The sequence below is a fragment of the Fundulus heteroclitus genome, chromosome 3 (genome assembly GCF_011125445.2).
Source record: "Fundulus heteroclitus isolate FHET01 chromosome 3, MU-UCD_Fhet_4.1, whole genome shotgun sequence".
Lineage (NCBI taxonomy): Eukaryota > Metazoa > Chordata > Actinopteri > Cyprinodontiformes > Fundulidae > Fundulus > Fundulus heteroclitus.
In genome coordinates, this window is record NC_046363.1 from 6443145 (window position 1) to 6731502 (window position 288358).

At 39.5% G+C, this 288358-nt stretch overlaps 2 protein-coding genes and 1 long non-coding RNA gene across 4 annotated transcripts; 1 reads left to right on the forward strand and 2 right to left on the reverse strand.

The window, feature by feature from the left end:
- Positions 1–6782: 6782 nt before the first annotated feature.
- Positions 6783–174112, reverse strand: LOC118557447 (vacuolar protein sorting-associated protein 13B). Its single transcript, XM_036127477.1, is given in 23 exon segments — positions 6783–6928; positions 17342–17474; positions 18618–18727; positions 69386–69565; positions 70540–70674; positions 90157–90341; positions 110051–110175; positions 116218–116412; positions 117668–117837; positions 122924–123109; positions 124912–124999; positions 126682–126819; positions 128174–128296; positions 129478–129573; positions 132083–132235; positions 132237–132358; positions 137682–137853; positions 139068–139249; positions 140354–140521; positions 146930–147047; positions 163769–163912; positions 169772–169925; positions 174010–174112. Coding segments are annotated over 22 exon segments (3216 nt in total). The 5' UTR covers positions 169919–169925; positions 174010–174112.
- Positions 19476–60730, forward strand: LOC118558664. Its single transcript, XR_004928420.1, has 3 exons — positions 19476–19571; positions 53800–54079; positions 60673–60730. It is a non-coding gene; the product is annotated as an uncharacterized LOC118558664 (long non-coding RNA).
- A 3967-nt stretch (positions 174113–178079) lies between the features above and the next one.
- osr2 (odd-skipped related transciption factor 2) lies at positions 178080–182162 on the reverse strand. Of its 2 annotated transcripts, none has more exons than XM_012872503.3 (4): positions 181885–182162; positions 179336–180018; positions 178869–178968; positions 178080–178627 (listed from the first exon to the last, which is right to left on the reverse strand). In XM_012872503.3, exons 2-4 carry the CDS (start codon positions 179980–179982, stop codon positions 178445–178447), a joined length of 930 nt encoding a protein of 309 aa, XP_012727957.1. In that variant the 5' UTR covers positions 179983–180018; positions 181885–182162; the 3' UTR covers positions 178080–178444. The 2 variants fall into 2 exon arrangements, with proteins under 2 accessions (XP_012727957.1, XP_012727958.1); XM_012872504.3 differs by having other exon boundaries at positions 178080–178545; positions 181885–182159.
- Between the last annotated feature and the right edge of the window lie 106196 nt (positions 182163–288358).

Below are 288358 nucleotides of genomic sequence, written 5' to 3' on the forward strand. Positions count from 1 at the left end.
TAAATTACCATGATTAATGTGTGTACCTGAAGATGACACCAGTCAGATGTGTTTTGCGGGTAACACATGTACACATAACGTTTTGGGTATTACCTCAGAAATCAGCTATCTATCTGGATGTCCATGAGAAAAACATTTAAGAATGATGCGTCCTGACAACAGATAAGCTCGATCTCACCCACACGTCACCACAAGCAAAAACTTGTGGCCTGGCACAGCAGCACAACCAGGCAGCCAGCCATCCCTGTGGCCCTGCATTCCTCTTTTCTAACACTGCTTACAGAAGCTGACAAGCTCTGGAGGTCTCCCTGGCCGAGGTGGAAATCTGCAAAAATAAACGCTTTAGGTGACATGAAGGCTTTGTTTGTTTCTGCTGGCCCGGCTGTTTGTGTTAGCGCGGTGGGTTAATTGCAACTTTGATCGCTGCGTTTATTGATCCAACAGTGGCCTTAGGAGTGCGGCTGGCCAGGCCCGCCTCGCCTACTCCCACCGCCTATCCCAAACAACCCCACCGCCCACCCCCACGCTCCCAGCTTGGTGAGCCAATACAGATGGGGTCTAATGGGGTGACCACACCAAACAAAGGTTGAGAATGCACTTGAAGAGGGTGGTCATGACTGGAAGTTCTCCAAGGTAAAAGCTGGTGTTCAGCTGAGCATGACCAAGAATTTATAAGACGGCATCTCTTGGCTGAGAAAGGCAGACTGTTATCTGGGAATAAGACTGAAAAGGGTAGAAGAATCGGTTGGTCTGGTTTATCTGCAGGAGTGGTATAGACAGGCAATTGTGTACTGCGCTAACTGAAGAGAGTAAAGGTGGCTGTGATTATGTTACACAGTATGTATTACAGACCAAATTGGATCAAATGTGATGGACTACAGATGCAAAAAGGTTTATGGGCTAACGCTGGCAAATTTTCACCACTACTGATTTATGTAGTGTGACTATATAAAACAGGCCAAACTGGGCTGATCTAAATCCCAACTGATCCCATGTTTGGCTTCCTCTTATGTCCCAACTCGAAGGGTAAACGCTCTTACAATTTAACTAAATCCACAGCTTTCCAAGGCACACTTAGGACAAGAGAGCATAAACTACTGATCAATTATACGTAATCATTTTATATAATTTATTTTATATCAATATTTGTTTCTCACAGCGTTTAAGAAATGCAGATGGCTTATGATGGGACCGTTATACTAATGAAAGTCAGGTCTAGGCCTGTAGGCATCAAACATGCTTCAAAGCAAAGAGAATCTTGTAAGTACTTTTCCAGCAGAGTAGGGAGGGTCACATGTGTGTGCTTCTATAATGGCTGTGAGGTCATCAGTAAATTGACACAATGGCAAAAGATGGACAGGATTCACGGTCACACAGGGACGTTAATACACCCACCAACATGTGCGTTTGTGTACCTCAGTTTTAATTGTATAAACACTGAAAGAACACTCTATTCCAGTTTGGGGGCATTAATTTAAATCAGGGAAAAAACTAACAGGAAAGCAAATCCCACCTATATACCATTTGTTTAATATTAATGGCCTGTCTTTCTGTTTGTAGACAACTTATCTTTTTTGGGAAACTAGGGAAACGAGGGGGATCTTGTCAACTAGATTGCCCTTCCCTGTAATTCTACTCATAGTCATATTTCAACATGCCAGAAGCAGCATCTGGCCAAAACTGAAGTCCCTGTGCCACCAAGATAGCTCTAAAGCATACAATGAAAGACCATCTGGATCCGTGTTGAGGTATCTGGTGCCCACATGAATTGTCCAAGACAAAGTGTCTCCATGGAACAGATATGTTAGGCCAGAAGATCCAGAAACATCATTCCCAGATCCAATAAGACTTTACTCTATATCTCAATCTCAAATCTTTGAGGATTGCAAGGATTAGTTCTCCTGCAGAAAGAAGTTACCAACATTAGCTTTCACCAAGAAGAGGATTACACAGTTGCAAAGGTTTCAAGATTAGTATGGAATTTATAAATCTAATGTCATCAGAAACAAATGATTCTCATGTTCCAGTAATGATACTATGTGCTATGGTCAATAATATATGTCTGCAACAGTGGTTTTGCTACAGTTTGTCTTTCCCATGAACACTTGAAAAAAATATTACATAAAACCTCTAGTTTTGAAGCTGCAGGTATGTTTTGCCAGTCTGGTTCTTGTACCTGTCCAGATCTCTCAGGAAACAGTAGGGTATTTGCCAGGGCTGATCTGCTTGTCTTCAAACGGGTACAATTTATTTCACAGCAGTTCAGCATAACATATGCAAAGTGCATAAAACACATAAAAGATGCCAAAAGCACAAACATTTTCTTAAGTGTTAGAAAAAGATGAAGCGTAATGGTAAATTATTTGGAACTTGACAGGCAGTGAAGTAGAGGTGTTGAATGCAGGGATGAACAGATGAAGAGGAAGGTGGAGGATGAAGTAATGTGCCTCCTAAAGGTACTCCTGCAGAGGGACAGATCCCTTTCATGGAAACCATCTGGCAAGCTCAAAGTAAGCCAGAGCAAACCTGCAGTACACATGATTCTCCATTCTGTCTTTGTTACTACTCCCTGCCTTCAAACTGATTTCTGCCCATTTTTCCTCCCTTGCATTCTTCTTTGCTTCCTACCCTCACTCTCCTTTCCATCACTTTACCTTTTCAACCCCACTGCTTTTTCTCCTTTTTTTTCTCCCTCAAAAATATCCTACTCATTAATGCATGGCAGCTGCAGGGAGCAGTGTTACCTCATTTTTCCATGGCAACGGTCTCTCTGTTTCAGCATATCCCATTTCAGTTTTGGTAGCAACGTGTTCCTTTGCCAAAGCTGAACACATTCATGTGTTAAATAGAATGAATTATTTCAAAATTCCTGAAATAGAATCACCATTCTGTTCAGTTGCAATTATGATCAGGACCCGGGTAGAGCATGGGTGTTCATGGGAAGAAGAAGTAGAAGAGAGACAATATCATAAAAATGGTTAAGGGTGAGCTGTGTCAGGCACATAACTATTATTTAAAATACAGATTCACGAAAAAAAAAAACATAGGACACCAATGGACGTACAGTGAGCAAAGAATCAAACAGTAGTGAATCAGAACATATGAAGAAAGAAGATCTATACTCAAACCCTAACGTAACATCAAACCATCACGTTACAACTAGAAATTCACCGATAGGTCGATGGTGACCAAAATCAGCCATCTGCTACTTATTTGAGATGAGTGAGGGTGAGAGAGAACGTTCAGTAAATAACAGGAATTATTTACTATGAGGATACATTTTGACTTTCAGTATTTTTTCTACTAGACATAGCCATTGGTTGAGATTTTAATGCAATTAACTGTATGCACTCTCTTTCATTCACTAGACTTGAGAACTGTCTCAAAACTTATCCAATTAGCTGTTTCTCCCCTCAATGAAGCCACTAAAGGAGCTACAATTGCCATTAGCCTTTTATTTTTCTCTCACATAGAAGGTACTTGTGGATCAGAGATTCTGTTATTTGTGTGTCTTTGCTCAGTCTTCTCAACTGACCACTCTTTCTACACGCTTATCCAGAGGCGGTAAATACTGCAAACCAATGACTTAACGCAATCTGCTGGGTTTCTAGAGATACAAAATGTTTTGCTCAATCTGTCTGTATGACTCAACAGAATTGACAGAGTTTAAGTTTGAGTCAATGGTGGTTGACTGGAAAAAGGAGGATTGCCCCCTCTGGGTCAAGGGTTAGTCTCTGCCCGTAGACTTTAAGTATCTTGGTGTCTTCTTCATGGGTGATGATAAGCTGGAACATGAGATGGAGAGATGGATTGGAGCTTCCTCTGCAGTAATGCAGGTGCTGGTTTGGTCTGTTGTGGTGAAGAAAAAGCTGAGCCAAAAAGCAAAGCACTCAATTTTTTTTAACACACACACACACACATATACATACATATACATATATATACATATATATATATATATATATATATATATATATATATATATATATATATATATATATACACACACATACATACACAGTACAGACCAAAAGTTCAAAGAGTTTCCTTTATTTTTATGACTATGAAAATTGTAGATTCACACTGAAGGCATCAAAACTATGAATTAACACACGTGGGATTATATACTTAAGAAAGTGTGAAACAACTGTCTTATATTCTAGGTTCTTCAAAGTAGCCACCTTTTGCTTTGATTACTACTTTGCACACTCTTGGCATTCTTTTGATGAGTTTCAAGCTTTAAACTGGTTCTTTTCTGCCAAGATTTGCTTAATTAGCATTTTCCCACGACAACAGCTGCACTGCTGTTTCCGCACACGGACCTTCAAGAGGAGCAATACGGACTAACCAATAACACGAAAGCTGGCTGCCCAGGATACAAAAGCTGGTAAGTTCCCTGGAAACTCTTAGCGCTGTTCATGCACATTCCCAGAGCTCAAACTGGGCATAGTTTATTCAACCTTCCTCAGGAGAGGAGAAACGTAGTGGGGAGAAGACTTTGAAAACAACAGGAGAGAGGCAGAGTCCACCACTCTGGGCACAAAAGTGGGGTTCAGGTTTCAGTGGCACCTTCAAATCTACAGGTGCTAAGTAGGCATGGAAGGAATTAACAGAGAGCATGTGAATAACACACACACACACACACCAGCGGTAGGGTCATCCTCAAGTAAAGGTGTTTGAGGTCTGTGACCTCAAGTGATGTAGGATCACTGTTTTTCCCACAAAACAAGAGTGATGTTACAAATGCACTTTATTTGGGGAGACAATTAATTGCAAGAGAAATACCTAAATTATGTCTGCCAGGTACTGAAAGGAGATGTGGTCCATTTCTTTGCACCACTACTTAAACACTCTCCATTCCAATCATAAAGCAATCTAGCATAAGAAACCCTAGTAATATGAATACTACTCATTATAAACTATAAAACTATGCAGTGGTGGTAGTCAGGAGGTAGTGATCATGTGCTAAGTCTAACCAGGGGGCTTTGAGACAAGTCTAGAATGTGGTTTATGATGAAATCATATGAAGGTCCAGATGGAGTCCACTCCTCGGGCTTGTGTTGCACCATCGTTGCTGTGTGTTTTCCGGGTAGGTGTTTTTAGTGTCTTTCTTATATTTTTTTCCATTTAGCAGCTTGGTGTATGAACTGGGTGTTGTTCAGGTAGAAAACATTGCTTCTTGATATATTAAAGAATTATTTTTGTTCTTTGACAATGTATTTTCGGAAAAACTGGTTAGTTTTAAACTAAGAGCAACATATATGCTCGTGCCTGTTATGTTGCTCACATAAAACTAAGAACAACATGTGTTACTTCGCTATAACTTGTTTTAACTTGTGGTGGGAACCTATGACAATGTGTTGTGGGAAAGACTGATTCTGTATTCCTTATTTTGCTTATATTTGCGCTATTATCTGAGTTTGCAATATTATTTTGCTTCACACACTGCTGAGATGCTGGGAACGGTTTTTGTTTTGGAAACAGGACGAACAGCTCAGATGGGAGGGAGAAGTGGCCACTCTCGCTCCCATCTGATACTTTGTTTATTGGTATAAAAAGGAGGGGACAGCCCTCAGTTGTTGAAGTCAGCCGTGGGTTGTGTGGACGCCCAGCCGTGTGGATTGTGCTCTAACCAGACTGACCAACTTCCCAGTCCTAACCATGGTAAGAGATGGAACAACACGCCTGTTTGAAAGCTTGTCGGCTTTAAGTGCTTGCTACTTTGCGTGTGCTAAGTGCTTACTGTTTTGTGTTGCTGTGTTCTGTGGGGAATAATAAATGTGGGCCTTATATTCTAACAGAAACAGTGTTTCAGTCCTTATTTGTGTTTGCCGATCTCTTCCGAATGTGAATAAAAATGTCATAAAACACTTCTTTAGATAAGCCTCCCGTTAAGTGGATACGTAATATGCATATATTTGTTAATAGCATGTTTGGATTGATTTTGTGGAGGAAATGCGGATATTTGACAAAGATTTCAAATTCCATTAGCAAAACTGATTACTGCAATGTCTATTATTTTGGTCTCTCTCAGTCATACCTCTGTCACTTTCAACTTTTACAAGTTGTTTTGAAAACACTTGAAACAATAGTTGGTAATCCTGTTCAGAAACACTTTTTGTTATACTGGGTAAAATCGTCTTTCCATCCTGAAAGCAGTTAATACATTATGTATTCAGAAAAACGAGTTTAGAAAATTAGATCTCTGAGAGCTCCAGGCCCGTAAAAACTCTAACCAATCCCTGCCACTCGCACAGAATGGCAGGGATTGGTTAGAGTTTGGTTCTTTCTTCATGCAATTGTTTGTTATTGCATGTTACTCATATTTCAAATATTATGATTTAGTTTAGTTTGATGCAAAATTATGCATTTTTGTTTATATTGCCACTTCTTCTCAACAAGCATAGAGAATAAAAAAAACTGTGTCAAATTTCGGAGCAAGAATTTTTAGTAAACAAAAGAAACCCTGTAGTATCTAGTATAATACAGTATGTTTCCGCTGTGTTATTTTTTCAACCTGAACAAGTGTGACAACTCTATTTTCAGACAATCACTGGCCTGCAGACTGTACACATAATTCCTCATCTGTTTAGGTGCAATGAATCAGCAGGAGCTTCTTGAAGCAGTTTTCCACTACCATGGGAAATATTTCTATCCTAGGAAATGGGATTTAGGGTTGGAGTGAAAGGACAGGGCTTCTGTATAAAAGCACAAGCCCCAACTTCAGAAGAAGCTCAAAGGTCAACAGAACCATATAACTGCAGTGAAGAAAGACAGATAATCTAGGGGATTACCTGAAGAGTAAGTCGCTTAACAGCATCCCAGGCATGACTGAAGAGCTCCTTCATTCGCTCCTCGCTGGTCGCCCAAGACTCGTCAACTGCAAAGTCTGGCATCACCTTCATCGGGATGGACATAGGACGTGATTCTGAAAGAAAGGAAAAACTATGGTAATGATTTTGTGAACTTTATGTTTAAGCTTTTATGCAAGAGTCTTTTAAATTCTACTTCCTAAACAGTTTTGGGAAGTTTATGCCTCCAGTAGTGATGTCAGATTTGTTGAAACATTCAGCCTTAGGCTTGAGTAACCTCTGTACCACAGAAGTAATGTAGCACCCTGTAAAGTCTTAAAACAAAATCAATATTTTATTTATTAACATGAGGAAATGTACTGTCCTGCATTTATCCTTTACTTAACCCTCTTTAAAACTCCCTGTTATTTTCATTTGCTGTACAGTATCATGTTATATGATGTTTAACTGACACTTCATTGAGATGATGTAATGCTGGCACTCAGGTTTCTTGTCTCCAACAGTGGGAGAAGGAACTGTGAGAACTGACATAAAGTGTGTGCATGCACGCACGCACACATGCACACACACAGATTTACAGTTGGAGACAGGAGTTGTCCTCGTGTGTGCCAGCTGTGGTCCAGACGCAGGCTGATTGTCTGCGCTGACACTCATGGCAACAGAAGTCAAATGTCAAACAAACGTCCTTCAATTATCCACATTAACCTTACAATAAAATCACAGCTTAATTTTTTAACAACGCTTCTAGTTATAGAAGAAAACAAAGAGAAGAAAATGACAAAAGATGTACAAACAGAAGTGTGAAAGAAAACTAACCTGCTCTGACTAGCAGGATAACCTGTGGTCAGGTGTTAAAGCCATCAGGACACTGGGATTTAGAAAAAGTGAGGCATCTCCAAAGACACATTAAACTACATTCCATAATTTAAAGCTCGGACAGCCGCCTTGCTCCACAGTTGTCCTAAAACAGGACTGGTGTCACCGAACTATTCTGTCTTTTCTGACAGTGTTACAAAAAAGGTTAGCAAAGCCATAACAAAATGTTACTAGGGAAATAGGAAATCACATTGTTAGTTCACCAAGTTTGTGATTGCTGTGGAAACCAACCTAAAACAAGTTGATTAACTATGTGTGTTAAACACATATGTGTGGGTGTAGATGGAGCATAGTTTGTGTGGATGTGTGTTTGTATACATGTGTGTAAGCAAAAAAAGCACAAAGTGTAGGTCAAAATCACTGTGTCAGGACTCTTACAGCATTTTCTCATGCTCCACAACCACAAACATTTGACACTTGGGAATTATAAAACGGACTACATTAGTAACAATGCCTAAAGCTGGTGTGGTACATCTCATTGAAAAAAAGGTTTCCTGATCTACCTGCTCCTTTGATATTACTGTATTTTTCGGACTATGAGTCGCGCTATTTCCATACTTAGGCCAATCCTGCAATTTATAGTCAGGTGCGACTTGTATATCAATTTTAATGGTAATTCAGATTGACCATGAACCAACAAGTAAACATTACCGTCTAAAGCTGCAAGAGAGCTCTCTAGGCTTGTGAAAACTATATGCTCCTCTTGCACCGCTAAAACATTTTTTGAAACAGTAACTTATAGACAACAAAGACTAAACCCATGTTTTGTGTTGTTTTGCTGTTTCAGAATGCAGCATAGAGCATTGTGTGGTGCAGCTCGAAGGGCCCAGACCACAAGCAAACCCTGTCATTGGGCTATCCGTGAAGCTAACAACAGCTAGCGCTAGCTTACAGGTCTGTTGTCCAGGCAGGTTACAACTTTGCTGATGCACGTGAGCTTTATGTTGCTTTTAAACATCGTGTTGTACTGTTAGCTTAGCTAATTTCAGCGTAACGACCCGTTACACTGAAACTAGCAGGCACCTGTTGGAGTTGCTGTCTTGTTATGCTAATTTACCCCATTCATCCTTTTAAGTATGTTACATATTATTCAGCCAGTTGTGGATGCAGCGGTGTGATTGAATAAGTTGCCTTACCAGATTAAACTTCGGTCTTTAGTTTTGGTTTGTGTGAAATAAATTTCTAAATAAATGTGTATAGTCCAGTGTGACATATATGTTTTTTCCCCCTTTATGGCGCATTTTTTGACTGATGCGACTTATATTCCGGAGTGACTTATAGTCTGAAAAATACGGTAATTCTCTACACTTTTGTGATTTTGACAACAAACTCTTTGTGTGTTTTCTTGCCTGTGCTCAGTGGCTACTGACTTCACCCAGAACTTTACGTCAAACATATAAAGGTGAGAGAAAGCAGCGTCTCCACAGGCATAGCTGAAAATAAGTATGCATGTGCTGTGTCAACATCGGTGCCTTGGTGACATCTCTTGCAGGTGACAGTCTCAAGAAGGTTATGACAAATCCATTCCCTCTTCTGACAAAAATTGCTTAAAACAACATCAGAAAGCACAAGAAATCTACAAATACTACAGCAAAACATACTGACATATGTCTTTGATCACTTTGCATCTGTTCTAGCTACGATTTTTTATTGTTACATGTGGTGTCTCTAAGGCTTTGAAAATCGGCAGACTATTTTAAAATCTTGCCGTGTGAACCAATCTTTATCGTATCTAATATCTGTAGGTGTTTCACATCTCCTTTGAAAACTGCTTCTTTAAAGCAATTTACAATAACTTTCACACCGAACTGTGACCATTAACATGAAAAAACTTCTTAGTAGCGTAAAACAGGTTAGATATTTGCTTTACATACGTAATTAATATTGGAAGGAGATTCATAACTTGTTGCACATTATGAAGTTTCTTCATGTAACCAGTAACAGATCAAGCATGTCTGGTAAAGGGGTGTGTCACAAAAAGTTTATACTTCTCCACGTCCCTTAAATATGTAGAATTTTATTTCACATCACTATCATACTTTTCTTAAATATTCAAAAATATATATATAAAAAAAATTATATATATATATATATATATATATATATATATATATATATATATATATATATATATATATATATATATATATATGCCTCATTTTGGAAGAGCCAAGAGGACTCAAATGAAGACAAATAATAAGGTTGGCCAGGGGGCATTTGTTTAATCAGTTTTTTTTCCACATAACCGAGGACTAAGGCTTTAAATTATTGATCTTGCAAAATATATGAAAAAAAATGTGCATAGGAAAGGCATTGAGAGATGAGGAAAGATCTGCCAACTGTATTATGACATGTAAAGAATTTCAGAAGTTCTGTAAGAAGCTTTGAAAACCCTCTGAGCAATCATCTGAACCAACTTTCCACTTTCCTCCTTCACTCTGTCATCCTGTGTCACTAACACCACCAAGCCTGTATAGTAATCCACGGCACGTCGTACGAACCCCAATTCATTCCCAATTTCCCTCTCTGCTCCTCTTACTTAAACCACAAAAACCAAAGTCAACATCCAAAAAGCCTAAAACTGTTATCATTCTTGAAAGTGAGATGGGATTCATGGGGATGCATCTATTCTCCAAAGACCACTCAGTCTGTCCTGGAAGTAAGTATTTAGATCATACATCCTAATGTGGTGAGGAGAGCCCCCAGCAGCCCATCTAAAGGGGGACTGGGGTTCAAATCCCATTATTCCTCATTTTTGTGTTTTCTTTTCCCAACTCCAACCATCATTACAATGATAAATTATTGACTTTACCAGATAAATTAAACTATATAAATAACTCCAGATTGAAAATATTATCCCCCTTTGAAAATCCCACAGCAGCCAATAAAAACCTGCCCGACTTCCATCAAGCTACTTGGGCTTGGTTAAAGGTAATGTACGACTGCATTTCGGCCAGACGCCCTTTCATCAGTTCTATTTCTTTGTTTCTCGCTGCTGTTTATTCCCTCTAAAAGTATTAATTTTTCTTTCTGTAATGTATCCATTCTAGCCTTCCCATCATGTCCTTCTTTGTGGTAACTCATTACGTGAAAGTAGAAAGTGATACCTTGTCAAACACTAGACACTATCTCTTAAAGTCAAGATCAAACAGATCTTTTCTTGGTTACCTGGCAAGTTATGATTTATCTCATTTTCTGACTAGAACACAGGCGGCAACAAAAACAACAATTCTCAATCCAAACTTAGAGAAGCAGAGCCAGATATGGAGCTAGATTTCACAGCTATGGAAGTATGTTCTAAGACTGCCAGCAGCTAATTTTAGGACTGAAAAGAAAAGGCAATGAGATCATTACTCTGGTAGATTTTAAAGAACAATGAGAAGCTCAGCTCTTGATCAGAAAACGTGTGCTGCTGCCAATAAGAACATTCATTAGGGACAAATGAAGAAAATACTTAGAAGCGAGTTTTATGTGAATCAGTTTGTGGTCTAATTGTGCGGGCAGACAGAAACTGACCCCAAACTGAGGGGGGAAAAAAGGCTTGTTTTCAAAGTCATTTCTCATAGACGTTCTTGTGAGAGAAAAAAGAAGTGTGTAAAGACTTCAGTGATGTGTTATGTTACTAAGCTACCTTCTAACAAACCTATGATGGATGTCAATATGCAAGTGTTTTATTCTGAACTAAAGACAATATCCCTGGCTTTCATGCTCACCGACAAACATACTCTATTATATGTTGTATTATATATGTTATATTATATAGGTTATATGTTTCAAAATGTATTTTGCTCTTTTTACTTCATCATTGTTTGATGATCTCAAAGCAATCAAAAGAAATAAAAAGCTCTGGAGTATTCTTGAGAGGAGAATAATTACAACTTGTCACAGAATTCAAGTATCTCGGCGTGATACTTGATTCCACTTTGTCTTTCAAAAATCATTAAAAAACTTGTCAATACTGTCAAATTTAACCTTAAAAATTTTAAACAAATCAGGTCTTTTTTAACACTTGGTGCTGCTAGAATGGTTCTCCACTCAATGATTTTATCTCGCATTGAATACTGCATCACAAGTTGGTCTCTCACCACAGTTGCCAATTTAAAATTAATTGAATCACTGTACAAAAAATCTCTTAAAGTGTTTGACCAAAAACCCAATTCTTTCCATGTATGTAATATCTTGAACAAGTACAATCTCTTAAACTTTGAAAATTTTATAAATTTCAAGTATGTATGCTTCATTTATAAAGCGCTACATGGACTAGCTCCACCTCCTGTGTCTACCCTGTTCAAACCTAAGACTTCAAGTGGCCTGAGAACCAGGGCCTCCTCCAGAGAAGACTGTGAGGTCCCTCACAGAAGAACAACTTTTGGTCAGAACACTCTCTCTGTGAGAGCCACTAATATCTGGAACAGTCTTCCACTGCACATACGGGAGAGCCCTACACTGATCAGCTTTAGAGCTCAACTCAAACTATAGATGAAAACAAACCAGTCATGTGACCACTAAACTCTTAACATTTTCCTTGTGATGCTTATATTAAATATTATATGTTCTTTCTTATGTATTTGCCTGCCTAGGGACTACGGATGAAAACTAGCTTTGTAGCTATAATCCGGCATATTTACATTTGTTTTTATACTGATGTTCATTAATGTGCTTTGTCCCTATTCAAATAAAAAAATAAAAAAATAAAAGTGCCAAGCATACCAAAGCTAACTGAAAGCAAGGACATCTCGCTAGTGAAATGATTTGAGGAAGGCTTAAAACTTTCTCACAGAAAATATTTTTCTTTTAGGGGGTTAGGATTTACTTTACACTTCCTGGTGTGATTTTTGAGGGAACATCAGTCACTCCTGGGAAGAACTATGATAACTAAAGAACATGGCATAGAAGAAACCTTTCCCACTTCTATGACTTCTTAATAACCTTGGCTGTATCATTGGAGTTGTCCTGCTGCGGAATAAATTTTGGCCCTATCATATGCCTGCCTAATGGTATTTCGCTGCATTGAGGACACCTGACCAAATCTCTAACTCTACTTGCAGAACCACACCCCCAAACTTTAAAAGAACCTCCACCATGCGTCACAGTTGCATGTAGACATTCATTATTGTACCGCTCTCCAGATATTTGTTGAATTAACTGCTTCTGCTGCACCTAAAGACTTTAAATTTCTTCCAACTTCAAAAGCCTTGTAAGCTGATGGCCCTGATGGACATCTTCTGATTTTAAAGGAAATAAGTGTGTGTTTTTCAACTCCTGTACTTTTCATCTGCCACTTTGAAATATTTGTCTTGACCTCGTCGATGCACTGTAACTACCTGGTGTTTTGTCGTTGTGTTAAGTCTCGCCATCAAGCTATCTCACCTAGGTAGCATGGTTTTCCTCACCAGATTTTAAGCCACCTGTACAGCTATCTCTGTTTCAGTAAGTGACTTTGTTTCAACCTACATTTGAAATTAATAAGCATCAGCACCTGTTTGCTATATTTGGTTAGTATATATACATATAAATCAATGCTGTTTTGTATTGATGTGATTTAGATCTTTCCATCACTCCCTCACTTAGCATTTTGTAAAATGATGAAAATAATTGTTTTCTTTTTTTGAAAGCACTCTTAGTTTACACCACGTTTTTAATATTTGCCTAAAGTTAACTTAAACTTAGGTTAAAGTTAACCAGTCAACTACGCTACAGAACAAGAGGCAGACCAGTTGGCTGACTGCAGCTGCTGAACCATGGACAGACTTTCATGTTTATTCCCAATGCATCCCTCAGAATCTCAGCTTGATTACATGATGATCTACACTGGCCAAAAACCTGCAATTCTTTTCACCGTTTACCTAACAAAATGACTTAAGACTGAAAGCTTAAATGTCTACTGTAGTGATTATAACTATAACCTCCCCCAAGTGTCCACTTAGAAACAATATGACAAATTGCTGATTAAATCAAATGTTGCCTATATTTTGATGTTTACTTGGTGTCATGTAAAATATTAATTTAACTACAAGAATGGAAAAACAATTCCTGTCTGTGCACAAGCTTCATAACAAGAAAGAATTAGCATGAATGTTTTCAAAACATTTTCAAAATACTACTCAATCCTACATTAGCAAATCATTATTTCTAATGAATTTAGTCTATCAGACCATCGTTTTCACTACGTCATTTAAATCTTTGGCTCACGATCAACGGACAGGTCCGCAGACTGAACACAGGGTTGAAGTCAGCCCACCAAATATTACACTAATGATCCACCTAGAGAGATTCTTCATAACCTACACCTACTGTGAACTGTGAAGTAGGGAAACAGTGTTCAAACTTACTCCCCCAGGGTCGAAAATTATCAAGTTGAAAGTAATCGTGTTGCGTGTTTTGACCTTTTTTTTCTTACTTAATGAAGCAAACAACTACTATTTTGTGTGAAATGTTTAATTTTATACCTGCAACATTTCAATAAAATAAACATGTCTGATTTCTATATAAAAGGGACCTATGAATCTTTGTAGTCAAATCTCCAAGGTAGGCCCTGTTAAAAAAAAAAAAAGTTGTACATCGTACGTTTTCTATTGACTGTCAAGATTTTGAAGAATGAGCTTCAAGACCTAAACTTGAAGTGCTCCAATTTGTTTTACACTTATGCTTAAAACACAGCTTGGCAGACTGCAGCTTTTAAGGAAAGTGTCAAGAAAGGACAGACTACGACAATTCAGAGGAAAGAGGAAGCGAACAGGGGTGCAAGTAAGGCTAGGGGCTAGCTTTAGCAGACAGTGCATTCCACAACTCTTTTTGTCCAATGTTTGAGCACTGGATAATAAGATGGACTTACTGAGCCTGAGACTGCATCAGTGGAAGTTTCAGAATTGCTGTGTCATTATCATGACAGAATCCTGACTCAACAGTAGCACGACAAACTCCCTTTTCCAGCTCCATGGAAAACGCTCTTTTCCTCATGTCCCCCGCAGGCTCATGCTGCCCAAAGAGAGCTTACAGACAGCATCAGCTTGCTGCACACCTGGAGGCTCTATATGTGGTTGCAGGTGACTTTAGCTATAAACGTCTACAAAACATGTGCCACCCAGGGTGTCAATACACTCGACAAAGTGTATATCAGTAGTAAAGAGACTTACTGTTAGATGTTGGGGCACCCCCTGCCCCAACATCTATTTTTGTGGTCCCAGTATACTATCCAGAGGTGGGGGAGCGGGGTTGTGGCAGGGGGCACTGAACCTAGAGGAATATGCCTCATGAGTCATGGACTACATCAACAATTGTGAGTGGGATGTGAATGCAGAAATGCGGTACAGCGCTGACAGAAATCTCCCAGGAGAAAAGGAGAAGGAAACGCAGGAATTGGGCTTGGCGAAGCCGGCATAGCTGAACTAGAAGGTACAGACCCGCGTTTCCAGTTATCATCATGGGGAATGTACGGTTAACCGCTAACCCGGCATCAGCGTGTCTACATAGAGGCCACCTTACTAATGCTAACAGAGACTTGGATAAAAGAGCAAACTTGGGAGACCAGCGTAAACATAGAAGGCATCTGGACATGTTACAATTAAAGAGATGCTTTGCAGTGAGGATGTAGAGCTGCTAACTGTTGGGCTGAGGTCTTACATTGTCCCGAGAGAGTCTTCATATATGATAGGTAGAGCAGCTTACATCCCCCAACTGCTAACGAGGAGGCAGCCTGTGACATCATCCACACTCTTATGTACAAAATGCAAACAAAACACACCCGGCTCTTTTTCTGATCTCAGGGGACTTTAACCATGTATCCCTGTCCTTCACCCTCCCCAACTTTAATCAGCATTTTATCTGCAACCCAAGAATCAATAAAACACTAAACTTACTGTATGTAAACTGCAAAGTGGCAAACAGTTCATCACTACTACCTCCCCTGGGTGGCTCAGATCATAACCTGGTTAACGTCCAGCCTGTGTATAAACCACTTGTACACAGATCCAGTTGTAATACGCACGGTGAGCAAATGGTCAGAGGAGGCTGAAGAAGCCCTGAGAGATTGCTTCAGCTCCACAGTGTGGGATGGACTTTGCTATCCTCATAACGAGGACATAGATGGAATAACAGAATGCATCACGGACTATATCAGTTTCTATGTCAATTCTGCTGTGCTCCTAATGGAAGTTAGGTGATTTTTCAACAGCAAGCCCTGGATAAACCCTGAGATAAACATTTTGCTAAAGGAAAAGTTCAGGGCTTTCAAGTCAGGAAAGAAGGAAGAGCTGAGAGCTGTACAGAAGGAACTGAGGTAGAAGATCAAAGAAGGAAAAAACAGCTGCAGAAAGTGGAGGCACAGCTGCAGGACAATAACATCAGTGATGTTTAAAAAAGCCTGAAAACAATTTCAGGTAACAAACAAAACGCCCAGGGTGTAGGTGACTTGAGCTGGGTGAACAAGCTGAATCAGCATTTTCTAAAAACTTAATTTTTTTAGTCATTAGTTGGGAAATTGTTACTGTCAGTTAATGTTGAAATTGTACCTTTTCTTGATTTTTTTTAATTGCTTAGTTAGACATTTGTTACTTAGATTTATTACTATCAATGATCCAACTGTTATCTCTGTATTCTTGCCACGAGTATTCTTTCAAGTTCTAGTTTTAGCTTCATTATTCCATTTAACATCTTTTCCTTCTTCAGATATAGCATAGGCTGTTTGTAAGTCCTTTATTTTGCTTTTAGTTCAAATTCAGTTGCTTTTTCTTTTTTTTTATGAGTAAGAAATTATTTTTCAGCACATAACTTTTGCTGCCTCCCAGAGGACACCAGGAGAGATATTAGCCAGATCATTCATGTTCAAAAGATTTGTCCACTCACTCAAAAAGAACCTGGTAAAATCTTCATCTTTAAATAATGATGTGTTAAGCCTCCAAGGTTTTGCAGGTGGTGTTAATGTTTTTTCCATCACCATCATAGTTACTGATGCATAGTCGCTTAAGGAAATGAGATAAATTTGTGCCTCATATACCTCCTTTATAAAAGAGTTGCTGTTTAGAAAAAAATCTAGGCAGTTTTAAGAGTGGTAGACAAATGGGAAGGTAAATTCCTCAACTGATGGGTGACATGAGTGGCAGGCATCACACAGACAAAAATATTTTATATATTACTAAGTATTGAATGTACTGTGGTTATTTTAACATATTTAAGACATTATGTTTGATGACTTGTCTGATATGTATATTTTTAGATGATGCCATTTATGTATGCTCAAGGTAATATGCTGAGACTTAAATTTGGCACGTGCACCGTTACAGTGAAGATAAGCATAGAGCATTATATACGCCTATGTACACTGCCCATTAGTGGAGTAGCTACAAAGAAAGCAGCAGTTTTGTGGTGCTCAACACTGATTTTTCTCTCAACACTACTCTTGGAGTCACATTTTCAATCTAAGGCTTTTGCTAAACTGTAAAAACACAGGGTCTAAATGAAAAACCAAATCAAGTTTTATGTGCATCATTTGACGTATTATCCAGTGACCTCACACTGGCTGGTCTATGGGGCAACATGTGACCTGAAGGCTGTAAAATGTCTAGATTTGGTATTTTTCCTCCGGTATTGTTCTATAAACAATACCGGAGGGACATCTATAATATTTCATAATGGATAGGACTTGGTAGACCTACCTGTCACTGTTTTGGTCTTCATAGGGCTGCTTGCGTAGTCTGAAGCCTGATTAGAGGGCTGTTTGGCCAGTGGTGCGCTCCCCACTGACACCTCATCTTCTCTTCTTTTGACCAAAGGAACTGGACCTGAATTCTGTAAAAGACAGTGAGCTCCCATAAATCCATACACATTTTAATAAACATTTAAAATCTGCAATGTTCTGATTTACAAGTTACTTAAAACCATATTAATCATATTTATTAAAATGTAAAAAATATTTAGTTTCTTAGTCTCAAAGGCTGGTTGTGCACCTGATAAGCATAGCTCATTCCTCCTGAATGACATAATATAAGCTAACTCCTTCAATCGAACACATGGGGGACTGGGAGCATTGAAAACAGCCAAGGCAAATGCCGATTCAGATTCCAGTTCTTTTTTCCTCTTCATTGCTCATTTCCCCAGCCATCCCTCTGCTTATCTGATTTCTTTAGTTTCCTGCTCGTGCTGGTTTAAGTTTACATTCAATTCAACCCCACCTTCTCAATAATGTCGTATCCTCCCTGTCCCAAAACTACTTCTTACATTTCCCTGTGTCTCATTCTTATTCCCAGTATTTGTCATTGCCTTTTCATGACATCCAATTCTTTTTCATTTGCTGATTATGCTAAGTTTCACTTATTTTTGTAGCTTTTCATTTAGTATATAAAAAGGCATCTCCCATGCCGTTGCTTATATTCTACTCTGTGCACCAAAATTGCCCTTATCCCGCTGGAACTTCTCTATTTTTCCATCCAGGATTTCCTAGAATCCTGTGGCAAAAATGTCAGTTTCCTCTCTGATGTCCCTCATACGCCTTTCACTGGCCTTCAGCTGAAGGCTTTGTATAACTAGCCAGGCCTTGAAAAGTGGCCTTGACAGGCAGGAGATCTTTAGCATTACACAAACACACACTTTTGCTACGGCATAGCCACCACTAGTGTGCCTAACCTTCATGTTGGCTGCAATTCAACTGATACAGTCACAACCTGCGGAGAAAGTACTAGTTGATGCATCTACTCTGCAACTTACAAATAATACATTAAGGCAAATAATCTCCCTAATTAGACAGCTGTGTTCATCCTGGGTTAGACGTTCTGAAGGCAACGTCTAACCCAGGACGTTCTGGAGCCATTTTTAGTCTGCTACAACTGTAATTGGAATCTCGATAAGCACCAGAAAATGACTGTGTAAGTGAACAGCTGGCCAGGAAGATGAATAGACAGATATTGTCTGAGAACAAGGAACAAGTTCCAGTACCTGTTGCTGCTTCCTGCTGCTCCCTCTATGAGGCTGATACAATAACCATGTGCAGATGATTGGGTCAACATTTACAGCTATTCCCTGGACACTGACCAGTAGGATTGCACCTGGAAAACAAACAAGCAAAAGACTTAAGACAAAGAAAATTAGCCTATATATGAAACAGAAATGGGGAAAAAAATATGATAAATACCTAATACTTTGTGTTTAAAAATAAAATATTGTCAGCCATAAAATTAGACTAGCACTGATTCAATGATGCTACACTAATCAACACCCAACTTAAAAGGATTGCTCAAAAGCCATGATAAAATACTTAGGTTGACCAAAGCGATCTATACTGTTATTATGAGGAGGGGAACGGACAGATATGGATTTATGAAATCAAAGTGAGATCATAAGGTGAAAATGACCCAGATCATCAATGTTTGTCTTTTTTTGTAAGGCTTCCCAGAGCAGCACATACTGTGTTTCACAGACCTGCTGCTGGGTATCAAGCAGGCTTGTAGAGTGCAGCAAGCAGCACAGTTTGTTTCAATTGTGCTGTTCAAAGTGGTATCACACTAAGCCAAGAATAACATTTTCTTTTGATAAATTTCACTGAAACCCAAGCCCTTCCCCGGAGTTTTGGTTTACTCTTAAAAAATACTCTTGATCAACAATAAGCACGCCCTGAGGTAATGCATTAGGATCATATCAATAATGATTCCCATGCCGGCAGGATTAGTGTAGGCTCCCTGGCTTGCTGTGGAATGTTCCGGCATGACGATAGGAGGATGTTTCTGCTCTAGAAAAGACTTTCAGCAGTTTAATAGAGCTTTGGACTAAACTCCAGTCTTCTGTTTCAGACCCTGTTTAGGCCTTGGGGGCTGAGATGGGGTCTGAATGAGCAGCTCTGCGTTTCGCCTCCAATAAAGCCAGACTGCCTGTTGCATAGCCTTACATTTTAGGGTCAGTAAAGCCTGGATAGTGCAGAACAACAAACCCTTCTTAAAAGCACGCTTTCGCTACCAAATACACATACACATGTTTTTGCTACACTAACACTCCAGTTTGGCTCACTTTCCTCTCTATTACTCTTTGTGAACATTGCATATAAAAGTTCCTTAATTTACTCAGCTTTTACAACATGTTATTCAGAGACTATGAACTTGTCTGCGTGTTTATATGAGTGTGTAGCTGTTTTAAAGTAAATCCATGAAATCAAGCATATGTAAAGGCTGTTATTGGTATCAGAAAAGTAAAAGGTGTACAGCTGTGGGGTTTTTAAGTGTGAAATGGTTTGCGTACATGATGACAGCTTATAAATTTGACACTGTTTGCATGTAGATCTAATTTTTTTATTTTTTATACATTTTGAGTGTGTTATAATATTTAATCAAAACCTCTAGAGAATATATATTATTGTTTTGAGGAGCTTTACAGAAAACAAGTTAAACTGAGTTTTTCATCTATGTATTCATTTATCCGTATAGATCTTTATTATTGGGTTCAAGTTGATTAAATAAATGCTCCATGTGTCTAAACGTGTAGCCAAGTATAGAATGGAATAGAGATATAATTTTCTGTCCCACACTGGGGAAAGTCAAATGGGCCACACAAATACACACAAAAGATACATAATATTTTTAAATGAGAATAAGAGATGAAGGGCAAATGTACAAAAATAAAAAGTAAAATACTTCACAGACATACAAAATAGCTTACTCTGATTAAAGAAACGTGCAACTGAGCAGGGTAATTTACAAAATGTAGAAACTCATGCATATGTATTTATGCATAAAACACAACAAAAGATTTACAAGAACAATAAAGCCAATACTACACTACTGGTCCTTGTTTAACTCTAGCCTTAAACTATCCTTTAGCCACTTATTTGGCTGGGCCCTTATTTCTTGTTTTCACAGCCCCATATTTCTCAATGATCATCAACTCTTTCTGCATCCGACATCAGGCAGCTTTTATCAATCTTTCTAAAATTCCTTCGTTCTCCACGTATTTATCGTCCTACAGAAATAACTCGTTTTCTCTTCCTGACAAGGAATTATAAGCTCAGAACTGTGGCTTGAACTTTCATACCACATTGTGGCTGCTTAATACGCTTTGGCTGTGGCTACGGAGCTGAGGTTTGACTTCAAGCAGTTTCATCATCACTTGAGGGCAGCATGCAAACCCAACAGACTGGGAACAGCCTGAATAGTGAAGATGTGTTTAATGAAATGATCTTAAATTGTGGTCCTTGAGAGGCAGGGAGCCTAATTTAGCACATTTAGAGCAATCATCAGAAATGAGTCATAGGACAATAAATGATCAAACTCAGATCCATATAGGCTGATCCATTGTATGTGTTGGTCCAGGAGAGTGGTTGTCCAAATAGCTGCCAATTTATACACAGTGACTCTGCGACAAACAATGACAGCCTGATGGCATCTGCACAACTTTCTATGTTGCACATTGTGCTGATAAAATTCACCAATCTAAAAAGCCATCTTTCTGAGATTTTCTTTCCTCACTTGCTTCATGCACTCTCTTCTTGCTTCATCATTGTGTTGACATAAAGGACAAATCCTTTGAAGCATGAAACACCATGAAAGAGCCTTGCATGCTTATAGGGTGACCTCGACAGCAGGCTGACTGTTGTTTTTTCTACCAAGCTAACAGGGTGGCATTTGGGTAATTACACACAAGTGATGACAATGATAACAAAGGTGTTTTTCTTGCTTCTTAAGTAATTCCTGAAGAAAAAAATGCACAGTGGCCTACACTTTGAAAATATGAACCACTGAATCCTGAATGAAAAGGTTTGCACTGACGTGTCCATGGTGGGCCTATTAATGTCAAAGGTGTTGTTTTTCCTTCACTGGTAAAATACCAGTAGAGCTAAAAGAAAGCGCGGGGCTGCCAGTGTTGTTTTAAAACTCCGCAACATCAGGCCGCTTGTGGCCTCAAGCTACATAGATAGGTCAGACCAGTAGTCTTATCTTAGTCCATGTCAACCTTCCCCCCCAGGTCAGCAGCCTCAGAAAGCGTTTGCCTTCATGCTGAATTCATAATAAGTTACACAACCTAGCGCGGGGAATTTTCTGAAGGAAAATTTAACTTTTTCTCTTGTATTGCAACACTGAAATTCAAGAAATGGGGAGTGTTTAGGTCAGAGCAAGTTCAAAACCATGGCCCTCATTTGGCACCAAGGTTCTGATTGGGGTTACAAAGGGCTTAACCTCTCAATTAGAAGGCCATGACCTCCACAGTAAGAGATGGGCAAAGAAATGAAGGAGGTGCGCTCAAAACACCCCCCAGGCAGACTAGGGGGGGATTTATGTCCCAGGCAGCTAATCACCCCCTCAGAATCGCTTCATTGTTGGATGTGAGGCAACACAGGGACTGTGCGTCCAGCTTCTCCAACAGAAAATAAATAAATATAGCCCAGCCCGTGTCAGCCAGATGACTTCTGACAGGTTTGGTTAATTTCTAAGCCAAGTAGCAAAACAAAACATTACGCCAGCGTGCAGAGCCTACACCGCCTTTAATTGCTTTTCCGATGAGCTCATGACTTGAAGGTGTCCTGGAGCAAGCTATGCTGCCCGACAGGTGTTCTACTTATGAGTGTGTAGGTGTAGCTATAAGTGTAATTGTCTGTGTGTGAGAGAGACACAGAAAATAAGTAAAAAAAAAAAAAATGGAACTGCTGACACCATTAAAAAGGGACTCAGCTGTGTGTGGGTGGTTGGCAAAGAACATTATGTGGAGTAATATATATTTTGGTGTGTAAATGTATCTTTAAGAAGACAGTGTCGACATCACTGCACAAGCACTGATGTCACACAACTTGCAGCCAAACACACACACACAACACACAGAAATATGCACTTCTGTTCTCCTTGGTGAGCGACGACCCAGCAGCTCGGGGCAATGCCGCCACAGGAGCCCAGGGGCTCAGGAAGGACAAAGGCAAGTTTGACTGGAAACAGAACCCGGTCTACAGAAAACCAGCTCTCATTCTGGACTCATTCTAAACACTATACAAGAGGCTGATATTGACAGTGTGTGCATGAAAGTGGGTGTGTAAGTGTATGTGCATGTAGAAGGTTGGGAGGGTTAGCTATGTTTATTGGTTTTCATATATTTTCACATGTTTTCGTAAGATAAAGCAATAGGAGCTTGCTGGCACAAACCACCTCAAAAAGGTTGACTAGTTGTGGGTAGAGTAACAGTAATGCAAGGGGAGAACGCTGGACGTCATCCAGTCAGTAAGGAACTCAACAAATGAAACACTGAAACAGGGTAAGTAAATGGTAAATTAACTGAATTTATTATCATCATTCAAAGCGCTTTACATTACAGCCACATTCACCCTGTTGCAATAACCCGCACCCAATCATCCACAATACACAGATTGGAGGGAAACCTGGAGTAAAGTGCTCCTGTCATATCACCAGGATAGATGAAATCAAACCCACAACCTTCCAATTGCAAGACAACTACTTGACCTGCTGGGCCAACACGCCCAACAAAAAATCTTGAGAAAGAAAGAGATGAGAGTAAAGAAGCAGTCAAACTAAACAAAAATGGCAGATGGTGACACAGTATGTCAGTTTTATGTTCAGTATGATGTACAATGAGACCTGTGACCACTCAATAGCTGTGTTTCGGTCAACGTTTTTAAATGCAGTGTCGCATTAGAAAAGGTTGATGGAAGCGGCAAAATTCAAAACAACTTCCCCAATTACGCTATAATGTTTTAACGTTCGCTTGTGGTGGTTTTTGACCTTTTTGACAAAGAGTTAATGCACAGATAGACATGGGTACCGAATTCGGTACTTTTATAGGTACCGGCCATACTACTGGGTACTGATTGCCGTAAAATCAAACGGTACTATGTTTCAGTACCTAAAAGCACCACTGTGACACTGAGGGAGTATAAAAGTGGGCGATTTTCCATGCCGAACATGAACACAGCATTGCACCGCAAGAACGTGATGTCAGTAGCCGCTGGCCCTGTCAACAAAGCATGGCTAATAGAAACACTGTCTCCAATTTTTAAAATGCGCTGCAGATTACTTTCACTGCAATATTTGTGAGGGGAAGTACAAGGCCAGCGGCAGGAATACTTCAAATCTGAGGAAGCACCTGGTCACCGCTGCCAATTTCTCACTATATCTTGAGACTTTTCAGACCAATCCAGCAAAATCTAGTGACTTTCTTCAGTTATCGGTGACTTCTCATGAAAGTAACAATCGTTCTGGAGTTATTGTCTCGGGAGAGCGGTGAGTGCCACTCTCCCAAGCACTTCTACAAGCTTCTCCAAGCCCTGTCTCCCAGACCCAGACAGACAGCTGCCTCGTCCTGAAGCTCACCTGCAGTCAGAGCAAAGAGAGCAGGGCCTCTCTGTTCCCTGATTGTAAATCTATCCCACACTCATTTACAAAGCGGGATAAAATATGTTTTCAATATATTTTTTTCTTCTCTTAAACTGTTGCACTAAAGCAATTCCCTGAACTTTATTCACACACAGCTTCAATCTCTTATTCACCTTATTCACTCTGTGCCTCTGATAACTGTTGCTTTTGTAAAACTTTGTTTTATTATTACATTGCCTTAATTATTATTTAGCCAATGTATTAAATTCATAAATTATTTAATAAGGTTGATTTGTATATCCAAACAAATTTAGATATTGACAAATAACCAAGTTATATTGAACATTTTTGAGATTTTATCATGAAACCGACATTTATTACTACATAAATACACAAAAGTGCCAAAAATAGGTACCTTTAAGTACCAATTCCCAAATACCGTGTATCGGTACCGTATCGGTTCAAATGTGAAAATACCTATGCACAAATCAGGGGATAGAAACTCATATGACACAGTGAACATTTACCCGACATGACTGATCAGCTGTTTCTGCTTTCCGTGTCTTCCCAGATACTTTCATTAGTAGGAAACTAGGAGAGTTCTGTTGCATCACCACAGCAAAACAGGATGCATGAGTAGCTAAAGAAACAACATAAAGCTACTGTACATCTCTTCAAACTGCTGAATGCACTCTGAACTGAATCATTCTCTGTCAACAAAATTATGTTTTATTCCGACTTAACTGTGCTGACGGTGTTAATACAATAAAATACTGATTTGTTTCGTGTTTGACATTCTAAATAGTTGTTTATTTTGCATTCTAAATACAAAAAAGGGCTTTATTTAATTTATTTTTGAATGTTTTTAAGCCCAAATCTTTCTTTACATTTTATTTTCTGGTATGCAATAAATGTGATCTCTTATTATAAAACAAAATCAACTAAAATAAAAAAGCAGTTTTAAGGAAAATTGTTTAATCGCAAAACATGTCTTAAAAGAATTGTGGCTGCCCTTATCTTTAGGCATTACAAAGAGGCTTTTCTAAAATATTGCAGCTCCATCTAACAATGATAATTTGCATGCATATATTTAAAAGCATATTATATATATATATATATATATATATATATATATATATATATATATATATATATATATATATATATATATATATATATACACTTCTATGTCAATTTGACATAGATGACAGTTATATTTTTGTACATAAAATTTAGCATTGTTTAAAATTTTCATGGTTTTTGCAAAATGCAATAAAGGATATTTTTATATATTCATAAATATATATTTGTAATATATATTTGTGTTGCATCTATTAACTTTCCAAACACTAAGTACACCTTTGCTACTTCCATTGGATCTACAGGGGAAAGAGCAGCCAGCTGCTACTAATCAAGAATCCTTGATTAACTGCTCATTAGTAAGTGTGACCACCTCTATAAAAACAAAAGATCTGGACGTTTGCAAGATGTCAAGGGTGAAATACATCAGCACTGACCTTAAAGGATCAGTTGTTGTTTTCCATCATTCTGAACGGTTTATAAGGCCATTTAAAGTCTCTCATTCTACTGTAAGAATAATTTTTATGGGTGCAAAGTATCTGAAGCAATTCCCAATCTTTTCACAAGTTGGCAGTCCAGCAAATTCACCCTAGGGTCTGACCATGCAAAACTCCAAAAACAACACTGAATAACTACTTTGTTTTTTTAAGGTTGCTGGAAGCAAGTCTCATCTGTCAGTAAAGATTATGGCACAATTTTGATTGATTGATTGATTGATTGATTTATAGTGCTTAGCAAGAACCAATTAAGGTGACCGAAGCACTTTACAGTAAAAGTTACAAAGTCACAAAGAAGTGCAGTAAAAGTTACATCACAAAAGAAATACACAAGAACAACAATAAAATAAGGAAAATGACATTCCACTACATAGTGTTAAGCTTAGCCTAGACTTAAACATCCAAAGGGAGGTTGTTCCAAAGTCGGGGTGCTGCTACTGAAAAGGTCCGGTCACCCCAGTGCTATAACCGAGTTCTTGGGACATCTAATAAAAGGCAACTTGATGACCTCAAAGATATCCCATGTACAGCAAGACTTAAAAGTTCAGCTAAGTAGGGTCGGGCTAGTCCAATTAATGCTTTAAACACAATCAAAGATTTTAAAATCAATTGTAAAATGAACAGGGAGCCAGTGTACAGAGAATGGGACTGGGGTAATATGCTCACATACAGAGGTGTTGGTTAAAAGACAGGCAGTTGCATTCTGAACAAGCTGAAGTCGTCTTTGGGAAGACTGATGGACACCAATATAAAGACCATTACAGTAATCAAGTCTAGAACTGATGAATGCATGAAAGAATGAATGCATGAAAGGATGGACCTTTTGGACATTCATATAATTACTGCAATTACATCAGAGAGGGGATGAAGCAGCAGAGAAGCAGCTCTGGTCAGATGCTGATAAGGAGCCTTATAGCCATAGACAGCTTCTGGTTGACTCCATACAGCCACATTCTGGAGTTGAAACCCAAGCCAACATTGCATGGCAGCTGCTTGAGGCCCAACTGAACTCAACTAGTTGTCATTTGGAGCATACAGTATGTTGTTTATTCCCTAATCCTTACAAAGCACAATGTCTAGCTCAAGCAAAACCACATCAATAGAAAATAATTCACAGGCGAGTGTGACCCAACCATTTGTCAGCAAGATAGCTTGCCTTCTTAATGAGAGGGAAAACAGCCCAGGTCCTGATTGCATTAATGTATCATTACCATATCCATCACCAGCATTCACAGCACTGGGTGAACTCTAATGGGCCCCAGTGTAATGTTAGGGGAACAAGAGAGACACTTCTGAGCTCTTTAAAATAAATAGCCTCCTGCTTCTGCTTTCCCACAGAAAGCTACAGTTATGCATAGCTACCTTGTAAAAGCCTTATCGCTACTATCATTCAGTGGTCTCTGAGGGCCTTTTCTGCAGTAAAAACCAAGTTCTCTCAATTTATTATGAAGGGTGAGAAAGGGAAACAATTTTAAGCTTTCCTCTGAATCAAGTTGCTTTTCAGTCTTCTATAGAGATTAAACATTAACATGGAGGAAAACTTGTTGCCACTAAAAGAGCTTAAAATTTTTAACAACAACAGCATCTTGAAATACACTGACTTAGTTACGTCTCAGATGCACACAAATGAAAACCTATATTTAATCACCTATCACCTGATTAGTTAATTTTTTTATGTACTAAGTTATAGAGTTTAATGTTAAATAAGCTACTAGTCGTGCCAGTGTCCAGACAGCTTATTTGATAATAAAGTTTTGTTTTGAGCTTCTAGTACTGCTGGTAATGAGGGTCCGGTAACTGATTACATGTGAACTGTAACCTGAACATGTGGAGAAATCTTATGTTCAGTAATGAGGATGAGATCTTTCCTCAGGCAGTTGAATCCAAGCGAGGACAATATGCAGAGAACACTATTCTGATTGCTGCAACAATAGGGAAAAAGGATATTGTGACAGCAGAGTGATGGTGTGGGGTGGTAAGTTCCTCACTGGAAAAGCAAGGCCTGCCATCAATGGAGGCAATTTCCAATGAACAGAGATGTTGACATGAGGTTCTGCAACGAGCTGTAATCCCATAACTCCAGCGTTAGGGTTGGACACAATTCTACAGTTCTCCCACAGACTACCGAGGCCCTTGTTTGATAAATGAATAAATTGTTAGAATGCCAAAAAGCCTTGTTTCTCCAAACTGCACTTATCCAATCCATAAATGACACCAAACAAGAGTCAATTGAAGAATAAGCTGTTTGGGATTGGCAGAGAGGATCTGCCAAGTTTTTCATGGGTGCAACCTAAAAACTGCTGCTCAAAACCACAAATGCATTTTCCTTTACAATGTGGGACCATTTAAGAAAAAAAATTAAACAGGCTTTCCAACAGTACAAGATTTATTGCCAAAAAGCACTGTTGCAACAAAGGGGAAAAAGTCTAATAACATTATTCTTATTTCTTTTTATAAAGTTTATAAAGTCATAATTATCCCACAATAAAATGTATGATACATAATCATCACTTTTATGTTTTACAAACTTCTCAAATTCTTTCAAAAATCAAATCTCTTACGGTCATATTTGTCCTGCAATAACTTCAAAATAAACTGTTAAAAAACAGATTAGGGCTTGAAATGCATTGCTTATTGTTCATTCAAAACTTTACTTTATGACAGCTACTCAAAATCCAGTGCATGTAATTTTGTACTTGATGCAAACTGAAACCCTGTTAATCAGACACAGAGTCAAGGCTGGTTCTTCCAAGACCAAGACCGTGCTTTCCAGGGCAAAGACCAAGACTGAGGCAGGGTCTTTAGAATTAGACAAATATTTCGAAACATTATTTTTATAAAATAAATAAAAGTCGACACCACAGAATGCAGAAATGAATGAAAAATGGTTAAATACTCAACCAAAACAACGTCTTGGTATACATAAAAAAAATGTCTGACTCATTTAATGTAGTTCTATTATGTAAAACATGATAGAAACTTTGTAAATTTCCAAGAGTTTTTGTAAAAAAAAGAAAAAGTACTTTTGCAAAATTAATTATATTACTGGTAACAGCCTGTTGTGTAAAAACAAGATCAATTGGCTTAATTTTGAGTGAGGTTGCTAGGATGAAAACTCAATATGCAGAAGACTTTGAGCCAGCTGTACAAGTGCTAACTTGTTTAAGCCTCATAGACCCAATTCTTTTTGTACCATTAGGAGCAATCTGATTAAGTTGGTACATACTCCTCCACTCCTCAAATGAACACTAAAAGGGCTGAGATCACATGCAATAAGGTGGAATTCTTAACTATAAACATATGCACATATTTATATGGTAGTGTTTTTGGGGTAATTTGTATTAAAAAGAAAACCTTGACTCTGTCATTGGCATTGTATGAATTTCATCATTTTTCTAGCCTTGAACACAACAACTCTTTGACAAGATTTTATTTTTTACACCTCTAATTCATAGACAAGGTATGACGGGATTAAGATCAAAAAGCAGTTATTTTCATATATTTGACAAAAACTACAGTGTCTTGAATCATCACCAGCCCAGTTTTTCAAGGCACAACAATACGAAACTGATCCCAAGACCAGGAAAACCTGGTATCAAGCCCTTCACCCCTGCTGATAAAAACACTGTATTACATAGGAAAAACTACATGAGAAATCTAGTGACTGGGGAGAAATTAAAGCGATAGCTTAAATCCCAAACCAATCTCTCCACCCTCTTTTTCAAATGTCTTTTCCCCAGTTTCCATTCCCGCTATCCAACTCGTCCTCTTCTTGCTTGCTACACTAGATTGAAGATTACTCCTCTAAAAGACAGTTTTTAAGTGGAAGCATATTTGAACCATTTGGCAATTTGGTCTAATGGTTTCAGGATGAAGCTGCTATGTGGGAACAAAGACAATAAGGAGATACACGGTGTAATGAAACACCACTTTTGACTAGATTTGCTCTTATTCATGAAGCAGCTCATAACACGTTTAACATTCTTTTATAAGGTAAATACCTATTCTTTGCACAAAACATATACAGTATAACAGGAAATGAGCAATGATATGTTGTGGCGTGTGTATGTGTGCATTGGTTCTAAGCCTTCAGAGAAAAATGTCTTCTTGAATCCTTGGCCTGTTATTAGCTACCGTTGAATGAAGCCTTGGTTTACACACTCGTCACTGACAGTTCAAAGTAAAGGCCCAGTATGTGTTTTGATGTTGGACGGGGTCAGTCCTGTCTGCACAAACACTGAGTAATTTGGGAGGTGTTTATACATCACAACTGTATTTAATACAGTTAGACATCACACACACACATCAGGCATCCTTTCAACTACACTTAAAGGATGCTCAGGCCACCTGCAGCACAGGACAGCTGTCCCACTTTAACCAACACACAAAAGCAGTGTTAGGTCAGCTATTCTAAACACAAGATAATTCCAAGACTGGCTTATTGCAGAGCAGCGGAACAGGAGGACGGGAGTGGGAGATGAAGGATAGTAGGCATAAAGAGCACTTGGAGGGAAAGAGACAAATAAAATGAATTATATTTAGACAGAGAGGTTGAGGAATTACAACACAGAAAAACGCCAAAGGGCTAAGCAGAAGTATTCATACCCCTTTATATTGTTCATACTTTTGTTGCAAAACAATAACAAACTAATGTGTTTTACTGTATTTGATAGACTGATACAAAGTGCAAAATTGCGAATGGGAAGGATTTTTATAAATCCAAATTTAAGAAGTACGCTTGTATTCAACCCCCTTTACACTGATACCAGTGCAACATGCTGCCTTCAGAGGTCTAGACTTGAGTCCATTTCAATGTCTATGGCAAGACTTGGAAAACTAATGTTCTACATCCAATCTAACTTTGAACAGAATAGGCAGAAATTGAAGTATCTAGATCTGCAGGGTAGAGACATACTATAAAAGACTCAGTGATGGGATATATAAATCCAGGCCAAACCTTTCAGAACTTTATTCCTTACAAAAGATCAAACTGTGTTCTTACTCTTTTCACTTGATGATTATGTATTACTTGATGTGGAACTATAATATAAAATCCCAACACAATATGATGGGTTGCTATTCATTACTAATCTAGTGTGTAACCCTGTCTATGTATTTTCATGTCACGCCTCAATTTTACCATTGTGGGACAATAAAGGTATTCTTTTCTTATAAAATTTAAAACTTTATACATTCTCTGAAAACGTGCAAAATGGGTTTAACTCAAGACAAACACGCTATGCAAAACCATGTCTTGACCATTATAGACATCTGACTGCTGATGAGAACAGGAGAGATTATATATTTTGCTTTGGACACAGAAATAAATCACAAAAAAAAAAACAAAAGTAAAAGGTAATCATACAAATTATAAAAAATGTTCTTTGTCAAGAAAATCTAAAATGAAACCTGAAGGAAAAGCCCAGTTTTCTTCTCTATTCCACATTTTGAGCCAGCGTTTAACAAAGAGCAGATTAGACACATGTGAATAAAACCATAAGAGTGATGAGACTATGGGCAGTAACTAAAATAATAACACATTCACGCTACTGAGTCTTCTGGGAAATACAGCAATGTTAAGGTAGCATAAAACGCATCTCTACTATTATTTGAAACTCTATAAACATGGAGGCTTAAGTTTAATTCTAAACCAGGGGGAGCTGATGAAAGTTATTGTCCACTGGCTATTGGTGTCAGCTAAAGATCCTTTCATCTGCAATCCTTGCATATGGTGTGAGAGTAAGAGAGTAATGGTGAGGCTTCCTGTGTTTACTGCCCGTTCATCTAATGGGCATTTGAGGGCTGGGAGGCCACAGCAGGTCAAACCACACACAGCGAAAGGACTCTAGGACCCCCAGAGGACCAATCAAAGTGATGAAATTTTACAACTACTGCTTGGACTAGGAACTACTGCGGTCGCACAAACCGATTCGCAGCAAAAGACTGACACAAACGCACACATACTTGATGCAGAGTGATGTTAGTTTATTACTACTGTGCTAGGGCTAAGTACGCTTGGGGCATAAAGATGAGTTGAGGCTTCCTGTGGACCTTGGGGCCCCAAAGGGAAGAAACACTTTGAAAAGACCACAGGATTCTTTCCTTAAATCTGATTTAAATGCTGTACATTTGAAGGTATCAAGTCTAACTGATAACACATTGCATTAATACTAAGCACGAAGACTGAATTATCAAATGCTTTCAAAACCTTGAAAATATTTTTAAGCGAAATTAATTTAAGAAAAAAAAAACATTGCAACAAGCCTGAGGGTGCATGTTTATTGCTGCAAAAATTATACTGAATGACTAAACCAACACGTGAGAGATCTTTATACTATTACCGTCTGTGTGATTCTTATCCTTAAAACCAATCTGTGGACAGAGGACTGCTTTGTGCCCACCAGATAGAGTAGAAAGGAACACTGAGAAAGTGACTAGCAACCAGCAAATCAAAGACAAGCAGTTTGGGTTGTTTTACAGGGTACAGGGCCAGAGTGGAAAAAAAGCTAAATAAAATAAACCTTTAATTTGACTGAAATTGGAGGCAACAGGCGCTGCTGTAAGAAACGGCTGTGAAGTGTGATTTCTTGCGGTTTGGGTTAATCCTGATTGAGGAGCCCCTGAGTTGAAATGTCAGCAATATGAGACTAAAACAAAAATAATTACATCCAGAGTTAATGAGCACAACTGCCTGTGGCACTGGAGAGAAAGGAGGGGGGAGGGAAAAAGAGAGCAAGAAAAAGGAGAAGGACAAAAATACTCTCATGAACAAGTTTTAAGAGTAGCTGGCCGCTAATTTTTCAGAGTGAAAATTAAACATCAGCACTTCGGCCCAAAATTATTCATACGCCCAGAAGATTTAGGGTTAAAGCAATACTTTTGACTAGACCAACACATTTCTTCATACTTTAGGTAATATTAAGTGGGAGTAGGCCAACTTAAATCTGTAGAGTGAGCCAAAGATTAGGGTGACGACAAGAGGCCTTCCAATCTGAAGATTTGAAGCTCATCACCAAAGATACATTCTGAAAATACCAGTGGAAATATGCTTCAACTATGACCCTGGTCAGCAATTATTAGAAGGACTTGATGTAATACCAATAAAGGTTTTACCAAATGATTAATGAGAAGGGTATACAAATGTTATGAGGAACCCCTCAATTGAAAGGACATGAAACAATCCCACTCATACTGTGAGTTTTTAAGGTGTGCAAACGTCATTTATTATCATTTAGCATCACAGAATGAAAGGTTAAGTTCCTTTTTTTCTTTTAGGATAGCGGTACATGCAACAACAATGGTCCAAACATAAATGGCTTTATGTTTACATTTACTGTATGTAGACTGTGCAAGTGTGACTGATGGGTACATGATTAATTTAAGATTTTATCATCTGTATATATCTAATGACATTATTACTTATGTGTATCATTTCAGACATAAAATAAATAAAATTTTAAATTGCCACAGATAATGTACACTAACTGCTTTTGTAAAACCTTTATTGGAAATTGTGGATAGGTATCCTATGAGTGAAAATGAGTACAATTTAATGCAGAATATGGTTAAAATCATGATGACTTGTTGGCTTGGTGAAGTATGGTAAGTTTTACAATTGCATATTTGAGTATATGCCAACAATAAGCACGTAACTTAAATAAAAACATTTTACAGACATTTAATTGTAAACCATTAGTAGACAAAAACAAAAGACTGTTGCGTTGTGCACCAGAATTGTGTATGTATTTCTGCGTACTTCATTAAAATCCAACCCGGAGCATCTTTCCCCTATGCACTCTGGCTGAGTGGTGCACAGCTGCTTGAGGGGGACGCGCCAAGGCAGAAAACAGTAACTACGGCCTACATCAAAGGAGCTACACTGGTATAACAGGGTTATCAACCTGTATGTTATGATTCAGTGAATCCTCCCTCTGCTAAGGCAATACTCACATGGCCAGGGGAGGTCAGAGAAAAGAAACATGTACAGTACAAGCTAAGCATAAAATTATCTCTCACTTTTAACTGCTTTTTATGTCTTTAATATTTCCATTTTCTGTTTAATTCTACTTCCCTCCAGATAAACATCAGTTATTTTTACTAAGAATTATTAATGTATTTATTGAAGTAACCTGAAATGGCCATGAATTTACCTGATTACTTATTGCCAGCACAATGATTTGTGCAAACCAACTTGTTTACTGCAAGACGAATTCAAGACAAAGATGAAAAAAAATAAACTTAAAGCGAATTACCATGTGGACAAGTGAGGAGACAGACAAATGATAGAGATGAACACAGCCATTTTGGAGACAGTGCCCATGAGCAGGTCATTTTCTCAGCTCAGCAAGATGTAAATGTAGCTAATGAAGTAAGTAAAATAGTGGGCTTTATTGTCTCTCTCTCACTCTGCTGTGCTTTATCAATTGCAGTCAGTTAATAAAATCTATTCTTGCCCATCCCCAAAAGTTTAGAATACTGATTCAGGAGTTTCTTTACAGTCTGACCACAAAAAACTGGAGCCTTCAAAATGTTTCACACAAAGATAGCTTACCCTCCTTTACATCTTAAGGCAATTGGAAAGGAGGCGCTGACAACAGTGTCCTTGATACCTGTGGGCAGCACTTTGACATGAATTATCAGGGATTTTGCAGGTGTCTGCCATAAATCCTGCCAAGGTGAATCAAGCTGCTCTGTGTTGAGTTTTGATTAGCGGTAATTTGAATTTGACATCCTACTATGATGCTTCTTGACAAGCTACCTTTATCAGTCAGCTAGGGTGTTTCAATAGAACAGCTGTGACCTATACGAGTCCCTTATTCACAAAAAATGCTACAGAAAGTCACTGCCTCACCTGTGACAGTGACAAAGTTATTTTTTGATAAAAACTTGATGGTGCCTGCCGGTTTGTGTTACCAGGTGAAATAGGTTCTCTTTTGAATTGGTTATAAGTTTTACGCAATTCTTAGTTCACGTAAGTCACTACAGCTAGCAGTGCTTCAGGTGAGGGAGGCCGAATGTTTTATGTTTGAATCAGTTTGCACCATTAGGCCCTTTTCTATTAGACCTGAAAAGCCCAGCACAGGGGTCCATACGGGGATTTCAGTTTCCCTGGGCTTTCACAGGACAAAGGTCCTGGTCTGAGGGTAGGACTTTTCAACAAGCCTGGGGTTTTGGTTGATTGCTTGGGATGGGTGCAGCAAAACGAAACAGTCTGACACCTGGAGGAGTAAGGAGCAATAAGGAATTGAGTTTATAAATCAATCGATTTCATACACTTCACTTATCACAAAAAGTAGATTTGAAATATTTTTAATCGAAAGTACACTTTAAAACTTGATCTGTGCAGTCAGTTCATCAAGGTTATGAGCCAATTTTGAATCTGTTTTCAAACTTGTAAGGAGCGCAAGAGACCTCCGCTGACAGACTGGCCTCGCTGGGGAACAATAGTTGGGAAACCCCGATGGTGTAGGATTTAGTCAGCCAGACCGTCTGTGATTTGCCGCAGACTGGATCCATTCGTCACGGCTGAAAAGTGAATATAAAGCGTTTACTAAATTTGTGTGGAATATCTGTGTTATGCCATAAAATGGTTGATCGGACTACAGCTCCGAGCATGCCACATGGTTTATGACGCAGCGGTGACCACAGCTCTGAGCTGATAAAACCACCGTGCTCGTTTCCTTCAAACGTCCGCTGTGTCGAAGAGAACCTTATCTCAGCTGAAGAGTCCTTCATGTTGGAATATGTGTTGGACAAAAGCTGCACAACACCTTTACACTTTGTCGTGGGATTGACAAAGAGGTCCGAGGACTTTAATCAAGTTGAGGGCACAACCAGAAGAAAAGAGAAGTTTTTTCCACCTTATCCGAAGACAGACGAGACATTGTCTTTTTTCTGTTTAGTCTAGCAGTTCACAAAGACCACTGAGACATGTCCTCTACCCAGATCTGAGGCCAATGAATCTTCCCCGCAGTAACGAGTTACGTTACGGCGCGACTTATTTCTCCCTCCACGGAAGCAGCCACAGGAAAGAACCCACTTTTATCTCTTATATAGAAACCGATATTAGCCTGGGCAGCATTTATTTAGAAATAGTTTAATGCCAATGTTTTTACTGCAAAAGGAGTATCAATGTGTACATGCTGTGACTGAATTCAGGTGATAAGCTGTTCAATTTGTTCTTATGAGGGCTGTGCCGACAGCTCAGGGATATTGTGAATGTTATTGTTAGGACCATTCTCTTTTCCCTCTTTTTTCTCTCCCACACTGCCTATCTGCTTTTGGATTTTGTGCGGATTTCCTTTGACGCGTTCATTAGGTCAGCCTGTAGCCTTTGTCTCGAGTTAGCCGCCCCTCGGTTATCTCCATGTGCTCCTGGTATCTACAGTAACTGTGGTTAATGATTAACTCATAGCCTGAGTGGTCGCCATCTTGAGCTTTAGCTTAGCTGCTGGAAGCTCTTTGTAGCTAATCGGCCTAATGTTTTGAAAACCATCACAATATTCCAAATATTAGCCAGATCCAGTTTAATGCTGTTTACATCATTTGCAGCTGTCTTGATTGTGATTATTGAATGCTTAATTAGGTAAGGCTTATTTAAGTTACAAAATTACCTAAAGGTTACTACACCCAAGTTTCTTCTCATTGCCGTTTTACTTTATTTTTATTTTCTCTTTTATGTTTTGATTCAGTAGGTAGTGTGTTCAAGTAGTATTAGTATTAAACAGAATAATTGCTGTCACAGGGAATTATTGGTTTAATAAATCTTAACTATTTTAATTGTGATTGAGTTTTTTATAACAGTCATCGAATTGGCTCTAAGAGTACAAATTACCCCTTTTTGGGTTAACAATACGAATATACATAAGAGGCATTATTTTCCTTTGTTTGTGGTTAATGATTAGTGCAATTATACTTAAAGTTTATCAACATGTACTGGTGGAAAGTCTAATTCAGTCTCCCAACTGACTAGACATCCATCTTTTATGGTAAATAAGGTTAATAATTTTTTATTAATAAACCCAATTGGTAGTTATAATCATTACAGGCTGGAAGCCCTTAATCGCAACCATTTGGAAACATTTTCCATTTGGAAAATGTTTCATTTTTCATTGTTGCTTTTCTTGATTAAAATAACATCAATTATGATATCCAATTATAACTGTAATAATATTCATAATCAAAATTAAATTAAATTACACAACATCTGCCTATACCAGATATCAAATGTGAAAATCGTTGATGGATATTCTCAGCATTTTAAGTTAATTATGGACTTTTTCATCACAGTTAATTAGATTTATATTTTAGTACTAATGATCAAACAAAGCCCCTTCATTTTCCTTGTACACAGAAAACACATTTCCCTCACACTGACTTTGGATGTAAACCTAAGTTGATGGACTGTGAACTCTTTTACTATTTACAAACTATGAACCACGCCTGAAGAAAAAAAAAAAAACAAAGATGCAGAAAGGTATGCCATATTTAATTAAAATCCATGGATTTAGCAAGGCTTTCTCTCATTTTGCGCACACTGAAAGTTTTGTCCCAAGACTGCACTGGCCACTGATCGAACCACTATGTGTTTGAATGTGTGCGCGCATGAGTGTGGAACAAGGCCGGCTCTATGTCCTTTGGCGGCATCAGTAGAGAATGTGAGGAAGAGCTGAATCAATGCAATGAGTATATCCTATAAAACCTACAAAATTAATTTTGCTGCGATCAAAAGTCTGCAGTACTGCACTTAACATATGTGGCTAGGAAACTAATAGAAACTAATGTTCTATGTTTAGTCCAATATCTTCCAAAATGTGAATGTTTTCAGTAGTACAGTGCTTTAAAGAACAGGCCATCATATTCATTTCTACACTTTTAAGTTGTTGGTCCGTTCAAAAACAAGTAATTTGGGCTTAAACAGTCAAATTTGAATACTTGCAATTTAGTTAAAGAATGGGCCAGTAACAAGTGGAGATTGTGAGAAAACAATCTCTACACTCTAAGAAGCAGGGCCAAGATACCTGAGGCCGAACAGAGTGAGGAAATTAGAAGGGAGCAGACGTTGTTATGCCTGGCATGTAAGTAGTTACTTTACATACACAACCACCACTACACTATTGCTTGTTTAAGTCCGCTGGTCATCCTCAAAGTTTAGTCTAAGCTTAGCTGTGGTGAATTGAAATTTTTTACGGTTATCCACAGTATCTAATCATTTCTTAACCTAAGAGAAAACCCTGGATTATGAAGGATAATACAGGACCTGATCCAATCTTGGTAGACGCAGACATTTTTAGATCCGGATAGGAAAACAACACACAGTCAAAACGATACTTCTAAGTCCTAATGAGAACCCGGCCCCCAGATAGCTTTTATCCACAGTAAATATTTGCACAATGCCAATACAATACTGGGTTTCTTTGGCTGAGAAAATGTTGTGCAAAAGAAAGAAATTATAAGAGGTAAATTAAAACTATGTAAAAATTGACAGTAAATTATGTTTGGATCAATTCAAAGCTGCTGCTTTGGCTGCCAAGTCTGTCCCTCTTGATGTTATAGTAATAATTTTACTAAATTGCTAAAACAAGATTTATAGCGGAAATTATATTATGAGACATTACATGTGGCTTAAAGAAATACTGACAGCTGAATTAGAAAAAAATTACCTGTTCTTGAAATATACCATATTTTACTAAAAATAGTTGTTTTCTACTAGTCAAGATAATGGGTATAAATTATAAGGGAAAGGCACAAGCTAAAATAGTCTGTGACAATGTAATGAATGCTAAATGAAATATGGTCTTTACAAACCGATTTTACACGCCTTCTACAAGACACTTCTTACAAAAACTAATAATTAAGTTCCCCTTATTGTCTGTATGTTTATTCTATTTTTGAGTGAATCATTTTGTTAAAAACGTTTAGAGCATTTTATTTTTGGCATTACTTTTTATATTTCAAAAGAAAACTAGAATACATTGTTCTGTAACTTATGGCATGTAGTTCAAAGTCCACAGCCAACCAAATCTTCTAAGTCTCTCCAGAAGAAAAGGGAAACTATTACCTAAGTATTATCATCATCTTATTTTCACTGTAACGATACTACCATGTAATTTTGTTTTGCTGGTGATTTTCTTTTAGGAATTCACAGCCAGGATGGGTGCAGCTGAATAATAAAGACCAGACAACACTATAAAATGAAGAATTGGTCAACACAATTCCACAGAGCATTACCTAACTATAAAGGATTGTGTTCATTTTGTGTTTTAGTAGCTTTTAGTTCAGGAACCAAATAAATTTTGGATCAGAGCTGGAAAAGTGTTGCAAAATAGGTCTGTCAAAGGGAATGAATCACTTAACACTTATTTTCATAAAGTCATTCAAAACAAACAACAAAGTTAGGCAAGCTATCAGCAGCCTTACATTTTCATATAATTTAACAGACCCAATTCACAATTTAACATTGTACATTAACTGTTCCAAACACCCCCTGATGACAAAACAAGCTTTACTTCATATGTCAATTCTGGGTTTTTTTCCCCCTCAGTCGATCTTAAAATTGTACAATATACTGAATAGAACAGAGGTCAAGTACAGCTCCAAAACTTGATGTTTAATATTTTAGTTACTCATTTCACACAGTGAAACTGATATAGTAAACAGATTCATTATACAGAGTAAAATATTTCAAGCTTTTAGTTTCATTAACTTGTAAAATTATGGCTTACAGATAATGAAAGTCCAAATATTAGTGTATTAAAATTTCCTTTAAGTTCAATATTGGAAACTCATGAGGTTGCACCCTGATCATCAACTCAAAACACCTTCAAATTACTAAATGGGCTCTTTGTCTGGGTCAGTAGGCGACACCACCATGGGGAAGATCGCTGACTCGACAGATGTTCAGAAGACACCCTGACGGGAAGCCCCAAAAGGTCATTGCTAATGAAGCTTGTTGGTCAAAGAGTATTGTAGCCAAACATTTTCACAGAAAGTCAAGTGGAAGGAAAAAGTGTGGTAGGAGAAGGTATACTAGTAACAGGAACAACCCCAACCTGAGAAGATTCTCAAGCAAAAATCCATTAAAAAATGTGAGAGCTTCACAAGGAGTGGAGTAAGGCTGGGGCTACAAATGTCCCCTTCCTCATGTCAAGCCACTCCTGAACAAGAGACAACATTAGAAGTTCTACATGCTAGGTCAGGGGTGGCCAACTCCGGTCCTCGAGAGCCGGTGTCCTGCAACCTTTAGATGTGTCCCTGGTCTGACACGCCTGAGTCAAATAATCAGTTAATTAGCAGGACTCTGAAGAACCTGACTGCATACTGAGGAGCTAATTGTGCTATTTGATTCAGGTGTGTGGGGCCAGAGAAACCTCTAAAAGTTTCAGGACACCGGCTCTCGAGGACCGGAGTTGGCCGCCTCTGTGCTAGGTTGTAATGTAGCGCCGTTCAACATTTCGTTTTTCCTGTCTGTCTGCTTAGAAAAGTTCCTTTGACCAACGCTTCTGTGTTTATCTTGTCTATAAAGGGGGCCATATGTTTCCCTATGGCTTTCTTTTGTCCACATGTTAACAGACTTAAAAACTTCCAGCAGCAGCAGTTCATGTACTTGGGTCAGGTGTGCGGCTCCAGAGACGGGAGTGTCTCTGTCCGTAGCTGCTGGAAGAAGCACGACAGTTTGGCCAGATGGGAATAGGTCAGTTTATATAGATTAAGTTGAATAATTAATTGTCTAATATTGATTATATCGAGACATCAATTATTTTGACAACCCTACTATAGACCATCTTTGATATCACTTTTACTGATGTATAAAAAAAATTGTTTAAAATAGACAAACAACACTTGAGGCCCCCACATATTTGCGCAGATTTACATCCGCTAATACCCAAGGCGGACTCTGCATGGACACCTCACTGAGAGGTATGCGCAGAGCTCAATTATTACAACCTTGTATGCGGTGTCACACTATAAACTGCTCTGCGTCAAGAAGTCTTTACATCTGTTTTACATGAGACACAGAGCTTGATACACTGAGCTGCTCCAAGCAGACAGTCGCAAGGACGTGCAGCATCACAGTCCCTGTCTCTGTGTGCAATGACAAGTGTATGGTCGGTGCCTGCTGGAAAAGAAACGTCTACATGTGCTAAACTACCAAATCAAACATTTTACCATCCCTTCCCCCGCTTCGTCCCGCAGGCAAAAAGTGTGGGAATTGTAGGAATTTGTCACAAGAACATGACGCTCGACTGTGAAGACTAAAAGGTCCACGGAGAGTCAATGCGGCTGACAGTATGCAGCCTTTCACCTGGCACAGCCTGCCAGGCATATAATCCAGTGGAGGAAACTACATACGTATATGTATGCATACAGACATACATACAATATACATATATATTAGTGTTCACTGCCCGCCTCTTCAGAAAGGCGTTATACGTCTTTCAGCTACTTTGAGAGGGACAGTGCACTGTGGCTGTGGAGTGCAGGCGACGCAGAGGGCAGTCAGCATTTGCAACAGTGCTATTTTCAAATGGTCCAGTAGGGGAGCGTCACTCCAAAATGTCTTAGTGTTCCTTTAAGGCTCCTTGATTTCCCAATTTCTGGTAAAAACACATACCCTACTGAGCCTTAGCACAGATTGTATCTGTATTAGCCCAAAAAGGTCAAGCAGTTGTCCATTATCATACCAAGAAATGTCTAATGTTGTACCACCTGAACAGCTTCTTTCTACTATCAGTTATTTCTTTGGGTTTTAGAGTTTACAGCAAACTTTATCATGTGTCTGCCCTTATTTTGACTCCGGCATCCAATGAATAAAAGTGATGAAAGAACACAGCACATCCGTGGAAGATAAATGTACAACAAATAAAAAGCATTAATCAACACCTACTGCTTGTTTACAAAAAAAAATCAAGCTAACTAAATCCCAGGTAATGTGGTGATGAGAAGCTAAAATACAAGGCTGTATGCAGTTGAAAGCTCAAAAGTCAATAAAAAGAAGGCAAATAAAATGTCTTGCTCCATCCAAATGATACCAAACAAGATGAAGTAGAATGTCGATCACAACATCAACTCTCCTACTGCCTCTATAAGAGCAGCATAAAAGGTTTAAACTGCTCACAAGATCTCAACTTTTATAATCTTCTCAAAAGACTTCTTAATCATTGAGGTAAAAGCAACAAGAGGAAAATCCTTTTGCATCTACAAGTATATACAATTGGGCATATATATAATTACTGTATCTTTCCAGAGCCTGGGTACTCAGCGAAGTTGGAGAGATTTTGTGATGATTAAAGAAGAAATGCCAGCAAGATGTTATACATCTAACAACAGAATTTTTTAGTTTAAGTGCCTTCAGCCTGAGAAAACATTGCTGGCAGCGAGGAAGCACAACAATTTCATTTATCTCCAATATTACAGGACTTCCATGTAAACATGTTGAATACTTATACATAACCAGAGTACATGCATATTAATCTCATTATTACACATGTACTCAGGTTTGAAAAGGGCTAGGAAATTACGCAGTGGTTGCTAAAGGTGATAGACCTGACATCAGGCAGACTAGCTCAGGTGCAAGTTTATTTTTCTTGGACCTATGAGACAAGTCATGCAATAGGAATCCTGTTTGACAGAGTCACAAGTTAAGAATAAATTGCTATTCTCACTTATAAAAGCATTATGTTGAACTGCTGTTCAAATAAACCTTTGTAACTGCAGCAGATCTTCTACTCTTACAAGTACAGCTGCCGTAATACTCACCACTAGACCATACAATGTTTCTAAAGACCAATGCTGGTGTGACTACGTAGAAACCTGAAAGACTCCTGGTTTGGGAATGAACAGCTGTATTGAGCAGTATTCCAAAACCATTTTGGTCTTTTAGACATTGACATTATGAGAACATCAGTTGGTAAAAAAAAAACAAACCAACAAAAAAACTGATTAGTAAGGGTTGCGTTTGTATGTGTGTGTGTGTGTGTGTGTGTGTGTGTGTGTGTGTGTGGTGATGTTATAAATGCCCACCACATAATACACTGCCTGACCAAACAAAAAGTTGCCACCTGTATTAACCTGAGCAAATAGGTATGAGCCTCCCGTTGGATAATTACTGGATGGGCAATTATGTTTCAGAATGTCCATTCTGTCTTTTTCTATCTATTTTGTCTTTTTATGAACAGAATAGACATGAAAAGACAGAAGCGGATTGGTCAAGCCAGGTGGAGAGTAGTAAAAGACATTCAAACGTTGCACATAAGAGTTATAGGCCGGCAACATAAATAATGTTACAAACTATTTTATAGCTGTTTATTGGAGATGTCCAAGCTAGTTTGAGAATTTTTAAAATTAAGCGATATGTCAACACACAGAGCTGGTATTTTGGGTTTACATAGCTAACTACTCACTTAAAAACTTTTTTAATTACTTTTATGTCACAACAAGTGAATTATAACTTTATTCACAGCTTTACACTGCTCTTTTCACTCCTCTCCACCATTGCTGCCCTGGCTCGACCAATCCGCTTCAAGTCGCAATGAATTATGGGAAATGGTGGGCCACAAAGGATACACCGAATCCATCCTTCAAATCACGGAAAAGAAAGCCACATTTGTATAAGTCTTAGGAGTCATGAATTGGGACAGCCTTCGTCGCTGCTCTGTGACATAATCGGCCTGTAAATGCAGCCTTCGAAGCATGTAGCCCCTGAATTGAGACACAACCAATGCTATATGTGTCATTTTCCATCCAATCAGATTAACTCATCATACCCGTCAATCACAGTCAAAACTCCGGCATCTTAGATACACAACCACAAATGTTATTTATTTTCTAAATAACAATTTTATGAAACCTTCACTGGAGGAAAAAAGTGAATAAAGGAACTTGAACCAGCATCAGGCAAGTGATTGCGGATTGATTTATGATCAGGTAGAGTTTATTTGTGTTGTAGTCCCCCCCCCCAAAAGAAAAGTTACACCACAAATCACTGTTGAAATCATTGCTACATATTCTGATGCATTAAGATAGAAGGTAACATTTAATAAGTGCAAAGTTCAGTTGAGGGTCTGACAATAAAATCATAACACCTTGGAATGTTGAATGACAATAACCCAAAGATAACAAAGTAAAATGCCAGTCAAACATTCACAATGGCAGCTTATTCCCGCAGCATGCATCTTTCAAATACAATAGTATCAACCAAGTTCGGCAACAACTTGGGTTCATACCAGATACCTTTTTTCTAAGATGAAAACTAGAAAGTCATGTAAAAGGGCCGTTTGTTTAGGTTAGAAAGAAGAACTGCTGTTTTTTTTAACAGTCTGCAGTTCCTAAAGTTCAACTGAAGTATCAGATTTTAAATAATGTGAGAATAAAGTAACTTTGCAATCTCACTTTGAACTGTATTTGTTGATATTTAATAGTGAAAATTACAGCATGTAATATTTATGAGTACTGCAAAAAAGGGTTGCGCTATTATAGCAAGGCCCCTAGGTTGTAAATTTGTACTTAATGCTGTTAAGGTGACATAAATAATTGTGTAATGAATCTTTCACAAGTAATTACAATTTAATTAAACAAAGCTAGACAAACTGTCCAATAGGAAAAAGGAGTTCAAAGAAATGTCTTCCATCTATATTTTAAAACCAAATCAGATTTGAACGGATGAACTTACAGATGAATTCAAATCAATATATAGTCCTAAAAGCCTCACCCATTCATACATCGCCTTCTGCCAAAACCACAGCAGAAAGAAGCAAAGACAATCAGTGCAAATACATATAAAGTGAATATATTAATTTTATAGCAGATTGCCTCTTTGTATGCATCATATTGTCTCTCTCACTCTTGGCCCTTGCACCTCTGTGATTCCCGTTCTTGCCAGCATGTCAGAAACACAGAGACATATGTGCCCCCTGCGCCACTGCAGAGGTTTATTTAACTTGAAAATTACCTTCCTCATGTTTAACACATCTCCAATATTGTCATCACCAAATATTTATTTGTAGAAGAGAGGACCTCTGAGTGGCTAAATTCCTTTTGCTTTGCAGCATTTGCTCAACTATTTGCATGAGAGCATGGACACTTCCACAAAGCCAAGGCTAGATGTGTTTATGAGAGCGTTTCACACAACCCTCTAGCATATTTGTAAAGCGCCTGCATGCACTCGCCTCAGTGAAAGTCTGATCCATTTAGAAAGTGGCTGTGGGTATTTGCATGATTATGTCTATTTCCTCTTGTGTAAACTTGCTGCTGAGCTCCCTCCAGATTACACTTTGAGGTTTTTGATGAAAACCGCACCAAAATGCATGCTTTGTATAATAACGTCACACACTGATTAGGTCACAATTAGAAAAAAATCTTTCCAATAAAATCACTTTTTAAATGTAAGGGAATTATTTTTTCCCCTTCAAGAAAATATTTATCGTGGGGAAATGCATTCTTCTAATATTTTAAGCTTGATAAGGTTAGCCATCTAATAATTTTATCCAAATGTGCCACAAATAAATACATCAAGTGATTACTTATGAATTCTTATATACCCTGATTCATCAGGCCAATAAAGAAAACAGTAACAAACATTTACTCAGTAAAGTTATTTTGCTTAATGAAGGAAACATGAGTTTTATTGGGGGAGAAATCTTAAATTAACAACACACCACAAGGGGGCAATGATGTAACAAAGACCTGGGAAAAGGTCAGGGAGACATCCTCATTAGGACATGACAGAGAAGTGAGCACTAAACATTCAGTATTAGGAAGCTTGAGGTCAGGTGGTGGAAAAAAGGAGAGCGCAGTTTAAGTGCCCAAAACGGGAGTGCAGGGCAGGGGCAAAGAAAAAGTGGTTTAAAAGGTTGGAAAGCAATGAGGGGACATTTGTAGGGATGTGAGGGGAAAACAGTTGACTAGGGCTATCATGTGACCTGCAAAGCCAAGGTGATTAAACAGAGAATCTTAAAAATCCTCCTATTAATGCTCAGCTTTGATAATCTTACTGAATAAACACAATGCGGCATAGTATTCTACTTTCAATACAAGCAAAAACCACATAAATAAATATTATTCAAATACACAACGCATCCATTAATTTGACAGCCAACTCTTTTTTGCCTGCCTTTCCTGTTCATTAAATGCATCAAAACTGAAAACTTCCATTTTTTTCTTCCTGTTAATGCATCCACAAAATATTTGATGCACTTTGTCTTGTGTTTAAGTCACATAAAAGGGTCATAAGCTTTGATGTATAAATGGAGATAATATAATCCTGTTACTCTCGGTTAGGTTAAAATGACTATTTCCAACAAATAAACCCCAACCCTTTTCTTTTAATATGTGTCACTTTTGATTTCTGACTTAAAACAAAGTTTATACAAATTGGTTTATGTTATATTTCCTTATAAGGAAAGTCATAATCTTCACCTGCCAGTGTGCTCTGTGCACGTCTAATTTAAATGATCAGCTTAGTCATTTCTCTCCTTTGAATAGGGAAGCAGAGAAATGTGTACAAATATCCATAACCACTGACCTTCCAAATAGCAGTCCCACTGAAAGCCCAGATCCCAGAGGGAGGCACCCTGGTATCTCTTTGGTGACCTGTTCCATGAAAAGGTCTGGAGGCTTCCTGGACATCTCCACTGTGTCTATGGTGGCCAATGGTGCATGTTGTCTACATGTTTATCGTTATTACATTATTTATTTATTTCCTTTAAATTTATACAACTTGTTAAGCCATCACAGCACCCAAAGTGGGTTTCTAACAGAAAAACTCAAATCTAGTTGAGAGTTGGCAAAATAAAAGAAATTCTGCCTACACTCAGTGTGTACTTTTCTACTATTTTAATGAACAGTCTGTGGAGGTTTCCTGGCCAGATTGTTTAAGCTGTGGGCTTTCATCCTTTTCATCCAAAAAGGTTCCCCTCTGCCTGTTTGGTTCAACGCTAACCTGCCATGGACAAAATGAAGAGTTCATTGATGGCTACAGGACACGAGACAAACCTTTTTTATGAGCACTTGCTACTATAAGGCAACCGATTTTATTCCAACTTAGCACACACCCACTGCTCTCAATTCAGTGTGACCCTGACGAAGTGTGCTAAATGAACTAAAGAGCAGCTTCAGAGGGTTGAACTTGAATCAGCACTGCATTTAGCATGCTGAAGATTTATAGAAGAAAGGGGATTTGTAATGACAGTCTGAATTAACTGTGCCATATTAAAACAGCTACTTACATAAAAACAACCTTGCCCCCTTGAACAAAAGAGGGGGAAAATCACTCCTATAGGGCTTAAATCATATGTGTATGACTACCCCAATCCTTACAGAGTTTTGGGTTTTCTGTAACATTTTTGTGTGTTCACTTCAAAAGCAGCTTGTAATTACTTCCATGCATTAGACTGGAGACCACAAACAGCATGAAACTGTGCTTTTTTCAAGTTCCAAATGGTGTTTATTAAACTGCTGTTTTAGGACCAAATTTTCACTGGTTGTGATGTGCAAACCTCTCATAAGTTGACAGTTTGCTGCAGCAGTATGTTATAAACTACATTTCTGCATTCATGTTCCATAATAAAGGATGCAAAAACAATATCATCAAATAAACAGGGAACAGCTTACATGATATAATAATGGTTAGAAGTGAATTGATGCAGATGATGGGATCTGAAGTCCATTACCCAAAGTGTCACCAACCAATGAAGTGAGACTATCAAACCACTGGGTCTGTCTGACAACCGTCTCCAGCACCCTGCTGCTTGTTCCCTCCCCTGGCACAGATGACCCTATGTTCACACCAAGATAAATACAGGAGTGGCAGTGATGTCTCTGAAATGCCTCTCTTCACTCTGTCTAGCAGTGCAAACTACCACCTACTGTGTGGGTACCAACTGAGTGAATCTGCTGAATGTCATGATAAGACATCCTCTTCTCGACAAGGTCTGGTCACTTTAGATCCCAAGATTATGCGGGATTTAGATTAAAGGAACAGCTTCTAGTCTCCTTCACCCTCTGAAATCACATCATTACATGTATTGACCAGCTTAAATAAATACTGACAAGGCGGTAAAATTCTACATCTGCAGATAAACCATTTGTCAAAGTGCTTCACTGTGGGGTGTGTCAGTGGCCCAGAGCTGGCTTTGTGGTGGCTTCCCTGTGACTGCAGAGGAAGCTCCTGTGAAGGTTTCTGATAGCAGAGAAGCAATGGCGGCTGATAAGAAAGGTGTGAACAGCAGTATAAGCATCTCACTGCAGGAGGCTAGGCTGACAGACCATCAAAGGCTGGAGAGTTACAAGACAGTGGCATTACAGACCATAGGAATGTAGACCATGGCCCTACAGTGGGGTCGTCATAGATTTCTGCCTCATGAACAATTATGATTCTTAATTTTGTTTCTACACAACTTAAAGTCAAACAGTTCAATTTTTAGTTTTGTTAAGTTACTTCTGCACAGTGGGTAGTGCTGTTGCCATGCAGCAAGAAGGTCCTGGGTTCAAGTCCTACCCTTGCCCTGGGTCTTTCTGCATAGAGTTTGCATGTTCTCCCTGTACATGTGTGGGTTCTCACCAGGTACTCCGGCTTCCTCCCAGAATCCAAAAGCATGAGTGTTAGGTTAACTGGCCTCTCCAAATTGTCATTAGGTGTGAGAGTGTGCAAGAACGGTTGTATGTCCTGTTTGTCTGTGTGTTGCTCTGCGATTGACTGGCGACCTGTCCAGAGTGTTCCCTGCCTCTCGCCCAATGACAGCTGGAGATAGACACCAGCACCCCTCGCGACCCTACAAAGGATAGACATGTTCGAAAATGGATGAATGGACTTCTAAAGACAAATTTAGATGGTTGTCATAGATGTGCAGGAATATTTAAAACAGTGACTCTATGAATCCTCAAAAGCCATTGGTGTATTTTTTTCATAGTTAAAGTAAGAGTAAGAAACTCTAAACTGTGACCAGTGACGATATGCTAGATAATTGTGGGTTTGAGCTGACAGTTACATACTATAAGGTCCAACTAATTTGAAAAATCACTTAGTCTTAGTTCTTCACTCTACAAGTCTGAGTCATAAATCCGCTGTGTGACTTTGTGATAAGGTCACACAGTAACCCCTCCCCCATCTGCTTCTTATCACACCGTCTCTCCCCCTTCTCTGCCCCACCTCCCATTTTGCACCCCCGACACGATGTGGAAAAGCACGACGGTATGACCTTTGACACTTTAATCAAGAGGAATTATAGAGACTCTTAAACAAAACTGACGGACTAGGTAGATTGGGCTGACAAGGGCGACTGGCTGGCTGGCCTAGAGGCTAAGAGGGATCCGAAAGCAGTGGCGGTGAAATGCAGTCGCCAACACTGGAGGTGGCAGAAGTGGTGGGAGAGTGGTGGACATTACAGGGTTTACAGATTAGGCAGGCTTATTAGGAACTTTCAACCCTCTGAGGGCTGTCACACAGCACTTTCCTGCCTTGTTCACATAAGCCCCGTTTCAAAGCGGCGGGTTTTGTATCTTCATCATGTCCAGATAGATGTGAGTGGATGGGAAAGATCCGATAGATCTTTTCATATACGAGCAGTAAACCACAATAAATTCTAAGATATCAGCGCATTCAAATGTGAATACAAACTACATTAGAAAACAAAACAAGAAAAATCACTCCCTCAGAACAGCATATTAAACAGATCTTAATGGAAGAGGTTTTGTTATAAAGCATGTCTGCAAAAACTAAAAACGTTTTTTAGTGCAAAGATGTCCAAAGCACAGTTAAGTAGCGGAATGTAAAAAGCATGCAAAGAGCAACAATTAAACACTCATGCAGTTACAAAAAATAGCAACTCATCTCAGCAAACATCAGAAAAGATTGAGGTTTGTTGATAACACTAGGATAAAAGAGCAAAAGCTAATTATTTTCTTGAAATAGGACAGCAGTATAATTAATACTTTAAAACAAGCGGTGGGGGTTCTCTTGTAATCTTTAAATTTTCCAAAAAACGAAATGGACCAAAATGATTTAGCACTGAATATATTACATGATCTAACAGTATGTGCTGTTAGAACAGGTTTTGTAGGTATTACAATTCGTTGTAATAACACAAAATGTTGAGGGTTCACATGTAAGACCTTCTTTATAAGGTCAGATTCTACTTAATTAATTTTAAATGTAAAATATGTAGAAAAATGAAACCAAATTCAAAACTGTTTTTTTTTTTTACAAGTACAAAATAAATCAAACAAAAATGTACTTTCTTCACTGCAAAGCACTTCATAATAACACCTCCCAACTCTTTAATACCAGGACACTCTGATGACTGGTCTGCTGTGTACTGACCACCACACATGTAGACAGTTCATCCATCTCCTTGAGTGGAGCGGCAGAGTGAATTTAATGCTACCACCTGGCCAGAGATCCTCGCCTGTCTAAAATCACAGCCCCACAGTGACAATTTAAAACCAAGCACTCATTCAGCAGTCCTTATATCTTCCACTGACAGTATAAAGCTGTCACAAGATCTTCCTTCCCTTCTTTGTTAGAATAATACTCATCTACCATTTATTTTTGCTCTTTGCAAGACAAGCAAAGTCTGTAATTAAGTACTGTAGAACCGAGAAAGCAAACACCATACACTTTCAAACGGCAACATACACACAAGTCTAAATTTACAAGTACATAAAACGTTAAGTATGTTACACCTTCCAAGGCGTACATCCCAAAATGCTATAAAATAGGGAAAAAATAAACATCAGCACATCCATATAGTTAAGCAACAGGAATTTTAAAAAGATGGTCTTTTAGTTGTGTTTGAAAAACCGCCTCAAGTTTACAGCCTAGGTCTTGGAACAGCCAGCAGGCCCTGGTCTCATGACCTCAGGGACCTGCCAAGGACATATGGATTTAAAAGTTCTGAGATGATCCAAAAAAGTCCGAACTCAGACCATTTAATGTAATCTGAGGTTACTGGGGAGCCAGTGTAGACAGGCAAGCAGCAAGTGAGACGTGAGGAAGCTGCTATGATTTGGTCAAAGGCCTGGTAGCAGTGTTCTGTACATCCTGGAGAAGGTCAAAAGATGTTTTGTTCAGGCAGATAAATAAGTTGCAATACTTCAGTCTCAAAAAAATTAATGCATGAATAACAACTTCTAGTTCTGATTATCAAACATATACAACATTTTGGAAGTGGTAAAAACATGAGAAAAACAAAGAGCAAATGAACATCTAAGGTAAAACCAGAGTCACAATTTACCCCTAAGTTCCTGATGGAAGACTTGGCACAATAAAGGATAACCCTTTGTTTCTTCCTTAAACTGGAGAAAATTTTCAGCCCTCAAACATTTTGACTAGTCTAAGTAATTATGTAAGATATGCAGCTTGGAAACCTTGTGAGGAAGTAAAATAAGACTTATTTAAAAAGGCCTCAAAATATGATGAAGAGGAAGCATGTAAACCAGAAAAAATTAATGGGACCCAAAACAGAACCCTGTTGTACACCAAAAGAAGTTGAGTTATTGGGGATCTATAATTTGTAGTAGTCACACAAAAGGAATGATCAGAATAGATGTGACGAAAACCACTGCAATGCAATAATACACCAATCAAAATATCTCAACCTATCAAGCCAGATATTGGGGTGAACGCTATTAAAGTCTGAGGTTAGGTCCAGCATGAATGACAGTACAATTACCCGTATAAAGTTGCACCACAATATCAGCAGAGATTCTGAAAAGGGCCATTTCCGGATCGCGATTTAAAGTTATACAGAAGACTGCATTTATCTTAAGTAGCCGATAACTGCCTCTAAAAACTTTTGTAATAAATTATAATATAAACATTTTCAGTTCAGTCAGCTCTTCCCTTTCAGGGGTCACCACTGCGAGTCATCTGTCTCCAATATAAAGAAGTTCACTGCTAATCAGTAAAACTAGCTGCATTTTAGTTTCTAATTATTAAAGATTAACAATTTTGTTTTCAGTCATATAAATAATTTTTTATATTTTTTTTAAATCGGTGCACAGACTCCTTAATATTTTGTGCAAACAGTGATGACCTGTCAGCTGAAGTATAGCCATATGGTGTGATATGATCAATTATATGAAAAGTCTTGCCTTCTTTTCCCAAACATACCAGGGAAGCAGGCCTTATGAGTGCAGTGACCCAGGGAGTTGACAGGGGGTTCTGAGGCATTAAACCTTGGAGAAAAGTCTGCAACCTCGACATGGAGCTTAGCATCACTGAAGAAAGGGTGTAGCCTGTAGGCAAAGTGTCAGGCCTCATCTCAGTTCAGACAGTTGTACAGCCTGAAAGCTTGTTGAGTTAATACACACTGGGTACAGAAACACATTAGCAACAGCTTTCAAAACACAGGATCAGATTTCTTTCTAAAATGTTTTCCTAATTAATTTCAGTAATAAACACATTGGCTGTGTGGCACGCCTACTCTATTTTACTCTCAGATATCACACAAATCTAGATGTCAAAAATCTTTCCAAATGACACCCTTAACACCTTTGAGCAGAGCCCACATTCAAATCCTCTATTCATATCTTCAGAATAAAATAAATCCAACGAATGCCAAAGGCTTTGGTAACCCAAGAATGCTGACGCTGCAGATAAGGCTGAGTGAGAAATACATTTAAAACAAAGGTTAGAGTTACAGCACAAGCTTAAAGAAAAGCAAACAGATTGAACAGGCAGCCAATAATCAGATATAGCAAGTGAGGATAATTGTCAGCAGCACACAACCCAGGAAATTAAGGTCATTAGTGCACTTGTTTGGGTCCATTTCTAAGCTACATGGTATGATGGAGAAAAAAGAAAACAAATGTTAGGGTCCTTAAAGTCAGAGAAAGACAACTAGCCATAAAACCTAGGCTAGGGTGAGGATGGCCAGTCACACAAGGCTTTCCAAGGTCCTAAAAATATTGGGCTCAGGTTACCAGAAGAAGCTGAGGGCGGCAAGGGTGCAGGATGCTCTTTGCACTCAAACGGCCATAACTCTCACAAGGCCAGAGCCTCTGTCACTAGATGATGTCCTGGTTGGTGCTTCCCATCACCTCTCATATAAGTTCTCAATGACAGCTTCCATTAACATTCTTGCCCAACCTGGCAGGCAAGCACTGAAAGGTTAAGTGGGGTTGGGAAGCTGTATTAGTTTTAAGAACTAAAAAGAAAAAACAGAGCATATGGTGAAGACTATGAAAGACCAAGAGGGAAAAAGAGGAAAGAGGGTGAAAAACAGAACGCAATTTCTGTCTGTATGTAGAAGCCATTTGAGATCATTTTTACAAAGGCACAATTCCTAACCGCTGTTACGGTACAAGTGTTTAGGATAAATCTTGATGTAAAAAGATAATAGTTTGGGTCAAGGGTTTTGAGTTTGAACAAGAATACAGACAGACAGACAGACAGACAGACAGACAGACAGACAGACAGACAGACAGACAGACAGACAGACAGACAGACAGATAGACAGATAGATAGATAGATAGATAGATAGATAGATAGATAGATAAATAGATAAATAGATAAATAGATAGATAGATAGTATTTACTTAGTACTCACCTATATTCAAGGTGTTGTGTGTACTAAACTTCACTGAGTGGAGCTGTGTGCATGTTGCTCACTGCAGTTTAAGCAGATACCCATTTAATAAAGAATGTTAAGTAAAGTTTTTAATGGTCTAGGGTAAGGGATTTTTTTTTTCTTTTTGCCCTCCTAAAGGAAAGAGGGGTACAGTTAAGAAATCATTTTAGCTGCTGTAGTACTTGGTTTTAAAGGGTTACCCTACTTTTGATGTTGACTCTTATCAAACCCATGCATCCCTCCATTCTGATCCATACCCTTATAGAGGGGTGGTAAGGGAATTGTTTGAGAAACAACTAGCGCACCAAAAGACAGGTGTAAATAATAAACATCATCATGTTTATTGTCATTGTAAAATACATTCCAATGAAATTTGTTCTCTGCATTTAACCCATCCCCATGAGGAGCAGCAGGCTGCCACTGTAAGACGCCCGGGGAACAATCAGGAGTAAAGGGTCTTGCTCAGGGACCCACAGTGGCAGTCTGTGGAAGTTGAACCCAGAATCCTACACACTGGAACTTTAAAATGCTTAGTGAAACCTTAAAGAAGCAATAAGCGAAATGTCATTATTTTAAATGGAAATAAGTAAAAAATTGTTTTGTGAAGAACTAATGGTATATTTTTAGATGGACTACGGTCTCACACCATCTCTCTGTGTTGTTCTCCGGTCTCCAGTTTACAAAGCTGGGTCAGGCACAAATCCATGTATGTCCGTGTGAACAGCTGCCACTCAGAGCTTAGCCACTCCCTGCCCTTAAAATGCTACTGATGTTTTCACCTGAAGACATCTGGATCCAGTATTACCACACACAAATAGAAAAAACAAAGTTTTTTGGCAAAAGAGACAAGAAAAAACAAGGATCAACTTCGCCCTAGCATTTCCAAGATGGAGAGAATATCAAGAGCAGAAGCAGCTCCAGTTTGACTTTGAGCTAGCTTTTCTCCTCCTGGGCAGGTGAGTAACAGCATGAAGTCAAATGTTTGTTTTTGTTGGTGCTACAGTCTTGTTAGACTTGTGTTGCTATGATGATTTGATTCAATGTTGGAGTTTGACAAGCAATGGACCAGGCGTTACTGTTTATGTAAGGAGAGTAGCTGGTAGCCCAGCTAACACAGTTAGCATTGTTCAATGCAGCCCGGCGGGCTTGTAAGCTGCCCACTGTGATCTTTGCCTACATTCAGGGCATTCTTTATTTTGACAAAAAATGTAAAACTGAAAGATTTTGGAGAGAGAGAGAGAGGCGTGGCTTGCCACACACCTTGTTTTGGTCTACAGCCAGTGCTCAACAGCCCACCTGGTGGTGAGATTGTACTCACTGCTCCATTAGGAGAGCTGTGCATAAGAAACTTCCCTCAAACCTCAATAAACTAAAGCAAAGCAGTAAAGAAACATTACCAACACAAGGATGTGACTGTAATGAAGTAAAAGAAAATGCCTACTTCAACTTATTGCTGCTAAAGCAGCTCTACATGGTATGAATGAATGGGGCGTACTTTATTTCCCCATGACTATATTTGTTGACATGCTTTACTGTTGTAAATAAAAGTGAGAAAACAACACAGCAAGGGCATGGACTATTCCAAGAGACTGTAACCTGCTTACTAAGGGATGACCCTGTTGTCTCATATCAGTGGCAAAAAGCATAAAATCTCAATTACATAAAGCCGGATACTGAACACCCACTCTCTCTAGCAATTATCTACAAAAACTAAACAAAGCTACTTTAGGCACATTGTCTCACTGGGGTTAGCAAAGTGTAGATTACTTAAACAAGTACGGAAATTCTCTGCGTCTGTCAAACATTAATGTGGCAGTTTGAACATATTCAGAGCAACTGTACACAATCAAAATGAAAGATGTGCATTAATGACACCACTTTTATAATTTGGGGAAAAAAGGGAAATCGAGTGACATGAGTAGTGGTAAAGGTACGAGAAAAATTATTATTATAAGAGGTGGAGATTCATTGACTGGTCTAGGTGACAAGCTGTATCACTTATCCCTATGCCCTGCATATGTAGGATAAATCCAGAACAGGTTTAAGCTTTGCACAAATTAAGCAATATCAAATCTCAAATATCCAAACTCCCTGTTATGATTGAAAGTTTAAATACAGACAGAAAAAAAGCTTAGTTGCATTACATTTAGCTTCACTAAGTGTATGGGAATTAAACACTTATCTGAGTAAATTTGACATTAAGGAACTTTGTCTGTGCTACATATCATACTAGAAGGAGTCTTACTTAACACCTTTAACTCCCCCAGTCTGGTTCCTATTGAATGATTCTGTTAATTACTTCACTTTTTACTCTGCCACAGATGTGAGAAATCTCACTTACTGGTATTGCTGTCCCACCCAGACACCCGTAATTACCGTTAGCTTAATTTATTGAATTGTATCATACATAGAATCATCAAATCAGCCTTAAACAAAATTAGAAAAGTAGGAAAGAAAAAAAATTAAAAACTCGAACTTTCCAACTTCTTTTATAGAGAGACTACTCTGTCCTCTCCTTTTCATCAAACACATTGCTGGTTTATTTGGGAAGGAGCTTTGCCCACTAAATTTCCCTTCTGTATCATTTGTAGACGAGTGTGCTGGCAAATTGTGTGTGACAACGCCTTAGCCACTGTGGGTACACAAACTGATCTGGGCAACAGCATGACCTGGGAAAATGTTTATGAAGCACAAGATAAGAAGGGGAGTAGAGGTGGGGGAGATTCTGTTGGGGCCAAGAGGCGTTACAAGAGAGAAGGAACATCGCACCAGCTGAGCTGTGAAGAAGCTAATGGGCTCTTATTCCCTTCCCACGCCCACAACGTGTTTTCTAAGGGGCACTCAAGCAATGAAACACATATTGGTTTGGCTACTGGTACAGAACTTCAGCCAACATGCTTTAGTATTCTTCTCTGCCTAGTCAGCATCTGCATAAACGATGGTTAGTCTGTATGCAGCTTGAGGACTGGCAGAGTATGAATCAGTAACCAAACTTTAATGAATTGAGGAGGTGGTGATTGATCTTACTTGCTGGAGCAGCAATAATAAGAGATGAAAGACAGATGCATGGCTCCCAGACAGACAGTGACTCTGATAAACTAAGTGGTGGGATGAGCCACCGCAATTCGATGTTTGTTTCTGTCAGCAGAAATAGGAATAAATTGGACTTACAGAAAACAAAAACTGTAGACCATAAACTGAATGTGGTGGCACAACATAAGTTAAAATGAAGCAGGAAGATCAACTACATTTTTGCTATGAATCAGGAGGAAAAGAGAGCCCGCTTGAAAGATTAGACCCAACTGCATTAAATGTAATGTGTGTAATTAAAGACTGCTTACAACAGTCTTCTGTGTTATACAGCCAGAGTCTAGATAATGCTTTCTAATTTGTTAAAATAAAACCCGAAAACCCTGATTAACTTATGTAGGCCAGCCAACTGTTTTGATTTTGCTGTAAGACGTTTGATCTGCCTGTGTGGAATGTGGCGACCCTTGATCCAGTGACAACATTCAATTAGATAAGGTTAAGTAAATTGACCTTCTCCATTCCTGCTACTCAGTCCAAAGCTGGATAAAGGGTAAACAGCTCGTAAGAATGCCCTTTCACAGTCAGACCCTACGGAACATGTACTAAGTGTTTCTGGTGTAAAACAACCACCGTTTCTCTTGTGCGTCCATTATCTTTGACAACTGAATGATCTCAGAGTTCAGGTGAATTTAGTTTGAGGTGTTACATTTACTCTGTTAAACCAATTTGTACAGAAAAAGAGTTTTACACATTCTGTGAGAGCAGATCTCTTTTTCCACACAACAATTTTACAAAACTACACTAGTTGAGATATAATTAGGGAGTCTCACCAATTACCATGTAAAATAGATTACCTTACTTTTTCTTACCATCTGACCTTAAGTCTAACTAAACTGTTCCACTTTTAAGTAATTTAACATAAAATGTAATTTTTTTATATTTGTCAAATACCACAGTAATAAGAGAGATTTTTTGTAGTTTTTACTTTTTTCCAAATTCATAATTTTGATGTTGTAATAAAGAAAGGGCTTAAAAGGAAGGAAACAGGGTTCACCTCATGGAGTAGACAGACACTCAAGAAATTTCTCTCCCAATTTGACAACACAATCCCCCTAAAAGAGGAGTGGCTATACTGATTTCAAACTCACTTAATACAAGAAGAAAGAGACAAAGAAGGCAGTTACATCCAAATTAAAGGTCGTTTAGATAATAATTTGATCACCTTAATAAACATTTATGCACCACCAAAAAGTGAAAAGGGAATGAAAAATATATTTCATAGAATAGCCTCTAGAAGTGAAGGAACTTTAACCTGTGCAGGGCACTGGAACACAGTTTCAAATAATTAAATGGATATCACAAGCACAGGATCCACAAAATCAAAACACCTAAACATTTTAATTAAACAGACAACGTTTGAAGAGATCTACACAGATCAAAAAAAAGACTACACACATTACCCAGCCACACACCAAGTTCACTCCAGAATCGACTACTTCCTAATGAACAAAGCAGATAGACACATGGTAAAGGAATGTTCTGGAACAGCGGATCTATCAGATCATAACATTATTTATTTGTCCATTAACCTAGAGAACAAACCATAGAAAACTCAATGGAGACTAAACATAGGCATTTTAAATAACAACTGTACCGTAAAAGAGATCAAGAAAGATATACAAGATTGTATAATTGATAACCAAAACAGCTATGTAGATCCCACCATACTGTGGGACACTATTAAAGCAATAATGAGAGGAAAACTAATTTCAAGAACAGCATACTTGAAGAAGGAAAAGAGGGTTGAATATGATAAGTTAGTTGCAACTTGGAGAAATTTAGAAAGAGAACAATGAAAGGGGTTGATAACAAAACACCTGATAAAGAATAGGATGACAAACAACTTAGACGAAATCCACACTGTCCTCAAAGAATATTACGAATTCTTGTACACACAATCGGACACAAACAATGCAGTAAATGTAGAGGAATACTTACAATTGCTAGACCTGCCATCACTGGGAAAAATACAAAATTAAGAATTAACCCTACCATAATAAAATAAATAACTAAATAAAGAAATAGGTAAGTCAAACAAGGGCCCAGGGGTAGATGATTTTCTCAATGAGTGGTATAGAATTTTTAAAGAGGGCCTCACCCAGCAATGCTAGATTGGATGCTGCAAAATGCCATTTATATCCCCGTCTTGGAAAGAGGTTTTAATCGCTGTTATTGGAAAAGAAGGCAAAAATAACACACTTTGTGAGTCATATTGCCCAATCTCTGTTCTAAATGCAGATTATAAATTATTCACCTCCATTTTATAAATAAATAATTAATTAAATAAATAAATTAATTAACTTTATTGATCTCACAATGGAGAAATTCATTCAATTCATTTTATCTAAAAGACTTGAGCACCTTTTACCCAACTTGACTGATAATGACCAATCAGGTTTCGTCATGGAAAGACAAACACAGGGCAACATTAGTCGTACTCTTCACATTGTCGACCAAACAAACAGGCAGCAACTGTGATTAGCCTGGATGCAAAAAAAGCATTGGATAGGGTCTTGTGGCCCTTTCTATATAAGGTTTAAATAAACAAATCATATGATCTATTCAGTCACTATATAAAGACCCCTTCTCCAGGATTATAATTAATGGGCACATCGGGGGAAGCTTCAACCTTGTTTAGAGGCACACATCAGGGCTGCTACCTCAGCTTCTCACCATTATTCGCAATCCACATAGAACCCCTTGCACAAACCATAAGGCAACATGCAGCTGAAGGGGGTTAACATTGCAGGAGAAAATAATATAATTGAGTGTTTTGAAGATGACATAATTATATACCTACAGAATCCCAGCGTAACCCTTCCAATGCTGTTTTCAAGCTTGGAGGACTACGGGAAGATGTCAGGGCATAAAGTTAATACCTCAAAAACACAGATACTACCATTTAACTATAAACCTAAAATTAGGTAAAGATGCACATTAAACCGGAAAATAAATCAATTAATTACTTGGGAGTCACACTTACGCAGGACTTGGACAAAATTCAGGAAATACAGTATTTTATAATTAACAACAAGATAAAAAAAAGGATCTCTTTAAATAGTCAAAATTAGTATTGGATTTTGGCTCAAAAATTGGGATAGTAAAGATGAATATACGACTCACGCTGCTATATGTTTTCCTATCATTACCATTAAGATTCCAGAATCTCAGTTTAAAACATGGAATAAATAGTTATCCAAATGTGTCTGGCCAGGGAAAAGACCAAGAGTAAAACTTAAGACTCCTTAATTGGATAAATGATGTGCAACACTCAACAATCCTCCACAAGCTCCAGAGGCAGGAGGGAATTTGGCTGGAAAACTTTGATGTGTTATTTTAAAATACCTCAATTATAAAATAAATGATTGCATACACAGCAACAACGGTGGAGGCAATGTGGACAGGTGACCACCAAACACTGTATTTTGGCAATGTACCAAAATGCAAACCTACTGGGACCAAGTTGTTCAGGCTCTGGAAAATGTAGTAGGTTACAAGATAGCCGAGGACCCACGTATTGTATACTTGGGCTGGCTTGAGCGCAAAGAGATACAAAGCAAGGACATCCATCTTCTCAAAACCCTGATAGTGGCTGCTATAAAGGCGATTACCAGGAAAGGGTTGAAAAGTGACTCTCCGTGCCTGACACAGTGGATAACAATAGCAGAGGATATCTTCACTATGTAGAAAATGACCTACTGTCTAAAGACAAAGTCCAAGCACCTCGAACAACACTGGAGAAAGTGGCTTGATTACGCAAAGAAGGAAGGACCTACCATCAATTAGACTGAAAAACCAGTCAAGGTCATATAAGAAAAGTAAGGTGACCCGCCCCCTCCATTGATGTTATATTTTTGTTACGTTTCATTGCCTTGAACAGCGTTGAAAAATATTAAAAAAATAGATAAAATAAAAAAAGATGGAAACAGGACTTTTGTGTCTTAAGGACATTTCACCTCTCATCTAAAAGGCTTCTTCAGTTCTGAATATGTTAGGAAGTAACAGGGTTATAAGATGTAGTCAAACATACAAGACTTTAAGTACTTAGGACTGTCATGTCCTGGATGACTGAGAATACATAGCAAAATAATATATACGCTAAGATTTGTATGATTTGAGTTCAAGGGTTTGGGGTAGGCTTCCACAAGCTTCTTACAATACTTTACTAGATTTATGACTCCCGAAAAAGAGGAAAAGAAGACAAGCAAGAAGGCTGTTTCAGTTGTCTCAAAATAGAACAAACCTAAAATAGAATAAAAATGTGTTTTGTTAAACATCAGTGCACTAACGTTTTATCATTGAAAGTTAAATGCACACTATTTGAGATAAAATAGTTCATATTGCAGCCATTGTAGGCAGGATTAAGCCTTCACAAAGATTATCTTAATGAGACTGATTAACTGCCATCAGCTCTACTTTCACACAGTGAAAAAGGCTAATTCCTTCTTTTTTTCCACAGACATTGCCCTACCAAGACCACAGCTTATGGAAGTTGAGCAGCGTTGACCCAGAATGACCTATTTTCACACTCAAAACCTAAATCTTCATTTCTGACTCACCTGCTAATTTAGGATTAGGCCTCTCACTACTGGAATTTTACAGAAGTTTTGGTGTAAAAAAACAAAAAAAAACAACAACAAAAAAACTGAAATACTTATAGCAAATGTTGAATTTATCAGCCAACGTCCATTATCTCAAAACAGCATAAAAAATAATAAACAAAAATTATTTGTCATCTACTCTTTAACGTCATTTAATGGCATCCTTCAACTATGGGTTCCTGAAAGTTTTATCAACTTTGGTCATTAAGGGGTGCATTTCAACTGCAGGGTGTGGGAGTGTAAAACCAGGCCGTTTACATAGATTACGTTCCTTGATGCTGAGCAGCTTCTCCCCCTGCAGGAATGCAGCTGCGTATTGGGAACACAGATCTCCGCAGACTGCAAAAGTGGACTCCAAAATGTGATTTAAAACAGTAGAAGCAGACCAATGCAGCATTAATCTCAAAGTGTTTCATATTAGCTTGGGTTATTCTCATTCCTTGCTGCAGAAGAAAGAAAAAAAGAGGTGTGCCTGTGATTACAAGCTGATATAATTTAGGACCATTTCATAGCAGTTTGAATTAAAAAGGTTTTAGCTCAGATAAATTTTGCCATAATCTACAGATCTTTAATAATTTAAGCTTGTGAGTTATCTCATAGGAAGAATAAGCACACACATACACATAAAGTGGTTATGGCAGCATATCTGGTTCATTCAAACCAAAATCACTGAATGATCAACAACCCTGGACAGCTTTGAATGCTTTAATCTAGCTTTCAGAAGACAAATGTAAAATATTCTAAACATTACTGCTTAAAAGCTCTAAAATCACCCTTTGATGAAGGTGTTTCTCTCTCTTTCTCAGTCTCTGTGGAGATGATAAGAGCAAAAGGCTGCTGCTCATTTAATTAAATATTTCCATTAAGGTTGGCAGGATTTTATAACTGTATTTGAATCTAAACTATGTAAAAGACTGATATTAGGCATGGGTGGCTAGGTTTGAAGCTTTTGTTTGCAAACAAAATAGAGAACTTATGTCATCTAGTTTCAAGATAATAAAACAAATGAACTGCACATTAGTATAAGCTGAGAGTAGACTAAAACAACATGCTGGACATATTCAACTATTACAATCCTCTCACTACAAAGCTCCATCTTAAGTTTTGGGTTGATCCCAAAGGTCCTACTTCTCTCTTCCAGGGCCATTTTTGGGAAAGATTTCTACCCATTTCAGCCAGTTAGGTACTTAATCTGGTGATGGAAACATAATGGGGAGTAAATACCTCCATAAAACGACCCTGGTTCCCGAAAAGGTTTCGGCAACGGAAAAGCACCTTTACACAGAGCATTGCTTAAACATATTAGAATATGATCTGTTCTGTTTGGCCTTTTTATTTTTGCAGTGGAGATTAAATGCTTTCTCATTGCTAAAACTCAGATTCTGGTCTGTTACTTTGCTGCTGTTATGAACAGCTACTCAGGAACCATGTAACTGTAATCTGTATCAGCTATTTGTGAGTCAAACATAATCCAATAACTCTGTCCATCTTCAATGTCAAATAAAAATAAGCTATTTATTGAAAATACTTTTTCAATGACCTTGTGAGCTTTTGGATATAATGCAAGAGCGGAGGACTGTGTTTGTCGTAGACACACTCCAACATTAACCTGCGTCTAGCTTCAGTTTCTATTCCTGTGCTGCTAGTACTAAGTAGTAATAATTGTACCATTATTTTATTTTCAACTGTAGCATTTGCACCAGCTATTATTCGCTTAAATACGTTGCTGTCTGAAAGAAAGAAAGAGAATGTTCTGCTTGGGTACACAAGTTTCCTTTCGTGTGAGCATTTAAAGTGGTACTTTTTCTCATTTTCTCATCCATAAAAGGCCTTTTCACTACATGGCTATGTAAAATACAAGGATGAACCCTTCTTTATGCTCTTCGTGGACCAATCAGAGATAACCATATTCACCTGGCCATGCCTTACAACTATGTAAGCTTACATGCTTTAAATTGTCATCTAGGGACGAGCAAATGGCACTCGCTGATGCATGTTCAAGAGCTTTGCTGAGCTTTCTCTATTGTTCTTAAAGATCTGCGTTGTACTGTTAGCTTAGCACATAGCACCCTTGCGCTCATGGTCTAATTTCAGCGTAATTTTGGCAACTTTCAGCACAACGACCCATCATGCCGAAATGCGCTGGCAAGAACCTTGCTGGTAACTTGCTAGTTGGAGTTGCTAGCTTGTTATGCTAATTTATCCACTTTAACCTCCCAGGTATGCTCCACGTTATTCTCTTATTCAATCTGTTGTGGGAGCAATTGTGTAATTGAACAAGTTGCCTTACCAGATTAAATGTCAATTTTTAGTCTTATGTTAGTTTTTCCTCTATATGTTTTTTTCCTCTTTTTGACACTTTTTGACTGATGCGACTTTTTTTCCGGAGTGACTTAAAATCCAAAAAAATATGGTACTTACATTCTATAATGTCTGTAAAAAAAAATCAAATATATATGATTCCAATAAACAATATCTACCAGTAGAAGTTCACTTAGAATAATTTAGCTTTTATCAGGGCTGACAATCTGTCAAATTTTAGAGCCAACCAGTCCAAACCATGATCAGAACTAGAATAAATGAAAATAGGCAATAACAAACAGCTATATTAAATAGTATTCAGAATACAGTATACAGAATTCAGTATACCTAAAAATAGGTAGTGACGCTGAGCGCTCTCTCTCCTGGCAGGAGCTTAAAGGAAAGGAGCAACGACTGAGCTTAGGAAAAACATTAAAGGCGGCTGCACACTTGGTTGTACCGTGTACTACGCTGACGCCCTGCGGACATTTTAAACTTCATAGTTGATCGCACTTATTGGCTACATTATTTGTGACAAATTCCTACATTTTCTACACCAGGCATCCACCTCACACCTGTCAGTCCGTGGTACAGAAAGGCTGACTTTGCAGAAGCTTGCAAGTCGCAACTGCCTTGGAGACTTCTTCCCACCGAGCAGTTTATAGTGTGACATTTTGTAAAATACATATACTCGTCCGCAAACTCATGTCCGCCTTATTATGTGGGAGCCAAGAGACAGAAATAGCTCAGGTTGCGAACTGGTGCTATTTAGAAAGGGTCATTTTAATAAGATTAACTGTAAACACACACAGACATATAATAGTTTACTACATGCCCTGACCTCCTTTGGGTGGGGGGTGGGGGGGGGGGGGGGGGGGGGGGTCAGGGCAATTTTGTTGCCGGGGTGCCCCCCTCATTTAATGGTAGGGGAAACACTGGTAGTTATACAATAAAATTTAATTATGTGCAAGATTTGAGCCTATTGTGACTATCGAATCCAAAATATGTCTGAAAAAGCCTAAATAAAAAAACTGATACAAAGCAGTTTCATATATTGGTGCAAAGAAATTATGAGTACCAAGTTGAAGTAGGATGGGGTGAAATGCCAATGTTTTAGTACAAAATAGGGGTCTGAATTGACAAAAGGGGAGAAATTACCCAAAGCTAGTTTTAGAATAGCAGTTTATTATAGTCTTCAAAATAAAACGGGCCAAATACTCTTAATACAAATTAATTAGCATTGCCCAGCACTGTGTATGTTAAAAATGTGTATTTGGGAATACATTTCCCCACTGGCATCAATGCTAATAAAAATTATTCAATACAACCCATCCCACACACTCAAACCAAAACATACACTAAAACAGCACAATAGTCACTAATTCAATACTAAAACACTGTTAGACATGTTGAAATAAAGGTAATCTGATAGAGACAATGGAAGTGGTAGAGAATTTTGTTGTTGAGAAAAGGAAAGACATCATGGTGTGTTCCCTATCCAAGTGTTTTCTGCCCATCTACAAATTTTGACACTACTGGCATTAAAAAGGAATCAGTTAATTTACATTTGTTTCTGCGTGCTCTTTCAAATGCTAGCAAGGGTCCCACAGCAGCATTTTTTTAGTGCACACTCATTCTGTGTTACACTACTTGGTTACAGTGATGCAGCCCACAGCAGTAGTGCGCTCTTTTGAAAATTGCGTACACCTTTTTGATAGCTCTGAAAGTGCGCACGTCCACTATCAGTTGCTTTGGGTGGCAGTCAGGGGAAAAGAAGAGGAAATTAACACAGGAAAGAGTGTACATGCAGCGGCACTTGAAGCATTTACTGGTACCACAAAGCCAGGATCACCAGGGCATAGTGGACTGGTTTGCTTGCTAACGTCTTAGACATTCATTTTTTATTGGGGTAATCATGCAACATTCATATCTGGAAAAATTTATAATCAGATGGTTTGTATTCAAAGGTTCCACTGTATTTACAACATTTACTTGAACTAACAAGCAATGACCTAATGATGCAGCTCTCTTTTGGCTGTCTTAACAGTTGAAAAGCAAAGGTATAGTTATAATTATAAACTAGCATAGAAGCACCCCAGCAGCAGAACTTTGTTTACACACAGAAAAGTTAGAAAAGCTTGACTGAAGATATTTCCTGCCTAAATATATTATACTCTTACAGACCAGAGTAGCTTTAGAGACGAAAGAAGATATACTCAATATTAGGCAGGAGGTTTTAATCTTTTGGCTGACAGGTATATATTAGTACTGCCAAGAACTGTCTGAAAAAGATATTTATCTTTCATTTATTCAGAATCACTTCAGGAGAAATTTGGTCAGGATCCAACTTTATGAACAAAAGAGTTTCACAAATTGCCACATGGGGGTTTTCAAAAGTAGACAAGAAATTTATTTTTAGTAGCATTATGTCTACTGAAGATCCATCAGCAACAAAAAGTTCAGGCAGCAGCTTAAAGCCATCAGGCTGCTGCCTGAGACCAAGCCAGACTGTTGATTTAACACTCTATGGAGTGAGAGTACGCATACAAAGGAGGGGGAAATAGCATGATAGATGGACATATAAAAGTATGACAGGCTTCTGAAAGATTGTAATGGAGTAGCCTACCAAGGGAGATCCTATGTCAGTTCACACTCTGACTACAGTGTCAGTGCACCAATACAAAAAGCTTTGGTTACAGAGAAGAATTTGCATCTTTTTTTTTTTTTACATATATGAATGCCCATATATCAATGAGGATAATAGAGTGTCTGTTAGCTGTATGTGTGTTTGTGTGAAGTTGTCGGATCAAAGTAAGGAGGCAGTCATTCCCACCTGCTCTCATTAGTCTTAAGGTCCTACAGCAGGGCCAGAGCGGTATACGGTACCACCTGTTTCGGACTCCTCTGGGTAGATCCCTCAAGACGCTTCAAGTAATGCATACTACGATCACCCACAGGCTGACAGGTCAGTGTGACCACTCAATGTAGAATCCATAATGCATGCTATTTAGGAGGAAATTACTTTTCCTTAACTGGATACTGCATATGCAACACTGTTAACTGTTGACTGAAAGGCTGCATTAAAAAGCCTGGAAAGTTTTTTTAATTTTTAAACCGTGGAGAAAAAAAAGGCTTAACTATGAAAGAACTAAATATGATCATAATTTTGGGCCATAGGAATTCTCATAGGACCAACTTCATGTAGCATTTATAATTCCCTCCAATATCTTTAAACTGAGATTAAAGATCACTTTGTTTCCCCTTTCCCACAGATCCTATAGTATGGAAAAGACATCAAAACAGGAGGGGTTTATGGGGAACATCTTTAACATTTGCTCCGTTCACAGTGTGCTTGATTAAATGTAACATTTTAGGATCCCAGAGTTCTGAGAAAAGCATAAATCATTCTCTCGCAGCTGCTGGTGTGCCTAGGGAAAACACATGCTATTCCCCTCTCTCCCCTTCTCTCTGATCATAAGCCCACCCGATTTGTTGGTCTCTCAACTAATGAAACTCATAGCGAAGAGTGTGTGTGTATTGGTAGTGGACACCTGCAGGTTGCTGCTAGTCGCAAGGTTCTGTATAAACCTTGGCGCTGACCTTTACATCCTCTACCCTAATCTGTGGCCTTATTCAAGAACATCTTGATTTTCCCAATCATCAGTAACAACGTGGAGAGACCAGATGGAATAAAACAGCTAGCCAGTTATTGAACAGACAAAAAAAGATTAACTTTTATCTTTACAGTGGGACTGAATCTTGTTCTCACTAGTTAAGTACAAAGATTTCATTTTTGATTTGCTTGAAAGAAAAAACTAGAAAAATATTACTTGTCATTAAACACAGAACTACAACTTAACCTAAAGAAATCACCTAACTCTGAACATGTAAACGAAAGGTCTAAAGACAAGATAAGAAATTACGCAACTTCTAGTGATCATTTAAAGAGGACATTTTAAACCAGAGCTGTTTGGTTCTTTAGCATCAAGAGTTGAGCCTTTAATTGTGTTCAATTTATTAGATGGCTTCAACCTCAGCTCAATTAAATGAAAACACAGACGCAATCTGCAGGAGTTCTGCAAGTGTACCAGGACTTCCTTTAACCACCAATCCAAAACCCCAACCCACTCCCTTCATTTTCTAAGTAAACTGGAATTTTGTTTTAAGTCACTGGTAAACAACGAGACAGAAAACAGATGTCCCTGGCCATAGTTTTAAACTACTCAGCCTTGTTGAACCGACTTTCAATGAAAGGATTACAATAAGTAGGAAAAATTGCAACATTATTAAAACATGTGTCCAAGTCACTATTTAAATGTTGCTCATGAAACTCAACAACTGAGACCATCACTGCTTTAACATGGGCTATTTACCTCTCATTTGTGATTTGTCTTACAAGCATTTCACAGGGGGACCAGTACAAAATGTTCAAAAGTTCAGGCATACGTGCTGCAAAAATGGGTAATATGTATATCAGACCAAGAGTACTACATCAAAAGTGTTCCTAGGGATATAGACCTTTCTGCAGTTTAAACAATGAAAACTGTAATAAATGGGGTGAGATGGCTTCTGGGATGAATTAAAAGATCCATAAGGAAAGTGGAGGTGACTTCCAGAGCTTGTCACAACCCCTAAGAAATGAGACAACACAGATCACACATCTATGACCAGAGGTGAAACACTAAAAACAAGACTACTCTCAACCTATAACTAACTGCAGTCAATCAAAGTCACTGAGACATAGAGGCACAAATTAAGTTTATGTGTGCAATTGCTTGAGAAGGATACAATATATATATATATATATATATATATATATATATATATATATATATATATATATATATATATATATGTCTAAGATGTTATCAAAATTCTTAAAAACAATTTTTTTTTAAAGAATTGTATAGGCAGTGAAAGTCTACTGCTGGTTATTTATTATATATTTTTTTCTGTCTATAGAGTAACATCTATGGTTTTCTTTAGTTTGCTTACCCCAGCCCTAAGCTTTACATATACCTGAGCATATGCCAAGTAATTGCTTCATTTAGAAATATCACATACACTTAAGCTCCAAAGCTGGCTTTGTAGTAGCAAAGTTAACAAATCCTGAATGGCGGCAGCTTTTTAGGATTGTTCTTGGCCCACCTTTCACCTCTGGCAGAACGAGGCGTTACATCTATCATTCCATAAACATTTAACTGATAGGCTTTCAGTCAGCCCAGGTTGACAGCAGGGACTTGTCCACACACAAAGGTCTTTGATGTAGGTCCAAAAAGCCCAGAAAAACCAGACCTCTAAGTGGACATCTAAGAACGCCGCTGCTCACTCACTGGCTTCACACACATACAGCAAAACAGAAAAGGAGAGAAATGTTCCAGCTCATCTATTCCGCTGCTCTGTGATTTTTGCCTGTATTGACAGGTGTATTGCAGATAAAAGGACATCTGGCACAAATTCCCTACGGCCTTGTATGGTCAAGAAAGTAACACAGAACAATATAAACATAATGCCACACCAGTGGCATTTAGTAAAGGTTATTTTAAATCAGATTACTACACAATTCCAAAATTTCACATTCGTTTGTATGTCTAGAGTGAACTAACAAATATTATAGATGCAGGTATAAATACTCTTTATGTCAAAATAAAGGTATTTGGACAGAATGAGAACAAAATGAAACAAGATACTTTAAACAAGAAGATCAGAAAAAAGAAAAGAGGTAACATTGAGAAGGATTGCAGACCTAACATCTGCTGGGGTTATAGCCTGTGCTTTTGAGACTTAAACCCCAACTTCATCAATTTCATCTTCTGTCTCACTTCGTCTCTTTAGGGTTCTATTCAGTCTTCTGCTTTGTGTTTATGTCAAGTTTTAATATTTAAAAAGTATGTACTAAGTTTATGAGCCATTGCTTGGCCGAAGCACTATTCTTACTAAATCATAGTAATCATCTGAGACATTGCACTAAGCAGAATTTACCAGAATTCATAAATTTATCCAATGCCAGTAAAGCTGAAACCACCTCCATGGTAAAATTTTACATTGCTTTAAAAACTCTAATTTATGTTATTGCTACAAAACAAATGCATTTAATGACTTTCTTCATATCAACCAAGCCTTAAAAGGTAAATATTTTTCCTGCCTTGAGTTTAAAATCGCGTCTTACGTCTAACCAGGAACAGAGTACACAAACAACATTTAAACTGACTTCCTACAGCTATGCTCTAAAACCAACACATCTTTGGATCTGGGTAGCGGTTCTTTTACCTGAGTTCCTGCAATCATCTCCTTGCTGAGGCACTTGAACAGAAAACGCTAGCAGGTCCGGCGCCAACAAAGATTCAGGCTTGCGAATCTCATTAAGCCAGCGACTCATATGAAGTTCTTTGGTGTCAGAAGGGCCCTGAATAAGTGGAACCAGCTTTTCTTTTATGCTCTCCTCTGAACCTGAAAGACAAGAGTTTAAGGTAAATCTCAATTCTTTGCTTTTCCTATTTCTGAGGTCCCAGCAAACGGCTGGTAACATATCTCGTACTTGACGTATTTTTGTAGGGACATATTTGGATTTTGACCTTGTGAGCTGGCAACAAAGCTAACAACAGCCGTGTACAGCGTTTTAACAAAGCAGTATAAGACAATCAAGTATGAAAAAAATTATCAATGCCATTCAGGACAATCCTGACTTAATATCATGGCTAAAACAGAAAACACAATAAAAAAAAAGTAAAAAATAAAAATAAAAATAAAAGTACTGCATAAAAATCAAAGCAAATTAACGCAAAAGGCAGCAGGAACATAGATAAAAAGCTGATCGGGTGGGAAGAGCAGTTGTCTCCCAATTCAAAAGTTGATCCGTGTTTGAATGTGTACATGAGAGTGTGATTGGGTGAATGTAAACCTACATAGTGTAAACCGCTTTGAGTGGTCAGTATGACTCATATATATAAATGCAAACATGAGTATTAGCTGCATTGCATCCAAATAGTGTCATCTTGTGAATACCTGAAATAGTGAAGAATTTCTTTCATGCATCAATCTATCAATCTCATAGTTGACCAAATTTGTTACACATGCTTTTATTGTCAAATATTTCTGTGATTAAAACTGTGTTAAATCCAATCTAACCAACATCACGTGTGCATTTTGAACTTGTGAACTTTTCACAATCACACTATTTCAATCATATCCATCCCATCAAAGACCTGACCACTGCCCAATGACACAGCTCCAGGAGAAAACAGCAGCTGAATCAGATAGCTGGAAAGAAATCAAGATAAAGCATGAACTGAAGAAAGGAGGGGGTGGAGAGAGTGGAGCAAGTAAAAGTATAACTTCAAGAAAGTAAAGGACGAGTCTAGTCTTTCTCACTCTTTCCCTCCTACACAAGCAGTAAAGTTTTAACAGGGCACAGCTGTACACACCTGGGGTCCTGGCGCACACTTTTACAGCTCCCACAGTTCCCGAGGCACATTTCACCATCGCACGGCTGCAGAACTTCAGCTCCAGATTTTGGACCAAGCCCTCGAGAATCGGTGACGGGCCTGGATATTTCACACCTAATAAAAAAAGTGAATATGAACTGCAGTCTTGCAACTTTAAAACGCTTCTTTTGTGGCTCTGATTGGGCTTTAATTATAGCTGACCAACAAAGTGCTAAAAACAAACATGTTACAAATACATTAAAAAGAGAGCAGCTATACAGGTCATTACAGAAAAAAGTTAATTTTCTTGCAAAGTGCATCACATTGTAACAGATATTGTACTACATAGATACCACAATGTGCTGTTAAGATTAAAGACGGTTTTGCAGAGAACTAGAGTACTCAAACCAGTCAATTTATTACAAAACACAATTAAATCTACAGGATATATTATCAAAAATAACAATTCATTAGCATCATGTTTCGTCATAGCACAATAATCATAAGTGTGAAATCTGTGTTCTTGTACTTGCAGCTGAGTGAGAATATTTGCTCATTTTACTAGTAAAGTGAGGACCTTTTGTCAGTCCTTATGTTTATTCTGGGCAAGGGGTTTGGTTTAGCACTAAGGTGTCAATTAGGTTTAGGTTAGGGTTAGGTATAAACCCGTAAAGGTTAGAGTTAGGAAAGAGGAAGTTACGGTCCATCCAATCCCTGGGCCTCCCGTAATCCCCAGTTCCTGGCGTGATGATGGTCACGCTGCCGGCGTCTACCATAGCGGACCTTAGTCCACCCATCCATGAAAAAAAGGTTACTTTCTCAAAAAAGTCTTCGGAAAGTCAAAAAAGTGTTTGTTTTGTTTTTTGAAAAAACTAAGAAAATCTCTCAATAAAAGAGCTATATTATTTATTTTCAAAAGTAAAAACCAAAATACAGCGTTTTGACCTCTCTCTGTCTTCGTCGGGTAAGTAAAATCAAATCAAATCCAATAATCAAATGTCTCCTCTCTTTAACAGATGTTTGTCTGAGGATCAAAGGTTAGGGTGAGGGTTAGGCCATAGAAAGGCTTGAAGATGAATGAAAGTCTATAGAAGCCGAGGCACGGTCCCCACTATGTACATTAATTAAGGACGGGTATGTGTGTGTATGGTGGGAGAGTTAGCATACCAAAAGTAATTATATGTCGATGTTTTCTATTATTAACAAGTATTTAAAGCACATAAAAAATGAAAGCTAAACACTAGCTGGATAACAGAAAAGCATTATGGAGTAAATGGTGTCTGCCTGTTGAGAGAGGGGAGGAAGATCCATCCGTCAACTGACACATTCCTCCAAAGAGCTACAAACTGGCCGAGGGATGAATTCTTCCATCACCATTTCCAAAAAGACTTTACTGGATGTTTCAAAACCAATCCCTTCCTACAGTAATACCTCTTCATTTCCGACAAGTAGTCAAAACTTTCACTTTCAGTTCAGACAATGTACAGACCCAAATCGCAAAACAAACTATCAACAAAATTTTTTTAAAGTTAAGGTTGAAATGGGGAACAGTTAATTAACGTAAATGAAACAATGGGAGTTTATTTAACCAGATTTCTTGCCAACTGAATAATAGGATCTGTATAAATCAGATGACGGCCAGTGTTGTGTACAGCTGTAACAGACCACTGGCAAAGTCTTGAAATCAATCAGAGAAATATGAATCATTTCTCTTATATCAGAGGTTTCAATCTGTTTTCCAACACATTCTCTTCTGTGTTTCATGAAGATGTCAAAGCCATAAATATCACGGTTACAAAATATTTAACTGCTGAAAAAGAGGCCAGTTGGGTGGGCTGCGTTACTTTAAACAGCAGAAAGCATTGAAAAGTTGATTTCTTCCCAAATTACTTTGATTATTTCACTTCCTTTTTCTTTCTTTCATGAATTAAAAATGGCACAGGCCTTATCTGCTTATGATTCTAAATATATAAAATCTATGTCTAAATTATGAACAGTCAGAACTGTTGTATTTTTATATAGAAGATGTTATTTTCCTTCTGTGCACAGCTGTGCTAAATACATCCCAAAAGCCACTTGACGTGAAGTGACTCATTTTGGAACATGAGATGGTATGTTTGGCTTGGAAGAGTAATGCTCTCTAGGAATGTAAGACATACGAGGTTTGGTTGGCGAACCACATCTCTTATCACAAAAGCACAACCTTCTCTAAGTTATTGACACACACACTTAAATCACACTCATCAAAACAAAAAAATCCTAAAAAAGCATAACATTGTGGTAGCGCTGAGTAAAATGGAAAAAAAAAAAAAAAGGTAAAAGGGCAGTAACTAATTTTGGCAAGGAAGGTAGAAATTTGTCATTTTAAACAGCAAAACATCCTGATGCAACATAAAAATGATGGACTATATAAATCATTTTGGATCAGTACGTTCCAAAAGTACTGATTAAGTATAGCAGAGTTACATAATATAGCTGTTTAGGTCCAATAAGAAGCAAGAGCAAAAATCTGATGACTCTTAGTCTTGGAGGTTTGAGCAGATTTTAACTGTAGTTCAAATGTATCTTTATTGCAAGCATGCAGAAATGGATGGCAGGTTTTAACTTGACCGCAAATACCACACTTAACCAAGGGAATTGCTGGAAATTGCTAAAATCCCTAACCACTGACTTCCCTTCTCTCTCTCTTTCAGACAAATTACCAATCAACCTCTTCACCTGCTGTCTGAGAGGCCCTCTGTAAGCCCAGATGGGAGATGGTAATGTTAATAACGCAGCCAAAGTCTCTCTGCCACACGCTTTAATATACCTGCGAGTCAAACAAAGCTGTGCCGCATGCCCTACTCATTTAACAGCTTCCAGTCTGTTTAGGACAGAAGCAGGCGGAAGCCACTATATAGTGGACATCTTTTACTATAATGTCTTTCTATTGGAGGTTAATTTTTTCTACTCATAATGTGAAGCAGTGTGTAAATTACTTGGATATCCTGTGGTTTTATCTGTCGGCTGCTTTTAAACAACACAGGCCTTTTATATCTAAGTAAACATAACTGGCATCATGATAAACCTTTGGCACACTAACGCATTAAGACAATATCTGTACATTTATCTGTTCAGTATTATATTAAGGTATTACATTACATTCCAATAGGCTTTGTATTCCACAACTTAAACAGGAGCTACGTTTACATGGTCAAAAGTAATCAGAATAAAGGGCCAATCGGAATAAAAATGTGTCATATAAACACACCAATCGGAATATGATGATTGGATTAAGCTCAATCAGAATGAAATTGCAATCCGAATGAGAGGTGTTGTAAATACCGTTTGATAATCCTATCAGCGTGGACATAAACGCTTGTCAGGATCAAGTTATTCTGAATGTGCCAAACAGACCCCATTGCGCATGTGTGCCCGATGTAAACGTGACGTATTTCAAAACTGTCGGCACTCTCGATACAACCTTTCTGTTCCAAAAAACAAAAGAGTTCATAATTGTTGCTTACTCAGTAATGTTTCACTCGTAGTTAGAACCTCGTGCATGTCCATTCTGGGCGCTCTGAAGACAAACAAACTCGTATAACACTGGTTTACCATTTCTTGTTGTTTAGCAAAGATGGATATACTTCTTCTGTGTTTCTTTAAGGGAATATGATAACTGCGCTTGTCAGAGTAGTTATATTCTGAATAAAGCCAGGTGCATATATATGCACATTATTATTGGAATGATTGTGTGCCCGGCAAAATCCGATTATTTAATCCAAATCCATTTTAATCCGATCGTGAAAGTTTGTGCATGTAAACATAGCTAATACCTAATACTAGAGAAAAAGTCATAAGGATTCACATCTAGCATGGCAGGATTGTAACCAAGTTGCAAACAGCTTCAAAATAAAACAACAAAACAGGAGTAAAAGGCTGAAAACAGGCTGTGTGTGAGCTGATCGAAAGTCAATAACCCAAAAAACATTAAAAGCAGAACTAAAAGGGTCCAAACAGCTTTTGTAGTGACGGGTCCAACTGTTCTTGTTGATTACTTGAAAAAATAGGAATGCTTGATGTCATTTTTACTATATGGGTGTTGGCAACATTGTTCGATGTTAGACAAACAGCATCCATTCACTAGAAAGGAAAATCTGGTTTTGTAAGCCATTGGTTTTGGAATGCCGTCCCTTCTGAAACCTTTCCCATGGGATTTAGATCAGAGAGATGTGCAGGATAATGTAAGGGAGGACCATTATTCTCCTGGAAGAAGTCCTTTGACGTACACTGTGAACTGCAGTGTTATTCTGTTGAAAGATCCAGTCATCACTGTACAGACTAGGGCTCACAGTTGAGAGAGATACCCACTGCAAAATAACCACATAGTCAACCGCAGCTTTTCCCCTGACACAAGCCAAAGAAAAAAGCTTTTAGATCATGATGTAGCCTTCTCCACTGTGTTGCACTCCAGTGGGATTTCCTTCTGACGCCAGTAACGTTAGAAACCATCAAAGCCATCAAGAGCAAACTTTCTTGTCAGAAAATAAACCTTGCCACCTCCTTTCCATGTCCCATGTCCAAAGTCCAAACAAGCACGTTTGTGGAGAGGACGAAGACGTAGCTATGGAATACGTTTTTTGCTCTTTAAATCCGAAATTGAGTAAATCTATATAGCAATGTTCTAGTCATACTGACAGCTCAAAGCTCTTTACTCTGGACTGCCATTCCCTCCATCATATTCACTAACGCGCACAAATTCATACACTGATACTCAGATCAGGAGGAAAATGCAGGTTAAGTGCCTTGCCAAGGGGCACATACTCATTGGACAAGAGGAAGATGGAATCAAACCAACAACATTTGAGTTGCAAGATGACTACTCAATCTACTAAACTAAGCTGTCTTCTCGCAAACGATGTCTTTGGGTACTCCAGTCAGCATCAATAAGGCCCTCAATGAGAGTTTGAATGCCAGACAGAAAATTAAATGAAAGCCAAATTTACCCACTGAGTTAACTTTTTAAGGCTATCAGCTGGTGAACAGCCTGTTGGCGCTTAAATGCAGTTTTTAATAATCGGCCTCCACTCTGCTCTTTGATAAACAGCACCGGCAGTATCACGATAACACATCCCTTCTGCCCACGTAGATGCCCTAAAGGGCACAGTGCACCTGCTGCGCTGGTAGTTGCTGAATGTGAGGAGGGCGTTGGGAGTCTCTTGAAAATGTTTTGTCCAGCTGTTAAAGACCATAAAAATGAGGGGTGAACCGGAAGAGTGAAAACACAACGGTTGGTATTTGTCAGCTTGAACAATGGTATTCTGTGTGTCGTATGTGTGCAAGGTGCATGTGCGTGTAACACAACCAGACATGTGACTGTTTCTGCGTGTTATAAAGTGACCGAGTGAATGTATGCGTGGCGCTCTTAGTCATTGGGCAAAGGCAGGTGCAAGAAGTACATTAACACACAGCTAGGGGTCAGAGGCTACAGTACCCCATCAAACAGAAAGAGGGCAGCTGCCTGGCTAAACCCCGATGACAAGTGGTGAGGGGATAAAAAGAAGAATAAAACAAAGTGAATAAACAATATCAATTTATAGAAATAAGAAGACAAAATCAAATAAAAATCAGAACACGGTATAGAGCACTTACAGTCATTACTCAGAAAAGTGAGGACTATGACAGGCAAAATATGATGTACAATTGTTCATATACATTAACATTTATAACTGTGAGGGCCATAATGAGTACTCAGGAAAAACGTTGTGAGCTGGCCTAGTTTTACAAAATCATTTAGAAAATGTGTTCCACTGATGGTTCGATAATAGGAGGATAGTTGAGTGTCTTCCAACAATCAACCAGTCTGTCTTCTCTCAATGTCAGGCCTTTACCCAGGTGTCCTGAGTGTGTTTCTTATTACATAAGAAAAGTCAGCGGCAGACTTGTAAGAGCAACGCAGAGCACTACGAATGCTATTCCATCTTTTGCAGTGTTTTGAGACAGCTGTCGTCCAGGCCTCACTGCTGGCACAAAAACTGCATTAATGCAATAATGCACTAATGATAAGCCAGCTGCAGGGGATGGTAAGCAACCACAACAACAGCCAGGCTCATGTTTTCCTCTTTTTCTCTCCGGTTCTTTCTAGAATCAGAAGTATGCAAGTATTTGTGGAAAGAGCACACCACATAAAAGAGTTATTTTGCCTGTTTACGCATTTCCCATCTGTAAACCTCTCCAGTGTCCCCCCACACAGCACTCCTGACTCCACCATTGAACTGTAAAACTGCAGATCTCCTTTGGACGAGAGGTGAAATATCTTTATAAAACAGACAGGAGAGTCCAGTTCTCTGCTCTTTGAGTCCTTCGAAGTTAAACTAATCTAAAACAATGTCTAAGTGCACAGTAGGTCTGGGAATTAAGATCTATTTGTTGATACATGGACGATTCTGATTTAACAAATGTCAAAACATGATTATCTCAAAGTAAATTTATGACCCAATTCTGGAACTCCGAAGCATGCAAGTGTGGCACCAGGACAGTTTATGGAAAACACATACACTGCATCATGCACCCTCTGCATCAATATAAAAATGACTTGGACAAGAGTTGCACTAAATCAACTCTGTGTTCAACTAAAACGAAACAGTTAAACCATGACAAACTTGAGGATTTTACATTGAGGTGTCAGTAAAACATCTGACCTTACCTTCTGCCGTAAACCTAGAGACCACTGAGCTAGCTATGTCAAAGGCCACCTTAACCTAAATAATGCGATATGAGGGGAGTAATGCCAAATGAGAGCAGAGTGTGGAAGTCACACAGGTCTAAATATGAATGGGCTTTATAGAAATGTAGAATAGTTTTAGTTACAGGTGAAGTGAAATATCTGGAACTCAACTTGAGAATAAGATCAGCTGTTTGTTAGTTCTACATGTTCAGATGTCCAAAACATTTTGTTCAGAGCTGGTGGCATTAATTTAGTCATTTACAAACCTACTACAAACGTAACATAATCAAATCAAAACAGTCTGAGAAAATAAACTATGGAGATGAAAAGTGATAACGCCCAAATCTAAAGTAATTGTATATTAAAATGCAATTACCTAATTTTAAAATGTATTTCCATTTATTTTAGTTGTAATCCTAATTTCTCCAAATTGACTCTTTCAGAATATGACAGATTATGACCCCTAAAATAACCTTTAACTGCTTGCAGACATTGTTTCTTAGCCATTTAACCAAATTTCCAAACAATGAACTAAAAGTAAATAGGATAAATACATCCTAAACAGATCTCAACGTAGATATGACGAATCCCCCTGGTGGGTACATGGTTGGTTAGACATGGCCCCCCAACAAAGAAAGTTGAGTTGAAAAAGATCAAAACTACAAAGGTACAAAAAGAGAAATATGCACTATGATGAAGAGCACAAACTATAAACTACTACAATGGTATAGAAAATGTATGTGTTGGAACAGGCGCAGAGTCTATATAGAAACACAGCAATATCAATGAGTAGATCCCCTACTGTCAAAGTGTAACACCACTGACTTATTCTGAAGAAGAAGAATAGGTTTGCTTTAATTCTACCTAATGTCTACATTCCATAGTTAATGTATTAATAATTTCTTATGTATCTGATGGCAAATGGTTGGCAAGAGGGAGTATCTTATTGCCAAACCCTGATGTCAGGGCAAAGATAGAGAAGCTAGAGTACTACAACCTCCTAGTTTGGCAGTGAGCCTAAAGCAACCAGAGGGCTGACAGAAAAAGAGGTAGACATAGACAAGTTGGGTAGCCTGAAAGCAGCCAGCTGAGCCATTAAGTGCTGATGCAGAAACAATAACTGTCTCTCTTAAGTCAGGAGGGGCTGCAGTAGAAGCAGTAAGTAGAAGCAGGTCTGCTGGCATTGTGCCCAGAACTGACACACAGCAGAAATACAGACACACGCAGAGAGAGTGGGACAGGAAAACAGATGAGGCAAACCAGTAGTGGTTTGTCCTGCAGTTAAAACTGAGAGAAGAGCAGTTCTCATAGTGGCACTATATTCTTAAGGTCCCCTATCATGCCACAAAGTGTTAATCAAGTGGAGATGGGTATCTATTAAGCTGTGTTACATGTTTCTACTTCTTGTTAGTGGGGTCCATTTAAGAATCAAAATGTCTGCAATTCTCACCTGCTCTGGAGAAAAACAGCCAGGTAAAGTACAGTTAAACTGCAGCAGTTAATTATATACTTCTGCAAGAGACATTGTGCGTTATGGTACCGCTAAGGCTTTATCAGAGCTGAGAATTCAAAGACTCTTCTTGGATAAAAGAAGAGAATGGGCCACAACAAACTCCCAAATTCATCAATAGACTATAAACGTTTTACCAACATACTCTAAAACATAGCTAGGTGAATGGACAGAACATAGAGCCAAGCAAACAAGTGTCTCCAGACAAATACCTACAAATATAAACGGGTTTTTCCCTAACTGAGAAAAGTAGTGCCAGGCTTCAATGATCACACTGAACAGAGTCTGTAGCAACAGCGCGCAATTCAGTGCTTAGAACAATCACTGCAATAAAGGCGGTGATGGGGTGTAAGTGCTGGTGGTAGCACATGCTGGAGGTCTAGTTTTCATAATTTCCATCCCCTCCAGGTGTTGCCTGCCTTTTTGTCTGTCCACTAAAGCAGTGACATATGTTCTCTCTGCATTCAGGCCGTAGTTCTCTCTGCCACTGAATTACCACAATTAAGGAGTCTTCATGCGGAAGCAATTTGGCAAACACTAATGTGCCGAGGAAGCAAGGTTTGGCAGACACTGGGGTGGGACAGAGGAGTATGTTCGAGGGGGGGGGGGGGGGGGGGGGGGGGGGGGACAGACCAAGAGTCACAGAGCCCGAAAGACAGAAATGTTTAAGACCATATAGGCAAAAAGGGAAGAAAAACATTTTCCTCCAAAATAGATAATTCCCACATTGCCACTGGTAGGGAATTAATTAGCCAGTGGTATGACAGCATCACGTATATTATACCCAGCTTAATGTGGCCCTGATAAATTTGGCTATAAGGAACAAGGGCCCTATACTTTTGAAGTAGCAGCCAGTATGGAATGCCAGTGTGGTTCCACCAAGACAGATGCTCGAAACAACAGACCACAGCTAATGACGATAAACCAGTCTGTTTACAGCTTAAAAGAAACTCCAGATCTCAGCACCCCTGTGCATCTACAAGTCATAAATGCTCTACTATCTAGGCCTCTATTTACACAACTTGCTTGACGAGAGAAATGTAATTTAAAAAACAAGCAGCTCATTCTTGTTTACTAATAATCCATGGGAGTCGATATTTATATCTAAGCTTTGAGGGTCTTGACTGGGTCTGTGTGTGGTGGTAGCCAAGACTGGGGTTTTAGTGCTGGTGAGGCACTTCAATGGGTGTTACAGTGGAAATTTATGGCCTTTTGACGTGGAACTATGAGCTCGGCTGGCACTAGTCACTACCCTGAGATGGGACCATTGGCCCTCAACAGCTCTGTAGACACTACAAGATGAAATAAATACAAACAGATTTGAATCTGTCATTAATTTAGGACTTGGTAATATCCAGAGTCTGCTCTGGGTGCTTTAAAACATTATTCTCACAGCGGATTTTGTTTCATGTCTTAGATGATTCATATTCATAACGCTTGAAAATTGTTTGCTATTAATCAACCAAACCATAAAAAAAGTTTTTCATTGCTTTAATTCTTAAGAATCTCATTTCAGATCAAAATAAAGGCTTCTGTTGAATAAGTTTGTGCTCTAATAACTCTTCTCTTTTAGGGATTATTTAATGGAAAACTGAAAATATCTTTTGGTCATCTTACTAAATAATGTGATCAAGAGAAGTGTGGGTGCTGACACTGTTATAGCCAGCAGGTCGTTACCTCTGTAATGTCCTATAAACCAAGGCCACAATGGGAAACATGTTTATATTTCTGCTTACTTTTCCAAGACAGAAATGTGGGCAACCATTAGATGAAACAGTAAAACAAAAACTTGACACATCTTAGGTACCTTTTCATTTTCACAACATAGTGAATTATAATCGTCATCATAATGTCGGTGTGTGAATTATTGCAATTAAAAGGGACGTCTTGGAAGCAGTACTTTCTAAGCTATGACATTTTACTTTCCAGGGACTGAAAGTCTGCTTGCCTATGATGTATTTGGCCATTTAGAATGGCTTTTCACTGCAATATTACATATTGCTATGCCATGTTATTTTAAATCATTAATCCTTACTAAAGTCTGCTAATTATTTTTCATGAAGGAAAAAGGTTTGAAAGGAGATCAACTGCAAAAAACAAAAAATAGCTTTTTTTTAACAGAAAGTGAAGCTTTTTTGCAGTGCATCAGTTCTGTTCAGGTCTGTTTCTTTTTGTATTTAGATGGAAGACACATTTCATGTCATTAAATGTGAACATTTTTAGCATTGTGAAGTCTGATCATGAGACAACTAACCTTTATGCCCAACTCCACTGGCATCTCTTGTTAGCCTGTGACTGAAAGCAGCAACAGCAACACTGCAGACAGCTTCAGTAAGACAAAAGAAAAGTAGGGAAAGCCTGAATCTGGACTGACTTAAAACATCATCACAATCTGCCACGAGTGAAATGAAGGCCGTCTGTAGCCCATTGAAGTTTTCATTGACAAGAACTGTCTCAAGTTCCATACAAGATTTATTTATCAGTTCTCTGATGCTGACAAAAAGTGTCTTTAATGTCAGAAATAAGGTTGCATATAGATGAAAAAGCCCATTCTCTTTCATTTCCCTCAAGCTTTCTTCTTGTCCTGATGTCAATTTGTGAAGTAGACAAGAAGACAGGAAGAATTTTCTCTCAAACCAATAAGTTACCTCTTCAAAGAAGTATGGATATTTAAGTGAGAGGCTAGGCTACGCTGAAACAGACATCTTAGGGCTTTCATTTAATTTTTCATCTTTTTACTGACATTTGTGACAACCACAGACCAAATGAAACCTCTAGTTCTACTGTCTTTTGCCCTCACTGTGGAACGCTGAAATGTATCCAAACTATTTTTTTTTCTGCAATAGGTGTATTGTCCTATTAGTTTCTGAAAGGTTAGCTAGAGGAACTCAGAGAAAAACTGAACACTACCCAGCTATACTGTTAGGATAATTAATGGGGACGGAGAAAAAACATAAAAGTGTAAAAGAAAATAGGGCACATTGGGAATAACCATCTTTAAACACACAGCATACTATCAGATTACAGAGGTGTATCTGTGTAAAAAAAAAAAACATCAACCCCCCATACCCGACCTAGCTATCCTCCCTCTACCCATTTTAGTATTAGAAATGAAAAAAGGACTTGATTTAGCAATGACAACATCACAGAAGATACTTTAACAACATGCATCTAGTTGGTATGCGGTGAGCACACGGACTTGCTGTATTTTAACATTTTTGAGTCATTTGCCCTAAATGGGATCATATGATGCGAGTTCAAAAGTGCAAATATAATCCAGCAATGATAAAGGTAGGCATGCATTTGTGCAAATGCTTGTCCCTTTGTCCATATGCCAAATCTGACACTCAATGTGGCGCCAGAGCAGTGTGTAATAAAGGGAACCAATGGCCAGTTGTAATTTCGGGCAATGAGGTTGGTCCCAAACTCTACGTCGCTTTATTTCCCTCATCTTGTCACTTTTCCTTTCAGCCTTTAGGTTCATTTTCTTTTTCATTTTTCACTCTGCTCATTAAAACATTCACTCTCTCTTCCTCTGTTCTTTCTCCCGAGGATCTGTCATGCTAAAGCTATGTCACAGCTCATATATCCCCCAGCAATCATCCAGAACATGGCCGGTGACCACCATCCACCAACGTCTACCAGAAACCCCCCTCCCTTCCCCCGTCATGTTGTAGACCAGACCACCGCAGAGTTCTGTGGCCAGAAAAACAGCTGTGGTGGCTAGATCAAAGTTTAATCAATCCCTGCTGGGAAAAGCGAGTGCTGTGATGATTTAAATTATCTTACCTTTGTCTTTTCAAATGAGCCTTTACAATAAGGCAGATGTGAAGGAAAAAAAGTCAGGTTTATCAATTGTGCGAGCCAAGAATCAAGATTAGACAGATGTTGAAAAGGCCGGCACGCAGTTTTGTTTCTGCAGAGCTACAGCTGATAAATAAGCAAACGTGTGCTTCTACAAAATGGCAAATATTTCCAGAGCAATTCACCGGTGCAGGTTTTTTAAACTCAGACAGACAGCATTTTACAGAAGTAGATTACTGCCCACTCACACAGATGCAAGTAGATCCGAGCAATGTGTGGGAGGTCAGTGTGGTCAGTGTGTGGTGGAACCGGGGTGTAATATTGCCTCAAAGCAGACAGGATATATTGGCCCTACTCTCCAACTATTACTACTGCTGCTCTGCTAGCCACGAAAGTCACCTCAAACATTTTAACCATGGCTAGTTCCAGAAAGCTAAAGAAAAATAAAATAGATAAACACTAGGTGACAAAAAGCTCTTAATTTTGAGCCAGCATTACTGAAGCTGGATTGGATAAATTTGAAATTAAGAAGAAGTTAATCAGAAGCAGCTTTATTTGACCATGATGGTGTGCACAATAAAATAATTACACTTTGGTTACAACGCTCACAGCATACAGATATTAGGTATGAATACACTATTTAATACAATTAAAGGAACACTTATTGACCAGACCATAATATCAGGTCAGTTAAACTTGTGAAATATTTCAACTGGTCAGCTCAGTAGCAGAGGGGGTTGTTAATCAGTGTCAGATGTTCTGGTGTTAATGAAATTACAACAGCTTTTGTAAGTGAAGGCAGCAGACATTTCCATTATTTTTTTTAACTGCTTTTCAGTAGTTTTGCATCTGACCAGGGTCAGAGTCACTACTGGTAGCACGAGGCGATACCATGACCCTACAGAAGCTACACAGGCCGACTACACCAGGATGTCTCATCAGACAGTCCAGGAGCTCAGTGATGCCCTGGTCAGGATCTGGGAGGAGATACCTCAGGACACCAGGGGTAATGTGGACAACATATGCGCTTTCACCTCTAATTTATACATTTAATAAACTCCTCTCTATAAATGTATTTCCACACTTTGTTTTTTTTTTCTCCGTGAGTGTCATTTGACCATGAAAAAACAAACGTTCTGGTTCCACTGTGGTCTAACAAAAAAATGTGTGCTGGTGTACGTGTGCATGTTTTTATAAATCAATATTTTTTGTCGTACACCATTTTAGTTGTTTTTTTGCCGTACTATACTCTTAGTATGTAATCTAATTTAAAAATTAGACCCCTGGCCCCCGCTGCTACAGGCCTTCTTTGGTTTAATGCAGCTTACTTGGATGTAAAGAAAACCATGGTTTATTGTTATTATATTGGCAAACAGCTAGGCTTCGGTGAAACAAAGGGCCACAGCTCTACGGAAGTTCGGGTTTTTTGTGCTGATAAGGAGAACCTCCTCTTCTTTTGTTCACTAGGTAGCAGACATTTTGTCAGGTGGATAGACGAGAGCAGAGCTAGCAGTCCTACTGTCAGAGCTTAAAGTTATGGTCGGCAATTTTTCCAGAAGTTTCCCCAAGTCCCTTTCTCAATAACTACGTATGCGTAAGACCGTCTTTACCTTGCTCTTCCACTCTTCAGGGGGGTCGGGTGATAAAAATCTCCCAAATCCACTCTGGTTTTATTTATTTCTATTGAGTCCTTCCTCTTCTTCTCAAAAACGGGGTTTGCTTCTTGTGACTCTCTGCCAAAGTCTCCTCCTGTTCAAAGTCTACTGTGAGAGCAGTGGAACTACAATGACTGCTAATCACTAAGCTAACAGGACACACAAACACTAGAATTGTGCATATGCAGCCAGCAAGTGGAAACTCAGAAGGAAAGAGCACACACACTGACGATATGTGAGACAGTCAGAATGACTGACTTGTGGGACAACCAATAGATAAGATGATATCCCCGGAACTTGAGGGACAGAGGAGGGCGAGTATATAACGTCTATGGGTGAGAGCAGGAACAAAACTCTGACAAATCCCTGCCCTTCGGACCGACCGGCAAAGATTGGTTTGAGTTTTTACAGGCCTGCAGCCCCACAGAGAACAATTTGTTTAACCTCCTTTTTGTGAATACATATTGTATTAACTACTTTCAGGATGGAGGGACGATTTTACCCCGTGTAACAAAACGTTTTTCAAATATTTAAAGATAAACTAGTTCATCCCCTATTAAATATGTACCAAGAATCATTTGTGTCTGGGGCTCTCCCCACTTCTTTAAATGTTGCAATAATAACCTTATTATTGAAACCTAAACAAAACAGCAATAAAATCTAGCTCTTATGGACCAATCTCATTACTGAATTACGATTACAAAATATTACACAAATTATTAGCTATGAGACTGGAGATACTTTTGCCTAAGATGATTCATCCGGAACAGAATGGGTTTGTACAGGGGAGACAGGGGTTTCACAACATACGGAAGGTGATAAATAATGTACATGAGAAAAAAGGGAGTAAAGACAATGCTTTAAGATCAATGAATGCTGAGAAGGCCTTTGACAGGATAGAATGGCCCTATCTTTTTAAAGCTATAAAACAATTTGGTATTGTGACAAATTTTTAAAGTGATTCAATTGATATACTCTAACCCTCAAGCTGAAATATTAACTAATGGTCTTCTTTCTACTTCCATAACACTTTGTCGGGGGACCAAACAGGGTTGCCACCTGTCGCCCCTCTTGTTTATATTGGCAATTGAGCCATTAGCAATGGCTCTTCACATTCACAAAGATGTATCAGGAATTAAAGTGGGTGATATAGATCATCGTAATGCATTATATGCTGATGACGTGGTCCTATTTTGCGCTAACTTAAAGAAATCAATACCTTGAATGTTAAATCTCATTATTACATTTGGTATATTTTCTGGATATAAAATGAATTACAATAAATCTGAAATACTATTTCTGAACGAAACAGAACGACATAACCCTCCAATTAACACTCCCCTTTTACTGTCTAAACATGGTTTTAACTATTTAGGTGTGAGGATTACTCCTGCTATCGAAAGCATCGTTACAGTTAATTACAAAACTTTAACAGAATCAGTTATTCTACTCTTTAATGAATGGATGAGTCTACCCATATCACTGATTGAGCTCACTCAAAAATGTCTAAAAATGTCTATTTTGCCAAAATATCTTTATCTCTTTCGATCAATTCCTCTTTCTCCATTAAAATCCTTTTTCTTAAAGCTGCAAAAATTATTCAGAGACTTTATGGAATAGCAAGAAACTTTGGCTTAGACTCTCCCTACTCTACCTTCCTTATGATAGAGGTGGTTTGTAACTTCCAAATAAAACTTGGCACTTTTGGGCTGCCTAGATGAGAGCAGCAATTTTTTACTTTGTTAATGAGCAGACACCTGCTTGGTTTCAATGGAATCTACAAGCATCTGAATTTCTCCTAACCTCTACCTTTATTCAGCAGACAGACATATTCATTCAACAGACCAAAAATCCATTTTTGAAAAATACTATTAAAATTTGGTATGATGTACATGACTACTTGGGGTAAACATGAAAGTGTCTAAATTTCCCACAGTTTTTGCAAACAACTTTCCCCTAGGAGGGTGGATGCTGGCTTTAAAATTAACCAGGCTTTGTCTGATCTTTATAAAAGTCACACTCTGTCTTTTGAGCACGATAAGGCAATTTTTTCTATCCCATCAAAGCATTTATATATATATTTTTTCAATTGAAGAATTTAAATTAGGACCAGGCAGGACAACTTTAAACCTCCTTCATTTTCCTCTCTTGAAGGCGTGATATTAAACAACTTACGCGGTAAAGGTCAGGTCTCTGTATTATATAAATTGTTAATGAATACATCCAAGGAATCTTCTCTAAACATACTTGTGGCATGGAGGAATGACCTTCAAGTAGATGTATCTGAGGAAGAGTGGTTTGAATCATGCTCCCTTGCTCAAACAGACAATTAATGTGTAATCCAGACTCCTTCAATACAATTGGTTAACCAGGCATTGTATTACCCCCTCAAAATTGCATTATTTCAACTCAAACATCCCAGATACCAGAATCAAATGTGGCATTGAAAGGGGCTCCTTATTCAATTGTGTGTGGGAGTTCTCAAGGGTGGAAGACTTTTGGATTAAAAAATATTGAATTTACTTAGTGAAATTACTGGTTTCACTATCCCTTTGGATCATAAATTGTGCATTCTGAATATATATCCAAAAGACGTTGTACAGATCACAACCGTTTGAGTGCTGTTGGAAATTGGTCTCTTGGAAGCCAAGCGTTGTATTGCAAGGTGTTGGAGGGATCAAAGACTGTGGGCTTTCTCAGTGGCTGAGTGGTTTGACCTTTATTGTAGCTTTGGAGAAGATAACAAGGAACAAACTCCACGAATTCTGGGATATTTGAACAAAGTTTTACAACTTTTTGGAAAACTACAACCTTAATGCTGTTGATTTAACTTGAACACGATTACTAACTATAGCTTTAAAAATCGTGGCGGCTCATTCCCCCATCTGCATCTCCGAAAAAAAAACCACAGACAGATGCCACACTTCCAACTAAACTCTCTGGATTGAGGAAAACTGGAGGAAAAAAAACTGCAGAAAGAAGACTGTCTGATGACTAGGAGTTGCTGTCTGGTAAAAGTGACTGTAGTATAGCTGCAAAAAGGTGACAAGGCCATTTTTGGAGAAGTCAATGTAATGCAGTTATAGCAGCAATGGAGAACAAAGATGGAAGAAAGTGGATGCTGTTTCTTTCTCTAAAAACACAAAGCTATTACAGACTCCCATTTACCACAGATAGATAAATCAAGTAACTGTCACACCTTACAGAGGTGTTTTCAGATAAAGTATTACAGGTACAAAAAACCAACGCCTTGATAACATCACTGAAAAATATACAGTATTATTTAATACAAAATGTATAAAGTGACAGCTAAACTAATAATAGGGATTTTTTGTATAAAAGTGAGTATGTAAGCACCTGTAGGTGTTTTGCGAGACTGCACTTGTATATCTATGGTTTATCCATATTAAAAATGCTCAATAGTGGTTTTCAGGAACCAAAGACCTGTTCAGGAACACTTTATTTTACTGGGTAAAATGGTTATTCCATCCTGAAAGTAGTTAATACATTATGTATTCAGACAAAGGAGGTTAAAAAAAAAATTTATCTCTGTGAGAGTTGCAGGCTTGTAAAAACTTCAATCCCTGCCCTTCAGTTCGAATGGTAGGGATTTGTCAGATGTGTGTTCCTGCTCTCACTCTCCTCTGTCCCTCAAGTTTCGGGAGGATAACTATATCGGTTGTCCCACATGCCAATCATTCAGACGTGCTCACGTAACGGCAGTGTGCGTGCTCGTACACTGTTAATTTCTGCTTGCTGGCTGCACATGTGCACTTCTAGTGATTATGTATCCGGTTAGCTTAGCGGTTAGCTTCGATGTTAGCCATTCATTGTAGCTCCGCTACTCCCACCGCATGCTTTGAACATGGCTGAGAGTCGCAAGAAGCAAACCACGTACATGTTTATGAGAAGAAGAGGAATGACTCAGTAGAAAGAAATAAGACCAGAGTGGATTTGGGAGATTTATTTTTTTCACGCAATCCCCCTGAAGAGCGAAAGACCAGGTAAGATGGTCTTGCAGATGTGCAGTTATTCAAACAGGAACTTAAGAAAACTTACAGAAAAATTGCAGACTCTACCTTTAACTGAAAAGAAGTCTTTGAATGATACTTAAGATATAACAAATATTTTAGAGTATTTCACAAGTATTAAATTAAAACACACACAGTAAGCTTTACCCCAAACCAATTTTGTTAAATTCCCCTCTGACTTGAATTGAAATCCCATTGTCAAATAGCTCTCCCTCACAAAAGACACTGACCAACTGTGCTGTCAGCTAGACCTTATTATGAAACACCTTCCACCACTGAAAGGCTCAGCAACATCAAAGGGATAAAAAAAAAGGGGCAAGTTCCTAAAACATTACAAAAGCACATGTTTTAAATGCAAACACATTTTATTATCTATATTCTTCAGTCTCATTCTGACAGAAGCCTGTGCACTGCTAGTTGGACACATACAAAACGCATATTGTCAAGTTATGAACATGAATCTTTATGTTACGGCAGGCGTTAACCTGTACCCGCTAAATGACTGGCTGTTTTCACTGATCAGCAATCCAATTAGTGTGTCTTCACCTAAACTCCCTAAGGGAAGTAGAGCAGAGAGAAAAGAAAGTGGAAAGAAAAGTTCTCAGAGGGAAGCAGCTAATAGATCGCTGCCCACCACTACAGTGCTGACAGTAACCATCCAAGTAGAGTAAGTTAACAGTTTTGTTTTGTTTTTTTATTCAGTTTAACTGACTTTACTTTTCTTCATCCTTTCAGTTTTAAATTTTTCATTTAACCGCAACACTCATAGTAGTGAGATTAAATAGGGTTCCTAGAGAGACGGGTCAACACATTTTTAAATGGAGACACAGGAGTAAAAATGGGTTGGTTATATGTAATTCTGAGAGTATTTTCCATACTAAACATACTGACCTAATGGATCACCTTTTCCCTTCACTCTCTTGCATTCTGAGAGTTCAGTCCCCCTCATTCCAACCCCCACAACCCTACTTTTTCTGACCTGCCAGCACAATGGCCAGATGTGTAAATGTTTCTCCATGTCACTTTTCAAGACATGTTCCAAGCAGCAAAATGGGGGGGAGAGGAATATTTGACTTCACTTCATGGGAGACCAGTTTCATAAATTTTGGCAGCTGCACAACAGTAAAAAGGTAGCTTAGCTGGCTTGGCAGAAGGAGAATGCTGACAGCATACCAAACAACATGATCCTAATGAGTTGGAAAATCCCTAGCCCTCCAGAGAACAGTCCAGATGCTACCGTCATAAAACATGCTACCGTTTCGTTGAATGCAGGCTCACCATCTTGTCTTTACAAAGGGACGACATTTATTAATCTATCACTAAGAGATCCTCGGTGACATAAAGTGTTACATGTTCAGTTTTACTTTTAACAGCAAGTATTGTAAATATTTAAATGTCTTCTGCAACTCAGTATATTTGGAGAAAACTTGGTACAATAAGGGCAAAATATTTGTACTCTCTCTCATTTCTTCTTCCCTCTGCTTCAATAAAAGTACAAAAAGGGAACTGAATGAAACACGATTCCAAAACATACGCTTAATTAAAGGATGAAATAACGTGATGCACTTATATAAACCTAAACATATGAATGAGTCTTTGTTTTAAGTTTTTTTATATATCAAGTGTTAGGATCAGTTTTCATGTTTTCATCAGATAACCACATTATGAAAACTAAGAAAATTCACCTACTGAACAATATGCTATTAAGAACACGTGACTCTTCATAAGGAGTAGAGGGATAATCTTTCTTGTCAAGTGCCTACAGTACTGAAAATAAATATATAGTAAAATGAACACATCTAAAATCCAGTCTGTCACTAAAAATGTCCAGAGGACATGTCTCACTCTCACACATACACTTAGATTTTTAACAGCCAGTATCTTCTCCCGTCACATGGACAAGATGCTTACCTGGAACTTTAAACACCTCATTGTGCAGACTTTCACTAATTGGCACTGGGGATCCATTGACCATGCTGTGGGTCCAGCTCTGACAGATTGCTTGAAGCAAAAGTGTCTGAGGCCTCGTGGCCTGAACAGTGAAGTGGGGAAGCTCAAAAATACACTCTGCTGTAGGAACTGATGCCTTTTTGCACCTGCAAAAGAAAGGAGAGGAAAGACAGGATTACATCAAACAAGCATGTAGAAACAGAAAGTTCAATTGTCTGTCGGGATATTTTGATGAAAGACAGATGAGTTCCAAATGAGCAAATAATCACTGAATAAAAAATACAGAAGTACAAAGAAACTGTTTGCCTTCAAATGTCACTATTCAGTCAAAACAGTATCACAGTAAAAATGACTCATTTCCAGCAAAAAAGGGCCAAATAATCTGATTTAGATTCAAACTGTTTAAGTGAAAGAGTACCAGGTGTAAGCCAAGCTTTCCTTGGTTACTTGGCAAGTAGGTTGAGTTTGCTGACCTTTTTCTCCCATGTTGTCAAAATTTTGACAATGATTTATGTGAAAAGATGAACAGCCTAGAAACCTGAGCCTGAAATGCATCTCTGCGCATTTAACATTTCATACGTCTGCAGTGAAGATGGAGAGTTTGTGAGGTTCTGAGCACATGACAAGATGAGCTGAATGTTCTGGGGGATGATGTAACAGAGAAGTGAGATAGAAACCTCCAAGGCTCTGTCCATCAGAACCTCAATGGACCATAGTCTCATTTATCATCCAACATCAACACAAACTCTTCAGTGTTTTTTTGTTTACTCCATTACTAACCATTTTCCATAACTTCTACGGGCAATATTAGTTTATATTCACACACATTTTAAACCAATCAGGCAAATCCTAGAACTTTCTTCCAACAATAACTTTGATCAAATATGTAACAACAGAATGATACATTTAACACCAATCAATATCACCAAACAAGGAATAGCAACGCAAGGTGGTAAAGCGTTGCTCCCATAAATGTGAATGCTATCCTTTATATCTATCTAAGGCTCACGATTAATCGAATGATTGGAAAACCTCGATTACTAAAATTCATCAAAGCAAATTGTCTTCCTCAAGGCTTCGCTTATTTATGTTTATCCATTCAGTGCACTGTGTTGCAGCCGGGTGGCTGCCGCTAACGACAGCCTACCCTGCCTACCCTATATACAGATGCCAAGTGCGGGTATCAGCAATGGAGGCAGAAAGTGACAAGAAAGAGAAAAAGTTTTGCAGTTCTAGGGTCACTTTACAGAAGCTAAAACCGTGCAGCCAGCTAGCTGGCATTCACTGAGCTTTTAGTGCTGTCGCAGCTTAGCTCACAGCACAGCGCTGCGCTGTTGCTCACTGCGGAGCCCCCACCATTGCTCTAATCAGAACTTTGTTTTGATTGGTCGGGGCCCAGTTGTGAGGATACAGGATCATACCATCCATCCATCCATTTTCTAAACCGCTTAATCTCTCATGGGGTCGCGGGGGGTGCTGGTGCCTATCTCCAGCGTTCACTGGGCGAGAGGCGAGGTACACCCTGGACAGGTCGCCAGTCTGTCGCAGGGCAACACAGAGACAAACAGGACAAACAACCATTCATGCACACACTCACACCTAAGGACAATTTAGAGAAGCCAATTAACCTAACAGTCATGTTTTTGGACTGTGGGAGGAAGCCGGAGTACCCGGAGAGAACCCACGCATATACAGGGAGAACATGCAAACTCCATGCAGAAAGACCCAGGACCTTCTTGCTGCAAGGCAACGGCGCTACCCACTGCGCCACTGTGCAGCCCCACAGGATCATACCATTATGTGAAAATGGAGAGGGGTGCAGCTGTGAGTGTGAGATTGTCGCGTTGTCCTGTTGTATAACTATGAGGGACAAAAAAAAAAAGCATCAGGCTGCAGTTTAAAGATATTTGGAACAACAAATATTATTTTGACTCAATGCAGAGTCAAAATAATTTTAAAAGAGCAATAAGCAAAATTTCATTATTTTAAATGGTAAATGGACTGAACTTATATGGGGCTTTTCCAGTCATACTGACCACTCAAAGCGCTGTACACTAGAGCCACATTCACCCAATCACACACACATTTATACACCAATACGCAGCCCGGTAGACAACTTTAGATAGAAAGAACAATCAAATAGTGATGTGAAGAACTAAAGGTATCTTTTTAGATGGAATATGGTATGACGTCACACACCATCTCTCTGTGTTGTTCTCCAATCTCTTGTTTACGCATGCATGTACATTCGTGTGTGCAGTTGCCACGCAGGGCTTAGCCCCTCCCCTTCCCAAGAAATGCCACCGCCAGAGCAATGTAGCAGCAAAAATGGTGGAGAACACGCCCAGCGGATTGAAATGTTCTCTTGCTAACAGCATTATAAAGCTATGTGGGTTTTTTGCAGCTGGAGTGGAGGTAGAGAGAAGTGTGGTCTTGTCACATATCTTGCTTTGGTCAACAGACAGAGCTCAACAGCTCACATAGTGTTGAAATTTTGCTTTTTGCACCTTTAAGAGCAAGTTCCACTACAAACCTGCAGAGACATAGCAGAACTGTCAATTTAGAGGAAAGCTTGGTACTGGTTCTGTGCAGTTCTTTTGCTAATTTGCCCTACAAAAAAAGCTGGGTAAAATATTAAAAGAATGGTCTTTAAAAATGCAATATTTACTTTCACTACAGAGGCAGCTAGAACTATATTGATGTCAACCAGAAAGGACTGAGCTTTTGACAGATTGATGGATTTTTTAGCTGCAGATGCATTCAATTCCAATCAAATTCAAATATACTTTATTGAAGAAGAATCAATTCAAAATCCTTTTCATCTTATCAAAAAAGAATTTAATTATTTGTTTACTTGCATTTTTCCATGTATTTCTATTACTCATGAAATAATCTTAAAGGAGCATTGCACAAGTTCCAAGATTTTTGTACAAATTTGCCCCCTCTGACGACAAGTTGAAATGACACTAGTTTTGTGCACATGCATGGGAGAAAAGTTAAAGCATCCATCGCTGCAACTGCACAGGCCTTTTGTTTAGAAGCATGTCATCTGTGGTGAAGTTAGCCCGTGTTCTCTCACTAATGTGTCAAAGGAGACGCAAAAAAGTAACCAGGTGAACGAGAGCCTGCAGTACGTCACACCCATGTGCACGCCCAGAGTATACAACCCGAATTACTCTCTCGCAAACTGATTAATGGAGCCTATAGAGGCAACTGTGGTAAATAGAGGAGAACTCATTTCATAGGTCGGGTAATTGTAAGGGCATGTTTTAGAAAAAACTAAAAATCTAACCTTTAAACTTGAAAATGCTACTTTAGGTGGCTACGGTCTGCAGAATGTGCTATTTCTTTTATCTATTACTCAATTAATAGTCAGAATAATCAATGGAATAATCTATTACTAAAATGAACTTTAGTGACAGCCCTACAACTATCTCACCAGAATTGGCACAAAGCACCTTGGATGCCTGAATTAAACACAAAAACCAAGTTTGCTTCATCGATTCTTGCTTTTTCTTTGTGGTTTGAAAGGTCTTCCACATTTGACAACTTTCAGTGGACACTGCCGTGCTGCATACCTAGTTGTTGGTGTGTCTCTGTGTGCACACATACACAGCCAAAAACATAATAGAAACAAAGAACTACTGTCTTATGGAAAGTCATTTTTGTGAAAATAAAAGTGTCTAATCCCAACAATGGCTGCAGAATGTCAGAAATGTGCTTCATTTTTCATTCAATAGCACATAAATTATAGTGCGGTCCCAGTTCAGAGTTTGGGATATGTCACAGAGTCCCTCTTTTTCCCTGAGCAGCTCTGCAATCGTTTAACTCCTGTTTCCCTCCCTCTTTTTCCTCCAAGGCTCGCTTTATTCTTCCCTTTCTTCTACTCCTGGGTGGTTCAGGAGTGTGACAAGAGCTGTGAACTGCACTTCTGCAAAGCATGAGTTCTGAAGTGTCTGCTGTCTCTACTATAGGACAGAAGTTGAGAGAATGCAATAAAGAAAGAAGAAAGAAGAGAAGTAAAAAATAATAATAAAAAAAAAATGTAAACTTCAGAGATGGCAAACACAACAAAATTTTACCATGACAACACACAACAACAGATCACACAAAAACATTTTATCCTCTAAACCGTTGGCACCAACAGTTAACTACGTAAGGTAATTTTTTGCTATTAAAATCCCTACAATTACATATTACACAACAAGACATCAATCAAACTGATTTTACGTGTGTGTGCGTGCGTGTGAGTGAGTATGTATGTGTGTTTGCGCGTGCGCATTTTAAAACATTGCAGTTCAACAAAAGACAGCAAGGACAACACAGCATCAACAATGCTCCCACATGCAGAGCAAATGTGCTGGCAAAGCCACTTCAATGAGAAGACTGGCAAGGGATGAAAGTTTGTTGGCTTATTTAAGTGTTTATAGCATTTAAGGGAAGCTGTCAGGAGCATGTGGTCCCCTAAAAGTTTAATTATGCACCTGTTTTATTATAATATACCCAGTTCTTTGTGAACAGCATCTTGGAACTTGGATATAAATTAGAAGCAGAAACCCTCATTAGGGTGTTTTGGGAATGCTGGATGTGAGGACAGCCAGGCACTCATCGGATTTCATTAAGTAGCTGGCACGGACACCATTTCTTGCTGCAGCATGGTAAACAGCTTTTTGGCAGAAAGCTTTTCACTGTTGCCACAGACTTTGAGCAAAACAAAAGCAGCCCAAAGGTCAAAATAAATTTGCATCTACAGCAGATACAGCGGTAAGATTGAGATATATACTTTGAGAAATTTTAATTGTCCTAACTTTTTCTTATTCGGTGAAATCCTTGCTTTACAGTAACGATAACGGTAATCCCATAAAAAGCAAAAAGACATACCCTAACTAACAAATAAATTCTTGGAGATACACATGCATTTCACACATGTGCCGTCACAAAAACTCTAACACACCTTTACATCCATGTACAGATTATTAATGGAAGTTTAGTGAGCCAAAGCATGATAAACAGCAGTACCACACTTCACATGGGTCAATCACCTGCAGTAAAGGATGTTGAGGTCATGCGCCATGTGAGCCAGGTGAGAGATGGCAACCTGGACCTGCTGATTCCTGGGGATAATAATCAGGTTCTATGGACATGTAATGTCTCCTCACTGCCAGGAAAAATCTGATGTGAGGTTGGGTGATAACTTCTAGTTATCGTTGGACTCTCCTCCAAACACAGTTGGCAGGGTGTGATATGGAGGAATAGCCTTTCTAATCTGAGTCTGATTAATGTTCTGATGATAGACTTCTGTGCTGGACAGTCCATAACTCACACCATAAACAAACACAAGAACGTCCAACAATGAATTTTGTAGCAGGTGATCTAGAGTCAAAGATTGATTAGCAATTTACTAATTACGAAAATAGATGTTTTGGACACTTGCATGAAGAAAGGGGCAGAATCGTTGACCAATCACCTCTTGGTAGTGAACTGGACTCAAATGTGGGTGAGGCTGCTGGATAGATCCTGTAAACCTAAACATGAACTGGGAGCAACTGGAGAGGGACTGTGTTCTGGAGATTTGGCTCACAGCTCCATGATAGGTTTTCTCTATTTGCGGACCTGGCGGAAAAATCAGGTAATGAGGATTATCAAGATGAAGAAGAAAGTCTTTAGGACTTTCTTCTTCATCTTGATCTTCATCACTGTTTCTTCAGAGTCTTATAACAGAATACAGATACATCATCACCGCAAGAACTGTACACAGCCACATGGTTGGCCTCTAGGAAATTCTGGCAAATGACAGGATTTCCAGGGTTGCTAAAAAGCTCCATAATGGCTAAAAGATTGAAGCCTTCGGGCACTGTGGGGCCTCTGATGTCTCCTCAGTGCTGCACTGAGGGTGTTATGGGTTATGCATCTTGACAACATCTATGGTGTGGCAGGCCACAGTAATGGCCGGAATAAATAAGATAGCCAACCAGATAGTGTATTTCAGCTTTACTACTTGCAAGGGTAAGATCTGGGGTCCATTTATAAAGCTTGCTTGCTTCACTTTCCACACAACGGTTGTGATCTACAAAGAAAAACTGGACATCACAATGTGCGGTCATTACGGCAACTCTGACCCATCCGTACATTTGTTTTGGAGACAGGGAAAAGTAGCGACACAAATGGTAAAGTGGTGAATTGCAGCCACACTGCATCATGATTCCTTTCAGACGTTCAATTTCATTCCATATCAGATTTTAATTATAAACCAACTTTATCAAAAGCATTCAAAACTGCAGTGTTATTAATGCTTGCTCTGGTAATCCATAACTATAGCAATCAGCACTAGATTTAATCGAATGGCTTTTAGCCAATCAAATTACACTCATTTCATCATGTGACACACCAGGGCATTGGGTGTGTTTGGGGCACCAGTCTCTTAACAGCTAGCCACTAACCAGCTAACTGCTAAGAGACAAAGCAGCAGGGTAAACGAGAGCGTGCAGCACGTCACACCCACGTGAATGCCCAGACAATACATCAATATATGACAATACAGCAATACTGAATCTCATGAATTGATAAATGGAGCCAATAGAGACAACTGTGGTGAATAGAGGAAAACAAATTTTACACATTGGGCAATTATAGAGGCAGGTACTGAAAATATTTTTTTTTATTTACATTAGCGTAATGCTCCTTTAAAGTTTCCAAAATGTACACTTATGTCATTCCTTTAATCACGTTGAGTATATAAGATTTGTTGTCTAACTCTTCATAAAATGCTGCAAAATAGAGACATTCATGAAATGGGGCTACCTAAAATTACTAAGAAAGGTGAACCTTAATGGAAATGTCCAAAGTACTTGGGCATACTAAGTAACTAAAAAGTTAAACGCTTATACAAGGAGCCACACCACAGAAGATGGATTTAACATTTTATGAAATGTACAACTTTCTCTTTACTTTATCTTATCAGTGTCTATTTGCAAAGTCCACAACAGTGCCAATGTAATCAATTAAGGGCTGACATATTTGTCTGATAAACACTACAGATAGTAACTGTCATAAGACCAACAATCACTTATCTGAATGTTTTCCAAATCATTCACTGCCACAACCTACTTTAATTAACCATTCCCAAAGATAGCATTCTTAAACTTGGTTAACAAAATTCTCTACCAATAAAAGTTTACAAATTTTTCAGAGCTTATTCTGGGAAATTGTGCCAACAATGATAGGGGAAAGGTACTGAATGACAAAATTAGTTATTTTGGAGCAGACTAATAAAATCTAGAATTCTATCGTTAATGTCTCCAAGCCATGATGTAACCTCTCCTGAACAAAATGAAAAATACAGTAAGGTTCCCCATTTTATTTTATTGCAAAAGACAAAATAAGCTTTATACAACACACAAGTACTCTACAGTTTTGAGATTACAAAAATAATCTAGAAACTAAAGCACCTGAGATGACTCCCGCAGTTTATCTATTTCATTTAGTTTCTAATCCAACTTCAGATCTTTTGTTTTCTTAACAGTAAGTAGATGTTATTATGACCATCTACTGTCAAAGCTATAAAATACCCATGTCTATTAATGATCTTTCCCATTAAGACTACACTGAACTAGACTTGAATTGTAAAATTTTAAATATAAAAAAAAGAGATGATGGATGTTTCTCTTACTGGATAAAAGCTAATCAAAACATAGTTTCTTAATTTTTAAGTCTAAAGGTATGTTCACACCAAAGACGAACAAGGCAAATTTTTCACATTGATCACCTGCTGTTGGTCGCTTGACACTTCGCCCCTCTCGTACAAACGATTCATGCTAACAATGCAGCAAATCTTCTGCCCAGCTCACTTCACCACATCATCAAAGAGAAAGAGCATCTATCCGCTAGCCAGTTCCTCTCGTCTGTTAAACTAACCATGGCGGACATGGATTTTACCAAATGATTCACGGTATTGTATTGTAATGTGTAAAGTTGAAAAACGCTGTTAATGCCCCTGGGTCCACCAGAATTTTCTGAGACGCACCAGGTTCGCCGAGTACCACCCCCTGGAGCTGTGTCTGGATGACAGTCGCTTCCAGCGGTACTTTCATCCGTCCAGGACCCGGTATGAAGACCTACAGACCATTGGGGAACGGATCACCCTCCGGGACATGAACTGGTAGGAATCTTCAATCAGTAAATCCATCATAGCTGAATAGAAATATAGCCTAATTGTACCATTTAAATATTTAATATATAAAAACATTTTTGTCCTATCCAAAAAAAAAAGTAAAAAACAAAGCAACTGGGCTTGTTTTCCGTAGTTGAAGACGTTTCGCTTCCTCTCCAGGAAGCTTTCTTAATTCAAAAAGTCTGGAGTAATGTGGGGTAACAAGCTTTACACTACTGCCAAACAAAGGACTTGTAATGGCTTAGATAACATGCAAATTCAACCGAAACAGGTCCACCCCCTTGGTAATGGGCGGTCGTTAAAGCCATTAAGCCAGGAGATTGCTGCTTCAACAGCAAGACTCGCTCACGAGGGCCGACTGAATTTCAAACATGTTTGATTTTCAACCGATCGTCCGATTCCTGATCGGGAGGTGGTCGTGAGAGACGAATCGCCCCTCGTTACCTCCCATATACTACACGATGCAGGATCAAGCTGAAACTCGGGCCTATCAAAAAGATTCTCGCACGACGAAAGAATCGGCAATGTACGGAAAAACTCGCCAATGTACACCCGGCTTAAGCTGGTTAATGACAGGAGCTCGTTTACGTGCGTAACTTTTCTTGGATGTGATTAAAATGTGTTCGGATTAAAAGAAAAGTATTCAGAATGCACAGTTTATTTGAGCTAAAAATCAAATAATCCGACCATGACGTGCCTTTACTCGTACCAAGCTTTATTCAAAATAAAAACTCTACATAACATTAGCAGAGTTGATGATTTCCATAAAACAACAGTAGAAGTTTTGTACTTCCTGCGGAAAAAACAACAAGCGCAGAGGTGTGTTGGTTCTGATGCGGATCCATTCTGTTGCAAAAAAGCCAGTTATAAGCAGTGTTATTTAATTTAAAATTTCAAAAAGGTTTTGTGGCTCCCAGGGTTTTATTTGCTGTGTGAAACGGGTCCAAATGGCTCTTTGAGTGGTAAAGGTTGCCGACCCCTGCTCTGATCTGCTCGCCGTTGCTCCAACGCTCTGCTGCTCTTATGGTGGCAATTTAGGGGAAGGGAGCGGATAAGCCCTGTATGGCAGCTGTTCACATGCACGTACAGCCGGCCCAGTTATGCAAGAGACTGGAGAACAACACAGAGATTCGGTGTGACGTCATACCATAGTCCATCTGAAATATTACCTTTAGTTCTTCATATCAGTATTTTGTAGTTCTTTTTTTCTAAAATAATGAAATTTTGCTTATTTGTCCTTTAAGTATTTTAATACTACAATTAAAGACCTGTTTACATATTTTAACTATATTCACTAAGGCTCCAAGTAGGTGTGGAGGGCATTTTATCTGCATCTACTATTCACATACGTACTAGACCACAAAGATAAATGCATGCCTTTTAGCCGTGGTGCATTCTTTTCACTGAAGTTAAAGCGTGCAGGACGTGGAATATGAAGTAAAAAGCATAGCACAGATATTGAGCATTTTACTTACAGTATGTAAACAATAATAGAAACCGTTTACAATTTTAAAAAATTGTGTAAGCAAGTATTTAATAATTGTGTCTGTAGTATAAACAAAAAATATATATACTGAGCAGTAGTAGAAAGAACAAAAAGCAAGTAGATTCCTCACACTGAAATAATCTGCTATCTGACACTAGCAAAAATCAACAAACCCTCCCTGCTGGCTGTTTTTCTTTTAGGCATTAAACTTCAACTGGTGGTTTATGGTAATTCCATAGGGACAATTAAACAATGACCATCTTTCTACTGCAATTTGGACCGCCATCCACTGATAATTAATTATTACACAACTAAACGTAAACTATCTGTTTTTCTGACCCCTCCGACATCTGGAGCACAATTGACACAAAATATACATACATGCACAAAACCTCACAACACCACACGAGTATACACTTGCTCTCTCTCAAGAGGCAGGTTTATTACATAGGGATTACTAAAAGAAATGTTTTAATCAAGTGCCGCAGACAGCTGCGGGCCACAAGATGAGAAAATAAAAATGATGAGGTTCATCGGGCGTCAAAGAAAAACGTACCAGATTGCTAACAGAGTAGTGTACATTCAACTTTCTGCCTCTGATCAATAAGTCCAGCAGAGGAGGAAAACTTTGACTGAAGACATTAAAGGTTAAAACACACTTTCTATAGATAAAGTTTGTATTTACAGACAACTGTGTTTTCTGTACCTCATAAGAGATTTCACTTTCACTCTCTTGCTTTTAGGAAGAAATTGAGTAGTGCTGAAGGCAGGTGGGGAGGAAGGAAAGTGGAATGCACACCACAGGAGATAATAATCCACTGAGAGCTGATAATCCATCCATCTTTCCCTACTTCCCAATGTTATCCCTCCCTCCAGTGTCAGATCCTCAGATGACTAATTCAGGAATTAATAGACTCTTTCAGCGAACTGAAAACATCTCCAGCTGTTCTTATGTGCGCTATCTTGGCTCTCATGTATATGACTAAATTTATTTTATAGTCAAGTTAAAATTTAGTAGATGTTCTTGGATTGGGTGAATGCTGCCTCCTGAACACATTACAGGATGTAATGTACATCTATGTGCTGAATTAAAACCCAAGTTGACTTAGGCTACCATATGTCACAAAAATTAGTACACGTACACAAATCCTACTGTACCACAACTTTGCTTTCTCAACTCTTGATGTGATTTAACAGTCAAAGAAAGGCATAGAAAGGTTATTAGAAGAGGAATGTCAATCACCGAGGACATAGGACTTGCTTTTCTTCAAGTCATTTCCTTAAAACAACATAGCTCAATACATCCATTGATTTCCACCAGCCATAAAACCAAATAAAACCGTCTAACACCAGATGTAAAAGAGAAAAAACTCCCTTCTGCAGAGTTGGCCAAAATATTTTATAGGCTGTGAAACAAAAAAATATATACTTTGCAGCTCACAATTCTTTACATTAAATAGGTTTTAGTAAAACGTGGAACATAATTGCATCATATGTCATTCGAACATTTCAGTAGACACCTGTTTATACACAAAGACTGCTTGTGGTGTTTTGTGTGTTCCTGTTTCTTCAGCCTTCTTAGGCAAACTTTTTTTTCTTTTCTGAGAACGATTTAATATTCCTCCAAACACAAGAAACAACTTAGTGTATCTTGTGTTTGTCAACTAAATAATTATTTGTTGCCCCCACAGCTGAACAACAACTCGGAGTTAATTATGACCCAAGCAAAGACAGACTGAGGTCAGGTCATTAATCTATCTCTAACCCTGTAGGACTTGCTTCTGTGACTTTAAGCCCATTTACAAAAAGCCATATGAAATAGGGTTTAATAGAGCTCTTTATTTCTATTATTATACCAACTATTACTAGAACATTTTAGACCACACTGGCAATTTTTGTTCAGAAGTGTGCTTTAATGCAGAAGTTGAGCAAAAAGTAAAAATTCATGGTAATATTCCATAAAGTACCCAAGGCACCATTTTTTTCAATCCAAAATCTTCTACACGGTGGCTATTCCACTTCTTTTAGTTAATGATATTGCCTTCAGATTTGGCTAGCTGAGAAATGTCAAAGGCGCAGTCCATGTTCTCATGAGTGCATCCTGCTCATGTAGTTTTTTTCTAAATTTAACTTGGCTCTCTTTTCAAGCACACGAAAAACATTTGTCATGCAATTCTTGGCTGTACTAGGAGACATAGACCAGGAGCAGCTTGCTATGAGTAACTATGAACAGGAGTAATGAGGCATTACAATCACACCAGAAGCCTCGTGCCTCAGATACCTCGAGTAGACTTCATAAATCACAACACAAGCTAATCTAGAGTCTAGACTACTGGTCCAGACATAGTAACGCACTTCTCAACTTCAAATAAAAAAGGAAGAAATCTTACAGCTAGTGCTAAATATGGAATTTTAACTGGGACAAGGTAATAGACTAAGACCAATAATGAGATATCAAGGGAAAACCAACATTCTTTTCTATACAACCAGTCTAAAACTAAGTTCTCTTTCAGATGCTGTATAACCTGCACCTGTAATACCACATGCTTTCAAGATTTAAAAAATGATCCCCTCAGAAATAGCTGTGCAACTAATAGGGGCTGCTAAAAATGCCACATAAAAGCTGGCGCAGCCCTGAATTATGGCCTGCAATGCAACGAACCACACCAAGCTGCTGCTGGTTAGTTGGTTGGTTGGTGGGCCACAGCAAGTCTCCATATGGTGTTGCCGTCAGGTGGCCCTGAAGAAGGAATATTATATGGTGTGAGCACAAGTGTGCATGCATATGCACTCATGTGTTTGAGTGAGAGTGAGGTTAAGTTTTAGGGAAATCAATGCAGGTGGCACTTCTAACATACACTGCCCCCTCTCATTCCATCTGTTCTCGTGGGAGGAACAAGAGTGAAGGAGTAGGTGTGGAATTTATGTAGAATAAAAGGTTTAACAGAGTTGCCCATAGGGTAGGGTGCCCATACACGCCTTCACTGTCGATTTGTACATACTGGGAAATTATCAAGATTCTACAATTTATTAAAATACCACTTCTTTCTGTTCAACAAATGACATATACGTTCACAATGACACATACTAAGCAGATGGATTTACTACTATGAGAACTAACTTGCTATATATATTATGGCGGTATGGTAACAAACATCTTGATTGTTTATTTGAATGTATCCCTGGTTTATGCCTCTCTTGAATTAACTGATACAGGTAGACATGGGTGCAGGATAACTTACTTATTGACAGCCACAAGGAACTCCACTAGACCCCAAGTACCAAACTGTAGTCCTTACAGACCAGGGTTCTGCAAAGTTTAGATGTGGCTGTCCTTCGAAAACTGAATCTGGGGTCTGTAGAACTTGAATGCACAAACATGAGGATCTCAAGATTTAAATACAATGACAGTAATGCTTGAGGATCAGCTTTGTAAACCAACGGACAACAAAAAACTTCCCAGTTAGTGATCCATTTAATCTTAAAAAGTAATTTTCACACTCAATATCTGCATGATCATTTTTAAGTGTATTTGGCCATTTCTGTCACTCGTCTTACCTTATACAGTGCTATGTAAAGGTAATTGCCCCTTTACAGATTTCTCCAGTTCATTCTGATCACTGAACAAATATTTTCATGACAGAAATAAGTAATGTAATTACAAAACACAGCTTACAAATAAGGATTTTATTCACTGAGGAAAAACAGCTATCCAAACCAGCCTAGCCCTGTGTAAAAAAAAGTAATTGCCCCCTTGGTAAACCAAGAATTAACTTTGAATAACTACATTCCTTTAAATAGAGCCTGTCTGACAACAGGATATATGGGATAAAAGATGTCAAAATGCAACAAATCAAATTTAAGAGCAAATGAAACACAAAGGTGTTGACATCTATTAGACTGGCAAAGGTTAAAAAGTCATTCCTAAGGCTTTTCATCTCCAGCGAAAAGTGAGAGCCATTACCAATTACCCAGATATGGACAAAAACCTGAAAAAGTGGTGAACCTTCCCAGGAGTGGCCAGCCTACCAACATTACTCCAAGAGCACAATGATAACTCATCATATGAGAGTTGGCATCTGTGGATCGGTGGATGGATTCTGTGTGAGTGGATTTAGCAAGGAAAGCTTTAAGGTGTCTTAAACGTATTAGTCTGGCAAAGGTGAATAAAAGAACCCAGAATGATATCTAAGGATATCATTCTGGTAGATATCTAATGATATCTAGGCTTAACTCACCTCCTTTATGCTAAGTGTTCATGATCCAATAACACGAAGGGCAAGAATAGCATACAAAGGGAGCATGCCCAGGCAAAAACCTCCAACCAACCAAAAAGAACAAGAAAGCCTATCTCACATTTGCCATAAAACAGCTTTATTATCCCCAAGACTTTAGGGATAACATTGAGCAGACTAAGAAGCCAAAATTGGAACTTTTTGAACAGTAAACAGCCTGTTAAAAGTGGTGATAATCTAGCAGAGCCTTTTAGAAACACACAAATTGCAAAAATGGTGCCGGTTGTGTGATTGTCTGGAGCTGCTTTGCTGCTTCAGAACCTGGACGACTTCCCATAAGAAATAAAACAATAAATTCTGGTATCAGAAAACCCCAAAGGAGAAAGTACAGTCATCAGTTTGTAGCCTTAAAGGTATTAAGCTGTCCCAGCTATTGTTTTAGCACAACACATAAATAAATTAACAAGAAGAAATATGACCGCATATCTAAAGTTTGGATGAGTTTGGACATAGAAGAATGTGTCAAAAATATAATTTAAATTATATTTGGGCTATTTGGTGAAAACGTTAATTCCTACAATAGCATATATGGAAACTGACATTATTGCAGGGAGACAAATAAGTTGGAAAGGACAATGGATCAAGTTGGCGTGAAGCAGAAAAATAAAGTGCTTTGCTCCTAACTGCCCCGGCTAAACATGTCATTATCCAGAGAATGTGCAAACAATATCTATGTAGAGACTTTTTACAATGAATTTTGGCCAATCAATCACAAGACATTTCTTGTTAGATTTGTAATAATTAAGGACAGAATTTTGTAGAATGCTGTAAACACCAATGATCTCACAGGACAACATATGGTTTCCATTAGCAAAAATCAATAAAAACGGTCACTTAAAATATTAATGAAGACTCAAAACATAACGACACCAGAGGATACGTAACCTTCCCTGCAAGATGAATTCTTGCGGTATTTGTGCGTTCACAAGCACACGAGAATCCATCTTGTCCCGCTCCCGTCTCAATTGTTCGAGCTCAAACCAAAAACAGTTTGGGCCGATCAAGAATCTTTTTTAGTGTCACCACGTGTTGCCGTGGTGAATTGTTCTTTCTGAGACAGACACCGGCTCAGGACGCACACAAATAATATATACAGGTAGACATAACAGATACAGTATTTCTCTCCCCTCCACTCATCCACCACCTCCATTTTGACTTGCATGATGAAGATAATGTTTAACCTAATCTATTTTCTCCTGAAATGTATAATCATCACCTCCACACCACGCCACAAAGCGGTCCACCAGCTTTGTCTAATAGACCCGGCAGCTGTGGTCATCTGAATATTTCTGCAGATGACAGGAGTCTGCCTTGTTCTGGAAGTCTGAGGTGTAAAGACTCAAAAGGATTGATGAGAGTCTCCTGTGGCGCTGCTGTGCTGCTGACCACCTGGTAAATCACAACCCTTCTGTTTCAAAAACTGTGGTCATTTTGACAGGTAGTCATTAACCCTGGCTACTGTTGAGGCGTCTACCTGTGTCTTCTGGAGGTTCTGACAAAGTAAATCAGGCTGACTTGTGTTAAATGTACTCCAGACATCAAAGAACATGATCCTCATGGTGCTGTATGCCTTGTCCAGTTAACAGTGACTTTGTTGAAGCAGGTGTATGATGGCGTTTTCAAATTTGGCATCAACAACATGGAAGTTTGGATCCAGCCTCCCTTGTTTCATCAGTTTGTGGTGGTGTAATGGTATTGATATTTTCTGGTGCACTATGGGCCTCTCAGTACCATTTGAGCAAGATATGCTACCTCCAGCAGAATAATGTATCTTGTCACAAAGTTTAAACCATCTCAAACTGGTTTCTGAAACATGACAAGGAGTTCACTGTACTCAAGTGGCCCCCAGAGTCAGCAGATTATTTGCAATGTGGTGGAAAGGGAAATTCACATCGGACATGCAACAGATACATTTTCAGCAACTGTTTGAGGCTATTATGTCAACATGGACAAACTCCCTGGGGAATGTTGCTGACATCTGGTTTAACCCTCAACTCTGTCAAACCTACCCATCACCATTCTTGCAGGAGCAAACGGGGAGGTTGTGTTGATGAGATTTTGACTTTAGTGACAGACAATACAGGAGGCAGGATAAGCTGCTTCCCTATAAGACATGCAGGGGTCAAATATGAGTCACATCAACTGAAATGGGTATGTCCAAATTCAGTGGTTGCATCCTTCAAAGGACCAGGCAGGTAGACCGGGTCCTCCGTCGGCCGCGAAAAACAAACAAAGGAAGAGATTGGCTATGAATAAGGACGGTCTAGCCTTCACCGGCTGTCCCGCCCTTACCTTAGCATACCATCTGTTGCCTAGCAACAGAGACAGCATTAAGCACAACTAATGGAGCCTGAAGGCTGATCTTGCTCTCTCCACTAAATGTGCATGGCTTTTATTTTTCCCTTTACATATTCCTGATGGCTTAATGTTGTTTTGCTTTAAAATTTATTGTTTTATTATTATTATTTATATCATTTCATTCATTAATCAGCTATTTGTAGTTCAAACTAATGTATATGTTTATAGATCTAAAAATATACAACCAAATAAAATTAAGCACAAATACCATTTGTTTAATTTATTACACATTTAACAACTTAAACCCTGGCTTTAATTTCACAAACAAAGCTTCTTCTTTTTTTACAGAATAATAATAATAAACTAACCAAATAAATATTAGATATCATTTGATTGAATTACTCCTGCTTTTAACTCATTTCAGAAAGCCAGCAGGAGTCCAGCCCCTAAATTCGGACACACCCAGATTTGAAGTTTCTGAGTTATGAATATTTAACATAGTGCAACAAGCTGCCGTTATTATCGTCTAATCATGTGAAACAACCATAATTCAATATTTCTCTAAAATATTCAACTTGAAGGTAAATTTAACAATTTAACTGGTAGCATGTGGAGAGAAAAGTCAAACTCTTAAATGAAACTAATGTGAGAAACAAACCGTGCTTTGGCCATGAACAGAGCTAGTAAATACTATACATTATATTAGCGCTACACAATATCAGAAAAGTGTAATTGTGATCATATTACTGAAAATTGTGAAGTGATATCAATTATGGTTAACTCGCTTTTGTCTTTGATTACAATAACACAACGTCTCCATCACTTTGTGGATGTATTAGCTTGTCAGCCACTAAAGCTCTGCATCAGGTTTAGGCAGTAAGGTCAGGTAGACTCCGTTCAACTGGACAAATAGTAAATGATGGATATGTAGTGTGTTGACGCTTGACAATTGAAATATGGCATCCTTTTAAATATTGCCTCCTTTGTGATAGCGATATTACACACACCGAGTTTACAATGTCTATTATGTTTCTATAAATTGTTTACCTCTGCTTTTTTATATAAAACTATATAAACAATCAAACTTTATTTCATAAGTTTCATAAAAACAGTCTGTGACATTTATCTTTTAAAACGGGAACAGCTAATCGATACGTAAAGAAGAGGAAAACTCTTATTCCATTATCCACTATTTGAGGGAGACAGTGAAGCTAGGAGAGAGTGGAGCTCAGACTTCATATATTTTTATTAGTAGTAGAGAACACAGACATTGAAGGACTGGCTCAAACCTGGATACCTTCCCAGTAAAGTATCCAAGTCAAGACCATCTGCAGTTCTTCATATGTTTAAATTTAAACTAACGGGGGGGGGGGGGGGGGGGGGTTAGATTCCCAAGGTGGTGCTCTGGCACAGGTTCCATGCTTTAACAGGCACTTTGACTGCAAGGTGTAAGAGAGAGAGAGGGCACAAGGTGAACTTGTGAGGGAGTTTCCCAAATACAGAAGGTTACTGACAATGGTGATGGAGTGAATAACACATTTATTTTTTGCCCCATATGGGCAAAAACATTACAAAGCTACTTTGCTTATAAAATGAAGATCAAACATAAAGACATAAAACCAAAAAGTTCTTTCATTACAGATTCAAGCCTATAGAAATTTAGATTATTTTGCAGCAGGTAATGGTGTAAGGAAATACAAGTTTATTTTTTAAAGTATAAACTGTTTAAAGGAGTAATTGCCAATAATTAATTATTTTAGATAGAAAGAACTAAAAGTAGTTTTGTGAAGAACTAAGGGTAAATAAATATGGTATGATGTCACACACCATCTTTGTGTTGTTCTCCAGTCTTTTGTTTACAAGCCGGGCCGGCTGCACGTGTACGTCCATGTTAATAGCTGCTACTCGGGGCCTAGCCCCTCCCTGCCCATAAAATGTCACCACCATGTTCACTTGCAGACGATCAGGACCACTTTTAACCACAAAACAGCAGCGGTCATTGGCAAAGAAGTTGTCAGATAAGGAAAGAGACAAAACGTGGATTAACATTGGCTTCACGTTGCCAAGGCGGAGAGCATTCCGAGAGCAGAATCAGCTCATGTGAGTAACAGCATAAAGTCAAATGTTTGTTTTTGTTCGTGTTAAAGTCTTTTTAGATTTGTGTTGCTATGACGATTTGATTCAATGTAATGATTAGGGCTGGGCAATGATTAAAATATTTAATCGCGATTAATCGCCCTGATTAATCGCGATTAATCGCATTGTATTTACAAACTCCAAGAATGAATTCAAAAGTAGTGTAAAGAGCACTTTTATTTTAATGTTCTGCTGCCATATGAACAAAAGTGTTGTAACATTTGTAGCACTTATCAGTAACACATATTTAGTGTAAAGCTCAACTTAAACATGTAAAACAAAAAATAGCAATAATAATAAATTAAAGCTTATTGCCACTGACAGGGAATTCTCTTTATGGGGAAAAATCTACCAAAAACAGGCAATTTCTGAGGTAACAGCAGGGAGCAGCATTACCATTTTATGTTCAATACCAAAGTTTAACTTGGCAGTGGTTACAACTAACTTGTTTCTGTCATATTCGATGCTGGAAGAACTTTAAACTGAAATGCTTGCTAACTCGATATGCTTGCGTTTATTTGACGTTGACACGCGTTTTTTTGTTGTTGCTTTCTCGCGTGCATATAGTGAATGGCAGGGAAAAACAGGCAAAAACACATGGATGCTTTGAAACGCGAAGCGACTTCACCGACGGCGTCTAAGCAGACCCCCCCGCTCCGCTCCGCACAAAACTTGTTCCGTTCGCCAACTCACCGCCTCGCCTAAGCAAATTCCTGCGGGAAACACCGCCTTCTGTATGTCGGCTTTGTTTTTTTCCGGCCAGCACCTTTCTTACTCTGAATCCGAGGTTTGGCTGACAGCGAGGTTATTGGCGCATTATCGCCACCTACTGTTCTGATTCAAACCCCTACACCGCAGCAACAGACCTTCACAAAATAAAAGCATGTGAGCAACATGCGTTAACGCGCGTTAAAGAAAATATCGCCGTTAATAGTCTAATGAGTTAACGCGAAATTAACGCGTTAACTTGCCCAGCCCTAGTAATGATACAATTGTGGCTTAATTGTTGGAGTTTGACCAGCAAAGGGCCAGGCGTTACTGTTATGCGAGGCGAGTAGCCCAGCTAACACGGTTAGCATTGTTTAATGCAGCCCGGCGGGCTTGTGAGCTGCCCACTGTGATCCTTGCGTACATTCAGGGCATTATTTTTGACAAAAAATGTCAAATTGAAACTGGTGGTGCTTAGATTTTCGAGGTAGAGAGAGGCACCTAGTGGTGAAATTTCACTTATATTTCCTTTAAACAATTTTAAGATCTAAGGTCCATTTTATTCTCATTTAAATTTCATGTTTTCCATGTTATGCATATATTTAAAATAAATGTGGAATTTCTGTAGTCTTTTACTGCACTCAAAATTTTAAATTCTCAGTTACATTTTGCTGAAGTTGGTATCTTTCAAAGTACAGTTAAAAAAGGTGAAACATCTACTATTCACACACAAATTTCTACAAAAAAAGTTTCTATACTCACCAAAAGGCGGGCAGCTGTATGAGTTTTCCATAGATTGCTGTGCTGAAAGAAGGGATGATGGAGATCAGGGGCAGAAAGTTCCCCATGCGGTCCTGGCATGTTAAGCCTGCCTGGAACCCAAAAACCTGCAAGGAGTAGGTCAAAGAGGAAAAAAAGACAGGACTAAAAACACACAGTTGAATAGATCAACCTAGAAAACCTAACAGAATGCATGTTAATATTTGTATGGTTTTACCATCATATCAATACCATACCAACATGTGGTTAATTTAAAAACCTCAAAACTAGTATCCCCTATTATCGACATGATTGCCTACCGAGCTGTGTATCGGTGTATGAATGTGTGTGCATTAGTGAGTGCGACTGGGTGACTGTGGCTCTAGTGTACAGCTCCAAATAAGTTCAGTCCATTTACCATTTAGACGATGAGTTTTAAAATTATCTTTTCTGACTTAGTTTGATATCAAGGTTCAAAGCCTTCCTTCTGGATACCTAAGCTACATCCGGCGCCCGGATTGCTCCCCCGGCGCCGCACATGGCAGCCCACTGCTCCCCAAGGGTGATGGGTTAAAAGCAGAGAACAAATTTCATTGTAATGTATGTTTCAATGACAATAAAGATGATATTACTATTATTATTACTACACAGTCCACATACATTGCATAGCAAGAATCTGTAGGAAAACCCCATCTTTTAACAATGTGTAAGACCAGTATCTGCAAAAAAATGAAATAAAATAAATTAAGATTCTTCCTAGACTCTAAATGAATCCCTGAATAAAAATCCCTTCCGGAAAAAAAATCTTAAATTTTATTTGTTTTAAATCCATTTTTCATATTTTGTTTAGCTTTATTGGTTTATTATGTTGGGATGGAAAAACTTTACCATTTATCTTATCTTAGTGACAAACCTTGTTTTTAATATGAAACAGCACTCTTAGAGGAGTAAATACAGTCATGGAGTTACAGTCTTCGCAATATTAGCTACATAAACTGCATGTTTTGTCCCTTTTGTGTCATGAGATCACTAAGTGATTCTACAATTTATCAGAAACTGGAAAACTGATCTACAGATCTTAAAATGTTTTGAATATAATCTGTGTATCTGTTTATTCTAACCTAACCATCCATTTTCTATACCCACTTATCCGTGCAGGGTCATGGGGGGCTGGTGAAAATCTCCAGCTGTCAATGGGCGAGAAGTGGGGTACACCCTGGAAGGGCAGGTGATATTAGCATGTGACCAAACAGTCAGAGTCTGAGTGGAGGTGCAAAAATGTTATATTATATAAATGAGGACAGTCACACAAATGTTGTCTTAGATTAACTACAAACAACAAATAATAACGCTCTTTTTCTTCATGTTTTCACTCTAGTTACTGTGCAATATCAAAAGAAAATCCTAATGTAATAAATAGATACATAAATAGTGCGAGAACCTTTGAAGATTAAATTTAACAAAAGAAAGGCAAATTTTGCTAGTTTTGTTTCATGACCTTGCTAAGTACACAGGAGATTTTAAGGTCTTGCCACTAATTTTGGAAAAGTGAGAAATGAGCTAAACACTACCCTCAAGAGAGATACCATGGCAGTCACAAAAAGCATCAATAAAACAGAGATTAAGATAAGCTTTGTCAAATCACTTCCTGAACTAGGTGAATTGCTGCTAGAGTGACCTCCACCCTGTCATGATCCCACTGAAATCCAGAGGCAGAGTTGGAACCCCAACAGATCCAGATGCTGATTGGTCACAAGAATCTGTAGCCACTGACCAGGTGACCGTTAACCCTGCAGTGACCCTTTGATAAGCACTGCCAGCAAGACATCCAGTAAACATCCTGCTTTTTAAAACCCTCCTAGACAAACACCCTGGAAGACTGGACCAACGAAAATTAGATGAAGTCTGGTTTTACAAAAAGATGAACTAACCCTTTAACTGACTGTTCTCCTTTGTTCTGTTTGAATTTTATTTGAACTAAAATACAAGGGATAAAGTACTTTGCTACCATGCTTTATTTCTATGAAAACTTGAGAAACATTTTTAAACAGGTATTCCTGACATAAAATAAAGGGTCCCACAGTACTGCAATTTTGTGTAAAATGGGATATAATTGGGGAAAAATGCAACTTTCTAAAGGTTCTGTCTGTTGTTTGTGCTACTTTTAGACAATCATAACTCTGTTACACTAATTATTTCTGTAACTAGTCATCTTTTGTTCATCTTGAGAAAACACAACGCAAAAACATCAGAATTCTGATGAGATAGGTTATTTTAAATGAAAAACCTACGAGCACCTCCAGTAACATTGTGGTTTGCGAGCTGAACTCTTTTTGGGCACCAACACTTTACCTCTCTCTAGTCCACTCCATTATAACTCTTTGTTTACTCCTTAGATTCGCAATTTGAGCTAGGCATGGTTTCATCCCCTGTAAAGGACTTGTGTATAGATGGTATTGTCACATTTGAACAGCTATCATCATATTTCTACTTGCCAAGGAAAGATTTTTAAGAGTATTTACAAGCCAAGGACTTCCTTTGTATATATGATAATTTATCCCTTGAAGTTCCCAGTTCCACCTTGTGGTGGACTTTATTTTGATGTGTTACCATGATGTAAAGAAGCTATATTGAAACTGTACAATATTCTGTTCTCTAGTCTACACGTGCCCTCAGATGTCATTAGGGATGCCAGCTGGTCTAGCGACCATAAGGCAGGGATTGGTGAAGCAGTGGGAGTCCATTCTGAAGCAAGTACATTCATCCTCTATCTGTGCATGTCACACATCATGTGGTAATTCAATGTAAAACAATTCATAGAGCCTCCTGGTCCAGAAGTAGGCTAACCCGAATCCATCCAGCACTCGATTCCAACTGCCCCCGCTGCAGTTTGAGTCCAGCAAATTTCACTTATATTATTTTGGTTATGTCCTTCTATGTTTTCCAGGTTTTAGGAATCTGTTTTTAAGTTCACATGTGCCATTACATCTGTCAATGTTCAGCCATCCCCATTCACTGCCCTCTTTGGGGTTCTGTCCCAGGGTCTTTCACCCCTAGGTTACTTTGCAAATTTTGTAGTGTTTCTGACACTCTTTGCTAGGCATTTTGTTTTGGTGATGAGGAGGAGCCCACATTGCTCAACCCACTCCACATGGATCAGGAAAGCTCTCTTATTGATGATGTTAGAAAACAATACAGTGCTCTTTGCTTTGATTCTGTGGACAAGTTCTTTGGGCCTTGACACGGCTTCGAACCACACATATCATTTTCCAGTTTTGTAGAAGGATAACCGATAACATTTTTAAAAATCTGTTTCAATGTCAATTGTGTTTGGTTGTGGTGGCAACATCTTACTTATTTCTATATTCAAACCATTTCAAATTGGCCTTCTTGCAATCTCAGTTCATATATTAGTATTTCCATCATAGCAAACTCCTCCACAAACACCAACCACTGCTCTATGGTCGCTGGTTCCTCTTTATACCATAACCTTGTGATGGCTGTTTAGTTGCTGATAGCATTACGTTTACCAGTAGGGCTGGGCGGTATGAACTAAACTTCATATCACGGTACAAATCAAATCCCTTGACAGTAACAGTATATATATCGCAGTATATTATAGGGATTTCAGGTTGAAAATGTTCCTAAAAACCAAAGATAATTTCATTGTCTTGTAATGTATGGAGTTATTTTGCAGAAGACAGTAGTCATAATGAAACCCAGCACTTTATGCTGCAAATTACTATTATTATTAGAATTATTATTCTTTAAATATCACTAAAAGCAGGTTCAAAACAATAGTCCTGAAAGTCATAAACACATTTTAACCATCTTATTCAGGGTCCTCACCAGAACTTTTTTCAGTGGGCGGCGGTGGGGGTGCTGGTGTGTCGTTCTGCTACTTCTCTGAATGTATTCCCACAGCGGAGCGTTGTGCAGCTCGAAGGGGGATGTTTGTCAAGTTAACATAAGCTAGCATTAGCTAATGTGGTTCAGGAGGTTTATAGCGGACTTTACTGACTTTCCTATGTTGTCAAACATCCGTGTCGTACTGACCGTAACGGCCTAATTCCAGCGTAACTCTCAGCGTAACGACCCATTATGCTGAAATGCCCTGGTTAGAACTCTGTCTTTTATGAAAAGGGACCATATGTAAGTAATTTCCCCCTGGGATCATTAAAGTAAGTCTGAGTCTGAGATCTTTGCACAAGTATATTGTGATGGCTCGTTATGTCACTGCATCGCTTGCTCTTTCAGTCATAAGCCATACTTTGAAAATCCTTGTGCAATTGAGTTCTGCTGTTGGGTAGCGGGGGGAAATGTTTTGGTTCGTCCCGTGTTGCTTAACCACACAGGTGTTTTAGCCGAGCGCAGCCTCTGGCTCTCAGCATATTCCAGCATGTGCTTCGTCTTCAAATGGTAAAGCAAACTGCCCGTATTACCTTTCTTTGCTGTCACCGTCAGTTGACATATCTTGCAAAGTACGGTTTCTTCTTCAACCTCTGATCTATTAAACCTGAACCAAGTCCAAATTGCTGACGTAGCACCATTTTTTACCAACTCCTCCAGCTCTGCTGTCTCTGTGCTAGCAACCATGTTTAGGCAGGTGTGATGACATAATGACGATAGGACGGTAGAGCGCAAATCTCTACCGTAGGCCAAATTCATATCGTTTTCACAATCTATCGCATTTACAGCAAAGCCCTATTTACCATGCATTTGTCTTATTTTTGTAGTATTTCATGTGTGAACATAGAGTGTTTTACGTGTTCTGGGTATTTCATATCCTATTATTTTTCTCAGAGAATATTTCATCCCAGTATTCTGTTATCTCTCGACAGGACCAGTATATGTGTGTGTGATTCACATCCATTTGACCACAATGTCACCAGCAAGGCTGTAGGCTGGACAGCAACATCTTCTCAATCTGTGGGGTTATAGAAAAATCTGACCATATTTTTCTCCAACTAAATTCTCTCCATACGCAGGAGCAAGTGGCCGTGCACTGTGTTTTACAGATTGTAAACCACTCTTCCTTAACCACTTATATGTTCCATAATTTTTTTTTTCCCCACTTAAAAAATATATAGTAGATGTTTTACTTCCAGCAATCAGCTCCCGGTACAGACCAGAGATTAATCTGCATTTTTCCCCTCGTATGCCTTCCAAAATATCTAAATTTTTCTGAGGTTTTTATGCCATAATATGTATGCATGCTTTGTGTGATTATGTTCTTTTAAATATAAAACCATTTGAATAAAGAAATCATAATTAAAAAGAAATGATTCTGCACTCATTTCCGAGTCATGTTTTACCAAAAGGTCGTATACTTAGTTCACAATCAAATGAATGTTTAACTTTTATGCATTTTTGTGTATTGTGGATTTTTGGTTGATATTGTTTCTCTCCATGTTAAAGGGACACTCTTTTGTTTGTAAGCGTGTGAACTTGCAAAATCAGCAGGGGTTAAAATATTTAGCAAGAAGGTCTTGGGTTCGAGTCCAACCCTGGGTCTTTCTGCATGGAGTTTGCATGTTCTCCCTCTGCAGGAGCACAACTTGATAGAAACAGTTTGGTAGATGGAAATCCTAAAGTAAATCATAGATATACTCCTGGTCATGAAGAAGCAAAGTCACTCTGTAGCTTTTACTATCAAGTTCATAAAAAGGTCATAGATGTCATTACAATATGTTGTTAAGTTTCAGGTAAGGCACAACGTTTCGTTTTTGAAACTGCAACATGATTAAGGAAAAGACAAGTTTAAAAGAAAACGAGATTGGATTTATTATTTGTAGATTTGTGTTCAGTCAGCCATGACTTTTGCAGATATTTTGTATATGAAAAAAAAATCACTGTTCTTTTGTAAAAGTGACTAAGTGTAGGTACACCTAAATGTGTGTTTTCATATTCATAATAGTTGTTAGGTTGACGTAGAATATTATTTTTATTCCCCAAATGTATACTTATCAGACTGCTGGCAACCATATGTAAAATGAAGACTCCACAATGTATTCCATATGACTTCATTATCAAAATACATTTAAAAGATACCCTTTATTCTTTGCATTTAATTTAATTAATAATTTAAAGCAAATGAATCAATTCTTTTTTTGTAGTTGAAGTGGTAAGAGTAAAATTTGCTCAGAATAACTGACTATTCTCCGACTCACCTTGAGGTAGAGATGTGCGTAGCAGTGATGGAGTAGGTTGTCTGGGGGTTGGCTGAGGCTGCTGACAGTACTGACTAGCTCTGGACCATACATCGGGACAGAGTGGTCAAAATTTACCCTTTCAACCTGAAACTGCACGGAGGGTAGTGGGTGCAGTGGCTGAAACACAGGCACAGAGACCGGTCTTGGTGTAGCCTGGTGGGGGAAAAAAAGGATTAAAATAAACGATAGATAATCCTTGCATTTCTGTCTGAGCCAATTCTCACATTAATCTCCTTTAGCAGAGCTCAGAGAAACATTAAAACATCTCTACCTTTCATTAAGTCTGATGTAATAGTAACAGTTATTTGAATCAAACTTCAAATACGTAGTTGGACAAAAGGTGAACATAAACTTACTTGTAAAGAGATTGTAGTCTATCTCAAATACAAGTATGGAAAATGTTGTAGATTTTAGTGTTGCGTAACAATTTTTAGACCATCTTGTTTGTGATCAAATAACTACAGTTATGATTAAATTCCCTGCCAGATTTAAAGTAATATTAATTGCATCAACATACAGTGTTTTTTCTGACTAAGAGTAATTTTACCGTTTCAGATTGACCTAGTCCAAGTCCCGACTGGAGCCTTTGGCGGAAGCTAAAGATTAGGGCAATGGCAAGGAGCCCTTCCAACCTCAAAGACTTGAAGCTCATCGCCAATGGCAAAAAAAAATCATAAGGAGGATTGACTCTATAATGCCAACAAAGATTTCTCCATTGATAATTGAGTAGGTTAGAAATGATTAGGAATGTGGCCTGTTTTTATTTAATTGTAAATAAAAAAAGATTTTTTTTACTTAATTGACTTCACATAACATGAATCTAAATGTTTTAAGGGGAGAGTTGAGAACAGTTCCTAAAACCTAAAGCCACCTATTTGTTGTGTCGTCATCACAGTCTCAGAGATATTAGCAAGACATTAATTAACTTGGCTGATCAGACGCTAACTTCTGGATTACTCATTAAATCCAGAGAAGCTGGCTGTCATCTGATTGTCCTTACAGTTTAAAAAGGAAACTTGACTCTGATTTTATTTGGTTGAATTATTTACAGTCATGACTTAAAAATAATGCTAGATCTGGATATTTCTGGGTTTATGAAATCCAATTTATTTTCTTAGGTTTCAACTTTTGCCATGCTTTGTAACTTAAGTGAAATGTGAATATTTAGTTATCAATTTCAATATGAAGACTTTTAATGTGTTATCTATAATTTATTACTACATTTGGATCAAAAGCAGTGTCTGCCTTTCTTGAATGAAAGCACGTGTCTTGCTTGGCATGTGTTACAGATTTTCACCACGCAATCCTTCAAGGCAAGTAAAGACCCTTTTAAATGTGTTAAGAAAATGTGCAACTAGCATAAAGACAGAGCTGTTGAGTGAAGCAAAACAAGATGTTCAGGACCTACCTTATATCTCAAGATGACAGGAATTAGTGTGTGAAGAAGGTTGAACTCTGCCATGGAGACAGTAACAGAGACTTGGAGCAGAGTGACAGAAGTGAGTCTAGTCGGGATGAACTCCTCTAAACGTGATATTTCCTCTGGAGTAGCTGGAACATGGCACGCCTCAATCATTTCTACAGAGATTCAGACACAAATAAAAATGCCGAAGTTAAATAGCAAAATTCAGAATAGTACTTTAGAACAAATGTAGTCATGAGTAATCAGTGTTTTAAAGGAGACAAGTCATGCTTTTAAATCCATCCTTTTCACGTTTAAATCATTCAGTCATGGTCTATATAAAGTGGAAGTGCAATTTTTTGGTCTGAATTCCTTGTTATTGTTGCCCCACATCTCCTCTTTTACCCCTGTTCTGAGGTACGTCTGAGAGCAACTCGTTTTGGTGCTGTGTCTTTAAATCAAAAGGACGCACGTCACACCCTGCCCTCTCCAGGTTGCAGATCCTCCGCTCTGTGACCTGCGACCTCAACGCAGTCCTCCCTGCCTACCTTCTGGAGGACCGGGTGTGGGGGAGGTAGAACCTCAAGGTTTGTGGGGCGGGCTCTGGTTGGTTAGCCCATTCGGTTCATGTTGGCCCCGTCTCCAGGTGAATGGGCCCATGGATCATCTGGTCTGGGATTGGAGTGGGGGGTTAGGACCGGAGCATGAACTGGGTAGGTTGGGTTATATTGCCCCCCCCCCCCAATCTTGATGTTAGGGTTCACTTCCCGGGTCCGGGGGCTGGATACTCCTCTAGGGAGACGTTGCCTAGACCTGGGAATACAGGTGTATGGTAAGTGCGAGTGTGTGTACTGCGTTCCCCCTTTTTCCCCTTTTTTTTTGTAGGAGTGTTTGCATGTGGGGGCACTGGGTGGGAAGTGTTTCGCAGATGCCATTTTTTGGCCCCGATACTGATACCCGATACCTGGCTGTGCAGTATTGGCCGATACTGATACCATACCGATATCATTACTTTGAAATTTATGTGTGTGTATATATGAAGAACTGCATACTACTTGGATGTAAAATAATTGCCATCATGACTTTGTCAAGCTGCTACCTTATTAAAGCAGGAAAAAAGACTAATACAAAGTGAATCCAGTAGAACTAGTGAGTGTTGGGAGAGAGAAGGCTGCGTTCAAGTGACATACAAACATCAAAATGGTATCTGTGACCTATTTGTTGGTACTCGCCGATACCGATACCACCATTTTAGTGCGGTATCGGCGCCCCGGCCGATACTGGTATCGGTATCGGTGCAAATGAACGTGTGAATATGACTGCGTACATGGTTGTCTCGGGCTGGCGCCGGCTCGCCCCCATGGCTCTGTCAGGGCCCCTGCCTGGTGGCGGGGCGCCCATGTGCCTCGGGTCCCTGGGGCCCATTGCTGGATCCGCTCCGGTGTAGCTAGCTGCTGGCAGAGCCCACGGGCTCGTCCCCGCGGCACCTAGGGGCTTTGGCATTGTGGCTGTTGGGGGGTTTCCTGGAGCGCATCTCTCCTCTTCCCTCAGATGGGGAAGGCAGCTTTTCCTGAGTTGGCCCCTCTTGAGCACCTTTGCTCTGGGGGTCCCTTCTGGGGTTTTTAATTCCCCTGGTGTCTGCCTCAGCGCTCTGGGGGGCGGGTCTATGGCTCCTCAAACCCACTATTGAGCACATTGTTCTTATGGATAAACCTTACATACACAAGCACAATCTCACAAATACATACAGAGGCTTGGATTCAGGTGCTTACAGATTCACTTCTATACAGAAAACCCTATTATTATCTTTAGTTGTCACTTCATATATGTCATAAATTAATACTGTATATTTTTCAGTGATGTTATGAAGGCGTTGGTTGTTTGTACCTTTAATACTTTATCGTTTGGTATTGCTGTTTTTTTTTTATAACTCCCTCTTCAGGCGAAGAAGCAGACTCAGAGAATGTTATCGTGCTTTCTCCATCTTTTCTCCTCTTTCTTTCACCTTTTCTCCCTTTTAGCAGTTTGAGTCATCTGTTTCTCTCCTTTTTTCCTCTTTTACCTTCCCTTTTTAGTGTCCATTGAAAATGTAATAGTCCCAGCATAAATGATAATAAAGCTTCTTGTATATATAATTTAAGTGGAGAACTATGGCGAAAGCAGTAAGGCTCCACTTGTGAAAGTAAAATCTGTTGGGCTCTTTTTGGTATTAAGACAACAATTCTTATTGCCACATGGCCAGACAGGACACAAATAAAGCTTTATTTTGTGCACCGCACTGTAAACTTATGATATAATTAGGAATCAGCTAATATTAATTAACCGAATGTCAGCTCAACTGGGAATCGGCAGGTCAGTGACTTGAAAATCCAGTCGTTCTCTTGTTCTCACCTTTTCCTCTCCTCTATTTTTTTAACCTTTCTCCCTTTTAGCATGTCTCATTTTTTTCTTCTTTTTTTTCTTCTACCAACCCATTTTTGTATCCCTTGAACATGAAATAGTCCCAGAATAAAATCTAATAAAGCTTTTGCTTATATAAGTCAAGCGGAGCAAGCAGCAGTAATGCTCCACTTCTCAAGGTAAATCTGTTGGGCTTTCTTTGGCATATAGACATCAATTCTTAATGCTACACTGCCAGACAGGACACTTGAAAAGAAAGAAAGAAAAAGGTTCTAACAGGTCAACAACTGACAGCTATCTTTGGTGTGTTACTGAGCAAAGAAGACACAAGATGAGTCATTTCACTGGCTGATAGGTTTTTCAAAGAAAGCACAGAGTTAAAAAGCTATTTAAAAGAAAACTGACATGACTGTCCCCAGCAGAGGTATCCCCTGCTGGGGACTGGGAGGGGTTTCTGCCAGGAAATGGTGCGTCCTTCACTGGAGCTGAGTCCACCTGTCCTTTGCTGCTCTTGAGTGCTGTGTGTTGCAGGCCTTCTACTGTTAACAACACTCTAACAACTGTACACCTCCAAGCAATGAACTATCCATTCAAGCCAAACACACGTATTGCTATACAAACCATACAAACCAAATAATCCAAATAATTGACAGTCATGCAAACAGAGGTTACTATTACGTAATTGTGGCCTGCTTAGTTTGATGGTGAATCCAGTCTTGATTTAACAAAGTCAGTCACTTCTCTATTTGAGTTGCCTGGAATGCAGCACAGGTAACAGGTAAAAAAAAAAAGTAAAAACACAACAGTAAACCTGTGATTTACAGTGACTGCTCCTTCACACAGCACCATGGTGCTGCCTCTGCTTGTGCTATAAATTATCAATGACTGTTCATAGCAGAAAGGCTAGAAAAAATATTTTCATTGCTGTTATTTTATTCATTTGTTATAATTCTTAGAGCAAAAGAGGAATCAGATCAAATTAATATCAGCAGGTCAAAGATTTACGAAGGCCAGAAATCCAAAATTATCTGCAAGAGTTACATTGGTGCCTCTCTACCAGTGTTGTAGTACTCGAGTCCGAGACTCGAACTCGAGTCCGAGTCATTAGCTAAATTTAGAGACTCGTGACTTGACTTGGACTTGAGCACTGATGACTCGAACTTGGACTCGGACTCCTACATTCAGATCATTCTGACTCGGAAATTGAGAAAAAGACTCGACTTTTTTTATATCATTAGGCTATAATTTTAATATGTCATTAGAATATTATTTGGTGTATGATTTTAATATCTAAATGTCGTACCGCGCACGTGACGTCACCATCTCATGAGCAACGCCCCTTGCCGCTAAGGTAGGGCAAACAGTGTGAGAGCGCACGTAGCAACCAGCCGTTACACATGCAACAGATACAAGGATATGACCGACTTTTCCGCTGTTAAACTTTCACAAGAGGATGTCCAGGCGCCCATTTTACTGGTAGAACTGTGGAACAACATACCAGCGTTCAGCTCAAACGATGGATTGAGTGTCGAGGGCTCGGAAAGACTGGAAACGGGACGAGTTGATAGGAAGGTAAGTCGTTGTTTTTCTCCTGCTTGGTGTTCATGCCGTCATCGGCCGTTTTTTTTTTTCTGTTTGTAGTCACCGTCCAGGAATCGGTATAAATTTTCCGGCCCGCCGAACAATTTAGTCCGGTCCGGTGGCCAAATGCATTATCATTATCCAACGGCTGTATCTCCTCGCTGCATCGACCGATCCACACCAGATTTGTTGTGAGTCATGGGGGAACACTGCCGAACGCGTTTGTGTGAATCGCCCGGTGGACGGGTCGGGAAAATGCGTAACAGCATCTGCGGTGGAGGGCGGTCGGCGGTGCGCGAACCCCGCCGGCCGGCCGGCACCGCAGCGGTGGCCAATAGGCCGGAGTGCGCTTGGCTGCGAGGGCCGATCGACGCCGCTTGCGGCTTTAACATCCTTCATATGCGGCCTATCAGCGTACCTCGAGTCGCTGTTGCACGTTCCATAAAAACAATGTTTAAAAACCATGGTTAGGAGACGTCTTAGACTTGGAAAAAGCGGTAGTTTTACTGAGTAAAACCAAGGGTAACTACAGCGAAAGAGTTATTAGTGCAATGGAATGTTACTGCTTCATGTCATACATCACACGTCAATAGTGACTCGACTCGGACTCGACTCTGATTTTTTTTTTAATGACTTGGACTTGAACACTGGTGACTCGAACCTGGACTCGGACTCGAGGCATAGTGACTTGACTACAACACTGCTCTCTACTAAATAGTATAGCTTAAACTGTATAAAAACACATATACCGCTTGTTATTTTTTGGCAATGTCTCTAATAATAATCTTTTCATTTATCCTACTCAACGTTACAACTCCACTTGGGAATCTATCATAGAAACAGTAAAAACAGGAGAACATTAAGCGAATGAGAACAGATACAAATTTAGCATACATGAGGGGGACTAATACTGACCACAGAAACAAGACAAAAGTTCTACTTAAATCATCATCTGTCATATTTTGCTGCCAAACGATGAAACAGTTTAAACCCAAAATGACACTTAGCTCCAAGTTTTTGACAAAACGACTTAGCCCTTCAGCTTTTAAGCACAGAAGCACACTACCCTTTCTGAATGTGGTTGGCTTCAAGCGTCCTCAAATAGTTTTAAAAGTTACTACTTTTACACAGCTGTGTGATGAAGAACAGGTTGTTTAAGAAGACAGCAATATGATGAAGAAAAAATAAAGCACAACTGTTACGGTGAGGGCAAATACAAGATCTAGAGAGTAAAACAGGAGAGTGTAAGGTTTGATCATACTTTAGTAAGTGAACTCTGACCTTGCTGTGGTTTGCAATAAGGCTCATATTCGTGATCCATGGCACAAGTGATCATCTTGAGGATGCGGTGGGCTGCACTGCTGTTGAGGCGGATGTCAAGAGGTCCTACCACCAGCCTCTTCATGGAGGTCTCTTGAGCTGCAGGAACTAATTCCTCTGTATTCAACACAGAGAAGTCCTGAGAACCTATAAAAAGATCATATAATGTGGGGCTGAAATAAGATTTCATACATACTTTGAATTTGAACATTTTTCATAATCTAACTGGAAAGGCATAAAGAGGTACTGCAGACAGAACAGCAACAACTTTAGATTTACAGATTTGTTTGCACATTAAGGGTGAACCCATTTGATGCAATAGCATAGCTGTGGTGTAACTCAGCAGCAGGGAGCTGCACACATAGCCAGGAGCAATCAGAAGTGAGGAAAATGTCCTTCCTCTCTGACACCACTGTCCCTTCAGTCATCTCAGGTCCATGTACCACAGGTCCACTGAAAAGACTAAGCTGTCCAACAATGAAAAAATAGAAATAAAAAACAAAGTGGGGCTGCAAAAATGAGGAAAGAAGAGGACAAAGGGTTACAACTTGCTTTATGTCCCTTCCTGTCCACGTATACATTGAACATTTTAAGCTCTGACTTAAACACTATGACCTTTCATTGTTTGTGGAAATGGCTTGAGAGGGAGGGTTGGAACTCCCACAAAAGTATGAAACTTATAAAAGGCGACAGGCTTTGCCACTTTCCCCTCCCCCCAGTAAGATCGGGCTGCAGAGGATTATGCCTAATATCAACCACATGGCCGTAGTTAGAATGGTCAATGGAATAACGAGGAGGCGGAAATCAGCCACAATTTAGACATCTGTAAGTGTCCTCATTTTTCAAGATTAAAAATATCATCTGTAGTTTTATTCTAAGGTGAATTTAATGGTAACCTGATCGGGTAAGTATTTTGTTTGTCATAGATTTTATAACTCCTGTGGGAATGCAGACTAATTTGTTTGGTTAACAGGATCAGATGCAAGTTCAAGAAGGCAAGACCAACCGCAGCTGTCTCATGGGAAACACAATTGACATTTATTCTGTGGTCAGAAATATCTCTGACAGCTCTATATGATTACCATTGTTTTTTGCTATTTAGATAACTGTCTCTAATTCACATCAGTAGATGGAGAACACAGATATTTAGTCGAAGGCTGGGGCATAAAAAGGAAACCAAAAGTAAAACAATCAAGGAGGCAATTCAAACAAAAAACATCCGCGTCCGCATTTAGTTTGCTACGGATGATGTTCAGGACTACTGCCACTAAATAAGATGGACAACAAAGTTATTTATAATTTCATTAACAAATTTGATTTTTATCATAAAATTAAAACAATGTCAACCCTTCCCCCCAGAACTGAAAAGGGCGAATAAGCAAAGAGACATTTGTGGTCCAACGATAACATTTACAACTTAAGAAAGACGGGTTTATCTCTTAATGGGATCTTGAAATCTTTTGGATTTGAATAAAGAATCACAAGTGCCACTGCTAAGGAATGAGGAACTTTGCCCATCTCAAGACTTCTGCCAGGAAGAGTGACATCTAATTAGGCAAGTGGGGCCAACTCACTTTCTCAACAGCTTACAGGTAAAGAGACAGAGGGGGAAACATTGTTTCAACAAGCAATAAGGAGAGAGAAACTCAAATATGTGTCAGTGTAGACTAAACACATCTGACAGTTGCCCCGCAGGTAAGTTTGGGGTGAGAGTGAGGACAGGGAGGGTCAAGGACCAGGTGCTTGTGAGTGAAACAAGGAGAGCTCTTTCTTCAAGTCTTCGCTGGGCCAGGTTGACAGGGAGAAGAAAAGAGAAAAGGAAAGAGATAGAAAGAAAGGGGGATGGAGAGATCAGCAAGAGAGGAAGAATGAACATGACAGATATAAAGAAAGAAGAGGTGACAAGGTGACCAAACAAGCTCTGTTAAGGAGAATAAATAAAACAATACCTTTGGAGCTGCTGTTCTCCATTGTGTAGAGATAATCCATGTAGAAAGCCCCAAAGCGCTGCATGCCCGCTATCTCTGTGTAGGTCTCCTATCAAACAAAAGTAGAGTTAGGTAAACATGGCAACAAGGCAGCAAACAGGCTGATAGCCTTTAAGAGTGGCAATGACTGGGATCAAGGGAGATATGGTAGTGGGGGTCATATCACAGATAAAAAGCTATTGAGTGGCAGAACTACTTGGTTGGACATTTGCTTTTTGTTTGTTTTTACTTAGCTCAATAAAATGACAAAAATGTAGAAACAGCAACAAAGATTCAAATGAAAGGAAGAACTACCAGAAAAAGTAAATTATGTAAATGTTTCACAACTGACAAAGCTGCCAACTCTGGTAGAGCTCTAAGGGTTGCATTTGGATCTAAATGGAAAAAATGGCAATGTATTCATAATTTATTGCAAGAGATAAATACTCTCTAATAGAAACCCTGTACTTTATTCAGTAATAATGTTTTTCTTTCCACTGAGGCATGTCACAGTCGGAGTCTACTCAGCAAACATAAAAAAATAATTCAATTCAATTCAATTCAATTCAATTCAATTCAATTCAATTCAATTCAATTTTATTTATATAGCGCCAAATCATGAAACATGTCATCTCAAGGCACTTTACAAAGTCAAGTTCAATCATATTATACAGATTGGGTCAGATTATACAGATTGGTCAAAAATGTCCTATATAAGGAAACCAGTTGATTGCATCAAAGTCCCGGCAATAATAATAATAAATCACCTATAAGTACTAATTTACTGAAAACATTAAAAAGCAAATGTTCTAATAAAGCTAATCAGGTCATTCTAGATTTTAAGAAAACGATGGCTAAAGCCATCTGCAACAATATCTTTTCTTTTTATTTAAAAGATTATTTAAAAAAATAAACAATTTTAGAAAAAACTGTTGACATTTCTGGAACGAGTTAAAATGTGTTTGTCTTAAAGTTTACTGCTATAACTCATCAGCTTGAAGGTCAGGAGGTAATGGCTGTGTGCTAAACAATGTTAGAAAGGTTCCCTTCTACACAACAAACCACTGAAAGGATTAAACAAAAGTCTTAGTCTTTCCATTCAACGCCACAACTAACATTTACCTAAACAGTTCTCTAAACAGCGTTTTCAGGACAACCTTATCAGAGCGACAGGTTAATGATTAATATTCATTAAGGGGATTTCTAATGGATGGGGCATGCTTTTGGATCAAAGTGAGCCTAGTTGCAGAATCTCTGATGATGATTTAATACCAAATCTTTCGAGTTAGTCTAAAACTTCCAAAGTATAAACAGAGGGGGCAATAGATTGGGAGGATGGATGGACATCCAAACACTTGCTTTACTGAGGGTCATGAACGTTTCAAAGTGGAGTCAACACTTCAGCTGGGAGCGGTGATCAAGGGACCAGAGGATTAGCAGGAACAATGGCTTTTAACACTTATACTTAGATAGCTGCACCATTTAGGCCGACTGGGTGAGTGGTAAAATAATAAACGCAAGTTTATTTACGGTAAAAAAAGGAAAAGAATGGAACAAGAAAACTATGTTTCAAGTGGCACATAAATAAAATTACATTAATGTTGCATTTTGTAATGCTGCAAATCTAAAAGCTTATCATAGTCTCTTGTCAGTACCTAATATACCTATATTATTCTAAGAAAAAAAAAAACTAAATGCAGATTTATCTATACCTGAATTTTGTCCTTATTACCAGAGGCATGTTATAGTTACCTTGTGATTAGCAGAATCTAGGATGAACTCAGCTTTTACTCCATTGTTCTCTGGACTACGGTAGTCAAACAGAGAGTTGGTAAGGTAAGTCATTCCTTTACTTTTCAGGTTGTCCCCACAGCTGAAGAAAACTGCATCCTTTACAGAAAAGAAAAGCCAAAGTGTCGATGAGCAGGAAGAAAAGTTTTAATTTAAGTTTAAGTATTTTTACTAATTGCAAATGGTAAATGGACTGAACTTATATAGCGCTTTTCCAGTCATGCTTACCACTCAAAGCGCTTTACACTAGAACCACATTCACCCAAACGTACTCACTAACACACACATTCATACACCGATATGCAGCTCGGTAGGCAACTTGGGGCTAACTGCCTTGCCCAGGGCCACGTCGACATGTGACAAAGGGAATTGACTGTCACTCGGAAAATTAAGCAGATTTAAAACACAACAAAACTAAACATATCTTTCTTTTCAAACATGTTTGAAAGTAAACATCTAAGCACTGAAAATAAAAATCCCAATTGATTTATTATGTATAAGTTATTACAGCCTCATGGTGTTATAGATAAGCAGAAAGCAAGAATGCTATAGCGAAATAGAAAAATATCACGTGATTGTTATAACCATGTGACAGGAAGACTCAACATACTCCTCTCTGCATACAGGGGGAGGTAGTGGAGCGTGTGGACAGCATAAAGCTCCTGGGCATTCACATCTCCACTGACCTCTCCTGGACTGTAAACACTTCCCACCAGTGAAGAAAACCCAACAACTGCTCTTCTTTCTCAGGAAACTGAAACAGACATCCCACTAAGCTGCTAATAAACTTTTACAGAGCTACAATAGAAAGCATTTTATGTCTAACTAATAAACTTAAAAACAGCTTCTTTCCCAAAGCTGTGAAGGCTATCGTCTGCTGCTGAGACTCAATAAACCACTAACCCAGCTCATAATCTGAGACATTTTAGAAACCCACTACTGGTTCCACAGGTGCTTGATCAGATGAGAATTTCTCACACACTTTTATTTATCAGGGAATGTCTGTTTAGACATCCATTCAATTTGCATAATTCTGTAACTTGAAGACCTAAATTTACTGCACAGTATTGCAGACTGACATTTGACATTCTGACTCAAAAATTAGTCAATAAGATGGTAAGGACTATTTGCACGCTTAAGCCTCTCAGTGAGTATTGTTGGCCAGTGCAATCAACTGATTTGACAAGGTAAAAAAAAGCAAATATTATGTATTGTTGTGTGTGCATGTTGTTTTATTTGTGTGCATTCTGAGCCGGTGTCTGCCTCGTCAAAAATTTCATTATGGTAACACATAATGACAATAAATATTTTTGATTCTTGATTATAAAACTATTAAACACTCCAAAGTGAAAATTTCCATTGCTGTACAGGAGAATTATTTGAGTATTTTAGGGCTCTATTTTATTCCTTTATTTTTTCAAGGTTTCGTGGAGATCCTTGATGCTAATTTTACCTCTTCACGTCTGTTCAGATTTTCTTCAAAGTCTCGAACTCCCATGATGCCTTTGAGGCACAATGCCCGGCAGCCGACAAAGCCAATCTGACAGTTAAAGAAGGGTTCCCCCATCATGAGCACCTGAAAATATGACCAAAAAAGACATTTCAATCAACTGTTAGCCTGGCGAACAGCCAGTTCGCAGTCAGCCATGCAAACATTGTTTGCAGAGCTAGGTTTAAGAAAAAAAAAATCATGATTTTGTCCACAGTGATAGATAATTTCATACTGTGACCCGGACTTTACAAAAGTACTATCTTAACATTGATATGTGAACTGAATTATTTTAGTAAATAAATTGTTTAACCAACTAAAGCCTTAATCAGTTAACTTTGCAACATTGAACATAAAACTGAAAATACATTTTTATGAAATCTGAAATATCTTGCCTTTGAATTGTTAAATTCAGCAAAATGACTGGACGTTTTCTTGATGGAAAAATTTGATGTTGTTATGATGGATAACGTGAAACATTCATTTCTTATTCATTTGTTATTACACTGTATGACCAAGTTATAGATCTCATAAGTTTTCATTCACCCAGCAAACAGCTTAGATATGATACGGTCCCACCATCAACTAACATTACATCGCTTATTTCAGGTACCTTGTTGCCTTACAACACTTTTGAATTTGGTCCAAATTCAGAATACTCATCCCTTCATCCAGGAAGAGCATAAATTACAGAAATTTGAAATCTCTCTAAATTATATTTTACATCTGGAAGAAACTCAAAAGCAGAAACTTCCCTCAAAGTCTGTCAAGCTAATCAGATTATAACGGGTCTTGGTGAGGAAGGTGGACATGATCAGACTTGGGTACAAGTCAGAGACCAGACCCTGCAGGCCTTAAATCAGTGAACTGGAAAAACTTCAAACATTTAAGTTTGGTGTTGTATTGGTCAATTACAAAATGTTATCAAAACAATTATAGCCACACTCCTCCTACTTCTTCTAACAACAATAGTAATAATAATAAAAGCAAAGCAGTTTATTATTGCTTCGTTGGAGGCATGCACCTTGATAGACACAAAGTTATATTTGGCGGTTTGTACTGTTAGTAAAAAAGAAAGGCAAAAACATCAGGTTAACATTACCTTCATATAATATTTATCACCACTAACACTTTAAATCTCTGAATATTTCACATTTTCCACAGTGAAAATTTTTTTCTCTCTTGTTCATTTCTTGTGTGACCTCTTCTGTTGGCTGTTGGTTATGTAAACTATGAAAAATGCAAACCAGTAAAGTTGACCATCGTACCTCAATAGTGATTCCCTCTTGCTCCAAGCAGAGAACCTCTCTAGACTTGACTTTCTGCGGGCTGTAGTAGCTGCTCTCTGACTGTGTATCCGTCAGCTAATACAAACACACACAAAGAAATACAAATGTTAATAGACGTGGTTTTAACAACAAGCAACTTAAGTCAGTCTTGTCATGTTGGGTGTCTGGCCACTTGAGTAATAATAAGTGTAAACCCAAGATGAAGCTTATCTGAAGAAGTCCTGAGTCTAAATTATTTTAGATCAGGACAGTTTAGACAAAGAACATAAAAGGACTACTAAAATCTAGAATACAGCGAATCAACTCTTTAAATAGAATGTGCAGCTAAATTTAAAACTTTGTCAAAACAATGGATTTGTAAAAATGAAAGTAAATAAATCTTGTCAGGTAGAAGTAAAACACTTATTTCTTTGAATATAAAATACTACAGCTAGATAATTACTCGCCAGCTCTAATGCATGGCAAACCCCAAAAGACAACAACAAATTGACATCAAGCGTAATTAAAAGCCATGTTTACTGTGGTGCTGCATTCCTTTTATACATCACATTTTAGGGATAAATGAAAATCAGATCATCATAAAAGCTGGTAATTTACCAATAATATTGACAATCGTTAAGAAATGAAGGTGCTGGTCATTAAATTGTGGGCTAAAAAAAATGTCAAGTCATTTTAGTTGTAGATATGAAGTTATCTGGCAAGAGGACAGTACAGAGCAGCGATGCTCCTGATGTTGGTTAAAAAGTTGGGTGTAGATCAGAATTCAACCCATTCAACTTTAACACAGGAAGCAGGTGCTGCAGAGCAAAAGCAGCTGTGGCTTATTATTCTTACAGAGCGGACTCCCACCCTGGATCTCTTCCTCCTTTTAGGTTCTGATACTTTAATCACGTGCAGAAACAACCTTCCAGCAACCTGCACAACCCCAAAATACAAGACTAAAACAGGATGTTACAAAATCTGGTTAAATTATTGTTCATTCTAACATCACAAGTGCATAGTGTTATTGTTACCAAATACTTTAGTGTATTTGTTTAATTTGAACAGGATCAGAAAATAAAAGAAAATTACAAAATTACAGCACAGTTTTTCCAGTATGACATGTTATAATGGAGGAGGAAGAAGTATAAACTTATTGAATCTTACCCCAGTAAACAACTAATACTCATGATGGCATCACAATGAATGTTTAAACCATAATAATAGGATATTGTCCATACTAGAGTGGTTGATAATTTTAAATAAAAAATAATATATATATATATATATATATATATATTGATAGATTCTTACTATCTTGTTATTATTATACTTCAGACTTTTTAGAGCTGTTTGGTGTCACTTCTGTCAATCTAAACAGAGTGATGAAGTGGATGCTTATAAAAAATTAATTTGTTTACATTGCAGACAGGTTCCTCCTATCACAAGTTACCAAGTAATTAATTTGAGCATTAACAAAACTGTTATACAAGTCAAAACGACTGTTGTGGTTGTATCTTACAGCAATCAATCAAACAGAAATACATATAAGATTAAAAATCCTGTTTCTTTGTTTTAGGAAAATCAACATTACATCTGGCCTCCAGCAAAGGCTCAGCAGGTGTGTAAATCAAGGAAAGGAAACAACTGATCAGAGTTAGACTATGAATAATGCGTTTAAAAGTTAAAAACTTACACTGCCTTTTCTCCTCTGATCAAAGAGATTTTGGGTGTAGTATGTCAGTGATCTAAAAATACATCTCTCATTTCACATTCATGTCAAGCTCAAGTTCAGCCGGTGGCTGTTCAAAGACATAAAATTACTTCAAACTAAATACTTCCTTCTACGACAGAAACACGAATGTAAAAAAACCCTTCCTTTCAGCTGTCTGCAATTACTCCAAAAGAGAGGCAATTAATTGATTAAAAGAACTCAAACAATACAGGAACAGTTTAAACATTAGAAAAACACCAAGGTTTATGTGGCCTGAGAACTAGCTCCCTTCCACTGATCACACACACTCTCTAGGCACATTTCCCCTCTCACACACACACACACACACACACACACACACACACACACACACACACACACACACACACACACACACACACACACACACACACACACACACACACACACACACAGAGGTGCTATCTGAGGTATGTGCACATGCACATGTGTGCACTAACATAAGAGAAGAAATATGCACACTGCCAGTAATCTGATATGAACGGCCTAATTTTGAAGCAGGGGTGAATTACTTTGAGTGAAAAGACGTTAATCTTTTAAGAAATTGGCAGCATTTTCTAAATATTTTTCTTTTCCTGTAATTTTGAAAGCAATAATATAACGAGGAACAACAACTATTAGTTAACCTGCCCTCACTGATGTTGCACACAGGGACTAAGAGGAGCAACAGTTCCTGAGGACACAGCTAAGGAAAATAAATGGGTGCCGATATATTTGGGAACTTGTGGCTCAGAAGGAGCAGCATTTACATAAGAACATGAAAGGGTGGGATTTGATTCAGCAAAAAACACCCTTTTATTTTAAATTGTTATCCAGTGTGAAGCCATTAAATTAGCATTTTAACAGCGTTACCTTGAAGGTGATGGAAGCTTTAGTGCAGTAGAAGCCGATAGAAACAATCGGGTCTTTAGTTGTGTGCTGCTGAGGGTTGTTGGAAATGCCTTCTGTTTCCCCCTGGCTGTAGAGGCCTCCCTCCCCTTCTTCCTCTGCGCCGACAATGGCAGGGACAAAGGACCATGCCCAGGACACCCAACCCTGGATCTCCATCTTCAGGACTTCCAGTCTCCATGTAGAGGTCCTGGCTGGAATAAGGACTAGATCCCAAACTTTCCATTTCAACATCAGTGCCTGAAATGACAAAAGTCCTAATTAGCTCTGAAAAAGCAAAAAAAAAAAGCAGATGCTTTTCTTTAGGGAGAAAAAGAATCACAGCTGGGCACGAATGCCTACTTAAACATGCAAGAAGAAGAAGGCATTCACAGCCTAGATTTCTTGTGCTAAACCCCAAATACAAAACTTTGATGAATTGACAAATGGAAAAGAAAAATACTTACCATAATACCTTGGTTCATACTACAAAATACTCACATTGCGTTAGCAATGTTCTTATCTTATGGATAAATCAATTTAAAGAGCAGTAAAAACTGGTTTTAGACAGAGACAACAGTTCATAGTGAAAGTCTTTATACCACTGGCAGAACAGTCAATTTGTCCATGTCATAAGGGAGGTTTAATTCAAGCAAGTCGTAACACCTGCAAGTGAAAATGCAAAGCCAACACAGATCAATGCCACTGGAGCACCACAGGGCAGGTGTGTCAGTTTCTGTGTATAGCGGTAATGCAGTGCTGCATGAGCTCTACAGAGACAGGGGAAGTCCATTCCAGCTGATGCCAGAGAGCAAAGTAAGTCAGCCAGCATCCTGACAGAGCCCTTGACTGGGCGCACTGATCAAGGCTATATGCACTGAACCAACAGCACAGGCTGCGTCCACAAATACATCCAAGGAGGGGCCGGTTCACAAATTTGATAAGCAGCCAACAAACAGAACTAAAACTATGTAACTATCCAAGTCAGCTGTACAGTGCAAGTATGGGCAGGGCTTAGGGTGAAGGCTTAAAAAGATCAACATTGAAAGTTTTGAATCTAAGGTCAGGGAGGCACTTGTGTAGTTGATGGAGGCATAGTCTATTCTGGAGGGAAGACATACTTAAATCTTTATCATAATATTATGCAACACTTGGAGCAACAACAAAAACTATAGCAAAATTCAACTTTGTGCCAAGAAATATCATATCTCACAACATGAAGTAATTCTCAAATGTTAAAACCTGCTCATGAAAGAGGCTTCTTCACCACATCAATCAAATGAGGTTGTGCAACGGTGCTGCTAAATAGCACAAAATAAGCATTCAAGCCAATAATACTTTAAAGCATAAAAAGCATCTAAAGTTGCATCCATAGAATTAAGAAATATTATTCAAATAACTAAAATAACATCTTCAACCATGAGTTTTTATATTTTGCAAACATCCCCATTTAGACTTCTTGTAATCATTTCAAGATAACTATTGCTAACTATTAGGTCTTAGTTCTTGAAAATGAAAGTCATGTTAGCCTAGACTGCATTAGTTAGAACACATATGAAACTGATATTTTTCAGTTTGATGAAACATCTACATCCATGCTGATGGCAAATAAAAGTTCAAACCAAAGTGCTGAACTACACCATGGATTTCAGTATGTCAGCAGGACACAAAGGAAAAACTGAATTTGGCAAAAAAAGATATTTTGCAGAAAAACCCCCAATAATGACTAATAAGCTAGAAAGCACTCAAATCATCACAATAATATAATTAAATTGACTGGCATTTCTATGGTTATCAGGACCCCAACACGTCCACACCCCTCTGGTTCACATCTTGACCTTTGACCTGGTCCTATCTCTTCTGTTTCCATACATGTCAGGGTAGAGGAAATTGATGTCAATACTAAAGAATGTGTAATCCCATTCCTTACTGCCTCATGTCCTTTTGAGAAACATTACTGTCTGTGAAGTCATACTTTAGAAATCCCAGAGGCTACAGCAGTGAAAATATGACACAGTATAATTAAATCTTTCACTTTGTGAATTGGCAGTTGAAAATCCCATGTTATGGGTTTAAGTCCCATTTTCCCCATCTGATTCCATCTCTCATTTAGCTTTATTTTCTTTTTGCTTTTACCCAAGAAAGCTTGAGGTGTCAGTTAAACTATTTAAGCTCTTTCATGTCACATCACACTCAAAGTATGAATTAAAAGATAATCACGTAGAAGCACAAATATTAAACAAGCAGACCTGATGAGGAAGACTTTGAAATATTAACTCAAAACAGCTAAGCAAAGCATCAGTCTGTTCCCATGCAGACATGAAATACAATTATTCCTCTTCTACTATTTTAACAGCAGCAGCAGCAGCAAATGTTTGACCAGTTATTTTCAGGGAAAAGTTAACATTTATATGTGTCTCCCAGCAGACCTTAGAAGCACAATGTTAGAAATGGATGGATGGTGACCCAGAAAATTTGACATCCTTTTTATATGGTTGAAATAACAGTGTATGCCTGTCCGTAAATTGATTCCTAAATGACACAAAGAAAGGAAGTGGATAATCTCTATATTCTACATAATAACATTTAAAACACCAATCGCTTGGCCATGATGGTTTTAAGAAAAACCTAAAGAAAACTTTGAGTTCTTTGGTTATGAGCCGAAACCCTCCAAACAAAACAATAGTTGTCTGCCTGGAAAACGTCAAGTTTCTGTTGCCTCAGGATTAAAATCAGATAAATTAATAAACATAGTATTCCAATCTCTGATTATTTTGTAATCATACTCGAGTTACTGAAGCAGCATTTCCTTCATATCTTAAAACTACTTTTTCTGCTTTCATTGCAAACAGGCCTGATGAAGCCTGGACTTTAACTGTGTGTGTGCGTGCGTGTGTGTGTGTGTGTGTGTGTGTGTGTGTGTGTGTGTGTGTGTGTGTGTGTGTGTGTGCGCGCACGCGTGCGTGCTTGCGTGTTCAGAGTAGCGCTGCATTGCTAAATAAGGCGATGGCTGGATGAGCAATCAATAAGCTCGACCAATCAAAACATGCTTATGATTATTATAACTATTCACATCACTCATGTGAACCTATAGTGCAAAGAAATGTTCTACACTAACGCAAGGAGCTTAAAAATAAAAGCACTGATGAAAACTGGAGGGGACCATGATTCCTGCAGCCCCGAGCAAAAAAAAAGTATAATGATGGAAATAAAAGATTATTAGGTCTTTGAAAGGGTTTCTATAGTCCTGAATGAGCTGCAACAGTGCATTTATGAATGACAGCCCCCGACCCCCACCCCCTGCACCCAGCGTCTTCACTCTGCCATGTATTTCCAATATAATTAGGTATCGGGGTACTCAGGTTCCAAGAGCTGGTTCCTCTCTCTTTTTCGTGATGGGATACTAATTCATTCTCAGAGGCTCTGCATAGCAATAGCATGACCGTGACTCTTACATCTGGCATTGGAGACTTTACTAGAAGCTCTGCCAACTTGCAGAGAAGGCCAAGAGGCAGCAAGCAAGTAAGAGAAAGCAAGGTTGTAATATATTGTCCTTCTGGCCACCACTTCAGCTCCATGAAGATTTGCTCCTGGGGCAACAAAGACTGATTAAACCCAGAAGGAGTTGTGATTTTATTTTGTTCTATTTGGCGGGGTTAAGGATAAGCACATTAAGAAGAAACAAGATGGGTGTTTGGGGGAATAAAGAGGGTTTTATATGGGGGAGGTATTCTTCCAAGATACATGAGCATTCTATGTTATTTTAGGAGCCAAATACCTTATTATCAGTTCCAGAATATGGACTCCTCACACTCAAAAGCTAATATTAGTTGATTGCAACTATGTTTTGTTCCCACTGAAAACCACTATTCCACACTGAGAGTTTATGACGCCTGCCCAAATATCTCCTGCACTTGTTTAAATCCTTCTGCCTCTCCTCAAACGTCATTCAGATAGCAGGTCAAACGTGTGTTGTCAGGTCAGTTTTCTCTGCTTGTGGATTTCTCCTGCTCTCCTTTGGAACGGAGCAGTAAGCCTGCCTAGTGACAGTTTCAACTAAGAGAGCGCCAGAGTGTGACTGTGACAACCGTGCCTTTTGGGGGTACGCTTATTATGCTCACAGAGTTCAATGAAGTCCATGGCAACATAACAAAATTCAAGAAGGACAGAGTAATACAGCTTTTAATACCTCCAATGTTTTCTTTGAAGCAATGGCTTCAAAAAGGCAGCTACTAAGTGCTATACAAGTATAAGCACCATCACTTATAAGTTATTTAAAAACAAGTTAACATCTAGATACTAAAGAGAACCTTTAAAGAGAACAGTTAGTCCGATGGCCTTATAACCAATAAAAAGCCCCTTTCACTACAGAACATCTTCATCAGTAGTTAATGGTGCACTGTTCTATTATGTTAATTTACCTCCATCACCTTGTATTTCATGGAAAAATCATCAATAAAAAGCTTCTCTCAAAGTTTGCCATAAAAGCAGCATCAATATTTTGGGCAATAACAAAAAAAAAGTGAGGCAACAACTCTTGTAGACTAATGATGTCAAAAACAACTTCTTTCCACATAAATAAGTGCCCTGACTTTTCAGCATGAGATAGGATGCCATTAAACCCTAGGTGCGAACAAAGGCAACAGGGAGACGTTGAAGGCCAGAGCAGAGCTCATTCAGTTAAATAAGAGCGATTTTAATAAGTTATTTCTGGGGAAGAAAAGGAAACACTTGGATGAATAAACAATGGCTTATGATATATTAAGACTTCCTAAAGACATAAAAGCAAACGTTTTCTATAATCTTTTAAGTCGGTCACCCTCAACAGAGATCATATGTCCGAAAAGAGCAGCACATGCAAGGCAACCCCAAAATCTCACACAGCTGGAAACCTTTAGAAGGATGTTGAAAAATGCCTCAAACTAGAACTGGAAGACTTAGGTGACAACAAAAATTATAATGAGCTGCGTTAAATATTTTTAGGTTTGGGAATCTGGCCAATTACACACAATAAACAGCATCCACATTAGTATTTCCCTTTTTTAGTCAATATTATAACAGATAAAAAGCAGCCAGCTAACAATAAAATGTGTCATGGTTTGTAGTTAAATTGTTTTAGGGGAACCAAATAATTTGCCCGTCTGCTCAAGCCGATGAATGTTGCATTTTGCCAGGCAGCATGTTTAGCAACACAGAGGTTCGCTTTTCCTCATCTTCTACCTTCCAAAGCAAATCACTTGGAGGCGATAAAGCCTGACAAACATGGGTTTTCTACAGTTCACAAACAAGGCTTTACTTGTTTGTGAAAATATGAATGTAATGCTAAAGTAATGATAAACAGCCTCTTTAAGACCAGCAGCAGCACATCAACAGAGGCACTTGTAGGAGAGCCATCCATATACTACAAGAACAACAGTAATACACTCAGGTTACACCAACATTTTAATAACTCCAGTCTGATTTGAACGCTTTATAAAAGTAAACTAACTTCAGATTACATCGTTGAAATAAAGATACACATTTCAGCGATGGCAAAAGAATATAGGGAAAAGATAGATTTGTGTTACCGCTCTCTTTTACTCACCAGGTGAACTTGCTCCGCCTTCCCTAACATGACCGATGCCTTCTTCACCCTCACTCTCTTTGTGTCCTATTTCTCCATAGTAAAGAGCAATGATCAGCTCCAAGATTCGGATAAACATGGGCAATTGCTGGTCAGTAATGGATAATTTCAGGCTCTCCACCATTGTGTGAATCTAAAAAAAACAAAAAAAACAATAAGAACAGTACAACTTAGTCATTATTGTGGAATCTGGTGGTCTCCTGTTGTAATAGCTGTTTTTTAAATGCATGCTCTCATCTTCCAGTGTACCCATATATGCAGTGAATTAGCTCGGTAAATAGAGGCTACAAGCGCTCATTTTCCCTAAAGTGGGGGAAAATGATTTTATAAATATACCCAAAAAAAAGTTATAATTCTTTAGGGTCAATTTATTTGATCAATATTAAAAAAAAATCAATATAAAAAGCAAATACAGAAAAAACGACATAAAAGTTAAACAGTCATTTTTCAAATACCTGATGACATGCAAATGTAGTTTTAACTTTCATGTAATATCCTTTTTTCTTGATTTTAAGCCGCTATTTTTCTCTTCATTAAGATAATACTTAAGATAGGTATTAAGATACCATTAATATAATTTTAGAGACGGTTGTTTTGTTTGTAAGACAGCAAACCTACAAATTCAGCAGAAGACTAAATATTTATTTCTCCCAGAGCAAGCTGAGAAACAGGCTTGACATGTGAAACATTTACAGCAGAAGTATGTGTAACCTATGTATTCAGCATGGTTACTACATAGAGAGACCAGGGGCAGAACACAATACATTTTGTTAATGACTATGAAGCCGGGACAATGAATACATCCCACTGATGAGCCACAATTCCTTTACATTTTCTATAAAGTTTACAATTTATTTCACTTAGATGGAATTTATATTAACGTTTCATTAGATCAACCTAAAATGTATTGGAAAAATCACCTGATGTACTTTTTGGTAAAAACATTACCAGCAATTTGCTGAAGATCTTGCTGACAAGCTGCAGCAAAGTCTACGAGTGGTTTAATGATCAATGATCAAATCTTTTCCTTTTTAAGTCCATACACATTTCTTCTAAATCTTTCCATAAAAACATATGTTTTCATAGGTGAAAGGGAAATATTTTAAGTGCAGGCTACAAAAATATTGAACCATTTATGTATTTTAAATGGATTTTCTCTTAGCCCTTAAAAGAATACATAAATTTAACTTTGCTAGAAAGATAAAAATGAACTCATAGCCTAAGGAACGTGAAGTCACTTCAGATATCCCACTGGGCAAACCAAACCCTTAAAAAATAAAGAAACCCCAACAGAAATCCCATCTTGATCATGTTTCAGATCCTATTAGTACAGTGTGAGCTGCTCACTTTGATGACCGAGGGGATCTTGGAGCTGATGTTGTCATAAGTAAAATGGAGGCGTGTTCTGAAGGAGCATTTGTATAAAAGGGGATCTTGGTAGAACTCAATCTTGCCACTAGCGTTCCTCTTGTCCAAGCACACAGTGCAGTCAGCAAAGTTTATAACTTTTCTCAGGACCAGCTCTGGAGCTACAAAGACAAAAAAGTAAAATGCAAAGTTAGCACTGACATATGACAATATACTTCTAAATGTGCATATACTTAGTTTTCAAATTAAAAGCATTCAATTAACATCACACTTGTTAAGTTATTTAAAAATCATGTATGAAACTGAAATAAATTTAAAAACATTTTAAATCGGGCAATGAAATTTGATTTACATAGAGTTTTAACTGTGCAACCTTTATTAGTTCCAGCACTGACTAGTTGAAACTCTTGCAGCAGTTACACCGCATTAACACGATACTTTATGCAATAAATAGGAAGGTAATTATTATGCTTAAACTCTTCAACACATTAGAAATATATGTAACCTTAGGCAAAAATGAAGGTCAGAAATAACAAGGATGTTGCTACAGTAGTTTGGACTTTAGCAACCAAATAAGGCTTGAGACACTTTTTTAATTTGCCATCATTTTGCTATCAATTTGGAAATGATTCCTGCTTCCTAAAAAAAATTGCTGCTTTAACACAAACAGTTTAGTACTTGATGCTGCTTTACAGCAAATACTTTAGGATGCAGAAAATTCAGTTCATAGCAGTACGGCTGCAGGTCAAAAGAAGATAAACTTGAGGGAGGAAGAAACCCGCTGCGGGTGTTTGAGTCATATAGACCTTATACTCTACAAAATGAAATTAATTTATATCTAGGACTGCTTGGCATGTTATCGCATTGTTATTGCATTCAGTTTTAGACATTTTGGAGGCTTCTAATTGATTTTATATTTTTTTAATTAGAAGGGTTCTTTTTTTTTGTTAGTTTCCATGCCATTTATATTTTTTTAAATATGCTTCCCAGCACCTACACTGAATTAATGTGATCAGTGGATCCAGCAGGCTTGGAAATTCTCCTGAGCAACTGAACTGAAGTGGGTGTTATATTTAAACAACGCACCATCATTTTCCTGAATCCCATCTCTGACTAATGTCTTTAGTTATTTCCTTTCAGCTGCCTTCAAATGATCAAAGGAGCAGATGTTTGTGAAGGACCAAACAGCACAACTATATTGGTTTTCACCTCACCAGATTTACAAATTAAACCCACAAGGTTGAATGCAGACAGTTACTGCTTACCGGTTATGTCCATGAAAGCCCGCTCCCATATTTCGTCCACAGTGTAGCACTCTGCTGAGGTGATGTTGACCGAAAGTACAATGTCATCTTCAACATATTTAAGAATGAGGTTGTTCACCACGATGTTCACGTTGTTCACCACACGTCTGATTAGACTCTGCACATAACCTGAAAACAAATACAATAGAACATGATTAAAATGTAAAGAACAGCACACAATAAACCACAATTTGCATATGTAATCCCAAAAATAAACATGAACACAAAATTGTATACAGCTTTAAGATATTTTATGACATATAGACCTTACTTTTAAAAGCCGTGACTATGCCACACTAATAGACAGACACTACAAAGTAGCTAATTGAACAAGGCACCAAACACTCAAGCAAAAATAGAGTATTTCAATTGTTTAGTATGCCAAGAGCAGAAATGCTTAAAACCCATTTTATCATAAAACACAAGGTTTTTTATGTCATAAAAGCCATTTTTGTAGCACTGTGGCAGCAAAAAGTGTATTCTCTTTTCACTTCATGTACTTAGTTTCCCAATGAGACATTCTTAAGAGATCGTGTAACACCAGTTTACATGATCACCATGCCAATACTGTTAATTACCATTTTAAATAGCGCTTACAATTAAAAGTGAATGCAATTCACACATTTTGAAAGCACAAAATACATCTTATTACTTTTTGTGCAGAAATAGAAGGCTTTTTAAAAATAATCTCTTCAAAAATCACCAGTAGCTATTTAAAACTATATAAAAATGGAGCTTGAGTTGACTTTCAGCATGATGGATCTGGTGTTTTCCAATCACCTATCATTTGTTAATTGACACCAAAGATATCGTCTGTACATTGTGAGACTCCTGGCTTACTGGTATGCTCACCAGAAAATGCCGGTAAAGTAGGGCTGCAGTGTTTCTTCCCTATTTGGTATTAGTAATGGTGTTAGGCAGGTGGATCCTGTCACCTGTTCTTTTTAATTTATATATGGATGGTTTCTCTCAGACTAAAAAGATGTAACACTGGATGCATTATTGGAATATGTATAGGCAGATGATCTTGAGGTTTTTCGCCCATCAAGCGCTGATCTTCCAAAGCTGCTGAATATGCACCGTGTATGGTGTAGAGCATGGTATCAAATTCAATGCCAATAAGAGAGTCGTTATAATGTGTCAGACTAAAGAGGATCAATATTTACAATGTCCAGAATTTAAACTGTCAAATAACCTAATTGTCAGTCTAAAAAAATACAGTATCTTGGTCATTTTATTACAGAAGACATGACAGATGATGATGTTATTAGTGGGCAGAGTCGTCTGTTGTACGCCCAGGCACAACACTCTCTCACGCAAATTAAATTTGTGCTCAGATGAGGTAAAAAAATCTATCCTTTTAAAGCACATTGCACACCACAATACACTGAACACGCAAGGTCAGACTATAAAAAGTCTGAAAAAAAACTTCAGGTTGCCTACAATGATGCATTGTGAGTACTTTTGAAAAGACCGACATGGTGCAGCTCAAGTGAAATATTCGTGACAGCAGGAGTCAGCACTGCAGGCTCACTTGGAGTCCTCGTGTATATGTTTATATCATCTAAATAAATATGACTAATGGATTATCATGGGCTTAATAAACACTGTTGAGCTCTACAGTACCACTCTAAGCTGTGGAGACAATGGTACAGTTGGCTTCAAAAAACTTTATATACCGTTAAGGCCAATTTTTTTATACCCCGGGTAGATTTATGTTTAAAATCATCTTTTAATTTCACTTAAGACAATTCTCAGTTCAAAGTGACATTAAAATTTTGGAGTACCTACTTGCATCTGATAGAGAACCTGCAGGGGGAGCTACACTTTAGGGGGAGGTCAAGGAAAACCTTCAAGCCACAAAGACTTTGAGCAAATCAAAAAAGATGAATTATTAAAATATTGAAACATCTATAACTCTAGTCAACAATTACAAGAGGGGGTTTGAATGATTTAATGTCAATAAAAAATTTTCAATTGATTACTATAGAGGTCATATATAATTATCAATATGAGCCCAGTCCTCCAGCATGATGGACTAATTAAGAGACAAGGAGAGAAAGTTTAGAGGGATGTTTAATGAGGCTGAAAAGGAAAGCTGGTACAACATCAAATCCAAAGTACCCAGAGCAAAGGGAAAAAAACTGATCAAGTGGCAAACACAAGGAAGTATGACAACTGATACCTTACTGCTGAGACTACAACAATTAGCAAGAAGGGAACCGAGATGTAATTGTGTGTATTGTCTGAAAACCCTGTCAGCCAACAGTGTGTAGCCTAACAAATTAAAAAGACAAGCTAAAACATTAAACCCACCTCAAGTTAGGCTTTATAGTGTTTAAAGAGAAACCCTGATAATTACAAAAAGCAGTAAAATTACTTTTAAAAACCCAGCATCAGTGAACACTGAATAAAGCCATAAATACTGTGATAAAGTCATCATGACAAATAAAGGGACTGGATGATTCTTGGAAAAAAAATAATTTTCACTGGTCCTGAAAATGTTTCACCTCTCTAAAGGAGGACTGGCCAATAATGTCAGAGAACCAATTCAGAACCCATTTCAAAGAACCAAGGAGGCTTCATATCAATGTAACCTTTCAGCCACAGTGACATTTCACAGAAAATAAATCCTTGTAGTCAGTAGAAAATTACAAAAGAACTTCAAATGACACAGATCTGTGGGATTTAATCTGAGAACATCAAAATATACACCAAAAACTACTTCCAACCACAAGACCAAAAGCACTTTTCATTCCTACTGTATAATGTTTAACTCACTCATGACAAATTATAACATAAATCTTTACTGATTTCCAAACCAAATGTTTACTTTCCTGTATCTGCATACTTGGCTTAAGGAAGAAGAGAATCAATAATTAGGCAGAACTAAATAGTGCTGTTGACAGGAAATTTATATGAATAGTTTAAGTGTAGAGCCACTCTACTCAGGCTCCAGTGCATATAGGCATAATCCAATCACCAAAATTCTCATGGGCCAGACCAAACAGGGGCAGGAAGAGAGGATGAAGGAGTATAAACGCAACGTATAAAAGGGAGCACATGTTCCTACAGGTTGAGCATGCTCTTCCAGGCGTGCGTGTGTTTGTTGGGGTTTGTGTGGGTCTCGCTGCTTTCTGGCCTGAATGACTGTGGGAGTGCCTGCATGTGTGCCTGTGATTCTGGGGTCAGTAAGAAAGCTGCTGTTGCACCTGCAGCCTGGGTAGTAAAACTACCACTTTACCCCCTGCTATTTTACTCTCTGGATCTAATTTACCCATTACAGAGTGTCCCCTTTTTTGCACTGCTGCATTTTTGCCTGCGCTTGCTTTACAGCTGGTGTAAAGCCCTAATCAGTTTTGTTTGCAAGCCATCCTGCAGCTCTCAACATCTTTAAACAATTGACATCGCCAGTACCTATGATGCCCACTTTAAACATTTTATACATAAACTGAGAAGAAAACACAGCTATTTTAAGCAATACAGAGCAAATGTTCTTTCTTATGTCAAGGAGCGCTTTACCCCGTGCTATGTCCCAATCCGATCCCACGTATCAGCTTGGGGCCCCTTTTCTAAACTAATGTGAATTCCTGTAGCAGGAAGACTCATCATTTTGTTCCTGAAAAACTCAGGTGTAAAAGAGAACAAAAATGCATGTATGAAAAGCTCAAAGGGAAAACTGAGCAACACTTTCCCAAAACTCAATCATTGAAGCAAGATCTGAAAAAGAAACTGAATGTAGCGCCATGTTTTATCAACATGAGATCCTCTCTTCTTACACTTCATAGAGAGACAAAAACAAGTATTCCTTTTCCCAGTAACATCAGAATGTGTAGGCCTATAATTAAAAGCTGTATCTCTAAAATGTGTTTCCATTTCAATCAATGAAAATCTCATTCTTCTTAAGTCAATTATCCAATTTCCCAATAACGTAGTCCAGAGATGAGATATTTTAAAGGCAGTTCCTTTTAGGAAGGTGCTGTTTCTGAACAGGAAATCTGGAGCATAACTTCTGGAACAGAAAAATGCATTATTTTTTAAATATCCAACAATAGCCAGTGGTCCCCTGCAGAGCAGCTGTAAACAATCACTACAACACTCACCAAAGGTGGAAGAGCTTAGTCCTCAGTTTTATGTGGCTACATGATATATGAATTAGAAGCTCTCTTACCTACATGAAGAAGTGAGAGTATACCACTGATGGAGATGGAATATATAAATGAATAAAGTTTTGATGTTAAGATTATCAGTGTGGATGGGTCTTGATATGAACTCTGAACCACGTTTTACCAGTTTCCTATTGCTCTAAACCAGGGGTGTCAAACTCATTTTGGTTTAGGGGCCGCATTCAGCTTAATCTGATCTCAAGAGGGCCACACGAGTAAACTCATTGCAAGATTAAATAGAACTAATAAATGTGGACTTGTTGATTTTTTATATTAAGTTAATTTCACTTTTACACAATATATTATGAATAACCTCAGCGTTAAGAAAAGTATGTGCAATTTCAACAATACTTTTACTCAGTTAAACATTTACTTGTGCCATATGCATAAGAACTATTCACAGTGATTATACAATGTTGAAAAACATTTATTCACCTTTTTTGGAACTTAAAAACACTGTCCTGCATGACAAAATACATCAAACAGATAAAAATTAAGAAATGATTTGAATTTTTCCACACCTGAAGCTTAATCTGCTAATTAAAACACAGCGCCCCTCGTGGACAATATAGGAACTGCATATTTTCAATTAAACGAAGTACATGTTTTTTTCAATAATTGTTTTATCATTCTCTTCCTTTTATCTTGTCCACTTGTGAAAGTCAAATCTGATGAGCTCTTTGTGGCATCTTATTGCCACATTGCCAGACAGGACACTGGGAAAAAAAAAAAAAATGATAATGATAATGCATTTAGCCACAGAGCCAGACTAAATTGTTCGGCGGGCCGTATGTTTGACACCCCTGCTCTAAGCAAAAAAAAAAAAAGAAAGAAAAAAGTTTGCATTAATATCGGTTATGCACAACAAAATTAGTATTTACTAAAGCCGTAATTCAGTCAGAGTAGTAATTTAATTAAGTGCTGAGCGATCGATGCACCTTATAGATGTTGAAAAAAAAGCATTCACTTACTGACGTTCAGCCCACCTTTGTTAAGAAAGCTTAATGCCCCCTGATAGAGTTTAGAGAAAGCTGGGTGTCCTCTTTGGCTTGTTTTGGTCTCATTGTGAAAAGTTGCACTGTAAAACGTTGCATTGCATACCTAGTTCTGCACAAAAACATTCTGCGTGTGTTCAGATATGAAACAACGCTGTATTTGTTCGGTACATTTGTGGACCTGATATTTACGGTGCAAATACATGTACTGTAACACCGCAAGTATTTACACTGACAAGTTAACCAAAAAAAATAGACCTTAAACTTTTTACTCACTACAGCAACAAAATCTATTCATACCATGAGAGCATAAGAAGTTTACAGAACACAATTAAGTCGACTAATGTGCTTTGTCTTTGCTTTTAGACAGCAAGTCTTCAGACACATTTGGTTTGTATCTTATTCTTACAAAAATATCCAGTCTGAGTCATAGCAGGCTAGTTTTACCGTATCTACCTTTTAACCTCTACCTTTTAATTAGGAAGCCAGGGATTACGGCATTCATCTACTTCCTTACTATTATTGAGCGCCTTCAACCTCTGACCTCCAGTTGTCTCTATTGCCTGTAATGGGTTAAAACACGGACCACTCGTGGAATAGTGTTATAGGTGCACATAAATGAACACTGATACTCTAAAATCCTACACACACAAAGTTGAACAAAGGCACACATTCACACACTCCAAAGAGATTACTTGGAGGCAGGCACCATAGGGGATGCTGGGGTGTGGGGGCATGCTGCTTTAACAGCTGGGGAGAGATATTATCTCATAACATCAGGCCTGGAAATGGATCCTCCCCTGATAAAACCAGTCAGGAGTATAAGTTCATAGATTCAGGCCTACTAGGGCTCTGGGAGTTAACCTTTGGATGGTACAGTGATCTGGCTTCTATATCTTATGGCTCTCCGCTTTCTGAGAAGTCTTGCCCTGTCTTTGTTAAATAATTATACTGTGATCTCATATCTTGCACCTTTTATTTTAGGCTACACATGCCATGCCCATACAAAATGTGTTTGTTTCCCCCACAATGGCGTCTCAGAGATAATCTTTGATTGCAATAATAACTTGAGATATTTCAACAATTAACAATTTCAATATTTCAACAACTGATTGCTTATATATATATATATATATATATATATATATATATATATATATATATGTGTGTGTGTGTTTAAATAAAACAGACTATGGTCTGTAGGGAAAAGAAAATCATAAACATGGCTATTCTTGCCACTAAGGCATTTATATACATACATATGTACAGTAAAACAAAAAGTATAATGTCTTGAGTCTAGCCTATTGCCCTTTGTCTGCCTCAACTCATGAGTAGCTATTTTTGCAATATAAGCACTAGTAATAATAATGAGTTACCTGGTGGTAGGTCTGGGTCGCTGGGGGCTGCTTGTTGCAGACGGCGGGGCTTGGTTGCAGACTTGGAGCTGTCTGAGACACTGCGGCTGGTGGAACTGGAGCAGCTGTCATGGTCATCCTAGCAAAAAGAAAAAGCCAAAAAAGACGGTGAAATAAGTGCAGTTATTTATAAAGAACCTTTATAAAACTGCCATATTGAGACACATGAACACTTATTCATTTATAACATAACCAGATGGATATTCTTAGTTTTAAAATGTTATAAAATTAGGCTTGTAGATTTAAAAATATGAAAATTTAAATAATTTGTATTACACTCGAGGTAACATGGAAAAGAACATCATCCGTCAATTCAAAAGGTGTTACCATGAATTAAATGAACTTTACGTGGTTTTGAAATTATTTAAATCCAACCTCAAACAAATAAAACCAAAAAAACAAACATTAATGTAATATACACCCCCAAAAAAATTAGAAAACATGCACAACTCTAGAGGTAAAATAAAGCTCTTTTAACATAATAGGCTGAAATTAGACCACCATGTTGTTTAATTTTTTGAATAAATCTTGTATGAGGTATTATTTTTTTTTAGTCGGCAGAAAAACACAATCCAGAAGTGAGAAGTTTATCTTTCTTTTCATCGAGCAGTAAACTGCAGGTAAACTATTTGCAAGTAAACAAGCTGCTTCAAAACAACAAAGCAAAAACTGATGATTTCCTAATTTTCCTCTTCACCTTGTAGATACACTATGAAGGTAAAAACAAAAGTTGGCTACTAACTGATGAAAGATGAAAAAACATTATCAGCTGCAGATAAACAAAATATGTAAAGATTTTTGTTAAATTAGGTTAATTTCTGTCTCAAGTAAAAATCTGCCAGTGCTCACTTGTGGTCGTGAGCCTCCACTCAGAAAACAAGGGGAATATAAACTGCTCAAAGCAATTATTAAATCATAACAAAATGAACTACTGAAAATGAATATTTTGATTGTGAAAAAAAAAAAAAAAAAAAAAAAAAATCAACTTAATCTTAAATCTATGCACCAAAAAATGCAACAATGGCCTTCAGAGTGTGGGGAAAAATTTTACCAAAAAAAAACCCCCACAAGAGTCAAATGTCACCCGGACGTATATACCTCAGACACCGGCCACCATAACTTGGATTTGTTTGGCATCGCTGGGACTTTCTGAGATACTGAATGATTACTTATTGGACAACGTTTAGCTCCATTATCAAAGCTCCAGAATTTCCCTTTTTTCCAGAACAATCCACTCAAAACAAATGTGACTGATTACAGTGAGTTGGGTAAAGCAGTAAAGTCTTAGATGTTGCCGTCTAAATGCTTAATCATTTCTCAGGGGAGAGTTTTAACAACGTATATGACGAGTTCTGTTTGTTTAATTAAAAAAGAAAACATGCAAATACCCATGAGAGGAGTTTTGTGTTTTCAAACACATTTTTTTAAATATCTGTTCACTCCAGCTTTAAACAAGAAAACATTTTCAATCCGGCAAAAATAACACGCAATTCCACCACTACAACTGCTTCTTCAATAGTTATCATAAAAAGACAGGAATTTATACTGAAACAATAATCAAAAATTTTAAAATTCATTTGGGACATATTTAAAACCTCTCTGAGAATCTAGACGTCAAAGCAGAGGTGATTAGCTAAGCGAGTTAAAGTCGGGTCTGGTATTGATTAAGAGGTTCCTGCAGCACTGTAACCTCTTCTGTTCACCAGGGTGGTAAGTCAGTTGGACAATCTGGACAAAGAAAGAAAGGATCACATGTGTTTAGTATTTAAATGTCTCAGTCGTTACCCTTTAAACTAACCACAATAACATTGAATGTGTCAAAACGAAGTGTATTTCGGTACTTCAAGGACATTACGCTTCACTCAAAAATATCCAGGAAAATAAAGGGCCAACGGCACATTCTCAGGTTACACTGGATATATAGGGCACACATATTCACAACAGAATACACATACTAGTAAAATACTATTCAGTTATAACTAAAACATATCGCTCGCTCAGAAAGAGAGAGTTCACTTAGGATGGTAAATGTGCAGTGCCTAAAATACACAAAATGAAGACATAAAATATTTACTGTATTCTTGACTATTGCCCAAGGCAGTAGAGGTGTTAAAGTATTTCATTTACCCCTTCAGTGCATAATTTGTAAACAGAGGAGGGGGGTTCTAAATGCTATATCAGAATCATGAATTAAAATTGGTTTATAGGATGACATGAAATTGTTGCTCATTACTGACAAAAACATTCTAAATTTGCCAATACTTATAAATATAGGGTCTGTATTAATACAATATGTCAAAGTAAAAATAAAATATAGTATAGGATCCCACTCCTTTAGCTGTATTTAGTTCACAATACACTACGTGATAAGATTAGAATTAGAAACCGTCGGCTTCTCTCTGAGACTCATATCTATACCTAAAGGAATGCACAACCCTCCAAGCCAACACAGTACACTGAGTTCAAGAGCTTGGACTGCCACTAAAGATCAAGACTTCCAAATTTGGAAGTAGTGCAATTAAGTACTCAATGTCACTGTGGGCAGTGAGCAATTCTCCAGAGGTGAAAAATGCCTTTTCAGAGGGAAGCCCTGGGACAAATGAAGCCTGCCTCAGCTGCTGCCATGTAAACTGATCCCTGCAATGCCAAAGCTGTGCATAGGACAGGGAATAAGGCATGGAAAGACAGAAAGAGAGACAGAGAAACACAAAGACCAGGAAAAGGGGTTACTATCCTACAGGCATGTCAACTTTGCTGTTAAGATAAGATGACGGTAGTTAAAAAGGAAAGGAGCAACTAGAAACAATGGGACAAGTGGAAAAATAATAGTGAGGGAAAGTGAGCTGGAGAAGCTGGGAGACACTTAGGGTTACAGAGTCTTCGAGATTATAAGACCACAGCAAAAAGAGCATTCATAAAGGCTCCACAAGAATGAATGACAGGCAAGAGGGACCCCCTGCTCAGAGGGTAAGTGGGCACTAGTGGAGGCATGTCTGGCACAAGAAGGTCATGTGTGAGCTGTGTCCGTAAACAGACGGTTCACTCAATCATGGCCCAGTAGGGACCCGTATGACTCTCACTTCATATTCATGGTTGTCTAAGGGGGACGACCTAAGTGTTAATGCCTTAGCTCAACCACCTCCTGCTATTAGGAACCACACAACTGCAGGGGCTAAACAAACAAGCTAAAGGAAGCTCAGATACTGGAAACAAGAGTTGCTGTATCTGTCATTCAATGTGTTAGCAAACATGTAAAGAAAACTTAGAACTTGTTAAAGACAGACAAACCAATCAGTCAGACAGACATCAGAATCAGACAACGTCCTCCTTAATTGGCTCCGATTAGGACGTAAGGAAGTCAAATAACTGAAAATCCAATTTTTCACTACTATATTAAATGCATTAAACAAAAAAATCCCACACTTTTTGGTCTAAAGGTGCATCAACCCACAGCATGCACTTGTTTGGAGTTGAACAATAAATCAGATAAAGCTTGATGATATATGCATTGATGCATAAATATGCACAATTGTGTAATACTATAATTTGTTTTTGATTGGTTCAGGAACACTAACTCCATTAGAGAACCTTCAATTGATGTTTCTCTGTTATGTTGTATGGTCCCTGAAAGAAATCTAAATCTGCAGTTTAGGTCTCAGAGCCAGAAAACTTTATAGAACAACTTTACTGACTGCCAAGCTGCAAGGAGAGGGTCAACAATGTGGTGAGGTTGAAGACTCCACCTTGAAGTACCTGAGTTTTCACAGTTTCGGCCTCCCAAACACACATAGCTATCAGCCAGGAAAGGCCTGATTGATGCATCTCTTCTTGTGTCGACAAAAACAGCAGCATCTTTAAGTCTTCAGCTGGTCAAGCTTTCCAGGACAGGCCTTGAAAGATCAAGCCTAACTTAATTTTAAGCAGATATATTTTATAAATTCTGTTTCTGAGAAGTTTAGTTATAATACCTTTTTTCACTGCCAACTTAAATATTTCATCTTTTTTATTGCGCAATATTAACTCTGGCATTTACTTTTCAACTTTTATATTTGCCATTTCTGATAAAGCTCATCCGCTGTTCCTTTACAACTACCTTTTAGATTAAATTTATTTTTTTCATTACTACAAACTGTGTGTAACTCTGTCTTTGCCCCTGAAATTTAAGGATTTCTTAACTTAATTGCTTGTATATCATATACAAGTCCTACTGCAATTTCTTGTCATCTGCAGCTTTCTCTTTAATATTCAGCAGTCTTAGAAAATAAGACAACATTGTAACCCACGCCTTAGGAAAAATTAAACAGACTATTTCCTATTACAGAACAAAACAGTTTTTACTGGCAACCTAAAGGCCGACAAGAATTGGCAGAAAATAATTTTTTTGTAAGGAACTGCTTGATCTTGGTCAATTTCATAAAGTTCTCTCAGATTAATAGGATGTTTAACCATGGCTGGATAAACCCGCTGTTATTGTTGCTTTTTCTCTACAGGTTGCTGGAAAACTTATGCTGACATCAAAGCTGCAGGCTTGCAGACTGGAGGCCAGGCAGGGAAAAGCAAACACCTACTGAGTGAGAAAATAAATAAAGAAACCCAATAGCTCCTTATCTCAGACAGAGCCCCTCCTTCTCCAAGTCCCTCATATATACATAAAACACAGGCACATAAATCCATACTGAATCTGAAGGGTACACGTGCTGCCTAATCCTTACTCTGTCTACTGTTTTACTGCAATTTCATTTATTATTAGAGCTTCTAAACAAATTAATGACCAGCTAGACCAAAGTTTGTAAAACGCATTGGACACAGATACAGACAGGACTACACGAAAATAAATGCACAAAAGTCCCACTATTACAAACATTCAATCACACTATTCAGATGGTACAAAACAGACAAGCCGTTTAGATTTCAACCATTCATGGAAATGTCAGTGAAATCTCAGTTTAAACAGACCTGAAATCATAGGAGTAGGCTCAGATTACCTTCTCCCCAACATCCTTTGCCTGTGAACACACCCATCTACTCGGCTAAAAGCTGGCTGCTAATGACTTTTTAATGAAACTGTGACAAATGTAGAAAGCAAAAGCAATATGATCAAAAGATGGGGTTGGATGGAAGTTGTTTTTAGAAAAAGAAGTAGCCTACAAATGGCTACTACAAGACAGAATAATTATAAAAGTCGGACTCTAAGCCCTCTGTTTTATTTGTGGCATTCAGATGGGAGTTGCCTTTTAACTTGTTCTGGGACTTATATTCAGATGCAATCACAGTACATTAGGGACATAGGTTGACGACGCCACACACTATTCCATGTGAACATTCTCACAGGCAACCTAAATATAAAGAGCCAGACTGTGAAGCAGCTGGAATCCATGGCAGATTGGAGGGATTAGAGACTGAAATCAGCCCTGATGAATGTAACATTGTGTGACATTCTGAGTAATTATCTCAATGAAAACAGCTCATTACAAAAACTGGGCTCTCCTCCTCTCTCTTTCTTCCTCTGTTCCAGGAACTAATGTTGTTACCGAGAGAGAAAATCTCAATTTAGAGGGAATGAAATGAGATTTTAAAAAATTAGACAGAAGAGAAATGTACGGGCTGTAGAATATACACTGGAACTTTTCTAGTAAGTCATATTTTTTTTTGAGCAAATAGAAAGCAACTAATGTAACAAAGTCACCTTTAGTGACGGCTTAAAAAACTCCAGTGTTTATAACATGTCTAAATATTAACAACAGCAATAAAATACATGTTTAACATACGATATCTATTTCTATTGCAACAGTGTTTTATATAAAGGTAGAAACTAAACTGGTAAAGGAAATCAATTGCTTTTACAACAAGAGTATCATGGTTACTGATAACTAATAAAGAAATAGAGTAAAATTTGGGGAATAAGTATAAAATATTAGGCTTATATTTTTTTAAATGCCTTGAGTTTAAATAAATGAACATTAATGCAAAGGTTGTTTACATTACAGACTATAGTTTAACTCCAGAGAGACTAATTGAATCATTTAGCCTCCACAAATGCTTCCATGGAACGTAATAACAAGCAAAACATGAACTGGAGCGTGTGGAGGAGGGCAGAAAGATCCAGAAGAGTAATAACAGAAAGATTATTTACATGAGTGAATTCTGGAAAAATAACATTGCTGATGATGTCATGCTGTACATCCCAGCCAAGAATACCTCCACACTCCAGAGTAAAATCCACTTTGTTTAATATCCGACTTCAACATGCCCAGAATAACTAATAAATCTAGGTTACAAAGCAGATTAAAAGGTTCACCACAGAACGTTCCAGTTTCTTATTAAGACAGCTTTCCCACTATTATCCACGCATGACAAGCTACTGTTTCACTACAGAAGAGACTCAGTATGCATTTGAAAGCTGATTTTAAAGTTGATGCCTGCAACATATCTAAAAACCTAATCTTTTTTAAAAGGACAGAGGAGACAAAGCCCTGGACACTTTATGTGCAACGAGTGCAGGTGTATAAATGTGAAAGCATATGTTGAAATCTTGGCCGAAACTGATCCGTCTACGAGGAAATTCATTGCAGAGCAACAAATTACAATTATTAAGGTTCTAAGGTTTTATTTAATTTTACAATACATTTTCAAGAAAGTAAAATAGTAAATATAAAAAAACAATTCCCCCTGTGTTTTAATTGTGAACCTTTTCACTACTCAGTTCATTGTGTGGTATATTGTGTTATCCACTAGTGTTTTAGAAATTCCTCGTGTAATTTCACAGACAGTGAAACACCAGCTGTACATTATACAAGTTAAAAGGACAATACATAGCAACACTAAAATGAAATGCAAATGAAGTTGACTAAAGAGGGACCAAAGACCCTCTGTTCATCACATTTTCTGGCCCAATAGTTCCTCAACTGTAAAATTTAACAAAATTGTTCATCTTCTGCCCAAACATCAGGATTTGACAAATCGGAAGTAATTTGTCCAGAAAATATGTTTAAAGTTTTGTTTAGTTTATCTACTAAACATGTGAAAAGATGTATTATAAATAAACACCAAGCTGCATTACAGCAGCTGTGATGCTGTGAGATATATGCTGACAATGTTGCAACTCTGAAAACAGCTTCCAGTGGTTTCTTCTGTCATAATTAAAAACATTTGACCGAAAAGGCCAATAAGTCTGTTTTTTTTTTTTGTTTTTTTTTTTGGAATGTGGCCTATTCATTGACTGTTTATCCATGCTTCAGGACCTAAATGTGAATGCTTTACATGTGCAGCATTTCTAAAGTTCTGTTGCAAACATTTCAAAAATGTATCCCAATCTGTCTGCCTCGATACGCGACTGAACAGCTATTCAGTGATTGTGTGATCACAGAACATAACTCTGCACTTTACTGTTTGGTAAATGAAGGACAGTTAAAGATCTAAGACGAAAGAGGAGCAAAATACAATTGAGATGTCAGAAACAGAAAATTAAAAAAAAATTAAAACAACAATATAGAAGTTAAAAAAAAAATGTGAAAAAAAGGGGCAAACTTCTCCGGATTAAGATCTGAAAGGCAATGGTCCTTTAGATGTTTCCATCAGCTAACCACAAGCTGAGGCTGAGCATGCGAGACATGTGACTAAGCTGGCACGTCCACCATGTAGTGCTAATAACAGCAATGTGTTGGCTACATTTAACTCTCCACAATAGGTCTTCATATACAAAGAAACGTACATAAAGAAATAATCCACCTGCTCTAGATTTACAGGTTTCACATCAACACCAAGAGCATTCATAAGAAACCTTTAGTTTGAACCTGCATCATGTTTTCCAGGAATCCATCACACAAATGATAGGAGATTTAAAGTGAAAATCATGATACATGTTTGCAAATCTTTGCTTTGGGATCGCAGCCTTTTCATTTTGGTGACGTGATGAACCAGGACCTAGGTTTACCAAAAACCAAACTAGACATTAATCTGTTTAAATAGAACCATACATTGCTCAAAACTTCTCCTATTATGTCAAACAAAATACTAAAACACATTATACAAGACATAAGCTCCCCTTAACCAACGTAAGCACCAGGCTCCAAGTACAGCGTAAGCAGTGGCTGAAGCTACTCTGACAACTTAATTACACATGTGAGGAGCAGCTGGAAGGCCCAAACTGTAGGATGCTTGGAAAGAGTCAATGTTCTGAAACCAGCAAGATAAAATAAATCAGACAAATGAAATAGGAGAGGACTTTCCATCAGTGTCAGGAAATACCACTCCCATCTTAGACAATGTTTCAGTATCCAGACTGAAAGCAGCATGAATTATGTTTGCTTAGCACTTTTACAGCAGCAGAACAACATTGCACTAATAGAAACAAATCCAAAACAGTATAGTTTAGAAAACTAAATAAAAGAACAATATGCACTAAGCATAATGTAACAGACATATTAATAAATAATTTTCACACCAATTTAGTGCTGACATTTCACAGAGATAACCTGGACACACAGGCAGCAAGGTAGCAAAGACTATAAACAAGTTAAAGTTCACATTGAGTGAACATTTGGCTAAACTGAAGGATGTCGTTTCTCCAAGTACTGCATCAGACAGACCACCAAACATGATATAAGAGTAATAAAGGTCAAAGAAATGTCACTCTAGTCCGGATGGCTTGAGAGCAGGAATGAAACTGAACAGCAGCATCCTGCATTGATCATTTCGTCACTTCATGAATACAGGAAGCTACCGGGATACAGTTTTCCACCAGCTTCTTTCCTGTCGCAAGATGTTTTGAAAAGGCAAAATGTTAACATGCCACCATGAATCCAAATGCTACCAGATTTCCAAGATGGAAAAAAAATATCTTGTTCTGAATAGGTCTGTAGGTTTAGAGCTTTTTAGGCCATGCTCCACTGTTGGGCTTGTCATAACTTTTCACAACCCACTACATTTTGTATAAAAAATTTTGTTTAGTCTTTTTTTAAAACGTGAAATAAATTTTGGGATATTTTACGCTTCACACCATTTTTTTTATATAGACCAATATATAAAAACTCTACTTTGTTGAAAGAATAAGCATTGCTCCCAACACCTTTTTCTTATTCAAAGGTAAAACTAAGACAAAATGCCTAATAATGTTATGTTCATCTGCTCTGTCCTCTCATCCTTGTATGTAGTATGCATTTCAACCACTGAAGTACATTTACCGTATGTTCTTATTTATCAGTCATTCCTCTATTTTTTATCAAAAAGTTTCAAACCTACTGACATGTCAACACTACGCACAAAGATTACTGCATCCACCATTTCAGTCGCATTAAATATTCTTCCCAAGTGTGTAATATCACTCTGCACAGCAAAAAGGGAACTAAATGTACACAAGTCAAATTTTCTTAAAATTAGTCTCTTTTTCCTTGATTTGAGCTAAAGTAAATAAGACTATTTGCCAATGGAATAAGGTTTCTGCACTTAACATAAGAACAATCATATCCATCATCGTATTTCAAATGCAGGTTATCTAATTATTTTAGGGGTAAAACCCATCAACAACGTGGAAAAAAAACACTGCTCAACACCTGCTCAAATTAAGGAAAAATATACCAATTTCAACTAAATTTTACTTACTTTTAGTTCCCTTTTTGTAATGCGCCCCTCAGCGTACAGAGAGGGAGAGCCATCAGTCTCTGTCGGAAGAACAGAGTAGTTGGACACTGCCCTCTTTTTAACATAAGGCCAAAATAAATGTAACTTTTATATTAAATAACCTTACTAGGTTTATTGTTGCTAGCGCGTACTCCGGGCGCAGGATGCCTTACATGAATGCACTTTTAGTTTAGACATTACAGTCAGGCAGTCCTGTAGACAGCTCAGGGGTCCGATCAAGTAGTGACACAGTGTACCGTAATGCTTCGAATATCCACTGAGTGGAGCAGCTTCATTGGTAACCAAAGTCATACTTAAACATTTTAACAGATTTTGAGCGCATTGTACCACATAAAATTAGACAGTAAGCACAACGGTAATCATATACCGTTAATACCGATAATGACCTGGAAATTTAAACTCTTTTCTAGGCTTTAAACTGTATGAATGTGGATATAAACAGCATGCAAAAATATGCAAAGAAATTATTGTTGTTGTTCTGAAAGTTCAGGATTAGATGTGTGAGAGTGAAAAAAGGAATAAAACTTGTGACTTTATTAAAATGTAAAATTAGTATTACTTGTTTATGCTTATATGTAAATGCTTAGTACCATGTCTATCTTTGTTTAAGAGGTGAAAAAATATTTCAGCATGAAAGCAGGTATTTATTAACACATTTGATTACACATTGTGTAAACATCAGGGCGTTATGATTAGCGATTTAGCCCATTATTGGCCAGAGTTTAACATTTTATGACACCAGGATGTTTTCATTCCAATTCTGAAATCTGTTTAAAAATAAAAATATTTCTTGTACAAGCATGTTTTTATTAGTGTAATTTACACAAAAGCAGATGCCTGGCCCTCTCCCACCCCTGCAGCGGCTCACATCCTAAGTTCTGCTGTTAGAAGTTTTAACTCTGCTAACATGTAGAGTTCAGGTAGAAGAAAACATGCAACCGTCTTTGGCCGACAAGGCAAACATAAAAGCACTGTTAGGAGGAATTTTTCATATAAGGCAGGCAAAGGTCAAATGCTGAATGATGCCACATGCTCCACTAACACTTCCAAGCTAACGCTACAGTACTGACGTTTGAGAGCTACTTTAAAAAGTCATTAAAACTCCTGTATCTGCAACAGTTCAGCAGTAAACTTCTCAAATAACATAAGCTAATGCTGTCTGTTTAAATATCAGCTTCACGGACACAGACAGCCCAGTGATGGGATTCAGTTGGTCTGAACTCCCCCTTCCAGATAAGCTTCCAGGTGCAAAGTTCTGCACCACGCAGCGCTACGTTCTGCTGCGGTTCAAAGCAACGCAGGAGAATGCTCATCAGTGTGTACTCCATTACGCCCCCTTTAGTTTTGAGGGCATTGAAGGCTAATGTGGCTAATAAAAACAGGTTATGGTAGAGTCAGGCTGAAGCTGACAATTGGAGCAGAAAAAAGTAGGAACCTGTAGCAAACCTACCTTGCTGATGTAGTTGATCGCTAAAGAAAATACATAAAAAAGCAAAGACTCTGTAGCTCCGATTTAAGACCAACCAAATTATTTTAAATTTAGTGTAATCAGGTGCTGATTCATATAAATGTCCAATACTAGTCAGTAGTGATATTGCTTATGTGTGATACTTTAGTTGTTTTCAGTGTGCCTCTGCTGGTGGGTGAACTCAGCAATTGAGCATCTTGTGTGAATAAAACTGTGTAGTGAATACAGTAATAATTTGTCTTCGTTTAAGAAGACAAATTATTCCTTCGTTTATTCATTTCACATCAGCATCAAAAGGATCACAGAGAAGCTCCAATTAATGTTTTTTTCTGAGCCGCACAATAGAAAATCAGCAATAAGTAGCCTATGTTTAACTGCTAAAAAGGTGGGCTGAAAAGATTTGTTTTTGTGCCACATAACACAGGCTGGTTATAATCCATATAAAACACTGCATGTCATGTTGTCTTTGTGGTTGCTATGTCTGCCCCAAACAAAAAAAAAAAAACGATTTCAGGAGCCAAATTCTTTACAGTGAAGACTAAATGTGCCACAGTACATTCACTCCAACAGCGCGTTCTGCTGCTCTGCATTATGGGTCTTGTAGTTTAATCACAGTTAAAAGAAAGCACAATAGCACAAATGAATCTACAAGTCTCATTTCATATGGTATCTTACCAAATACTGTGTCCAAACAGTCCTCTGCAATACAATATTGGACACATTAATATTGCAATAACAACTGTAATTCCAGATATTGTGCAGCTCTGATTGCCATGACACAATAAAGCTTATTATTAATACACTAAGAAGCTGTAACCGACGATTAACACAAAACTTTATATTTCCTAGGTCATGGTTTGGGTGTAAAAAGTGTAAAATCCGAATATGGCATGAGAAATGTTAAAAGAGCTTTAAAAACAATTAAGTAAGACGCTAGGCTAATAAATATTTTTATTTAATATAATAAAGTTAACGTCTAAAGATAAAGCAAAAAGCCTTTGTTTGTTAGGAGATAGTCAGTAAAGGAATAGTAGCTTAGGGTTTTTGGGGAAGTCCTGAATGAGGGGTTTCCTAATTCACATGCATTACCCATTATTTAGGAGCACTGAGGTTTGGTGGTGTAAAACCCTAAAAATAGTTTGGAAGGAATTTCACAGAAGACGGGCCACATGCCAAACCAACAAGTCTCAAAGGCACCTCCCCAAATCATCTTGAGGCAAAGCATCAATCAAAAACTCCACATCAGTGGCAAATTCACTAAGCGGTCATAAAACTCCACAGATCAAGCAGCAAGCTGAGCCAAAACCAGAAAGGCTCCGCTCAGTAAACCCCAAGCCCTTATCACTGTCTCATAAAAAATAAGAGGGTCTTAGAATATTATGCTGCAACTGCTGTCCAGTAAATTCATCTCTGTCTTTGCTGATCACAGCTTATCTTCAACATCTTGGGAAATTTACAATGTTATGGAGGATGGGGGTTACCTTTGGATAAAAAAATTGTAACAATAAGGATTTAGGGTACTGTGTCAACAAGCAACAAACTCTGAAGACCGGCATGGAGAGAAAAGCATGGTATATACTAATACAAAGGGTTTTATTCAATTTTCAAAGGTGAACAGGGGACAATGTATATTTTACATTAAATTATCTGGAGTTCATATAGTTCAATAGATGACAAATAGCAAATAACCTACAATCACAAACTGACATCACATAATGATAAACTGCCATCAACACATTGCGGGTAACCCTTCTTCCAAAAACTGTCTGCTTGTTTAATTTGTAAAACTACCACTAGCTTATAAACTTACAACTAAAGAAAGAGGACTAAGTCTTTTTACTACCATTCTTTCTGTACTATAATCCTTATTACACAGTATTTCAAGCAATTACACTGTCAGCAGGAGCTGTAATCTCCAACTGCTGCTAAATGCCCAAGTTTCCACATTTGCTGGAAACCATAATTGTGAGCTCCTCATGCTGCTGTGCAGATGGACCCTATTGGGCAATCTCAATATCCCTAATATTAGCCAGTTCCTCTCAGGGGAAAACATGAACATTCAAGAGGTCTAAATAATTCCGGTCAGATTACGTGGCCCTTAATGAACTACAAAAGATGTGCGGATGTTTTTACAAACCAGAGCTCAGGCTTTAACGGTAATTACGAAAACAAACCAAATTAATTATATCATTTATCATTTCCACACATTTGCGGTGCGAGGCCTTCAAGGTTCCACTGGACAAAAGAAACACTAGTGATTGTCTAAACAAATGGGAACATTTTCCATACACAGATGAGATTTTGCAGTTCTTTCAAAATCCTTTGGGCCATTGTGCAAATAGCATGAGAGCTCCAGGGCGAAATGTCATGGTCCATCTGTTGCATGAACCTGTGCCAAACAAGCTCCCTGCACCCAATCAGAATATGATTACAATTCAATGTATATCAGCATTACATGGAACAGCTTATACTACATATACAAATATTCACTAAACAACTTTATTATTTATTCTTGTTTTGACGCTTGTATTATTTTCATCTTTAATAGAACCCCAGCTGTATTAAGAAAACTAAGCTGGCTTGATGTTGTTGGGTTAAAGCACAGTAGTCAGCCTCCTGCCGCCCTGATAGGAGAGAAGTGTTGGGCTTCATCTAAATTCCACATGTTTAAAAGATTTCTCCTGTAAGTCTGGCTTTCCTCCAAATTATGTCTCTGGGGTTCACATACCACTGAATAATTTGTCCGAATGTCATTTGCAATTCCCCAAAATCTTTTCTTCACCGTAAGCCTTTTAGAAAACATCTGTAACAAATAGTTGTTTTGAGAATACATCAGTGCTGTTGCTGGAACATGACCTTAAGCTGTGTATGAAGCATTAGAACAAGTTTAACTTTCCAGAGAGCTAGAAACCTGATAACATGAGCAGTAGCCACCTGCATAGAATGATATTTACCATTAGTTCTGGGGAGCTCAGAATCATGTGTTACAAATCTTTTTGCTGCAGTCTGTATAATTAGCTGTAATTGACTTCCCTTGAAATGTGTTTCTTCTAGGACATCTGGCCTTGAAACCTCAGCCTTCCCATACAAGGGGCCAGCTCTGAGCTACATTTTGGAAGTCTAGAACCTGGATGGGTGGCAAACATAAGTCCAGATAAATCTAAACAATGTATCCAAGAATCTGCTCTTATGTTACCAAACTTCAAACGTAAAAACGTTTAGAACTACACTGATTATGAAAATATTATCCCAGGATAATCAATCTAAGATGTGTAATTATGATTACACAAAAATGGCATTTTAAGGATAACGCATTGATTAAATGGAAGAGACCGAAGATTTTGCACACGGGGAAACATTTTTTTTTCTTGGTTCGTTTCTTTTACATACTGGACTTTAAGGGTTAGTTTCTGTCACATTTCTTAATGAAGTTGATGAAGTCCTTGTGAGTAGTTAGCCATTTCTGCTCACTTCTCACGAGGCAACCAAAAACAAACTAGTAAATATCTACCACCTAAAGGCTGGTTCACCCAGCAGGATTTTAAAATAGTCGGCCGATTTTCAAAGCCTGAGAGACACCACACGCAATGATAAAAAATCCTAGATAAAAGAGGTTTGGTGGTACAGTGTGTGGTGTCCACTCAGACGACCAGTTCAACACAACACACACAAACAGATTTCACTTAAGATCATTCAGATGTCAGACGGGAAATCTTGCAAATCCTCTCAAGATTTTAAGAGACACGACGATAATTGGTGCCACTTGGAAGGGGGAAATCGGGGCGAAAATCAGCCTAAAAATCCTGCCATGTGAACCAGCCTTTAAGTTAGTTATTATCTATTTTTGTTGCAGTAGGAAAGAACTTTATAGCGGAATTGTACCTAAGCACTAAGACAGTTATTGACTTTGAAACTATTTCCCCCCCAAACAGCATCTTTGTTGCTACATATGGATGCCTGCATAGTGGACAGTGAGCATATATCACCATGTACAAGCTGATTCTGCCAGCAGTTTTAAAACACCCATTTTCATCACTTTCACACTTGCACTGCAGGAATAGTAAAATGAATGGATAAGAAATGCAGCTCCCAGCTGATTTCTGGCAGAATACAATCAAGAGCTTTGGAGCACGTCATTAGGTGTAGTAACATGGATGTTGTACTAGTAGCATTGTAAACAACCTTCTAATGCAAAAGTAATAATGTTTAAATTGCTTGAATTAATTCCCCTCCAACGATAAGAAAACATGGATTTTAATTTTCTGTTTTTTTGGGTTTTTTTTACATGCCACTGTTTTACATGGCAGAAATTTGCTCTCAAATTTCTGCGCCCTGCTTTGAGCAAATGTTAGCTTAACTCACTAATGAGAATTCCTTCACATGTTTCAAAAGACTGCCGATTACCGTCTGCTCCAGGTAAGATACTTCCTGCTATCTCTTCACTACTGAAGAGAGTAAAGTCTAACACACAGTTTAAAAAGGACAGCATCAGTGGAAGGAATAGTAAAAAAAGGAGGGCAGTGTGTGGTCTGAGAGCAGGCGCCCCATAACCAGAGGCCATTAGTCCTTGACACAGGAGAACAGGGTTTAACTCCTAACCTTACCTTCCCCCTTGTGTCTTTGCCTGTTTCCTATCAAATTACTGTATATAAAAGGTCACTACTGCCACAAAATAAATAAATACATAATGTTCTTTTCGGATTCTGTCAAACAAGATATAATGAAGTGATGTTAACCCTGGATAAGATTATAGAACTTTTGGGTTGTTATTTTTCCCTTTTATGAAACGTCAGGTAAAAGCACGCCATTTATGCGTGTGACTATATCACATGAAGTTATGAAAATAAAGTTGCTCAGTTGCATATAACGCTGTACGCGGATACAATACTAATTTGGCATGGTATCGACACTAAATATTTTAGCATACGAAGCAAACGAAGAAAGGAAACTCAAAGATCTTAACAAGCATGTGAGCAAGCAGTGCGTTAAAGTTGTGGCAATGAAGTCAAGCAGCACAACAAACTTGGTCAAACATCTCAAGGACCGACACTCTGGCCTTCATGATGAATGCCAACAGGTTAATAAATTAAAGTTAGTTCATAATTTCATTTAATAAATTAAAGATATTACTGATGTTAGCAAGACCTGTGGTCCACATTGATGTGTGATTAGCTGCGGCTAGCATGCTACAAGGCATGGGTTGTATTTGGGTTATTTATTCAGCATTTATTTGTACACTTATCTAACTAGCATCTGTGATTCTGTTGAGAAACATGTTCCATGTTAAGATTGAAAAAGGTGAGTTTTTCGTGTTAGTAAAATATTTTTAATGCCTTTAATTATGTCTTTTTTTTATATCATCATGGTATTGAAAATGGTATTGAGTATCGAATATTTTCCTGGGTATCGATACTTAGTTTGAAGTTTTTGCATTGTGACAACCCTAGTTGCATATTTTCTAATGTGGGAACAACATACCTGGTCTCAGGCAATGGCATGTGTCTTAAAACAAAGCTTTTAAACTATATATATTTATAGTTGTTTCACAACCATCCTTATCCACCGATTCAATAAATTATAATTTAATGAAATTAAATAGCATGAGAGCTCCAGGGGGGGGTATGGATACAATTTCTGGCCGGTGCTGTTTTAGCCCTGCAGTAGAAAAAGAAAAGTTCTCAACAAGAACTTACCTGTGCGCCATCTTTTAGCTTGAGGATGCACTCCATGGTGTTGATGGTGATAACCACAGGCTCTGAGCCCAGCTTGGTCCAGGGTACATGGATACGTAGCTCATGGATATGGCCACTCATGAATGTGAATGGCAGCTTCAACTCCTGCAAAAAAGACATTAAAAATATGTTTAAAGTTGACTCCCAAAGTAAAAGGAAATAAAGCCAAAGGTAGGATTTTCCCCAACGTTTACCCAAGAACAGTTAACACAGTGTGAGTCTTATTAGTTAATTTACAACCATTAATATATTAATAACATCCCTTATTTTGAGAGCAAAGATGCTTTAGCATGGCTAAAAAAGCCACGAACTACAGGCAGGATGCAGAACCATGTCAGAAATAAAACAAAAGTTCTAAAATACATGCTTACATTCAGAACCAAACCTAATGAAATGTTTTAAAGGCGGAGACATGACAAAGTTTTTTTATATATATATATAATAATAAACTTGAATGCTTATATTGCTAGACAACAAATCCAAAAACAAAATTACTTGTAATAAAATGCTTTGGCTTTTCATTGATTTGGTTGTATAAACATATGTATGTACAAGACCAGTTTTAGTACAGAGCAAAAATGCAATAGACACATCAAACCAAAATGTTAAAAAGTAAAAAGACTTGCTAACAGACGTGTAAATTCCTGTAGCAAAATGCTAACATTTTGTAAAGTTATATGTTGCATTTGGTTTCAGCCCTTTTTAACCTTGTCTGCAAGATGAATTCTTGCAGCATTTATGGGTTCACAAACAAACGAGAATCCATCCTGTTCCGCTCCAGCTTCAACCATTTGTGTCCAAACCAAAAATTGTTCGGGCCAATCGGGTTGCAGTATTGATTTCTGCTGAAAATCCCGCCTTTCCCCAAACGGATTCAAATAAAGCAATCCCAGATTGATAATGAGCAGAACTAGACATTATCAATCTACCTGACTAGGTTAAGTCCCTTTTACTTTTTAATGAAATCCAGTGTATCTGTGTGCCTTCAAATGTCACCTACTTAGTAAAAGTGTCCATGTGGGTATAATTTGATCTCAGTATTAATCCAGCTGTTTTATAAAGGCCTGAGAGCATTAGACAGCATTAGAGAACAAACAGCCTCAGGAAGACACATCGGAAAGGTCAGGTTGTGGAGGGATTTAAGCAGGGTTACACTGCAAATAAGAGGCCAAACTTTAAACCCAAAATGGAAAGAGTACAACATAACTGCAGAGATTCACATGTTTGTTCTCTAATACTGTCCCACAGTTCAGATGGGATAATGTCTTGACAGCACATCTATAAATTGTGCAATTCACAAAGTTGGTCAGTACAGAATACTGGCACCATTGTTTAAATGTTGGAAAAGATCTGCTAACACACCAGATAAGACAAGCATTTTACTTTTGGCTGACATGCAAAAAGATGTGTGGCAGGAAACCAACTCTCTAAACACACCTGTGGAAAATGGTGGTGGCAGCATCACCCTGTGGTGATGCTTAAAAAAATCCTGTCACAAAAAGTCTTACAGGGTACTAAAGAATTGAGACCAGGAAGGAAGAGAACAATGCTAAACATACAGCATGTTAGTGGACAGTTTGTGGTTTTTGCATGACAATATGTGAGAAAGATCGAACGGTGTGATTACTTTTCAAAGACACATTATTTTGTCTGAAGCCATGGCAAATCCCCCAAGGGGAGGTGTCATGATAATTGCCAAACCTTGCTCAAATTAGGGAGACTAGAGCTCCCTTCCTTGAAAATTGGCTTGGGGTGTGTATGTTTGTGTGTGTGTGATTGGTTGACTCTCTGCGTCCAGCTGCCAAAGTTCAGGTTTTCTAACGGTAGTGTCTTCCGCTTTGGATGCTCAGACGCTTGAAATCTCAAAACCTGCCGCAACCCATTAGGGTTGCGGCAGGTTTTGAGATATGCTGCGATATACTTAATTGAGATTGTGGTTTAATTTTGACTTTTCTCTGCAGATGTTTGTAGACAAGGACTATTTAAAACAAGAAATTTACCTGTTTTTATTAAATCGGAATATTATTATTCAAGTAAAGTTGAACATTAACCCTTGTTGGACATTAAGTGTAACCAACAAACATGTATTAAACCTTTTGACCAGTACTTAATGCTATGGTAAGATTCCTGAAGGTTTCTGGTAAAAAAGTATGATTATATAAACTCTAAAACAAGTAATAAAATTATATTATCTCACTGCTGCAGCTCTCTTCCTTTCCATGTGGAGGCAAACCTACTTAAAACATATTACAGACACCTAAAGGACATGTCTTATCCATTAATTGTTACGTAGCCAAGAATTGCAGACCTCTGTGATTTGGAAATTGTGGGGTTTTTTTAAATTGTGATTATGCAAATGCGATTAATTTTCCAGCCCTATACCTGACAGGTGAAATGTGCCGCAGGACATCTTGACGCTCTTAGAAGCGCATCCACAATAGACTTTTCATGTAAACCAGATGCTCAAATTGTATTCGGTCAGAACACAGCATTAGATGTGGCACTGGCTTGCACTTAATCTCCCTAATGACTTTTTTCTATGTGATGTGATTGTGGTTTTCTCTTCAACAGTAATGGTAGGTTTTAGCGACAGAGGGACAGAGGGACTGGGGTTTCCTCTGTAGTAATGTGGCTGCTCTTTTTGTCTCTGTTGTGGTGATGAAACAACTGAGGCAATTAATTACCGTTCGGTCTACATTCTTATCCTCACCTATGGTCATAAAGTAGGGATCATACCAGAAAAGAACAAGATCCCAGATCCAAACACCTGAAGGAGCTTTCTTCATTAGGGGGCTGGCCAGAGTGTAAACAGTTTTTGTCCAGGATGTGTGGGGTCTGCAGACATGATCTTTTTTGGACGAGCCAAATTACAGTGATGGATGTGCACAGCACAGACTGAATAATGGTCGTGTAAAAGATGACCAGCGGCTTCTTTAGATCTGTACTTCTTGAGTTTTGGTGGGAAGTAGATTCAGGGTTCTCTCCAACGCATTTCAGCGTCATGGACCGTTATCCTGAAAGTTGTCAAATTTCCACTGAAATCACACCGTTATGCTCATTTTTACTGACAATATGGCACAGTACGACACAGATGTTTCAGAACAACATAGAAAGATCAATAACGCTCTGGGGGGCTTTGGGCACACCAGTGGACCAGCAGATTGGCCTCCTGTCTGTACATAAACTCATCCACGTCCTTGTTCTGACCAATGACAGTGGAGTCGTTTGCAAACTTTAGGAGTTTCCCTGCCGGCTCCGCAGACGTGCAGTCAGTGTACAGACAGAGGAGGAGAGGGGAGAGAACACACTCCTGGTGTTGATGGTTCTGGGCCAGGGGAAAACTGCTCCCCAGTCTCACCTCAGGAAGCTGGTTATCCACTGACAGGTGGATCGCGGCACTGTGGGCTGGGTGAGCTTCTGGTGGAGGATGTCAGGCTTGATCGAGTTGAAGGCTGAGCTGAAGTCTACAAACAGGATCCTGGTATAAGTCTCTGGATGGCTGTGGTGGCACAGGTTGACAGCATCCTTTGTCGACCTGTTTGCCTGTAAGCAAACTGCAAGAGGTCCAGCCGGGGGCCTGTGATGTCTTTCAGAGGCTTCATCACCAGGCGATCAAAGGATTTTTGACCACAGACATCAGGTCAATAGGTCTATAGTAATTTAATCCTGGATTGGTCAGTTTCTTGGGGACAGGGATGATGGTAGAGGGTTTTAAGCAGGTGGAAACGTCACCTAGTTCTATAGACTTATTGCGTATGTTGGTGATGATGGGGGACAGTTGGTCAGCACATGTTTTTAGGCCGAAAGGGGAGACGCCATCAGGACCCCGGGCCTTCTTCCCACTCGGACGCCTGACGGCCCTGTTGACATCGTCCTCTTTGATCTGAGGTGCCAGCAGATGTGGAGAGGAGGGGGCTGAAGAGTTACTGGTGGGGGTTGGGGGGCTTTGTCTGAGACCTGGGTGTGAAAGTTTGATGATGGAACCTGCGAAAGGAGTGGTTCAGGTCCTCAGCTAGGTGAGGGGGTGTGGGGGGTGGGGGGTGATCACAGCATGTAGAAGAGGAGAACTGTAGCAGTAATAGATTTCGGGGTCATTTCAGTATCATTTGTGAAGAAACTATTTTGTATTTTCTCACTGTAAGGAATTGTTGCAAATTTGATCTCCTTTGCTAGCTATCTGGCCAGCTTATACAGGGCCAGGTCTCCACTGGTGGAAGCTTCCTCCTTGGTGCAATGCAGCTGCCTCAAATGTGAGGACAAAAATGTTTTTTTGCTGTTGAAACTGCAGATGGTCTTAGTCAGCACGCACACGTCCTCACAGAAGCTGGTGGATGACGACACTACATCAGTTAGTTGGTTAGGGTCAGAGGCTGAAGCGTCAACATTTCAGTCAGTGCAGCTCAGCCACCCCCGTAGCATCAGCTTTGACTCATGAGTCCATTTTAACAGTCCAAACCTTATGCTTAAAGGTTTTCAGCTCCTGCTTTTAAGCTGGAACGAGGTGGAAGAGACAACGTTTAAAGACTCCAAGCCCTGCATGAGAGACATTGCTGTATGCATCCTTTAAAGACTGTAACAGTGGTCCAGTTTGTTTTTTTCTTTTGGTCAGGCAATGAACACACTGTCTGTATCTGGGTAGCTCATTGGAGAGGTTTGTGCTGTTAAAAGTCCCCAGAACGATCGTGAGAATCAGGGTGTTTTTTCTCCATGTCCGTTATCAGGTCAGCAAGTTCTCTTTCCGCCTTCGATGAGCAGGACGGGGGGGATATAAGCTCCGATCAGAATTACTTAGGTTTACTCCCTCAGTGAATAAAAGGGTTTACAGTTAATAAAGAGTGACTCGGGTGAGGACTCCATGATTTCTGTAGCAGTGTAACATCTGAGCAGCAGTCTTTGTTGATATAAAAGCAAATCCCACCTCCTTTATTTTTCCCTGAGAGCTCTGCACTGTGAGCCGCGTGAAACAGCTGGAACCCCGGCTGTGGCAGATCGCTGTCTGGGACGTTCAGCCATGTCTTGCTGAAGCAGAGTGCGGCAGATCTGCAAAAGTCTGGGTTCTTTGTACAGAGAAGGAGAAATTTGTCAGGTTTGTTCACCAGAGAGCGACCATTCGCCAGATGAATGGATGGAAGCAGAATCCGTAGTCCCCACCAGTGGCGTTTCACTTCCCCAGCCCATCCACCTCTCCCGTGTTTTAAATAAAAACCCACACAGAGGGCACGCTGGTGGCACAGCGGGTAGCGCGACCCATGTCCTCGACGCGGTCGACCCGGGTTCGACTCCGATCCGCGGTCCTTTGCCGCACGTCTCTCCCCTCTTTCACCACCCTTCCTGTCAGCCTACTTGTCTTAAAAAGCAAGACACAGAGCTACTGCGCTTCCAGCCCGGATCTCTGTGAAGCTCTCTGGTTGGTTGGTTGGGTGGATGGAGGGCAGCTCTCAAGAGTAGAGTCCCTGATGTTTAGGAGTTGTAAAAGTGGCTGCATTTGTGGAGGCAGGAAACAACAGAAAACGAGTGAGCGAAGTACCAAGGCAGCCATATTCAGCACCATCTTGGGAGTGGAATAACTTCTAAATAATTTACCTGGTTTATTACTGGAAATGTCTTCTTGACTTTTTCTTATAATCTCATAAGCAACATTTAAAAAAAATTCTAAATTACAACACTTCTATAATAAAAGGACAAACATTTAAATGCAAATACACCTAAAAGACAGTTGGCTTTTCCATAAATTCCCTTCATTATGTGGTGATTCTTACATGCACGTCCACTGCACCATTTTACTCTAGGTGTACTTATTTCATATGCCCATTATGTTATTAATTACCTTTTTTTTAAATAAACGCAGTGCTATGGTTGCAGGTTGTTAGCACATCTGACATTGTGGCAGAGATTACTGTGATGCATTGAGTGTAATCTTGATGAATGTTGAGGAAAGCACAAGTAATATTCAGGATACATTACCTGCTCCAGCACATCCAGCTTCAGGTCCAACTTGCTGAGCACCACATCCCCTCCCCATAAAGAAAGCTGCAGGTCAGATGGCTTCAGGTTCTTTATGTACTTGTTCACATAGCTCATCAAGAGCGGTGTGACGTAGGACTCCAACATCTTTTCACTGTTGTAGACACAAATGAAACGCTGAAATGTCAGGTAATATTGTGTTAATGTGTACATTTTCTTGTCTGCAGACAGGCAGTTGATGCTGGGCATATATCCAATGACAGTGAGGATCGTGGCTAGGGCTCTTGTATTAGCAGCTCTGTATGCTGGCAACCAAACTGCATCCATGCGAGGGGAAGCCTAAGATAACATGTCACCATCCTCACTCCCTTTAACTCAACCTACCAGGACATTTAGAATAAAATCATGTTCAAAAACCCGATGCCTTTCTGTGATTTACATATTATTTTATCACAAAGAGGAGAAGACATAGGAGACAACAGCAACTGTAAATACTGCACAACAGCTGAACTAGTCCTTAAAAATACAACTTTAATTGCAGGAGCAACATTTGGTAAAGATGTTATGAATTCTACATCAGTGAAGGCTTAATTGAAAGCTGCAACATCAATTAAAAATTAAATGTAAGCATGAGGTAATGTGACACTTTTGTCATGCAACATGACATATTATGGTTCCTTGGGGGCTTGAGTTTTAAGTCCTGCCGGTGCTATTTTATGTGTCTACTATGAAGCAGAACTACAGATGCATCTCAGAAAATTTGAATATTGTGGAAAAGGTTTAATATTTTTTGTTACTTATTTCAGAAAGTGGATCTCACATCATATAACTTAATTATACAGTGTGATATAGTTCAAGTCTTTATTTCTTGTTACGTTGAGGATTATAGCTGACAGATCTTGAAAACTCAAAGTTCAGTGTCTCAGGTAATTTGAATATTGTGGGAAAGTTCAATAGTGGAAGCTCATGGTGTCACACTCTGATCAGCTGATTAACTCAAACCACCTGCAGAGGTTTCCTGAGCCTCTTGGTCCCTATCCACACGAAGAGGAACACAGTAAATTTTCAGAAATTCAATCAAATTCTGTTTTATAGCACCAATTCACAACATGTCATCCAAAGACACTTTACAAAGTCAAATTCAGTCAAATTTTACAGACAGACTGGTCAAAAAAGTTTCCTGTCTAAGGAAGCCCAGCAGATTCCATCAAGTCTTGACAAGCAACATTCACTCCTCCTGAAGAGCGTGGAGCCACAGTGGACAGTCGTCTGCATTGTTGATGGCTTTGCAGCAATCCCTCAAACTGAGCATGCATGAACAATTAATAAAAAGTATGTCCACATGAGAGGACGCAACGCCGCTGAAAACGCTGTAGTAGGTATGCCGGGCCCATTGGTGGCGCTGTGACATTGCTACAGAAACATGCAATAACACTGAGCATGTGCAGGCAACTCAAAAAACACAGCAAGATGGCGGGGATCAGACAAATGTAATCTTGATGTGGGTTGGTTGATGATGGACCGTGTAGAACGAGCTCGTTAGAAAGGAAGCGTACCAGGACGCTACTAACAGCCATAACAAGCCAGTATTTCCCTTGGCCTGAACCCAACACCGGACGGCGCCATGTTTGTTGTTATTTGTGGCAGTGAGGTGCATGTGGGAGAAAGACGAAGCTAAGATGTCATTCACAGACACATGAAACAAGCATTTTGAAATGTATCCACTCTCGGACCAGTTCTCAAAACGCTGGGTCCGTGTGAACACATAACCTAAGCGATCTCATTCTCATTCCCATGTGGATGGGGCCTAAGTGGCCTCTCAGTCTGGATCAACAGGGAACACCACCATGGGGAAGACTGCTGAGCTGACTGGACACATGTCCACAGGACAGTCAACAAGAAAGGGCAGCCACAAAAGGTCTTTGATAAAGAAGCTGCTTGTTCAGTGTCGTATCCAAGTATATTCAAAACAAGTATCCAAGAAAGTTGAATGGAAGGAAAAAGTGCACCAGAAACAGGGATTTCCACCGCCTTGAGAGGATTGTGGAGGAAACGTGCATTAAAGAATTTGGGGGTCTTCAGTGGTCCAATCATTTTCAGATGAAAGTTTTCATTTCATTGTGAAATCAAGGTTCCAGAGTCTGGAGGAGAAGTGGAAAGGAGCAGAACCCACGCTGCTTGAAGTCCAGTGAGTAGTTTCCACAGTCAGTGATGATCTGAGGAGCCATGTCATCTGCTGGTGTTGCTCCACTGGGTTTTCTGAACACCTCAGCAGAAACACAGGCTGATTGAATGATTTTCTGAGATGTTGAATTTTTGGTTTTATTTGTAAGTCATAATCTTCAAAGTTACCAGGCTGGAAATATTTCACTCTGAGTGAAAATAATCTATGTAATATGAATTCTACTTTATAAAATAAGATGACTTACTTTTTTTTTTTTTACTGTGTGCATGAGCATGTGTGTTTTCTCTGTCATGATCTTGATTTGTTATTTAATATGAGTCTGCTCAAAATTTCTGGGTTATTGATGAAACCGAATTGAAAGACAAAGCGAACACTAAATTGTGTTTTTTGCTTTAGTAAATGTGTAACAACCGTAATTGTGTATATCTCTTTAAGATACCACAGTCTCACTAGTGACGTCATATGTATGCGCCACTGTTTTCTCTGTAGAGAGCGCGGGAGATATATATGCAAAACGGAGGCGGTTATGTTAGCACCCTATTTTATTTGGTGACGTTTTAGGTTGTTGGAACTCTGCTCATGTCATGTTTGATAAAATAGCAGCCGTTCAACCGGGCTTTGTAAGGTTGGTGAAGAGAATTCATTAAAGGACAGCATTGTGGAATTTCCAGTACCAATGTGGTCGTGAGTTTCTGAACGTCTCAACGAACCTGTGCCTCCTCTACACCCTTCCACACAACCCAAACCGTTACAAATGGCTTTAAAATATGCTGTTGTGGATTCTATTGGGTCTTATTAGTCTACTTGTTTTTCTATACTCTTACACAAACAAGTGATGAGATGATTCCTTCAGGTCAAATCGTCTGAAGTACATGCACATTCTGTATATTTTAAGGATGAAAATGTTTAATACTTTCTGAACAAGTGTCCTTGATATAAAACCATTACTCTGCTTTTCTCTGTGCTTCATAATCGGCTTTTACTTAACCTTATGGAACAGCCCTTTTAAAAAAGATCTGTTTAGTAAGTGAAAAAGCCATGACTTCCATAACTCTTTAGCATTGTTTTGTTTCTGTAATGTTCTAAACAATACGACCTAAGTAACTGCAGGACTGGAAAGAAAGAAGTACAGCAGCATATAACAGGTGGATTGGAGAAATACAGCTTATAACTAAAAGCAATACTCAAGACAAGAAAAGAATCTAAAACAATACATTTAGATATATGTATTTTCATGTGTTTACAGTGTAACTAGTGCGATTAGATACAATTCTGACAAACTTTTAGCATCGGATATGGCGTTGGTGTTTGTGATGTATCTTGATGTCAGGCTCTGGTCACCTAAGCCTACGGCAGAAACCAGGTGTTTGTCACAGCAGAGATCTTAATTGAATACATTACAGCACAGACGTAAAGGCGCAATTAGGACTAAAATGATGTCAGCTGTGCCACTTGAAACAGCGCTACAGATAATGTCTGAACATCATTAGAGACATTGGCTCCACCTGTGCTTCTTCTGCCATTAAACCCCCCAATTTCTGGGGGGTGTTAGGCGTTTTATTTACAGGATACAGTATCAATTACTATGCTTTAACGCAAATGTATTCTATCACGTTTATCACATTTTCTGCTTGTTATAACTTAAAATAAAAGCAATAGCTATGTCACTCTGCGCTAAAAGGCGCGTCTTCTTTAACCATTAGCTTCAGAAACTGTTTATTTCTGCGGCTAACTTTTGGCTATTTAAAGTTTACCCCAGTCGCTGAACCTACGAGCTAATGTCGCTTTTCTTTGCGGAAGGCAGCAACGGAGAAGCAATGCCAGCATTTAGCGACGTGCATTTCCAAACGAGAGGGACGTCGATAGAAACGCAGTGATGTGTTATCACAAGTTGAACTTACAGACAAGCAGTTTTCGACAGAGGCTAGCTGTGCTAACCTTACCTGTCATGAAAGCCGCTTCGCACCCTGCTAAAAGAAATCAGCTACGGCACAGAAAACAAGACAACCTGAAGCAAAATACTGGGAGGTAAAACGGAAACTTAACCCCTTACTTGATTCAAGCTTCTGTCCGGCGCCTATTTGTTTGAATTCAATGTTTAATGAAACGTGTTTCTCCTGTCAGCTACATCCCATAGCGTCTACGACTCGAACGTCATCAGTAAACACCAACGCGGCTTCCGTATAACAGTGTTGCCTTTGCGTTCGTAGGAAAAAGAAAAACTCCCGACTTATTTTACGCCATACGGAGCCAACCAGTGCGCTATAAATACCTGAAAATATTAATTTGTTCTTTTCTTCTGTCCTTAGCGCTGGTTACGTTTATGGTCTTTGAAATGTTTATTGGGTTAAAAGGGCTTTAGAGCTAGTGAAAAGGTTTAATACGTGCACATCTTACCAACATAACACACTAGATTAAAGTTACCCCCCCCCCCCCATCGCCTTACTTTAAGTACACAGTTTGACTGTAGGTCATGCCTTGTTTCTTAGATAGCTGTAGATGTGTATCTTTGAAGAAGGAATGTTCTAGATAGTAAAACACCCACAAATCCTGCTCGTGCCATGTTAAATTCCTCTTAAAGAAACACGTCCGATTTCTCAGTGACAAAGATCTCTACATAGTTATCTTTTTTTATTACTTGTTTTGCTATTTTGTTGTAAAAACTAATAATTTATCCTCATCATGTAATCTACCCTCCTTGGCAAGAGCCACATACTTGGTGACGTCACACAAGGCATATATATATATATATATATATATATATATATATATATATGACAGCCAATCATAGTTCTTTTAAGTATGTCCACTCCAGTTATATTTTTCTTGTTGCGTTTTCATATTTATTCACATTTTTTCTAATCACATTCCTTTATTCCTTCAGAGGGGGTTGCTTGCGTTCTGTATTTCTCTTGCAGTTTGAGAGCAGTGCATACATTTCAGGATGATTTGTCAACAACAAAACACATGGAAGCTGTTTGTGAAGAGGACAAGTCCATATGGGAACGGATGTCAACAATCAGGGTCGAAATCCGTCAAACGCTGTTTGTCAGTAGTGGCGTTTACCAAAGCAAAATCAGCCCGATTCTTTGATCACCTGTGATGGCAGGAGCTTTCATCCTCAGTGCGCGCTGCAGTAAAAATCCTGCAGTAGAAATAAACACTTTATTGTCTAGCACTGTTTTTATTAGATGTATTACTGTGAAACACTGTTTCACAAATCATCTTTTCTGTCACATTTTGAACTGCGCAAAGAAATACGAAAGAGAGTGGTAAATCACAAAAGGATCCACGTTTTTTCCTGCACTGCCAGTATGACGCATAGATGATCTACAATGTTGTCACATACACCGTGGGCCCGCTGAATTTTTTGTGAATGAAACAAAGAACGTTATTGCTGGATATATATTAGCAATTGCATTGGAGAATCATATGACACAAACTAACTAAAACGTTTTATTTATATATATATATATATATATATATATATATATATATATATATATATATATATATATATATATATATATATATATATAAAAGAGAGAGAGATGCATATATCGATACATAGATAGATCTATCTAGATATAGATATATGTATCCATATAGATGTATATATAGATAGATACATGTAGATATAGATAGATACACACACACTCTCACACACACACACACACACATATATATATATAGATAGAGAGAGAGAGAGAGAGAGAGAGAGAGAGAGAGAGAGAGAGAGAGAGAGAGAGAGAGAGAGAGAGAGAGAGAGAGAGAGAGAGAGAGAGCGACCAACTTTATAGAAATTTGTGGTACTTAAACCAGCTAAATAATTCCTCTTATGTTTGCTGTTGAGAACATGCCAGGAGTTTGGATGCGCCTTTATCTAAAAATGGGATTTAGAATGTGATAAAATGTCAGATTAAAAACGGGCTGTTGCAGGTGTAATTCATATATTTTTGGTACAGGTTTCTTATTCCCTTGAGTATTTTCCGCCCCTTTTCTCTGTCTAAAGTGTCAGGAGAATCTGTGTGTCAGAGCCCGCGGAGGGTCACATAAAGATAGGGAAGGCAGAGCAGCGGATCCCGTTGCGCCTGCTGCCTCCCTGCAGAGAGCGCAGCCACTGAGCTGTTAGTTAGATAAGGCTCAGCGAGGACACAGTCAACGGGAGCCGTCCCCGAACGGCCGCTCACTCTTATCTGCGCTGCCCTTCTTCACACTGTGGGTTTCACCACAACGTCAAATTGTCCCGCAAGATCATCATTCATCAGGCTGTTTTTAATATCCACCTGGGTTTTTGTTTGTGCTTTACTTGGGAAAAGTAAAGTAAATGTGGGAAAAAAATGTAAATACTAAGTCTGATGTGTATGTGTGTCATGTTACTTGTGAGTATCCTTAACCGGTCTTCCTCAAATATATTTCACCACGGTAAAACATGGTGACAATAAAATATTCTTTATTATTATTATTATTATTATTATTATTATTATTATTATTATTATTATTATTATTATTATTATTATTATTATTATTATTATATTAATAATAATAACAAATTTGTGACCCTCAGGCAGAGTGGGAATGGACGTGTTTCAGGGAGGGAAAAAACATGCCTTTTTTTTCTCTCGCATCCAACAGTGTTCACAAAATGCTCGTAAAAGATGCTCCCCGAAACCATACTGTTCCTCCCAAAAATCGTTAAAAGTGTAGACTTATGACTACAATTTGGTAAAAGACACATTTTTACTGTCTCGATCAACGTCAAAAAGTCGCCATAAAGAAAGACAAAACGTGAAGATTTGTACCAGGACGACTTCACAGGTTAATTCCTTGATATGAAGAGACAGAGGCATCGTGAAGGCTCGTTTTTATACGTAGCCAACTAAGCAATATTCTTACTATTATTGTTATTATTAATAATAATAATAATAATAATAATAATAATAATAATAATAATAATAATAATATAATTAATAATAATAATAATTATTATTATTATTATTAATAATAATAATAATAATATAATTAATAATTATTATTATTATATCGTTGCTGTTGTATGAATTCCTACATGGTATCATTATTTACTCTAAAATAATCACCCTTAGCAAAATGGCAAATTGCTAAATTTTCTTTTAGAATTGTTAAAATGTTTATTCCATCCTTGTCGCTGCAGAATTGGCTGGCTTCTTCACATGACTGAGACCTTAGTGAAAAACTCCTGGTCCACAGCATGCATCCACTATGTCCCTCTCTTCGTGGCGTCTCAGCAGAAATGAACATCGTCTTAGATTTACGTTGTTATTGCACTCCCTTTGGTCAGACGGTATTTACGAGTGTTTTCAATATGAATTACATTTTTTTTTAGAAAGTTAGGCCTACAAAGAGTTATTTATTTGATTTGATTTACCTTTTTTCAATCTTAATTATTTTTGGTACCAAGATATGATAGATAGATAGATAGATAGATAGATAGATAGATAGATAGATAGATAGATAGATAGATAGATAGATAGATAGATAGATAATATACTATAATATGTATTATGTACTATGTTAGAGTGTTTACCACTATCAGCTCATCACTGCTTCACATTTACATGACTTTACAAAGATAACCATCAGATTGCTACCTCCAAAAGTCTGCTAATGAGTTGTTGGCCTATTAACGCTTAATTCGCAGCTTGGCATAGATCTACTTGTGACAGAGCTGCTCTTCTTTTCTTTCCCTGTTTTACATGAACCGTGAGGCCCTGCCCTGTGTATGTGGCCAGCATCTAAAAAATGCTCCGGTGCAGGTTCCTCCTTTTTCTGTTTGGCAGGTCAATAATGCAATTAAAGGAGCCTGCTGCAGATAAAAGCGCGATGGGGCCGTTAATGGGCCTAATATCCCCATCAGATAATATCAGAGCCCCGTGATTCAGACGCTTAGAAGACCACCAGCCGCCACAATTAAACCTGGCATTATTTCTTCTGATCAGAGCGGTCCTTTCCGCAGGAAGTCATTGTGACGGTGCTGTTACGCGCCGCCACCTGTCCATTCACAGTGAAGGATCTCCAACATGCAGCCACAGCGGGAAGCTCCAGTTGAGTGGAAGCGTTTCAAATAAAAACACGACGAGCGCATAAGTGTCATGAAAATATTTATTTCTAAAATACAATTTAACATACTTTAAACTTATGACATTTATTGACAATTTTGTTATTTCAAGGTCAGAAGAAAAAAATAAAAAAAACAACAGTCTCTCTTCTTTTTTCCTTTTTTTTTTTTTTTACACGGTCTTCGTATTTACAGGTGCTGGGGAAGCTGATGCTTGTCAGGGCTTCTCCTTGAGGTGCAAACAAATCCCCTTCGGCAAAATGCGCAGCAAAGGCAACGTGTCCTGGTTTTGGAAAGTCTCTTTGATGATAGGAAAAAAAATCGGTCAACCATCCCGCTGAGTTTATATTTTTCTTCCTTTTGTTCGTTATTTTTATTAGTCTGTCCAGGCCTAGTAGTCCTGATGTGGGCTGTGCGTCAAACTGTGCCGTCGCAGGTCACAGTTGCGCCGAAACACCTTTCCGCAGCGGCCACAGCTGTAGGGCTTGATGTCTGTATGGGTGAGAAGGTGAGTTTTCAGGTTACTTCTTTGATTAAAGGTTCTTCCGCATGTGGGGCATTTGTGGGGGGACTCCTGTTTAGATTTAAAGCAAGCAAAGGATTATTCCCTTTAATTGTATCGATCAGGTGTATCTTTCAGACATCCAAATACACTAATATGACATTTTCCAGTGCTCGTGAACATTCTTATGGGTTTTTAATTAGAATCATGGGCCGAATGCAGATGTTTTAAAGAGCACATCCCCCATGCATGCAGCAGGCACAGCATAATGATCTCTCAACATTTAAGATCAGAGGCAGTATTTTGATCTTACCTGCATGTGTAAGGTTTTATGGACGGCTAGGGTGCGGGACTGACAGAATCCCTTCCCACATTCTTGACATTTGAACGGTTTTTCCTTGGAGTGGATATATCTGTGAAACAGAAGCGGGAGTCAGTCACAGTCTGCACATATTTCCTTATATATATCTTTATATATCATTATATATATATATATATATATATATATATATATATATATATATATATATATATATATATATATATATATATATATATATATATATATATATGTGTGTGTGTGTTTACACATGTGTGTGTGTGTGTGTGTGTGTGTGTTTAAGAGCCCTTTTCTAGAAAACGTAATAAAGATAAAAAAATAATCAAATCTGCACAACTACTAGTGACGAAGGTGTATATTTGAAAAGAGGAAGAGCATTACAGACGCAGTGAGTGTTACTGCGGGTCTGTCTGACGCGGCCTGCTGGAGCTCTGTCTCACCTGTGGTCTCTGAGGTGGTCCTGTCTCCTGAAAGCCTTGTGACAAATGTCGCAGGTGTAGGGCCGCTCGTCCGTGTGGGTCCTCTCGTGGATGAGCAGATTGTAGGACTTAGTGAAATGCCTACCACAGAACTTGCAAATAAACTCCTTTTTAGTCTTGGACGGAAGTCTGCCCCGGGTGGGTTTTCTGTCGGGGGACAGCTTGCTCAGCTCGGAGATGGTCCCCCCTAGTCCCGACGCCAGCTTTGCCAGATCCGCGGCCTTCGGCGGGTCCTCCTGCGTGGCAGCGAGGGCCAGGTTGGCAAAGTCAAACCTGGGTCTGTCCTTGTGATGTGGGGGGACGCCGTGCGTGACGGCGGCTTGTTTCGGGTGGAAGAGCTGCGCGGCCGCCGTGAAGGGCAACGCCGGGAAGGGGATTCTGGGGTCCACCAGGCCCTGGGCGGCGGCCGTGATCGTCGACCTCAGTCCTTGCATGTGCGGGTAGCCGAGAGTCCAGTGGTTCATGTGCATGGTTTGCACCGCACTGAGCCCGTACAGGCCCTGCAGCTGGTCTGCGGGGAAAGTGTTGACGGCCTGCAAGAAGGAGTAGTTGGTGAGCTGCAGGGCCGGGTGCAGGGGGATCGGAGCGTGCAGAGCTTTGCTCCCCATTTCGGCTCGGACCTCTGCGGAGGAAGCGCTAGAACCCTGCGGGCGACAAAAAATGACAAGGCGATGCGTGAATGTCAGGCTCAGGATGAATAACTATGTGGCTGTCACAATTCAGGGAAATTAAAACGCACGTTAACATAAAAGCAGCTATTTTGTGGCAGTTAAACATCTAAACATTGTGGTATGCAATACAAAAAAATCTTGAAAAATAAAGTCCTATAACATATGTCACCAAAGGAAAGCAGAAATCGTGCCTAATTTTTTTTATTTCGCAGGGTAAAAGTGCATATTATAATATCTGATCACAGTGAGCGCATGCGCCTTTAAATAATTCTAGCAACCAAAAATCCCAGGTCGAAGCCGGGATCAGCCTATGCGCCCCTCTCATGGCACCGCATCTCCACAGAGCGACTTCAGGTCTCCCTGATTGACGTCTCGTAAGGAGCGATTAGAGGAGACGGTGTCCTAAGCGCTTCCCCGCTCGGAACAAGTGTTCTCCATGGCCGTTTGTGGAAGGGATTTTTTTTTTTTTTTGCCTACAGTTTCCGTGTTTAGAAAAGAAAAGCAGAAAACAAATAAATGAAAAAGAATAAAACTTGACGCCTTGCATGAACGGGTCGTTGATTTTAACTGGAGCCAACAGATTTAGGTTTAGGGAGAATGCTATTTATTCCTGTTTTATTAAATTTAGTCCATGTTTATATATGGCGTGCCCCCCCTTCCCCTCCGCTGGCAACGCAACCTCTTGGCATTTATAGGCCAACATTTCACAGAACCATATTTGCCAGTAATAAAAGCGACCTGCCCCTGCATTAACGTGGGACAGATGAGGTGAGCCAGAGAGAACTGGCCTGGTTCCGTTTTTGCGGGTACTTTGCTTCAAGTTATGTTTTAGCGCTCTCTCTCTCTCACGCGCGCGCATGCACACACACACACACACACACACACACACACACACACACACACACACACACACACACACACACACACACACACGCGCGCGCAAAAGAAGAAAACATGGTGTGGAAGTTAAGCGCTCCAGATGGTGAAAGCGGAACTGGAAATGTTCCAGCAGTTTGGTGATCAGACGTTCAGATATTTGGGCAAGAAAGTTTTTTTTAAAGTCAATGTTTGATTGACGAGGTGATGTCATATAATGTTTGGTCTGAAAAAATAAAAAAATAAGATCCCAATCCTGCACACTTTACGCTGTGGAGACTCTATCGCTGGACACACCTGCAGAGGACGCATGCAGCTGGACCTATGGACCCTGTTGTCGGAGAGGCTGCGCATGCTTTTTGGTTTTGCTGCAGATATCACTGAATTAACCCGGATTTTCCCCTGTCACGGTCACATGCGGTGGGGTTAAATATCTTTTTTTTCTGTTTTTTTCCTCCTTCTTTTTTTGCACAGGTGCAGCATAAATCACTGTTGGCCTCTGGGAACAGCTTTCATTCAGCTCGTTCTCAACTGGACTTCATTTGTTTTGTTGTTGCTTTTTTCCCCCCACTTTAGCAGCCTGCCCAAGTGTCTTGTTCTACTTGAACTTCTTTCTAGACATAAACGTTTAAATGTGCTCCCAAAGGCGAAGGCCACTGTCAGTTTCAGTGACGCCTCGCGCCCTGGACAGAGGTCAGTGATGTCACAGAGACGTCCTCGTGTGGGTTGTCATCACAGGCAGCTCTCCAGGTATTAGCCTATTTCATTATTTTAGGGGGGAAAAAAAATGAACCCCCGCTGACTGTTGGTGTGATCCATTTGGCCCAGGACGCACTAAAACAGCAGAAGTACCATGTTCTAATTGGATGCCTTTAAAAAAAGCGATCTAACAAGTGGGGCTGCGTGAGGCTGGCTCCTTTCCCCGCGGAGGACTGACATGCACCCTGCCAAACACAATCTTACCCCAATAAGTAGCTGCCAAGGGTCCTGCGGTATGTCAGTAATCCACAGTAACTACACAGGCGACGAGCTCCAATAAAACGTTTCCAACATCCAAGTCCATGAAACTTTCATGTAGCCACGCAGCCAAACGCTGATGTCTCGGACCGTTGTCGGGATGTGACAAGTTGTGAAAAGTTGTGGAAAAGAAGCGAAGAGGTTTGGAGGAGAGACAGCAGCAGCGGCGGCGGCGGCGGCGGCAGCTGCAGCGTGGGAGTCCCGTCCGAAGCTGGGCTGGAAGTGTGCGGTTCTTCACTTTTTAGGGCTACGGGAGTCTGGAGCGCTCAGCCCGCCCTCCGACACGCCTCCACCCCCCTCCTCTATCATTAACTCCAATGTTCCCCTCTGTTTATTTGTGTTTGGATAGCAACTAAGGCTCCAGACCATAGTAGAGAACCGTGTTCAGTTCAACCTGCCTTCCTTTGACACCTCTCACGCACGGCGCGGCCGGGGCTGATACCTTCTTTCTGGAGACGTGCTTGGAAAGCGCACGGGGGAAACCCTGAGCGCCCTTTTTCCCATCCAGCTCCACGCTTTTGAAAACGTGCGTTTTTTGGATTCTTAAGCAGCTTACAAGAGTTTTTTTTCCCCCAAATCATAGAACTCATTTGCCAAATGGTGGGTACATCCAAGATCCGCCTCATTAAACCGTTTTATTTAATTGTGGTAAGGGTGAAAAAGAAAAAAGAAGTCGATTCTGGGGTTTGGGTTTGAAGAAAACAAAAATCTCAACCACTTGGTGCTTGTCCTGTGGCTTTTCTTTTTGTCATTTCTTGAGCACAATTTTTTTTGATAGCTTGTTTGTCATGAAAACGTTTTTTTTTCCTGCCTTGTCCGGACAGTCTCTTTTTTATTTTATTTATGGTCCAATATGTTTATTATAATAACTTGATGAACTACACAGTTTTAACAAACAGAGCAAAGAAAGGGACAACCAATAAACAACGTGTTGGGACACTAAGGAAATAATTGTGAGAGGTGTTAAATATTAGTCTTCAAAAAACATTTAAATTGTAATAATATTAATTAAAATTTTAATGGAAATTTAAATTGTGGGTAAATTCTAGCAGCATTATCTTCTTTCGTTTGGTAGCAAACATTGCTTAAACATTTTTATCCAAAGTTTACTGAGGCCATGGTGCCATTCGTCCAGTGCTGTGTCCAGCAGAGAATGATACAGCTGATATGTTTATATATTGTAATTATAAATATATTAAGTTAGGAATATATATATATTTTTTAAGAAGACCTCTGGTGAAGAAGGTTTCTGTGTGCATGAATTTGAGTTTTTATCCACCTTTAAGCAGTGACAGCCCTTTAAGTCAAAACTTTCTCAGCTTCTTAAATCTGAAGGTGTCGCTCCAAATAACACACCTTGCCAGAAAAAGGTTTACATGCCACCTTGGAGGAATATATTTAATAGGTTTATTTTTATTTTGGCTATTAAAAAATATATTATTATTATTTTGCATATAGTAACAAAACAATTCTTTTTTTTTTCTTTAATTATTTTTATAAATTGGACGACAAAGCAGAGGAATGAATGATCTTATCGCATGGCCTGGAATTAAACTTGTTATATTTAAGTATCATTTTAGCTTTTAAACATATACGATTTATTTTGAGAAATGTTTATTAAAACTAACCAAAAGAAAGTGTATGCACATTTGCATAACTCATTTTGTTGGTTAAATTCCATGTTTTTATTTATTTATTTTTTCCACAGTGACGCAATAATTAAAAAATACATTTGAAAATCGTGTGCTTATTTCTTTGTCCGTCCACCCTCTATTAACTAGTACTAGAGAGATTCATTGCACCGTCATTTATTTCAATTACAGTTTGGTTGCGCCTTGGGTTAAATACAAAAGCTGGACTAATTTGTTCTACACAAATGTGGTTTCTGTGACACTTCGTTAAAAAAGGGTAATGAAATAATAATTATAAAAAACAAAAGAAAAACAACAGGCATGTCACATAATTCCCCATGTAAATCAATTGTTTTTAAAATATTTATTGAAGGCAGTAAAACATGTTTTGGGTATATTTATCGTTTAAGAGAGATGTCACAATGCTGGAAACGGATCCCCTCCGGTCCAGCAGAACTTTCGGTCAGAGACTGGCAGGGGAAGGTCGCTGCTTGGGTCAGAACACAGGCCAGCAGCGCCCCCCAGTGGACGGCGAATTCAAGTCACCTCCGTCTCCGTCCGCCAGATCCTCGTTCTTTTATTTTTATTTTTTTATTCTTTTAAAGTCACCCCAGTCCTGGAAACGAATCTTATTTTTTATTATTTTTTTTTTTTTTCATTTAAACGCACCTTCAGGGTGCGTTTAAATGACCGATTATCCCTTTAATTGAAACACCCAGAGGAGTGAAGCTGTTCAGAGCGCAAGATAACCAGAGGTAGGCATGTGGAGCACATGGGGCGTCTACACACGTCCGATGAGCGCAGGACGGGCTTCACTCAGGCCGCAGCGTGAGCGACGACGGCCGAAACGGCTCGGTTTAATGATCTGTCCAGGAGGTCGTGTGTGTGTGTGTGTGTGTGTGTGTGTGTGTGTGTGTGTGTGTGTGTGTGTGTGTGTGCAGCCCGAGCTTCGCTTTCTCTACGGCTGCCTGCAGAACGCCGTCTGCACACAGCATGCTTGTGGTTTTTTGCTTCGGTTTCATATCACCCCGGCCTCGATCTTCACTGTCAAAACACCGAACGACTAGAGACAGATTAGAGCGCACATAAAAGGCCCAGCTCCACATATCCTATTCACTTCAGGAAAGCAAAACAGTTTCAAATGTTTATTTTTGTGTGCAGGGGGGAGAAAAAAAAGTCGTAATTGTTTAAAGACCTCCGAGGCCGGCTAAGGGAGATACACCCACTGATAATTACGTTTCCATTAATCAGTGTAGCGTATTCACAAGAGAGAGAGAGGGAGAGAAAAAAAAAACACCTCTCACCAGATATGCAAAATATTTGCTGCAAAACTCCGACTTCCTGTAGAAGCGCAGTTTTCACACTTTGAGTGAAAAGTTAAACAAACTCTATTACTGCTGAAGGTTTGCAGCGTTAGGTGATTGTTTTTATGTCTCTCTCTCTCTTTGCTGGGACCAATTATTTTGGGGATTACAAACCAGGGAACGGCTGATACCGCGCTTCATTGTCCTCTGATGACAATTTGATGGAAATATGCAGCAGTGGGAGAAGGCCAGGGAATTTCACGTTGCTCCTGACAGGACGCCTTGGCCTCACGTTTTTCATTTTACCTCCACATAAAAAACGCCGCGTCCCTTCCACCTTGGCTGGGTGTCGGAGCTGCCGGAGAGTTAACGTTTTGACCTTTGGCCCCGGCCCGAGTCCCTCGCAGCCGCCGTCGCTCTCTATGATAATACGACTCCCACGGAGGATCAGAGCTGCGGCTCGGCGCAGCTGCCGGGCCTGTAATGGCCGACACTCCTGTTTAAATAACCCTCGGTGACAGAGGAGACGTCCAACAGGAGTCATTCAGACAAATCTACATCTAAGATTACGTGTTCAGTTAAAGGAACTGGCTGGATTCGATGGGTGTGCTTGTTTTTACATAAAACAAAACAAGCAGGCTTTTGGTGTCTAATGTTTTTAATTCAAGCATGTAGAAATGTTTTTTTTTTTTTGGATAATGTGTATGTAATTGCCTTTGTTGTAACACAAATTGATATAGAAACTAGTTTAGGACAGGCTTTGCCGTTCGCTCTGCTGTAGCTACATTAATGTCCCGACTTCCTCCTGTCAGGGCACTGCTACGTGAGATGCTCCCTGTTCTGCTCGATAACGCAATCCTAACGTCGAACAGACACATACGTCTGGCCGTCACGCATCCTGCTGAACGGCGTCGCCTCGTCTTCAGATCCAGCTTACCTGTCGGCCGCCAGGAGATTCCTGGTTGGAAATGCCGGCGCAGCGGGCCCTTCTCCGGAGTCTCTCTCTGGCTCCTTGTGTCTCTCTCTGCTGTGCCGTGTTGTTCTGTGTGTGTGCTGCCAGACAGGATGTCAGGTCCATAGTGTATGAGCGGGGGGGGGGGTTAACCTGTCATTGTTGCCTACCTGCTGTGGTTTGTAAGCCCCCACTTCCCCACCTACACTCTCACTCATCCTCTCCCACAGAGGCAGCAGCAGCAGCAGCAGCAGAATGGCTGTTTTTCATTCAAAGACCCCCCCCGAGTCACATTTTCCTCCACATCACACTCCTTTTACTTGAAATTATGCGTTTCTAGAAAAGTGGGGGGTCTGACTAAATTGTCACACGAGTTGTTGTTTGTCGAGAGTGAAACAGAATTATGAAGTCATATCTCTTTCCTTGCAAATAGTTTGTGGTGTAAACTGTACTACATGGTGCTGTCGTGATTTTTAGTATCCGTTTTAAAAGTACAAAACTATTCATTTCATTTTAAGAGTTTTTTCCATTGATGACGGTAAAGTAGTTGCCATCCTTTATATTATATTATATTATATTATATTATATTATTTGAACAATTTTGACCCTTTCTTTGTTGTTGCACCTTTTACATGTTATTTAGAATAATCTTCTAACCACACAGAAAAAGAACAAGGCCTGCTCTGTGATGAATGGTGAGAGTATTCCTGTGATTGTGCTGGGCAGAGGCCTTTCAGACCTTTAAAATGCATCGTTTGGTTTAGACAAGAGAATATTTTGGACTCGCTTGTCTTGAATTCAGATAACATAGCTTCACTATTACTTCCTGCAGTTTAGGGCGAAAAAATGCGTATGTCAACTTTTGTGTCTTGTTTATTTGGTGAGTTCTGTGTGTAACTGAGTAAGGTATGCTGAATCTGACTATGACACAAGTCCCCTCACTCTAAAGGAGACCCATTGTTCGGTGACTTAATGCACAATATCAGGCTTGTCTCTGAAAATCAAGCAGTTTGCGTTTAACAGGCCTTTTCTTTTCTTCACACCACAACACAGTTTTCAGAGGACTGCTGCATGTGGCTCTGCTGTACAAGACTGCCTCCTATAGGAATGCGTTTGAATTACCATTTTGTAGCCTTCTCATCATGAAACGAATCAGATAACTATTAGAGCATTTGACAATATCAGAGCTAAAATTCTGACTGAAGGTGTATTAAAACACTTAATGCAAGATACATCTTTTTTTTTTGCATGCTCTTTTTAAGCTTTCCATCCTGATTGCTGGTGCAACGCTCAGAATTTCAAATCTCCCCCAAAGCATTTTTATTTGAAGAAGAAACCAAACCAGACCTATAAAGTGCGCCTGTGAACAGGTAAAGTGCACTTTATAACGGATACCCTGCATTCCTCCGGTCTCCTGCAGGATCTTTTCTCCATCTGCTGTCCGGTGCCCACTCTCTTCACTGGTCTCCTGCCACTGTTTAATAGCACTGCTGCGTGACCGAATTCCTTTTGCTGCCTGCAACGTTATCCACGCTGCTGGAGAGGCATGGAGAAGAAAACCGCCATGATATTGTGCTCCTTCAGCCAATAAAACCCACCAGTAAATGCTGCTCAAGCCCAGCACCAAATCCCATTTGTCAGCAAATAGCTTCCTCCAGTTGTCTGAGCTGGCCGGGTGCTTCCGTGGAGCTCCCTGCCATGAAAATGACATCTCTGGTTATTTGTTTTCTGCTCTGATGGCATGCAGAGTGAATGGGGGGGGGGGGGGGGGGGGGGGGGGGGGGTTAAAGGAAGACATATGTTTGTGATCATAAAAGCTCCTCGCAAAATGAGTGATCAGATGTCTGTTTTCCGTCCAATTATTATCTGCTTTAAGTAATAGATCGCTATCCAAAAAAATAAACACAGCATCAGTCTTCGTTAAGCTCAGGTCACTGAAGTCGATTGGAAACTGTTAATAGAATTTCAAATCTGCTACTTTAACATCATTTCGTTTGAAGGTGTGAGAATGTGAACGAATGCTTAAAAGCGAGAACGCTATCAAAGACGACAGGTGTATCGCTGCAGATCCCACATCAAAAAACCACAATAGGGTGCCTTGCAAAAGTACCTGTGCCCATCCTGAACCGTTCTCACATTCTTACAACCACAAACTGCAACATAGTTTTGTTGGAACTTGTCGTGATAGACCAACACTATTAGTGTATGATGCTGAAGTGGAGGGAAAATGATTCCTGATGTTCTAAACTGAAAGGTTTGAACCATTTACTCTTTGTATTGCTAAATAAAAATCGTTGTATACAACTGACTTAACAAGTTCAGCTGATTAGTAAATAGAGTTCACCTGTGTGTATTTTAATTTCAGTGCAAATACTACTGATTCTTGAAGGCCTCAGAGTTTTTTTTTTTTTTTTTACAGAACGTCGGTGAACATACAACATCATGAGGACTAAAAAAGATGGTATGCAAGTCAGGGAAAACTATTAGTGACACGTTCAAACTAATTTGGGCTTCATGAAAAAGTGACAAGAAAAAATAGCCCGTTGTTGAAAGAAAATCTTCCTCTAATCCCAGTTGGTGTTTTCCAAAAGCCTTAGTGAACACGTGGAAGAAGGTGCTCTGGTCAGATGGGACAGTCACTGAAATGTTTAGTCCACTTTCAAAGCAGCTTATGCAGTGAAAAACTAACACTGCTAACCAGACAAAAACAAAAGACAAAAAAAACAAATTCCCACTGTGAAACACGGTAGTGCCGGCCTCATGCTGTGGGGTGTTTTTCTTCAGCAGGGAAAGGGAAGCTGGTTAGCAAGCTCAGAACAAAACCTAAACCTTTGCCTTCCAGCACAACAACAACAACCCTAACCACACACTCAGAGTTAAGATGGGATAGTTAAGATCAAAGTGCTCATGTGTCAGCTCTACTTTCAATTAGAGTGAACTTGAACGATTTTGCAAAGACATATGTTATAATATCTCAGTACCTAGATGTGCAGAGCTGGTATAGATGTAACCCAAAGGATCTGATAGCATCAAAGTCTGCACTGGGGGGGGGGGGGTTACAAATCCAGGTGACAACTTTCTGAATGTTGTCTATAAAAAATAGGGAAAACTACGAGTCATTTTTCTTCAATCTCATAATTGCTTGACTGCGTGTTGGTTAATTACACACAATCCAGATAAATTGTGTTGTAGTTTGTAATTGTAGCATTAGAAAATGTGAAGTTCAAAGGGTGAAAATACTTATGCAAGGCGGTGTGCTTGGAAAAACATGAAAAGTTATGCACAAAAGCCAGCAGAGAGACAGGTTAGGTGAGCAGTATCCTGCACTCTGTGGGCTTCACTTCCTCCTCGGCAGAGATTTAGGCAGAGAGGGTCTTATCAAAAACACCAGGAGCATGTCCTCCCTTCTGTAATATCCAGGCATTTTTGAAATGCTATATGGGATCATCACAAACGTGGTATTTCCTCATTGCAAGTCCCGTTTTTTTCATGGGTCAGCTGCAACAGGCATGATGTTTTCATTGCGGGACAGGGATTTTCTCGATACAGCTGCTCTACTGGCCTGAGGGCTGTTAAGGCTTTTTTTTTTTTTAGTTTTCTTATTATATTCATTTTTTAATGTAAAAAAACACAACAACAACAACATCAAAACAGATTTTATTAATAATCATCATGAAGCTTTATGCATTAGATTTGGATTCTTAACCTTTTGTTATTCTGCTACTTTCAGTATGCTAATTTAACACCAGTTTAAACAGCTCATTAACTCAGGACACAGAGAAAATTACCTCAACAATTTTTGTAGATGTAAATCAGTACTTCCTTCATTAAAAAATTAATTGCATGTAATCATGATTTTTGTAGATGAAGAGAAAAAAAATACTTTATACCTGGTTGTCCTCCTCAAAGCATCTATGTAAAACGTTTTTCACTCCACACTCATGGAAATGTGCTCACACCTTGAACTTTCTCCCAATTTGTCCTTTGACAACCACACACTTTAATACATTGTATTGGGAACTCACTTGTTAGGTCAAAACAAGGAATTGAAGCTGTCTAGACTAGATCCACGTTTCATTGCAACCAAGCTGCAAATCTTTGGGGGTATGTCTCTACCTTAGCACTTCCAGAGACAGATTCTTCTTTGCAAGATAACTGGAAGGTGAACATGCAGCCAGATCCTTTGCAGTCTCTAACATTTTTTTTCTTCCATGAATACCCATTATTTGGCTCCTTTCATATTCCCATCAACGCTGATAAGCTGACCCTCCTGAAAAAAGCAACCCCACAGTGTGAAGCTGCCACCAGCGTATTTCCCAGTGGGGATGGTGTGTTCAGGGTGATGTACAGTGTTAGTTTTCTGGCACTTAGTAATTTGGATAGTATATAGAAAACATAAATTTTGCTTTCCTATGACCACAGCTCCTTATTCCATGGATTGTCATGGCTGGTGGCAAACTGCAATCTTTTGGTTTTCAACCATGGACTTTTTTTCATGCAGCTCCTCCGTAAATGTCTGGTTTCTGGGGTCCACCTAAAAACACTTGTGTGTTCAACCGATTCTACGACCTTAACTGCGGACCTTTTGGATGCTTTTCTAGTTAATACCTACTCATTGTCCAATCACTATGGGGGATGGCCATGTCTTAGTAGGTTCTGTCATAATGTTTTCATTTTTGCATCATAGATTAACAGCTTTCTGTTAAAAGCTTTCTAAATGTTGGAATTTGTTCTATAACTTAACCCTGCTTTAATTTTCTCCACAATGTTCTCCCTGACCCTGCTGTGTTTATTTATCTTTTTGTTCTTCATGATACCGTTTGTTCCTTAATGTTCTCTATAAACACCTGAGGCCTTCACAAAACACGTTGAGACCCACTCTACCCTGTGTAGCTCATGTTTTAGTCTATTGCATAAAATCCCCCCTCCCCCCCAAAAAAAACCCACACTGAATTATGTGGTTGTAATGTGGCAAAATGTCACTAGGGTAACAATACTTTTACAATGTATTTAAAACAAAACAGAAACATCCTTTATCATCCCACAGTGGTGGAAATGCAGAGTCGCACAAGAGGAAATTATATAAAAAACAAACAACAAAGAGAAAATAAGAAATACAAATGAGAGAGTGAAACATGAAAGCAGAAAAATGTGTTCTTCCTGCTCGTATTCATTGGAGGGATCGCTGCTGCTTTAGATCACAGAATCCCCACGCTGCCTGCATCCACTCCTGCTGATCAGCTGCTGCTGCTGCTGAGCTGATGGACAGTAAAAACTTTACCAGCACCTGTTTCCTGGCAACACTAGAGTGCTGTTAATCGGCCGGTAAGAGATGTTAACAAAGTTATTGCTGCCCGCTGGAAGGATAAATCAACAGAGCGGCGGACTGTCTCATCCAGTCTGTCAGGGGTGACGTTTTTAAAAGTTCCCTGTGACTTCACCGTCAATCCGATGATGGAAAGTCGGAACCAGAGCGAGGACTGAGTGATTATAGCGTGGAGAGATTTAACAGAGTGGATCTGTTAAAAAAAAGAGAGAGCTAATAGATAGAAAGATGAAGGAATGGAAGAAAGGGAGGAGGAATTGGTGTTTGAAGGAGCAGATGGAGGGAGGGTGGTGGTGAAAAGGGTGGATATGAGGAATGGAAAAATGGAAGAAAGTTTGCAAAAAGCTGTTCACGCAGACTACAGGTCATGATTTTGGTGAAATCAGGCCTAGCTGAAAACAAGTCTGTAATGTTGCTGGAATGGAATGAATAATGCGATGGATGCAGTCATTTTCCCACATCAACAGCAACAACAATAACGTTCACCCCGTGTGATTTCATGTAATTTCTTTATTCCCCCGCCTTTCGCTCCCTTTGTGACGTGCCAGATGAATGTGCATTACAAAGGGAGCCAGGAAATGGCTTTCCACTTGAACAAATGGGAGCAGATCTCGACACCGTTACACGAAGGACCTTTGGCTGTGAGGGACCTTCGAGACACAGGCACTTTTTGCAGATTCTCATCAGAGCACAAGTCTATTTAATTAAATTTCCCCACAAGGAGCAATATTTTTGCTGTGTGTTATCACAGTTTCTGCCTCAGAGCCGTTCAGACGGCACTATCACGAAGAAAAGACAATTTTTTTCCACCCTGACAAAGTTAAAAATATCCTCTCCTGCTTGAGTCCAATCCTTTGCTTGTCTCCCTCTTTTTTTTTTTTTTGCTCCAACACTTTTAACTACAAGAACATTCTTCTGTTGGATTTCTGCTCCACTACGGTGTGCATTAATAGGCCGGACGCCCGTATGGTTGCATTTAGTGGATGCATCACACACAGAAAAACGCTTTCAGTCATTATTACATTGCTGCACACTCATGCTAGCTCTTACATACACAGCCATTAAGTAAATGTTAATGTACACAGGTGCAGTCTTTGGGTAGGTTTTTCTTTTGCGCCCTCATCAGTCACTCGTAATCACTTCCCTTCCAGTCCACTAAATCACCGTTTTTTTTTTTTTTACTGATACGTTTATAGGAAGCATGTTCGCAGCCTGTGCCCAGGGTTGACCGCCGTACGCTTCTGCGTCCACACCGTCTCAGTCAACGCCGTCATCAAGGCGACTTACAGACAGGAAATATTGTTTTGTAAATGTCTACTTGGTTTCTGAAATGTGTTTGTGCTTTTAATAGGGGTTTTTAAGCTGTTTACGACATACGAGTGAGAGTGGAGTTATTGGTCAGGAGGGGGTTGGCTGCGCCACTGTGGATATTGGCAGGTTGCACAACTCCACCAAGCTGGTCCTGGGGAGGTCCCAGTGACCTGTTTTATACCAACACTGGTGCCTTGTCATAAAAAAAAAAACCAAGGGGACGCCGAGTCACAGCTCGAGTATTTGTTTGAAGCTGGTGGAAAAAGTCCTTCTGCGGCTCGACTCTGTGAATGCTCTGAGCTGCTGGGCCTGAAGGGAGCGTGAATGTGCAGAAAAACAGGCAACTGTGTCTTTATACGGATCTCAGACTGGTGCCCGGGTTCTGGTAAAATAACTCCGCTTTACCACCGAGAACCACGTTCTCCTCTTACGTTTTTGGATGGAAACAGTTTCTTGTCACTGGTGTTTCACGCTTTAATTGGACGTTAAGGGGCTTGCAGAGAGAGGTGTGATGTAGTGTTAAAACTGCCCACAAATCCCACATTTCTCACGTCTGCAAAGGTTCAAACCGTGGCCTCAGTGTTCCTCTGTCGTGCCACGCCCGTCGATGCTGCATGTGAAATTCCAGCCTGCGCCGTCCTGAATGGGACAGGTGTAGAAAACTCTCAGAGTAATAATGCTGTTTCTGCAGACGTAGGTTTTTGCTAAAAAAAACTTTTCATTTTACCTGTCACTGTGAGACAAAGAGGGACTCTGCTTGTCCAGCGCGGATGTCAGAGTGATGGATGGTCGAAGTGTGTTCCAGGATTATGTTTTATAAATGTTAAAGGGCCCTGGGGTTGGTCTGTGAAGCACATAATCTCAGCCGAAGTGCTGGGCTGGATGGAGCAAGGCTTTATTATTAAACACCTACAGCAGAACCTAGAGCTGGTGTAGGACTCCGAATATCCAACTTAACACTCTGAGTGCTCTCATCACACGTCCTTGCCATTTGGGCATGAAATTAAAATGCCTCTAAAGATTTTATGCATTCCCCAGCATGAAATAGGAACTACATTATTGAGCTGTGCTTCGTTAGGACTGGCGATCTTAAACACACTTTAAATTTCCTTCAGTGTTCTTCTGTTATCTGTTTTTAGCTTTGAGGTTTTTTTTTATTTTTGAAAAGAGAGTTGTAAAAAATGGGTAATATGTTTGGCAACAGGTCTGAGGTTTGATGGCACAATTGAGAACTGGCTATAAATGAAGAGGTATTGATTTCATATGTGGACTTATACTACCAGGCCTCAAGAAGCTGAGCAGGAAGGCAAATGCAGACCCAGGGATGTTCATGGAGGCCTTGCTAGAGGCTCTGGGGACCTGAAGCCTAGTTCCACAGCTCTGGGAACCATTAAAAATACTATAAAAAGTTCCATATTCACAATTATTCTAACTTTTTAGATTTATAAATCTTTTCTAAGGCTCACCGTGGATGCATTAATGGATAAAACATGGAAAATGATTGCTGCTCTCCTGGTAACAGTGCACTTGCTAATAATGAAATATTCCATAATGGCACCAGATATTTTTTTTCTAAGAATCTTCCATTGTAAATACACACTAACATGGACATCTTAGTTAGTGCAGGACTTAGAAGAGGAGTTTATTCCATTCCAATACAAAAATATTACCGGTAGTGTTCATAACCCAAATCCCTCTCATTGGCTGCCAAAACTCAAATCAGGGTCATAATGTACTAAAATATAATCCACCTGAAGCACAAATTACATTTAGATATTTTCTTGGGATTAACAATTATTAAAAGAGTCAACATGGAAAAGCCAACATTTTACCAAAGATTGTGGAGGTAAAAAAATCAAGTCTACTATGAATCAACACCAACCAACAACAACAAGACAAAAACTTCTCCAAGACAACTAATTCTGCTTTTAAGATCCAAGTTTTTTTGAAAATACAAAAACAACCCAACTACTCAGCGAATGCTGTAGGAAGAACAAGAAGGAGGAGAAAGGTAACTGCTTAACTGCTGGAGTAAGGAAAAAAAGCTTTCATTTGGACCAATGACGAGGTGGAACTTCTCCTCAGAGCTACAATTGACTACAAGACCAGGAAAGCACAAAACAGTGGGTTGAAAAGCCTGCAGCACAACTGCAATTATGGAGATCGCCATTGTCATTGTTGTTGGCACGGGTGCGCATGCATGTTAAAGGAGAGGCACAGTGTACGGAGGCTCGCATGTGCAAACGTGCCAGTGTGTAGCCGGTTATCTGTATAGGGAGGTGCCACTGGGGGCGGCTCCAGACTTATCCACTCTTGCAGTTGCTTTCAGATGTTGTCGGCTTCGCAGCCGCTTCATTGTGGCAGGACCCCCTGATCGACAAAGAAGCTTGTCGTATAAACCCAAACCCAGCTTCGTCTGGATGGGGCCTAGAACTGTGTGAAGTTTTACCTGCTTTAAACACCCTACCATCATCCCTCTCCCCAAGAAACGGACCATCACAGGATTAAATGACTATAGGCCTATTGACCTGATGTCTGTGGTCATGAAGTCCTTTGAGTGTCTGGTAATGAAGCATCTGAAAGACATCACAGGCCCCCTGCTGAACCTCCTGCAATTGGCTTACTGGGAACACAGCTCCACAGAAGACAGTGTCAACCTGGTCCTAAACTTCATCTCGACCAACCAGGAATTTACACCAGGATCCTGTTCATAGACATTAGCTCGACCTTTAAAGCGATCAACCCTGACCTCCTCTATCAGAAGTTCACCCAGCTCAGAGTCAGTGGATAACCAGCTTCCTGACCAACCAGCTACAGGTGAGGCTATGGAGCATCTTCTACCGCCCAAGAACAATCAACACCGACGCCCCTAGAGGTGTGTCCTCTCCCCTCTCCCTGTACACTAATGACTAAGTATCCACGGACCCATCTGTGAAACTCCTGAAGTTTGCAGATGACATCGTTGTCATTGATTTGATCCAGGACGTTGATGAGTCTGCATACAGACAGGATATGAAAAACAACTCTGCTGTTCACACTGCCCCTGTCCTTACCTTTTATCCCCAAATAAAGTATTTTTGGTTATAGACTGCAGTTGCTATTCTGCTCACTGTTACTTGTCTGCTTGTTTTTTTTACATGATGTGAGCGTTGGAATCCAAAATCAGAATCCTTGTTTGTACCCACAAACTTGGCGAATAAAGTTGATTCTGATTCAATAATTGACGTGAAGCCTAGTGTAAGATCGCTCCGTCCATAGTGAAGCTCACAGCGTGAACAGAGACACTCTTGCCTTTTCTTACCAACATTAAGGCAATGAAGGTGGAGGAAAAACGTTCAAACAAGCTGTAAATCATGTCAGTGAAGTTATCTCAAGGTAGCCACAGAGACATTGACGATGAAGCTCAAGTTTAATTACCCAACTTACACCCAACATAAAATATATATTAGTAACTTTACAATACCTATCAAACGCTTTGTGCGAAATCTGAGTCCTGTTGACTGGTCAAAGGTGACAAAGAATCAACTTGTACAAGCAGAAGTTGCAACATACAAATATCTAGAACACATAAAACTAGCAGAACTAACGTCAAGCATTACCCTTTAATTTAATCATTAGGCATACAATATCAACAAAAATTTAGTTACCTTTGTACAGAAGAACATGTGGTAGTAGTTCCCCATTGATCGCTGTCATATTCAGCTGCTCATAAGGTTTCATGTCTTTTACATGACTTTTTTTAATATCCATCTTTTACATTTTTCTAGACTCTTTTTAGGTTTTAGGAAAGGAATAAACTGTATTCCACCCTCTACATGTTCAGGATAACGCGTGTCTACTTTCCACTGTCAAAGGTTAAGCATTTCTACCGATGTTTCTTCAATGAAATCCATCTGACCACAAGGCATTAATCATGTAAAACCCCAGCAATGTTATCAGAGATAAAGAGCGTGGAGCTTCTGCAGGTAAGGGGTATTTCATTTTAGAACAAATTGCGATCGCTGATTGGTGAGTTACTGACGAGCCTTCAAGATTGATTGACAGGCAGTGTCACATCAGTCGCCTCCTTTACTGTCAAATAAAGGCCATTAGTGAAGAAGAGGAAAGAAGCTTATTGTAAAAGTACAATTTCTACTTTTATAATCTAGTTTAATCTAAAACTAGATCAAGGTGTGGAAGAAAAACAAGGGAAGCCTAAAGTGTTGGAACAACTAGTAAAAACCATCAGCTTTTGGTATCAGACCACCACTGACAGCAATAGGATATTTAAAAATGCCTTGGCACTGGCTCCCTTGGCACTTGTCTTGGCAAGTTTCACACTGAAAAACAGGCATTAGCATAGGAAACAAACTAAGATTTATCCTGATCGCAGTAGCTGGGTAAGGTTTGGCATCTTTAATACACATGGCGGCTACTTCCAAGGTCACCTGTCTGTGCCTTGCAATGCTGCACTGCTTCTCAGCAGCTAAAGCTTCTGGTAGAGGAGCCGTCAAGAGGGACTGATCAGCCAATAAGAAGCAGGTGTTAGTGTAACTGAGGAAACAAATTAACAGGTCAGTAAAAACTAAATTCTTACCAAAACTTGGAGGAAGTTGAAGTTGAAGATGGACAACACAGCGGGCCATTTAGCAGGTAATACGGAAGAACACAGACAGTTTTTCCTTTAGTTTGTTGAGGAAAAACATCAGAGCAATTGACCTATTCCTGGCGATCAGAAATTCCAAACTTTACTTGATTACTGCAGATTTTTCTCAGAGATAAAGGATATGAGATCAGTTACTGGAAGTTTAAAATGCTGAGGTTTATTTGACGTCATTGTAAATGTTTCTTTAATGATGACATTCTTGTCCATGTTGTGTGCTTATCTGTCAGTCTGTGGTTTCTGCAGAAGGAAGGGAAACCTGCGAAGGTCTCCGCTGCGTGACGTTGGTCTTTGCTGTACTGCACACAAAACTTTGAAACTTCTTTTGTCTGAAGTGGAAAGCTGGAAATGTTTACCATCTTCCTTATATCTAATATGTGTTCTGTATTAAGCTATTCATGAGAGGGTGTGGCAGAGACAGTCAACAGATGCTGTGAAATTGACCACAGAGTGGAAGAAGGGATAAATGTTCCTCGTTAGAGTAGTGACTGCAGACCAGGGATCCTGCAACAAACAGAAACTGGCTGCATGCTATTGTGCGTACCACCGGAAATCAGCTGGATGTCACTGGCTTCAGTTGCAGTCAAAAGGACTCACTTGTAAACTCCCACTGACATGTTATGGCAACTGTTGGGGCACCACAATAATACAGATAATCCAAAAGAGGACATACTGCAAGGCAGTTTGCCAGAGTTATCATTGTTTTCGCTGAACTTATATTCTATCATTGAAAAAAGTAATTTCCTCTCATATAAAGGATCGAGACAAATCCAAGTTGGCCTTTACTTACAGAACAATGAGCTAAACCACATCCGAGGCGGATGGATTTCTTCTTGTCAGTGGAATTTCTCATTATCCGGACTTTGTCCAGGCCTATTGTTCATCTGAGGAACATAAAGAGTAGGAGGAACAATCAAAGGACTTAATTAAAAACAACCCTCCAAATCAAGAAACTGGTATTTTCAAGCCAAATATGGGTAACCAGATATTTATTGTAATGAAAGCTACAATCAAATATTGGAGCTGTACTCCACAGTTAGCCTCAGCTCACCTGAATGGTATCTGTCAGTTCAGTAAATGTAACATTTTGACCTGATCTGATGACACAGTGAAGAATTTAAAGAGGGGCAGAAAGATGTTTCTTTATCTTTAAATCCTTATCCCATTGAAGTTACAGATTTTACATTTACAAGAATTTTATGGGCATTGGTCATGATAGGTAGCCTATAGTAATCCTATTGGTTAATGTGTCCCTGGTTCAACGCACCTGAATCAAATGGCAGGATTAGCTCCTGAGTATGTGGCAAAGTTTTCCAGAGTCTTGCTAATACCCTACAGATTTTTTTTTTCAGTAAATCCATTCAAAAAGTGAAACTTGTATATTACATTCATTCATTACACACAGACTGATATACATTCTAAGTGTTTATTTCTTTTAATTTTGATGATTATAACTGACAGCTAATGAAAACCCCGATTTCAGTATCTCAGAAAATTCGCCACCTGGTTCCACACTCTAATCAGTTAATTAAATCAAAACACCTGCAAAGGCATTTAAAGAGTCTCTCAATCTATAGGCGACCCAGTCATGGGGAAGACTGCTGACTAGACCGTTGTCCAAAAGATGACCATCGACACCTTGCCCAGGGAGGGCAAGACACAAAAGGTCATTGCTAAAGAGAGTGGCTGTTCACAGAGCTCTGTGTCCAAGCACATTTATAGAGAGGCGAAGGGAAGGAAAAGATGCTGGTGTTGGTCCACTGTGTTTTCTGAGGTTCAAGGTCAACGCAGCCTTCTACCAGGAAGTTTTAGAGCACTTCATGCTCCCTGCTGCTGACCAACTTTATGGAGATGCAGATTTAATTTTCCAACAGGACATGGCACCTGGACACAGCACCAATGCTACCAGCACCTGGTTTAAGGACCGCGGTGTCCCTGTTCGTAATTGGCCAGCAAACTGGCCTGACCTTAAACCAATAGAAAATCTTTGGGGTACCGAGAAGAGGAAGATGCGATATGTCAGACCTAATAATACAGAAGACCTGAAGGCCACTCTCAGAGCAACTTAGGCTCTCATCACACCTGAGCAGTGTCACAGACTCATCGACTCCATGCCACGCCACATTGCTGCAGTAATCCAGTACTAAGTACTGAGTGCTGTACAGGCTCAGACTGTTCATGCTTTTCAGTTGCCCAACATTTCTGGAAATCCTTTTTTGTATTGGTCTTAAGTAATATTCCAATTTTCCAAGATACTGAATTTGGGGTTTTCATTAGTTGTCAATTATAATCATAACATTTAAAAGAAATAAACACTTTAAATATATTAGTCTGCATGTCATAAATGAATATTGTCATGATTTGTCATGATGAACCCGAACACACACATGTGTGCAGAAGACAAGACGAACCGGCAGGGAAGAGGAGACTGAGGTGAGCCTTTATAGTTGAGCTGACAGACGGCTTGAGTCCGGGTTCATTGCTAACAGGTGTAGGTGATTACAGGAGAGCGGAATCAGAGCTGGATGGGAGGAGGAAGGTGCTGGAAAAAGCTCAGGGTGCAGCAGGCAAAAACTGCACCCTGACAAATATAATATGCAACTTTCACTTTTTGAATGGAATTACTGAAAAATCTACTTTCTCATGATATTCTAATTATATGACCAGCACCTATAATGATATGACTCACATATGCTGGACTGGGGACACATATTGCAGGGCAGTGGCCCTTGAGGACTGGAGTTTGACACCCCTGATGTAGTTGGACCAAAGTGCAGACGAGCAGGCAGCACGGTGGCTAGAAATATCTAATGAACAACAAACAAAACTTACAGAGAAAACACAAGGAGCATGAGGCACTGAGCAAAGGCAAAAAACCCTGATTTGGGCAGATGAAGCACAAACAGAAACAGCATGAGGGATAACGAGCAGACACAGGTGAACTGAATGAGCTGAATGAGTGAGACTGGAATCAGTGGGAGGCAGAAGGAGAAAGACTAGAATGAAAATGATTGGAAGTACAAGAAAACCCAAAGAAACGGAACAGAAAATACCCCTAAATAAACAATGAATACTAGAATAAAACTGTGAAACTAAAGAATAACCTAACAAGGAAAACTCCATGCAACTAATGAGCACAGAAAGGCGAACAGAAGAAGGCAAGAGCACAAAATCCTCAAAGTCCTCACCATCATGACAGAAAGTTTGAGGAGGGTTGAAGGAAAGTTCAAACACTATTTAGATTTATTTTATTCTTAACCTGAACTACATGGTTATCCACTGTGGTTGTCCCCAAATATATTTAATCTCTCCACAAGTGGTTGTTGTCCCAGGGACGTACCTGCTTGGCTGGGAATATGCAGTTTCAATTGTATCTGCTTTGAACAAAACAAAAAGGTGTGATTATTGTTTGGTTATTTTTGTACCATCATGATTTGTGAGTTCTGGAAGCAAAAAAGAGGTTAAAATGTGGATTTTAAATACAGTTGTTTGTCATTCTCTTTCTATGTAATTCAAGTTTGATGTTATATAGAATTTGTCTTGATGACACTTTTCCATTATCGTTTCTTTCATTCTGTCTGACTAAGCGTACATCTGCTTAAATCTTTGCTGTTGCAGAAAACATTTTTTCCCCTATTTCCTTACTGACTGAATTAACAAGATGGTGCGAGCGTGTCCATTGGGTTGATTTCATTGGGCTGTGAAGCCAATGTGAGCCGTGTTCCTGACCCCGATCAGGAGTCAGACAGCAGTGCAGGGGTCACCGGGGGCTACCTCTGGCCCCTCTGGATGGACAGGCAGGGAACTGTAAACCTTGAAGACCGGGAGCCCAAGTTCTTTGTGTTTACCTCGCTACTTTTACAAGTGATGTCACCACGTTGTAAAAAGATACAGTTCTCTGTGGCCCAGTCCTTTTGTTACTATTTAAGAGAATAAACACCAGCTAAGTGTAGGAGGGAAAGATGGAAGCACAGGACTCTCTGGCTGGAAAGGAGGGAAGCAGGATTTTGTGGTCTGTGGTGGAGTCCAAAAAGTTGAACTAGGCTGTGGGGATCTGTAACTGTCCAGGTGCTGCAAGCTCAGGCCCAGCCTCACTGGTGAAGAGGGAGATCCTGCCTATAAATATTCCTGCATCCCGTCTCTTTCTGTGAACAAGACTTTAACAGTGACAAAACACCACCTCTTATTGATCCCTCTTGGGCTATCATTTCGAATCACACTGCGTGTTGTCTTTTCTGAGACCAAGGATCCCCATTCTGCTTCTAGCTTTTAGAAATCACCAGTTTTCATTTCAGGCCCTTTGGATTTCCATAAATTTCCAGCTTTCACTTCCTATCCCAGCTGTATTTCTTTTTCTTTATGATTCTCACTCGCGCTCCGCGTTATATTGCATCAGAAAGTCTCTCAACGTAAGTCGGAGCACCAATGCAGGGTGTAAGTGTAGCCATATGCGAAAAGGCAATGAAAAAAAAATCTTGTGTTTTATGTGAGCTTCGTTGGCTCAAACAGCTGGGTGGCTGCTGGGGCTATGTTAACCTATAACTCTATGGGCTCAGGGTCTACCAATGCAGAGTTTAAGCCAAGCAACCTTAGCCAAGCTCCAAAATCACAAACAGATCAAAGCTGGACATTTAGATGCTGTAGAGAGGGCTCTCACAATCCACTCCTTTCTGCCACTCTCTGCTTCTGGCCTGAGTCTTTGAAATACAGGAGGCACCTCCCCATATTTATGTCTGATGAACAATGTCATAAATAGCTGGCTATTGTGTCAACGGAACAATGCAGAACACGTTAAGCCGTCTGTTCATTTTGATGAGCCCTCTGCTGTCTTGCTCCATCTCCTGGTTCAAGTGTATTAGTATGGCTTCTTGGCTTGCACTTTTATGAGCTTTTCCCGGGCCTCAAGGAACTTGGCCTGGTCCGGTTCTCTCCAGCACTTTCCCACTAATGAAGTGCACATTCTGCCGGCGTGCTTGGCTGAGCCCGGTTACTTGGCCATCCCTTAATGGGAATTTCCCTTTCTTCCATGCATCTCTGCCTGTCTTGCTCTCTGCCACTGCCACTCTGGTGTTTGTGACTCATGTCCTCAGCTGCCAGCCATCAGCCGGGGGGGGGGGGACGCTGGATTCATAAACCTTCTCACACTTGTTTGCCACTGTTGCACCGGTTGGCTTGCTCTCTGGGTAACTGGCTGTCTGATCTGTTAAAGGGCTGACTTATTGGAGACCTGGGTGGCTCAGAGTAGGGTAAAAGGTTTAAATGCTGGAAACTGAGTGACACTTAGCAGCTCGCTGTGAGAAAAAAATGTTCATATGCGCACACTGAAACAAGTTATAGTGAAGATTAAAAACACTTGGCGCGCATAGGAAAAAGCTACTTTTCAGTATCTTGGTGCTAAAACTGCATACCAGCCACTCACACATTTCTTCTAAGTATTTATATCCCTTGAACTTTTGACACTTTCCAACGACAAACTTTGGTGTATTTTATTGGGCTTTAACGTGATGGACTAATAAAATATAGAGCACAAAGGGGAAGTGAAAAGAAAATGGTAAATGGTTTTTAATTTTGTATTTACAAATAAACAGCCAAAATGCATTTGAATTTAGCCCACTTTACTGTGGCGAAATCAAACATCTTTAGAAGTACCCCAATCAGTAAACAGAGTTCGTCTCTGGATGTACGGTAATCTCAGTATTAATCCAACTGTTCTGTGGGGGCCTCTGAGGTTTGTTACCAAACAGCATCGAAAAGGTTGCAAAAAGACCATGGAACATAGAGGCCAGGCAAAGGATAAAGTTGTGGAGAAGTCTAAAGCAGGCTTAGGCTATAAAACAATATCCCAAGCTTTGCACATCTCACACAGCACTGCTCAGTCCATTACCTGAAGATGGAAAGAACGACTGCAAGACTACCAAGTCATGGTTGTCCACCTGAACTGACAGCGCCCCCCTCCCCAAGTGGAGAGCATTACTCAACACCCAACAACAACATTGTAACTTTGGAGGAGCTGCAGATATGGGAAAATCTGTTGACAGGACAGCAATTAGTTGTATACGCCACAGATCTGACCTTAAAGTAGAGTGGAAAAAGAAAGCCATTGTCGAACCAAATGCCATTTGCAGTTTGCTACAATCTGTGCAATTGACATTGTAAAAGTAGAGAAAGGTGCTCTGGTCAGATGGGAACAAATCAAACCTTTTGGCTTACATGTGTTATGATATAGGGAGGACAACATGATAATGCATATCACCTTGAACGCACCATTCCCACCAGAGCTCATAAAAAGACAGAAGGAGCTAAACACAGGACGATTCTCCACGAAAATCTGTTATAGGCTGCAAAAAACTAGAGACTAGGGTGGAGATTGACCTTCAGTAACCCTAAACATACAGCCTGGGCAACAATAAAAAAGTTTATTAGAGTTATGTGTTAGAATCACCTATATCCAGTTTTGAAGCTGTGACATGACCTAAAATCAAATGTGACAGAGCTAGTCCGTTTTGCAGAAAATATTTTTCTAGGTTTGCCCGTCAAACCCCAGCAGATTTCAGGATGTGATTATTGCAAAAATTCATTCTACAAAGTTGCTGGGACTTAATAACAAAAACTACATGAACAAAGATGCACAGGGAAACCATTTGCAAGGCACTGTAGATCTACATTTGAAGAGTGAAAACAGCTCCAGTTCATGGGGGAGTGGTGGCCTAGTGGTTAGAGCAGGGTGCTTGTGTCCTGGTACAGGCTGCAAATTCCCTGGTTCAAATCCCACAGGCTGCCACTCTGGCTCCCTGAGCAAGAGCCACAGCCTAGAATGCTCCCCGGACACCACACTGTGGCAGACCACTGCTTCCTAAGGGTTAGGTTACATGCAGAGGACACTATTATAAAGTTGCAATGAGAAATACAGATTATTGTTATTATCACAACATTTTCAAAATAACTTGCGTCCATATATTTCGGAGCTTCTAATATTAAGACAGGCCACCAGTAATAGCACCTGTTGCTCCATAACTGGAAAACTAATCAATTCACACCAAGTGTTTCTTATTCCAAGGAGTGTGTTAATGACTGGAAAAATAATTCTGTGTATTATTGCTGCACAGTTTAGTGAGGATGACATAGTCTACATCTTGAAACCAACCTTGAAGGGCCTGTGCTATCTGCATTTTATGAGGAAAATCCACCGGGAGATGAAAGCTGGGAATATACTCTGTGACAGGGAAGGTCATGCGAAACTGGCTGGTTCTGGCCTGGCTGAACATTTGACGGTGCGCTTTGATTCCACCGAGCCTTCCGTCCTCTAAAAGCCGACATTATAAAAGCAAATCTCCCTTTGAGTATGGCATAGAAAAATAGTTTCTGTCCAGTTCTGCTGCAAGGAAAAAAAAACCAAAACATTTGCTATGGAAAACAAAGTCACAGAATCTGGAGGTATGTCCTATTCTGTAGTTTCTGCTCTGTTCAAATAATAATGTTATGCAGGCAGCTATCTCAGCTTAATATAAGGTTTAACAAAGAAAAACACCTCAGAGCTGCCAGAAAGACAACGTGCTACAGACAATAGACAAGAACAGAGGTTACTCAAGCTGTGTAGCAGTGGACATCTTTCCAACAGAAGTTTGTGGTTTGGCACTTGCTGCTTGGTGAAGAGATTTTCCTTTTCCCACACTGGTGTATCTTCAGCGCACACATCGTTTTCCTCATGCCTCTCCACGGTAAAAAGCCAGCGTTCCACTGAGGCGGGGTCAGAGGGCAGCTCTCAGCTCCCTGCGGATGCTTATTCCACAGAGAACTTTGTGGGCGACATACTGTCTTCTCAATAAAGAGCAGATATATACAGCAGTGTTTTTTTTTTATTGCCCAAAATATGCAAATGACATAAAAAGCAAGACAAAAAGCGAGGGAAATAGGAACACACACACACAGACGATCATATTGGGAAAGTATGCTGCAGTGGTAGTGGAGTAAGCTCAGAGCATGGCCTTAAGGTCATCAGCACAATCTTTGAAGGCCAGCACTGGCAGGCCTCTACCTTGCTGAGGAGCCCTTGAGCAAGACATTGAAACTAGCTCAAGGATCTCTGCTTTGAGACCGATCCCCACCTTTGACTCATCTGGAGTAAGCCAAAAGATAAGGGTGATTTCCTTGGAGAGTGGTGCTAAATATCTATGGAAAACCCGAAAAGCTAGGAGTTTCATTACCTGGGTAACAGAGCAGCAGCTGCAAAGCGGCTAATCGTGCTGCTGCTGCTGCTGCTGCTGCTCATGACTGGGTGGTCTCCGTCCAAAGAGCATAAGCACCCCATTACTTACCTGGCTGCATTGTTTTACTTTTTGGACACTTAGCCCATTTTGCTAAGCACTTGATGATTTAAAGACATCCATAAAACCTGCTGGACTGTGACCCTCTAAGACCTGTGTTGCCTGGAACTGAGCTAGATGAAGATGCTGGGAATAATGTGAAGCTATATGGAAGGTGTTAGCTTTTTCTATATGCAATAGCTGGAGCATATATATATATATATATATATATATATATATATATATATATATATATATATATATATATATATATATATATATATATATGTATACATATATAACTTTAAGTTGAACATATGCAACACTTAAATAATCTAAAATAAGAAAGAGCATGATGTGTAGAGCAGTTTATTTTTTTTTTATTTATGGCCAACATATCTGCTAAGTTCATCGCACATTACTCCATCAAGGTCGTGATAAAGGAGATTCAGACTGGATGGAAATGCATTTCACAGGGTCATCCTTGTCCTTGTCCAGCTTACCAACAAACTTTTTCCCATTCTCAAATACAATAAGCTCTGTTTGATCGCGCTCCCCGTCGTTGGTGAAATGCCACGTCTGCTTTCAGACAAAAACGCCATCCAAAAGCCCAAAAAAGCCTTTGACAGTTAAATATTCTAGAAGCAGCTAGAGATAAATCAAGGAAATTCCCCACTACTGAGTCCAAAGTCCGGGTTGTCGTTCTGTTTTTTTTATCAGCGCCTCAGAGAGAGGTGAAAGCACAGATAGGCTTTTTTTGTATAGAAATAAGTTATTGTGATCTTTACAGAGAGTTACCAGCTGGTGGGCGTAGGGAGAATGCATTTCTCTCTAACAGAACCCACCGCACAGCCATATAAAACCTGCGGTAGGACATTAAACACATTTTATGTCAGCACTGGACCTTCAAAAGAATATGACATTTTTCTTCGTGTGTGTAAATTTTGCCGGGATAAAAGATCTGTGAGGATATGACCTACAGAGTTTATAAGCTTTGTTATCACTGAAGAATGCATCAAAAAGCATGAGCCATCTCATTCACATCAGCCGAGTCAGCTTGGGAACAACTGCCCACATGAATAAGCTGAAGCGATAAACAAATGAAGGAGATTAGTTTAAATGTGGCTCTTCTTCATGTGGTCGGGGCGGCTGCACTGGAAGCTCCTTGGTTCTTTTGCATCCCCGCTGCAATCACAGAGACCCTCTCAGCGTGAGCACTTTTATTAGATCACATAAAGTAAACAGTCACAGTGAGTGTTTTTGATAAATGCAATTTGCTGCTCCGCTCCTTTTCAGGCTGCATCTTGTGTTCGGCCTGTTGTAAGTTAATTTACCAGATCAACTGAAAAAACAGAGAAATCTAATGGAAAACATTGCCCTGGCATGCAAACTGCATACCCGTGGTCGACTGAAGAATGGAGGTTCTTTAATGTGGCGATTGCGTGGTTTCAGTTAGGAAGTTAGTTTCCGTAAAAAGTACACACTTTTCCATTGTGCTCCCCTTCTGATTTTCTACCTATTTTCTTTCATTTGCTGCTTCCATTATCAGCTTCATGTTTTTTAAAAAAAAAGAACTACAAAAATCATCACTTGTAAGATGTGAACACTTCATCAACTAATTTATTTTTTTGTGCAAATAGAAACTACTGATTGCAGCTGGTCTCGCTGCTCAGTCACGCTGTTATTTTTGGGCATCCATGTGTACACATGTGTATGTGGCTTCCTTGTTAAAGTACTGCAGAGGTACCAGACCTTCTATTAAATCCAGAACGTTTTCGTGATTAGAGGAAAGGGAGTTTTGGTATTCTGGGCAAAAGTAAGCAGTGCAGGAGAATTCGGAGGTGTATGGTACCAGAGGGAGGTACACTCCTGGCCTTGGTTTTCATTCATTGTTAGGCACAGCTGGTTCGGAACTGGGTTTGACACAGCAGCAGCACTGACGTCCTTCTCCTGTATTTCTTCCCCTTTGGGAAACTCTGGCCTCCTGATTTCTTCCACAACGAGATGTTAAATAGTCTTTTAAAACCATCCATTATGCTCAGAGGTTTTTCTCACCTTTTCTTCCCCCTTTCAGAAATTTCAGTTGGCTAATTTCAGGGCACACCAGAGAGCTATGAGGGCTAAGGTTTTGGCTGCTGATTTCCTGTAACCGTTGGTTTCTGGACGAGCTCTGTCCTCCAGTAAAATCAACATCTGTTAACAGGGCTGAGACATGCAGCAGTCAATCACAGGACAATGTGGGTTTTTATAAAATCATGAAGTCCAACTGTGGAATGCCTTGCAAAAGTATTCATGCTCCTCAAGCTTCACTTCTTCACATTTCCAACCACAGACTCCAAAGTGTAATACAGTAATTGTATTAGAATGTTATGCGATAGACACACAAAGTATTAAATGAGAATAAATGACAGTGTCATCATCTGGGGTCTCATTTATAAAGCCTGCGTATGCAAAACAGGGACTGCGTACGTCACTTGCCATGCAAAGGCAGCGATCTATAAAGAAAAACTTGACGTCAGAATGGGCGAACCCTCACGCAAACTCTGACGAACGTGTACGCTCGTTTTGGAGACAGCGGAAACTGGCTGTGCAGATGGTAAAGTGGTGAACTGCAGTCACGCTGCATCATTGTTCCTCTGAGACATTCAATTTCACTCCATATTAGACTTTAATCATAGATCGGCTTTATCATAACAATTCAAAACCGCAGCGTTATTCGTGCTTGCGCTGGTGAGCCGTAACTATGCATACGGACATTTCAAATTAATAAAAAAAGGCCCATAAGCCAACTTAAATCTTAAACTGAAGAGTGCACAACATGTCATAGTTTTTTTTTCTACCAACACATTCTGAGTGGCGGGTGGGTCGGGGGGCTCATCCCTCTTGTATAGAGCCAATGCAAGGTTTTATAGACGACGCCCCTGGCCTCCTTCATCCTATCACTCCTCAGAGCGCTGTTGCTAATTAAGCCTTATTGGTTGCACCTGTGAGACTGCAGCCAACCTCATTCCACACACCCGTCCAGTGCCCGATGCCTAGCCCATTGGATGTGTCTGTCTATCTTGGCCCTGGCCACCTGTGTGTGGCCCATGTCTGCATCCAGGACTCGTACCGAACCTCGGTCACCCTGTCTGTTTCCTCTGCAGTGAGTGAGACAGCTCTCCTCTACGCCAACATCTCCGGCTCGCCCCTGCAGAGGTTTTCCTGTTTTCCCCTGGTCTTTGTAAATGCTGTGTCTGGTTTGAATAACGGGTTCCCTGCCTGCCTGCCCCTTGACAGAGACATCATTTTGAAGATCTTTTACTATTGAAAATCGTGCGGCCCCATTTATTTATTCAACCCATTTTCCTCTAATGGCCCTAAATAAAATCCAGCGCAACTCACTGGCTCCCAAAGCAAGCTACTTTAGGCTAAACAGTTACAAATGCAAAACAATGTTCCAAGCTATGGACATCACACAGAGTACTGTTCAATCCATCATCTGAAAATGAAAAGCATGTAATACAGCTCCAAAACTACCAAGACAATGTTGTTCAGCTAAATTGAGAAAAAAAAATAAAAAATTGAGTGGGGTAAGGAGAGGATGGCAACACTGGAGGAGCAGCAGAGATTCACAAATTAGAATGAAAAATCTGTCAACAGGAAACTTGTAACCTGGCAAGCCAGATTGATAATATGTTGCACTCTTCTACACATTATCAATTTGGGATTGCTCCCATCAAACCAGTTTAAAGAAAGGAGGGACATTCAGCGGAACATTCCGAGCTGATTGAGCAAAGCGACACTTTGTGCCCGCCTACCAAAGGTTGGTTTTAGCCAATCACGGTATTAAATGAAAATGTAAACAGCAGGCGCCATGAGAAACCACAACAGGCTACACTGGTCAAGGTGCGCTGATTTGGATAGTGACACTCGTGACAAGTGGTGGATTCTGACAAAACAAATGGGATAGCAGCAGCTACAGGTGTGTCCTCCTGCTTATGTTGGTTCGGCTGTGGCCTCGGGACCTCTTGCTTTCGTCACAGCTGTATGTCTTGCCTCAAACAATGATACAACAATATGACTGGCCGGACCTGTTGTTGGTCGGTCACAAACAGTTGAGGTGGGAATGGGACAAAATGGAGTTTAGGAGTTTATCAGCATGGAATGGAATGGGACATTCCTCTGAATGTTCACAGATACCCTCCATCCAATCTGACTGTGCATAAGCTATTCTGGCGAGAGAATAAGCAAACATTTTGGTCTCCAGATGTGCAAAGCTCATAATGAGGTGGTTTCTGAATGCAACCTTCTTCTGTAAAACATTTTTGCAATTTGTGCATCTTTTTTTCTTCCACTTCCCAATTATGCACTACTTTGTGTGGGTGTAACACACACAACGTTGATAAAATAGGTTTGTAGATGTAATGTGTCAAAATGTAACAAACGTTTGAGGGGTATGACTACTTATTCAAAGGAGCGTTAAAACTAATTTTAGAGTGCAAGAAAAAAATAAAGCTGCTCCATCATTCTCGTTGAAAAAAAGCATAAACTGCCAGGGCTAGTCTACACTGAGCTTAAACAGAAGTGTCTTTCTCACTCTAACAAGTAGCAATAATCATAAAACTGCCACTCTGAAGTACTCTGATGGATCTACTGAATGTCCAACTTGTTCTGTGCAATGAAATGAAATGAATCCTGTTATTATATTTTCTTTGCCTGGTATTAAGATACACACACTTCCGTTCACAGGGACTCAGACACCTCCGCACGCACAAGCAACAGTTACATTTCACAACCTTCACCACCCAGGTTCCAATTGATGTGGACACAGCGAGTAGTCCCCCATGTTTTTCCTGGAGCGCGTCGAACACTTGCGGTGGAAGCTCTACTTGTTGGTTATTGTTATTTGAGAGTACATGCTTGAATATTGGGCGTATCGATTACTTTTCACCGCAGGGCCTCTTGGCCGGCCGACAAAAGCTTCTCGCTGCATGCTGCCAGTAGGCCCATTTCTGCTACACTTATTTTTAATACATGTCTTACACGGCTTTCCTCTCTCAAGGTTTCAGAGGGGAGGAAATGGCAGACTTAATGTAAACAAGATTAGCTTTTCTCTCGTCAAGCACAGCCAGTCGTTGCTTCTATGGTAGGCTGTGTGAATTTAACACAGGGTGGACTTTTGTGCTAGAAATAGAGATATTAGTGCTGATTTGGTGTTTGCCACACAATATGTCAGGATGAGCTGTACAGCCATTAAATGATAAAATAAAGATCAGATCTGTAATCTTTACAGCTCCAGAGATTCACATTTAATGTTTTCAGCAGATGAATTTGGCTCTGATCTGTTCTGGCATTGCTCCACCCATGTGGCTTGGATGCCCTGCCCTACTCATGCAGAACTTAGTCTGTCCTTCCATTGGTCCAGGACTCTTGGTTCTTTTTGCACCTCAGCCATCAAAAACTAAATATAGCAGATTTGTTGCTCTTTCAGAAGTTTCTCCACCTGCCAAAATACACAGGCCCTGCTTTCGTAACCTTGCACAGTGATCTGTGTATTTGGAGTGGAAATGCAGTGAAAGGAGAGGCCGCTGTGCTCAACATGGCTGGCTTGAAGGCGAGGTAATGACACTGTCTGCTCATGTTTTTGGAAGCTGTGAAACCACAGCAGGGAGCTCATAATAACTGCTTCACTGTAATTCCATGCTATTACTCACAGGGATGTTGATTTTGATTGCTGTTGGAATGCATGGCCTATGTCCTATACTTCACTTACATCATGCTGGCTCCTTGCTCACGCTGTTGTGTCTCCGCTGTGGTGGAAGCTTCTGGCTTTGCTCAGTTGAAAAGGCCTTTTAGGAAAAATATTTCGTTTTAGAAATATGACAACACTGGAGCTGTACAGTTCATTTAGCTCACACCCATTAACCGTAATTTTTCTTCCCACTTTCCACTGTATATTATCAATTCATCACTGCTTGTGAAATTAATCATTACAAGTGAAAAAAGCAGGGAAAGTTTTGTGCCCTATTTTAAATTTGTAGGATCAAATTCAAATCATGGAGACAATTGACTTGAATTTAGATAAATTGCTGAATCAGCAGTATGATTGCGCTCATTCAGTTTCAGATGTAGCAAATCTTCCGATAAACACTGGCCTCCTGCTGTCACTGCCCTACAATTCAATTCTAAAATACTTTATTAATCCCAAAGCGAAATTAAATGCTGCTGTAACTCATAGAGGTTTCTTCAATGAGTTTGTGTAGATGGTGATGGCTGCATCTATCTATCTATCTATCTATCTATCTATCTATCTATCTATCTATCTATCTATCTATCTATCTATCTATCTATCTATCTATCTATCTATCTATCTATCTATCTATCTATCTATCTATCTATCTATCTATCTATCTATCTATCTATCTATGCACACACATATACATAAGAAGGGAAGTTATTTTCAGATGTAGGACATTTTCTGAGAAGATCTTTAATTAGCCTTCAGTGTTTGTGCTCTCTCATTACAGCATGTGAGCATACGAGTGAGCTTCATCAGTACAGCCTAGGAATGTGACTGACTTCACAAGGCTTTCTAAGAAAGCAGCACTTTCTCTTCAACAGTCTTACAAAAATGTTAACCTGGCAACTGTAGTTAAACTCATTTCAGTCTGTCTGTTTTGTGTTTTTGTTCAGATTCTTGCCAGTTGTATTGGTAGAAATTGAGCAATGAGTTTATATTTCTAGATTCATTTTAGCTCATTGCAGCTTCAAAGGTGGCACAGTGTCCTGTGCCCTAATTGTGCCAGGCCCATGCTCCAATAAATTCAAAGGATTACATCAGGAAGGGAATCTGGTGTAATACTTTTGCCAAATTTACCGTGCTGGTCAAGAACATGGTATCCATATTAAGGCCCTAAGTTGACGATGACTGCCATTAGTGTTGGTGACCGACGGGGTACCGGTGGAAATTGGGGTACTGTTTATCAGCAAAAAAAGAAGAGAAGGAAGAAGAATATGACGTGTCCATAGGCAGAGAGAAAAGAGTCAAGAGAAAAGTCTAAGACTGAGAGTAGGGACTTTGAATGTTGGGACTATGACAGGAAAAGCTAGAGAGTTGGCTGACATGATGCAAAGGAGGAGTGTGGACATACTGTGTGTTCAGAAGACAATTTGGAAGGTCACAAGGCTAGAAGCTTAGGAGCAGAGCTCAAGATGTTCTACCATGGTGTAGATGGGAAGAAAATTAGTCTAGGAGTTATCTTGAAGGGGGAATTTTTCAGAAATGTTCTGGAAGTTAAAAGAGTGCGAGATAGAGAGGCGAGTCTGAAGCTAGAAACTGAAGGTGTGATGTTCATTGTTGTTAGAGGTTATGCCCCACAGGTGGTGTATGAGTTAGAGGAGAATGAGATATTCTGGAGCGAGGCAGGAACACAGGATAACTCATTAGAGCGGAAGTAGGAGCACACATGTGGATTACATGTTGTTGATGATGTGACCTGAAGGAACTCAGTGACTGCAAGGCAGTGGTTGGTGAGAGTGTTGCCAAACAATACAGGATGGTGGTGGGCAGAGTCACTCTGATGGTGAGGAAGAGGAAGAGGAAAAAGGTAGAGGAGAGGACAAGGTGGTGGAAAATTATGTGACTTTCAGAGAGGAGTTTGAGGCAGGTTCTGGGTGGCCAGCAGGTGCTCCCAGATTATTATTATTAATAATAAGTTTATTTGATAGGGACAGAACAAAACAAAAATTGTTACAATTTAAAGTGCAATCAATGCCATGTTCATTGGTCCTCTAACTAATGGCTAATTTGCAGACCAGGCCCCTAAGACAAAACAAGTAAAAACAGTAAGATACAAACATGAAAAACATTCAGAACATGAAATACAGACTATACACAAAAGTTGATCTAATGTTCACTTAGTTTTACTTGACTGGACAACTATAGCTAATGCTATCAGGGAAACAGGTAGGAGGGTACTTTGTGTTTCTTCTGCAAAGAAAGTTGATGATCCCTGATGTTGACATGAGGCATTAAACAAACTACTGTGTGTTCAAAGGGGGACACTATGAGGACTGAAGAGAGTCACCTGGAGCACAGGGAAATCAGGCATAAAGTGGAGGTAGAAGTAGCTATGCCCAAACAATGGGCATACATTAACAGAAGGAGGGAGTGAAGGGCATCATATGGGTGAGGCAGAGAGACAGAGAAGCGGAATGTGTTCACCAAGTGAACGAGTGCAACAAGAGTGATAGGAAGATGGAAGGAGTACTTGAAAAGTTGATGAATAAGTAAAATGAGGGAGAACAGAGAGCAGAAGCAGCAACCATTGTGACTCAAGAAGTAGCTAAGATTAGGTGAGACGCTTGTAGCTCATGCGTCAAATTCATCTGTGCATAGCAGACTCCAGCCTCAGTCCACTCCTTCCACCTCAAATTCTTGAATGGATTTCGCTTTACAATCCTTTTAAGGCTGCAGTTCTCCCTGTTGTTGGTCCACCTTTTCCTACCACACTTCTTCCTTCCACTCAATTGACTGTTAAAGCTATAGTTGGTTATCCTGTTCAGAAACACTTTTTATTATATTGGGTAAAATCGTCCTTCCATCCTTACAGTGTAGTCAATACACTGGATCACATGGTTATGCTACATGGAAGACAACAACAATGGCTAGCAACAAACAACTCACATTAAAGACCAGACAAAGGAGGAAACCAGCTTCAGGGTCCCAGTGTGTAGCAATACAGGTATGGGTGTGTGAGAATGGATTAGAAGAAGCACAAAGACCTTGCAACGTAAGTTTCAGTGCTACCAACAATCTAACCAACCGTGCAGAGCAGACTCAGCAGCTTGCAATAAAATTGACCAGTTAACCATAAAGCAAACAAACCAAACAATAAAATGAAGCATACCTAAAAGACACAATGAGGGAGTGTCCGCTTGGCAGCCTGCAGACAACAGTTTAAAACATATCAAAGAAACAGTATGAAACAATATCTTGATTGCTCTATCTTAAACTGATTTTCTTGGCCCAGACACAAGCCCCTTGCTGGCAAGGCAAGGCAAAACAAAGCAAGGTAATTTGAAGCAAGGCAAGGTAAGGTAAGCTAAGATAAGGCAACTTTATTAGTATAGCACATTTCAGTAACAAGGAAATTCAAAGAGTTGTACATGAACAAAACATAGGAAAAGAAAACATTACAGAGGACAGCACATTGCAGTAGAATAGTAGCAACAGATCAAGATATCAGACAAGTTGAACCACAAACTAAAACATTAAGATTCAAAGGCAACTCTAAACAAATGTGTTGTAACCTTGATTTAAAGGAACTCAGGGTTTCAGCAGATAATTTTGCAGATAATTAGAGCATAAGAACTACATGGTGCTTCTCCGTGTTTGGTTCTGGGTATGCAGAGTAGATTTGAGCCAGAGTCAAGGCACGGAGTCCAGAAGGTCTGATGTGAAGTCGAGCTGCGTGGGTACACCGCAGTTGCACTCAGTTAGCAACTAGTTGGTTAAGAGAGCTGCTGACTGTCTTCTTTCGGCAATGGAGGAATACCGCTTTGTTGACATAAATGGAGACAGATCTGCCTGTTCTTGGATAATCTATGGTCAGATTTTGCAGGGCTGGGACAACACACACAGAGCCTCACTCTTTGGCTGTTGAGGATCACCGGATACAAGACTTTAAAGCTCCTCTTTCAACCTTCTCCCAAGTTTCAAAGTCTTACATGGCGAGCTGCTGGGAGCAAATGCAAAGTTTCTGTCTGTGCACCGGTGTTTATATATACATCAGTGATGTTAACAGAGTTTTTGACACGACTGTGAACGCTTGGAGATGTGGTTTGATTGGTCTTCTCTTTTTCTGGTAACTGAGCCTAACAAGTACATGCTTTAAAAGGAAAGTCCACTTGTGACTCACCTCTGTGTAAATAATCAATAAAAGGTTGGTTTTAAGAGACCAGAAGTCTGGATTGGTCTTGGATCCTCTTATAGGATCCAAGACTCTAGCTGAACTTATTTGGATTTAGACAACAAAGAGGCCAAAGGTTGCCTAGCTCGTTAAAGAGGGAACAAGCCGAAAAAGACTTTTAGCACATTAAAAAACCTCAAACCTGAAAATTGCCGCAGGGGTTTATGCAGACAGTATTTTCTAAACCTTTAAACTGTTGTCATGTTGGCATTGGGCAATCATTTTCAAAACCAGATAAATGAAAATGGGAGGCATTTCTAAGTCAGAGAAGCAGTTTGATTTGAAAGTAAAGCTGTGTAAAAGGCAAAGTGGTATACAATTTGTTGTTATTTGCACAGTCTTTTCTGTTATGTACTTCCTTTGGTCCAACATACTTTACATGTTGTATTCACAGTAAGTGTTTAACCCTGGAAGATCTTTACTGGCACACCCCCTCTTTTGTCCATATTCTGCACAAGTAGTTCCTTTGCAAATACCAGCTCAGTGCAGGCATGATTACTGTTTCCAAGTTCATAAAATACCACAAACAGTCTTAAATCAGAGGCAACCGGACATAGTTTCAACATCTGTCCAGGAGGCTGTTGATTCTGGCGGCTCTGACTAGAGCAACACGTAGTTGGAGCACTGCTGTTTTAAAGCACATTGAAACCCATCCTCCTAGGCGTATTCTAAGTCAGATACAAATCAGGTCGCAATATATTGAAACGTTTTCAGAAAAACCGAGCGAAAGTCTGGTTGCCTCTGGTTTGATGATCCGGATAACTGAGAAATTGCGCAGTTTGCAAAATACTGTTTGCATCAACCATTTTTGTAATTCAAGTTGATTACCCTGTGGTTTTAGATCCTCTGATATTAACTCTCATCTTCACCCTGGGGGAGCAGTTTATCTGGAGTTATACAAAATGAAGATGCCAAAAAATGTAATCACTGTGTGTAACATATTAATGGCTTTTTCCCTTTTAATAGAACATTTCTCATTACGTGTTAGCTGTTTGTATTAATGCCTCACCTAATACAACCATCAGCTTTAGATATTGTTTAAGTTTAAGTGAATGTCATGTTTCAGAAACACCTAAACTGGTAAATGAGGTGATGTTAAATGTATTGACTTGCTTACTGTAAAATGGTGCCACTGATCAGATTGGCATGTGGATGTATGGGTCCTCTGTAACGGTTGTCAAGAATTTGCATATAAAAAAGGATCTTTTCTGTTTTTTTTTTTTTTTTTGTGTGCCTTCATATTTAATATAGTGAAAAACCAAACAAAAGATGCCAGAGTTGTGTTATTGTAGCTGTCTAAAATGCTACTGAATGAATTCATACTAATGAGATGAGACTAGAAGCATGACGTTTCTGCTCTGAGTTTTTATCTGTCTTTAATGCCCTCCTGTGTCCCGTTCTCATGCACTATTAAGCTGTAAATTGGAAATATCAAAATATAGATTTGGCAAAAAATGCAGCTTGACATCACATACAATACAAGTAATGGATCTCTAGTTGCAATAATCCGGAGAGGATGTTAAAAACTTGTCTGGCGCTGTGTGCTGCCCATATGTCACAAAGGGATGTGAAGGGGCTGGCTTTCATTCTGACCAGCTGATTCCAATGATTACTGTCTCCTTTCTCTTCTTCTCTAATCAGGAATATCCACTGATAAAGCCCACGCTTGGACAAAAAGCCTACATGACAACCTCTCTGGCACACCCTTGCCTCCTGTTCTTGGTTATATAAACACATACTGTTTCAGTTATTTTTAGCAGGGATTTTCTCATTTATTTTCCAGATTAGGCAGCAGAGACAAACATGAAAGAACCGGGCTGTCACGGGGGGATGATTTGGACGTTACACAAGCCTATATTGTGGAATATAATTTATGTGAAAATGTTTAACGTCTGCAACATTAAATTGCCTGAACACTTTTTAACAAAGCAAGCAGGCTGGTTACAAGGTACGGTCCAAATTTATGGCAGAAAAAGAGACAAAAGGCACCCACAGCCCCAGCAGCTTCTCTTCTTTCTCTTTGCTTTCTGTCGGTGTCTCTCCTTCTGGTCACCCTCTCTTATTCCCAGGCTCTGACTGTGGGTGTCCCACTGGGAATTCAAGTAGCACGTTGGGTCAGCCACTCAATACCCCCTGTTTAAAAGGATTCATTGCAGACTAATTGGGATAACATGGCTGGAAATGTTGACCTTGGTATTTCTAAACAAGGTTTCAATTATCTCGCAATAAGGCCAGGCAGCCTGGGCCTCGGCGAATCCTCCACTAGGAGGAGGAAATGCGAAACATGCCCCAGTTGATGGTTGGCTTTGCTTAACTTTGATTAATCACTGAAAGAGTAAGCAAGTGGGACTGGTAAAACAATTAGAAAGAAAAACCCTCTGTTCTTTCTGCAGTAGCATTTAGGACCAAGATTGAGTTACTGGAAGATTTTTCAAAATGTCAGCCGTCCTTTCCCATAAATCCAAATGAAGCACATTGTGTGCTTGATGTGTAGAAATTAAAAAGGATGCAATGAAAGCCAATACTGCCCGGCCTTCCACATAGAAGGACTTTTAGGGCAACCAAGGAGCTTCAGATTTATTGTATTTCTCTTATTTGGTTTTGATGTGGAGAGTTTAAAGTTGGGATCTTTTTTTCTTCGATTTTCTCTCAGGATGTTTTTATAAACCACCGGTCTGTCATTTTGATCAGCAGAATGCGGCGTTTCTCTTTGAGTAATGTAATCAGAGAAAATACAGCTGGTGCCCTCTGTTGTCCGAGGTGTTACTGTAACTTAGAACAGTTCAAACACGCAGAGCTGCAGATATTTTTGATCTGCTTTTAATAATGACGTGTGCCTAACAATCTGCCATTAATTTTTAAAACAAAAGCCTCCTTAAACCACATGCTAAACTGGCTTCGGCTTACAGAACTGATACTTTGAGGAAGTTTATTATTTCACATTATATTGAGTACAGGCTCTTAGATCTCAGTGCCAGTAGCCTTGATCCAGCAGGCCAGAAAATGCTCTGCCAGAGTTTTAGATTTGGTACAGGAACTGAGCTGAGCCACCTGATGAGAGACAGAGAGAGGCTCTGGTTGAGTCAGCACATCCACTCTGTGTATTAGGTCATTTGGAGCCACAGGACACCATCTGACCTGTGTTGAATTATCGTTAATTTGAAACGCAACAGTGGAGCTCGTATCTGTGGGCTGCTCCTCTGACAGGAAGACACGAGGATGGCGGAAGGAGAAGATAGACTCTGCAGATTAAACTGGACCTCTAAAACTCATCCTCCCTTTCATGTTGCTGTAGTATCATCAGGTTGACAGTTTTGTGTGTTTGGCTTCCTTCGCGTTCTTCTTTCTTGCCTTCCTCCTCCTCAGCCTCCTCCCTAATTCTTCTTTCCCTTTACTTCCAATGATCGTGATTCCAAAGAATGTCTTTCTGCAAATGTTTAACACACAAGTCTTTGAAGCGTGGTCCAAGTGACTGCTTTAGTCTCGGCTTTGTTGTTCTAAATGCTAGCTCTATTAAATCACCTCCCAGTCACAAGCCCATCTTCCTCATCTGCTCTAAACCCCCATTTACAATTTCCAGGAGGAAGCCCTGCTCTGCAGTCATGAGACTTAGCATATTTACGCAGGTTCTGAATTTTAAAGTAACAGAAGCGTGACGCTTTGATGCAAATTTTTGTTGCTTTTGGAAGATTTGCCCTTTAGACATATGATCGGAGTTGAGAAAGGAGTGGATTGAAAGAGAGCAGGTTGCTTCTTTGTCGCTTTCATTTCGACCGTTTAGTTCAAGCCTAAACACATATTGGCAACAAACCTAATTAATTCACGTTTGAGACAGAGATACACAATTTCTTGCTTGAAGTGGTCGACACACCTACCTTGAAAAAATTATTTTAATTTTGTAAATCAGAGCTAAATGACATGGGGATGACATTTTAAATGATTAACATTTTCTATTAGTTTGTAGCATGATCAACTCTTTAAGCAATACTAAAATTTAAGCAGAAACTCTGTGTGTATTCCATAGGGAGCCTTACTTTAGTCGGGAGATTTCTCAAAGATTCAATGTTTATGCATGTCATCTGTTGAAGTCTGGATTTAATTTGCCCCTTTGTCAGTTCAACGAGACATCTCTAAGTTTGGTACAAATTGACTTTATATGACAGACCCCCACTTTTTGAACTTATAGGTACATATCCACTTTATTTGACCTTTATTTATATGTCAGTAGCTCACTCTGTTTGCATACAAAGTTTTTATGAAATATATTATCATGTCCTGTTGGCATTTTAGTTCTTATTTTGGTGTTTCATGTTTTGTTTGTGCTCAATGTTTCAGTAAATAAAGCCCTTTGTGTATATTTATAATAACAACAGAAATAACACATTGAGCATGTGGAGTAGAGGATAAACAAGGAAGAAGCTAACGGCTATTAGCATCTCCCAGCAAAATAATGGAAACAATGAAGAATGGTCCGAGATCCTGTGTAGAAAAACGGCAAAAATATATGATTCCAAGAAGGAAAAGACTAAAATAGCGCAGGGAATACAGTAAAAATTGGTGTTCACAGAAGCGGAAGCTAAAGCTGCTGATGGCTCAGATTTGACTGCAGAGTTGATTGACGTGTGTGAACGTCCTTATTAATACTGTGATAATAGTTGTAGCAATGCTCTTCTTAGCCTCAACAATACTAAGTACAAACAACATTATAAATAGATTGATTAATTGATTCTTACCTTGATGCTGTGTCCCTGTTTTCTATTTATGAACGGGAAATTAATTTCTTCGTGATGCTCTGATACGAGGCTCTTAGCATTGTTGTTGATTGGTTTATTTAATTAATAACGGTAGGCCTACGATCATGCCGAGCAGCCGTTTTACCACAAGGCATTGCAGAAGGTCACGCTCAGTCCAGCATTATTTAGTAGTGATTTAATTGTCACCATCTGGCTTTGTAATAGTTCTACGATACTGCCAGTAGATGGCGTGACGTCTGTTTATATCTGCTCATCGCGCCCAGTGTTGGGGTTTTATTTAGGTTAGAAAAGGACTATCAAACATTATCAGGATGGACGTTTGGTGTATATAACCTTATTTTAACATGATCAATCAGTTTTTATCCTTTTTTATAAGCATAGAAGATAGCTATGTACCTTTAAAACTACATAAAGGAAATTAACAAGACTGCAAAGGAAAAATGGTGATGGAGGAAAATGATAGCACACTTGTAAAAGTCCAGCTTTGTGCTGTAGCTGTTATGATTCTGTCCGGTTGTCTGTCATTCTCCTTGTTTTACCTGATTAGTATAAGGAACAGCAAGGCAAAGTAAGTTTATTTGGAAAGCACTTTTCAGCAACAAGACGCTTTCTCTAACCCCCAGTCAGTCGAGGCAGATGATCGTTCACACTGAGTCTGGTTCTGCTGGAGGTTTTCCTTCCTGTTAAAGGGGAGTTTTCCTCTCCACTGTCGCTTCATGCTTGTTCAGTATGAGGAATTGCTGCAAAGCCATGGACAATGCTGACGACTGTCCACTGTGGCTCTATGCTCTTTCATAAAGAGTGAATGCTCCTTGTCAAGACTTGATGTAATCTGCTGGGTTTCCTTAGAAAGGAAACTTTTTGACCAATCTGGATGATTTGATTGAATTTGACTTTGTAAAGTGCCTTGAGATGACATGTTGTGAATTGCCGCTATATAAATAAAACTGAGTTGAATTGAATTGAAAGTGTTGTACATGAACAAAAAAAGAAGAAGAAAAAAACTGAGGAAAGAAAGGCATTACAGAGACAGAGGGAAAACATTACAGAGACAAGCACATCGCATTGGAATAGTAGGAGCAGGTCAGATACAGTATAAGACAAGTTGGACCACAAACTTGTGTTATACTTGTCTTAGCAGTGGTGCCTGTGCTTCTCCAGCGGTAAGGTAAGCAGCTAAACTGCCTGCACCTGTTTCTGTGTCTTTATATTCTGAAGCTTCACAGACAGCTAGTGCTATCATTTTGAAAGCCATAGCGTGAGTAGATGTCCTGCGTTCCTTGCCTGTTCTTAATCAAGTTTTGTTTTCTGGACACGGCCTGGGCTGTTCTCAAGACTACGTTCCTTGCCAAGCCCCAACAGATCTGTGAGCCTTCATCTGCCTCTCTGTATATGTCCCAAAGCCAGACTCATGCCCCTGTATCCTGCCTCGGCCAACCTGCCTGTCAGCTCCTGCTGTGAGCAGCCAGCTGTCATCATCGCCAGGCTCCTGCTTTCTCTCGCATGTTTTATTGAAAATAAGCATAAGTCTTGTTTGGCTTGAATGTTGGGTTCTTTGGTTATTTTATTGCTTAACAGTAGCACCCTAAATACATAGCTGACATGTACTCACAGAAAATATAGCTTCCTTTTTAAATAACTAACACCTAGTGTACCTCTTATGCCTTAATTGTACTTACTTGTACTGCAGATGCTGAAAATATATAACTTTGAGTCTCCATTATTGAGTAACAACTTCCACACTAAGCAGTGTTAATTAATCACAGGTGAACTGAGGGATGCAATCAAGCAGAGGGAAAGGAGGCGTAGTAAGCTGGCAGGTGCAGGGAACATAACCCTTACAGGAGATGGAGAATGGACCAGATAACGGGAAAGGATGTAACTAACTCAAAAGGAACAAGTAACAGAACTAGAGAAATAACAAGATAAGAAAATCTATCATAATCAATAATAAAAACCCAAAACAGAAAGTAAACTAGAGAAAGGCCAACATAAAACAAGAATCTAACTCAACTATTAAGATCCTAAAAACACAACTAACTAGACAGTAAGTAATCTAACCAATACCTGAATATATAATTAACATAAATGCTGAGTTGTAACAAATAATAACATGAGGATCCAAGAAGGAACATAACATAATAACAGAAGCAGAGCTAAATAGGGAGGGTTGTGAGTGAAGGTAAGAAGGGATGTGTCTGATTACAGTGGGATAATATACTTTACTGCTTAAGGAAAGCAGCTGTTTTTAAAAATTTAAACAGAGGCCTCTAATATATATATATATATATATATATATATATATATATATATATATATATATATATATATATATATATATATATATATATATATATATCAGTGCTTTCAAATGATAAAAAAGTGTAATCACATAATGTCAACACTTAACTCGAGTTTAATTAATGCAAATTAATTGGATATTTTATCTGTTTATTTCTGAAAGTGTAAAAGCCAATTTTGGCATTTTAATATGGAATTTTGTAATAAATGTCATGAGTAAAAACATGCTTGTACAATTTTTTTCCCTTTCAAGCACTTTTCAGAAATTGGAATGAAAACATCCTGGTGCCATAAAATATTAAAATATGGCCATTAATGGCTAAATTACTAATCATAACGCCCTGATGTATACACAATGTGTAAACAAATGTGTAAATAAATACCTGTTGCCTCTTAAACAAAGACAGACATCATATTACGTATTAACATGTAAATTCATACATTTTACATTTTAAAAACTTGCAAGTTTTATTGTTCATTTTTTCACACTCACACACATCTAATCCTAAGCAACAATAATTTCTTCATATTTTTTTGCATGCTGTTTATATCCACGTTCATACACACAATTTTTTTTAAAGCCTGGAAAAAGGTTTTAAATTTCCAGGTCATTCCAGAGTCTTACAATTTGCTTGCAACTGGGCCAGGAGCTTAATACTCCTTAAAGAGAACTGTTTAGCACAGCTTCATGTGCTGCCACTGTAACTCCAGTTTACTTCATTTGACAACATGATTCAGCCTGAGTTTGTCAAATACAGAGACAACACATTAATAAGCATTAAAGTATGGTTTATGGGTTTGGTTTCTGCAATATTATCAGCCTGTAAAAACTCATCTTCAGAACCAATCTCTGCTCAAAATGGTGATCTGCACCGCGTAATCTACTTTCAGCAGTTATCACCGGTTATTGCAACCGTAAATTGCAGAAAATACTGGCAACATTGCTCCCTCTGCCTTTACTCTCGTCAGTTCCTATGTCAGTCTAGAGGAGAAAAGACCCAGCTAATATGGCAGCGAGGCAGGATGCGCTCCACCACGTAATGAGGCGGAGGGATATTTCAACTGGTTATACTCACGGCGTCTGTAGTGCAGCAGCGCAAGCGGGTCTCTTTATAACTCGCATTTATCATCAGTTATTTTAGAGCCCAAAGAAGCGACATCACTTTCAGAAACAAGCTCAAAAAATCGCAACCCACGGCTCACAGAATTTACAAGCAACTTTAGAAAAAAGAAGCCCAAAGTCGCTTATAATAAGTGGACTTGACAACAGTGAGCGCGGGTCTGTTATGCTACAGTCTCTACCACACACTTAGCTTCCTTGGAACTACGGCAAGCGCAGAGGGTAAAAGAAACACAGTCTGGAGAGCGCTGCGGGAGAAAAACATTGGGAAGAGTGTGTGTGTTTTGACGCGTGATTAACCTTCAAAAAAAAAAAAAAAAAATGTCGGCGTCATGGTATAACAAAGTTAACGCGCTAATAAATCGTAAAAACTGACAGCACTTAATATATATGTCTTTGTATTAGTTGTAGGTCTATGTAACTATATTGTTCTGTATTAATATAATCTCAGTGTAAATCAGCAATATGCACTATATTTATGTATTTTTAAGCCAGTTTGGTAGTGTATTGTGATTGCTAGTTCCTGTTAGCTTTGCTAATTCTTAATCAGTTGGTATAACGTTGTTGCCTGAAGTTGCTGTGTATAGTGCTGCATGGCTTGTGTTGTTGTTATTGATCCAGCAGTGACTGTATGTTGTTTGCTGTCATTCTGATTAATGGTCTGGTTTATTTCTGTTGCTTATTTGCTAATTTATTCAGTGGATACCCATCATTAGGCTCATAAGTATTCCTGTTATGTTTGTTTTCCCTTTACAGACCACACTCATATGCACCATGCGCACACACATTTAGCATGTGTGTCACATAGAATTTAGCAACTCAGCCTGTTATAGACCATGCTCACTATTCAGAGATATATTAAAGTTGGTGTTCACGACCTCCAGTCTCTGGATTCTCTAACTTGAATCTCCCATACATGTTTCCACTTAAGCCAGCATTTCCATCCTAACTATTGATGTAGTAGTGTTTGCTACCATGTGGATTCAGCAAGTTTCTTCCTCGCGATTGATCGCGAGCAGACACCCTTTTCTACCTTTCTACTAATACTGACTTCTTTCCACTCATTTTGAGGCCTCTACATGTCAGCCAATATTTAAGCTCTTCTATGCTGTGTTTCCCAATTGAAGCATGTTGAAATGCAGCTCCTGGGATGTTGTAATTTTCCAAAATTATTATTGTTGCAGATGTTTCCTTTCTTAGTATTTACTCTTTTTGTACATCAACATGGATCTGTCTCCGGGCAAATGCGATGTCATTCATGAAAAGCCCTATCAGAGCTAATGTAACAAAACATTTTCTTATTTCTGTCATTAGCCCATTTCTCGGTGCATTTTTACAGTTGAGGGAATGCACCATGGCATATGTCATGTGTCTACAAAGCTCATCCGCATGCCTCAGTTTAACAACATAATTAACTTTGTGCATATGGAAACCTCAGAGGCTCAAGTTTACTTTTTATTCCTAAATATTTGCATGAGAGTCTTTTTATAGTCTTGTAAAAGACAGTGAATGAACGCACGGACAACAGTGGAAGAGGCTGTAAACCACGGAGAAGAAACACACCTTACTTTTATAGCTGGAATATAAACAGTAGTTTATTATTGCCCATCTTCTGTCTTATTGCATAAGAAACCGGCTCTAATTCAGAAAATACGTTGGGCTTTGACCGAGATAGGCAGGCCATTTTATGAAAGGGATTGTTTATTGCTCTGTTCTAATAATTTAAATGTAGGGTTTAGGTACTTGCTGGTATTTTAGTTTCTGTTTTTTCTGGCTCGATGATTACTGTTTGTGTCAAGCATTAGTTCTTGGAATCACAGTTTTTGCCTGTAAATCTTTTGTCATAGTTTACAGATAAACAAATGAATGTGTGGATTAAAGAGATTGTTTTACCATTATTTCACTACACTTTGTTCTCTGATGAAAGAAAACAAGAGGCTTTGACTAATAAGATAGAGTCTAAAGAGAGTACCCTTCCAACTGCCAGCAGTGTGAGGAAAGATGAGCTGCTCTTATCAGCCCGCTCAGTTCATAACCTTCACCTCTGCTTTACACAGGCTGGTATCTGCCTTTCGTCAAATAGCTACCCTAATTTTATGACTTTACCACCCTTTGTGAGCGTCTCTTTGCCTGTGATAGTGTTCAAAGGTGCATCCACCCAGTAGTTAATTGGTGATTAAATGACAAGATGTCCTTGTAAAACGTTGCTACCTGTGTTAATGTGCTTAAAAAAGACTTTTAGAGACGTAAAGAATTTCATTGGCTTTTAAAGTGAACTTTTGTTTGTTCTAAGAACATTTACAGGCTCACTGGCATAACAGAAAAACCAGTAAAAACACGGATAACATGACATGATATTCCTGAACTATTTGAAAAGAGTCATCAATCAAAAAGGGTCAAAATGACTTATGCCTTATGTCTAGGCTAACAAAGAGTGAGTTGAAAGGAATAACCCATAAACAGATTAGTAAAATGTAAAATTTAAGTTAAAATGAGCAATACATCAATCTATTTTATATACCAGGTTTATCCTTGAGGGGTCTCAGGAGGAATGGGGCAAGTGTCAATCCACAACAGTCAGTGGCCAAGATACATGGACAAGTCACAAGTTCATCAAATGATGAATCTCAAACTGGCAGATAAACATTTATACATGTTCACATTGTGATGTTCCAGGGGGGGGGGAATCCAAACCCAATTCCTTCTTACTCCAAGGTCACAGTGCTAACAACTGCACTACCATGAAATAAACATCTGGGTAATGACCGCATTGTGGTCACCACCTTCCGTCTCGGTACAGACGTTTTTTGTTTTTTTTTTCCACAGGAAACAGTCTTCAATAAGGTCCACTCCCCATAAATTAACTTCAGACACTCTTCTTTGTATCTCTCGTCCTTTGGGAGTAAGTGGAATTTTAGATCCCCCTCGGACATATCAGCTCCCCTTTTTAGTAACCGCTGTGAAGTTAGTTTGAGGTGGGGTATGGGATATTCGCGCTTTGAGTCTTCTGCGGTGAATGCCTCCTGTTCAAGCTGATACAGGGAGGCTGATCTGGGACAGCCGTCTGCTCGTTCCTCCGCCTTCCTCCTCAAAGATGCTACACAAGTGACTCACGGCAGGTGCATCAGTTGAGGTGAGGGGGGAAGGCTGTTTGATTGATGGTTTGCTCTGATTGGAGAATATGAATCATATAGAAAGATAACCTATGTAGAAAGACAACCCGTTTTCTTATCTGACCATTTTTGAGCAAAGCACCAAAGCTGAGCAAGTGCTTTGATCTTTACATTTGATCTTTACATTCACGCAGCCTCGTCAGTCCACAACAGATCATATTATACCCCCAAAACCTCAGAAAATTAAAATTGTTTTCTTTAACAAACATATGAATTTAAACAACAGAATTCAAGCTGACTATACTAAACACTGTATTATATATTCTTCTTTTGCATTTTCTCATTGTTTCAGGAGGAGACGTCGCTTCATCAACGCAGATCTACTCTCCCTATGTCATTTTAATCAATAGTCAGATTTTAGACGTGGATCAATCCAGCTAGTGTGAGATCTATGGCCACCCCAACCACAGCCACAACACTAAACCCATGTAATTACATTTTAAGCAGCACTGGCTGGTGGAAATACCTTGAGTAATTAGTTTTGTTTTTCCAGTCCTTCTCTAATCTTCTCCTTTTGGGAGTGGGTTTGGACCTTGAGCTAAAGAGTGAAATGCAACAAGTCAGCATGGCAGTATGGAATGAATTTAAAACAAAATCTGCATGCAACAATACAATGACCCTCAAAGCACACACACACACACACACACACACACACACACACACACACACACACACACACACACACACACACACACACACACACACACACACACACACACACACCCTTGGTTCACCTGATTGTGTTTTGCCGGTTGTTTCCTTTGATTAGGGGTGTTATGGGAGTGTTGTACAAATATGAAAGCTGTCCAGACTGTTTTACAATGTTTATTTGTGGTACCACCTGTGTTTCCATACAGAAGAATGAGCCTGTGATGGTGATGAGGAACATAGGGTGTAAAGGAAGTTTAGTTCGCGCTGGGCTGCACGTTTGACTGGTCGGCCAAAGGCTGAAAACATCCCGCTGAAGTGCATCTTAGTCTGTTCCTGATTAGAAAAAAGCAGCAAATTCTTTTCCTTTCAGTTCCTTTCCTTCCCTTTCTCCTCTGTCATCTTTCATTCTCCCTACCATTTCTGTCAAATATTTATGACTGATGGCAGATAAGATTATTTCAACATTGGATCTCTCAGTGCCAGCTATTGCAGACCTTTGCTCACAATAAAGCCAAAGATGCGTTCCAGCCAAGGGAAAGATTGTTTTATTTGGAGCTCATCTTAAGCCTCTATTGATAGGTAATTTAATTGCAAAACACAGTTTACCTCTGACTTTTTTGGCTCTGATCCTCACTAGCAACTCTTATCTGGAAATGCTGAGTTTCATTCTCGTACATGCCTCGGGTTACTTAGTGCAGAGGCAGTGACAGTGCAGTTTTACAGAGTCAATACAATTTATGAAAGGGACATACAGGACTTTTTATGAAAGTTTGCATTAATGGGCTCTCATTTCTACCCCCAAGTCTTGCATTCATACACAAATATAGCCTTAGAAGTGACTTTTATGTAGTATTTATTGCCCATAAACCGTATTTAAGAAGTCCTTATGAGCTGCAAGGCGTACACACTATTGTTAATGAAGAAGTTAATTTTGCTTACCATGCACTGATATGATTAAAGCATAGTTAATGTCATTTAAAGAAAACCAATATCCATACTTCAACCTGACTACTTAACATTTTCACTGAGCATTATGAACTCTTTGCCATAACTGTAAACATCATCAAGGAAGCAGAAGGAACTGTCTTTTTTGCAGTTTATGAAACAGGACATTTCAAAATGACAGAAAGTTGGACTTGCATGCTTCCTTTCTATTTTATACATGTGCACATGACAGTGTATCCATGTCATTTTATCTAAAATAAATCTAATTTTATGATAAATAAATCAGTTTCATAAAATGCATAGACTGATCCATCTGCAGACACTGCAACCTGTCATAGTTGGAGCAAAAACTCATGGTGGAAAATTTATCTGGTTTAATAAAACAAATAAAACACCATATGGTGTTTGTTGTCAAAACTGTTACAAAAAAAAAAAAAAGTCTCCTGAAAAAGTTTAACCTCAACAAAACCTAGGTTTGCTGCTCCACAAACACTTTGGGGGGTGCATATGTACAGGGAAGCACACAGTGGAAGTTTTTTATCAAGTTTTATTTCGGCTGCAAGCAAATCCAATAAAAACCTTTGTTTGTATCCCGCTCTGTGTGCGTGTGTGTATGTAGAGCATCGTCAGCATAGTAGTCGCTAATCATATCTGAAAATTTTATCACAAGTCTTTTTAACTGTCTCAATGCAGAGTTCATGTAGATAATAACTTTATGCATCTGCAAGTTCAGAAGCAATAAGAGGCAATACATGGGTGTCAGTGTTGTCAGTCTTATCTCATGTGTGCAGATCTGTCTCTACAGCAGAAAAGCACAAGGATCCACATAAAGTCACAAAGCCTTTTGTTGTGCCAAGGGAAAATTCCGTGGTGAATTTGAAGCCTTTGTCCTTTATTTTTTAAATTATCTACTTTATATCAGCTTGAAATGCTGATGTATTTACAGCAGGAAACAACAACAGCAATGCCCTCTAATGGTGAATGAGCAATAACACAAAGCAAAAAAACAAGCATAAGGTAGTGAAGCTGTTATCAGTGCTACTGTCTATAGATTTCTTGAAGTGACTTTGAACCTATTTTTCACCTTGGTTTCCTGATTAACGGACCCTTGCTCTGTTCATATCTCTTCATATCTTATGAATGAAGACTGCCCCACGTCAGAGCAGTTCCTCATCAGGGCCATTAGAAAGGAATAGCAAGAAACAATATTCCAAGAACTACTAACAGCAGTTGGCCGGTGCTTTACAATACTCATTGATTCAAATTTTAATGCTACTGAAAGATAGTTTCAATGGTATAACTATCAAATAGGACCATAAATCTAGTTAACAGCTTAACTAGGGCTTCCTTAATCAGATTAATATTAATATGTCGTTGGCCATGGGGAGCAGAAATCTTGTGTTGTTTTCTATTTAGTTCTTATCTCTCATCATTAGGCCTTCTCTTTTTGTGGCATCAATGGATTCAGCATTAATGGAAGGGGGCGGTGAAGGAGTGAACCATCTAGCCAGGGTCTGGGCTGGGGTTGTGTCTCGTGGGTCAATTGGGGCTGGGGCTGATGCTTTTGCTCTCCCAGGGAATGGGGTATGGGACCTGAGCTCCCTGACTCTGTCGAGACCCGTCTGGGGGTTGGTGTGCCCTTGGGCCTCGGGTCTCTAGGACCATGGCTGGAGTTGCCCTGGAGTAGCTGGCTGCTGGCCCATGGGCTTGCCGTTGCAGCCCAGGGGGGCTTCGGCACTGTGGCTGCTGGGGGGCTGTCCTCTGCTCATCTCTGGGATCAGGGATGCAACTATCCCTGTGTTGGTCCTCCTTGGGCTCCTTTGCTCTGGGGGCCCTTTTTGGGGCTCTGGTCTCCCTGTTGTTTGCTTTGGCGATCTGGGGGGACGGGTTTTTGGATCATCACAACTACTATTGAGCATTTTTCTTATGGATAAACCTTACATACACAAATTCACTCTCACAAACACCTACAGGTGCTTGGATCCAGGTGCTTACAAATACGCTGCTAAATAGTTAAACTGTCTGTATAGAAGTCACTAAATGACTGTCAATAAATACATCTTGTATTAAAAGTACTGCATATTTTTCAGTGACATTATCATAGGCGTTGGTTGTTTGTACCTGTGATACTTTTTCTGCTGGTTTTGTTGTTCTGTTTCTCTTTCTCTGCATCTGAAAGGGTCTGATTGGCAAACCTCTTCAGCCAAAGCGGAAATGTGCCAGTGATCGGCATGATAAGTTTTGTCAAAGCAGCACAGTTACTGAGGAAGGAGATAGGAAAAGGAGCCAGTATGCTTCCTCTCATAGCTCCTTTAGCATAGGGAGCTCACAATGTCCTTTACCGGCACCAAGGAGCTATAAGGAATCCCACAATCCTTTGTGTGACATGACACAGTAGCACAGCCCACCTCACAGAAATTAGGGAAAATGCCTCAAGAGAAGAGCGTGCTCACTTTGTAGTTCTTTTCCGGAAGGCGGTAGGCTTGGATTTGACTGGAATAAACCGATGTTTGTTTGCGTTGGGCAATGACGTATGAGTTAAAGACTGTCCGAAATCGATACAGCAGTCCAAAGCTCCTTTCCTCCCCACGATAGTGTTCTCACTGTTAACCTCATAAAACGTGAAGGAATAGGAGCTAGGAACATAAGCTATGAGCTATAATTAGAATGTTTCAGAAAGAGCCAAGGTTGGTCTGCACCCCTTCATGCAATGTGATGTTAGCAACATTATTGCTAACAATTTCAAAGCAGTAACAAATCCTAAAAAATATTGGTCTATGCTCCCCATGCACACAATTTCAACTCCTGAGTGTGACTCGACATGGTTGCATTGTCTGAGATGCTTTTATAATCAAACATGGAGCTTTGATGATGAATGCATGTACCATTTGAATCATTAGGAAAATTCAACTGCCGTAGCCACTGTTCAACCCTATGAGGGCAGCACTACAAGGGTTTTTAGACAAATATTGCAGAACTAAACAAGTTCATATAAAGATGTAAAAAAAATTACACAGTGAAATTAAAGTAACACACAAAGGCCCAGTGCTGCTGTCTTTAAATTTAACAGATATTAAGGTATTCTGCACTGTAGTGAAGCAGACAAAGGATGAAACAAAAATGGTCTTTGCCTGCAGACATAGCTTGTTCTCTCCAGAAAATGACCGAGTGCAGTCATAGCTTTACTGGAGTAAAAAAGACCTAATTCTGGACTTGATGGGTACAAAACATCTCTCAACCTTTTGCCTCTCCAGGGTTGTAGGATTGACTGAAGTGTTTGGATACGTAAACTGACTGAAGGAAATGAACAATAAATAACAGTGTCTTCAGCATAAAGATTGGACACAGCATTAGGCAAGTTTTCACACAGGTTGTTCATATAAATTGTGAACAACTATGGCCTTAGTATGGAACCTTGAGATACTCTGTTTAAAACAGGAAGTAAGGATGCAGAGGACCCAGCAGTTTGGATACACTGTGTTTTACCTGATAAATAATTTGAGAACCAGCTTACAGCCTGGTCATATAACCCAATCTGGTGGAGTCTATTCATCAGAATGATATGATCAACAGTGTCAAATGCCTTTGACAAGTCAAAAAAGAGAGCTGCACAGTATTTTCAACCATCTAGGGCATCTATGATGTCATTTATCACTTTTAGAGCAGCAGTTATTGTACTGTTCTTTCATAAAAACCTGACGGAGATATGATTGCAGACCAGATGAATCTAAGAAAATTTCTATTTGATCCCCGACCAATTTTTCAAGAGCTTTGGAAAGTACACACAGATAATTGTCAACTACAGATGGATTACCACCTTTCAGGAAAAACACAGGCAAACTTCCATACACAGGGAATCCTGTTTTTTAGAAAGAGAGAAGTTAAAAATGTAGTATAGGGGTTCTGCTATGAAATCTGTGGCTGATCTTATAAAGAAAGGCTTGTCAATTAATTCATGACTACCTTGAAATAACTTAATTGACATGATTTACAACTCATTTGAACCTCTTTCCCCAGTCTCTTTTGCTTTAACATTGGTAGTCAAGGCAAAAATGCCTCTGATACTGCGATGAGTGTCATTATCACCGCCAATACATCTTTGTTGTCGGGGGTTAGATTGGCCTTGGGTACACTTCTGCTTGGGCGCAGCAATCTTACAACTGGAGACATGTCAATTTTATGGGTAAAAACACCCAACAACTGAACATTTTGACTTATCCACTTGTCAAAATGTTCCAGCATCTTTCATCTTAGACTACACAATTGCAGTGAAAAATAAAAATGACTGGACTGGAAAAAATGGATTTGTGAAATTGATAAGGGGTCGTTCATAACTCCTCTCTCTCACTTTCATAAGTGTATAAAACATACTCTAGTTGGTTACAAACTCTGTCATGGCATTAATGGATGGCACAGTGCATCGTAGTCTGTAGCCTCAAAACAAGCTGGCCGTTCTTAATCTTCATGTGACCATCTCCTCACAATTGTCTTCATAACAGCTTGCCTCTGAACAACGGGTTTATACTCTGAGCAGAGAAAAAAGTGATTGTGATCTTATTTGCTTAGATATGGGGGTCTTGCTTTAGATATGTAGGAACACTTAAAGTTTGTATAAAACAAATCCATTCAGAGACTACGTACCTACGTATATGTGGGAAGAGTTGCAGGTGGAATGAATGCATGTAGTTAGGCTGCAACAGGTGCAGCTGCAGAGCAGTGTGGAGCCGAGCAGGGAGTGGCAAAACAACAGACGAAGGGGGAAAAAAGGGGAAAGACAGGGCAAAAATCATAACACAGAGCTACAAGAAAGTAACAAAGTAACAGAGCTACTGCAACATGCTGCCACCTTGAGTGGCACATTTTTGGAATTCCCATTCCCAGGAAACCCTGTGTTGAATAACAATGGCACCAAATTGGACACAAAGAAAAAAAAGCAATGTGCACAAATTAGACCAAAATAAGGCTAGAATGCAGAAAAACAACCTGCGACAGAGATTTGGCAAGGTGTGTTGGTTATTTGTTCAGTTTCTCTCTTGACCCTTTTTTTCTGAGTCACAGTCACCAAGCAGAGATGGTACAGGGTTGACATGTGCCATGCTGTATTATACAGCCAGGTGGGCGGGGGAGGAAAGAAGACGTAATCCACACCAGCTATAGATAAAATACCTTCTGCTGACTGCAGCAGTCTTTTTTCCAAGGTTTTCCACATGTAATCTTACTTATGAAGAAAAAAACTAATTGATTGTAGAGTTAAAAACATCAGTCGCTGTTCTGACTAATTATTAATTATTTGTGGATTTTGTCAGAAGCTTTCCTAACTTCTTAACCAGGAGAATAAAATCAATGACCTGAAATGACACTTTGATTTGTTTTGACCAATACCCAAACAAGCAGATTGTGATCTTAGCAGCATAGCAATCTCATAAAAAACGCTCTTGTCTTGTAGGTTCCGGTACATTGTCTATGGAACAGGAGATAAATTTGACCAGATAAAAAGTCATGGCGAAGACATTTTAAAAAGCTTTTGTGTCTCTAATTAAACATTAGTAAAAGGTGATATCTGAGGTGTTTATATACACAGACCAACTCAAAATCTTTTTTAAAACATCTTTGAAAGATTCTCTGTAAGTTCTATGTAAATGTTCATCATGCAAAGACCTAATGCCTGAATGCTTCCTGCTGGCTTATTGCTCTGTGTATACGCTCTCATGTCCGTGCGGTTGATAACGTCCAAACAACTTCTGTGCCAGACTGGAGCCATCAGTTTACATTGATTGTCTGCTGTCTGCCTGGTCTATGCGTTCTCCACCCTTGCAACAGATGTGCATGTGGGAGAGGGAAAGTTTACGCACCACTGTTTGCACTATGCTCAAAGGTGGGCGACGTGTAGATGCAGATTTTTCTCTATCAGAACAACACATGTGTTTCCTAGAGAGATGGCCACGTGTGTTTTCCCCTCAGCCAATTGAACAATGACCTCATGGCATGATGGCTGTCATTATGGCCTTTCAGAGAACACTGTTGGGAGCATAAAAGAGCTGATAATCTGCAGAGCAGGGCAGCAGATCATCCGTGCAGCAGATGCCGGCGATAAGATAATGATAAGGCTGCTATCTGGCCTCCACATCAACCTCCAGAGCAGTGATCCACCACCAGCATATCATTCGCCATCTAGTATGTGCCCTCTGTAGTCAATGGTCCGACGCTGATGACAGAACATCCAACAGTTGCATTAGAGCAATGAGGCCTGCAGGTAAAGTGAGTGGTGGATAAGAAGGGTTCTTTATGTAAAGTGCACCTGGTTAATTACTCTGGGATGTTGGTGAAGCAGTATAATATTGATCGTGATGTGATAAGGGTGGCTTGTTTTGTCAATAAACTGTCGGTCACACATCATTGCATGATGTTTTTTTCATGCTGGACTTTCTCTCTTCTTGTGGATATTGATACCCAACCCACATGCATGATCAAAGAATCAGTTTTTATAAATTAAAAAAGGCGCCATACCTCTTAAGTAGCCATGTTTTTTTTTTTTTTTTTTTTACTGTAACTATTTATGTAAATACATCCTAAAATCAGTGACGTCCTAGTACAAAGGTGATATGTTTATTGGTGCCATTTACTATCTTTGGAACGTCACAAGCTGCCTCATAATGAAGCCATTGGTTAAATTTTTTTTTTATCTAACCCAGGGTTTTGATAATTGACTACCAACATGGTTTGATAATATGTTATTGTCTTTTATGATAAGTGTTGTGGGGCTCAAAGGGTATTAAGAGCTGAGCTTACCGAAAGGCAGTGGTAAAATCCCATTTAGCAACAGATGGCTTTTGTGTGTGAGGACTGGCAAACCATCAGCAAATTAACCTGTATTTGTGGAATTTACATAAAGCAATGGTTACATAAAAAAAACCAATTGAATTAATTGTACAGCAGCAATCTTAAATTCTACTAACTTGGTGCTTCCATTGCAGCTAGCAAGAATATCACACTTTCAACATAAGTCTCATCGCTGCAATTTCAGTTCAGCTCCACTGTGTGGGAAGAGCTCTATGGACCTGATTGACAGTTTTAGGTAGATGATGGATGATGCCATCGTCTACCTCCTGCACCATCCTCTGACCTGTCTGAAGAAACTTGGAAGCACTGCGGAGATTATGTTCTTTGATTTCTCCAGTGCTTTCATTACTATTCAGCTGGAGTCTTCAGGAGTAGACCACCAACTGTCTCAGTGGATACTAGACTACCTCACTGGCCATCCACAGTATGTGAGGACACAGTGCTGTGTCTGTGACAGGTTGGGCTGCAGCACTGGGACCCCAAAAGGAACTGCGCTGGCACTGTGTTCACTCTCTATACATTGTAGACTTCTCCCTCTACTCCACAACAGCCATTTACAAAAGTTCTCTGATGACTCTGCCATAGTCGGCCTCATCAAAGGTGAGGACAACTCAGAGTATAGTCAGTGGACACAGGACTTTGCAGACTGGTACCAACGGAGCAACCTCCTGATCAATGAGGGGAAATCAAGGTGTTTGTGGTGGGTTTCGCCATTGCAGACCCACCACAGATAGAGGGCTCTTACAGGCAACTGGGCGTTCGCCTAAACTGGAGTCACAACATTGATGCTCTTTACGAAACACTTCAGACCAGACTCTACCTGCTCACCTGTTTTGATTCCGTAGTGGTATCAGCTGGCTTCTGTGGTGTAGTTTGTTGGAACAGTAGCTTATATACAGCTGGAAGTGGCTTTAGATAAGCTCATCAGGAAGGCTGACTCTGTGCAAGCATGCACCCTTAGCCCAGTGGAGGTGGTGGGAGAAAGAAGGACTCTAGCAAAAATAACGTCACTGTTGGACAATGTCTCCCACCTCATGCATGAAGCTGTTGCAGAGCTTAAGAGCTCTCTCATGGACAGACTGCTTCCTTGGTGCACAAAGGAGTGTTATCAGAGATCCTCCCTCCCACCAGCTGTTAGACTTTACAATAATTTCTTTTCCCAAGAAGCTCATTAGGTATTTACCCTCCTGCTGTTTTTTCTACTTATTGTAAATAGTGTGTTGTTGTTTTCTTTGCACAAATATACCCTCACATGTTATACATCTTGTTAAGTTATCCTAGTCAGTTGCACATTTCTTTTGATCTTAGTATACCTCATGGTATAGTCTTTTACCTTTGAGGGAATTAACATGCTTTGATCTGCCTGTCACTTTGCTGCTAGTGCACCTGAATTATCCCCTCTGAAGGCCATCCATCCATCCATCCATCCATCCATCCATCCATCCATCCATCCATCCATCCATCCATCCATCCATCCATCCATCCATCCATCCATCCACTGTCTATAGCCGCTGATCCTTGTAGGGTTGTGGTGGGCAAGCAGTCATTGGGCAAGAGGAAGGGTACGCCCTCAACAGGTTTTCAATTCTTTACAGCACTTAAGGTCAATAAAGGTTATTTCTATTGTATTGTATTGTTATCTATTCTATTCTATTCTATTCTATTCTATTCTATTCTGTTCTATTCCATACAAACCCAACCAAACTCAAGCCATTCAGAAGCACTCAGGGAACAGGTAGAAGGCTATATTCTATGTTACCTCTGAAATGCTTTTATGAAGAACATGGTCACTTGCCGATGAACTGTACTTTCAACAAGCACCCTGTGACTTAATGCCAGAGCCTGGCTCATGACCACTCAGTTGTCGCAGAGTGTCAATTCACACCGTGCCTTCGTTGAGCCCCTGTTTGTGTTCTGGCTAGACATTGTCTATAACAAGCACTTATTACTTAACTTATTTAAATGCCTTTGCTATTTCCGTCCGTGCTGCCCAGCCAGCCATCTATCCATCCATCCAGCCTCAACTGTGCTTCTCTCAGCCACCCTGCCACATGAAAAAAAATCCACTTAGGTTTCGTAGCTAGGGATAAAATGGAGCAGTTAATAAATTGAAACCTTTGTATGTTTTTGTAGCAGATGCTGTGTTTTGGTACAATGTTTTACCTCACTGGAAACCTGAATCAATAATACATATTCCCTGAAACAAAGTCCATTTTGTCCTGGTCTGTCTTGTTTGTCATTGTCTTTCTACTTCTTCTCCATCCTGCTTCACTTCTAACCAGGCACAGATGTTAAGACGTGGTATTGGTACATCATAGTCATAGCAGTGCCTGGCCCTCGTAAAGCCACCTACAACAACTGGACTTCACCCCTCTGCCTGTTTTTCTTTCCACTGGGGAGGTGAATAAATTTGAGTGAGGCAGGGAGGAGGGCCTGTCATGACCTCTTCAGTCTGGGTCTGTGATCCTGAGTGGTGTTTATTTGTCCATGCTCACCCAGTCTTTCCCCTGAGCAGAACAGAATAAAAAAAAAAAAAATCAGCTTGGGTGACACTGGTCTCAGGTCCAGGATATGAAAAACTATTTTTGAAACGAGTTAAGTGCACCCAGAACCTGAAAAATGGTTCATGTGAATGCTGTCTGGTCTGGAGTTGAAGTCATGACCCTGCAGCAGACATTTATATTCTAACCAATTTACAATAGCTTCTCTGGGCCGATGGAAAGAGAAACACGATCATTTAGGTTTCCACGTTTCGGAGGCAACATTTTATAAATTCAGGTTGCAACAGTCTTATGACATGATTTGAACTCTACAAGTAGCAAAGAGCCTTATCTGCCTTGTCCCAGGTCAAACTGCCGTTTTTCCATTTTCTTTAAACTTTCCAACAGGGCCCATTTGTTAACTCGGCGTGCGTGTTTCTGTGCGAGGGCAGGCCTACGAGCCGTTGGGATTTGTGCGGAGCATAAATAAATTTTTATCTGATGGATGGAGATATGCGCTGGCTAATGCTGCCAGGTGGAGGTGGAGGCCCACCTCCAGAGAAGCTTTGAGCAGGCCAAAGATAAAGACTCAGAAGTGATGGGCTCTCTGTGATGCCCTTATGTGGGAGGAAATTTAATGGAAGTGGCTACATTGGTAGCAGATGGAGCAGTTTCCTGGACCTCAGTCACGGTAGAATTATTAGGCACACAGAGACTTGCGAGCTGAAACATACACGCACTTTACACCGACCGTTTAAATTTGTTCACCAGATTTACAGTATGATAAAGACTGAGGGATTGAACCGAGGAGTGTTTATTTGCCTGGGACCTCAGGCACCGAGGGTTCATATTTTTCTTCGCTTTTTTTTTTTCCTGTCTTCTCCTTGTCTCTCTGCCGGCTTCGCTTACAAATGTGTGTCTCTCCCATGCCCTCATGTGCTCACTATTTTTCTTTTTCGGCTGACAACATTCCCACAGTGACTCGGTGGATCCTAACGCCGGAGCTCCAGGCTGACAAATTTGGTGTAAAATTGTCGAAAGAAAGCTCCCTGAAAAAAATAAACTGATGTTCAGTTTTCGCAAAGCCTAAAATGTGTGTGCGCGTGAGCCCACGTGTGCGCCTGTATGCGTGTGTGGGAGCTGGCTCTGTGTGGGTGGTTCAGCCGAGGGTTGAGTGGTTGAGTGGTTGAGTGAGATGACAGTAATAAATACACTTACTTTAAGACCTGATGATTGCACAATCAATCTGGTTTATTGATGATGTGTTTGGTTGAATTGCCTCAGCGTCCCTGTTCCTCTTCCGTGGCTCAGGCGAATCGTGGGGAACGACGGCTTTTGGAGCAGCAAACATGTGTTAAATTGTGATGCATTTGACTGCATAAAGACAACTGATACCATACTAGAGGTGTCTATTACCCTCCGGGGTTCTCTGTCCTAATTGAAGTAATCCCTGGAGTTTCTAGCTGACTGCTGACACATACCACAGCTAGCCCTGGCTAATTGTGAAAGTTGGGGGGGGAAATGGGAATGTTGTTGTTACAGAGAAGTTATTTAATGGAAAAAAACATAAAATCTGATGTGCTGTGAACAATGGCCATGTTTTTTTTTTTTTAAAGTCTTTGCAGTGATGCATGGGGTTCTAATGGTCTTTGTTTATACAGTGGGAATGGCCTCACTTTCAGGATCCAGCCTTGTTGATGAGGATGATTAGTGTATTTTTAGAGAAATTAGTTCTACTGGTTATGATGAATATGAAAAGATGGAACAAAGAGTCACATGAGCTGAGGAGTCGATTTGGCTGGACAGTTTTGTGTGGTGTTTTGTCGTTCTTTGAAGTTCGTTGCCCCAGTCTGGAACGCGAACTCCACTGTGAACGGCAAAGTAACGCAGTTTAGCCTTAATTAAGCGAGACTCCTAAATGTTTTGATGTAAGCGGCTGATTAGAGGAGTTGGAGGAGTTGAGAAGTCTTGAAAGGAAAGTCCAATGGCTGTAGTTGCGCGCAAGTTCTGTTTCATTCCAAGAAACTTGTTTCTTATGACTGAATAACAGGCCCTGCTCTTTAAAAAGGGTAATACATTGATCGCTTTCTTTCCTCTTCCTAAATAAATAGTTTGAACTTTTTTTCTTTGCTGAAATAGACCTCTCCCCATTTTTGTAAAAAGAACAACAGAGGGAGAATGTTAGATTTCAGTGTGATGTTATATTCTTTTTTTTGCCTTTTCTTTCTTGCAGTTATTCATCTATCCATTTGTTTTTCCTTTTCCTACATGTTCATGTCTCTTTTTGCCCTTTTTAAAACTTAATTCTAAATACAGTATGATTGCGTTGTATGACTAAAGAGTTTACTGATCAGTGATGGGTTCTTTGTTCTGTCAGCTTTTCCCTTTTGTACGGTTTCCTGTCTTCCCATGTGGTGTATTAAAAATGTGGGTCTAAATGTAAGAAAATGAAAGGACTTTGTGGAATATCAGAATCTGCTGCATGGGTTTGTTGCTTTTGGCAAACTCCCTTTCTGAATAGTGGCATCATCAGGAGTGTGACAAATTACTTTTCTGTGACGTCTCAATTGTCTTGAATTTTGTTTTTTTTCAAAAGAAATAAAATGCTAAGGGTCTGTGAGTGCCTCCAAGCGGTGAGATAATTATTAACTGAAATGATCAGGCAGTAAGCGAATGCAGTCAATTTCGGGTTCAGTTTCAAGCATCCACCATTTTCGCATATGCCAGACGATGATCCTGATGAAAACCAAGCTTGGTCACAATGTGACAGTCAGATTTTATCTAGAATTTCTACACAGCGCCTATGTGAGATTATAATAAAAAAGAACCCAGCAGTGCTTTTTTTTGTTGATTTTTGTTTCATTTCCATGTGAATTTCTGCAGTTTCTGTATGGGCATAATAATTTGAACAACTGACTGATAAAAGGTCTGTAGTTCAGGTCAAAAGCAGTACATTACCAACGAATGGAGAAAACAACTTAAGCTAATAAGCACCTAGTTTTATGTTGACAGCTTTCATCAATGGTAAAAACATGGTAGTGATAGCAGGGTTACTGTTGTGATCTATAGTACACACTTAAGGCAACTTCTTATCACGTTTTTAAGGTGGGCCTCTGTTTTATTGACTGCTGCTTTCAGGCATTTGACCTGCAGCAATCAGCATTTCTCCCCACTTCTTATCTCTCTTTCTGCCCGAGTCTTCCTCACTCCCTTACCTACTATTTGCCCCTTCTCTTTCTTTTTACCACCCCCATCTCATTCCTTCAACTTCCTCGCTGTTGGGAATGCTAAACGTGTAACCCCACTGATGACCTCTTAAGGAGGTCATAAATTTAGCAATGAGAGATAGTGGGAGCAACTTAGATAGAGAAATGAGAGGATGGTATCTTAGTGATCCATCATGTCTTCACACATGTAAACACTTCCAATTACCTTTTCCAATAAAAGCTACTTTGTAGACCGATCAGAAAAAGGGAGAGAAAAAAATGACAAAAGACAAAAATTAACATGTTCCTCATTTAATTTCTATACTTACATTCTGATATTAAAACTGTGAATGCCGCTAACTCTAGACTGGATGGCCAATCTAAGGATGACAATAAGTGGCCTGTCAATGAAGTAAAAGGAAGGGCACCTTAAATCTAATTAGCCTAATGAAGTCGTGTCCTCAGATCCAGATGGATTTGTTGCTTAATTTGACCATGTGACTGTGCGGGACATTTTTATATTTTTAACAAGACAAGCTGTGTGTGATATATTTGATGACGCTGATATATTTGGACAGTGGGATAGTCTGGAAATGCAGACAGGACTGTACGTAACACAGTGGCAAATGTCTCAGTCCAACCTTTCCAGCCCTTATTCATCACAAGCCAGAATCCCAGTGTTTGCTCCTAGATTATACAATCAGACCAGATAATGCCTCTGACCCTCTTCTTCTCTTTGACCCCCATGGCACTCCCAAATTACTGCACCACTGATATTTAGTGGTACAGAGGACAGGCAGAGCTTCCCCCTCTACATTTGATCCCCTTCTGTCCCATCCTGTGACCCTTATGTCTGTCTGTGTGTTGGGCAGACTGAAGATAAACCACAACACTAAAGCCCATCACAGTCCCACCAAAATTTAATCAGCCACTGTTGGTCAGCCAGAACCCCCCACCGCATATTTTAATTTTCCCTCCTGGAGTTGTTCTTGTTTTGATAGCTGCTGATGTCATTCCGCACATTTCTTCACAAATTAGGGGGCTGAAATCATGGGGCCGCCTCGCCTCCCTTTGCTCTACAATATAGTGCCATTCCGACAGGAGCTTAATCCTTTAACATCAAAGTCTGCCTGTTGACTTGAGCATTTTGGGATATGGTGGCCTCAGTCCGAACCCATCCGCGCTCCCCCTCCTGGCTGGTGTGAAGTGACAGAAAGTTGAGTCAGAGCTGCAGCCGCTGTGATCGCTGGTGGTGTGGGGGCTGTGTGAAGTTGTTACAAATCACTGAATGATTGAAAAGAGTTTTCTAGAGGGCGAGTTAAGGGCAAGTGAGTCTCAGGGATGTCTGGCTGCTTTTTGTCAGGGGCATAATGATGAGACATGAGAAGATAACCGCTGGCTCGTGGTACTTGTAGTGGTGGTGGTGTGTGTGCGTGCGTGTGTGTGTGTGTGTGTGTGTGTGTGTGTGTGTGTGTGTGTGTGTGTGTGTGTGTGTGTCTGTGTGTGTGTGCAGGGAATCTGAGATATGATGGTCACTGGTGGGCGTGCTTGAAACTCTGATATTCTTTATGAAGGAAAGCCCTTGGTTGCCCGGCAACCAGAGAGAAACATGCGTAAATACATACTCATTGTGTTTTGTAGATCTTGCTGCTGATAGCAGCCTGTTTATGTGAACGTCGTTCATCGAGTTAAGCATAAACCCTTGAGGAGACGCAGGATGATAACAAGCTGCAGCAGTCAACAATGGAAACTCGGTGTGAAATTGGAATGAATAGAAGCACTTTCGTAACAATTTATTTCCAACAAAAATTCTTGGCCGACTCCTAATGTATCGTATTCAAAGAAACGTTTGCAGCACATATGCAGATACACTTCCCAGGAAGACCCCGTGACTCCTCATTCCCCTGAAAGCCTGTAATTGCAGTCATCTTCAATATTGACTTTGTCATTTTTACAGCTCCTCTCCATGGTTCTCATGATCACCCTGCCAAGACACCCTGATTGGAGGCAATGCAGTTAATGATTTGAGACATTTACTCTTGGTGCCCTGGTACAAAGTCAGCGCCAGAACAGGCTGTGTGTATTGTGAGCCTCCCTATGTGTGCCTGTGTGTATGTTGGAAATGGCTACCTCAGTTATTATCAGGGTAATCCTGAAATTGGAGACAGTATTAGAGCTGGGCATGTCATTCAAAGACAGAATCCTGCCTGTGTATTGACTACCGTCGCTTCCAATTAGACAAAACATTTCCTCAAAGTCCTACAGATCTAGCAGGACTTTAAGGAAAACTCTCCTTTTTGGATGTTTACCACGGACAAACAAGCTGTCAACGGCCAAGTGAGATCTTCAGGTAGTTCCAAAAGGGGCTTTGCCCTTTTTAACCTCCATTTCTACCTTTTCTCATTTTTCTCATCATTACCTTTGGCCCCGACTGTTTTCCTAAGAATCCTTGTGTAATAGGTGTGGATATTAGTCCTGTCAGCCCAGTGTCGGGTGACTATACTCTTAGCTATGGGCTGTACAATGCTGCAGGCCTGTCACTGCGGCTTTCGTAGACACTGCTGATGGAGTCATTTGTTTTTGCACATTAATTCAATTCTGTCTCAGACCAGGGTCCGACACCTGCTTTCCATTGCGGTGGGACAGTGGGGGGAATGCAGCGGGGATGGGGCTAGCTGGGCCACCTGCCGATGTTATTACAGCATAGCGGCAGACACACAAAACCACACACCCATACACACTCACACTCTTAATGGATTTGGACAGTTGCTCATGTGCTTGTCCTCATGTTTGCTATAAATTACACAAAACTATGCCCAGTATGACCTTGTGTGGTTAAGTTGGGCTTATATTACATAATTAATTTAAATATTCATTAAGGTCTGTGTGTGTGACTTTTGCAAACAGACTGTGCAAGCTCAAACGTGTTTGGATAACCTTTTAATTTTACATGCACTGGTGTAACTCTTTGAGCGCGCCGAGGCCGCCTCACTCAGCACTTTGCCAGTTGCAGAAATTCCACCAGTGATTTCCGCTGCTGAAGGTGAGGAGAGCTCTGGTTCTAACACAGTAACAGTCAGTCTATTGTTGGGTGTGTGTGTGTGGAGTTAGATGGGCTGGGTGGGTTTCTTCAGCTCTACAGTACACTGCCCCCCAGTGCTCAACCCATTCCCACACTGGTAAAGGATAACTGAAATCGGATTCATGGATTCACTCATCATTGTCACTTTATCTCTAATTTCCTATGAGTCTCACAAAAACATCAAACTAAACTCTGAATCCACGACTGGATAGACTTACAGCTGCTCTTAGAGGTTGAGGTTGTGAGCTTATTAAACTTAAACATGCACACACACATAGTGAGGATCTCAAAATAGATTATGCATTCACATCTATTTCTTATGGATCTAATCATGACTTGTAATATGCAGGTAGAAATGTATTAATTTGTCATATGATGGAAATCTGGTAGTATTTAACAGCCTATTCTCCAGATGCTGAAAAGGGTAGTCAGTGTTCGCAAATGTTTGCATGTATTCTGCAGACAGATATGTGTTAAATATCACAAGAATGGTACCCCTTCATTCTAAAACATGCACACTGATATAAAGTCAAAGAAACTTCTGCATCTAAAATTCAAGGTCTACACGTGATGTGCTGTGGGGACAAAGTATTTCCAGGTTTCTCTGCTGAATTTGGATGTAGGAGAATGTTTTCTTTTACTACATACCAGTAAGACATGCTTGCAAACAATGGACAGTCCAGCAGATACGGAAACTGTGGTAATCAGTGTTACACAGAGATTTTGACTTTAATGTGGAGAGTGATTCTATCCAGGATTTACATTAAGGGGCCCTCAGACCATAATCAGTGGCATCAGTGAAATGTGCAGTTTCACAGTCGAGGACACTGTAATTGAAATGCATTCAGGCTTTCTGCATCCATATTCACTTTGAAGTTCCTACAGTGTATACCTTTCTCCCCTGACATAAGGTAAATAGGAAACTAAAAGCTGATGTAACGTGTTGCCTTCTCTGTAATCAGTCCACTTACTACTGGGACAGACCCAATCAATGCTTGCCTGTCGAGCTGCCGGCTCCCAGATGTAGTCTCTGTTTTAAACCCCTGCTTATTTAAGAAAGCCCCATGCTGGAAGTAGATTCTGCAAACCAAGGCTTCCCCTGGAAATGACCAATTAAGGGGTAATATGGACCTGGTTTTCTCCATGCCAGTTTGAATTGGAGTGGAGACGCAATAATACGATAGGATCTGAGAGATATATGAATGGAAGTGCTTTGGAGTAGCATGAAATAGTCCTCCTGCTCTCTCTAGCTCTCTCACCACCCTCAAGGAGTAAATTGGAGTACATAATTACCGCAATACCATGTGAGCCAAATTGATTAGTGCTCCCCCTCGGCCATTGGCAAAGGCAATTGTGTGTTTGAACAAATCTTTAGTGACCACACATCCAGATTACACTGCACTGATCTACTGAGGATGTAATTTCAGTCCTAATGTTTTTTTTCCCCCCCACAAGACCATGTTTTCTTCATTTATGTTGCAGTGCAGCAAATGCAATGATGTGACCTCAAAGTAAGGTCAATGTGAAGGTTCAGGATTTTATCAATTACAATGTTTTAAGCAGTTAATGTCCTACCTGCAAAAGATAAGTGTAGCATCATCATTTTGTGTAAATCCAGATTAGATGGAATTGCAGGATTTATAACGACTGGTATAAAAGGGGCCAATAGGGGACTTCTACTGTCTTGAAACCGTTCTAAAAAAACAACAACAAACAAACAAGAAAACAAAGACACAATGAAATTCAAATCGGCTTTACTTTATTTATAAAACTGTCATCATGTTAGTTTTTGACTGTTATTTGTGGAGCAACCACTAATAATGTACACTGGTAATCCAGGTGGAAGATTGTGGGCCACTGATCAAGAATCAAGAAGCTTTATGGTCATTATGTGTTACCATAGTGACATTTTTGGTGATGCAGACGACTCAGAATGAACATAGTTACATATAACACACACACACACACACAAGTCCTGAGAAAGAAGAGCCATGTTGACAGGGCAGACGTGTGTGAAGAGAGCATGAGTGAGGACACAACCCTGCGGTGTTTGAGTGTTGAAGATCAGTGGGGCAGATGTGAGTTTCCCTATCCTCACTACCTGGGGCCTATTGGTGAGGAAGCCACTGATCCAGGAGCATAGCGGTGGAGATGTGCCATGATTTGGTTTTTTATTGCTTTGATTGGACTTTTCTGGACTTATTAGTCTCCATTCCCCCCAGCCAAGAGCCATCTGTCACCATCCAATCAGCTCTGTCCACTCCTCAGTCACCAGTCATTGAGCTCCTGATCACCTCCACCTGCAGCAGTCAGTTAGTGTTAACTCTTCTCCACTGTTCTCCTGTCTACCTATACCTGCCTCAGTCCATGAAGAGCTTCCTATCACAGGTGTTGGGATGCTGCAGATGAGTCAGAGCTGAGTGAAGTGCTGACTAGACAACTTCCTCTGTAGAGCGATTCTCCCAGTAGGCAAACTGCAGGCTGTCCAGGCGTTTTTCATGTATTTAAGAGGATCATTTGGAAGCACTTCAGGATGAATGACTGTTGTTTCTTATGGGGGGTGGGGGGTGGGAAAGGTATGATGATGGAGGATTTCAGGCATGCAATGGTGGAATATGTCCATAAAAACCCCTGCTAGTTGATCAGCACATGATTTTAGTGTCTGACCTGACACCGTATCTGGACCTGCAGCCTTTTTGATACTGACCTTCTTAAAGGATGACTTAACTTGGTGCAGCTGCAGGGCTAGGGGCTGATGCTGCACCTCTGGCTGAGGAGGATGTTCAGGCTTCCTGCTGCTTTGAGAGAAACACGTGCTGACAGCAGAACACTTAAAACATTTCCAGCCATAGTCCTGCTCCTCCCGTCCAAAGAACGTTCTGGCCAGAACAGCTTTTGTGCTGAGATTTCCCCGTCAGCTGAGCTGGGAAAAAGGATGGTGAGAACTGCTGTTCAAGAGACTCATTCGGTTCACTGAGGTGTGTAAAAAAACAACATACGGAGCACAATAAGATACTCTGCATCTGTTAAAGGGGGTCCCGAACTGAGAAATCTGACATGTTCAAGTGTTTTAAAATTAGTGTGAGACCCCCAGATGACACGCACTGCGAATTGAACACCCTACATAGATAAGATATCTGGAACTGAGCTGTGTGTGTGTCTTTGAGTGTGTGTTCATGTCTGTGAAAGAGTGTGTGTGAGTGTGTCAGTGTCTGAGGAAGCTGAGGTGGCGGGAGAAATGTGGTCTGACCCCTTTGTACTGGTTTTCATTAATGTGTCAGGCATCTGTTCAAACTGCTGTCCACTTGAGACCCCAGCCTTTGGAGTCCCAGAGACCCACCCTCCAGCTCAGTGCCGGGCGAAGTTGGCTGGTGGTTGCAAGCAATGAGGCGAATCTCCCCTTTCTTGCTCTTTTATTCTTATGCACACTATTTCATGCATGATTTCAGCAGAGCCCAGGTCTGTGCGTGTTGCATATGCACGCTCACACATGTATAGCAGAGACACATGGAGTAGACTCTCCTTTTTTTAATGGTGGGGATAAAAACATGGGAGGTGTAGAGTTTTATCATCCCCTGAGGTATCATGATAAATAACACGGCGTTTTAATGGATTGCTTCATATTTTGTAACCTGTGCGAGACCTGTTTAAGGTCTGAGTCTATGGCCTCAAACACTGCCTGCTGTTACCATGACGATGACATCATCAGCTATGTCCCGTCATTCATGAAGACGAGGTGAAAAGAGCAGCAATTTGTTAATCTCATCAGCCGAGCTTTATGCAGTCTAGCAGGTCTTACTAGCTTCAGGCAAGCAGAGAGGGTGTCGTTCACGCCGTCCCAGCTTCACTCAGTCCCTCGTTTTCTTTCTCCTGACTGAGCACAGCCGTGGCCAGATTAGCTCAGATGAACCCAAAATAAGTGAAACCTGGGTAAGTCTTTCACTAAAACAATTTTAGTAAAACTAACCTCTTACATATGTTCTGTCAGTCCCCTTCAAGCCTAAAACCCTACAATCATTTCTTATTTCTGTCAGATATAGTGTTGAACTCGGATCAGCAACAATCTTTAACCACTTACATCAACCACAAATTATGTTTACAAAGGAAAAACCTTCTCCAACTTTTACAGGCTGCCTCTCTCAGAAACTGACCCCATTAATAATCCACGCTGCTGTTTTCACACCCTAATTAAGTTTCCATTGGAAGTCAGATCCAAGCTGCCTAATGGACTTTAAATGTTTTTTCCTAAACACAGCAACAGAAGTCCTCCCCTCAGAGCAACTTCAAGCAGCTGTCAGCAGAATTCAGTTGTAGTGTCTGGTCCGGGGTGCAGAGCATGGAGGTGCCTTGCAAGAGCATCCATACCCTTTGTCATGTCACAACCATGAACTTCAAGATATTTTCTTGTAATTTTATGTGCTAGACCAACATAAAGTAGCGCCTATTGAGAGGTTGAAGAGTGTGGCACGACTGCAAACCCGTCATTATCCAGAGAAGCAGCTAAAAGGTCCACGGTGACTCTGGAGGAGCTGCAGTCATCTACAAAACTCAACGAATCTGTCAAGAGAACAAGTATCAGTTATGAACTCCACAAATTGTATTTCATGGAAGAATGACAAGATTAAATCCATTATTCAAAGTAAGCAACAAGAAGACATGTTTGCAGTTTGGTACAAGCTGTGTTAGAGACAAGGCCATGTAAGACAATCTGGTAAAATTAGACCCAAATTAACCTTTTTGTCCTACATGCAAAAAACAAGCGCATTGTGTGGCAGAAAACTAGCACTGCAATCATCCTGCACACACCATCCCTAGGAGAAAACCTGCAAATGTCTTCAGACTTTGGCAGAAGTTCTCTTTCCAGCAGGATAATGATCCCAAAAACACATCCATGGAAGAGGTTTACAAATATAAGTATATACATGTATTACAATGACTTAGTCAATGATCAGACCTACATGTTATTGAGAATCAGTGGCACAGATGCTCTTCATCAAAGGTAAAAAAAAAAAAAAACAGCCTATAAATGTAGACATTAATGCAAATTGCTCATTTCTGTAACTACATTTATTGCTCGGTACTGTAGACTGCTGTGTTTTTGACTTGAAGCTGAGCGCACTAGATGCTAAGGACTAGTATGCACACTTGAGCTCCCTGAGGAGTGTTCTTGTTGGCCAGCACAGTCAAGTTTTTTTTTTTTTTTTTTTTAAAAGGTCATGTCCTGTTGTGTCTGCATGTTATGTGTAAATATTTGCCTTCAGAGACGGTGCCTGCCTCATAAAAATGTCATTATGGTAACTCATAATGACAATAAAAGCTTCTTAATTCCTGAATATGAAATTGTATTGCTTCCACTTCACGCATGTTCATTACTTTGTGTTGAACTGTCATGAGAATGCAATAAAATGCAACTTCAAGATGTTGATACGCAGTGAAGGCAGGGCTGTTGTTGCGGTAATCTGTAGGTCACTTATTGTGCAAGAACCATGGACGACTTGAGGAAACAGCATTGTCCTTCACTGTCGAAGCAGCTGTTGCTCGTCCGTGATGCAGTTTGGTGAAAGCGGTTCAGCATAATGACCTATCGGAAAATTACCTCAAAGAACTTCATGATTCAGCATAGATACATAGAGAGAGCAGCCTTGTTGGGAATTTATTTTGGACCGTTAGAGAGTCAGGGGTCTGGACACCCAGACACAGTTACAAGCAGAGTTATGGAAAAGTCACTGCAGCCTCTCCGAGGCCCATTGCACTTATAGTGATGTGATTCTAAATAGCCCTTCTGCTCCTGTGGAAGTGATCATCTTGTTCTCTGGAAAAAGATGATGACTTGTAGCAGATCAGATACTGGAAGAACAACCTGGGAGGTTTGGTCATTAGTTGCTCTGAAACTGTCTTCACATTTAGCTGCAGTTTCCCCCTCCACCACTAGATGTAAGTGTTAAACCAGATGTTTCCATCATTTGGAGTCGCCCTGCCACTGGAATTAGTGTGAAGAGAATAACCACCTTTTCGACTTGTCTGCTATTACTAATGTGTCTCTCAGTGCAAACAGCCTACAGTCTGGCAGTTGTAATCAAACTGGCAATAATCAAACTGGAAATCCAATTACGAGGAACTGTGAGTGTGATCAAAAAGAAAAAGAAAAAAACAGAGAATGATGGAGGAGAGATTTCAGCTGTGGTTATATTTAGTGAATTATTCTCATGGAAATACTATACTGGTAGTAGAGAGTAATTAAAGAGTGTAGAGTGAATAGTGATGGGAACATTTACATTTGTTTTAAGACAACCCTTGCTTTCCAACGGGTCCTTGTCTGGTGGCACACAAATTGGTGGCAGAGAAGACATTTTCTTACAGCTACGTGTCAAGTTTTTTAGTTTAATGCTAAATGTGAAGTAGAGTGTATTTTTATTTGCACAAGGTGTAAACAATCCATTTAGCAATCAGTGTATGCTAATGAGACTTGGAACCGTGAAGAACCAGGATTACAGCATCCATTACCGGCCATTAAAGAAAGGAAAAATTTACTTCTCAGCAGTGTTCCCTCACAGAATTATGGGTAAATATTACATAACAATACAGCAACAATGTATATTTTGCCAAAGAACTTAATCCTAGAAAGAAAAAGGAACGATAGGATTCTATTCCTTTTGCTTCTTCATCAACCCTGCATACCTCTTCACAGCAGCACTGAGAGTTATTCCCTTCCGAGCTGCAAAATGGTAGTTTTCAAAAATGCTGTTGGTTGGTTCTAATCCTGAATTTGTTGCTCATCAGCATTCGTTGAGCTCAGGACAAAATCATTTCCAGCATGCAAATCTTACAGCTTTGAGTAAAACAATTTCTTAGTCTGCTGCTAAGCTCCTTGACAAGCAAGATGAAGTGTGCTGAAACCAAATCCAAGTATTTGTGATGGAAATAAAGACGATTTTTTCCCTCTTTCAGTTTGATCATAACCAAACAGCACTGTTTGCAATTCAAGGAGATAGTGATAGGCTGACAGTGCTGCTAAGATGGTATTTTATTTCATTCAGGCTATTTCTCCCGCCATTGTGTTTTAGGTTGTGCAATGAGCCAGAAGAAAGCATATAATAATAAATGTCGCAATTGATTATCAAATTAGAATTTTTTACATAAAAAAAAAATAAAATTATTTATCAAAAGCAAGTCACTGACAAAAAGTACGTACAGAATACAATTTCCCTAATTGTCCATTTTACAAACTTAAATCAGTCTCTCTCCCTTCTTCCCCCGTCTCCATCGTCATGGTCCTCTTTTAAGATTAAAGTATATCACAAGTAAATAAGTGAAAAAAAGGAAAAAGAAATACAGGTGCATATGTATAAAATATATAGATATGCATACATACTCATGCCTATATAGGAATTATTAAAGAAGCAAATGTAAGGTGCTAGTGCTGAAACATTAAATGTATTAGATGGATATCATACTTACTCCTCAGTCATTAAAACAAGATAGTTGTTCATGAAGTGTCTTAATGTGAAAAGGTCTTAGGGGTGAAGCGCTGATGGACCAGCAAATAGCAGCGGTTTCATACAAAACCACACAGTGGGGCTTTACAGTGAGATATACCGAGCTGGTAGTCTGTCTAGAATAGATAATTAAGCAACAGCCTACAATGCTTGTAGAACCTGTTGGACGAACCTCTAAGTGAGAATTTGATCTTCTCAAGTTTTAGAAGACCTAAAATGCCATGTAGCTAGATATGAATAGATGGAGGTTGAGGAGGCTTCCATAGTGAAATAATGATTTTATGAACAATAAGGGAAGCAAAAGCAAAACCATTGTTTTGAATAGTTGTAATAGTTGTTGTATGAAAGTCGTCTGGGGGCTTGCCAAAGATGGTGATATGTGGGGCTAGAATTAGAATTAAGCCTAGTACGTCTGAAATTGTTTTAAAGAATGATTGCCAAAATTCGGACAACTTGGGACTTGCCCAAAACATGTGGGTAAGATTGCATGGGGTCTGCAACCATCTACTACATTTCTCATCAATTTCTTCTGGATGGAGTTCTGAGAATTTTTCCTTACTATAGTGCAATCTGTGGAAGATTTTAAATTGTATTAGTGAAAGTCTGGCACAACTAGAAGACGAGTTGACAGCAGCAATAGCCCCCTCCCAGTAAATCTCAGGTAATCTTGATTTAATTTTATGTAAAGTGGATTTACTTGCTGAAGACAGTAAATTATAAAAGTAGGAGATGCGGCCCTTTTACAGGGATTTAGCATTGAGAGCCAGATCCATCCCACTCAGTGTTAGTACTTGAGGGATTGACGTGGTGTGCGTTTTCACAAAGTCCCACAGCTGGAAGTACTGAAAAAAGTCCAACTTATGTAGATTAAAGGTAGAGATTAGTTGGTCGAAGCTTGCAAACATACCATCGGTGTACAAGTCTCCTAAACTATGTAGTCCTTTATTTTCTAATGTGGAGAATTGTGGGTAAATCTTTGCTGAAATGAACAGGGGATTATTGCAAATTGCATTGCTAGAGGAAGTGTGAGCCATCTGATGTGGCATCTTATTTGTCTTAAAAGTTTTTGTGATACAACAACAACCAAATTAGAGGTTTGACTGGGAGAGGAGCAAGGGGCTGTATGTTCAAGCCAGCAGAGATGAGGAACAGGAAAAAGACTCATTCCAGCACCAGCTGGATTGAGAGGAAATAAACCAAGATATTATCTAAAGCATATTGGCTGCCCAGTTTTAACCCATTACATTGGGTAAACCCAGGCAGGACAGCTTCCAACCACCTAGTCAAGATTTTTGCATGTATTTTAGCATCAGCCGAGAGAAGTGATATTAGTCAAAAAGAAGCATAGCTCAGTAGATCCTTGCCCTTCTTATGAATTAAGGAGATAGTAGTGTGCATGAGTGTGGGTGGCAGGGTGCCTTGTTTGAATGAATGGTTGATCATTTTGAGTAATAGCGGAGCTAACTGATCTGAGAATATTTTATAGAACTTAATCGGGTATCTGTTGGGGCCTGGGGATTTAAAACTATTCATTGCCTGTATTGCTTCTTCAGTTTGTGAGAGAGTGAGAACAGCATCTAGCCTTAGATTGTCCTCAGGCAAAACTTTAGGTAATTCCAATTTTGCAAAAAAGTTATTTAATTGGGTTTCATCTATAAGGGATTCAGAGGTATACAGTTGGGAGAAGAATGATCTAAAAGTGCTCTTTATTCTCTCCGGGTCAAAGGTTATTGAGCCTGACTCATCCGTTATGAGTAATTTGATTCAATGCCATTTTTGCAGTCCATGTTGTGCCGTTCATGGCGTCCAGCTTTGTCACCATGTACGTACACAACCCCCTCAGAGCGAGGGAGAGGCTGTTCAGCTTCAGATGTGAGAAGGAAATAGACTTCTGTCTTGAGTTTTAATTTTTCTTTATAGAAATCCAGAGCGTTTGCAGTCAAGAGGGAGGCATCTAGATTTGCACTGGTCTCATCCAGCTCTTTTTTTGAATTTTTGAATTGAAGGTAATCAATTCAAAAATACACTTACAACAAGAGAGGATTTAAAATCCACTGTCTCAATCCCTTTGGCTTCATACTAAAATGAAGGTCTAACATTACTGTAGCATCAAGAAGTAGTCTATGCATGAAAATAAGAAAGAAAATTGTTTTGCGGAAGGATGTAACAAGCAGCAAGGGTCGACAAACCCATACTGACTCATAAACGTGGAAAAGACCTGCAACATTTCCATGGACGTAGTAGAGCACGGGTTTGACCTGTCCAGCGTTGGATCGATCACAGAGTTCATGTCTCCTCCCATTATCATAAGGTGAGAATCTAAATTTGGAATAGTAGTAAACAATGAGCTTAGAAAGCCATGGTCGTCCCAATTGGGATCATAGACTCATACTAGGATTACCTGCTTTCCGTATAATTTACTGGTAACAACAACATAGCGACCGTCTCAATCTGTCAATACTTTATCTGGGGGGAAGTGAACATCGTTCCAAATTAGTATGGCTGTGCCTCTTGTTTTTACATTGAATTGGGGGTGAAAAGTTTGGTCAATCCAAGATCTAATTATTTTTCTACGGTCAGAGTTACATAAGTGCATCTCCTGGAGAAACATAATGTCCACGTTTAGGTTTTTTTATATGTGTCATAACTTTTGTACGTTTGATTATAGCGTTTAGCTCACCAGTATTTAGTGGAATAATCCTCAGATTCATCCACGGTTTAGCATCCAGCAGTAAGATTGTCACATTAGGCTCGAGGAGCAAACAGTGAAAAGCAAGCAGGATCTTCTGTACAGAAACACTGTGTATAATTAGTACATATGTAACACACAACTCAAAGTGCGAAAAATCAGATGAAGATCTTTTTCCCCATCCCTTGTCTCCTGTCCCCTTTAACAAAACTAAACCCCAACATTCATACTTCTCTTTCCGTATCATCTTTCTTCTTCTCCTTTACATGCAGCAGCCTCTGCAGGTTAAAAAGCTCGTTGAAAAGCTCGTTGAGACTTCCATAGCAATCAATTTGAACCTTGAACACATTTTCTTAACAGTTGTGTTGCATGAATATATTTCAAAATAGTTTAAATACCTAAAGTGGTTCAGAAGCGACAAAGTAACATAAATAAAATAGAAATAAAATACAAGGGATCAGTTAATTACAAATAGATCTTAAATGTACTATAAAGTCGGTCCCCTTTTTGTTAAATTGTATTAAAAGAATCGACTTATATTATCTTGACTTGTATTATGTTTAGCTTAGAAAATATAAAATAATGCAATGAAACAATACAAGTTAATATACCCTCTCATTAACTTCAAATTAGAATTAAGTGGTGTGTAACATGCAAGAACCAACTTTTGGATATGCTGAATAAACCCCAGGGCCAGGCCAGCTCAGCACTAGAGGTAAATATTAAGCATCAAGCCTGACTCCTACAGTGTCCAACCAGGCCTTTAGTCTGTTTGTTATAAACATAAGAACTAACTTAACACACCATCCTAATAAAATTGAAAAGTGAGTGCAAACACTCGACAGTCTCCAGTCCTAAACTTAAGATTCACGATAAGAAATCAGCTCCTCGTGAAAAGATGGTAAGTTACCCTAGTTCACATTAGCTGCAGTTGTTCGGGCCTCGGAGCCTGTTTATATCTGGCCATGAGGTGGAGGCTTCCTCGGGGGATAAAAATCTCTTTTTTGCTCCACTCACTTTACAATACTTAGCTCGTTCTTTGGCAACTTCTGGTGTGTAGTCCTCAAACATCTGGATTGGTGTCCCTTGGTAATGAAGCTTCCCTCGTCACTTATGAGCCTCCCAAACGATCAGCTCCTTGGTCTGGTAGTAATGAAGGTGAATTATAAGCATTCTGGGCCTTGAGCCGGGTCGTGGTTTGGTAGTGAGCGCTCTATGCGCCGGGTCCAGCTCGGGACGAGACTGAAGAGTCGGGTCATCGATTACCTCGTTCAGGAGTTCGGCAAAGAAGCTTGTGGGCCAAAGGTTCCTCGATCGACTCTGGGAGGCCAATTATCCAGATGTTTTATCTGCAACTGCGGCTCTCCAGATCAATAGTTTTCGCTGTCAGCTTAGCATTGCTATTTGCTAGTGCCACACTCCTCTCTCCTCCAGCGTTTGAACGAGTCTATTCGCTGACTATGCTCCGTCATTGATGACTGCATTTTGTCGAGTCTCTGTTCAAGAGCGGTGAATGTTGCCTGTGGAAGCCGGGTAGTTATTATGTGTAGAAAAGGAAAAAATAAGGCATGACACCATGACAAAAGTACAACATTCAACAACACATGCATTGTACATAATAGAAAGGCCCAGTTGATGATTTATTTCACATTTGGATTAGATTAGACAGCCTTCATCCAACAAACGTGTGATGACGTCTGCTTAATCACTACATCAGCTTAGTAAGTGTAATGTTATTTTCTTCACAGCACTGACTGCAATTAGCAGAAATACTGTTGCATGTCACAATACCGACCAAATTAGTTAACTTGGAGTGGACACTAAATGACAAAGCAACGATGATCAATCGTGATATCAAAGTTCTAATTCTTTTATTAGGGAGCTTTCACTGGCCAATCTCTGGTGGGGATTTGGCTTTTATCTCATGGATTTCAAAGCCTTTCAGATGTGAAACACTGATTGACCCACAGAATGGATAAAAGGATAATATCACTGATCACATTAGACCAGGTTACCTGCTACAGTTTTCTGCCACGTTATTGAAGTACATCTGTCCAGCATATGCTGTCCTAAATCTACCCTGCCGGGAGCTGAGGGCATCCTTGGAGAGAGCAGTGGGTCCGAGCAACTGAAGGCATATTACATCCAGGTGAGGGACTCACAGGCCTTCATACGCAACCTAGGACCTGTTAAAGCCACTCAGCTCTACGCTGACACAGCGCTCAAAACACTGGGGCCTCTGAATGGATTGCCAGCTGGACTGTTTATGGTTATGGGCTTTTCACACACGAGCAGCCAGGAAAAAGAAGATCCTGTTTTATAGCAGATAGTTTGGGTTCCGGTAGAGCTGTTTAATTTGTGATGTATTCCTTTGATATACTTCGGGTTTCTCTGTTTATCTTCCAACAACATGAAGGGCATTTTGGGAGCGTGCTTTGCTAGTTTCTGGAGAAGGTTTATTTCAGTGGGTTAAAATTGGAACCGAGTGTGGCCATGTTGCTGACAATACTACACTGATTTGTTTGTGCTTTTTTGCACTTTGTTAATTTCTTACATCTTTTCCACAAGAAGCCCTGGAGATGTTACACAGAGTCAATTTATCCAGAATTCCTGTATGTGAATGATGCAGCAGTCTGTGGATTCACACTCGATATGTTTAGAACTGTGTGGTTATTCACTGTTTCTTGGCTCGGATGCGCATGCAGCTGTGTGTTCACTTTCTGAAGCATCATCAGCTCCGCAGTGCCTCTGCTCCTGTTGGTCTGAGTCACCTTTTAAAAAGCTTGTGCCAAATAGCTGAGATAATCATATGGTAGTTCCTTCCAGAGAGGGTTGGTGGCCTTTTTTTTTTTTTTTACTAACACCTTCGGTGCTGAGCTGATCCCAGCCCCTGGAAAATCCTTTATTAATGATTCACAACAATCAGCAAAACCTTTCAACTTGGTACTTTCTTCATCTGGTGATCATGATCACAGGGGCTGTCTTAGAGAAACATGCAACGGCACACTGACGTGCGAGGAGTGGGGAGGAATAAAAATGGGGTTTATTTTTCTCACCGTCAAAATGTTTCAGCAATCTTGGTTTTCAGAATTTTACCCACTGAAGTTCACATTTCTGAAGAGAAGCAGGCATTTGTAGTTTTAAAGCTTATAGAGCATTTGTCCTTGTATCTGAAAAAATAAATAAATCTTCTTTTAACTCTGTCTGGGTAACAAGGTTGTTGGTATTCACAAGAAAGACGACAGCTACTGGCAATGTTAAAGCCAACCCAGAATAGAGTTTTTTTTCTTACTATCTTCGAAATGCATATAAGTCCATCTATATTCTGCTGTTTCACATAAAAACACAGACCCTGGTAAGCTTGGCATCTGCAGTTTTTGATCTATTTATATTCTGTTCCTTAGAGACAAAAATAATAATAATAAGCAATACCCTATAGATTAATGCAATTTGTTTTCCATTAGCACCACCATTAAGACAAAAGCGTGTGTAACTGTGCTTATCAGCCACTGGGGATGTTCTACATTTGTTTTTCTAAGTGAATCAAAACCACCAGCTTTGGATCCTTTACCAGGCAAATGTTTGCAGCCTTCATTAAAAAACAATAAAAGAACCATAAGTTTTCTTTGAAATAACTAACTCTAAGCAATGGCTTGCTATTAGACAAGTGCTTTGGATTTAGTGGCATCTAGTGATGGGGATGTAAACTGCAACCCACATCTCACAGAGCCTGCTCTCTGTGTCCAGGGAAGTCTTTCCACATAAAAAAAGGCTTCAAGTAATTGAAACTATTTGGGCTGTTCAAGAAAGACAGCTGATGCTATAAATTTTCATTCACAAATGAGGTTCTCAATGGTTCTCACCAATTGAGTGCCAGGTGACTAATGCCGTCTTTGAGGGGTGAAGAAAAATCAGCTTATACCTATTAAATTACTCAAAAATAGAAGGTCATGGATTAGACTAACTGGTCTTGGCTTTTATCCTTTTGCAGATTCACACTGAATTGATTTGTGCAGAATGGGCCTTTTTAAATGTATTATTCTCTCTTGGCCACATCCACACTAAGTGGATATGGTGCATGGATCCCTAAATTATGAACTGTCTAAGGAATAATTTGGTATAAAGCTTTACAAAAATCCATTTGTGGTTTTGTTGTATAACATTTGTGTGGATGTGTATAGGCCAATGAGGTCAAAAATGTTTAGGACTATATACAAATACGAAACCTAGAAAAAGGTTACAAGATGTTTACCTGACAGCCTTGGACGTGTATTCCTATATCCTCATTATAAACACACTGCTGTGCAAAAACTTACTTTCACTATTAGCTTTAATCCACATAGTCCCTCGTGGTCTTAGAAGAAATATTGTGGTAGGAAAGCTCTAAGGGTTTTTTGCCTGGAACAAAACAAGACTCCAGCCAAAAGCTCAAGTCAAACCAAGAGGGAGCAGAAGAGACTGGGTGGACAGAAAGTGTGGGGGGTGTAGGGAATGAGGGGTTAGGGAGGGATGTGAGTTAATGAGAGTCAGAGAAGGAGAGAAAGCATGACACGCCAGAGCAAAAAGGGGGGAGGGATTGTGAAAGAGAATGAGTTGAGCATTAGAAATTGAAAGAGGCATCTGTGGTGAGGAAAGGGACATAAAGTAGGCCAGGGTAATGAAGGAAGGGATTTAGGCAGAACCAGGTGAGTCACAACGTCCTTTCTCTAATGTGTTCCACCGAAAAATACTCAGTGCCTAACCTGCTCACTGCAGGCCATCTTCTTTCTCGCCAAAAAAGAAAGTTGCAGCATCAAAAAGAAAAAAGAGAAAATCTAGAACAAGTGTTACACTTTTGAATCGGGTCAAACAGTGGGCAAGATGTGGGAGGGTATTGATGATTGCATTGCAGGCGGTGCATTTCCTTAAATAGATAGAAAACTGCAGAGTGGCTACAATCAAGACTTGCTCCGAGGCACTCTGAAGGCAGTTTGTAATTAAGCAATTAAAAATATGCAATTTAGCTTATCTGAACAATCCCTAGAAATCAGTAATTGTACTTCTTGTAATAAAAAAAATGTTTTTTCTAAAAACTTTAGTGGATCTGCAGAAAACCCTTTGAAGCGTCTCATCTCTAACAACCATGGTTCTATCTACAAACTTATATTATGACTATTTTAGTAGTTATTACTACATTTTTGAATTTAGAACATTGTATATTAAAGACTATGAAGATTTGAGAAGTCCTGCTTTCAAGTTTTTGATTTGCATACCTAATTCCCACCACTGAGTGATTACCAGTCTTGCTAATTCCTCTTCATTTTAAACAAGGCTGCTGCTGACAGGGTGTTTCTGTTGATTGCACTGTTTTCCACAGTGCAGAGCATGAAATAATCACATGCATAGGTTTTGTCTAAGGATTTGAGCTCTATGTGAAACAGAAAATGATCATCAAATAATAGATTTGCTGTGATCAGATTGTTGTGCAGCACTAGTGTTGCAATTTTGGATTGAATCCCCCTCCCCTAAACAACGTGTGCTTTTCAGCATCAACAAAAAAACTTAACTCCATTTTTTTGAAAGAGCAAGTTATTTATATTTGCTGTAGACTCAATGTTCTCCTCTTTCAGCTTCAGCAGTGAGCCAAAATAAAGTCCATGCTGAGCAAAGCACACTTGAGACAGTAATCGACGCCTTTGTGACCTCTCGGCTGGATTACTGTATTGCTCTTTATTTTGGTATTTGTAAATCTTTAATTGCACGTCTGCATATGATGCAAATGCTGCTTCTCGACTTTTAACTAAAGCACGTACGTTTGAGCATATTTCCCCCATGTTAAGTTCACTTCACTGATTGCTGGTTATTTTTAGGATTCATTTTTAAATTCTTTTATTTGTTTCTAAGTCTTTGAAAGGCCTTGCCCCACGAGCTTTGGATGTCATTGGAATAAAATTGCGATCTCATATGCCACTCTAAAATAAATCCAGTATTTGGTAATATGTGACCTCCACTGTTGCTGTGCAATATTCACTGCCAGTGAAAAACTGTCATGGTTTAGTGCTTACTGTTATCTTCTTCATATATATTTGTGCTGCTATGTGTTTTTCTGCTATATATTGACCTTTTCTAAACTTTGTTTATTTTCTTTTTTTGTTCTTTTTAATTATTTTCTGCACTGGAAAGGCTTCCACTTTACTTTTTATTTCCAATGAAAGATATGGTTTACCCGGGTAAAAGAAAGCCTGGAGATATATTCAATTGGTGCGTTTTCACTGCTACAGGACATTTATTTAAATCAGCCTAATGACAAATGGGGAAGTTGTGCAGAAAATTACACTTCAATTTCAGTCCAGCAGTGGCAGGAATAAGAAACAAAACGCTAAACAAAAAAAGTCAGACTTAGGCTGCATCCGAAATGTTTTAATTAGAGCTCCCAGCTCCTGTTCCTTGACCTTTCACGAGGTCAACAGCAAGAACTATCGTGGAGAGGAAAGGAGCTTTAAACTGCTGTGCCGATTTCGGACAGCCCTTTAACTCATACGTCATTACGTGATGGAAACACACATAGATGATTCTAGTCAAAACCGGGCCTACAGACTTCTAAAAATTAACTTCTCCCTGGTCATTTTCGTTAATTTGTCTAGGCTCATTGTGGGGTTCCTTATTGGTCCTTATCGCCAGTAAGGGACCTCAGAAGGTGCCTATACTAAAGGAGCTATGAGAGGAAGCATACAGGCTCCTTTTCCTACTTCCTTTTTTTTACTTGCTGCGTTATTTGGACAGCACTTATCATGGAGAACGCTGATGCACTTCTGCTTTGGCTGAAGAGTCCTTACCCAAAAGACATTTTCTGAGGCAGCCTTAAAAGCTGTGTCCTGCCACTTAAAACAAGATGGAGAGCACACAACTGGTTTTACTTGTAGGAAACCCAGCCACCAGCATGGGAAAGAATTCAGGCAATGTCTTAGACACCAACAAGCTTTAGAAGCCGTCCCAACCATTGGCAGGGAGATTGAAAAGATGCCGGGATACCATCATCAGCAGAGAAGTGAAAAGGCTTTAAAAGGTATGAAATTACAGTTAGTTCGGAAATATAGTCTTATAATTTGACAGCAAGAAAATAAAAGTGAATTAAATGGATCATCTGCTCTTGTTTAGATCAGGGTTAGAGGTTTCGCTGTGTTTCCCCGTGCAGGGGACTGCATGCATACACGGCTTTTATGGAGTTTCTAAATCTGGAAGTGTAAGACTTTATATAGTTCAACCCAACATGTTTGCATTTTCTGTGCTTTCAGAATGCTTTTGTATGTTTAGTGGTTTGCCTCACTTGGGTGGTTGTTTGAAAGTACTAAATAAATCAATAAAGGAACATGTGAATCAAACAGCTCTGTAATCTTTTGATGGGCATTATGCTTGTTTTGATGAAAACTCTTGTAAAATCTACAGTAATGCTGTCCACTGTGTTATAAAACGTTCAGCTGCTTTTTCTCCAGAGGTGGAGCTCTGATTAGACTATAACAACTGTTGCACTCAGATCACTTCCACATGTATTAGTTTATCATAGAAAATCCATGTAATATATGATTTTGTCTTTTTCTACTGACTCTTGCATTCGAATTGCTCTAATTCAAAACAGTGAAGTTATAGATAGGTGGAAAATGTTGAGGGTTTGAAAACCTATGAGATCAATCAGTGAATGAGTAGTTCTACAGCCCAAGACTATTTAATTTCTTCATTTCAGTATAACCACATGATAAACATTTCTACAAACTTCAGAGTTTACTAGCTTACATACAGATTGTGATTCTGTAACGCTCCGAAGCGGAGGACCCAGAATTCAGACCAGCCAAACAGTGTACGATTTCAGTCAGTTTATTTAAGGGTAAACTGCAGCAGGTTGTGGGATTATCGTCCGTGTAAATGGCAGGAACCTCTGGAAGTAGAGACCGCAGGTTAGTGACCACACTATCTATACGGGACAAATTAGTTACATGAGATATGGTCACTTGTTAGGTTAATTGGTCTCTCTAAATTGTCCTTAGGTGTGAGTGTGTGCAAGAATGGTTGTTTGTCTTGTCTGTCTCTATGTTGCCCTGCGACAGACTGGCGACCTGTCCAGGGTGTACCCTGCCTCTCACCCATTGAAAATGCTGGAGATAGGCACCAGCACCCCTCGTGACCCCATGAGGGATAAATCGAGTAACAAAATGGATGGATGGATGGATGGATGGATGGATGGATGGATGGATGGATGGATGGATGGACGGATGGATGGATGGATGGATGGATGGACACTAACCTTCTCACAGTCCGTAATCTGGTGGGGACCACAAGTGCCAGTTTCAGCAGGTTGATCTGCTCACTCTAATCAGGGAAACCCTGAGATGGGCGCTGGCTGGTGTACGGTGGTCAGGGAAATGGGCAGAGGGTCAGAACCGTGAAGACGATGACAGGCAGGAGGCTCAGAGGGGTTTTCCAGAATCCATAGTCCAGGATGTTGTCCAAAGTCAGAGCCGGTTGATCCGAGGTCCAATGAGAATCCAGGGGAATATCCAAGGCAGAGTCAGGGCACAGGTCCAGGTTCGTTAACAGGCAGGGGTCAGGCAGGCTCAGATATCGGAACAGGTCAGGTAAACAGACAGGCAGGCAGGAAGGAAGTCAGGAACAGAACGCTGGAATAAGTCTAACCAATGGCTCAGAATAACCTGGCACTAGTGTCTGGTCTGAAGGCTGGTTATATAGCAGGTGGAGCATGTAAATCTGATGAGGAATGATGAGAGCGGGGCGGAGCGGCACAGGTGTGTCAGGTGAAGGATCAGACCAGCACTAGTGCCGAGATCATTACAGATTCAAAATGAAAAAGGTGAACACTTATGAAAACATACCTATTTTAAAACCTTTCACAAACTTCCCACAAGTTACTGTTTCCTAATCATTTTATTCCTTGTCAGTAAACACATGGAACAGAGCTGACTAAAAATGCAAAACTAGAAATGTGCAAAACATTAAAAGTGGAAACTGAAAAGGGTCCACACGCCACCAGGTTAAGTTCACATGAAAAGCCAGTCTTACAAAAAATATGCAATGTTTCATATGCAAGGAAAGTGAAAGGGCTCTGTTTGCTCATTAGTACTAAAAGACTGTGACGAAACAGTTTATAATTAATGCCTCCATCAACTTGAAGTGCCATTACATTTTATATTCTGGTACTCACAGTTATTTACCACTAACATAAAAACATTTTTGTTCTTTTATATTCACTGTCAGGCACGAACAACTAGACGGAAATCCGAGAGTGCCTGGCCGACTGAATGCTAAAGTAACCAGGGTTTCCCCCTGTAGCTGCCCGGGGGGAGCCTGCTGCTCCGCAAACTCAAAAAGCAGATTCAAATTCAATTTAGACACTGCTCCTTATAGCTCCTGCTGGCAGATAGCCTCACCTTGCTCCACACAACCCCGCCCCTTGAACAATCCGGGGAAAGCTGAAAATTCCTATCTTAGACCAGGACCTTATAACCATTAAAGTAAGGCCCCAGGAAACCACAATTACCCGTGTAAATTTGTATGGAAACAGGCGCCAGCGCCTCATGTTACATTGTCAGTCAAGATTCATTATCAGTTTCTTTAAAGGATTATAGCAATAAGTTTTTACCATATTCTTATTTTTCTGTTTGTAGGATGTTATATTCTTTGGGAATTTGTTCTGAATTTTACTGTTGCTGTGAAAATTTCAATAATGGGAGTAAGCTATAGATCTTTTCTGCTCTAATAAGCACAAGTCATTGAAGTCCATTGACTGGACATTAGTTTGCATTTTAATACTACCTTTCATCATATTGGGACCACAGAAACCCATATTCCCATTAAGTCGAATTTGTCCAACTTCAAAACGATGTCTGCTCCTTATTAAGGATGCTATTGCTCTAAAGTTTTGTCTGATTTGGATGAGCATCTTGCAGAATGAAGAAAGCACCTGCAGAGACTAGTCATTATTTCCTGATGCTTCTGAAACTATTCTTCCATATAAATCTCAAATACAGTGGAAGACAGATAATGATCCTTTGATCTACCCTGTTTTCTCCGCAACAGAAAATAAAAAAGGCTCATGCATTTCTGAAATGACATGCAACCTGTGCTTTGTTAGACTGCTGGTACTATTTGTGGACACCCTTTCAAAGCCTCACTAAATATTGACACCAACCAAACTATCATTAATAATTCTTCAAATTCTAAAATCCCATCAACCAGTTCTGGGATTATGTAGAGGTCCATTTGGAAACAGCAACTGATGCCCGCAGACAATTTTTACTTCGAATGTTGCATCTACTATGCAACACCTTGGAAAAGTATTCACACCTGTTGAACTTTTTTACGTTTTGTCATTTTACAGCAAGAACAAAGAAGTGCGTAGTTGAGAAGTAGCAGGAAATTATACATGCTTCAATTTTTTACATTTACAAATAAATGTCTTTAAAGTATGACAATCATTTGTATTCAGACCCTTTGAATAAAACGTTTTGTCATACCATGATTTTTCATTATTGCATCCAAAAGTCACCCCGCCTCTCGCCCATTGACAGCTGGAGATAGGTACCCTCCCCCCTTCGTGACCCCAATAGGGACAAGCGTGTCGGAAAATGGATGAATGGATGGCATCCAAAAGTCTTCTGAAATATGTCTCTAAGCTTTCAACTAACAGACACAACATTTTGCCCAATCTTCTTGTTGCTCAGACCATTGTTGGCCGGACTGGATGGTCTATTTGCATACATTTTCAATGGTCTCATTTAGACTTAGGTGAACTTTGATTGGGTAGTTCTAACATGAATATGCTTTAAGGTAAAGCGATTCCATTGTAGCTCTAGTTGTATGTGTAACTATCCACTTCAAAGATGAGACTTGGCCCTAGTCTCAGCTATTTGTCTCCCAAAATTGCCCTCTAATAAGCTTAATCTGTAACAGATGTAACCCTGATTCATTTATACAGTCAATGTTGTTTACTTTCAACTTTTGCAGCAAATAGTTTGATAGTCTGTGACATTTTGAGAGTATAGTCTGATTAAGGCAGGGCAGGTTTATTTGTACAGCACATTCAGTCACAAGGTAATTCAAAGTGCTGTAAGTGAAGAGAACATAAGAAAATAAAACATTACAGAGGAAAGCACATTTCAGTGGAATGATTGCAGCAGGTCAAGATATAAAGCAAGGGTTTATTATTAGTGCCACACCTGATGAGTTTTGGTTCTCACCTCGCCCTGTTGGAAGGGGGTTCAGGCGTGGGAGAGATTACAAGAGCTCCATCTGATGTGTATGCTGCCCAGCTGTTTGGATCAAATAAAGAAGTTAAAAGCATAATTATAGCCTGCCTTTACATGCAACCTGAAAAACTGGAGAAGCTACTAAGCAACAAATAAGGGTTATACAGATAACACAGAATCAACACATTAAATATTTAAAGACAGATTTATTCAACTGAATTCAGGGATAATGTTCTAGTCATGGGACAGGACTCACAGTGCCAGTGGTGAGACGTGGTGGTGGTGACGCAGCAGCCATGGCTGTGTCTGAGACAGTGGTGGTTGCCAGGAGACTCTCCTCCTCATTTGCCTGAGCAAATGAGGAGGAGACTTTAGAACCAAGGATTTGTTCAGGACTGATTAGGATTTTGTCAGGAACCTTAACATGGGTCGCTAAGCAGATATCTATAAAGCAGTAAAAGTCCATCATGGGCAGCACAAGGGGGAGGATAATCCAGGGACATGAACTTGGTCGGCATCTTTAAGACAAACAGCACTAGACATATACTGGCACAAGGCTGTCCATAGTCTGGCAGAGAGGCAGAGACTAGAGGGAGCTTATGGAGTGCTGGCATGACTGAATGAGGCTGAATGATAAACAGTATCTTGTCATGAATCACATTGTGAGAGGGCATGGGATGAAAACACAAACTAAAAAGACATAGCATGGCAGAAATGTGAATTCTTATAAACTCTGAGCAGTTAACATGCACCTATCGAACAAAATGTAGCCACTGTATGATGCTGCCGCCACCATGTTTCAATAAGTGCTTTTCACCACACATGCTTGACTTGTGGCAAAAATGCAAACAGGACTTGTTTGTTCTTTTAACAACGACTTAGAAATCTTATTTGAAGTAGCAATAAGCAAAATATCATTATTTTAGATGGAAAAAACTAAAAGAAATGTTTTGTGAAGAACTAAAGGTACCTTGTTAGATGGAGCATGGTATGACGTCGCACACCATCTCTCCGTGTTGTTCTCCAGTCTCTTGTGTACATAGCCAGGCCAGCTACATGTATGATGTACGCGTGTGTATGTGAAGAGCTGCCACACAGGGCTTAGACCCTTCCTGCTCTTAAAATGCCACCGTCAGAACAGTGATGCACAGCACAAGATGGTGGAGGGCACGCCAAGCGGATGGAAACGTTCTCTTGCTAACAGCACTATAAAGTTATGAGTGAGTTACTTCTTCACGAGCATTGTTTGCTCTGAAGGGTGATGCTGTTTTGCTGTGTATTTATCCTTTGCAAATATGCGCATATGAGGCAACGGGTGAGAAGGGAATGGGAAATGGGGGCCGAGTTGCAGCCGGAGTGGAGATACTGGGTGTGTCCAAATTCAGGGGCAGCGTCCTTCGTAGGCCAAATTTGAAAAACCAGTTACATCACAGTGATGCACCAAAAGCTGTCCAAATTTGAAGGCTCCTTCAAAGCCGGTCCACAAATGTGGCCTTCTTTTCTCTAGATTTGAAGGAGGGGTCCAGCGTACCCCTGGTGGCTAATTCTATCCCATGATTCATTGCGGTTTGAGGAAGATTGTTTAACTGGAAACAGCAATGGTGGAGAGCAGTGAAAGGATGTCAATAAGGTTGGATATATTATGCTTTCTGTGACATAAAATTAACTCTTAAAAAGTTTTTGGTGAGAAGTTAGGTGTGGACACCTGAAATATCTGCTCGGTGTGTTGACATATCGCTTCATTTTAAAAGTGCTGGGAAGCGTTCAAACATCCCCGCTCCACACAGCTGGCTTGCCTCTCTGGCTTGTCATGAATCGCCATGCAGAGTCAGAGCGCCTGTCTGCCGGGACGTTGCTTCCAAACTCCTGCTGACTTTCTGCAATGAGTTAAAAGCTGGAGTAATTCAGTCAGATATCTAATGTTAATGTTTGGTTATTTTATTATATTTCTCTACAAATAAAGTATTGTAGGCTTTGTTTGGAATTTCCGGTTAGGGTTTAAAGGTATACTAAGTAACATTTTTACCCTAATATATCATTCTAAGTACCCTGTTTTTGTGTTTTTGAGACTATTGAGGGGTCTGCCATCTCCCCCTGGTGTCTCTGGCCCGAAAAACCACACCTGCAACTTTCCAATCCTCCACCCTGGAGCCGGTCTTGCGGCTCTGTTCTTGTTCTTGCGGTAAGACGAACAGCTTTACGGCAGGCCAATGTAAAGCCATTGACATCAATAATAGAGTTACCAAGTCTGCTTATTATAAGCAACGTATGGCTTGTTTTTTATCAAGTCACTTGTAAATTTCATGAGTCGCAGGTTGCCTTTTTTTGGGCTTGTTTTTGACCGTGAAGTGTCTCATTTGGGCAACAAACTCAGCCACCAGTTATAAATAGACCAGCTCCCGCTGAGCTACAGACAGCGAACCAGCCGGTGACTCCACTATCCGTCCTCACACACACCTCACTCTCCTAAATAAATAAGAGCTCAAACAGACTAACCAGCAATGCAGGGCTGACTGTGAGCCGCCAGGTCTATTGGTTCGCATCTCCGTCGCTCTGCTTTGAGTGACAGTGCTGTTGCTGTGAGTTGTAGGGGGTGCACCACTTGAAGATTGCTTAGTATGTTTAACATATTACTGAAAAACAAATGGAATATGTGATTAATTTTATTTGGTGGTATGTTTTCATATCTATGAACATATAAATTACTTTGAACTTGAAAAAACTGATTGATGAATGAGAGTAAGATGAAATAACAAAGAACATTTTAACAAAGAATCAGGATATGTAAAGGGGAAAATAAAACCCATTAGGTCAGCCTTTGGGCTCTGTTAGTTCAGCTTCACAGCTGTGCTTGATGCTGTCTCGGTTGCTAGGCAGCAGACGTTACACTGAGATCAGGGTGGAGACAGCTGGTGAGGACGGGACCTTCCAAATTCACAGCCAATCTCTTCCGATCTTTTTCCACAGCTGACGTAGGACTCGGTCTACATGGGCCGGGTCATGAAGGATGCAGCCCCTGAATTTAGACACACCCAGAGTAAAGTTGATACACATCTTGCTTTGGTCTACAGACAAAGCTAGAGCCTCACCTAGTGGTGAAATATTGCTGATTGCTCCTTTAAAGCAACCTTAGCTGGTTTTAAGGTTTCTCGCCTGAACTAAGAATCTCTCAAGCTCACTACCCCAGCCCCTTCACTTTTATGCAATAATTTACATTGGTCTATAAATAAAGTCCAATAAAATCCACTATAGTCTGTGGTTGCAATGTGACAAAATGTGAAAAAATAATACAAGGAGTATGAGTATTTTCCAGGGCATTATACATCCACTAGAGAAAAAAAAGCATCCTAAACATCTTTGAAGGAAAGGCTGTTTAGTGTAACATCTTAATTCCCTATTCTTTACAAAGAATAATTTAATCTAATGAATCAACAAAAAATGCTATTTGATCCATGATGACTAAAGATAACCTGTATTTTGAATTTATTTTTGGGTCATAACTGGTTGTACCAGGGCTGAAATCCTATGCCCAATGGTCGAAGGAGTCAAATAAATGTTCATAAAATGAATATATGTCTCACTATTGACAGTCTGGGATGTCATTCACTTATCTATAAAAGGTGTGCCGAGTGCTCTACTCTCCATTCAAAATTAATCATCTCAATGCAAGTGAGTTCAGGGGATTAGAACATGAGATCATTTCATTATTTCTGGCCTGCTGTCAAGAAGACACTCTCATTCCTCCTGCCCACTTTCATCCTCTTACAAAGCTCCTGAGCTAATTACCACTGCTTTCATTTTATCTTGATGACAAAGGTGTGTGTGTGTGTGGGGGGGGTGGGGGGGGGGACAATGGCGATAACAAGGAAGGAAAGATGGTTTGGATCTGGAAAAGAAAATAACTGCAAGCTCAGAGAGGACAGAAATACAATACACGAAAGGATGGTTGAGCTGGTTCAGTTCAATTCTAAGAACAAGGGAGTTCTTAGACTCAAGTCGTGCTGTAATTTAAAACAAAGAATTCAAAGGGGCTGAATAAGAAAGAACAAGTCATCACAGACAGTTTGTGAGGCAACTAACAATCGATGCTGTCATTCTAATGCTGTGCGCCCCCCCACCATCTCTTCTGCTTGGGTGTTATACTGCAGAATTATCATAGCTCGCAGATTTAGATTACATACACTGACAGGTTGTGCACATCAATTTCAAAGTGATTCACCGCAGCACTTACTCTCTCCTCTTGTTATGCCAGCAACCAAAAAGGTGGACCAAAACTCCCAGCAGCCACTACTGAGACAAATCCTCAGTAACTCCACAAAAAGGTCAAGCATCCCCGATTACAGATGCGAGAAGGGCAGCATGCTTGAATGAAGGCAGATAAATGGATAGTAAAAGACTCTCAGATATCATCTGCTTGTCCTTTGTGAAGTTAGAATTGAATGAATGGATTACATGAAGCAGACAGTAGAGGGCAAACAGTGTTAGTAAAACTATTGAGAGCTATTGCTAAGAACGAGCCATGTGCTTTGTTCAATTTAACCCAAATTATGCACTTGTTAAAATGCTGTTCTTTGCAGGGATGCTTCTGGAAATATTGATGCGTTTTAAGCATGATTTCAAGTGGACTTTCTGACGCACTGTTATGCAGAATATATGAGCATTGTTTATTTTAGTTAAAAAAACCCTAACTCTAGCAGCTGACAATCTGCTCAGTTTGACCTTTAAAACCGTCTTGGATACTCAGCTGTGTCAACTTCAGCCACTCCTTTTTCACCCACCTGAGTGAGTGTCTTAACACTGCGATCCTTGAACACAGAAAGCAGGTCACAGCTCCTCACAAATGCGTTTGAGAAGTGTGAAAGTGAGATGCGAGTGACCCTCGGTTTACTTCCAGGCGTTATAAAACAGATCTGTGGGTGGACAGGCAGGGCCAGGCTGCCTGAGCTCGTATCACACAGTAGTCTTATGGTATCTCGGGGATTTCAGCTGGAGAAATCCTCTTTTGCAAATCTCAGACTTGCGGTAGGGTTGTCCAGCTTTGGCCATCGAGACATTTTAAATAATGAAGAGCAGTGACATGAGGAAGTCCTCCTTTTCTGTGTTTTGCAATTATACACTGTTTAAAGTTATTTAATGTTTAATAAATAACTCTCTGTCTGTTAAGTATTGTCTGGTGATGATCAGCTCTTAAGCTGATATCAGGACAATGGTTGAAAGGGATGAATTCGAGCACTAGCAATCTTTTAACAGCAAACTCTGCACACACATAGAGTAAAGGAGTGACAGCTTCTTTTGAAGTTCAAGAATTTCATAACAGAAATAAAATAAACACCCAGAGAACATCACTATATAATGCTGTTTATCTGAATTAACACTATATTTCAGTCAATAAATCCTCTCTACTAGGCTAGTGAAACTTAACTAAACTACTAAGCAAAATGAAGAAGAACTATTTACATGCAACAGAACACAAAAGACAAAACAAAAGTGGTTGATCATAATAAGAATAATTCAGTGAATCCTGGTTCACTGCAGAATTGACTTAAAGCACATGGAATGGAGTTAAATTAGTTTAACTAATTTAGAAAAACATTTGGCATGTTATCAACCCATTCACAATGCAAATCCTGAGTAAACAAAACGTTATTTGATTAAATAACATTTTGTTTGAGTTAAAGAATGAAAGTTCATCTAGAGGAATGTGAATTGAGGTTTAATTAGCTTAACTAATTCAGAACAATATTTGGCATGTTTTCAACCCATTCACAGTGCAAATACCTGAGGTAAACTAAACATTATTTGAGGAAATAACATTTTAGAGAATTATTTACTGAATAAGATTATTACTTCAGGGACGCTCAATTTTTATCAATGCGCTTCTATGTCCGGGGGTATGGGGTCGCTGCAGCGATCGATCGCTAAAATCGGCTAATCCTAAAGTTAATCAAAACATCTTTAAATCGACACTAATATTCCATATTAATGCGGGAATAAGGCTCATAGCACTATTAGACGATGGTGGAGCAAAACGAACAAGCCTTATGCTTTAAAACGGCTTTTGTTGAACAAACGAAAATTGGAAGTTACCAGAAGCTAATTAGCATTTTGGCAAGCGAATTTTCGGCGCTAACTTCAAAAGCTTCGGCTTTTATTTTTAGTCATAATGAGTGTGTCAGTTAACATAAACATTAATATACCATCAGTGTATGAAACCCTTGTGGAGATAGCGTTTGTTATAACCATAAAAACACACTTGAATCATATCAGCAACGACCTGATACAGAATGGTAGCAGGAGCTACGACTGTTAGCTCTTTGTTTTAAAAACACCATGTAAACGGATTACACAAACATTTCTAAATGACCGTGTAACCTTTCCCTCTGGTTTCTCTGTCCAACCTGTCCAACCTGTCCAACCTGTCGGTGCCCCATGTAAGTTCGGTCCACTTTGGTCATCCAAGGAAGGGAGCACTGAAAAGGGAAAACGTCATTTCTTCAGCGGTGGCTAGTGGCTTAGCAGTAGACATGTGGCCGTGAGCTGACACTTGGTGGGGATCGGAGGCGTCCTCTGACCCGGTTGAAGCCACGATTTCAGCAGATTTTTCCTCAGCATGAGAAAGTGGGTCCTTCGCCGGCTTTTTAGCTCTGTCTGGAGTCCGCTTTCCTGTAAAGGCTGAGAAGAAATAAACAAAGCTGTTTTGGCATGGAGGGATCCTTTCCCCTGGCGTTTACGCTGAAGTAAAGACAGCAGACTTAACTCTGATTTGCCCGGTTATATCCTCCGGGCGAAGAGGGATTTCTCCCAGGTGCTGACTTGTGTGTCTTTCCTGGCCTCGTGAGGCCTCATGGTTCAGGCCAGCCTCCCTCCTCCTTTGTCTCAGGCAGAAAAAAGGTGAAGACTGGGTCGCAGCCTCCTCTCCTCTAGGGCTCCAGGAAAAAAAAGTGGTCTGAGAGTCTGGTCAGAAGTGCTTTGACCTTTTGTCTGTGGGGGAGTGGTTTGGGTTTTACAGCAGGCACCCTGCTGTGAAGGCGGATCCTTGGTGGCTGTGGATATGAAACACTTCTGGTCTTCTTTTTTTTTTTTTACTCTTTCCCCATATCACACAATGTTCAAAATTAACACAATTCAGCCTTGGTGTGATGGCATAACACCTGAGAGAATCATGAAGCTCATTTAAATTGGTTGGTATCCTGCCATGGGCTCTGCTTTTAGGTGTTGTCCACCCAAAACCGTCCCCCCTGCTGCAAGGAAATTAATGGTTCAGTTGTTCAAGTAGAACCTAGAAAATATCAGAGCTGAAATCTGTCATAAACTGGAAGGTGCTGGATCACTAATCTCGCTGGTCACGTTGAAGTGAGTTTAATACAAACATGAACTGAGAGGGTACAGACCTAAAAAGAAGCCCCTGCTCTACAACTGTCACCTTCAAGCATCATTGAATTTTCCACCGTACTCATAGACAAACCAACTAACCAAGCTTTTTGTGTTTAAATAACTATTTTAAGTTAGTATAATATCTCTGCAATGATTTAAGAGGCCTTTTAGAGTAATTTGATGACTTGTGAAAAGGGAAGTGCGAAGGTCTGAGCTCTCTGAGAGTTTCTGTGACAGACAGGAATGAGTGAGTGACGGTAAGGCCCTAGCATAAACACAATGCAGCTGTGCCAAAGATGACAGAAATCCTGCTGTTGTGGACATGTTTCCATAAAACAGTGCAGATATTTATTTGTATTTTTAAAGCAAAAGTGTTATTCCATTGTTTTATACATTTGATTGTTTACATTGGGGTCCCTTTCTGAACACACGTTCTATCCTGCGTGTCTCTGTGCTTCTGTCACACGTGATCAGCACTGCTCCCGGTTTCCCTCAATCAGTCACTCAAATACTCAGCTATTTCGTTTGTTTTTCTGAGCCTTGTTATCCAACAGGGTTACAGAGCGAAACTAAGGTGAGACATTCAGAATCTGGTAGAAAAGTGCAATAATATCAGGTTTTATCTAGTGCTCGATTGTAGATTTACTCTGCATGCCTGCAGTTTGAATGTCAGTCTCTGAATATTGAGAACTCCACCTTTTAGGCACTGGGTGATTCTGTTATAAACTGTAACACTTTTACAGCATGGACATCATAAGCAATAAATTAGAAAAAAATATTTTAAAAGTCTGTTTATTTCAGTAACTGAATGCACTAAGTGAAACACATCATAGAGATTAATTACATCAGCTCAATAAAAAATATAATACTGAAATGTGGGCTTAATGACAATGTTTTATAATAATTTTGTATGTTTAATAAATGCTTAAAGGTTATTTTCAAAAGGTACTTTGAGTCTGACAAAAGAGCCTCATCAGAATAGATATACTAATTTATTCAATATGACAATGAATGGTATGACTAACATTTAGAGAAGTAGATGTGGCAAAACAAAACAACCGCTAATATGTTGCCAAATATGTTCAAAAGCATAAACAAGAACACACAACACAAATACAAAACATACATATACTGCATGTTACTTTACTATGTGAACATGCTTGGTGTCTATGTACATGAGCTTTGTGGTCTTCAATAACTTAGTGGTGCAAAAAGCAATATTTAATTACTTGGCAGCAACTCAATGTATTTAAGCTTCTAAATGTGATGAAGACAACTTGAAGTTCGAACCAAACATCAAAATGGAGAAGAAAAGTGACTTTGAGCTTAGGGTGGTTGTTGGTTCCAGGCACAGTGGCCTGAGTATTTCATAAACTGCTGATCAACGGGGAATTTCACCCACAACCTTCTCTCGGGCTTACCAAAAAAAGAGATAATATCCAGTGAGTGGCACTTGTGCGGATGAAACTGCCTTGCTGATGTCAGGGGTAGGAAGAGAATGCACAACACACTGAACCGTGAAGCAAAAAAGCTACTGCAGCAAAATACTACACTGGGTCGCATTGTTGTCAGAACAGGAAAGTGACGCTACAATTTGCACAGACTCACCAAAAAAACTTCATCTGTCCTGTTTATTCAGGTACTATTGTATGAAACATACAAAATAATATATACAGGTTATGTATGTTACCTATCTGGTGCGTTTTAGGCAACCTGTGGGTAGTTTTATAAACAGTTGACTACGTAAGCAGAGTTTTTAGGCAATGCTGTTTTGATAAGATGGATGCCAGATTTAGTAATGGTGGTCCCTCACCAGGACTTGAACTCCTAACAGTAACAACTATATAATCCCAGACAGTATCTTGTTGAAGGTTATGTGTTATTGTTGTAAAAAAATATGCAAAGAAAAAGGATTGATTCGCAGACCAAACAATAATAATTTAGAATATATTTCAATTGACACGCTTGTTTACTTTGTGGATAGCTGCAGATGTACCTAGAAGAGTAAGCACTAATTTCTGGTAATAAGATGTGTGTTTTAAAGCTAAAGACCATGCATTTAAGAATGAACCAGATTTAACACGGTAATTATAGACAGACTAGAAAGTGATTAAACATTATATTTGATTTTTGACATAAACCGACTGAACAGAAATGTTACTGCAAATGTATTTTTCATTCTAATCTCATGATTAAAGACACCGGACCTGTAACACCAGCAAGTTGGAATTGTTCTGTCATGTCAATTAGTATTGGTGATGTTACATGCGGTCTGGAGACGTAGAGAAAAAAATCACATTTCTATGCGTTATGGGAATATCTGGGAAGACTGTGACAGCGGAAACAGTTGATCAGTCATGTGAGGCACATGTTCCTTACGTCAGACCTTATTTGGCAAATGTGTTTCTATCTCCCATTTTCCCATTAACCCTTAACTTCGTAAAAGCCAAAAAAACACCTCAAGCAAGTGTGAAAGGCTTTTTTTCAAAATTGAGAAAGGTATTTATAATTTTACCGTTTCCATCAACCATTTTTTTAATGCGATATCAAAGTGTCAAAACTTCTATGTTTTGCTGTGATAAAATATTTCCAAACATTTGAGCAGTTTTTGCGAGATACTGTGTGTGTTGAAACATCAACAGGTATAGAGCACATGAACGGACGCCTAACATATTACCACCTAATTAAACCTAATTAATACCTGAGTCCTAAACCTAACCCACTATCCCAGAAAAAAAAGGCCCTTTAGCTACATCAAAGTCCTCACTTTATCAGTAAAATGAGCAAAAAACTTTCTGGCTCAGCTGTAAGTACAAGAACATGAACACAATTGCATGCACATTTGATATTGTAAACCCTGCTAAAAGAATTTTAGTCAATTGTGTCTTTATTAGTTTACTATATCATAATCTACACATTCTGTTGTAGCTGCAGGCTGAAAATCTCAATTCCTGATCTACTAGCCTCTGTTATATTGGAGCATATAGACAAAAACAGGTCAAAAGAGAGTTGAAGCTGTAATAGTTATTGCTAATTCTTAGTTCCTGGCTTCCAGGCGGTGCCTAACCTGGCCAACCAGATTGATAATGTGTAGCACTTTATTTCCGTGTGTTTGTGAACGCACAATTACTGTGAGAGTTCAGCTTGCAGCCAAGATTAGGTGGTGGCGTGATAAATTCTAATTTTATTGATGGAGCAGTATTAAAGCTCCTCCACGAGAGGAATTTCCCCAAAACTCTGGTGAAAATGGATGGTAGTTTTTAATCTAGATATACACAGAAGCAGCCAAAGCAAATTCAGTTAGAATCATGAGTACATTTTCTGAAAATAAAAAGTATTCATTATGATCCGAGAAGATAATTCGTTTTTAACCAGGAACAAAAGTATCCTTATCTTTAAGATCAAACAGAGATTAACTTGAAACCACAAAACTTACTTTTAAGACTTTCCTAGATTAAAGTGTTATTGAGGATTTGGCACTACTGTTATTCTATAAATGCTTTATTTTTCTTTTGTTTCATCTTATTACTGAAGTGAATCTGTCAATCTGTTCGGGGCATGTGTTTCTAACACCTACTGTGTCAGTACTGGGTAAATAATGTGGCATCTAGCGCACAGTTTACTTATAAATATAGCTTTTTGTGAGCTGAGGGGAGCAACGGGTTCAGCTCATTAGTCGGCATGAACTGTGATGAAAAAGCCAGGGAATATTTGGCAGATATGAAAGATGGCATGCACTTAATGTGAAGTTTCCACTTGTTGATGTATTTTGACTCATCTTTATCGCTTTTTGCAACACAAAGCCAATATAGTGTGCATTAATCCTTCTACATTAGAACTGACTGCAGGTACTAATAGTCTGAAGAAGGATTCCATTTAAGCCATTCAGTATAAAAAAATGCAAACCTTTTAAATGCCTTCAGAGACCACCACCTATTCAATTAATGAAATGTGTTGGTGGCAGCACACAAACTGTTCTGTATGTAGTAATCGACTTAACAACTTGGCATTATTAGACGAGCAGCGTCAACGTAATGAGCTGTCTTGCTCACGGCATTCTTCTGGCTCACATGTAACATGGGTTTTTATTTAGGGCTTCACTAGGGCTTCCCTCATTTGCCAGACAAATCACTTGACAATTGGAAGTCGGTCGACTAAGAGCGCATTTAATGGAGATGGACACTTACAAGAGATGAGGCTACAATCATCTTCAATATGGCTTAAACGCTTAAACGGAGCATGACTTCCCCCCCTCCCACAGTTAGTTAGTTTCTGTTTCATTTTTCACACCTCGCTTTTTTTTCCCACAAAAGGTTTTATGGCATGCACTTTGTTAGTAGACACGTCAACAAAAGAGAATGCATTCTTTCATTCTTTGACCTGAGAAAAGAAGAGCTAAAAACAAAAATGAATACAAAGCAGCCTGGTGTTCTATAGAGTGGGAAGTTGTTTCCTAGGGAACGTGTCAGATTTTAATGACTTTTCTCCTTGTGTAAAGTGGGATGATTGAATGTGTGTCATGCATGCAGCAACAGTGACACACGGGCTGCTTCTCATGAATGGGATGATGTCTCTGGTGTTCTATTTTTTTACTAAATGGGGGTCCGCTCAAGTTTAAATTATGGAGGGATGGACAGAAAATGCAGAATAATGCAAATGGTTTGTCAGCTTTGGTTTCTGAAGTTAGCCTGTTTCCTAAACTAATCTGTATAGAGACTATCAGGGATTTACCTGGTTTCATGATCTCGAGTTAAGGGTTTATTTTAGACCTTAGTCTTTGGTTTTGCAACTTTCTTTTTGTGTTATTAACCGTCTTTATTTTTTGCTCCACCTCTGCCTCCACAGCTATCTCCCCTGTCTGTGATGGGGTCCTTTAGCTTAATCTTTCATTTTAACTCTAGGGCATCTGTACCCAGGTCATTTCATAGGGTCCAGGAAAAATATTTAAAGATGATCCTTTTTTAAACTGAAATTTTAAACTATATGCAATGTTGATATTCAGCTGTAATGTTTTTCTTCTCTTGAATAATTTTTAATCTGTGGATTGAGAAGGCAAACAGAAGAACTCAACATCAAAATCAGTCAGAAATCTGAGAACTGAAATCTGAGCTTGCGTTCATTTACACAAGAACAGCCTGACGCGGTGATCTTCTTAAAGCTGGGAGAAGACGGGGCCTTATGATGATGATGTTTTCAGTAGAGACATGCTTCGTATTTAAAATTTGGTTAAACCAGGCTGTCGCTGAAAATAATGAAGCTGAGTGGAAAATCCTGGTAAACCAACTTTAGTGTGGGTTTATTCATAAAGTCAATCACTGAAAAAAATACTTTGGATTTACTTATTTCAATAGTGGACACTGGCTGCATACAAACTTTTGCTTTCGCAGCACCCTATAATGTGTTAATACAAGAGGATTTGGTCACTTCAACACAACTCAATCACTTCCCTCCAAAACTATTTAATCAAACAAAACTGAGGGGCGGGGTTTAAAGCGATAGACAACTTAATTGGTTACAATCTTACCAATTGTAGAGTTCTACAGATGTTTTCTTACTCTGTGAGCTATCTGACCAGTATACTTATAATTTATTTCTCCTAAAATATTCTGTTCCCTTGACTTCTTTAGGTTTATATATTAAGATAATTATAGTGGCTAGCAGACAGGTGAGGAGAATGCGCCTGTGTGCAGCAAGCACATAACTTACGTGAACCAATAGTGCATTCTGTGCGAGAAGGGTGTTTCAGGAAAACAAATTTCTCTCATAGCAATAATTTATAAAGTAGTACCTGCGCAACATTATTACGTTCTCTAAGTACATAAAAATAATGTTGAATCAAAACTATATGCTTAGTTAGATCCAACAAATGCAAGTTTTTTTTTAATGTCTTCAGTCTCAGTATCTATGCAATATTATTGCATTCTCTTTACACCATAAAACAATAGTGTGAAAGTAACTGAAGATGCTTAAGTAGAACCAACAGATGCCCGATTTCTTTTTTCAATGATAGCGCAACAGAAGCACAATGGACTGTAGTTTAAACCAAGTCCATAGTGAAAATAAATGCATTGAAATTTTAATGTAGGGCTAACAGGAATGATGAATGTGAAGGGAAGGTGTTCCAGCAGGGCAGTGAGGCGTAAATCACATTGGTCATGCATGTTTAATCATGTGGCTGTTAACCCAGCACCCAGTCTGTCTGATATAGACTAACAGCACAGAAAAGCGTCATTAACTTCACCTTCTGTGGCCTCTAAATGTGGCTGGATCACTCTGATTATGCCCACTCTGAAGATTTGCTGGGTTGGGCCCAGTTACTGTTTAATGGACAGAGGTTTTTCTTGGAGCATCGGGAGCTGATTTCAATCAGAAGGTTTGTGGATTCATCCTGACTTCCTAAGTGTCCTGGTCCTGGTCATCATCTTATAGCCCAGAATCTTTTAATCTGTGCAAAACAAAACAAAGCAATGTCAATGTAGGAATATTTTGATTAAAGCATGGGATATGAATGGGTGAATTAGGAAAATTGCTTTGAGTTCAACAGCATTGGAAAAAATAGTATAAATGAAAGCAGCGGGCTTTCTAAGGTCCGGTGTTTTCCAAGGCAGTGGTGCTTTGCAAAAGTATTTATTGTCCATCGTATTTGTTTTAAAAAATTTCTAAGCAAAACTCTGAAAAGTGTGGCATGGATTTTGATTTGCCACCCTTGTCCTGCTGGAAGGTTAACCTCTGCCCCAGTTCCACGTCTTCCGCAGCCTCCAACAGGTTATCTTCCAGGCTTCTCTTGTATTTGGATCCATCTATCTTCACAATAATTCCGACCAGCTTTCTCTTGCCTGCTGAAGAAGAGCATCCCCACAGCATGAATCATTGTTCACAACCATGCCATCATCATTCACATCACAATTTCCAGACATATACCATTTCCTTTTCCGCTTTACAATTATGTGCTGCTTGGTGTTAGAATAGCTCATAAAATCCCAATAAAATATACCCAAGCTTGTAGTTGTGTGTGAGAAAATTGGGAAAACTTCAAGGAATACTTTTATAGGGCACATTGTATGTAAAATAAGTAGATAAGATAAAGAAGAGCTAGATTCTTCAAAGTGCTTGCTGATGTTTCATTCATTCATCTACTTGTACACTATGCTTTCTATTACATCGTTTGTAAGGAAGCTGAAGGCGCAAGTTCAATTGAAGAAACTCATCGCCTGCCTCCATTCAATCAGAGTCCGATACGCCTCTGATGTGAGCCAATCAGCTACGAACCGCACATCCATGAAGCCAATCAGCATCCCACGCTCATCTTAAAAGCAACTTCAAATCCACGTCTCAGCCTGCTAACCAGCAAGCGCAAACGGATTGCATGTTGGATTTCGAATCAGATGTCCGATTCAAGACGATAACAACTCATCCTCAAATCCTGCTGCTCTTAGGAACGCCATCTAGCCGCGCATCCATCCTCTGCAATCTCTGTATTCGCTCCAGCATATCTTAACCAGCACTGACCTGGATTCGCTCTCTTAGCGGGCCTTCTTCCGCCGTGGCGTCTCATTCCGTCTCCCAACCTCTGTTTTCATCAGCTCCGATTCCTGGCGCTATGAACTTGCAAATCCCCGCTTTCACAAGCGACGTAGACGCCGTCCCAACTCTGACTCAGTTCCGGTCCCGCTCTGCTTCGTAGCCGAGAGCGGCTATCGTCCTGCGCAACTTTCAGCCGGATCTCCTCTCATGCCCGCTCCTAGCAACTCAAGGTAACATGTATCCACTCATGTTTTCATTCCTATTACATGCATTTCGCTCATCATGCTCCTGAACCGTCCGTCTGTTAGGCAGAAGTATCCCATCCATTCTGTTTGTTTTCGTTTTCTTCTTCTTATGGTTTTGGCGGTTGGCTACAGGCTTGTAGTAGCATTACTGCCACCTACTGGTTGCAGTATGGTTCGTGATGGACTCCATTAATCTTCTCTTATTTAATAATGATGTCATTCTAATTCAACTCATTGTTCATATTTTCTACAGTAATTTCTGTCCATAGTATGCTTGATTTTAAGTGTTAATTAAGTTTGTAAGTTGAAATGTTAACCTTACCATTTTCCTCTTTGGTTTTCCCATTCCTGTGTTCTCTTACTATCTTTGATATGGCAACGTTCTTCTCGTCTCCCCTTTATCATCAACCTGCAGGCTGTATTAGCAAATGTCTCAGCATTTTAAATCTCTGATTTCGTCATTCAAAGACTTACTATTGGCAAATCCGTCCGCATTAAGTACCTTCAATGTCATTCACGTTCAGTTTAACCGGACAGTAGGGTTGAGTTGTTACTTAACCCATTTTATTTCAAAAGTGCATTTTAAATCCAGCAATTTATACCAATTGTTGTGCCCTTCACGAGCTCTGCTGCTCTGGCCAGGCATTCATAAAGTATTCTGTCAAATTCTCTTCACCTACTTTCATCGTGCACTGCCACGTGCTACGTTGTGTGCCTTGTCTCGTGCCCTGTCTCGTACCCCGCTCGTACCTGTCTCATACCCCTGCCATGTGCCCTGCCATGTGCCCTGCCATGTGCCCTGCCATGTGCCCTGCCATGTGCCCGCCATGTGCCCTGCCATGTGCCCGTCTCCTACTCCTCATGTACTCCGTATGTGCCTGTTTTGTGTCCTTCATGTCATGAGCATTCATTCTTTCATGTCGCCATGCATCAGCCCCCATGCATCAGCCCCCATGCATCAGCCCCCATGCATCAGCCCCCATGCATCAGCCCCCATGCATCAGCCCCCATGCATCAGCCATGCAGCAACCCCGAGCACCGGCCGAGCACCTCACCATTCATCTCACCTCATCTCACCATCCATCTCACCGTTACCCTCACCTCACCTCACCATTCACCTCACTTCATCTCCCATTCCACATCACTGTTTTGTAGGCCTTCGCGGCAAACGGCCCTGTTTTGTAGGCCTTCGCGGCAAACGGCCCTGTTTTGTAGGCCTTCGCGGCAAACGGCCCTGTTTTGTAGGCCTTCGCGGCAAACGGCCCTGTTTTGTAGGCCTTCGCGGCAAACGGCCCTGTTTTGTAGGCCTTCGCGGCAAACGGCCCTGTTTTGTAGGCCTTCGCGGCAAACGGCCCTGTTTTGTAGGCCTTCGCGGCAAACGGCCCTGTTTTGTAGGCCTTCGCGGCAAACGGCCCTGTTTTGGTAGGCCTTCGCGGCAAACGGCCCTGTTTTGGTAGGCCTTCGCGGCAAACGGCCCTGTTTTGGTAGGCCTTCGCGGCAAACGGCCCTGTTTTGGTAGGCCTTCGCGGCAACGGCCCTGTTTTGGTAGGCCTTCGCGGCAACGGCCCTGTTTTGGTAGGCCTTCGCGGCAACGGCCCTGTTTTGGTAGGCCTTCGCGGCAACGGCCCTGTTTTGGTAGGCCTTCGCGGCAACGGCCCTGTTTTGGTAGGCCTTCGCGGCAACGGCCCTGTTTTGGTAGGCCTTCGCGGCAACGGCCCTGTTTTGGTAGGCCTTCGCGGCAACGGCCCTGTTTTGGTAGGCCTTCGCGGCAACGGCCCTGTTTTGGTAGGCCTTCGCGGCAACGGCCCTGTTTGGTAGGCCTTCGCGGCAAACGGCCCTCTCATTAAGCTACGCTGCTTCTTCTTTTCATTCTTCTCTGCCCGTCTGGAGCACGCTTTCTCCGTGGTGCCTGAATTAGCACAATGTTCAGTCATGTTACCATCTTCATCCTCTTCATTCATTCATCTTGTGGTCACTTCCTCTCCTAGATCTTCCTTTCACTATTCTCAGTTTGTCCTTTTAAATTAAACCTGTCGGCCTGCAAATGGAGTTCTAGGTATTGATCTCAACTTGGTTCCAGCATGGTTCCTGCCTGCAATAAGCTCTCGAATTCACAAGATATCAGTCTCGTCCCATATCAGTTATTTTCAACTGTCAGCTGCCCTCCTTGCTTGGTCACCTCAATCTCACAAATGCATCATTGCCAGAGTCATGCTTTATTTCCAGGCAGCTAGAGTTCGCTAAATTTGTTCTTTCCTTCTTGAACAGGATACTCTGGTTGAGAGCTGCCGTTTTGAACGTCTGGTCTGCTTCTCGCCTGATCGAAATATATTCTATAATGCCTTTCTGTCGTGGATGTGTTTAAAAATTTACGGATGCTGCCATCCGTAGGTTTTGGGGGGGGTTCTCTATAATTGTTTCACAGGTTCCTGATCACTCAAACAATGGGCTCGATCATCATAATCATCCCTCACACATCGTTCTGAGCTTCCATTCATTTTAGCTGCCCAATGCCTCTCGGCTTTAAGGTAATCTAACTGCAAATACTGGTGGTGGATTGAAACTTTTCACATGTTCCGTCAGACCCTTCAGGTTTCACTCTTTCAAATTGAGTTTATCATTCATAATCATCACAGTTCGTAACTTTCCTATCATATAGTTGATCTTTCATGCTTCTTTCACATCATCATTAATCACATGTATACTTTCATCCATATTGCCACTCATGTTGACAGTTATCCCGTCACTCATTCTGTTATGTATCCTGCAATGCACTCTCTCGTGCGTCTCGAAGAATCTGGTCCTGCGTCTCGTCATGTGTTCTTTCATGCCTGCGTCAAGCATTCTGATATGCATCCTGTTATGCATCATGTCACCTGTGTCGCATCTTGTCATGATTACTCATTTCTCTATGTGCATCATCTGCAAGACATCTTCCGCAAGAGAGCGTACGCAAGACATCTTCCGCAAGAGAGCGTACGCAAGACATCTTCCGCAAGAGAGCGTACGCAAGACATCTTCCGCAAGAGAGCGTACGCAAGACATCTTCCGCAAGAGAGCGTACGCAAGACATCTTCCGCAAGAGAGCGTACGCAAGACATCTTCCGCAAGAGAGCGTACGCAAGACATCTTCCGCAAGAGAGCGTACGCAAGACATCTTCCGCAAGAGAGCGTACGCAAGACATCTTCCGCAAGAGAGCGTACGCAAGACATCTTCCGCAAGAGAGCGTACGCAAGACATCTTCCGCAAGAGAGCGTACGCAAGACATCTTCCGCAAGAGAGCGTACGCAAGACATCTTCCGCAAGAAGCATACGCAAGACATCTTCCGCAAGAAAGCATCTCTGCTCACTTCTCCTTGTTCATTTCGTTCATTTCATTCACCTAATCATCTCCCATTCAAATCACTATCCCGTCACACTGCCTTATGAGCAGGCGCTCTGACCTCGGCATTTTTGGGGGGAACATACCTGTTCTCATAAATCTACTTATGCATATTAAAGTATAATTCAGCATTAATGTTCCTGCCGAGGTCTGAGCGCCAAAGACTTAAAATATTGTATCAATAAAATCCTTCTAATTGCCATTTCTTTCTCTGTGAGTTTTTCAGATTGAACTGTATATCCACATCCTTTTTAATGTTTTATTTTTGATATTTTTGTCATGGAGTGTGTTGGTAGGTGACTCCATGAGAAGCAGGATATCAAACTGTAGTGAGTTTTTAATAATTAACCAGAACTGCCTTTAGAAAGCCATCAGGTAACATGAAGGTAAAACAAGAAGCACACCAGTAAGATATTGTGGTAACAACAGAGTCCGACAAGAAAGGAGAGCAAACCTGGAGAATTAGCAGTGGGAGAAATTATTAATAAAACAAAGAACAGGTAAGCCCAGTTAAAAGTATGGAACGGCTCTGAACTGATGCACTGGGGGGGGGGGGGGGAGTCTAGAAAAGACATAACTAAATACTACAGAGACACACTGTGGAACTAACTGAATAGGATAACCACAGAAAAACACTAAGATGAATAAAAACAGAACACGTTGACATGCTGTATTGATGGGGAATTTATTTCCTGACTTTGTGATTAGAAGATTATATCACAGCTCTTCAAAACTTTTCCAGAACTGGTAGGTGTTGAAAGTAAAGTTTTGCCATTGGAGGAATTTGTGAGGAAAGCTTTTTGATTCGCCTCAAAAAAGTTTCAGCTTAAACTTTTCAAAACATCAAGAAGGGATGTCGAGTTGTATCTGGCTGTATATGAATACAAGTTTCAATCCATATATTAAGGATGTCTAATATCTCGCTGTCTCTCCGTTGGGCAGTGCTGTCGCAGCTGCCGTTCATTTGGTCACTGCGATTACCTCCCACTGCCGCAAAGTTGTGACAAATGTCGATGGAAAGTGACGGCAAAGACACATCAAATCTGCCTTGGTTGTTTCCACTTGAGTCACATTCTAAAGGATCAGATTCATGCTGGATTCAGGACCATGTTTGGAGGGGCCTCAAATCTGACTTGAAAAAAAATCTGATATGGGCCAGATCTTATCATTCATAATTATTCTAAAAGGTCTAACCTGGTCATAAAATAAAATCTGATATGAGCTACATTTGCCCACAGTGGGAGCGGGGCCTTAGTCATGATGAGGAACAACGTGCCTTGCCTTGGAACAGAGGACCGATCGGCAAATTCCGGCAACCATATGACGAGTTTAAAGTTTTTAAATGAATCAACTGAATTTATACAGCATCTTTTTAGTCATAGTGACCACTTAAAACCCATTACACATAAGCTGAATTGACCCAATTGCACTTGCTGGCGAGCAAACATTCATACATTGATAATGAAGATCTGTAAGCAACTTACGGTTAAGTCCTTAAGTTGCTTACAGAGGTGTGTCCCAAATCAACATGTGGCAGGAGAAAGCTGGAACCAAATCCCCAACTTTTGGATTGCAAGACATGTCTCCCCTCTGTGCCACAGTCGCCCCTCTGGTTGAAAACCTTTGGGGGGAAAAAAACCTTTTGGGAAAATGCATGCTTTTGGCGGAGGTTGCCAAAGCTGCAAAATGAAGTCCTCTGCTGGGAGGACACAGGAGCTGAAGAAGATGCGTGGAGCTGCATGTGTTGACACACCTCTCCTGTGTGGGAGTCCCCCACTAGTACACAGACACTACGCAGAGAGTCAGCCGACTGCCCTTCTGCAAGCCAGGAGAACATTTTTTCCAGTCAGCACGGTTGCACAGGGGGCACAGAAGGGAAGGCGGGTTTGGATAGCATATTGATTTCACAGACCTTATCAAGCTGCTCTCACGTACTGCTTGTTTTCTCTCTAATTTGTTTGGAAAGAGGAGATCACAGGGTGACTCATCCAGACAGGCGGGCCTCGGTGTCAGAGTGGGGAGCCACCATCCTATCAGTCATCCTGAGCTGCACTTTTCGTTAATTTTTACCCTTCGTCCATTCATTCATTCCTCTGCTGAAAGGCTAAAAATCATTGCTGTAATTCTGTTTCAAAATAAAGACTTCCAAAACTGGTGTATTTCCTAAAGTATTGAGATTCACCTGCTGTAAATCTGCCTTTTCATCTTTAGTGTGATACGATGTCCTTGATTTTTGTAATTCTTTTCTTGGCCATAAATAGGCCAACATAAATAGGTTTGAGTCCTTTGTGCTAGAAAGTTGCCGCTGCTTGATCCTCTTCCTCTCCTCTGCAAACTTCTTTAACCTTCAGGGAAAATGGTTTCTCTACCTGGCAATATTAAATCTCAATTATCTGGTTGCGAAGCAAGTCTCGAATAGAGCCTATTGTTTTGATGAAAAATGTAATCAAGGTAGCGTCTCTCACTCTCAGTGGCTGCCTCCTGGCACATCTCTATCGGAGAAATAGTGAACAGAGACGGGTGCCTGATTAACGGCCTGTCTACCCCCATGACTCTTGCATACGAGCACAGAAAAACACTCTTGTGAATTCTGCAGGATATTGTGTTTGTCCCAGGAGACAACACTGCATACTAGATGCATGCATTTACCTACACTTCCATCCATATTTGTAATCCGAACGGTTTCAATACTGTTAAATTACTTGCTGGGAAAAGTTTCGGATTCAACTGTTAAAAAAAACTCACATCTTTTACTGTGAGCTTCTATGACAATTCTCTCCCTGCTAAATGTTTCTTTGCTAACTTTGGTACACATTTCAATTTGCTAAGCTCTTGTGGAGTGTTTGAGCTTCTTCAACGACACCAGTGGCAGAAGCAAAACTTTCAAAAATGTTTATTGAACATGAAGTTATTCAAAGCCCTCTTTCAACTGAGCTAGATTATCTGCTCTGCTGCTAGATTATCTAAATTCTTTCTCTGCTCAATAATTTCTCAGTTTGCACATCAAAAATGATTTCTTTTGTCCACAGAAGTAGGCATGGTTATCAGTCCTTCTATGTTTAGGACTTCCAAAATGTTACCTGTTGTCCTAAGACCCATTTTCACGATCCCCAGGTCTTTGATTATTTTTAGGTTCCTGAGGATCATGCATTCTGTCAGTTTTTTTCACATTTTAGTATTGTTTATTAGCCTGTTATAGATTTTGTTAGTTTATTCTTGTTTCTGTTAGATCTTTCTTCTACTGCCTGCCTGTCTCCTGTCCTCAGCTGAGTCAGCAGTTTGTCATAGAGTCTGTGTATTCATGGTAATATTGTATTCTTGTTAGATTCTGTTTTCCTCCCTGTCTTCTGCCATTTCACTGCACTCCTCAGCGTGTTACAGTCATGTCATCTACATGTTGCTAGTTAACTCCTAAAAAAAACCGTCTTAATAAAAGAAAGAAGAATTGGGCCAACTGTATTCAAAACCGATTTCAGCACTTTGGCAGGGTCAATGTCCAAAAGGCATTTCATATAAAAACTGATCTGTGATTGGCATATCCCAATAAATGTGTTTAACTTCAAAGATATTACTCACTAAAACATTTGCGCTTGTTAATCTAATGCTTAGTACTGACATTGACATGACTGTGACATTGTCCCATGCTCAAACATTCTGTCACACAGCTGGTCAGTTTGTATGCGGACAACCATAAAATAACTGAAATATGTTGAAATGAGACATGCTTGTTATGTGTTACATCATGTTGCAGGGTTCCTGTTTCTGTTTAGTGTTTGATTTTCACTTCCTTTTTCCTTCATTTATGATTGTTTCTGGGGGGCATGACATCCTGGCATTCTCCAACCAAACAAACTATAAAAACACAGAGTATGATAGCGTCTTCTAATCTCTTATGACTAAATCGTTATCTGGTACTAGCCAGGAAACACTGCTCAGCTCTTAAAGCCCAGAATCTACTCACATGTATACTCTTCATTTTTCTTTTAAGGCAGCGTACCTTGAACAGCTTTTCTGCCTCAGGTAGTCGGTCCTGCCACTGTTTCGTCATCTATCAGTCTTGGTCTCAAAAGCCGGCCTGCCCTCGTTCTCTGTCAGATGTTTTTTTTTTGTTCTGCTCTGCAGCATGACGTCTTGCACGGTCACTCACCTTGGTTTGACATATCGTCATCAGTTTTCCATATTTCTGCGATTTATGTAAAATGATCTGTACAATGTGAGAAATTTCACATAAAGTAATGTATCACGTGCAGTATGTGAAAGATAATGAAAAACCTTTTATCTGAATAGATAAACCTGTGCATCCTTCCTCGGTGCTCCTTGTGCTTATCGTTCTGCTTTAGACATATTTTTGAAACAGGCTCATCCATCAAGATATTGAGTTTAGATATTTTTTTCAAACTAGACAGACAGAGTAGGAAGGAAATAAGGAGCCCCCAAAAAAGAAGTTAGAAAGGCTTTCTAAGGTCATCCCAGACTACTTGTTTTTGGAATCCCAGAT

What these genes read in the sequence shown, in the direction of transcription:
- osr2 (XM_012872503.3), bottom strand. Translation starts at nt 179,982, where the DNA reads ATGGGGAGCAAAGCTCTGCACGCTCCGATCCCCCTGCACCCGGCCCTG. An exon ending in GACCACCTCAGAGACCACAG is followed by an intron (nt 178,969 to 179,335) that starts GTGAGACAGAGC and finishes TCTGTTTCACAG; the next exon opens with ATATATCCACTCCAAGGAAA. An exon ending in ATAAAACCTTACACATGCAG is followed by an intron (nt 178,628 to 178,868) that starts GTAAGATCAAAA and finishes AAATCTAAACAG; the next exon opens with GAGTCCCCCCACAAATGCCC.